This window comes from Peromyscus eremicus, chromosome 17 (assembly GCF_949786415.1).
Source record: "Peromyscus eremicus chromosome 17, PerEre_H2_v1, whole genome shotgun sequence".
Lineage (NCBI taxonomy): Eukaryota > Metazoa > Chordata > Mammalia > Rodentia > Cricetidae > Peromyscus > Peromyscus eremicus.
Window position 1 is genome coordinate 38,097,455 of NC_081433.1, and position 288,358 is coordinate 38,385,812.

Sequence of the window (288,358 nt, forward strand, 5' to 3'; positions counted from 1 at the left end):
TGATGGTTCAACAATACGGCCCCACTGCTGCAATGGTGGTATGCATGTTACAACTGCAACCAACAACTTCCCATTTGGATTTACGGCTCCCTCCACAGAAGAAAATTCACATCTAATACTGGTACCCAGGGTGGGCCGTGGGCTATTGTTTTATTAAACTGATGGGATATTCCTGTTAATGAAAACTCTTGTGTTGTGGTTATATGTGTTGTGTTCATATGTATGCGTATATGTGGAGGCCAGAAGTTTGACCTCAGGTACCATTCTCTGTTGTTTACCACCGTATTTTTTGAGACAGGGTCTGTCAGTGAACTTGGGACCCACTAATTCTTCTAGACCGACTGGCCAGTGAGCTCCACAGACCTGTCTCTGTCCCACAGTGCAGGGGTTGCAGGTGTGAGCTGCTGCTACAGCTGGGTGTTGGGGATCTGTACTCAGGTCCTCTGCATGGCAAGCACTATACTGACCGAGTCCTCTCCCCACCACCCAGACCACAGCTTCTTAAATCCCCATGGGATCATTGTAACTTAATGTTGGAATTGTGAAAACTTTGGCCACAGTAGCTTTCTGAGTATGCAATGACCACAGCATGATTCAAAACCAAATGTAATGAGTCTGAGGTATTTCTGGCAGTGCCCACCCATGTTGTACCATACAACTTCACAGGAGCCCTGGTTCTGAACACACAACATGAATACTTGGCAATGCCCATGTCATTCTGCCACGTGACACTATCAAACATTGCCTAAACTATCTCTGCTTAGAGGCAAGTGTATATAATGAAATGCAGAATTTTTACTACAAAGTTTCTGCTCCGACAGAGACACCATGGTTCAACTATGGAAAACAAGGACTTAATATTTTTATCATCATTACCAGCAAATTAGGGTATCTGTGAATTGGATTGTGCAGGAATGTTTGGTTGAGTTGTTTATTTGACCTTGAGTTTCATAAAACATCATTAAATGAACTTTGACCTAGGGTTGTCTGAGTTTCTAAAAAGTTTTGCAATGGTCCTCGGCCTTCTGCCGTCTTAGGCTACGTATTTATATTCATCATTGGCAATTCTAAAATCAAAATACTGATCAACCCTGAAAACTACTGAAAATTGTCTGTGTCCTTCAGTGGCAAATACCTAGCCAAGATTGATTTCTGGAAAAAATAAGTCAGCAGAGCCATCTCATTGGTGTGCAAATCAATAGTAAAGTTTGTATATTGCATTGGTTCCTTTTCTGTTGCTGTGATAAAAGACCATGACCAGGGAGTGTAAAGGAGTTTATTGTGGATTATGGTTCCAGAGGGATAAGAGTCCATCACGGCAGAGAGGGAGAGCAATAAACAGCAGGCGCGGCAGCAGGGACAGGAAGCTGAGAGCTCAAATACAAGCAGGAAGCAGAGAGAACAAACAGGAAGTGGGATGAGGCTTAAACCGTCAAAGCTCTTCCCACCCTCTGCAAGTGACGCACCTCCTCCAGCAAGGCTGCACCTCCCCCAGCAAGGCTGCACCTCCCCCAAACCTCTCCCAATAGCACCAGCAACTAGGGACCAAGTGTTCAGATGCCTAAGGGGGACATTGCTCAGTCAGACCATCACACATACACACACACACACATACACACACAATTATTTTTTAACAAAATTGTGATTATCTGTAAATGTTTGATTTGTATACCTATTTTATACCTATATATGCAGGGTTTCAGGTCGGGCTTGGGGTACAGAGTGGTAGAATGCCTTCCTACCATGTACAAATCCTTGGTTTTGATCCCCAGTACTACATAAAACAGATGTGGTAGTGCACATCTGTAATTTCAGCACTAGGGGGTGGAGTCAGGAATATCATTAGTTCAAGGTCATCCTCAGCTACATGGTAAGCTGGAAGCTGACTGTTTTTAAAAGTTTTATATTATATAATAATAATAATAATAGTTATATTGTTATTATAAATTTTTGGACAAGGCTTATACGTGGAAGGTGTTTAAGAAGTCCTAACTTTGACACATTTTCTTTTTTTTGTTTTTTGTTTTTTTTTGTTTTTCGAGACAGGGTTTCTCTGTGTAGCTTTGCGCCTTTCCTGGGACTCACTTGGTAGCCCAGGCTGGCCTCGAACTCACAGAGATCCGCCTGGCTCTGCCTCCCGAGTGCTGGGATTAAAGGCGTGTGCCACCACCGCCCAGCGACACATTTTCTTAAAGGTCTCAGAGACACTTCTTCAATGCAGTTCAGGTGATGAAGTCTTTGATGAGTAGGCTAGTTTCTGCTGCCATTATCTTCAGAGCACTCGGAAACGTCTGCAGAGTTCTCCTCCAGGTCACCTCTCGGCACACACTGTGGTTGACCCATCTGCTTTTGCTGAGCACATGGTTGCTCTTCTATGTGGGAAGTAGGTGAACTCAAGGATGTGAAACTAAAAGGTATGATGGAGCAGGGGAGGGTAAAGGGGAAAGACAATAGGGTTTCACAAGGGGCAAATATGATCAAAATACACTGTAAGTGCATAGGAAAATGCAACAAAAGCCCTTGCCTTGTACAACTAATATAAGCTAATAAAAATTTTAAAATAAAGCCGGGCGGGGGTGGCGCACGCCTTTAATCCCAGCACTCGGGAGGCAGAGGCAGGCGGATCTCTATGAGTTCAAGGCCAGCCTGGTCTACAGAGCGAGATCTAGGAAAGGCGCAAAGCTACACAGAGAAACCCTGTCTCGAAAAAACCAAAAAAAAAAAAAATTTTTAAAATAACTCTAAATAATTTTAACCTCTTTTTGTTACAAGTACTCTCTTACTAAACAGATAAGGTTCACTATATTGTCTATTATTTTGATTTTTTAAAATAAATTGTTGGGATAGCATTATATCATATCTAATTAATAATAATTTAACCTCCTTTCCAGTAGTTAAACATGTTTTCACATTAAACAAATTTTATTTCTGTGATTGAGATAAGCCCATTTTACATTTTATCATGTTTAGAATGTATATGTATATATAAATATATGAATAAATATAAAAAAATATATGTATATTCTTTTTTTTTTCAAGACAGGGTTTCTCTGTGTAGTTTTGGTGCCTGTCCTGGATCTCACTCTGTAGACTAGGCTGGCCTTAAACTCACAGAGATCCGCCTGGCTCTTCCTCCTGAGTACTGGGATTAAAGGCGCACGCCACCACTGCCAGGCAATATGTATATTCTTACTAAGAGTTTATGTCAAGGCTAGAGAACGAGTCAGTGGTTATGAACACTTGCTGCTCTTACAGAGGACCCTGGCTTGGTTCCCAGCACCCCCATGGTCATTCATAGCCATCCAGAATTTTGATTCCAGGAGACGTTGATACCCTCTTCTGGCGTCTAATGCACATGGCACACATACATGCAGGCCAAAACATTCATATACATAAGAAAAAGAGAAATAATTCCTTTAGAAAATAAATCTTAGAAAATGTTTGTGTCAGTGGAGCTGGGTGTTTTGGGTGGTGCATGCTTTTACTACTAGTGCCCATGAGGCAGGTAGGTCTCTGAGTTTCAGGTGATTTCAAAGTCAGCCTGGTCTACACAGCAAGTTCCAGGACAGCCAAAGTGCATAGTGAGACCTTGTCTTAAAAACAGAAAAAAAAAAAAAAAAAAAAAAAAAAAAAGCCAGGCAGTAGTGGTGCACACCTTTAATTCCAGCACTCAGGAGGCAGAGGCAGATGGATTTCTGTGAGTTCCAGGTCAGCCTGGTCTACAGATCGAGTTCCAGAATAGGCAGGGATACACAGAGAAACCCTGTCTCAAAAAACAAACAAACAAACAAAAAATGGACTGGAGAGATGGCTCAGGGGTGAAGAGCACTATCTGCTCTTCCAGAGGACCCAGGTTCAATTCTCAGCAACCCCAACTCACAACTCACAACTGTTCATGGGGATCTGACACCCTCATATAGACATACATGCAGGCAAAACACAAATGCATATAAAATAAAGTAATTTTTAAAAAGTTTTCATGCTAAGGGTGGTACACATTTTATTCTAATGGTGGTACAGATTTTATGCTAATGGTGGTACACATTTTATGCTAATGGTGGTACACATTTTGTGCTGATGGTGGTAATCCCAGCATTTAGGAGATAGAGGCAGAAGAATCTGAAGTTCAAGATTATTCTTAGCTCTATATAGAATTCAAGCCACCCTGGGGTAGAGACCTTGTCTTTAAAAAAGGAAAAGAAGGGCTGGAGAGATGGCTCAGAGGTTAAGAGCACTGGCTGTTCTTCCAGAGCTCCCAAGTTCAGTTCCCGACAACCACATGGTGGTTCATAACCATCTATAATGAGATCTGGTGCCCTCTTCTGACAGGCAGGGGTACATGCAGACAGAACTGTGTATACATAATAAATACATAATATGCAAACAGTCAAACAAACAAACAAACAAAAGATTTTTTAAAAAAGGAAAAGAAAAAAAAAGCTGGAGGAGCAAAATGTAACAGCTGTGAAAAGAGCTTGCTGTGGAAACTCCACAGCCTGAGTCGGACCCTTGGAACCCATGGTGGGGGAGAGCACAGACACCCTAAAGTTGTCCTCTGACCTCCACATGCATGCCATGGTGCGCGTGCACACACACACACACACACACACACACACACACACCAATAATAGAATCAATCCACCACCTCTTTTTTTCTCCTTGCATTTTGAGATAAGGTCTCTCTATAGTCCCAGGTGGCCGGGAACAAACAGACAGTCTGTCTCTGCTTTCAGAGTGCTGGAATTAGAGGAGTGCGTTACCACTTCCAGCAAACAAAAGAAATGTTTAAAGTTTATGTCAAGAATGAACATGGGATTTTTAAGGTGCATTTAATAGCCGTTTTTAGTATATAGCTTTTCTTATGATGAATAATATGTTTCTGTAGAAACAGATTTACTAATATTTGACCATAACTTTGAATCTATTAATAAACTCCATTTGATCATGATATACTTATGTAGTGGATTTGAGAGAAGGGTCACATGCCCCTTCTCCCTGCTCCTGCCTGTGAGGTGGATTTGCTCCGGGTCAGATCAGAGAACATCTTCTGCTATCTACTCCATTCTGTATTTGTGAATGTATTTCCTCAATTTATATCTTAATAAATTATGTTACCCATTTAATAAATCACATGGATTGATCGTAATATACTTATTTTTTAAAGTTTTATTTTATGCATGTGTGTGTGTGTGTGTCTGAGTTTATGTACACCACACTCATACAGGTACCTGCACTGACGAGAGGCTGCTGGATCCTCTGGAACTGGTGTGACAGGCAGTTGTGAACTGTCGAGTTAGTGCTGAGAACTGAACCCAGGGCCTCCGCAAGAGCACCCAAGTGCTCTTAACTGCTAAAGCCATTTTCTAGTACCTTATTCTTTAAAATATTGCATTTTTTTTATTTGAGCATTTATTGTGTGTGTGCACACAGCATGGGTGCAAAGGTCAGGGGACACTTGTGGAAGTCGATTCTTTCCTTTCACTGTGTGGGTCAGTCAGTCTGGGAAATCAGGTCACGTCTTGGTGACAAGCACCTTTACCTACTCAGACATTTCACAGGCTCACGACATATCTTTATACTGCTGTTCTCAACTGAAAGTAAACCGAAGTTCCTTTTCGTGTGGCATCTTCGTTGAGGTTATATTAATGGTATACTTGGCTCACTAACAAAACATTGGAGATAATACTTTTTTATATGCTCTGGAGCAGTAAAACTGTATTAGGCACAGAACATGATTGCACATTCCTGTAGTCCCAGCTACTCAGGGTGGGGGATCAGGGGGTGAGCAGGACAATGGCTTAAGCCCGGAGTTTGAAGTCAGCCTGAGCAGCAGAGAAATATTCTGTTAAAAAGAAAAATATCATCTTTGTTTTGAAGATTTCTTTCATAGAATCCCTTTATGAACTATGTAGAAATACTTTTTTGTTTTTGTTGTTTTTAAAGACAGGGTTTCTCTGTGTAGTCTTGGCTGTCCTGGAACTCGCTCTGTAGACCAGGCTGGCCTTGAACTCACAGAGCTCTGCCTGCCTCCTGAGTGTTGGGAAAAAAGACTAGTGCCGCTACTGCCCATTGAAATACATTTTTGAGGGCTCCTTTTTAAAATTTCTGTAGTAATTGGTGTTTTATGAATTATGATAAGTCGTGTTTTTCTAGGAAACTGTCCATTTCACTTGTTCTCAGAGGACGTTCTCTGTGTATCAGTAGTCATTTTCTCTTGGTGAGGAGACTCTTGATCAGCCATTTGTGCATTCCCCCTTCTGTCTTTGATTAGATTGTCATGGTTTGTACTGTTGTTGAACAAGATTTTAAATTCAGTTTTTTATTCTACTCATTTGTTTTAAAGAAGGTTCTATTTCATCAACTTCCAATTCTATCATTTTTCTTTCCTTACTTTAAAAAAATTTTTTTCCTTAGTTTTTATTTAACCATCCCTTGAACTATGTCCTATATATCTGAATGTATTCCTGCTTTATTAGCTAATTTGTGATCTCTATCCTTCATTACGGAATTCTTAAAAGATTTCAGATTTCTATTAGATGCCAAGCTGAGCTTAGTGTCCTATGTCAATCATCTTAGCTGCTCAGGAAGCTGAGGTAGGAGTGGGAATTAGATTGGAGGCCATCCTGGCAATTCAGTGAGATTCTATCTCAAAAAACGATTTCTAATTCAGTGGCATTGCAGTAAAACTGTTGTCTATACAATTACTGGTCATTTAGTAAATGTTCTGTGCTTGTAAAAGAAGATGGTTTTTTTTCAGGAATTTGTGTGGTATTTGGATGAATGTTTGACGTGTTCTATTATTGTCTACATCCTCAGTAGCCTTTTTCGTTCAACTAACATCACTGACCTGGAGAAGCGAGTGACAGCCGTCAATATTCTTATGTCTAATCTTCTGGTACCTCTTATTACTTATGTTTTTATGTCAGTATTCTAATATTTCAACTATTGTATTTATACTGTGAGTTCGGTTTGTTTTTCTGAGACAGGGTTTGTGTAACAGCTCTCGCTGTTCTGGAACTTGCTTTGTAGACCAGGCCTGCCTCTGCCTCCTGAGTGCTGGGATTAAAGGTATGTGCCACCATGCCTGGCATGATTTTTTTCTCAATTCAGCCATTTCTAACAGTAGGAGTTTAACTTCTTTCTTCTTGGTATATTTTCACTTTTGGTCAGCATTTGAACAGTAATTGTTCTGTGCAAGATAATGATGTAAGCACTTGACCTCTCATTTAATGGTTTTTATGTTTTTTTGCTTGTCTATTTGCATTATGAACATCCACTAAATGCCAGCTTGCTGCTGTTTATTCCAGGTAGCTCTTGAAAACAGGATATTGCCTAGAATACTAAGACTTACTGGTGGAAGAACACAGAAGTCACATGGTTACAAGACTCCTGACCTTGTCTAAGAGTCTATTGCTATGTGTCTCTTACTGGCCAACAGTTCTATCACAAGTAATTTTTCAGTGAGGGTGTAATAGGGAAGATTGAATGACTTGTTCATTTCACAAATAACCAGATTTAAGGGAGTGTGCTCTGTATGTGATTGCCATCTAACTATGGGATTCTAAACACGTCATTTCAGTAGGAACAGCTTCTCCAGAAAGGCAATGACAGGTGAAAATTTAGCGTCTGGAACTAAGGGAGCCCGTGTAGACTGTCAGGTAACACTGTCCACCTCTTTCAGCAGCCCTTACCCATGTTTTCATCGGCAGGCATCTGAAACAAAGGATGCCACACAGGCAGCGGGGGAAGCTCTGCTGGGGGCCAAGTTTTTCCATCAGCTTTCTTTCTTTCTTTTTTTTTTTTTTTTTTTTTTTTGGTTTTTCGAGACAGGGTTTCTCTGTGTAGCTTTGCACCTTTCCTGGAACTCACTTGGTAGCCCAGGCTGGCCTCGAACTCACAGAGATCCGCCTGGCTCTGCCTCCCGAGTGCTGGGATTAAAGGCGTGCACCACCACCGCCCGGCCCCATCAGCTTTCTTTTGCGAGTGTAATTGGGGGACTTGGGAAGAACGTGAGAGAGGAGAGAAACTCAAACCCAGAGTAGGTGGATGGCTTTCGGGGTCCTCTTTCTAAGTGTGGGATAAGGCAAACACCGGTTGGAAGTCTCTGCAGCCATACTTTGACACTGAGCATTCTTTATCTATTTTGGCCTGCCTAACACACATCTTTCTGTGGTTAAGGCTTCACTCAGGAGAGCTACCCTTGAAGCAATGAGAACTTTGAACTACCCCCACTATAATCTGATGCAATAGGTTCCAACCGTGGAGAGTACAAAGTCAAAGACAGCAGAGCTGCCAGGCGTGGTGGCGCTCACCTCAAGACCATGGAGCACACTTTTAAAGGAGTAAGGGGGAAGACAGGGTCGTCTCTGTGCACACTCACCTTGCGTTTTACAAGTTTTAACTAAAAATAAACTTCAAGGGTGCATGAACACACCTATAAACCAAACACTCTGGAGGCTGAGCCCTGAGGGACACTGAGTTTGAGGCCAGTATAGGTTACATAGTACTAGACTAGCCAGAGCTACATAGCAAGATCTTGTCTTAAAAAACAAAACAGTAGTTGGGCCCCTAAAGGTGCTTGCCTCTCTCAGCAGCTACCACTACTACAACCTACCCATACCCAGCTATATGGTCTCAAATGAAATTACAATCGTAACGTGCAGATAGGCTTTGTGTGTTCCAACGATCTACTGTCAACTTCAAGGAATAAGTAAGTCATCTCTGCTCCAGTGACATGGCTTAGAATTCAAGTTGTCACCTTTGCTAAAGCCATGTTACCTTTGTATAGTTATACATGCATGTTAACAGCAATGTTTGAAGCTGTTTTACTGTTTGGGTTATTGTCTGGGGCTGACAAGAAGGTTCAGTGGCTAAAGGTGTGTGCCACCAAGTCTGATGAGCCGAGATCTATCCCTGGGACCCACATGGCAGAAGACAGATTCACACAACCTGCACACTTACTATGGCACACACGCAGAATACAATGCAAAAAACAATTACAGCTATTTTAGTTTGCAAGAGGAACGTAACTTAAATGGGCACTCAAGAGGTGGCACTATGGGGCAGGTTACACGTTTACAAATGATAAATGCCATCTTCAGTGACGTTTGCAAGTCCATCAAAACTAAAGATATGTAAGATACCCTCTGGTCAATGCACTTTGTACTTGAATGTCAAGTAAACGCCAAATTAATTTATAAATTACTTACCACTTAGACTTTGAAACAAAAGGAGACTGTGAAAGTAATTCTTTTAAAATTACAGAACCTGGAGTGAAATGTGCTATCACCTTACTCTAACTTTTTTTGGATCTTTGCAATAATTCTAAATTTGGCCATTCAGTTTTTTTTTTTTTAAATGTCTAAGGTATAATATCAGCTATCTTTCTTATTACCATGACCAAGTATCTAACAAGAAACAACTGGAGTGTTTATTTTGGGACATAGCCAATCAAGGCAGGGAAGGCATGGTGGCAAGGGCATGGGACAGCAGGTCACACTGTGTCTAATCAGGATGAAACAGGACATGAAGAGAAGCCAGCCTGGTCGATATATCAAATTCCAAGTCACCTAGTGTTACAGAGTAAGAGCCTGTCTTAAAGAAAACGGGGCTGAGATATTAAACTTCAAGGCTCACCCCAATGACTCATGTCCTCCAGGAAGGCTCCATCTTTTAGAGGTTACACTACCATCTCCCCATCCCACCCCATGCAAAATGCCTAAGGCCATTTCCCATTCTAAGCCAAAACAGGTGTATTTGTTAAAGACTATACGAATTGCAACAGCATTTTAACAATCATCTATCTTTGGCAATTTGTTCAGCTGTACTGGGAAGCTGCAAGTTTTAAACAGGTCTTGAATTTTCTTTTTCCATGTGTATGTTTACACATGAAGGTGTGTGTGGAAGTCAAGCTGACCTCAGGCGTTTTTCGCAGTTGCTCTGCACCTTATAAACGGAGGCGGGTCTCTGGCTGAGCTGCAGCTCCAGGGAGCCATCTCTGCTTTCCCAGTGCTGCACTCACACACACTGGGCCAGCATTGCCACCAGTGTTTACATGCAGCAGCAAGCATTCTACTCACAGAGCCAACTCCGCAGCCACAGGGATCTTTCAATTTTTACTAAGAGCATACATCCGTTGTAAATAAATAACCATGTGAGAGTGGCCACACACATCTGCAACCCCAGCACTGAGGAAGCAGAGAATGGAATACTTTGCAAGTTCAAGACCAGCCAGGACTATATAATATACCTACTTTCTCAAAAACCAAGGAGAATTATATTGAGTTTTGTTTTTGTTTTGTGGAGGTAACTGAAATCCAACTTAGGGCTTCTTTGCATGCTAAGTAAGCATTCTATCACCTACCTCTTTTGGAGCTTCTAGGCAGCCTTCTCTGTGTAGTCCTAGTACTCTCTGTAGACCAGGCTCAGAGCCGCCTGCCTCTGCCTCCTGAGTGCTGGGATTAAAGGTGTGCGCCACCGCAATCAATTCTATCACTGGACTTAATCTCAGGATCCTTTTACTTTTTATTTTCAGACAGGGCCACACACTGCTCTGTAAAGCTCCAAGGCCTTTAACTTCACTCTTCCTGACTCAGCCTCAGGTAGTTGGAATTATAGGCCTATCAGAGCACAGACTCTTCCACATCAAAAGTTTACTGCAATTTAAAAGATTTTCAATAGAATAGCCTTTATAAATTTGCTTAAAACAAGCCATTTTAGGAAATTACCCAATCACCTAATCAGATGTATTTCAGAAATGTATTTATTCTAATATTTGGCTCACTTTTCTGGTAAGCATTGGTTCACAAAATACAGCACAGAAGAAACTTGAAGGTGTTTTTACAATTTACTTATGTTATTGCTCTCCACAATATATAAAGATAGCCCACTTACAGAATATAGATTTTGCTCTGGTATCCAATGAGCCATCCCCAAAAAACAATTTTAAAAGGTTATCTGGCAAAATACAAATGTCCCTGATTATTTCAGTTCAAGCACAGGAAACTAAGCATCTTTATTATTCCTAAACTACAAAGTAGTTTTTACACACTTAAATTGTGCTTATTTTCAACCCTCCAATTCCAGTACAACTAGTAACTCTGAGACCCTTTTCTTTTCTGTACATTATCACCATTACTGTTCAGTGTGCAACACCTAGAAAGCCAAAGCCCATCAAGATCAACACCTTAGACCAGACTTTAAAAAAATCAAGCACACTAGATTAATAAAATCACCTAAGACAAGTCTACTTCATTACCAACAGATGCAATTCACATGACTACAATCATTAAGAACTGACCATGGCTCTCTAGTCTTCTCCACATTCTTCTGAAATCTGCAAATACAAAACCACCTGGTTCTAGTAGAAGCTCTAATTCCCTGCCCATAAAAATGTGTATCACTATGAAAACTACTTGCTTTTGTACTTTACTATAAATAGCAGGGAGAAGTCAGACTGGGTTGATTCCAGGGCAGAGGAAAAAAAAAAAAAAAAAAAAAAACACAACTTCTTGAAAAGGTAAAATAGCTTAAAGCATTTAATATCTAAACAAATCAATCTGTTAATATTAGTAGTCACAAAATATGTTTAATATAGAAACCCACATTTATGTTTTAAGAAAGTGTAAACTGCATTTTACCTTAAAACATAAATTAACCTGCTTAAGAATCAGCAGCAGTCAAAATCATGGTGAATTTTAAACAACTTTAGAATAAAATAACAATAAGTACTTTATACTGTTTTGTATCTTAAAAAAAAGTTTACAACGCCTCATGAAAATAGTTTTGCGGCAACTACTCCCTTTTATTCTTAACAGATGTTCAACATTATGAGCAACATTCTTAAAACCTTGCTTTAAGGATTTCTCACATTCAAATACTGTGGTCCCCTTTTCTTTCATGTGATTTAATCAAGTCAGAGAGAGAAAACAAAACAAAACAAAGCATGGTAGACAACTTAATACATTTCCACCAAATTGGTAGTACAAAAATTTTAAGATTCTACAGAACTACACATCGTACCTAATATATCATTAAAAATAGAAGACAGTATTTTCTTCAGCAAATAAAACAGCACACTGGTATGCTGTCAATGTATGCCTTTTAATATGTACTGTCATTCAGAAATTATTTACAACTTCTACTTCAGTGAACTAGAATTTAAATTTTCTGCAAAACTGGAAAAAAGCCATACAAAATCTGTGAAAGCCAGTGTCTTGTATTATTATAAAAGCCAGTTCTCCTCAAACACCAGATACTGGATGCAGTGATAACTCGGAGAAATTACAGTAACTCTTGAGGATGTTTCAATGCTGGAGGTAAGTTTACAGGTCTCGACTCTTCATCAAGAAGCACTAGATCTTCCACCTCAGTGCCCCTGTACTTCCTTTTACATATCTTTACCACCACCTTCTTCTTGAGAAATAACTTCAGTGCTTCTCTGGAAGCAACCGCCTTTGCATTTTCTTTGCTTTTTCCACAGCCAGTGCCCAAATACACTGACTTACACCTCAATTCACAAACAATACTTTCTTGAGAGCTCTTATTTTGAGGCAGATCTGCCAGTTCTTTTAATGGGACAAAAAACACATCCAGGGTTGCTTTCAGAGCTTCAATAGCTGCAGTTAGCAGCTCTCCATGATTGACAGTGGGGCTAAAGCCACCAACAGCCACTAACTTCCACGCCACCGTTTTGTAGAGTCTGTTGAAGAAAGGCTGCTTCTGCTTGACATCTTCCGTGGTCAGCTTCCGACAGAATTTGACAGTACTCTCACTGGACTGTGAGGTACTTTTAGAAGGCAGCTGTGAAGTGCTACTCTGAGAACTACTCTTAGAAGCTAGCTGAGACACGCTGGCTAAGGAAGTGCTCTTGGAAGCCATGGATCCACTGCTCTGGGAGCTGCTTTTGGAAGCTAACAGTGATGCAGCTACCTGAGAAGTGCTTTTGGAAGTCAGCAGTGATGAATTTGTTGAACTGCTCTTGGGAGCCAGTGAAGAGGTGCCTGATGAGGAACTGTTCTTAGAAACTGAGGGTGAAATATTTGCCTCTGAGCTAGTTTTGGATGTTAGCCCACTTGAAGCCGTCTCTGAACTAGACTTAGAGGACAGTAACGGCAACTCTACTTCTGAACTTCCAGAGGAACCCAACAAGGGCACCTCAATCTCTGAGCTGCTCTGAGAGGCTGAGATGGAAAAACCTTCCAAAGCACTCTTTTTAGGGGATCCACTCTGCTGCCTGGAGTCAGTGGACTGGGTCACGTGACTATTCATACTAGACTTCAACAACGAAGAAACAAATGATGCTGAACCATGTTTATCTGGAGCTTCTGGGTCAGAAGCTTTTGCAGCCCCTGCTGTTGTTACCTGAGAGGAACTGCTACTGCTTTGGCTGCAAACAGATCTATCTCCTTCACTTGTGGAGCTGTTCTGATTAGAGACACCAGAGCTGCTCCGAGCTGAGGCCCCACTACTCTCTGATTTGGTAGACGACCCTGTGGATGCTGAACTGTTTTCCTGCTGAGCTGATGAACGATCTGTTTTGGCAGATTTCTTTCCATGATCTCGCTCAACCGAAGAATTGTTTTTTCCTTCTACGACTCGTTTTTTGGATGGCTCTTCTATCCCTTCTGGAAAGAAGAAAAACACAGGCATTTCACTAGAAGACCCATATACATGTTAATCAACAAAACATTCATAAAAAAAAGCACAAACGTGAGCTTGGCAGTGGGGGCGCAGGCACGCCTTTAATCCCAGCACTTGGGACACAGAGGCAGGTGAGTCTGAGTTTGAGGCCAGCCTGGACTACAGAGTGAGTTCCAAGATAGCTAGGGCTGTTACACAGAGAAACCCTGTCTTGAAAAACAATAAATAAAATAAAAAAGCACAAAGAAAGACATTTCAGGAATAGTAGTTTCTTTTAAGATAGGGAAAAACTTCATTAATATCTTTACAAAGTAGTATTAACACGATTAATTTCTAATTTAAATTAACAGCATCAGACATTGGACTTCAAAATCTAAAGCAGTCAAAGGAAACAAATTCAGCACTGAAAACAGAGAGACATACAGTTTAGCTTAAACATTTCAACTAGATTAATACATTATACGAATTCTGGCTTGTTAAAAATTAGTAATGACAGTAATTCCTAATTTTATCAAGCTTATTTTCTAAACTCCTATGTATGTTCACATCTATGATCTGCTAACCATTGCTACTCGATATCCCTCTTTTCTTCACCTTGGCAACCAGTTCGTCTCGTGTGGTATGGATTGGAGCATCTGTCACTTTGATGCCTTCAGCCATACTAAGAATTTTATCCATAACTTTTTGAGGGTACCTGAAAAAGAAGCAAAAGTCGCTTTCAAGAAGTGTTTTGTTTTTCGAAACTACCGGCAGTGTTCGAGATGCGGGCCCGCGGAAGCTGCATTTCCTGGTTGCCACCAAAGCGTACCAACCGCGCGAGGCAGCGCGCGACAACTTTGTTTGCCGGGATGCCACCAACAAATGCCGGCGGGCTCGGGAGGCGGGTCTGTGCTCGCGAACCGCTACATCGGGGGGGTCTCCCGGGTGCCCAACACCCGAGCCCCCCCCGTTAACAGTCAGGTCGGCCCTGCCACGGATGTCCTCCGGCGGGGGGTGGGGGGTGGGGGGGTGGACCGGCAGTTCCACCGATTCCCGCGCTTCCCGACCCGCCCTCCCCAGCGACACCGGTCCCCGCGATCGCTCCTCGGGCACCTGCCGGGGGTGGCGGGGTGGCGGGGTGGCGGGGCGCGGACCCCAGCCCGGGACAGCAGGCCGGCTAGCGACGCTTATCCTCACTCACCGGCACCCTAGGAAGACATGGTTGGCCCAGGCCATGGAGAAGGAGACGAGTTGCTGGAGTTGCCGACTGCGTGTCCCGCTCTCCGCGTCCGCAGCCTCCTCGGGCGTCGCGGGGACCAGGTCCCCGGCATTGCGGAGCAGGAACTCCCGGCGGTGGCGCCAGTGTTTGTCCGTCTCGCCGTCGCAGCGCAGCGTCTCCACCCAGGCGGCTACTCGCGGGTTCTGGCTCAGGTACTCGGACACCTCCTGCGCCATGTTGGGGCCTTGCGGGACGGGCGGCAGCGCGCGAGCGAGCGAGCGAGCGCACGCACGGAGCCAAAGGGCGGCGGGGTGGCGGGGCGCGGCGGCTACGGCGGCGAGCGGCCCTGTCGGCGCGGGCGGGCGGGCTGCACCGGCGGCGGCCGTCCGGAGAACGCCCCTCCGGCAGCTCCCCCCCGAAAAAAAACCCCAAACAACAGAGCACGGCGCCGACGAACCGCCCACTTCCGCCGGCCGCGGCCTCGCTCCCTTTTATAACCTCGCCGCTGTCGCCGCCGCCGCCGCGCGCTCGCGCCTCCTTCCGGCGCGAGCCCGGCCTCCCAGGGTGCTTTGCGGCGCCGGGGCCCGCCGGCCCGCGACTTCAGCGGTTGCGCCCACCGCGGAGGGCGCGCCCGGCCGGGGCGGGCGGGGCTGAGGCGACTGACTGAGGAGGGAGACGTGCCTCCCGCGCCCCCTCGAGAGGCCGCGCGGAGTCGGCGTCGGCGTCGGCGTCGGCGTCGGCGTTCTGGCGGCGCTTTGTGACGCCGACGCTCTGGTTTCCGCCCCCGGGCCGGGCCGGGCCGGGCCGCGACGCGCCCGGAGTGCGGGTGGGCGGGGACACTGGGCGGGGCGTCGCTGCTCCCCGCCCCCTCCTGCGCGGCTCCGCCCCCCCCCCCCCGGCGCTCGCCGGCGCGCGCGCGCGCGAGGCCAAAATAAACAAAAGCTGGCTGCCATGTGCGCGCGGCGCCGGAGGAGCTGCCGTGTGCCCTGGACACGGGACCGAGTGTTCCGAGGCTCGGGGCGTTTGGGGACGTGGGGGATGCCTGTGGGATCGGGACATTCAAACCGGAACAGGCATGGGTGTCACTCTTTCCCAAGCGAGCCGCACGAGCGGGTCGGGGCCGGCTGCAAGCGGTCTCTGCAGGCAGGCCTCGCGCTTGCGCCGCCGCAGGCTCTGGGCTCGGTTTCCGCGGTTTCTTAGGTTCCGGGGGGTGGGGGGGGTGTCAACCCCGACAATACCGGCTTCCTCTTAACGTCTCTGAGCCAGGAACTGTCAACAACCCTGTGCCAGCAGGCTCTGTAGCTGGATTCTTTGTGGAAAGGAACTGTTCACGCCAGTTGGGCCAAAGTGGAAATGTGCCTGTTTATCTCGTCCGCCCGGCCTCTCTCAGGGCAACTGTGCTTTTGCATCGCTTTTCTAATTGATGTGTGTGGCTGTTTTGCTTGCATGCACGACTGTGCATCATGTGCGTGCCTGATGCCCTTGGAGGCAAGAGGGCAGTGGATCTCCTGGAGCTGGAGTTATACGGGGTTGCGAGCGCCCGGTGGGTGTTGGGAATTGAACCCAGGTCTTCTGGAGAAGCAACCCATACCGCTGAGCCGTCTCTCCAGCCCATGGTTTTGTTTTTTGGTTTTTTATTTTTACTTTAGGTGGTCACAATTGAAAGTACCGGCAGTTCTGGCTTGTTTACTAACATTTCCAAGTCCACATAGACATCTAATGTTAATGAAATCAAAGCATTGAGTGTAATAATAATATGTAATAGTGATAAATTATGAAATTGAATTTTCCTCACTAGATATTTGCGTTTTGTTGTGAAAATGCTTGTCAGAATAATTAAGCAAACTTAAGTCATTTTGTTGCTAAACTTGGGTAGCCATGAGCTTGTGCCCCAACACTGTTCAGCCTCAATAAATCATGTGAAAAAGCCAAATTGGTGGGAAGCAGGAAACGACTTTCAGTGTGGCCACATGGGAAAGAGGGACAAAGATCCCCAGGGACACCCACCCCATCCCAAGTGGGTCTTTGGAGCTCTGAAACAAGATTGAAGTTTAACTAGAAAGCCAAGGATATGCACATTTAAAATATGTGCATCTAAATAAGGGTCAAGGCGTGGTCCTGCCCATTATTGTCGCATTATTGAGTCTCATCCGGTAAGGAGGTTGGGACAATGGTTAGAACCATGAACTCTTTTTTTCAGGAAGATAAAAGTCCCACTCTAGCTGGAGCCTTTTCCTTAAGATTCTTGGGGAAATTCTCATTTCTTAGGGTTCCATTGTTTTAATAGTCTAATAGAGAATCAAGAGCCTCTTCAAAATACTTTGATTTTGGCCTAGCTTGGGGCCCCACACCTTTAATCCCAGCAGTTGGGAGGAAGAGGCAAGTGGATCTTTATGAGTTTGAGGACAGCCTAGTCTACAGAGCAAGTTCCAGGACAGCCAAGGCTACACAGAAGAGTCCTGTGTTGAAAAATAAAAGACAGAAAGAAAAACCAACCATCCAAAAACTTCATTTCTCTCTCTCTCTCTCTCTCTCTCTCTCTCTCTCTCTCTCTCTCTCTCTCTCCTCCTCTCTCCTCTCTTTTTCTTGTGGGTTTCTCTGTGTAGCTTTGGAGCCTGTCCCGGAACTCTGTGTAGACCAGGAAAAACTTCATTTCTACCAGGCTAGTTACAATTTTAGACAACATCTGTAAGCAGCAAAACACTATGTAGCAGGTGGCGCGGCCCACACCTTTAATCCCAGAACTTTCGAGGCAGAGGCAGGCAGATCTCGGGGTTTGAGGCCAGCCTGGTCTATATAGTGAATTCCAGGACAGCCAGGCTACATAGAAAAACCCTGAAGACAAACAAAAGCCTTATAATTAATACACATGCTGGAGTACTAAAAATCAGCTATTTCATGAAAACAATGTTGCCTTCTCAGCCATACTGGAAGAAACTACAACAGGACAAAGAGAAAAATCGAAGCTTCAATTTTACTATCCCATCCCTTTTACAGTTAGGTCCCCAAAACTGAAGACTGTAGAAACTTTCACAGATCAGAAACTTTATGAATTCTTTGGCAAGGGGTTCAAAGGAAAATACTCCTATGATTTCATAGCTAATTGACCTTGGTAAAATTTTAAAACGAGACATTTTTCACTGGCCGCCCTGTGTCCTCCCTCTGACTGACTTCAAGGCCCTGACGGGAAAACAAATAGATCTAACATTTTAACAGTCGAGTTTTTCTCTTTGGAGACATGGTCTTGCTGTCTCTTCGATGGCCAGAAACTGGTGATCTTTCTGACTTAGGCACTGGGGTTTCCCCGTCTCAGATTACAGGCATGTGCCTTCCCAGTTTGGCTTCATTCTCACAGTTAGAATAAAGGCCAAACTAGTCTGAAAACTAGAGTATTGATTTGCAAAAGTCGGGTACTTTACAGGAAAGATACATGTACTTTTGTTTTGGATTTTTTGTTTGTTTTTTGAGACAGGGTTTGTCTGTGTAGCTCTGGCTGTTCTGGAACTTAGACCAGGCTGGCCTCGAACTCAAATCTGCCTGCCTCCATCTTCCCAGTGCTGGGATTAAAGGCCTGTGCCACCACTGCCGCCAGCGCTTGTTTTGGACTCTTCAAAGCTCAGTGGGTAACAGCAGGGTCCTCCAAGCTCCACCTCTGGGTCCCACAGGATGAATAGAGAACCAACATCTACAAGTTGTCCTCTGTGGTGCTTTGAAAGAAAATGGCCCCAAAGGGAGTGGCACTATTAGGAGGTATGGACTTGTTGGAGTAGGTGTGGTCTTCTTAGAGGAAGTGTGTCACTGTGGAGGCGGGCTTTGGGGTCTCATATATGCCCAAGACAAGCCCAGTGTTTCAGTTCACTTCCTGTTGCCTTTGGATTAAGAGGTAAAGGCTCAGCTCCAGCACCATGTCTGCCTGTGTGCTGCCATGCTTCCCACCACGACAATAATGGACTAAACCTTGTGGCCCTAAGTTTCTCCAGTCTCACCCGGCCCCACAGCTGCTTTATAAAATAATCACTCAGAGGCTTAATATTAATTGCAAATTCTATGGCCTATGGCTCAGGCTTCTTACTAGCCAGCTCTTATAACTTAACTCAACCCATAACTACTAATCTATGTGTGGCCATGTGTTCTGTGGCTTTACCTGTGTCCTATTACATGCTGCTCCTTGGATGGAGGTTTGATGTCTCCTCTCATTCTCCCTCTTGGTCTCTCCCACTTGGCTCCATCCTGCCCTGCCATAGGCCAATGCAGCTTTATTTATCAACCGATCAGAGCAACACATATTCATAGTGTACAGAAAGACACCCCACAGCAAAATCTCTGAACTGTCAGCAAGCCACAATTAAATGTTTTCTTTATAAGAGTTGCCGTGGTCATGGTGTCTCTTCACAGCAATAGAAACCCTAACTAAGACATGCTCTGAACACTCACATGTGCCCTATGGCACCTGTGTACCCTCCCACACATACACACTAAATAATGTAATTTTTTTCCATACAATATAGTCTGATTACAGTACCAATTATGTAATATTTTAATATTAAGATTCAAGGCATAGTCCATAGACCACAAAGTTGAGAAGAATAGTATATATTAAAGGAAAAAAAAAAAAAACAAGATAGCATTCTGATTTAAATGTGAAATGTCCCCTCCAGGTCCATATGTCCGAACAACTGGTCCCTGGCTGACAACACTATTTGGAGGTTGTGGAACCTTTACAAGGAGGTGAGACCTGGGAGAATCACTGGGCATCGGGCCTTGAGAATTATAGCTTGACTGGGCTTCCCGTTGGCCTCTCTGCTTCCTGTTCTGCTAGGAGTTAAGGAGTCCCTGGCTGCACAGTTATGTCTCTGTGGAGTGGGGCTGCCCTGCTGCCATGCGTCCTGCTCCGTGATGGACTGTGTTCCCTTACCATGAGCCAACGCACATCCCTTAAGTTGTGTTTTTCAGGTATCTGTCCCAGTGCGGAGGAAAGCCACTATTTCAGATGAGTGTGTAGCTCAGTAATGGAACACAGTGCGAGCAGTGTCCTGAAGTAGCAAGGGTTGGCCCTTAGGACAGAGGAGCAGAGAGGAGGGTCCTTGTGTCAGAACCTACCACAATGCTTTTTTTTTCTGTCCCTATAAATGCACCTCCACGCAAACACATATATCCATGTAGAGAGAGACTGAGTGTGTGTATGTGCATATGTGTGTGCAAATGTGTGCATATAAGAGTGTCTTAGGATCTAGAGAAAATCTTGAAACTTTTCCTATTGCTAATTGAACTGAATGGTGAAGTTCTTGCCAACAAGGAGGAACCCTCAATGTATCCTGACCTGAACAGAGATTGTCCTGCTTGGACCGGGAGGTCAGGTGGCGATCACAGAGACTTTGCCTACGACACCTAAGCCTGTCTCCACTAGAAAGCTGCTCAGAACTAAAAGGGAGAACCCACCAAGAAATATCCGCCCCCACTACCTCGGATAACTGAGTTGAAGCGCCACTAACGGCGTCCTCTTCACCTCACAAGGTTAGGCTTCCTGCTGTCAATGGAAGGGCATCCACTGCAGCTACTGTGGGATCCTGTTTCTGAAGGGATCTGTTAAAAACCCAGTTTTTCTACAGGTGGCATCCCATGGCACAACCTAAAGGGAAGAACTTTTGTTTCTGAATGTGACCGTGGAAGCCACAAAGGTATGAAGACCTACATAAAGAGTGAGGAGCAAGTATTCCAGCCAGGGGGCCATGGCTGAAGTTCTGGATTCGTTTGAAAAACACCTCAGAGTGAGGGGGAAATTTTGACACAAAATATGTGAGGTCACGAGTCATGCAGATCGCAGTGATAAGGCAAGGAGTCCCGAATGTCAAAGCCAGAATTTTTTAATATATGTTTTATTTGATTAATTTTTTTTTTGAGACAGGATCTCTCTACATAACCCTAGCTATCCTGTGTAGACCAGGGTGGACTCGATCTCACAAAGATCCTCCTGCCTCTGCCTCCTGAGTGCTGGGATTAAATGTGTATGTCGCCATGCTTGGCATACATATTTAATTAACATATAGTTGCACCATTTTATTCCTTCCCTCCCTCCAGCCCTTGCCAAGTACCTTCCCTCATGCCCTCCCAAGTCTCCTCCCTCATCACCTCCGAGACCTCTCCCTCCAACTCCTTACATGTCCCCCCTCACTCTGAAATTGGTGGCCTCTTTTTCCCAATTATTACTGTGGCGTGTGTATGTACAAGAGCTGTTTTAACAAGAGTGTGCCCTGTGTTAGAAGCAACAGATTCAACTTAGAGGAAAACTGGTATTCGCTGCTGTCTCAGTTCCGTCACTGTGAAGGGGCACCGTGATCACAGCAACTCTTGCAAGGAAAGTATCTAATTGGGGCTGGCTTACGGTTTCAGAGCTTTAGTCCGTTACCAGCACAGCAGGAAGCAGGGCGGCACCACGCAGGCAGACATGGTGCTGGAGGAGCTGAGAGTTCTACATCTGGATCCACAGGCAGCGGGAAGGGAGAGAGACACCAGGCCTGGCTTGAGCTTTTGAAACCCCCAGGCTCATCCCCAGTGATACCTTTCCTCCAACAAGGCCATGCCTAAAAAAAAAAAAAAAAAAGCCACACATCTGTGGTGGTATTGTGTTTCCCAAAATATTGTGTACCTTAATAAACTTATCTGGGGTCAAAGAACAGAAAAGCCACAAGACACTTAGGCTAGAAAGTGTTAGCACACGCCTTTAATCCTAGCATTCCAGAGACAGAAATCCCTCTGGATCTCTGTGAGTTCAAGGCCGCATTGGAAACAGCCAGGCCTGGTGACTCACGCCTTTAATCCCAGAAAGCAGCCTTTAATCCCAGGGAGTGGTGGTAGAAAGCAGAAAGGTTTATAAGGCGTGAGGACCAGAAACTAGAAGCATTTGGCTGGTTAAGCTTCAGGCTTTCGAGCATCAGTTCAGCTGAGAGCCATTGGGATGAGGACACAGAGGCTTCCAGTCTGAGGAAACAAGACCAGCTGAGGAATTGGCGAGGTGAGATAGCTGTGGCTTGTTCTGTCTCTCTGACCATCCAGCATTTCACCCCAATAACTTGCCTCAGGTTTGATTTTATTAATAAGACTCCTTAACATTCATGCTACACACATCCTAATCTTTCCAAATAATGCCACTTTCTATGAGCCCATCGGGGCCATTTTCATTCAAACCACCATCACTTAGATATTGCATCCACTGGTGAGCTGAGCTAAAGAATTGCTGTTGGAGTGATGGTGTAAGGAACCTTTAATAGAATGAGAAGGGAAATAATATATTAACATATACTAGATAGACAGCAAAAGAAGGAAATGGAGAGTTTTAGCTGGAAAAGAGAGAGGAGAGATGATCCAGATGGTCATGGGTAGCCAGGCATGGTGGTGTAAGCCTTTAAATCCAGTACTCTGGAGGTAGAGACAGCTCCCTGAGTTTGAGGCCAGCCTGGTCTACATAGAGTTCCAGGCCAGCCAAGACAGCTTCTGAATTTAAGGTAGGAACTGTTTGAATATGATTTGCAAATGCTGGTTGGTAGATCTAAGAGAAGAAAGTGAAGATCCTAAAGAAAAACTGGGTAACTAACTGGCGATGGAGAGATGGCTCAGAGGTTAAGAACACTGCCAGCTCCTCCAGAGGACCTGAGTTCAATTCCCAGCAACCACATGGCGGCTCACAACCATCTATAATGAGATCTGGTGCCCTCTTCTGGTGTGAAGGCATACATGCAGGCAGAGCACTGTATACATAATAAATAAATCTTAAAAAGAAAAGAAGTAGAATGGGTACTGAAAGCCATGATGCAGGTGGAGATTATTTTTAGATGGCTGCCGCTCCTTCCTCCTCCTCTTCCTCCTCTTCTTTCCTTCTTTCAATTCAGTGTACACAAGCACACCATTATGGAGTATATCTCCAGGCCAGTTTCTCTAATTTAAAAAAACAAACAAAAAAATAAAAATAAAAAAATAAAAAAAACCTGTACCAGTCAGCTTTCTGCCACTGTGACAGAGCATCTGAGGAAGTCAAGTTAAAGAGAGGAAAGGTTGATTTGGTCTAGGGTTCCAGTCTGCTGTTTCTTGACCCTGTCACTCTCAGCCTGTAACTGGATAGAATATAGCATAGAGAGTACAAGGTGGAGAGAGTCTACTGGCTTCATGGATGCTGAGAAACAGAGAAAAGTAGGAGTTGGGGTCTCAATATTTCTTCAAGAACATACCCTCCCTAATGATCTACCGTCCTTCAACTGGGCTCCACCCTAGAGATTCTACCCCTTCCCAATAGTGCCGACAGCTGAGACACCAAGCCTTTATGATACTTGAGCCTTTCGGAGGCTCCAGGTTCAAACCACAGCAGGAAGATTTACAATTCTGGAGGTGGATGGTTGAGATGGAGTTGAGAATGAAATGTGTCTGGTGGAGTTGAGAAGGCTTGAAATGGACGTTCTGGAAAGCTGAGAAGAAAGTTGCTCAGATAAACACAGCTTAAGTTGTGGCCAGTTTTTAGTAAGTTGTAAAGTACACATGCATGGATGGAAAAATGAATGTTTAAGTAAAATGAAAAAAGCATTAAAGGAAAATGGAAATCTCCCTGACTTCTGGTCCCACTCCACCAGACCAGCTTTAATGTCAATTTATGTCTTTCTTATTCTTACACTTCCATTTCTTAATTCCCCCCCCCCCCAACTTTGAACATTATTTTTCTGTTGGGGCTGGAAGGATGGCTCAGTGACTCTGCTCAGAATTCCAGACAACCTAGGTACAATTCCCAGCATCAACATGACATGCTCACGACTGTAAATCCAGTCCCAGGGGATCCGCTCTCTTTTGTTTTCTGAGCTCACCAAGCAGACATGTGGTCCACCTGCTGACAAAACACCTTCACACATAAAAATAAACGAATCCACTTGGGAGGCAGAGGCAGGCGGATCTCTGTGAGTTCAAGGCCAGCCTGGTCGACATAGTGAGTTCCAGGACAGCCAGGGCTGCATAGAGATTCTGTCTAAACAACAAACAAGAAGTTTTCTGGTTGGTCACCTTTCATAAATTCAAATATTATGTTTCATCTTTCTTTCTTTCTTTCTTTCTTTCTTTTTTTTTTTTTTTTTGTTTGTTTCTTTTTTTGAGACAGGGTTTCTCTGTGTAGCTTTTGGAGCCTGTCCTGGAACTCACTCTGTAGACCAGGCTGGCCTGAACTCACAGAGATCCGCCTGCCTCTGCCTCCCGAGTGCAGGGATTAAAGGCGTGCGCCACCACTGCCTGGCCATCTTTACTTCCTTCATCTATCAGTTTTAGGCAAATAATTCTTGGCTCCGATATCATATGAGGAAATTCTAAAGGAGAGACCCCATTGTCGATATCTGGATAGTCTAAAATATGCCTTTATGATAAAAATCTAATCCCTGTGGTAATTAGCAATGTGGAAAACTCTATACTCATTTGCATGGTTTATACTAAGGCCTCTGGTTTTGCATTAAGACTTAATAGTAACAAGCTAGGTGGTGGTGGTACATACCTTTAATCCTAGCACTCAGGAGGCAGAGGTAGGCGGATCTTTGAGTTCCAGGCCAGCCTGGTCTACAGAGCTAGTTCCAGGATAGCCAGGGCTACACAGAGAAACTCTGTCTAAAAAAAAAAAAAAAAAGATTTAGCATTAACAGATGTTAATCCGTTAATCCACTTTGAGGGCTAAATGAGACTATAAATTGACCCTTTATGTGGGTTCATTTCTAAAATTAGCACACACCTGCGTCATAAACGCTGTGAGCCCACATTACCTTCTTTTCTGGTGTCATAGCAATTGACTTCGATCATATTTATTTTTGTCTTTCAAGCTGACACATGAGTTCATATAACATATAAGGCTGACCTCAATTTTCTTTTTCTTTCTTTCTTTCTTTTTTTTTTTTTTTTTTTTTCTGAGACAGGGTCTCTCTTCATACCCCTGGCTGTCCTGGAACTCAAAATGTAGACTAAGCAGTCCTCATACTCATGGAGGTCTGCCTGCCTCTGACTCATGAATGCTGGGACAAAGGTGTGCGGCACTATGCCCAAGTGAGTTCAGTTTTCATGAAGTCCCTTGGGTGTCTCCTCATGAGAAGTCACTTAACTATAAACACTCTCCACAGGTCCTCACATTCTAGCTTGATTACTTATAATTACAAGTGACAACAATAATTATACAAGCTGGGTGTGGTGGCGTGTGTGTGTGGTAATCCCAGTGCACAGGAAATAGAGTCAAGAAAACCAGAAATTTGAGGTCTCCCTGACAGTGATGCAGAGAGACTCACCCTGTTGCAAGAAACCAAGGATTAGATATTTTATCTCAGTGCTTGCCTAGAACTCAGCAGGCCCTGGGTTCATTCCCCAGCATTGGAAAAAGAATGTGTGTGTGTGTGTGTGTGTGTGTGTGTGTGTGTATGTGTGTGTGTGTGTGTGTGTGTGTGTGTGTGATTTAAAATGGCATCTGTTTAAACAAACAAACAAACAAACAAACAAAGAGCATTGATTGGCCACCATAGTTAAGAGGACAGATTGTAGGAGCCAGGGATTCAGTATAATCAGGAAGCCTGTTTCTCTAGATCTGTTGATCTTGCTTTCTCTGAGTAGCATGGGTCTCAATCAAACTTTTCAAGGGAGTGGCAAAATGGTTCTCTTAACTCACTGCATGCACTCTTCAGGGCGCAGCAATCTCTGGAGGGAGAGAGCTGGTAATTCACGACAGTTCTCACCTCTCTGCTGAGGCTTGGTTGGGAATTTGTTGGATTTGTCGGCTCATGTCTCTATGCCTTAAATAGACACTCTGACTAGGGGTATGAAATCTTCTCATTATAAAGGTCTGAGTCATGTTTCTACCCCAAGAATAATAAAACAAGAGCAAGGTCAATATCATGGAAGAAGAATAACACCGCCAATAAATTCGTGAATTTACATTGGAGGAAGCAGAGACAATTGCACTGTGAATATGAGAAAAGGTTTTCTTTATTTCCTGGAGTCAGGGGGTGTCTCACGCTGTAGTCCAGATTTGAACTAGTTAGTGGTCTGTCTGCTTCTCCCTCCCAAGCACTGGGGTTCCAGGCGTACACACCGTGCCCAGCAATCTGCAAAGGTCTTACAGAGTAGGCAGTTTCAAGGGCCACTGGACAGTGTTCTGGGAGGCGCTGTGGCCAAGAGAACTTCCTGTTCTCCACATTTTAACCAAAGTGACAAACGTTTTTTAAATAGAAATCCTTTTATTTCTTTATATGGTAGTATACAATTTCATCATATCAATTTCCACACTCCTTTTAATGGCAAAAAGATGAGGCATTACTGTACATTTCCTTCCCGTCCCTTTGAGAAATTCTGTACTTTATCCTCGAATGGGTAAGATCTAAACCTAGAAAGAGCATACGGAGGAGAGTTAATGTCTGGAGGTGTGCAGTTCAGGATGGATTAGATAATAAACCTGGCCCTGATTCTCCAGAAAGTCAGACCTCAATAGGACCTTAAAGACGTTTATTTTCTACACGAGGAAGCCAGTCTTTAGAAGTAGTTAAGTGACTGGTTAATGCTAGAAAAACAATGGAAAGCCAGCAAACATAGTGGATTTCTCACCGTCTGGTTCAAGACTGGACCGCCTACCCCATATTGCTCCTTGGTGACATCTGACTAGTCACCCATGAAGGGTGTCGATTAGGAATCATCTAGGAATAAACCAAGACTTAGTCCAGGGACTGAGATCGCAGCAGGAAAGAGGTTGGAATGTTGCAGGTCCAGAGCTAATGAATGACCTTATCTTGGGCTAGTTTTAGCCTAGACTAGCCATTTCTCGCCCACCTCTGGTTCTTAACTAACATCTTGTAGCTAATAGATAAAATCCTTTTGGAATCTATTAACTTAGCAGACCACTAGCTTCCACCCACCCAAAAGCTGAGAATACCATCTGGCAGCATCTTGGTCCTATAGAAAAGCTTCCCCATCTTGCTGTCACTGTGGGTCTGATGTACCCACTGTTTATTTTAAATTTGCCTTGTCATGGCTTTATTTGTTCCACAAAACCATAAAACTCAACGAAACTCGTTCCACATTGTAACATGGAATTTAGGGCGACCTAAGTCTGTGTTCCCAGGCCATGGTCTTTGAACACGGCTCCAGAATGAGCCACATCTTACTCCCTCTAAGATAAGAGCTGCGGGTGTTTTCTGTCAGCTCTATCAGGAGAAAATGTGGGATTCTTTGCTCTCAGGGCTCCAGCAAGGGAATGTGTGGTGGCTACGAACCTGTAAGCCATGTGTTAGCAGGAAGGAATGTTCTTGAAGAAAGCCAGGGGCCCAATGAACATTCATCGGGTCACTTAACTTGGTTTAAGGAAATACTATCCTTAGGAGTCAGACATTCCTGAGTTTGAATCTCAGCTCCACTGTTTAACAATACTGTGGTCTTAGGCAAATTATTTAACTTTTCTAAATTTGTTTTTATATGTCAGATGTGGATACAGCCACTTATGACTCACAAGGAAAAAGCAATGCTGTATGTATAAACATACAGTGCGTTTACTAAACAGATGAACATTTGTTTTTTTGAGACAGAGTCTCATGTAGCCCAGGCTGGCCTTGAGCTCCCTCTACAGCCAAGTACAACTTCAAATTCCTGACCCTCCCGTCTTCCCCTTCCAAGTGCTGTGACTCTGTGTGCAAACCCATGCCTGGATTCAGTGAATGGACTTTAGACACCCGGTGGGTTTTTTACTTGGCAATAGTAATGTGGTTGTAATCTTGTTTTTATATGATTGAATTTATGTTCTGCTTTTAAGGTCCATTCTACCAACTGATGAAAAATGATTTCCCGCCTCACAAGGTTTTGCTTTCTTTTTTTTTTTCTTTTTTTTAAAAGATTTATTTATTTATTATGTATACAATGTTCTGTTTGCATGTATTTCTGCAGGCCAGAAGAGGGCGCCAGATCTCATTACAGATGGTTGTGAGCCACCATGTGGGTGCTGGGAATTGAACTCAGGACCTCTGGAAGAACAGCCAGTGTTACTTAACCACTGAGCTCTCTCTCCAACCCCAGGTTTTGCTTTCTTTCTTTTTTTTTTTTCTTTTTTTAAAAGATTTATTTATTTATTATGTATACAATGTTCTGTTTGCATGTATTTCTGCAGGCCAGAAGAGGGCGCCAGATTGAGATGATACAGATGGTTGTGAGCCACCGTGTGGGTGCTGGGAATTGAACTCAGGACCTCTGGAAGAACAGCCAGTGTTACTTAACCACTGAGCTCTCTCTCCAACCCCAGGTTTTGCTTTCTTTACTGGTGAGTCTGAGTGTCCATAACAGGTAGCTCATACCGTGTTGGGGCAAAGGAACTGAGAGAGTCAAGGCGAGACGCTCCCAGACATCCCTCCAATCCACCTTTCCCCAGTGATTTTTACTGTTGTCTCTGTCTCCTTCATCCTTGATGCTGACATCCGTCCCCGACTCAAAGTTGCTACAGATTGGGTGAAACCGTGGTTTCTCAGGCGTTGCCTCGCTCCGAGAGGTTCCCCTTACCAGCAGCTTTTGACTCCATTTTGAGGGTGGCTCTGCAAACACCACCAGCTGGTCTGGCACCACCCAAGTGCAGTGCAGACTGATGAGTGACTTACTCCTGGGAACAGGAAGGGCGCCACCCTGATCCAAGTGAGTTGAGGCTACAGGAACATGTGGTCGCATTAAAATCCTATCGGAGACACCAAGCCTGAGAACTTCTTAGACTCAGCAGACAGAGGAGAGGGTGTGCCCCCCTCATCTGGAGCCCATCACGTGATGGGTACCTAGCACTGAGATGGCTTGGCCCCACCGAGCTGCCGTCTAATAGCTGGCATTGCGTCGAAGACCCACAGGCAGAGGGCTCCAGGTTGTCCGGGGGCGGGGGGAGGGGCTTTAGCTCAGGCTGGCCCCCCCCCCTCGCTGTTGATGCAGCCCGCTCAGCTGCTACCCGCCCCTCTTCCTGCTCATTCTCTGGACATTGAGCTTCCCGGCCCTGCCCTTTCACCTCTGCGTCTGGTCACATCTTCGCTCTCATGACTCTTTAGTGGGCCCTGGGGTACAGGTTCTCAACCTGTGGGTTGTGACCCCTTTGGGGGTTGAATGCCCCTTTCTTCACAGGGGTCGCCTACGACCACCGGAAAACACAGAGATTCACATTGCAATTCACAACAGTAGCAAAATTATAGTTATGAAATCGCGACGAAAATCATTTCATGGTGAGGGGGTCATCATACCATGAGGAATTGTGTTCAAGCATCACAGTATTAGGAAGGTTGAGAACCACTGCTCCACGCCGGCAGCTGTTTCCCTGTGACTGGTTTGGGTTCACTATCCTGTCACTCTACTTAGATTTCTAACAGCCTGCTTCCGAGACCTCTAGAACTCTGCAGTAGCCTCTTTAACAAGTATCCATCCCATAACCCTCACATACGCAACATCTTAGTTGCTTCTCTACTGCCGAGACAAAACACCATGACGAAGGCAACCTAGAGAAGGAAGTGATTAGTAGGGGCTGACAGAGGGTGAGTCCATGACTGTCATGGCAGGGAGCATGGCAGCAGGCAGGCATGTCCATGGTGCAGTAGCTAAGAACTTGAGTCTGATCCACAAGCACAAGGCAGAGAGAAAAAGATTGAACTGGGAATGGAGTGAACTTCTGAAATATCAAAGCCCACCCCCAAGTGACACACTCCTCTATCAAGGCCACACCTCTTAATCCTTCCCAAACAGTTCCACCAACCAGGAACTAAGTATTCAAACACATGGAGGCCAATCTCATTCAAGCTGTCACATGCATATATAGAGATAGATACATTCACTGCATTCTGTGTGATATGACAGTTTATATTAGTAACTAAGATCACAATAAAAGAACCTGCATTCACCTCAGCCAGATTACCAAGGTAGGTAGGATTATCCGGCAGGTTGCTGCCTTTAGAACTTTACCTTGTGAACTTACTGTTTTTCAATAAATTCTAACACTGTGAAAAGACGCAAACATGTTCATTTATGTTTCTGACTAGCTCACTAATGACACTGCCGAGGGACCCCGGGATCACTGCTCTCTCCCTTCCTGTCTCAGGCACACGTGATCGGTCTGTTGTCATTGGACCTGTTGGGGGTGCTGTATGAGGCTGTTTCTGGCCCATCTGCCCAGACACACCATGCAGTTGTTTCTATTCTATTCCTTGTGGTTGTCACTTTTTGTCATTCTGACAAAATACCCGAATCAAACAAAACAGCTTGATGGATGATTGAGTTGGGTCATGGTCTCAGCAGCCTCAGTCCATGGGCCACTTGGCTCTGTGGTTTCTCGGAGATGGTAGGCAAGACATCCTGGTAGAAGAGTGTAATGGAGAAAACCAATTCTCTCACAGCAGCGGGGAAATATGAAGACACAAGGGACAAGACACCTTTCAAAGGCACTACTCCCTCAATGACAGGCTTCCTCCAATCAGATCCCTCCTTTCACCGTTTCTACTGTCTTCCAGTACGCTACTCAACTATGAACCCATCAATGCAGTAGCCTATTCCTGAAGTCAGAGTACTCATGATCCAATCACTTGCCCAAAGCCTCTGAACATTGCGCTCAAGACCAAGCCTTCCATACGTGAACCTTTTGGCGGGACATTTAGTATCCAAATCACAGTCCATGCCATGTGAGGAAAAGAATATGTTCCGTGGTATCCTTGGGTTCTGTTGACAGTGGGGCTTTGACTCACATTGCTCAAGGACCCCCAAACCTTCCTTCCCTCCCTCTGTCTTCAATTCAGCATTGGAGATGAAGGCAGGATGCAGGCCCTTCCTTTGGGAAACATACCGGCTGCAGAGTTCTCTTGGTTCCCTGCCAGGTCTCTTTCTTTGGAGAATTTCTTTTCTGGGTATGAGCAGCCTGCTCTTCATTCTCTGAAACCTACAGTTAGTATGTTCTTTCTGGACTTGGCCTATGAAGTCATGACCTCACCTCTTTTGTCTACTACATTCTTCTGCATTGTGCAAGAGCCTACTTCTCAAAAACGCCACAGTTACGAAAGTTAAAGCTGCCTCTGGAATCCCCCAGGAAGAGAGAAGGGGGACTCTTTAGCTATTCACTACCCAAACCCCCTCAGACATTAATACTGGAGGGTAGTTTTAATTTGTCTTCTTTTGTTTTTGTTTTTGTAGACTGGGTCTATGTACCTCTGGCTGTCCTGGAACTCATTATATAAGCCAGGCTGGCCTCAAACTCAGAGATCCACCTGCTTCTGCCTCCTGAGTGCTGGGATTAATGGCGTGCGCCACCACACCCAGCTCAGTTTTAATTTGAAATGAGCAATTGCTTTACCTCATGGAATGGGTAGACGAGGCTGTATGTACAAGTCATTAATGAATATCTGGGTCGTTGGAGTCCTTGCTTCACTCAAGCAAGTGTCTATTAATTAACTCCCTGCCAAGGCCTAATGGACAAGGGCAGGGCCACAAAACATAACATGAGGGAAAAGAAACAGTGGAGCTGAAAAGCATCCAGAGAGTGGTCTAAATAGGAAGAATGGGCTGAAAGTGCTGACGGGCGACTGAAGCCAACATTTTAAAATCTCATCTACTTCTCCTTTGCGCCTTCTCTACAACTGTTGGTTGAGTAAGGATGAGTTTTGAGAAACCTCAATTAATTTTCAGGACAGAAACAAAGTAAGTGTTTTTCTTCTCACCAGGGAAGGCAATTTTGATGTTAAACACCTCATTGATGGTGGTAATACTATGCAGTTAATTTTAAAGATGGGAACAAAGGCAGTGTTTCCCTTCTCACCAGGGAAGGCAGTTTTAAACACCTCATTGAGGGTAGCACTGCCAGGCTCATTGGGGACTTGATAATAGCGCCTATTGACAAGACAATATGGAAAACACAGGGTGAAACCCGGCAGCAGTTAGGCAGCCGTCACCCCCACCTACGAGCAGAGGCACACTTTCTCGATTTGCTAAGAGAAGTGTTAAGAGTGCAGCACATTCCAATTATTTTTACAATGCCAAGTCCCGTGGAAATGAATTCCAGAGCTTATTGCACTGAGTTGGGGGGGGGGGGACGGGGGACGGGACGTGGTGTGGTAGAATTGCGTCCATGGGGCCTTGATGTGAGTGGGGCATTTCTATTCACATTTATTTTTTTCCTAGCTTAGGCATAAGAGGAGAAAGAATCTTTGGTTTGTCACTGCCATCTGTAGATAGAATTACTAAACAAGAGTGGTTATATTACCCACATGCTCATAGATTTGCTTTGGCTTAGACTCACAAGCAGAGTGTTTGTTCAGGGTAAGAAGTGCTGTCATGGTCTCAGCTGCTGGGGGTCAAAGGATTTCCTACCCAGTATCACCCCAGATTGTCCTGAGAGCCAGAGCTCACAAATGCTTAATTTATTGGGTCAGTAAGAAGATACAACATATTCAGTAAAAACTAAAGTAATCCAGTTCTAACTACCTAACTGTAAACATTTGAATGGCCAGATGTGGAATGGCAGAATTGTTTGTATGCATTTTTCTTGGGCATGACTGAGGTGAGGTCCTTATTTTCAGGACACTTGAGCAAGATTAGGAAACGGGTGTGGGACAGGCATTGAGCAGTGACTAACACTTGACTTCTGGGCCAGCCTTCTTTCTTTTAGCTTTCATTTCTAGAAGAGAAGAGATCAGTGAGTGGCTAGCCACTTGAAGTCCTCCATTCAGACACAAAGATCCTTGATTTCCAGTGTTAATCACCTTCCGGTCACTGTAACAAAATGTTTGAGATAATAAGCTTAAAGAGACAAAGGGTTTGTTTCGGTATACAGGTTTTTTGTTTTTTTTAAGATTTATTTATTTTTATGTATGTGTGAGTGCCTGTAGGTATGTATGTTTACTACATGTGCACTTGGCACTCTCAGAGGCTGAAAAGGGCATCAGATCCCTTGAAACTGGAGATAGTGTCAGGGTCAAAAGAAACTCCATTTTGGCGTATTCCAAAAGGCAGAAGGGACAACTGGCTATCTGTGGTGTCTCTTGGCATACCAAAGTGCATACTGGCATCCAGGCTTCCTCACTGTCACAAGTACCTGTCACACATTTCAAAGTCCGTGTGAGTACCCTGGCCTTTCTCCCCTCCTCCCCTACCCTAAACTCCCCCACTACTCATTCTCCTTATAACCCTGCTAATCTGGCTATGTTTTCTCTCTTTGTCTTCCTCTCTTTCCCTACCCTCCACTCTCCCTCTTTCTATCTTCTTCTTCCTCTTCCTCCTGTTTCTCTCTCTCTCTCTCTCTCTCTCTCTCTCTGCTTTGCTCCTTCTTTTCTCATGGCCATGTCCAGTCTGCTGGTTTAGGCTGCTTCCTTCTCTCTCCGCTCTGGACTCTTCCAGATGCCTCTGGCTGTTCTCTTTCTCATATCTACAAGAAAAAATCCTTCCCTTCAACCATACCATAGAGTAGTCATGTTGTCAATTTATCCAGTTACAACTGTTGTTAGCTACCATATGGGTGCTGGGAACTGAACCCCTGTCCTCTGGAAGAGCAGCCAGTAATCTTAATGGCCATCTCTCCAGCCCCATGGGTCATAGTTGTGAAGGTTCCTGTTTATGGTCTTTTGCCTTGGGCCTGTAATGAGGCATATCACGGTGAGAGCCTGTAGTGTAGCAAAAACATTTACTTTATGGCCAAAAAGCAAAAGAAGAAAAAGAGACTAGGGTTACACAGTCCCCATGAAGGGCACTACCCAATAGGTACTACCTTCCTCCCAACAATCCCATCCTAAGGACCAACCCTCCAAGCCACAGGCCTGTGGGAGATGCTCAAGATTCCCAACCATAGTGTCCAGGGCATAATGTGGTTTATAGATAAACTCATTTTGGAGACTGATGGTGATTGAAATGGCAAGAAGACAACAGAAAAGAAGCCTGCCCACACCCAGATCAGATGGAACTGAGCCCAGGGGGAGTGGGAGGTAGAATCCAGGATCCTGGTTCTGTCTCTTCCCTTGCCTGGGAAGAGAACTTTACATTAGAAGACTCCGTTCCCGCCAGGCACTCTTGAATGAGGAGTAGGTTTGAATACATTACAGGATGTTTTAATAAAGGAAATGTGATAAAACAATAAGATGATGTCAATCAAATGCTCTGGGTTTGCGATCATTGAAACTAAATGCTCTCTAGAAATAGAAAGTATATTATTTTTTATTTTGATCCATAATACTATGGATGCTACTACATTAGCTTTTACAATATTAGGATGTTTTCCCTCTCAGAGTGTAGTGATATCTCCCTCAAAACAACAGATGAGCTTCCACAACTTCAAATGTTAACTGATTTATACAATCTACTCTCGAAAGCTTTCGTTTCCCTTGGGGGCAGGTGGAGGCTTTCATGGCTGCTCTGTGTTTTCTCAGCTTTAGGGACTCAGAGGGCCTTTCTGATGGTCCTAGGCTGCATTTCTTTACTTGCTCTCAATTAATACTGTTAACATTTCTTTAATGTTGAAAGAAACCCTGCCTGCCAGGAAGTGCCAGGACCCAATCAGTGCCCCCTACTGAAAGGAGTTCAAAGGGCACCGTGTCCCACTTAGTCCCCTCCAAAGCACAGGCTAGATAGAGACTCATCCCATCTCTCACAATTCTGGATTCACACAGGAGGAAAGAGACACTCGGGGACAGCTATGTGTTCCCAGGAGACTACACTAAAGTCTCCAGACCAGATCTCTAGCTCCAGCAGGGGTCAGTAACTACTCAAGTTCAAGGCTGCTCCCTGTGGCTATCTTGTTGTCCTTTCTTGTGGAGACCTTCTAAAGACCCACAGCAGACTCCCTACTTACCCCTTCTTCCCTGCCCACTGCTTGCAAAGCAGAAAGGCTTCCAAGTTACATTAGTGGAAACAAGGATAGGCCTTGTTTTTTGTTTTTGTTTTTGTTTTTAATTTGTATTTTTTTAAAAAAGGTTTCTTTATTATGTACACAGTGTTCTGTCTGCATGCCAGAAGAGGACACCAGATCTCATTACAGATGGTTGTGAGCCACCATGTGGTTGCTGGGAATTGAACTCATGACCTCTGGAAGAGCAGCTAGTGCTCTTAAGTGTTGAGCCATCTCTCCAGCCCTAGGCCTCGTTTTTTTTTTACAGCACTCGGGGCACAGGGGTCAGGAAGGTTTTGGCCCAAGTCACCTTAGACTACTAATAGTCTTCTAAACAGTATGTTGGGGCTACTGAGATGGTGTTCGCTGGCTGAGGCTTTGATGGATAGGGAAACGCTTGTTAGTGTCTAATGTCAAGGTGTAATGGTAATTTTCAAAAGCCACAGTCCTCTTCCCTCACCTATAATTTAGAAATATTTGGGTTAGATAATCCCTGAAGCACCTCTTTGAGGGTTCCAGGTCTAACTTTGTTGATGGAGAGTGGAGGTCTGTTTAGGGATGAAGGACAGTAAAGGAATTGACTTCTGAGTAGTCATCTCTTCACCTGCTTTATCTCCACAACTTAGATAAGTATCAGGAACAGCTGGGCTTGTACGTGTGATAGGAGTAAGTAAAGCTCTTGTATAAATATGTTAAAGTACTCAAATTTCCCTAGCCTCTTAGATTTCTTTTCAATATTCTCCTGCTATCTAAAAACATAGTTTATCCTGGACTTGGAGTCACCATCATAAATATTAGTCATTGCCCAAAGAGATATTCATGAACCATATGGTGGACTCGGTGGAGATTTAGTGGTCATTCATCACTGTTTTTTGTTTTTTTTTTTAAATACACTGTTTATTTTTACTTAATGTTCATTGGTGTTTTGCCTGTATGTGTGTCTGTGTGAGGGTGTTACAGACTGGTGTGAGCTGCCATGTGAGTGCTGGGATTGAACCCTGGTCCTCTAGAAGTGCAGCCAGTGCTCTTAGCTGCTGAATCACCTCTCCAGTTCCTCATTCACCACTGTTAAAGATAGTAAGAGCTTGTGCTTAGCTTGGAGCCATGTGGATAAGGCGCTTCTCCTACTTTTAAGAGACTCACTATACAGAGTGAAAACAAAGCCATCTAGTGTTCAAATGTACATAAAATATGCATAAATATCCCACAAATGCTCCAGGTGCTTTAGGATTTCAGAATTGAAGGGGATGAACAGGGAGTGTTTGAGAATGGCAAGATTTAGTCTTGGGTCAGGGTCAGGGCAGGTGGGGTGTATAGAGAACGGAAGCTCCCAGAGAGGAGTGGATTGGATATTAAAGTACATGAAGGGGAAGACGGGAGGAAAACCTCATCACATATCCGAGTGCTGGGATTTAAAGATGTGCGCCACCACCGCCCGACCCCGGAAGCCAATTTTTAGAACCCTTACTGTGTCTCTGTTAGTCAGCGTTACATTGCTGTGACAATATACTGACAGTAGTCAACTTATAATGAGGGAAGATGTATTTTAGCTCAGGATCTCAGCTGCGTCAGCCTGTGGTCAACTGGCTCCGTTTGCTTTGTGGCCTGTAGTGAGACATGGCATCACGTTGGGGAGCACAAGGTGGGGAGCAGATGAGGGAACAAACCTCTCCTCCTCCTGGTGACTGGGAAACAAAAAAGAACCAGAAAATTCAGGTTTCAATATCCCTTCAAAGGGTATGGCTTGAATGACCTGCCATCAGGATTGACTCCTAAGAGTTCTACCACCTCCTAATAGTGCCCCAGGCTGGTGACCAAGTCTTTCTCATATAGACCTTTGAAGAACATTTCACATCCAAACCATAACGCTGTTTGATGTTTAGAACCATCCTGCTTAGAAAAGAGCTGGGACAGTAGGCAACAGGTAGATGGAGGAAAGAAGAGGGTCTTCCAGCTCAAAGAGTATTTCAGCAAATCACGGGCATGGGCAGAGGTCCCTGTAAATGGACATTTCCTGTCCTGATCACCTGGTCCCAAATAACTGACTCAGAGGCTGAATATGAATTATAAATCCTCGGTCAATAGCTCAGGCTTGTTACTAGCTAACTCTTACATTTAAATTAACCCATATTTCTATTTATGCTTTGCCACATGGTGGTACCTTTATTAGGAGGGCACGTTCATCTCCTGTTCCCTCTGTGTCTGACTGGTGACCCCTGAATCTGCTCTTCTTCTTCCCATCATTCTTAGTTTGGTTGCCCCGCCTATACTTCCTGCCCAGCTACTGGCCAATCAGCATTTTATTAAACCAATTTGAGTGACAGATCTTTACAAGAGGATTATTCCGCAGCAGGTCCCTTAAGGCAGATGGTTCTAGGTAGCCTGTACCAGAGACATCTGCCAAAGTTCAGGCGGACAACCACTCCCGGGTATTAGGACCATTTACATTTCTTCACTGATCACAGATATTCAGGGAGCACCTTCCCCTGGGCCTAGCAGGCAAGATAGAAGCAATCGAGCTCTCAGCCTGTGATGATCTGGCTAGACCTTAGGGCAGTGCCGGGTATCAAGAGCTACTTAGTGTCAAGGGCCAGAGGATGGCTTGGAGAGCCAGAACCACTCAATAACCACATGGTCTTCAGCTAGTTATTTAACATCTCTGAGTTTCATTGTTCTTTCTCAAAAGTGAAATAATGAAATCCCACTCCCAGAGGTGGGGTGGTATGTTAAGTGAAACATAACACTTGATCAGGTCATGGCAGAGCCCTGGCTTGCTTGCACTGGAGGTCTCTGAGTGGCTGGGGCAGTGGATTGTGACCAGCTGGCTTCAGAGATTGCTGGGAGACCGTCGGAGAGTTGAACAGCTTAAACAATCCCGGCATCTGTTAGGCCCGAGGGCCGATTGCAGATTTCCCCCATCGCACTTGGAATTTAGCGTTTTAACCTGCCCCTGTGTGGAGAGATGTTATACAGTGCTCTGGGCCCTTCTTACCTTGACACATTCCAATGCAGTACTGAAGGCAAAGGCTGCTGAAGAGCATGATAGATAGTGCTGGGTTTATCTAGACCCTCTGATCTCGGGATTTCAAAGACTGTTAGATGAATACTGGGCAACAGATAAGATTCTTCCTCATTTCCCAGGTAAATAATCTGAGCCTCGCTCACCAGGGAGTGATAGATCCACGCATGTAATCTAGGCCAAATGCTTTAGAGCAGAGAAGGGATGCCACTGATGAGCTGATGTAATAGTTTTCAAATGTGTGTGTGTGTGGATGTAAAAACAAACAAACAGACAAACAAACAAATCACACAAGAAAACCTCTCAAACTTCATATTTATGGATTCTGTCCACATAGTTTGACTGGGAAATCTAGGTGTTGACCTAAATTCTGAATTTCAACGTAGGCTAGTCAAAGTGGATATTGTGTGTGTGTGTGTGTGTGTGTGTGTGTGTGTGTGTGTGTGTGTTTATCACATTTAAAAATTACTGATCTAAAGAATCAGAAGGTTGTAACCTTTGTTGGAGGCATGATCCCTGGAGCAGCCAAGGGGACTGACCACCTCTGTGGGCTTTATCCAGGAACAAAATTTATAAAATTCATACCTCACAATTCTGTCCTCTAGGGAAAAAGCATGACAGATGAAACTCAAGGGTCTTAGGCTGTGTGTGTGTGTGTGTGTGTGTGTGTGTGTGTGTGTGTGTGTTGACAGAATCTTGATATGTAGCTGAGGCTACCTCAAATTCACTATATAGCCCAAGATGGTCTCCGACTCAACCTTTCTGCATCTACCTCTGAAGTGCTGGGATTACAAGCATGCATCATCATACCTAGACTAACAGCTTTTTTTTTTTTTTTTTTGGTTTTTCGAGACAGGGTTTCTCTGTGCAGCTTTGCGCCTTTTCCTGGAACTCACTTGGTAGCCCAGGCTGGCCTCGAACTCACAGAGATCCACCTGGCTCTGCCTCCCGAGTGCTGGGATTGACTAACAGCTTTTAATAGTGACATAAGACAGTTTTCTAAGGGTGAGTGTGCCCACTCCCAGGTTGAGGGTGGGGTGTATAGGAAACCACAGTGTAGCCACAATTTCCAGGCGCTCTGAAGCCAGGCCATGTTGTCTGGGGCTCAGAATGAGTGGTGAGTTCTGGGGTGGTACTTTCAGCTTCTGATGGCTCCTGGTGTTCCTTGGCTGTGACTTTGTGACTAATCTCTACTTGGCTCTCCCCCTCCCACTCTTGCATTTCTGAGAAGAACTGTTGTGATTAGATTTAGGTCCCACTATGAAAACCCATCAAGAACTATCTCCTCCATCTAAATGATTACATATCTGCACATCCTTCTGAAAGGAAGCCTAAATCAGGCCACATCTGTTTCAGACGTAGTTCTCATACAGGGAACACAGTCCCAGCCACTGTACTCTTGGTGACCTATCACTATATTCTCTAGTTTCTTTTGGCACAATCTGGTGTCAGTGTTCTCCACAATATGTCACCTGAAAGGCATGAGAGAGTTCTGTAGGGCCCTGTGCCTGGAACACACTAGGCCTTCAATCTTTGTTTAATGAATAGATAAATTATATGGCATTGGTCTGTTCATTTGATAATTAACTATTAGTATAGTTTAGTAAGATACACACCTACTATTGCTAACTAATTCCTGGATTTATTTACTCCTAAAATTTAATAACTAATTGTGGTGGTTTGAATAAAAATGGCCCCCATAGGCCCATAGGGAGTGGCACTATTAGGAGGTGTGGCTTTGTTGGAGTGGGTGTGGCCTTGTTGGAGGGAAGTGGTCACTGGGGGGTGGGCTTTGAGGTCTCATGTGCTCAAGCCAGGCCCATTGTGGCAGTCTTCCTGCTGCCTACAGATCAAGATATAGAATTCTCAGCTCCTCCTCCAGCACCATGCCTGCCTGCATGCTGCCGTGCTTCCCACCATGATGATAATGGACTGAACCTCTGAACTATAAGCCAGCCCCAATTAAATGTTTTCCTTTCTAAGAATTGTTGTAGTTACATGCTGTGGAATAATCCTTTTGTACACTGTGAAGATTTGTCACTTGGATTGGTTTTAATGAAAGCTGATTGGCCGGTAGCCAGGCAGGAAGTATAGGCGGGATAACCAAACTAAGGATGCCGGGAGGAAGAAGGGAGGAGTCAGAGGAGTCACCAGCCGGATACGGAATGAGTTGGATGTACAAGATGGGAGAGGGGTAAAAGCCACGTGGCAGAATGTAGATTAATAGAAATGGGTTAATTCAAGCTGTAAGAGGTAGTTAGTAATAAGCCTGAGCTATCGGTCAAGCATTTATAATTAATATTAAGCTTCTGTGTCTGTTACTTCGGAACTGGTGGGTGGGACAGAAACTTCTGCCTACTGTTATAGTGTCTCTTCACAGCAATAAAACCTTAACAAAGACATTAATACTATATTTTATGTGTAACTACAAATGGTACAAATTATGTATGTATACTATAATACACACATATATGTGTGTATATATATACATATGTATATATGTGTTATATATATGTGTGTGTGTGTCTGTGTGTGTGTGTGTGTGTATGTGTGTGTGTGTGTGTGTGTGTGTGTGTATGTATATATTTACTGTGGTTCCTTGAATGGGAATGGCACCCATAGGCTCATAGATGCTTAGTCCCCAGGTGGTGGAACTGTTTGGGAAGGATTAGGAGGTGTGTCACTGGAGGTAAAGTTTCAAAAGCCCACACCATTCCCAGTTAGCTCTCTCTGCTTCCTACTTGCAGATCTCAGCTGCTGCTCCAGTGCCATGCCTACCTGCCTGCCTGCTGCCATGCTTCCCGCCATGATGGTCACAGATGGACTTTAACTGTCTGCAACGGTGAGCTCCATATTAAATGCTTTCTTTTCTATGTTACCTTGGCTATGGTGTTTCATCACAGCAGTGGAAAATTAACCAAGACATATATTATTATATATTTAGTAGTTCAGAGAGACAACACCATAGTTAAGAGCACTGGCTGTTCTTCCAGAATACCTGGGTTTGATTATCAGCACCCACAGGGTGGCTCACAATCATCTATGACTTTAGGTCCAAGGGTTCTGATGCCCTCTCTGAGCTCTGTGGGCACCAGGCCGTATATGGTGCACATACATACATGCAGGCAAAACATCTATACATATAAAATTCAATTTAATTTAGAAAATGCATGGTAACATAAATCTCTCCTTACTGCTTTTTTTTTTTTTTTTTTTTTTTTTTTTTACGAGACTGGATTGGCACTGAACTTGCTCTAGCCAAGGATGGTCTTGAACTTCCTCTTAATTCTTCCTTGAAACTGCTGAGATCACAGGTGTACACCAGCACATTCAGTTTTCTGCAGTTCTGGACTCAAACTCAGGGCTTTGTGTAAGTTAAGTAAGCACTCTAATAATTGAATTACGTTCCTCGACATACCTAGTACTTTGAATTCTCAAAAATGTACTTCAGCATTGTTGTCAAGATCTGTGCTGGTTGTTATTTATTTATTTTTTAAGATTTATTTATTTATTATGTATACAGTATTCTGCCTGCATGTGTCCCTGCAGGCCAGAAGAGGGTACCAGATCTCATTACAAGTGGTTGTGAGCCACCATGTGGTTGCTGGGAATTGAACTCAGGACCTCTGGACCTCTGGAAGAGCAGTTGGTGCTCTTAACCACTGAGCCATCTCTCCAGCCCTTGTTTTTTGTTTTTGTTTTGGTTTTGAGGCAGGGTCTTACTCTGTAGCTCTGGCTGTCTTGGAACTTACCATGTAGACCAAGCTGGCCTCCTTGAACTCACAGAGATCCACCTGCCTCTGCCTCCCAAGTACAGGGGTTAAAGGTGTGTGCCGCCACTCCAGGCCTGTGCTGGTTGGGTTTTGTCAACTTTGATACAAGCTTTAGACGTATATGAGAAGAGTGACTCTTAACCGCCATAAGACTGGCCTGTAGGCAAATTTGCGGGTCATTTTCTCAATAAATGATTAATGTGGTAGGGTCCCGATCACTGGCGGTAGTGCCATCCCTGGGGAGGTAGTTCTGAGCCTCTGAAAGCGGGCTGAGCAAGCCAGTAGGCAGCACTCCTCAATGTCCACTGCATCAGCTCCTTCGCCAGCTCCCTGCCCTGACTTTTCCTCAGTGAAGGACTGTGACCTAAGTATTGTAAGATGAAATACCCCCGCCCCCCCCTCCCCGGTCCCCCCCCACCAGTTGCTTTTGGTCAAGGTGTTTTGTCACAGCAATAGAAACCTTTGCTAAGACAAGGTCCATTATCACCCAAAGCATTCACCGTTACCCCATCTGTTTGGAGATACTGAGTAAGATTCATTCCACACAGAAACAGTTTGAGAAGAGCAACCGTGTCGCAGTCATCAGTGAGCTCCTCAGTTCAGCTGGTGTGGGTGTGGGAAGGAGGCTGAGAAGACACATATGCCAGGGTAGTCATGATGCCTCCCTTGTGTGGGGACTAAAGGCTGCTCAGCTTCCTGCTCAGTGAGTCTTCCCTGATGCTGGATTTCTGTCCCCAGTAACTATCTATCCTCAAAGCACGCCAGGCTTCTTTTCTTAGAGAGTGAATGATCACCTCACCCTGCACACCCAAGAACTAAAGGAGCCACGTGGGATACACACTATGAAGAAAGCCACATGTGGGATTCAGACTTGGAATGGCTATGGCCTGACTATTTCCTCCGATCTTCCTGTTGGCACCTAATCCTCGATGTAACAATATTAAAGACAGGAGTAAAAGACACACAGAGAAGCTCTTTCCAAAGCCTCATGCGTGTGCTTAGCATCCCAGGAGGGCAGGAGGGGTGAATTCACCCCTCCCACCACTTTCCCCCTTCTCCGTGTGAGGTCACCATAAATGAGGAATGACTTGTCACCAGGCATGGGATCTGCCAGCGCCTTGGTCTTCCCAGACTCCAGAAGATCAAGAAATGAATTTCTATGATTTGCAAATTGCCTGGTCTAAGGTATTTTGCTACTGCAGCAGGAGTGGGCTAAGAACCTGTTTGCACCATGTCCGCCCTTGAACAAGGTACTTTTTTTGTTTGTTTGTTTTGTTTTTTGAGACAGGGTTTCTCTGTGTAGCTTTGCGCCTTTCCTGGAACTCACTTGTTATCCCAGGCTGGCCTCGAACTCACAGAGATCCGCCTGGCTCTGCTTCCCGAATGCTGGGATTAAAGGCTGCGCCACCACTGCCCAGTGAACAACGTACTTTTGCTAGGACTTGGCTTACAATTCGAGCCTCTGTTGCACATGTTACTGGTCTTGCGTGGGTGTGCATGCAGCAGCGAGACATTTGTCTGATGCTGGTGCCAAGGCTGTGCTGACTTCAGGAACAAAACTGGAAACCTCTCCCATCTTCTTTCAGATGCCGGAGCGGCGCTGAAGCAGAGACTCTCCCGGCAATACCCGCTTGGGCTGGCCTCGGTGAATGTGTGCGGAAGGACGGAACGAGAACTCCCTCAGCGCTTTGCTTTGCCACGGACCGTTCTGTTTCCAGATGTTTGCCACGGGAAACAGATTGTGTCTCCGCAGTGCCGCCTGACTTGGAAGGTCAACTCCACAGACATCAAAAGCTCACTTGTCAGAATGTCGCAGACTTTTCCAGTCCATGTCCCCACCGTGGCCCCGAAGCTGTTGCCTTCAGCTCCTACACCACAGAAGGTAGAAATGCTTTGAGTTGCCAATCCAGAGGCAGTACTGTCACTGTGCATATGACGGAAAGGGCTGTAGTGCGCAAGCGCAGAGTTCATCATTGGCTTTAAAAATAACGTTCCCAGCTCATCTTAACAGAGAAGAGAAGGCTACAGGTAGCAGAGAGATTAGGCCCCGAATCAAGTTTTCCTTATCTTTGCAGAAGAAGAGGCTTCGTTTGAAAGGTTTTTATCACCAGTAGGTTGACAGGCAACTACGGTCACGAGCATCATTTCGAGGGGACTGGTAAGTCATAAAACCCGTCCCCGCGGCAGGCCCACCTGCACCTGCAGGGTGAGCTACAAGTCCTGAGCAGCGGGGGGGTGGTGAGAATAAATGCAGACAAGAATAAAAACCTCAAATGACTTGTTACAGCCACGCTTTTCATGCCGAGCCTGACAATTATATATGTCCGTATGATAATATTGAACATGAAAAATGTCTACCTGAGGGAGAGAGGAAGTGTCATCTCATTTCATAAACTCTGTTCATTTCAATATATGGACATTTTCACTAAATTACATAATGTTTTTTTTCCCTTCTAAATTTCACCTCGGGGTTTATGAACGAAATGCCATTCTGACATGGTTCTAAATGACCAGATGAAGATTTATCTTCGGAGTGTAAAGTGGCTGGAATAATACTGACATAGAAATAATTGCTTTTTGGCAGGTGGTCTTGCCTTTTCGTGATTAGGCCTACAAATTCAATGTCAGCAAGCTGTCCACAGATGCCTTCCCGGGATCTTCATGAAGGATGACCTGTTCCTCCTAGAATCTACCTTCGTGAGGCTCAGAGGCGCCGACAGAGCAGAACCAGGGCTTCGGATGAGCCCCCTTCCACTGCCAGAGCACACCTTGGCAGGGCACTCTTTTCATGAACACAGGGCTGTGCAGCTAATGTGTTTATGTTTTCAAGCTGTACAAGTGAAGAAATGGGGTAACAGAATCATGTGCAATAAAATAATAAATTCCCCCCTCAGAAGCTGACAGTATGTCAGAGAGCAGAGCTCGCTCTATGCGATCAGGCCCTGGAAAGGTTTCATCCTAGTGGAAGGATGTCTCCAAACAGCTACGAGGGGTAGCATGTATGCATGTGGGTAGCAAGGGGTCCACAAAGGTGGGTTGCTATGAATATGCTTTTGAATGGATCCTAGTCACTTTTCTATTGCTCTGAAGAGACACCGCAATTAAAGCAACTTAAAAAGGAAAATACTTAATTTGAGGTTGATGGTTCCAGGAGGTGATACAGTCCAAGACTGTCGTGGAGGGGAGCATGGTAGCAAGCAAGCAGGCAGGCATGGAGCTGGAGCAGTGGCTGAGAGCTTACATGTTGAGACAACAACCATGAGGCAGACAGAGAGAGAGAGAGAGAGAGAGAGAGAGAGAGAGAGAGAGAGAGAGAGACAGACAGAGACAGACAGAGACAGACAGAGACAGAGAGACAGAGACAGAGACAGAGACAACTGGAATAGTATATATAGGCTTTTGAAACCTTCTCCAACAAGGCCACACCTCCTAATCCTTCCCAAACAGTTCCATCAACTGGGGACCAAGCATTCAAACATATGAGCCTGTGGGGGCCATTCTCATTCAAACCACCACCGAACACAATGAAGATTTCATTTGGAAATTGGAAGATTTTACTCATTGGAAATTGTTACATGCCAAGCGTGGTTCTGGGTATGAATACCAGATAGAATGAAGAGATACAAATGCCGGTTTTCAGTGAACTTATGGTTAGTGGGGGATTCAGGAAAGAAGCAGGAAAAGTAATGTGTTTGTTGGCTCTCTTGCCTCTATGGCAGGTTGCCCGGCCTAAAAACAGGAAGGATCCTTTGGCTCATGGATTCAGAGGTTTCAGTCCGCTGTGTGTAGGGGTGGGTGGGTGGAGCAGTGCACATTACGCCAGACAGGAAGCAGAGAGGAGAGCCTGGGGAACAGGTCTAACTCTCAAGAACTCAGTCCGCGCCAAGCCCCAAGTCCTGAAGTTTCTGCTACTGCCCAAATTAGCGCCGGCAGGTGGAGAGCGAGCACCGATATCCGGTGAGGGAGAGTTCGTATCCAAACCACAACAGGAAAGAGGCATAGAATGTTCACAGTAGCCCCAGAGCAAGAGAACTGAGAGAGAGGCAGACACAAGAAGATTTCAAGGAAGAGAGAAGTAGGTGGGGGTCTAATGCAGACAGTCAATGGTGGTCCTGATGATGACTGGCAAAATTAGCTCCCACAAGCAGGTCCCCGCGGATCTCAGGTAGACAGAAGGAGGCGTATGGCTAAACCAAACATCAAGGTTCAAAAGGAACTAAGTTTGAGCCCTCTTCCAACGATGCTTCTTAAGCACCTCCTTTGTGCCCGGCTGTGTGTAGCCACTGGCAATACCGCGTTAGCCATCCATCAATGCCATTCCAGTCGGGAACTGTGCTACAGTCACTCAGCCTCCACAACACGATCAGAGGGCTGCACGCTGGCAGCAAATCCACCCAGGAATTACGCCGGCTTACAGCCTATTAACTTTTACCACTTCCTTAATACAAAGAGAATTTTATTACCAATTATGCAGCAAGTTAAATTAATATTTATAAGAGTCTCGGAGGCCGAGAGGCATGATGAAATTTCTAGATGTGCCTTGCTGGTGCTAGATCTCGCCTTTCCCCCCACCCCATCCCCCACATCATATCGTAGTCCCTCAGTGGGGATGAAAAATACTAAGTAACGGAATTGCGATTCCCATGAAGGATTTTCCTCCTGCAAAGTGGAAATTGGGGAAATCTTTTCAGACCCAGTAAGAAACTTAGTATTGCTTACATTTCTATCGTCAAGCCCACATATTAGCAACCCCAGGGGAAGCGCCACTGAAGTGCCCCGGCTGTCCCTGCTCCAGGAAGTGTGTTACCTTCGGATTCCAGGCAGCCCCAGCCCCTGGGGTTTGTACAGCGACCAAAAGTCACACCCTTTCCTGCTTTGAACTTGCCCAGGTCACTGTCTCCTGGAAGCCTTTATAGTTATCAGCTTTCTTTATCCAGTGTCTTCTTCCTCACAGCCTGGAAGGCTCCTCAGAGGCAACTGAGTTCTACATGGCTTACCCCTGGTCCCATTAGGTAGGGGAAGGTCCCTTTTGGTGGTGGGGAGGCAGCAGATGGGGATTGCCTGTGCTTTAAAGTCAGACTGACATCCTGGGACCCGGCTCTGTCTCCTCTGAGCTGTGTGAGCTTGTACGCAAAGCTGGATGCATTGCCCAGCTTCCGTTTCCTCCAGGTAAAATGGCAGCACTCTCCTCGGAAGGCTGTGCAGGGACAGAGGGGGCACACCTTCATCAAAGGCCAGTTCTCTCCTCTTAGCAAGGTCCCACCTCTCTACACCCACCCCCTTCAGGGGGTCTGTCTGGAGGGACAGGGGGTGTTGAGGAGCTGGGGAAGGGGGGAGGGGGGAGGGGAAGAAAAGGAGGGGGTCAGAGAAGTTGAGGAAAGCAGAAGAGAAGAAGAAGGGCGTGATGGGGAGGGAGGAGGGTGTGGAGGAAGATGAGGGAAGAGGTGAGAGCCTGTTCAGTGAGTGACGGGGGTTAGGACGACTCCACTAAGATGAGAAACCAGTCAGCACCGTGGAAATCCTTCCATGGTCTGAGGCTGTCCTCACAGACCAGACTGGGGATAAATAAGGAACGTCTCCACGGGCCACATCCAAAGTAAAGGCTCACTGCTATTGGAAGAGTTTCTGTGTCTCCCAACCCATCCCCAGGCATGACTGACACCAATGGCCGCGTGCTGTTTCCTGTGACGAACATCACAGTGTCCCCAGACCCCCCGTGGGGGGCATTTTTGTGAGTGTCCGGTTGCTGTTCCTTCTCCTGGAGAGAGACGATAATATCATCTGTTCAGTCCATGTAGAGCGCAGACAACAACCTACCCATGAAATGACTCCACGCGAGACTTGGGTGATGAGCCAGTGAGTTTATTGGGGTGTGTGAGCTGGTGTGACTCAGGCAGCTGCATCCCTAAAAGTCTCACCCCAGCGTAGGTGATGACTTATGAGAACCACATCCTAGGCTTCCTGTGCACTGTGCAGGCAACTCCGCCAGAGTCCTCCCACACCCGACGATAGTTTGCTGTGTGTAACCCTCTGGCTGAGACCTCCTGAGTCTTGTTACGTCCCTGTGTGTTTTAGGAGTCTCTCTTCCTTTTCTTCAGGTCTGAGGAAAGAGCCATGCCACAGCCCCTTTGTCATTCCAGCAGTTGATCCTTCTCGAATGATGTTGAGAGCTGTGGGAAGAAGCTTTCTTAGGGGTGCAAGAGAGAACCTTGGGAGTGGATGAGGTCTCTGCACCATGAGGCTCACATAGGTCCTCCAAGGCAACAGAATGGAGGTATATGGAAGTAATATAGCAAAGTGACGCACCATCAAGGCTCCTGAGCCTTTTACTCACAGCTATGCAGGCAAGGGAAAGCCAGGTTCAGTTATTAACAAAGTTAAACAAGTGTGTGTGGGGGGGGAGGAACGCACAGCAAAAACAGCCACAGAGAGCCCTTTGTAACAGTTTAGTAACCTGAACAGAAAAACCTTTGATAAACTCCCCAGAGAGCTTAAATATTTCCCCTCTCTCACGGCCCATGTAGCCATGCCAGCAGGCCATCCTTGAAAACAAGATGACTTACTCCATCAACCTCAATAAGCCCTAATCCTGGAGGAAGGAAGTAGGGTCTGGTTTCCACGCTCGCTTTAAAAAAAAAAAAATCAGGCCTTTGTTTCTCGGGGCTGCTCTTCCAGAATTTGTAACACGCGGTGGTTTGATTTGGCAGGAAAGGCACCTTCTGAACACAAAGGGTTGTTTTTACAGGCTTTGAGCTCCGCTCTCCGGGCGGGCCGGCGGCGCGCTCCTGTCATTTTCCCTTGAGGCCACTGGGTGGCGCCCAAGGAGCCGGGTTTACCACTAGGACTGTTGCTCCCAACTCCGGCCAGGGCGATTTGGGACAGTTTAGTCACCCGGGTACCAGGACGGATGAGGGGCTGGGAAGGAGAGAAGAAATCAGCTCCCCCTCGAGTCCACTTTTAATATGGACAGTCCATGCTCCGCTCACCCCCACCCCCCAGCCCCCAATATAAATAAGGAATTAAAGTGTGTTTAGCAAGGATGCTTTTATTTGGAAAATGTTCTTTTTTTATTGGAGTGTAAAAGACCATTAGAATTAAGAGTGGGCAGAGGCAGCTTCGTTCAAGCGGCCTGGCTATGCCCCTTCCAGTTCACTGTCCTCCCTGTAAAAGCTGGTGGCATAGTTTTAAATTTCTTCCCCACTGTGTCGTCCTCGTGCCCCGGTTCCACCAACTGCTCACCGGCAGCCTGGGCAGCGTTCTGAGTACCAGTCCACCCCGACGCCTCCCCCAGGGACCAGCCATATCCTCCTCTCTGCTGCTCTCTCGAAACCCAAAATTTGCTTAGCAGCGTCCCACCTTAGAGACCGAACTGATCTAGGAGCGCCTTCCCTAGCCCCACCTCCACCTTCGGCTGCTCGTGGTCTGTCTTCCTTCCCTTCTCAACAAATGCTGACACCCCCAGCTTGCCTCTTGCCTACTCGGATGCACTAGTTGGGCGTCTGTCCCCGGGGCGCCGCTGAAACCCACCACCCACAGTCAAATCCAGAGATTGCTTTTGCCCCTTTTCCACCACGGCTTCTCTCTCGCGCTGGATGCGGACAGGACAGAGCTCTTCGGAGCTCTTTTCATCCTGTGGTTTCTATGGTCCTCACATCCCTCGCTCGACCTAAACGCGCCTTGGTGCCATTTGGAACTACATCTCCCACAAAGCCTTGCATGAGCCGTAAGAAGAAGCTTCGAAGACCCTAGTCATAGCCGAGCTTGGGCCTGGGAGACAAGGTGACCAGAGTTCTCTATCTTCCCATCTATTTTTACTAAGCCGGGGTAACCTTGGCCAAGCATCCTGAGTATTGAGTAGGTCCCCAAGATCAAGGGACACAGGGAAGGGGAGTGGCGGGAAGATTTTGATTAGTCACTCGTCACTGTGACATAATACCTCTGAGCAAAAGATCTTAGAAGAAGAGTGAAGGGTTTTTTTTTGTTGTTGTTGTTGTTTATTTTTGTTTGAGACAGGCTCGATCTCACGCTATTTGGACAATCTGAAGTTCACTGTCATTTAGGTTGTCCGTGAACTTTCTCCTCGGGCATCAGCTCCCTCGCTGATCATTCACGTTAGCATGTAGTATGCAGGAGTCTCATTGCTACTCCCAAGGCACCAGCTGGGGCAGCTGAGCTGGGGCAAGAAGACCAGCTTCCAAGATGAACCATTCACACAGCTAAAAATATGGAACTAGCCGCTGGCTAAGAGCGTAAGGTCTCGGGGGAAGGGACCTTGGTTCTTGTCCCTGTGCCTTTTTATGATCTGGCTGGCTGGGGCCCAAGGAAGACTCTCAAGAGACAAGAAATGAAAGTGGTTAGGCTTTTGGGGTGTGTGTGTGTGTGTGTGTGTGTGTGTGTGTGTGTGTGTGTGTGATTGAGCAGTGGCATGCACACGGAGATCAAAGGACAATTTTGGGGAGCTGATCCTCTCATCCCATCATGGTTTCTTGTGACTCAGGTCCCCTGGTTTGGTGGCAAGCCCTTTCACCCAGAAAACAATTTCACTAGCCCATCGCCCATTTTTTAAGTCTTGGTAGTGTTACAGTGTTTAAGAACGGGCAGTGTGGCGCCCACCACATTCTACTTGCTAAATGGTAGCCGAGCTGAGTTTCAAGAGGATACAATGGAGGAGACTCTGCCTCTCGGAGGTGGAGAGCATCAAAGAGTTTGAACCTTCCTGTTTTTCTCCTGGTCTGTGTGACTCAGTTTCTCACTGTGTCTTCTCACAAGACTCAGGGTATTCCTGTTCAAGTGACAAGAGCAAAGTCATCCCATCCCCCAGTGGATTTGCGGAACACTGGGGAGAAAAAGAAATGCGACTCCTGAAGAATATGAGGAGAAGCCAGGCTGCCTCTCTAAGGATTCCCACAGAAGTGGAACGACGGTCAGGGCGAGCTGAAACTTCCCCTGTGTGGAGACTGGCTCTACATCCTGTCTATGTGGACCAGGCTAGTCTTGAACTCACAAAGGACCACCTGCCTCTGCCTTCCAAGTGCTGGGAATAAAGGCGTACACACCATCATGCCAGGCTCTGGGCAGGTTTGATTGGGAATCTGATTTGCTTTTGATCTGCTCTACATAAACAAATTGGTTGGCTCAGTAACAAATTCTAATTTGTTTAAACAAACAAACAAACACAAGGAGGCCATTGTGTGGTGAAACACACCTTTAATCTCAGTGTTCAGAAGGCATAGGCAGGTGGCTCTCTGTGAGTCAGGGTCCAGCCTGGTCTACAAAGTGAGCTCCGGGCTAGCCAGGGATATATAGCAAGACTCTGTCTCCATTTAAAAAGTAGTAGTTTGGAGGTCATGTGTCACACTGTACCCTCACTCTTCTTGTTACTAGTGGTCCTTGTCTTTTTGAGCTAGGACTCAGGGGACAGGGAAGGCAGTGACTAACGTGGCGTACAGAAGGTTATGACCATGGCCTTACCTTCTCCTTTATGTCTCTACCCCAATCTTAGGTCTTTTCACCCATAGCCAAGGCCAAGCTCCCAGGAAAAAGAGCAGCTGTCAGTAATTTGATTTATTGTCCCTTCCAGGAGGGGGGAAACAGCACATGCTGGAGTTTTAAGCAGCCTGACACTCCCCTTTGATGGCCAAAGAAAGATGGAGTCAAGGGAGACTAATGGTCAGAAATGCCGGAGCTAACGAGTCAGTGTGTGTGTGAGAGCCCAGGACCCATGGCGGCCGACCTTCCAAGCCCACAGTAGAATTCCCACCTCTTCCACGATTGCTGCAGGTAGATTATGACTATTATCATCGTTGGAATGATTTCGTTGTTTTGGTTTGTTTCAAAGGTAACAAATTCATGGTCATGAGGTCCTGGCAGGCCAGGTATTTTCCTCTGAGGTTGGTGACCTAGAAGTGAGATGCCATGCTAACTAGGGTAGACCTCAGCGCAGCAGATCTTAATTTGCTGGCCCAACCCTGCCAGGAAGCCGTACGGGGGTAATGACTCCATCTCTTTCCAGACTCAGACCAATTTGAGCCTGTGACCTTTAATGACATCGTACTCTCCATAGCTATGTTCTAAAGGAGAGAGTGATGTACAGTCAGTAAAGTGACTCTTTCCAATGACAAAGAACATAAATGTACCAAGGGCTGAGATCTGCAGGGAGAGCGGATCCGTCAGTGACCGCGGCAGCCTTTACACCAATTAGGTATGTCTCCCTGATACAATCTTTCTTTTGCGAACATCGTATTAATTTTGCTAATGCACACATACTCCTTCACCCTCATCGGCCCTGGGTTTCAGCAATGACTTTCCCCCATAGGGAATTTATAAATCGCAGTGAATAAGGTGAGCTTTCACGTTTGAGGAATTTCTCCTCAGAGGGATGAAAGAATCCGGAATGTCACCAGATGTCAGTTTGGGATTCAGGAATCATCTCTTCAGGATTCTACATCTTTCAAAACTCGCCACATGACTTTGTGAAGGGTCTGTCCAGTCTGTGCTTCAGCCTTGTTGGAACAACTCATCTGGAGGGGTTTGGGACATTTTGTCAGATTTCCCACAGACTTTGGCGTTCTGTTGACCTGGGCTTGGTTTTCTGCTACATTTTCTAATGATATTTATTTTTCAATTTACATTTTTTTAAAAATTTTTATTTCATTTCTTATCTATTGGCATTTTGCCTCTATGTATTTTCTGCATGTGTGCCAGCAGAGGGCATCAGATCTCCAGAACTCGAGTTGCAGATGTTTGTGAGCAACCATGTGAGTTCCAGGAATCAAACCCAGGTCCTCTGGAAGTGCCAGACCCTTTTTGCTCAAAATCTTTAGCAAGACTCTCCTTATGTCTCAGTGTCAGAATCTAAAACGTGGGGGCTAGGGACTGAAGAGATGGATCGGTGGTTAAGGGTGCTTATTACTCTTCCAGAGGACTTGTGTTGTGGAATAATCTTTTTGTACACTGTGAAGATTTGTCACTTGGATTGGTTTAATAAAAGCTGAATGGCCAATAGCTAGGCAGGATTTTGGGGCAGAGAGGATGCTGGGAAGAAGAAGAAGAAGAAGAAGAAGAAGAAGAACAGAGACACAGGGAAGAAGCCAGACAGAGGAAGGAGTTGGACACAAAAGATGGGATAGAGGTAAAAGCCACATGGTAGGACATAGATCAATAAAAATGTGGGTTAATTTAAGTTGTAAGAGCTAGTTGGTAACAAGCCTAAGCTATCGGCCAAGCATTCAGAATTAATAAGAAGTCTCTATATGGTTATTTGGGAGCTGGCAGGTGGGACAGAAAAATCCGCCTACAGACCTGAATTCAGTTCTTACAACTGAGGTTGAGCAACTCACAGCTGCTTACAACTCCAGCTCCAGGGGGATCCAACGCCCTCTTCCTTCCTCCTCAGACACTTTCACTTATGTGACATCTATTCATATAGACACACATACATCCACATAAGCAAAAACAAGTCTTCAAAGGTGCGGATGGGTTAAAATATTTGTATCATATAGTTCGCCAACCTAGTTACCCCGAGATCCTTCTGCCTTAAATCATTTTGGTACAGGAGTATGGAGCAAGTGAGGCAGGTAGACAAGATGGCTCTGTTGTCCACGTCTCACTGTGGCATACCTAATAGGGAAGGAATCAAAAGAGAAGGTGAATTAAAAAAGTGTGTAATACCCATGCTTAAACAGGCCCTCAAATGTGTGTGTGTGTGTGTGTGTGTGTGTGTGTGTGTGTTTTATGCTACTTATAAATTTGCACAAATTTTTAGGAGAGCAAGTTAGCAACTTGTATTCCAAGATCTATGGTCTTTGAGCTAATTATTTCATGTGAGTGGATTTGTTCTTAATATCTGAATTGAAGTTGGAGGACAGCAGGGTGTGGACAGCGGCAAGTTGGGGACTGTAGGAGGACACTGAGGTAGTCGTCCACATGTGGGGTCAGAAGCGGATAAGTAGGCTGCTGGAAACCAAATGGGATGAGGGAGTGGTGTCTGCAGGAGCCAGAGAAAGACGGCAGAGTCCAGACAGTAGTAGGTGGGGGTGGGGGCAATGGGAGACTGGGTACAGGGAGACTGGTACTTAAGTTACTGTGCCAAGGTTGAAGGAAGCCTGCTTTCTCACGTGAGAACTCCAGGGGTGGAGAAGTTGAGACTGATACCTGGAGTGTGGAGCGGGAAGTGGGGCTATGGATACAAACTGATGGTTACAATCTTACCAGGGAAAAGAGCCCCCTTAAAGATCAAGGGGCTCCAGCAGCTTTTGTTTGTGCTCGCCTCCTGTGTTTAGTTCCTCTCTGACAGTGTTTCTTTTTGTCTTGAATCTTGGTCAGCTTACCCCTGCGTTCCCCGTCAGGGCCGGACTCTCCCTCAGCTTCTTCAATTTTGGGGCGCCACTTTTCAGTCTATCAAGGGTCCCCCTCAAGTTTCCCATCTTAGAAACAGTTTTTCAAACGTAGAAGCTCTGAAGCCCTGCAACCCCGTTTTGACATGGGTTGTGATGGTTTTTAATTTTTTGATTGACTTGGGAAGGACCTGGGCGATCAGGCCAGCACACTTCTGGGTGTGGCAGGGAAGGCCATCCCAGAGGGCATGAACTAAGGAGGGGAGACTTGCCTCGTATGGGGGCAGCATCACCCAATCGGTGGGGAAACTGGCCGGAATGGAAGGAGAAGGAGAAAACACTGCCATTTTCAATGGTGCTGTGATTGTCTAGGAGATGGTTGCTCAAATAGGGAGAAAGTTGAAGGTGTTCTGTTTGGGGAGCGCTCTCTCTCTCTCTCTCTCTCTCTCTCTCTCTCTCTCTCTCTCTCTCTCTCTCTCTCTTTCCTGGATACCAAGAGGTGAGTAGCTTCTAGCATCCCTTCCCACCGCCATGATGCTTGCGGCTCCTCAAGCTCAGTGTGACACACCCAGCTGAACTTGGGCTGAAACCAATGAAATGGGCAGTGAAAATCAGTCTTGTGTTCTTTTAAGGTGTTCACATCAGGAATTCTGTCACAGAGAGAAAAACAAACACACAGGTATTTCTGACTCATTGAGCACTTAGCGTTTACCGCCTCTGGGAGCTGGGTGGCCCGCTGCCTGGCAACTAGGAAGGCCTGGATGGCTAGACTTCCTTGTTCCCTGAATGGAAACCAGCCCCCCACCCCACCGGTTCTCTGTGACTCCATTTCTGTACCTGTCCATGGGGAGGCAGCGAAACCCACCTCAGAAGTGTGGGATAAGAAGGGGGGGCAGCCACCCATTTCATTGCTGAGCGGACACCTGGCCCAGAGTAAGTGTCCGACTGAATCTGTCATTTGCACTATACACTACCTATCATATCACATGGTTGTGTCATCAACCCCTCAAGATGGTGGACTTACATCAGCCCCCCTGCTCCCATCCCTTGGTCCGGTTTGTGATGTCTCAGTACCTTCCGACTTTTTCAGCTCTGCTGCCCTGATAGACTCCGTGGACCTTTTCAATAAAGAAAGCGACACGCACTGGCACACACAGGCACACACACAATGTTGAAATAACTAACTAACGGAGGAGGATTCAGGACAGAGAGTTCTTGCTTGGGGCTGGAGGAAAGCCAGTCTCTTTCACAAAAGAGGAGGGTGGGTGATTGTCGCAGGGCCCTGAGGGCCAGGGCCAAGGCCAGCCAGCCCGTGTGACTGCCCACGGAGGGAGACGGGATGACTCTTGCAAACCCTGGGTGGGTCGCGCTGGCGTTCACGCCTTGCTCAGCTGACCTCGGTGATGGGTGAGGACCGTGGCAGGGGGCCCCAGATATTCATGACCAGGCCCATCGGTGCTCTTGTTTGGTGAGTAGTGGGTAGGCTGCAAGGTCTAGAAAGCCCCACGAACGGTCATAAACCAGAAGTTCTCAGCCGGCCTTTCTTTCCCGGTACAGCTTGTGCCACGCTGGCCGGTTTTGGGGCATGTTTCTGGGATACTGAGCAACGAGCACTTCATCTTCGCTGTCAGAGGAGGTCGCCACGGCCTGGTTCCCTCTTCCCTACTCGCCGTGAATGGCAAAACGCCGCCTCCAGGAGACAGCGTGGGCCTGAAGGCTCTGCCTCAGTGGTTCCTTGTGGTTTCAATATCTCCAAGCAGACGCACTTATATCACTTATATTTCAACTATTTCGTTCCTCTCTCTCTCTTTTTTAAAGATTTATTTTATTTTAAATTATGCATATGTGTGGGGTACACAAATGTGTGTGCTGGTGCCCTAGGAGTGCAGAGGTGTTGGATCCCCTGGAATTGGAGTTACAGGTGGTTGTGAACAACTCCAAGTGGGTGCTGAGAACTGGGCTCAGGTTCTCTACCAGAATAGTACCTAACCACCGAGCCATCTCTCCAGCCCCACTCCCTGTGTCTAGAGAAAGGAGGAAGGACAGATCCTTTGCATCTTTTATTAGACTGTATGTGTCATTTCCCATAATGCCCAGAGTCCCCTTCCTTCCCTACTGTCCTTTCACAAACTCTTCTTTCAAAACCCAGAGAGATGGTTTAGCTGATAAAGGTGCCTGCTGCCAATCCTGAGGACCCGAGTTCAATCCCTGGGACTCACATGGTGGAAGGAGAGAACTGACTCCTACCAGTTATCATCTGACCTCCACACACTTGCTTTGAGTACACACTTAAACACACACACACACACACACACACACACACACACACACACACAGAGTAAAGAAATGCAGAAAAAAAATTAAAACTCCTGTTTAGTAGCCAAACCTGTTTTTTTTTTTTTTTTTTTTAACTCTCCTTATACCTTCAGACAAGGTTGCTCTGTTGCTCATCAGCACTCCCTCTAAGCCTGTATAAACTGTTACTGGTGTGTTTGTTTATTACGTAAACAGTTCCTAAGGTACCAGCTGGTTCCACTCTCTGGACTCGAAGCTCACACTTTTATTTTATTATCTTAATGTGATGTCTTATTATCTTAACTGATGGTTATATCTTCATGACCAAACCCAGCATCAGGTCTCAGGGGCCCCTTTTTCTTACCTCCAGAATCTTGCAGTCATGCCCGTGGCTATAATCTTTCACACCTCACTCAGCCTGCTCCCTACATCTACGTATGGGAAACAGTTTCCTAAGGACTCCCCTTGGACGAGCTCAACCTCAAGGTTTCTGCAGTTTGGCTTGCTCCTTTCAATGACGCGGCTCCAAGTAACGGGGCTAACAGGCATTTTGATTGGCTACTGAACATAGGAGAACAAATCAGAGTGGGGTCAGAATTCCTCTGCCCTGGTTTGGTTTCATTGATGTGATAAAGCGATGACGAAAACCCATGGGGAGGAAAGAGTTTATTTCATCTTCGAGTTATAGCCTGTGGTGGTTTGAATGAAAATGGCCCCTATGGGCTCATGGGGAGTGGCACAACTAGGAGGTGTGGCCTTGGAGGAGGTGTGGCCTTGTTGGAGGAAGTGTGTCACTGGGGGTGGGCTTTGAGGTGCTGAGTGCTCAAGCCATGCCCAATGTCATGTCTTTGTGCCCCCCCCCACCTCCCCGTTGCCTGCTGACCGGGATGGGATGTAGAACTCTCCGCTACCTCTCCAGCACCATGTCTGTCTGCATGCCGCCATACTTCCCCCCATGATGATAATGGACTAAACCTCTGAACTGTAAGCCAGCCCCAATGAAATGTTTTCCTTTATAAGAGTTGCCGAGGTTTCTTCACAGCAATAGAACCCTCATTAAGACATAGCCCATCAACATGAGAAGCTGAGGCAGGAGGTCAAGGCAAGGCAGGAGCTTGAAGTGGAGACTACTTCCTCTAGTTTGCTTAGCTACCTTCCTTATATAACCTAGGACCACCCGTCCAGGGGTAGCATCACCCACAGTGAGCTAAGGCCTCTTATATCACACACACACACACACACACACACACACACACATACACACAGGCATACACACACACCCCTCTACAACAGGAAGTTAGAAATTTGCATGTCTATGAATCCCGGCTACATCCATTATCCATGGCATCTTTTTCACGTTTTACAATTCTATGAATATACTCACATATGGAAGTCTAATGAGTTCTAATATTCCTACACACAAATCTGGACCGTTGGAGTTGGAAAGAATCTCCATATTTGAGAGCAAGAATCTGGGCCTACCCAATGATTTTGGGAATTCTATATGGCCGAGAGCAACATTTTTATTGTTGTGTTGAAATATGTCTTGGTTTTGTGAACCAGGATAGCACTGGGGTTCTACTTGGGTCAGATTCTCCCTGTAATACTTTCCTCTTCCTAAGGCTTTCTGAATAGAAGCAGGTGTAGCAGAGATGTTCGACATCTTAGTTATTCATGGCCTTGCTCCCAAGCCAAGGATCCAAGAGACCCTGAAATTTTATACCAGCCATTTATTTTGAAGACAGACCTCGGATCTCCCTCGTACCTTTAGAGAACAGTAGTTTGCTGTCTTGAGCCATTTCCAAGACAGGTCTCAGGCTCAGGGAAATGCTATCCGGGGTCTGTAGAATTTTTCTGGGTGGATGCCCGAGGAACCCGAAAAATATCTGTGTATGAGGTTTTCAACGAGATTGCGGGAGCAATGCTAATAAGATTTCTCTCTCTCTCTTCTCATTCATTATTTGGGAAGTCAAGAGGGCCTTTGTCAGACTTTTTCCATGGCTCCCTTCCCAGGCCAGCCTTGGGGGTGGTTAATCGGAACTTAGCGAACCATCAAGAGTTAGTGCATGAAAAAGTCAGCAGGTGGGCCTGCCTCCAGTGCTCTGGACACAGTAGACTCGACTTAGCAGAGACAATTGAGGAAGAACTGGTTCACTTTTCTCCCTAGTGCCGTATATCTGGAGTCATTTCTGAGGAGAAATGACGAGGAGAATGTTCTGTTATTAGGAGAGACAACGGCTGTCAATCCAAGATTCCGAGCCAGTTTCAAACAAAGCCGTGGCTCCCTCCCGCGCACCTGCCAGGAGCGGACTTTTCTGCCAGGTCGAGCCATGCCATCCCTCAGGAGAACTTCCTCCTAGGCTCTCTTGGTCTCAGGTGCTGTGATGAATATGTGCTGTCTTAGCTCGTTGGTCCTCACCAACACTGTGGCTTCTGTCATCTGCAGAGTTCAGCATCCTGCCCAAGATCGTACAGAACTGAAAGGGAGGAACCAGAATCCCAGAGCTGACTCCAGAGACCTCAGCCCCAAACAGGTGGCAGGGATGGCAAGGGTTGGTGACGAGCTGGGGACAGATAGGTTCGATGTGCCTAATAAGAGTGAGGCGTGGTTCATAGAGGGTGCTGGATGAGTGGTACAAGCCCTGTTTCTAGGATTGAGACCATTCTTGAGGAAGAACAGCACACACGTGGGTCACTTAGCGGTTCAGATTTTTCTTAAGTGACTCGTCTGACCATATTCTTTTGTCATTTTTTTTTTCTACTGAGGTTTTTCTCTCTGCCTTAAAGATTTGTTAATTGTCTATTCCTCCAAATAAGGGAGACAGTTTTTGTCTTATGATAAATATTTATTTATCGTACATGTGCACATGCCAAGGTCCAGGTGCAGAGGTCAAGGGACAAAGTGTGAGGCCAGTCCCCCTCTGGTAAAGCTGGATCAGCAGCCATCACTGAAGAGTCTCCTCATGACTGCCTGGCCTGGAGCTCACCACGTAGACCAGGCTGGCCTCCAACACACAGAAATCTGCCTGCCTCTGTCTCCTGAGTGCTGGGATTAAAGGTGAGTGCCACCAGGCACAACCCTGATTTTTGTTTTAAGACAGTGGTTTGTGTATGACTCGGGGACTCTAGTAAAGAAATAAAGACTCAAAGAAATAGTTCACTGCTCATTAGTGACCATTATAATCATGAAAGTCATGATACAATATACTATATTCTCAAATGTTAAGATCCTAAAAGATAAAATTCTATAAAAATCTAAAGTCCTCCAAATCAAATCACAGTCGTGACAGATTAAAATCCCAGATGTTAAAACTGTGAAAACCCAAATCCTGAAAACCCCAGCAACCTCTTATGTGCAGGTATACGTGTGTGTGTGTGTGTGTGTGTGTGTGTGTGTGTGTGTGTGTGTCTTTCTGTCTGTCTCTGTCTCTTTGTGTGTCTGTGTGTATGCATGTGTGTGTCTCTCTATCTCTATCTCTTTCTTATTTTATTTTATTTTATTTTTATTTTTGGCTTTTCAAGACAAAGTTTCTTTGGGTATCCTGCTTGTCCTGGATCTCGCTCTGTAGCCCAGGCTGGCCTTGAACACACAGAGATCCGCCTGGCTCTGCCTCCCGAGTGCTGGGATTAAAGGCGTGTGCCACCATTGCCTGACCTCTACCTCTGTCTCTGTCTCTGTGTCTGTCCGTGTGTGTGTGTGTGTGTGTGTGTGTGTGTGTGTGTGTGTGTGTGCACTTATGCATGTGTGCATGCACTTCTGTCTGTCTGTCTGGGCTATATAAAAAGGAGAAAGCCAGACTCTGGAGAAGGATTAGCCACACCGATTCAACAATAATAAAAACCTTCAGTTTAACATACCCTTTGTCTATGTGCCTAGCTGGCAAAATCCTGGGAGCTTTTCCTGCACTCAAGCTGAGTTAACCTTTTAGAGGGCAGTGAAGTCACTGACTGGCAAACACTGAGGCTTGTGGTGGCCTGAGGGGACAGACAGTGGGGCTGTTCCTCCACAGCTGTGTGGCTGCACCAAATTTGTGGTTTTGTATGTGCGCATCTGGAAGAAGTTTCTATGTATAGTGACCATAGGAAAGACAAGAGCTGCAGAATAAGTGTGTACTAGCAGATCAAAGGAGGATTTCATGAGGAGAAATGAATGTCAATGTGTTCTCCACAGAGACCAATGCCCTAAAACAAAAGAGCAGCTCTCTTGACTTGAGGTTTCAAATATCTTCGACGCTTATGAGTTTAGTCAGCTCTCAATGGATTCCCTCTATGCATTTACCTGTAGCCTATTGCTAAAAGTACACTTTTTTTTTAATTAAAAAAAATCATTCTTGGTTTTATTTTTTTCGAAAGGTTATGTTTCTCTGGCCCTCTTATTTTTCATGAGGAAAGGCTTCCCTCCCCCTTTTTCCTTTTCTATGATTTTGTGAGCTGTTTAAAAAATGATTTTCCGTACTGTGCATTTCATCCTTGTGTTATTTCCAATGCTGGAAGTACCCATGATTGAGTTGAAAGTTACTTTGAGGTGTAAAGCTTGGAGAGAATTGCAATTCTCACTATACACTTTTGCAAATTTGATGCAGGCAAGTGAATTACACAGTGTGTTGACTTTGTGTAAGAGCATTATGCAGGTCCACGAAAAATATTAAAATATCCTAAAAAAAAAAAAAACAAAATGATGTCCTTTTTCTACATTTGTGCAAGATAAAATTTCTCAGGGTCTCAGCTCTGTGGTAAATTGTGATTCTTACGGTGTTTCTGATTAGGTCATCAAAATGCTTAGTCTGTCTGTTACAGTATCTCACATGGCTGCGGTTATAAAGTTCGATGCACACAATACCCACCACAGTGATGTTTGTGCACACGCAGCCTCTTGGCACACAGGCTCCTCTGTAAATACGGTTCAGCTGCTCAGAACCGTAGACTCACCCAACTGTTGTTAGTATATCTCAGCGTTCGTGGTTGCTAAGATATGTGTTATTATTGTTGCCTGTTTTATTATAGAAAGCAACCTCTGAAACGCTCTGTTGTATTTTTGTTTCTCAAATAAACTTGCTTTTAAAATGCAGAGCTGTGGACCGGAGCAGTGGCTCGGTGGTTAAGAGCACTTGCCGCTCTTCCAGGGGACCTGAGCTGACTCTCAGTGCCATGTCACAAACCATCTATAGCTCTAGCTCCAGGGGATCTGACGCCTCTGGCCTCTGAGGGAACCTGTACTCATGCATACACCCGCATGCAGGCATGCACCCCTACCCACAGTTAAAAATAATGCAACTAGCCGGGCGGTGGTGGCACACGCCTTTAATCCCAGCACTCGAGAGGCAGAGCCAGGCGGATCTCTGTGAGTTCGAGGCCAGCCTGGTCTACAAAGCAAGTTCCAGGAAAGGCACAAAGCTACACAGAGAAACCCTGTCTCGAAAAACCAAAATAATAATAATAATAATAATAATAATAATAATAATAGTAATAATGTAACTAAAAATATCTTTAAAATAAAATAAAATGTAGGGCTGGGTATGCAGCTCTAGTAGTAGACAGTTTGGTTTTCCTGAGCGAGGCCCTGGATTTCAGTCTAAACATCATAAAAATTAAGATAAAACTGTAAAAGAATATTTAAAAAGTTTTTAATTGAAAAAAAATATTATGCCTATTTCTGTGCGTGGGCATGTACATTTCACGACGAAAGGGGTGTGGAGGACAGGAGCCTACTTTTCCGAGTCATTTCTCTCCACCTATGTCTCCCAAGGATGGAACTCGGTCACCAGCCTCGGCTTATCACTTTCACCCACTAAACCATCTCAGCAACCCCAAGTGATGGTGTAAAGAACCAGTCACCCGGGGAAGAGCCCACCAATCGATTGTCCAAAACCAAATGGCCGGCTCTGAAAACATACACACATTCCCATCACTCTATGGAGCGGGCAGGTTGTGTTTGTATATATTAGGATTATATAACAACAGTTAAAGAAACAAAAGCCATGAATCTGAAAGAGAATGGGAGTCTTACATGAGAAGGGATGGAGAGAGGAAAGGAAACGGGGAAAGAGTGTAATTATGCTGGGTGGTGGTGGCGCACGCCTTTAATCCCAGCACTTGGGAGGCAGAGGCAGGCGGATCTCTGTGAGTTCCAGGCCAGCCTGGGCTGCAGAGCGAGTTCCAGGACAGGCACCAAAGCTACACAGAGAAACCCTGTCTCGAAAAACCAAAAAAGCAACAAAAACAATAACAACAACAAAAATTTGTTTTATTTCATTTTTCCCCCTAGAACTTTAGTTTGGGGATTTTTTTTTTTTTTTTTGACCTTTCAGGATCTTGGACTTGAAAACTTTTGTCCTTTTGCATTTTTTTTTTCTTTGAGACAAGTTTTCTCTATTATGTAGCTTTGGCAGAACTGGAACTTGTTATGTAGACCAGGCTGGCCTTTGAATTCACAGAGACCCACCTGTCTCTGGAGTGCTGGGATTAGAGCAATGTGCCACCATGCCCAGCTCTTTCGCAATTTCAGCCCTTGAGTTTGCTGTCTTTGTGGACTGTGGCTCAAGCCACAATGTCTACACCCTGTTGCTAAAGAATAATTAGTTAAAGAAGCAGCTACGCTGTGTGTGGAGGCTGGAGAGATCGACTCGCCCGGCCAAGGTCACAAGAAGGCTTTTGACTTCTCATCTTGCGGGTGAGGATGGGTCATCTTCCCAGTATAGGGAGAGTTTTGCTATGAGAATCTCACCTTTTGCTCTCAATAAAAAACACACAAAGTTCCAAGTGACCTTTTGGTATCTGCTTTTCTTTGAATGTCATTGGCTTGAATAGTCAAAATGCCAGAGGAGAATATTTTAATCTCTTTGGGAGAGAGGAAAGAAGAGAAGAGAAGGAGGGAGGGAGGGAAGAAGGACGGCAGGGAGGGAGGAAGGGAGGGAGAGAGGATGGATATGGATTAAGTTGTGGTAAATCCAGTGAGGAAGACAAGCAGGGGCGATGAGATTTAATATGGCTAAGTATAAGATAATACATCCGAGCAGAAACAATAACCTGAAAATCACAAAAGGGAAGAACACTTTAGAAGCCACCACACAGGGAAGAGCAAGGGAGTAATAAATAGTACTTACTCACTTCCTGTAGCTCTGAGCCTCTCCTGCGGCTGCTGTAAGGAAGGCTGCTGTCACCTCCGCCTGTATATGGCAAAGGGTCCCTTGGGAAGTAGAAAGAGCAGGGCCGGTGTCTGGCACTAACTGTTTCCATGAAATGCTACTGCATCCTTGCAGAAAGGAATGCTGTAAAAAGGATGTAAAAAGACAGTGTTGGATGTTGAAAACAGAATATCCGAAATGCCGCCTCTGTGACTGGTTAGAGCGGCCACCGCTCAATAAGACCCCACTGTTGTTTGGAGGAGTCGAATCCAGTGGGGCTCACATTTTTCTAGATTGGGGTTTAAGCTTGCCCCAGATTTGATACTGTTAACGTTGATGAATTGGGGCCACCCCCTATCAATAGGAAGATGTTCTAAGACCTTAACTTCATACCTGAAACCATGAACAATACCAAACCATAAATCCATAGTTTCCTATACATACTTGTGATAAAGTCAAATGTATGAACTAGTCTCAATGAGAGATTAACCTCAGTGATACATACTGTGTGGTGTACCGAAGTTATGTGATATACTGTAGTAAAGTTATGTGACTGTGGCCTCTGAAAACACCTTATTGTTCGCCCTTCTTACGATGACAAGAGCAGATACAGTCTTATGTGATGAGATGAAGGGAAATGGATCACGGAGACATAGATAGGAACATACTTGAACATAAGCACTGGGACACGGAAACTGTCTGATGCGTGACCTCGGAAAGTGACTGATGAGCGGGTAGCATATACAGTGCTGGTACACTGGACCAAGAGGTGATTTATGCTCTGGTCAGGACACTGCAGGACCACCTCGGTAAATAAAATTAAAGGCTTGGGTGGAAAAGACAGTGAATAAACTCAGTTTTAAATATAAAGAAGCTTTTCTTCAAGTCTTTTTTGTTTTTTTTAAACAAAAAATGAGGGCTGGAGAGATGGCTCAGTGTTTAAGAGCACTGGCTGTTCTTCCAAAGGTCCTGAGTTCAATTCCCAGCAACCACATGGTGGCTCCCAACCATCTGTAATGAGATCTGGTGCCCTCTTCTGGCCTGCAGGCAGAACACTCCATACATAATAAATCTTAAAAAAAAAAAAATGATTTAGCCTGATGCTGTATTTCAACATTCTTTACAAAAAAAGAGAAAGTCTGCAAGAATGGGGTTGTGGGAGTCTGAGCAGATCAAGACATTAGCTCAGAGACAGGGAATTTGTTCTGCCACAGCCTTTACCACCTGAAAGCGAAGAGTTCTATATGGCATTGCAAGCAAAAAGACAACTCACTGAAATAACGAAATGAAACACCATTGTGAGGCGTCTTTTCATGAGACTTGGGACGCACAAACAGAGACCGTTGGACCTGCTCACCACAGGCCCTGGTGCACCTAGGAGTCTGGTTCCGGTTATTAAACTCTTCTGTTCATTAGACACCCTGCTCCTCCTCCATCCTCTCCCCTTCTGCCTCCTCCTCTGTCTCCTCCTCCATCTCCTCCATCTTCTCCCCCTCCATCTCCTCCCCCTCCGTCTTCTCCCCCCTCCATCTGCTTCCCCTCCATCTCCTCCTCCTCCATCTCCTCCTCCCCATCTCCTCCTCCATCTCCTCTTCCTCCATCTTCTCCCTTCTTTTTTGCCTCCTCCACTTTCTCCTCCTCCCTTTTTTCCTTCTCTTCCTCCTCATCTCCCATTTAACCTCATCTTCCTGTTGCCTGATCCACTTCCTTCTTGTTTTCATTTTTTCTGAACATTCATTTCATAGGTCCATCCTTGAGGCTCAGTGTCCATAAAGTCAATCCTGAGTACCACCCAAGAACCTAGACGTTTAGCAAAGTTCTCGGGTGATCCCAATGTGGGTCACGGCCACGGGCTGAGAAATTCCAAACCAAGACTTAGGGCTCACATAGTGGGGGATACCTGCCCACAGTCTGGCTAGCCCTGGAGGAATCCAGACAGGTCCTGCAGTGTGTGTGAGGAACTCAGAGTTGATCTTGTCTTCAGGCCTCCATTCACTTTGCATTTCCTTCCGGGAACCACCCCTCCTCCTCATGCTTGTACTTCCGGGAGTGCTCCCCTTCCAGGTCAGGGGTGTGACAAGACAGCCAGGCCAGTCAGAGCACGTGATCTCCTTAGCCACAGTGGTTGTTTGGGAAGACTGTTCAGTGTGTTCAGACGAAGTCCTGAGCCTTGTTCAGGACTTGAACCTGAGAGTCTGGCTGCTGGAGCCACAGGCTGCCATGAGTGGGTTATTTCTTTCAGAAGAGGCCCAGGGGCTGAATGAGCGGAAGCAAGTTCTGATGGTATTGTTTAAACCACAGGGACAGCTGTAGAGCTAAACCGGCCATAGCCAGTCTGTGTTTTGTTCAGGTTGAATGGGGGATATCCCCTACTTTCTGTTCAGAGCAGCTTGAATGAGTTCCCGGTCCCTTGTCACCACAGAGCTCTGATATCACACGACAAGGTATCTAATGGGGATACTTCTGATCGCCTACTCTGTAACCACTGCCCTGGGAAGACATACATAAAGGCCACATGTTTGCGAAGAACAGAAAGTAATTACACTTTAATTTAGATCAGAAGAAGCTGTTGTGGAGTAGAAGCTAGTATGGGGTGGGGGTGGGGGACTAATAACTCTTATTATATGTAGACTATTTACATATTAGCATTGAAATTTTTGTTCATTATTTCTTATCTTTTTAGTGGCACCTAGAGTTGAGGAGGTTAAAAATAAAACCAAGATGAGGAGGTCGACCCTCAGAGAGAGACCAAGGCCCTTTTCTAGGGTCATACTGCAGAGTGGGGTAGGACTTGCATTGAAACATCTCCCCTCTATATAACCGGCTCGTTCGGGCATCTCCAAGATCACACAGATGCCACGAGCCTCGTCTCTTCCCAGCAGACCACAGGATGCCCGGATTGCGATCTGCTAGCTTCCTCCTGCCCAGAAACTGACACGCAAGCCCCCACACCAACCTGCATCAACGTCTACTTTTTTCTTCTTGAAAACGGCTTAATCCTCTTGATGAGTGAGTGAAGACTTGGCTCACGTTCCCTCGGGAAACACTCAAGTTTTCCTCAACCTTCCAGTTGCCACTTTCGGAGGTCGCCGCGCAGGTCTGGAAAAGCGTGGCTCTAAATGGGTTCGGTCTTGATGTGTTTCCCCAAGTGCCCTGCTCTGCCTTGAAAGTGACACCGACTGGCCCACATGCCGCCTCTGCTGGATGTCATTCTGTTTCTCCTACTCCTCTTCCTTGACCAGTCATAGCTTATTCCATTTTCTCCCCTGTGTTTTCAGGCTGTCCTTCAGAGGCTTCTGGACGACAGCCTGCAGGAACTGGGCACGATCCAGTCCATCTGGGGTGCCTCAGGCAGCCAGTGCTGGGAACTATACAGGCCACCCGAGTGCTTTCCCTTCTCTGTGGTCCTCTCTCTTCCTTCCTTCTTTCCTTCCTTCCTTCCTTCCTTCCTCCCTCCCTCCCTCCCTCCCTCCCTCCCTCTCTCTCTCTTTCTTTTTCGATACAGGGTTTCTATGTATAGCCCTGGTTGTCCTGGAACTCACTCTGTAGACCAGGCTGGTCTTGAACTCAGAGATCCACCGGCCTCTGCCTCCCGAGTGCTGGGATTAAAGGCGTGCCCCACCACCCCCGGCTTGTGGTCCTCTCTTAATTGGTCACGGTTTTTATGTAAAATAATCCCAGAGAAAAATTGTGATGATGTGATTGTTGAATTGAAAACAAGTGACAGATAATATACTAAACTTAGACTATTACTTAAATTCTTCCACAAATAGTTAACTTAAAGACAACAATGAAAGACCTGATTCTTCTGTACTGTAGCAAAACAGACCACTAACACTTCACACTTTATACACATTGCTAAATACAGTGCAGAGAGTGGCCTCTTTTCCTAGCAAAGGTAATGCGTTTCTTGTCGACATACTCACTAGTCTCTGCCAGGGGTTCTGGAGCTTCTGGATTATTTGCATTACCCTGACCCTTGCTTTCTCCACATATCACCATCACCCACCCACCCAAAAAAGATTCCCCATAGTGGAGGATGGTCTTGAAGCGAGGTATCCTTGAGGCTCTAAGGATTTTATATATATATATATATATATATATATATATATATATATATATATATATATAGCTTTTCTTCTGTCAGCTTTCAGTCGAATTTTATCAGCATTCTGAGTGAAAAGGAACATTTTGAGTTGTGAAGAACTGTCTGGCACTCTGTCAGGCATTAGCATTCCCGTACGCCACCCAATAAATGCTAGTTTGTTAACAGCCAAAAGCAAACAACAAATGCTCGCATGCATTCCCAAACACTCCTTGGAGGGCAGATACTGTTCCTGGTTGGAAACTTCTAATTATGCTAAGGGAACAGGGAGTGTCTGGGGGCAGGGTGTGTGTGTGTGTGGGGGGGTGCGTGGAAGCAAACGCTCCACTCCATAGCGATGCTGGGCTCCTGAGTTGTGATCTCAAGCTTCTAGCAAAATGCTGAGGCTGGAGAAGAACTCCCTGAGTATTTGCTAATTAACTGTCACGTCTCGCTTCTTGTGTGTTCACTGAGGCTAGCGATTTCACATCCTTTACATCTGAAAAGCCTGAGGTGGGCTGTGCACTCAGAAAGTATTAATTGCTGTTAATGAAAGGGCAAACTCCGTTCAGTCAGAGGCAAACAACCAAGACTGGCTACAGCTACAAACTCTTGGCTCCTTGCCTCTGTTGCCTTTGGAGAGGCCGATTCGTCCAGCGTTGGGGTTAATTACTCGTCCTACCGTCTCAGGCACTGGGGTGTATTCAGGTCACTGAGCAGTTGCGGGGGCGGCTGAGAGGTTCCCTTGGGCTTCAGCCAGGCACTCAGGCTGCTGGCAGCCCAGTTATACTTTTAAGGAACGGAAAACTTGGTAAATATGCCGAAGTAAGAGAGAGGAACGGTGTCAGGTCAGGTCAGGCCCCAGAACTGGGCACCCAGAGGTGGGGAGGCTGTGAGGTGAGGTAGATGACGTGGACATGGCAAGAGGGGGAGTTACTTTGAGTCAGGAATGAGGTCGAGGACAGTGTGGCATGTCCCCTTTCAGGGTCCCTTTCAAGGTCCTTGACGCTCTTGTTACCACTGAAAATGTGGACCGTTTCTTGCTGAGTGCGGGTAAGATTAAGATCCCTGGTGGGCAGTAAGGACCCAAGTGTCCATCATTCTCAGTAAGTGGGAACCAGGGATTCTGACTCCTTGTCCACTAAGATGTCATAGTTTTATTCTCTAGAGAGATCACTGGAGGATAAAAATGGAAAAGAAAGAAAGAGAAAGAAAGAAAGAAAGAAAGAAAGAAAGAAAGAAAGAAAGAAAGAAAGAAAGAGAGAGAGAGAGAAAGAGAGAAAGAGTAAGAAAGTCCAAGGTAGGGCTAAAGTTCTATAGAGAGTTGAGCCTGCTTCCAGTGACATAAAACATTTTCTTATTTATTCTCTATGTAGGTGTGAGCCTGTGTGAGTTCGCATACATGAATGCCACACCGTGGACGTGGAAGTCAGAGTGGCTGGAGCTGGGTCTCTCCTTCCGCCACGTGGGTCCTGGGGATAGGAACCAGGTTGTCAGGCTTGGTGGCAACCACTTTCAGAGCCATCTCTCTGGTCCCCACTTCTGGCTTTAAAGCTAAAACATAAACTCTGATTGCCACCCCACCGGGTTGACTGGCTGCACTTGGTTGTCCAGCAGCGTCTGTGTGCGTTGGGCTCATTTGCAGACCCGCAGCACGGGCTCGCTTTGACTTCTACTCCGACACACAGAGACCAGACGTGCACTGGCTTCCACCCGCCCCGTCTGACGACCCACGAATACGCAGCAGGATGACATCTGACCTGCTCTAGAGGGAAAAGGGTGGGGAACTGCCTCTGACATGCACAATGAACAGTCCTCTCTCCTCCCGTTAATTCCCCACCGGTGTGAATGGCGATCCCTTCTTTAATTAGTCTGGGGTGTTAAATAGCAGATGGCAAGCCGTATTTTCTTCTTCCTTCCCGGGTGTAGGGGATTCGGATCAATAAATTTGGGAAGAGCAGGATTTGGATCAATAAATGTGGGCAGAGCCTCTTCCAGGGAGTGACTGAGGACCCAAGAGGAAGTCTCTAGACTGATTTTAATGACTTTGCTGAAGGTCACTTTCCGGGAAGAGTGTCAAAGGCAGCCACAGAGCAGGGAAAGGCCACACTGGTCTGGGTGATGCCCCCGGGGCACATTAGTATGCAAGTGTGTGAAACAGGCTGATTCTTGCAGAAAGGTGTGTCAAGGCGAGCTTGACACCATACAGGTGGGACGGGTGCCTACTGCAGAGGACTGTCTTTCCCCTCTTACCCCTTAAGTCAGAAGGAGGTCTTCTGGGTTTCTTCTGAATGTCATCTAGGTGTGTGCAGAGAAACCAGCAGGTTCCCCTGAATGCTCGTAGGGAAAGGAGACTTCATGCTATCCGCCTGGATCACAGGCATCATTCAGTCTCCTCTGGGCTATTTTCCTTCTGATTTTTTTAGCTAAGAAGTCTTGGTTTTCCGTCTCAGCCCTGCAATGTATCAGTTATTAGGTTTGGGAGAAAGTCAATAAACTCTGAAGTTCAGCAAGCATAAGAGGTCAGGGCGGGAGACACTGGGCACACACACAGGAAAGCTTAACTCTGGTGTCCAGGAGTGGGGTGGTGCTTCTGTGACTGGCTGAGCGGGCACACCTGGGAAGTAAACACCATTAGAAAGTGTTCTGACCTCATCAGAGTCTTCAGAAACCTTGAACAGCACTGTAGCGTGGTTGGGGACACTCTGGAAGCTATAGGCTTCCTATCTCCCTCGCTCCCCCCCCCCCAACCTCCCCAGATCACTGGGCTCTGCTGACTGCGGCCAGGATGGAGACAAACAGACCCCCGAGTTTGCTGTTCAGTCAGCCTAGCCAACTGGTTAGCTCCATGTGTGTGATGGGGCAATAGTGAGTACTGAACTCAGAGGCTCAGGCATTACAGGCAAACTTTCCTCCATCACTGGGCTCTGCACGTGCTAATGGAGCTGACCTGGCCAGGGACTGTGTTAAAAGGGAGATGAAGCAAGTATATGGAAACAGACAAAACAAAACAAAAACGCCTTCAATATTGTAACTTGGAGTTCACCTTTTCTCCCATTCGCCCCCGACCCCTAAATTAAGTGCAGGGCCTGTGTGTGCTCACAGCTGAATCCTTAGGGCTTATCACGGTGTCTGAAGGCGCCCTAGCAGCATGGCAGACATGGCTCTGGCAGGTCTTGCCCTCCCCCATCGCCTCTTCCTTGTTAAACCGTTAGATCACATCCCTAAAGCTAGCCACCAAGGTCTAGTCCCTTATCTGGCTACTTCCTCCTCCTGAGTCTAGCTATGGAAGTATTGAAATACAGCAATCAGAAGCCTGCTTTTGGCCCACTTAATTAACACGCCCAATCAAACATACTGACTCATCCTAACATGGGCTCCCCCCCCCCCTTCCCTTTGTAAGCCGCCGTTTGCCTGCTGGCCACATGTGTCTCGTCTCCATCCAGCGACAGTCCTTCCCTTTCTCCCTCGTTCCTTTCTCCTCCTCCCTCCTCCTCGACCTCCTGCCTTGTCTCTTGTTCCCTGCCCTTCGCCCTTCTAGAGCAAATAAACCCCCTTTGTGCTGAGAACTTGGTCTTGGTGTGTCCTGTGCTGACTCCAGAGTACCTTTCAGTACCTAGCCCTAAATTGTAGATATTTAAGGCCTCCTCATGTGTTGGCACATACCCGTGAGATGGGCTCTGAAGGGCAGAGGCAGAACTGTTTAGGTTCAAGATCAACCTGGTGTATAGTGAGTTCCAGGCTAGCCCAGGGTACATAGTATGACCTTGTCACACAAAACCAAACAGGAAAGCTGGCATAATTGGGCACCCTTATAATCCTAGTACTCAGGAAGGCAGGGCCACAAGGATCACCTTAGATGCCAGCCTGGTCCACAGTGAGTGAGTTCTAGGCCAGTCAGGACCACAGAGGGATATCCTGTCTCAAAAAGGCAAACCAAACAAGATATCAATAACAACAACAACAACAACAACAAAAATTGATGATTAGCTGAGTGACTGGCCCACTGAAAGAAAGACATTTGAACCTCATGAGCATCCAAATTTGCATTTTCCTAGCCTTCAAAAGAATAGGCGTTTTATGTGGCATTGGGTGCCCAGAGCCTGTTTTTCTGAGTTATCATATGGGATGTTTTTAAAAACAGCAACAACAAGATCCTCCGCATCTTATTTATTATCACTGTGCGTGTGTGCATGTGTGCCATGGAATGCCTGTGGAAGTCAGGGGACAAGTTGCAGGAGTCAGTTCTCTCCTCTTGTATCGGTTTGGGGTGAGGTGGGGTGTCAGACTCAGATCACGAAGCTCGTGGGTCAAGGACTTTTAGCTGCTGAGCTTCCCTGCTCCCCTTACGGGACTCCTTCCAGCTTCGTTCAAACCACTTCTGTGCGGTGGCAGGATGAGAGCAGAAGGGTCCCGAGGAACTTCCGACAGGGCGGAGTGACTTCCTGTCGGCTTTCCATGCTAACATCTGTCAGTGGTTTCCCTGTGGAGCAGACTACGCCCCTGGGTCTTCGTCTCCCATTCTGCTGGTGGAACTGCAGGGCAAACTGAGGAATTTTGAATGGTAGTGTCTAAATCGTGGTCTGTTGATCCTTCTCTACCAACTAAGGTTCTTGGATCTTTCTTCTCAGGTTTGTTCAAAGCGTGAATGACCGCCAAGTGTGGTGGTGCAGGCCCTTAATCCCAGCACTCAGGAGGCCGAGAGAGGCAAGGGGGTGGAGAGTTCTCTGGCAACTTGGGCTGCAGTGTGAGCGTTCTGGGGGAGGCAGGAGGGAGAAGCCGGTACAGCACAATATACTGCCAATCAATTGTCTTTTACGTGACCACCTGACTTATTTTAAATCATTCCGAATGAGTGTATATTTACGCCTCCAGGAATCATGGCCACACCGTTGCCAGTTTTTGAAAAACAGCAGTTCATAAATAGGTTTCCAAATGGCTTATCTGTAGGAGCATTTACTGGAGGCCACCCCCCACCCCCCCAACACTTGAGCTAGTTTTCTGTTGTTCACAACATATGAGCAGGCCAGGACCAACAGAGATGTATTTGTTAGGGGCGGAGGAACTTGCCAGGAAGGCGCTATGCTTGGGTGGAGACTGGAGACCAGGCGTGGCAACCAGACAGAACTGTGCAGTTCCCCAGAGAAGAAGAAGAAGCTGGGTACAAAGATTCTGGGTGTCGGGAAGTGTGATGGGGGCTGTTACTCCAGCCTGACCCCCCCCCCCCAGCCTCCTCGTGTATGTTTCCAAAGACAAAAAAAAAAAAAAAGACTTGGAGTTTAAAAAAAAAAAATCCAAAGCCCGTATTGCAATACATATGATGAAATACTCTGGCTGAAACCATAGTGCAAAATATGCCTCCCTCCATTTGGCATAGTTTATCGCTCCGTTTGGAACCATGAGAACTCAGGTGACATCACTTGTGGGGAGCAATTGTATCCTGAGCACCAGCAAGAGGGGGCCAATTCCTGGTGGTACGGTGGCAGCCTCAGCAGTGGTCTTATAGCTGGCCGGTAGGGCATGGGCAAACACCCCTGAGCGTGCCCAGGGTTTCTTACGTGGTGCTCCAGAGCCATGGCGTTTCATCCTTTCTCCCCTTCTTCTGCAGAATTCCCTGAACTCCCCATAATGTTTGGCTGTGGGTCTGCATCTGTTTTCATCAGTTGCTGGATGACGCCTCTCTGATGACCATTGGGCTAGGCACCAATCTGGTCACATGGGATGGCCAGTTCAGGTTAATACTTGTTATTGCTCGGATCTAAGCTGGAGTCATCCTTGTAGGTTCCTGGGAGATTCCCTTGTGCCAGGATTTTACCTGACCCGAAAATGACCCCCCTTTCTAGTAGTCTCTTTCAGTACTCCACACTTCTGTCCCCCGAAACCTGATCATTCACATTCCCATTCCCACCCACCCTCAGTTTACTCACGATATCTCTATTTCCCCTTCCCAGGGAGATCTGGCCATGAATCCTCCTTGTTACCTAGTCTCTCTGGGATTGTAGCATGGTTAGCCTTTATTTTACAGCTAATACCCACTTATGAGTGAGTACATACCATGCTTGTTTTTCTCGATCTACCCCAAACAGAAACATGCCATGTTTTGTTGATACTCAGGGGAGTCCTGCCCTTTCCTAAACAGAAACAGAGGAGGAGTGGATTTGGTGGGAGTGGGGAGTGGGGGTGGGGGAAGTCACAGGGGGTAGAGTGGGGGAGGGGCTGGGAGGGGAAGAGGGATCTCTTTACATCTGCCAGGATATAAAATAAGTAAATAGATTTATCTTTTAAAATTGAAAGAAACTCTAACACCTAATGATTATAAAAAATTTCAAACTAAAAAAATAAATAAAAAGAAAACAAAAAACAACGTTTGAAGGAGGAAGAGGAGAAAGAAACACAAAGCACAGGAAACATCTTCACTAGGCAAGCGCAGAACTGGGAGCCCAAGAAGGGTAGAAGGGAAAAGATGGGTAGAAACGGTGAGGTGGGGTACGTGCGTATTTCCGTGGTAGGTTTTGTAGAGAGCGGCTCAGTAGGGTTGGCAATCAGATTGGAAACTGAATCGTGGGTCCCTGGACAAGCTGAGCCTCCTCTGAGGTCAAAGGTTCTGCTTTTATTACTTTAAAAAAAAAATTACTTCCTGGATGTTTAAAAGCCTGGAGTTTGCAGGCCAATTATTGTAATTATTCTGAAAGAATTTATTGCCTGTTTCCTTTTTTGTTTGTTTGTTTTATAGAGAGAAGAATCATTTCCCATTTTCTTTTACCAACTGTTCATCACAGGAGACCTGCAGCTTAAGGACTATCCGCTCCAGGAATTCCCTACAGGGTCCTGAGTACCTGGTGCTGAAAAGACCATTAAGCGTGGGGCAGCTCTCCTCTCCCGGGGGGGGGGGGGGGGGGGGGGGGGGGGGGGGGGGGGCGCCTGCTAATTTGTACTTAAAGACCTAAACTGAAGCAGAGTTAATATTTACAGGGAGGTAATACATTATTTACATGGGCTCCGGACACCAGAACACCTATAAATTCATCTGTAGTTAAGCTCCTTCGGCTCCCTCCTTCCCATACTCATCCCATACCTGTTCTATGATGGGATGGAAAGATCTTTCAATAATCTCACCCACAATCCTTTTAAGAGGAAGTAGAAGACGGTTGCTAAATGCCCCCTTTACCACGAGGCTTCCTTGTAGCCTTTAGAGCAAGTGGTTCTGGGTAAGGTGATACAATGGGTTAATGATAAAAACGGGAGGAAAAATGAATCTTTGACATTCTGTCCTTAGGAGACATAGACTCCAACAGATGAAATCTTTTTCCAGCCTGTGACAAAGCTAGTTTAGATTTCCGGGGCTAAGTAATTCCGAACATGAACACAGCCAAAATGAAAGGTAAAGTCTGCTCTTTAACAATCTGTGGGTTCACTAACATGAATTGACAAGTTGCATATTGCACAGAATTTTTTTGGGGGAGAGTGGGGTTCGACACAGCATTTCTCTGTGTAGCCCTGCCTGTCTTAGAAATAGCTCTGTGGGCAAGGCTGGCCTCGAACCCAGAGATCCACCTGCCTCTGCATCCCGAGTGCTGGGATCACAGGTGCTCACCACCACACTTGGCTTTGCACAAGAATTCTTTTGTTTTCCTGTTGCTCTCTGCTTCAACCCATTCTTTTATTTTTCCCAGTGCCAAGGATTGAACCTGGGGCCCCATGGCATGTTAGAGAAGCATTATGTTGCTGAGCTATATCCCTCGTCCCTTCTGTTTCTTTTTAATTAGAAAAATTATGACATGTTTACTTATTGTGTGTGTGTGCACAGGCTGGCAAGCATGTGAGCATACATTCCACAGAGCATGTTAGAAGACAATTTGTGGGAGTCAGTTCTCTCTGAGCTGTTTCTTACCATGTTGCACAAGAATTCATAAGCAATGCTTTGTAACCGTTAATAAAATCTGCCCTTGCTGTGACGTTTCCTGTACCTCCATGCTACCTGAGTACCCCAGAAGTCTGGGTTCCTTAAGCGTCTACCCCATACTCAATCCAGCTCCGGCTATATAATGGGCTTGCCTTTGGGGACAGAAACCGAGAGAAGTTCTGGAGCAGTCGATTTACAAGTTTTATATAAATGTTCCCAATCTCATTATTCATAAGCACCCAAAATTGCTAACAACTCAGATGCCTACCAACTGATGAATGGATGATGAAAATGTAGTATATTAATTCAATGCAATTGTAGTCAACAATAAAAAGAAATGAAGTACTCATGTGTTATAACACAGGTGAAAATTACCAGTGCTAGGAGTGGCAGAAGGGTTATAACTACAGACCCTACAAACACTGAAAGCATAGGAAAGGGAGGATTATGAACATCGTTAGACCAATGCATCCAATAGCGTAGGTGAAATTGGACAAACCTAGAGAACTTAGAAAACCTGACACAGAATGAGACAGAAAATCCAATGGCCTTGAATTTATTAAACTTAAATTTACTGAAAACCTCACACAGAAAAACTCAAAGCTCAAGTTATTTCTCTGGTGAGTCTATCAAATTGTTAAGGAAAAAAAAAAAACTTTCTTAAAAAGAGAGAGAAGCTGGGTTGGTGGTGACACCCGCCTTTAATCCTGGTGCTCGGGAGGCAGAGGCAGGTGGATCTCTGTGAGTTCGAGGCCAGCCTGGGCTATAGAGTGAGTTCCAGGAAAGGTGCCAAAGCTACACAGAAAAACCCTGTCTCAGAAAGAGAGAGAGGGGTGGGGGGTGGGGGAGAGAACCACTTCCAATTCATTATATGAAGCCAGCAAACCCCTAATATTCATAATTGACAAAATATGATGAAATAGAAAAGCTAAGAGTTACTATTCCTCATGAATATAATTACCAAAGTTCTTATCAAACCATTAGCTAACCCAAATCCAGCAATATAAAGAATAACTATCATGACAAATAGATTTTATTCCAATAGTACAGAGCTAATTTAACATTCAACAATTTGTATAATTTATCCTATTTATAGAATATAAGAAAACTATTACATGATCATTTCAAATAGATAAAATATATCTGGAAAAACTCAGAACTCATTTATGAGTGTGAAATAAAAATATGAACCAAAGCAAGCTAAAACAAAATAAAACAAACAAACAAACAAAACCCCTATCATCCAAGTAGGAGAGAAAGTCCCAGTTTCAGCTCAATAAAAGGGACCCACAAAACCTGGAAGTTACACCTTGCTTAATGCTGAAATAATGAATGGTTTTCCCCACAGTTCAGGCACAAAGTAGAATGCTCAGTCTTCCCATTTCCATCCCAGGTCTTGCCCTTGCAATAAGGCAAGAAAAAGAAAAGGCATGAAGAAGAGGAAGAACTCAAGTTTTCTTCATTTGCAGGAGTAAATGGTGTCTATTATTTGTGACGAATGACCCTTACTAACTGAAGGTCAACCTGTAGGAACTGTTTCCTGAAGATTCTAAATTAAAAACTAGCCTTCTGGCCAGGTGGTGGCGGCAGTGGTGCATGCCCTTAATCCCAATACTCGGGAGGCAGAGGCAGGAGGATCTCTGAGAGTTTAAGGCCAGCCTGGTCTACAGGGAGAGTTCCAGGATAACCAGGGCTACACAGAAAAACCCTGTGTTGAAAAAAACAAACAAAACAAAACAAAACAAACTAAAACTAACCAAAACAAAAACACACACGAAAAAGTCTAGTGTTCCTGCCTTGAAGGCTTCAGTCACAGCACAGAGGTCTGCTATAACACAGGGCTGCATTTATGTGGGCATTACACATTTTCTTTTTATATTTCAGATTTTGTTGCTGCTGTGCATTGGTTTTACAATGGTGTCTCACTAAGTAGACCAGGCTAGCCTCAAACTCAAAGAGATCCACCTGCCTCCTAAGTGTGGGATTAAAGGCATTTGGCACCACATCCGGCCTTTGATCTGTGTTTTGTAAAGCCAGCCAGCTTGGGTATTTTGTTATAGTGATTAAAACCCAGACTACCACAGGCATTCTTTTCTTTTGCACACCATCTTCCAGGTCCCTAGTCTTATGAATGTGCTCCTCCTGGATGCTGCCAGATAGGTATCCCTGCCCTTCAAGGCAAATTCAGTGCGGATTAATGACCCACAACCACGCAGGGCAGGCATTGTCTTTTTTTTTTTTTTTTTTTTTTTGGTTTTTTCGAGACAGGGTTTCTCTGGGTAGCTTTGGAGCCTGTCCTGGAACTCACTCTGTAGCCCAGGCTGGCCTCGAACTCACAGAGATCCATCTGGCTCTGCCTCCCGAGTGCTGGGATTAAAGGCGAGTGCCACCACCGCTCAGCAGGCATTGTCCTTTCCACACACCAATAGTATCCCAAAGCTGAGAAGCAGAGGAAATGGAAGGAGGAACCTCCCTCCCTGATCCCCTCTTAATCTTTGGGGCTGTTCCTATCAGCCATGCAGGTCCAGGGCCACATACACAGGTGCATGGCATCCTGAGTTTTATGTCAGCTGACGGGCACTCACTTGTTCCCGTGGTCTATTTATTTATCGGTTCATCCTTTTGTGCGGTTTAAAGGAAATCGCATCCCGAGAGCGCTGTAAGCTTTGGAACTTCGTTTTCCTTGGTTCACATTGCCTGTAACTTTTTATATCCATTTATTTCTGCCACCGATTCCTCATTTTACATATGGGGACTTTCATGTCAAGAACAGAGGTTAGGGTCAATCAGTGATCCTTCTGGGGTGCTGGATCAGCAACAGCCGAGAGAGTCATGGACTTCTACAAAATTAAACACATCGACACGAATCTCTAACATTCGTCACGTAGACAACTGTGTGCTGGGTAAGAGCCAGCCCTTTTCTCTTAACGCAACCTATTAAATGGCATTACGTACATTAAAGGAACGACAGATATTTCTGGGGAGACTTTACCAGACAGAGTTAGAAAACGCTGTTCTACTGAGGAAGCATCACTTGTGAAATGTCAGGCCGGTTAACCCTTGAGCTGCTGTGTTCTCAGTGGCCAGTTAAATATCTGCCGAGAGACCTTGAGACTCATCTCCATGGGTGCAGAGGATAAAGGGGGGAAAAAAAAAAGATCCAGTGTTGAGACAAATCTCCATGGGAGGAAACGGAGTGCTAACCCCAATGTCCAGGTTGCAGATTTGCTCTGATCCCTCCACCTACCCAGCATTTTACTATAAACATCTTTAAACAACAACAACAAAAAAAAGTCTAAAGAACTACATAGTAAACAAGCCACTCTGGCTTATCACCGTATTTGACCATCTTAGCTTTCCTGTTTTGGAAGGTTTATTCATTTTTATTCTATGTGTGTGTGTGTGTGTTTTGTCTTCATGTTTATCTGCATACTGCAAGCATGCCTGGTGCCTGAGGAGTCGGACACGGGCGTTGGATCTGAGGAAGTGGAGTTACAGATGTCTCTGAGTCACTCTATGGGTGCCGGGAACCGACCCAGGTCCTCTGCAAGAGTAACAAATGTTTTTAACCACCGAGTCTGCTCTCTAGCCCTCATATTAGCTTCTGTATATAACTGTCTACTTGTCAATTAATTCATTTTTTTCAACTTACAGCAAATTATGGCTGGGGATGTCGATCAGTGATAGAGAACTTGACTGGCATACCCGAGGCCCGGGGTTCAAGTCCCAGGACTGCCAAAATAAATAAATAATAAGGAAATAAATAAATGAATTAAACATTTAAATTGCAGACATGATTTCTCCATAAGATTTTTTTTTTTTTTAAAGCTTAAGCCTTCCTCTTCCTCGGCTCACATAACCTGTACACATATTTATATTTGTTTAAAGTCTGCCTCCTTTTCTCTGTAGGTTTGTTTTGTGTGGAGGGGTCGACCCCTCTGGGCTCCCTTTTGAGTCTCCTTCATAGCCCATTTGCACTTGGGGAGCTCTGGCTACGCCCATTAACTTTGAGATGCCAAGGCAGGGAATTGTAGCCAGCAGGGTTGCGGGGCGGGGGAGGGTGGGGGAGAATGTGTATGTGATGGGGACAGGGACGGGACACTAGGGATATTGCTATCGTACCAACACACACACACGCACGCACACACACACACACACACACACACACACGCACGCACGCACGCACGCACGCACGTGTACACACACACACACACACACACACCATCGAAGCATCATAAAACAGCAGTGCCGGTGTGTGCAGGTATCCAAGAACCAGAAACTGTCTGCGGCTGTACAGCCTTCAGGCTGCTCCCTGTGAGTATTCTGACATTGGTGGTGGCCTTCATTTCCCCCTGTCAGGAATATTTGATTAAGTTATCCTCATACTGAAAATATCCATCAAGAAGAAAAAGCCAGAACATCCCCTTCCTTTGGGATCTCTTGTTTTCTGGATCTTGAATTCTTTCATGATGTGTATGGATGATGTGTGCATACGTACGCAGATTCCCGTGTGTGGGGGCACATGTGTGTGCGTGTGCTTATGGAGGTCAGGGGTTGACTCTGAGTGTCTTCCTTCATTACTGTCCTCTTTATTTTACTGAGGCACACTCTTGTTGAACCTGACCGCTCACTGATTCAAGCAGGCTTCCTGGCCAGCTTGCCCTGCGGATCTCGTTTTCACCTTCCTGGTGCTGGATTACAGGTGAGCTGCCATACTCCCTAGCTTTTATGTGGATCTGGGGATCTGAACCCTGACCCTCAGGCCCTGGTGGCCAACACCATATCCACTGAGCCATCGTCCCACCTGTCCTTGAGTTTTATTTTGAATAGATTGCGTCTTATTTCTTTGATCATATCAGACTCATCAGGAACCGGAGAGCCGCTAACACCTTCCGCATCCCCACTACTTCTTCTCATTTTCCCTGGCTGTATCTTTTCCCCACTACTTCCTGAGGACTCTTTAGTTTCGGCTTTTTCGTGGGTCTCACTCCCGACACTTGTCACCCAGTGCTCCTTTTATTGTATCTCCCCCATTTCTGAAACACTCTGTTCTTGTGTCTCACACTTTTAAAATCCCCCCACAGCCTCACAGGCAGCATGCCTTCCCCTCCCACCTCCTCACACCTCTGCACGCAGCCGGGAATATCTTTCTTACAAGCTACACTTGGGGCTGGAGGTGGAATTGAGAACTCTGTCCTGTCTTCTGAACCAACCCATTTACCTGAAGGATCTCATATATATTCCAGTTCTCCAAATCTAAGCGTATCTAGCACCTTAAAAGTAGGGTGCAAGGGGCTGCAGAGATGGCTCAGTGGTTAAGAGCACTTGTCCTTGCTGAGGACCCACCCACACAGTGGCTCACAACCACCTGTCACTAGTTCCAGGGGATCTGACACCCTCTTCTGACCTAGGAGGGCACCAGGCAGGCAGGCAGTGCACACACGTATGTGTAGGCAAAACATTCATACATATAAAATAAAAAAAAAATTTAAGTAGAGCTCTTAGTCAAAAATAGCTTTTCCTTTTCTTCTACAGTCATTCCCTAGGGGATACCACCTTTTTAAAAGAAAAAAAAAAAGATAAAAATGAGAAAAATCTCAGTCCCCTCCTGAACTTTGTTCACCTCTACCTTCTGCCTATTCATCTCTAGCCAGTTAGGAGGGTGTGTCCAGTTAGGCTTTGATTATGGGAAATGACGAGTTCACCAAAGAAAGCTACATCATTTCTAAATCATCAGTATCAGTTAAAAAGCGCGAACGTTCATTCTGCTCCGAGTGCGTTTTGATCGTTGCGTGTGTTGGAGGCACCCATGTAACCCCGGTCCCTTCAGAATCCTACACCTGCTCCTCCAGAGCTGCTCGTCCAGGCCCGCTGAGCTTGAGCTGCCTCTTGGGACCCTTCTGCCTACCACGCCAACGAGATTCCCATGCGGGTCGATGGGTTGCTTTTCACATCCTGAACTGGGGATTATTGGTTTCTCTACAAACCACTGGTTGACATGCTCACATGCTCCGTGGAGAGAATCCGAAATTGAGCAAATGCTTCGGTTTACGAACAAGGAAGTGTTTCCTAACGTCAACAATATCCCATAGCATCTGAAATCTTGTGACTTTGTCCCCAACACGTTTGGACAGTTTCATAGGTCAGTGGGTCTTCTATCGAACTACATAATTATTAACCTTGTGTTCTTCAGAGGGTCTGGGTACAGTGAGCGGTTACCCACTGCCCAGTGAAGTGGAGCGGGACAGATAACCAGTGTGGGAGGCTGAGTTCTGAATTCTGCTTCCCTTTGCATTCCTGTCCCCATCACTGTGATAGAAACAGAACTTAGAGGAAGAGGCTTCTCTTCTCTCCCTCATCCTTCCAGAGGGCTCCATCCCGTCCGTGGATGTTTGGCCCTGTTGTGTCTAGACTCACCATGGGGAAGAATCTCACAGTGTATAGAAGAAGAGATTGTCTACCCCTAAAGGCCTCCAAAATCACACACTCAGTGACCCATTTCTTCCTGCAAGGGTCCTAAAGCTTCCAGAACAGTCCAAATTAGCATCATCATGAGATACAAAGCAAGGCTCCAACGCATGAGCTCATGGGGGCAATTCATACTTACACTGCAACATCCTTAGTTCTTCAGGCTCATGGATGGACTCGAGGCAGTTTAGGGATTGAAGCACCATGTGTCATTGTGAGAGTTATCTTTTAAAATAAAATAACTCTTAATATCTGCATTTGTTCCTGAAAGTTCACTGGATAATTTTCACATTTGCTTACACTGTAAGTTTCAGACTCCTTTACCTTGGCACCCAATTGTCATTCGAAGATCGTTACTTCCGGTGCGGGTCCTCCTGGTTCCCTGATTTAGGGCTTCTGAGAAGCAGTTATTTCAGGCACGCTGAATGAACGCTCTGCTCCTGAGGGCCTTAGAAATGATATGGAAGTTTTTTTTTTTTCTTTTTTTTTTTAAACGTGGGGAGAATGAGTGCTCTTGGGGAAGAGTCCAAAAGCAAAAGGAAAGTTGGCAATGTAAGGAGGAGGAGGGCTCACTGCTGGCCTAGTGTCCTTGGGCAGGAGGAAACAGACTTATGACAGAAATGAGGGCTTGGCCATGCGCAGACACACAGTGGCTCACTTTGTTTATCAGGACAGTTGGCGTGGCTGCCATGTGTGGAACTTTCCGTCCCTACCAGCTCCACCGAAGAGGTTCCGAGAGTCCAAGTTGGTGTGGTGGTTTGAATAGGTATGGCCCGCGTAGACTTCTGGTCGCTAGGGAATGGCACTGTTGGGAGGTGTGGCCCTGTTGGAGGAAGTGCTTCACTGTGGGGCGGGCTTTGAGGTTTCCCATGCTCAAGCCATGCCCAGTGTGGGACACAGTCTCTCCCTGCTGCCTGCGGATCAAGATAAAGAACTCTCAACTCCTTCTCCAGCACCATGTCTGCCTGCATGCTACCTTGTTTCCCACTATAATGGTAATGGGACTAAACCTCTGAACTGTAAGCCAGCCCCAACTAAGTATTTTCATTTTTAAGAGTTGTGGTGGTCATGGTGTCTCTTCACAGCAATGGAAACCCAAACCAAGAGAGGACTGTTTGTCAGGTGGATGTGGATATGAACTGAGGGGATGGGGACAAGATTATGCAACCACACCCAGGAGGACCAGAAGTTCCCAAGCAGGACATTATTATTGTTGGGCTGGCAGGGATACTGTGACCCTCCACTCCTTCTCAGTGACATAGAAGGTAGAATATTGGTCAACTGTACAGACCCACAGGAGAAGGCCACCAGGTAAAATCAAGACAGAGGAGACTACTGGAGACTACTCCTCAGAGCTTGTGGGGTCTCAGAAGGGAAAGGAGTCTTGAATTGGTAGGAACCACAGGGTCCGGAATCCAGGATATATTAAGGAAGGCCTTGGTGAAGGGATGTGTTTCTCCGTCCTACACAGTGGCTACTCCAGATAATAGGAACAATTTTTAACTGTTCAGAAACACGATCCAGAAATAACAGAAACCAATTCATTGTGCACTCAAATATGTTCAATAACAGACACCCGCCCCCAAAAACAATCAACAGAAGCACCCAACAGTTAGGGTTTCTGGTCTGTGTGTACACTGAGCAGCTGCAGACAGGCATTAGGTTGAACCTGTGGTCACAGCATTGTGGGAACCTCTCCTACCCTCCGGGCTGTGTCCTGAAGTTACGTCTAGGGGTTGAACTCCATCTACTGGAGAATTGAATTGATGGGTTGGACTCTGGGCAGCACTGGCTTTGGGGCTTGTCGTGCCCCGTTTTCTCTGACAGTGGCTGAAAGCATTGGGTGGGCCCATCAGGTTTCAGCCCTGAAGTCCTGCCGGGAAGGCTGGCCAGCATCCCTCACCTGAACCAGGAGCCGCAGAGTCTTTGATCTCTCTCTGTATACTGCAAACATTACTATCTGTTCATTTCTCGGTATCACCCGCATGAGCTTAAATACCAAGACAGGGCCTCTCCCGTCTTGTTCCAGTCTCATTTGTAGAACATAAAACAATTTCAAGTCGCAGCTCTTACCCAATAACAATTTAGGGTGCCAGTGATGTTACCCCTCAGTCTTGTAACTTTGCTCTCTCTGCCTCGTCTGCTGCCGCTGTCCCTCCCTCCCCCTGTCAAGCCTTTAGAACCTCTGGTCTCTTCCCCTGGCATCAGGGCGTCCATTTCATGTCTTGCATTGCCCTCTCACAGCAGAAGAGCCTTAATTACACCGGGTCCTTGAGAAAGAATTAGCAACTGACAAGGAGGATCCATTCTTGTGTTTCTATCCTGCAGAGCAAATATCTGTGCGGGGCTGCACTGGCCTCCCCATCTGAAAAATCTAGTCTCCCTTTTTCTGACACAGAACAACAGCAATAAATAAATAAATAAATAAATAAATAAATAAATAAATAAATAAATAAATAAATAAATATGGGCATTGACTCTGGGTGTGACCAGAGAGAACGTGACAGTCAAGACCGACTTGCAACCGTTTCCGGAGCTGCCTGGCTGTGGTCGGCTGGCTGTGTAACTTCATTGCTACCGTACACGAGCCCAGAGGGGTTAACAACGGGAGCGATTTTTAAAGTCTAAAAAATGAAAGGCCGTGAACCAACAACGGAGATCGTCAAGCTGCAGCAACTCGCCCACAGTTGCATTCTTTTTCTCCGAATTCCAATCATTCGTTGCCGGCACAGAGGACAAGCACCAGAGCTGTGGTCTGAGGCCCCCGCCCACCCAGGGCTGGCCTGATGGGATCTGTGTGAGCATGCGTCGTCGCTCAGCGCGGGCTCCACAAGCCACTTGCGTGGGGGTAGGTTGAGTTTGATTGGTTTCGGGCGTGGTGTGCTAGATGGTTCCGGTGTGGACAAAGGTTCCTGTAAGAGAGAGAGCACCAACAGCCCAGTGGGACATTCGTTTACACATCCACAGCGAAACACTGTGATACGGAACTGTATTGGAATTATTTAAAAACCTGAGACACTGCCCTTCTAATGCTATCCACTGTTCCAGCAACGGGGCCTGCTTAGCCTGTCTCCTTCCTGGGAGACGTTGCTAATGGTTTTCTTGCCCTGGAAGGGTGGAGAAATTCCTGTCATCATTGGTGAGTCCCTTAGCTGGCAGCCCGGGAGGTCAAGTCTTAGCTTTGGGTCTACATAGTGTCTTGCTGAGGTCTCAGGAGATCTGGATACATTTCAGCTTGGACTACAAAAGGGGGAAAGGATATTTTTGTTTAAAAAAAAAAAAAAGGAAGAAAGAGAAGGAGTAGGAAAACAAGGAAGAGGGAGGATTGATGTTGGTCAAAAGAAGATAATCTAACCACCCCCCCCCCCAAAAAAAACAACCAAGGAGGTGGCATAGGCCTTTAATCCCAGCACTCGGGAGGCAGAGCCAGGCAGATCTCTGTGAGTTCAAGGCCAGCCTGGTCTACAGAGCAAGTTCCAGGACAGGCACCAAAACAACACAGAGAAACCCTGTCTCAGAAAACAAAAAAACAAAAAAACAAAAAAAGATACCCACTACAGTCCCATGACTTCGGTTCCTCTTCCGATTGCATTGTCTCTGGGTGCCCTGTTCATCCTGAGCTCTCGATGAAGTTCCTTTCCTAATGTCTCCATGAGTAAAGAACACAGGTTAGCATTTTCAGAAGGGCCTTGGTAAAGAAAAGGAAATAGCTATGGGAAAATGTACGTAATACACAAAAGCTAGAGTTCCAGAAGACAGATTCTTTTGAGACAGGGTCTCACTATGTGGCCCTGGCTGGCCTTGAACTCACAGAGATCTGACTGCTTCTGCTTCCTGAGTACTGGAATCAAAGGCGTGCCCCACACTTCCCCAATCCTCAGGCAGATTTTGGATCTACAGTGGAGTTAATCACTCCACACACACAGTATATACTGCTGTTCCACCAACATGGGAGATGCTTAGGTGTGACGGTGTCATCTGAGCCGAGATGGAAGGCATCCAACGGTCTGTCTTAGGGTTTCTATTGCTGTGAAGAGACACTATGACCACAGCAACTCTTTTTTTTTTTTTTTTTTTTTTGTTTTGTTTTTTTTGAGACAGGGTTTCTCTGTGTAGCTTTGCGCCTTTCCTGGAACTCACTTGGTAGCCCAGGCTGGCCTCGAACTCACAGAGATCCGCCTGGCTCTGCCTCCCGAGTGCTGGGATTAAAGGCGTGCGCCACCACCGCCCGGCTAACACAGCAACTCTTATATAGGAAAACATCATCACGGTGGGACATGGCGGTGTGCAGGCAGACATGGTGCTGGAGAAAGCGCTAAGGCTTCTATATCTTGACCCACAGGCAGCAGAAGGAGTCTGTCCACACTGGGCGTAGCTTGAGCATAAGAGACTTTGTCATCACCTGTAGTTAGAGTTTTCCTGCCTGGCCCACAGTCAGGACAAATCTCTCTCACCTGCCAGTCCCACAGCTGCTCAGACCCAACCAAGTAAACACAGAGACTTATATTGCTTACAAACTGTATGGCCGTGGCAGGCTTCTTGCTAACTGTTCTTATAGCTTAAATTAATCCATTTCTATAAATCTATACCTTGCCACATGGCTCATGGCTTACCGGCATCTTCACATGCTACTTGTCATGGCGGCGGCTGGCAGTGTCTCCCACTCAGCTTTCCACTTCCCAGAATTCTGCTTTCTCCTTGTCCTGCCTAAACTTTCTGCCTGGCCACTGGCCAATCAGTGTTTTATTTATACAGATACAGTTTTATTTATACACCTACAACCTATAAAGCCTCCCTGCTTTCATTTGTGGGCGCAGCTTCTCAGGCCTCAATCTCTGGGACTGGAGAAACACTCCCTGCCCTATCCCCCCACCCCCAAGTCGCTTTGCTCAAATAAACCTATTGGTATACTTTTTCAATTTGGCTTGATCTGGCTTACTGCATCGGTGGAAAAACCTACTGCGGGGTGGAGGGCAGAACACCTATTATCTTGGTGCTGAAACCAGGAGGAATTGAGCTCCCAGCCTGGAGGCCTGGGTCCTCTGGCCACGCGGGGGACCGCTCCTCTCCCTTTCTTTATCTCCGCCCGTCCCTCTGTTGCCAGCACTTGGCTGCTCAGGGTTGTGGTGGTTCCAGATGGCTTTTCATCCAGAGACTGACCCTGAGTCCGCCCCTCCAACTGAGATGCCTGAGTTGTTGGCACGCCCCTCCTCTCTTCTTCCTGTTGCCTCCCTCATCTCTTCCCTGTCTGTCTGTCTGTCTGCCCACCTCTCTCATGCCCCCACCACAAGACGGTCTTCCATTCTTTCACTTTCCCCCCATAAACCTCTTGCACTCACACTGCTGGTGTGGTGTGCCTGGTGGGTTCTCTTAGTGACACCTTGGTGCTACCCATTTTGATTTTTGTTAAAAAACATTTTTATTAGTGCCAAAGACTCACTAGGCTCTCCCGACATTTGTTCTGGCCGTGCTGGGGTTTTACCTGCCCGCTACACCTGCAAACAGATCCGCTCTCTTTATCTCTGTTTGCTCTCCCACCCTAAACTGCATGAATGGCCCATCCATACATTTGTGACAACGTGGGAATCAGAGCAGGAGAGGCCAGCTGCTGTATACCCAGCACACACTTGCTCTCCCGTGCTGCCTCTACTGATCTAGCCTTCAATAAGGTATGTATGGATCATTTGTCGACGAATTTGATTCCAAATTCTAGAGTCCAATTCTTCACCTGCTGCTTCCCTCTGCCCTGCGTTACCACCCACGTGGGCACGTGTGTGCTTGTCTGGCTCCTGCAGCCTCTCGCATGCACATGGACATCTCCTCTCCTATTCTCTCCCCTCTCCCAGCAGTCTGGGAGATACACAGCTTACTCTGTCCCTCTTCCTCCACAGACTCGGTTTTTATTACAACAGCTTGGCCTCAATACAAATCAGTGGACAAAACTGGCAAATGATTTCCAAATTCTCACAAATTATTAACTGAACTGCTACAGTGGCAAACAAATTATCCCCAAATCTCTCATACCTAAACTTGCTCTTCCAAAGTCCCTTGCTTCTAAGGTTCTATTTCCTTACTCCGAAAAAATCTTTTATCCCTATGATTTCTTTGCACTGTGCTCTATAGCTCAAAATTATGCTGTAATCTCTTATCTTAGGATTTGTAAATTGCTCATCTGGCATGTTTTAAAATCTATGTTACCAAAGTCTGTTTCCCTCAGAAAATTTTGTCTATTTTGTATGGATGGATGGATCTGCATCAGTAAGTCTTCCTGCAGTCATGGAGCCACACAAAATTGTGTCAGGCTCAATTAAATGTATAAATGTATGTGACCAGTGCATGTGTGTTTCTGACTGGTCTTGGATGTGTGAGTTTACTATGTTCCATGCGATAGCTCAGCTGTTATGGTTGCAACTGGCCACTTGGGCTCAGAATTTGCCTCTGGGCTTTCTGGCCTCTGACTCTGATGTAATAACAGAGATTTATATGTCATTTGGGTATAAATAATCTTAAAGTTGCTTTATGCTGGTCTACTTTATTAAAAAAACAGCTAGGAGCATTGGTTAAAAATCTGCAACAAAAAGTTAACATAAAACTTGTAACTCTGAATTGGAGCTGTTCTGGGAAACAATGGTTCGCCACCATCTTAACTGAACTAAGTACAGCCACCTGGGCAGTTGACATTTTGACAAGGGTTGGAGGAGAGGGAGATCAAATGACTTCACTACCATCTCGATTAAAGGTGACCACATGGAGTGGGCCTACCAAGAAGGCAACAACAGGTCTCCAAGGTATTTGTGATTAGGATTTATTTTGTATCATCATTCCCATCCTGTCCTGAAAACAAGGTTCATGAAAGTAGGATTTAAAACAATGCTGGTTTACTGAGGTATTAAAGCTGCACCTCTGTGTGTTCATGGACAGGGACGTGCTGTGGGATGTTCTGTATGGCAAATGTGTTGCTCTGATTGGTCAATAAATAAATCACTGATTGGCCAGTGGTTAGGCAGGAAGTGTAGGCGGGACAAGGAGGAAAATAAAGCTGGGAAGTGGAAGGCTGAGTCAGAGAGACACTGCCAGCCGCCAAGATGACAAACAGCATGTGAAGATGCCGGTAAGCCATGAGCCACATGGCAAGGTATAGATTTATAGAAATGGATTAATTTAAGCTGTAAGAACAGTTAACAAGAAGCCTGCCACGGCCATACAGTTTGTAACCAATATAAGTCTCTGTGTTTACTTGGTTGGGTTTGAGCGGCTGTGGGACTGGCCGGTGAGAGAGATTTGTCCTAACTGTGGGCCAGGCAGGAAAATCTAGCTACAGGAATGTATCTTGATGGCAGCTCAGATTTTGTAACATAAGAGTAATCTACCTGGTATTGATTTCATTGAAACTTGGCTTTGCTTTCTACAAATTATGGTTGTGTTCTCTGTCTTCATTCTTGAAAAAAAAAAAAAAGGTGCTTTAGTTGGATATTACCAGAACACACAGTTGAGAGATCTTAAACGTCTTTAAAAGAAAATTTTAGAGTTTTACAGAAAGTTTAAATATACTGGATATTTTTAAGAAATGGCTTTTGAAATGCTTAAATTATAGGCTATGGGACATTTTAAATTTATAAGACATTTTATAATAATTTCTTTGTTAGTATATGATCTTGATAAATAGGTAAATAAAAAGCTAAAACTTAGGACCACAGCTAAACACGAGAGACTGAGGTATTCCTATTTTATGATTAAGCAAGACAGTGACCTAAGCAGTCTGGCAAAGGGTCTCTCCTTACCTAAGTTCTATTCAGGCTAACAGAGACCGATTAGGAGTGTTTGTCTAACCCCCTTGCTTTCCCCAACATTGTTAAGCTATAGCTAGTTTGGTGCACTATAAAAGGATCAGGAAAGATCCCAGTCTCTTCGTGGACTGTTTATGAGTTAAAAGTCTTATCTTGGTATTAAAAGAACTTCAATTCAGAAATTATTATTTTTAAGGCTAAACTTAACAGGTATAAAGTTATAAAATCCTAATCTTATAAGACATACAAGTTAATAGTCATCTTATAAAGGATCAACTTTGATCAGATTTAGCTTATATATGTGTTCTCAAAGTTAAGCCTAAAACAAGTAACTAGAAACAAACAACATTTGTCTAGTTTAGATATGCCCAACAGATAATGATCCTCAAATGCTTCAGAGATCTGAGAATATAGCATTTAAAATGTTTAATAACGCTGGGCGGTGGTGGCGCATGCCTTTAATCCCAGCACTCGGGAGGCAGAGCCAGGCGGATCTCTGTGAGTTCGAGGCCAGCCTGGGCTACCAAGTGAGTCCCAGGAAAGGCGCAAAGCTACACAGAGAAACCCTGTCTCGAAAAACCAAAAAAAAAAAAAAAATGTTTAATAACAAAGCTTTTCATGGTAGAGACATGCCAGCTCCTAGCAGCACCCCATCACACCAAAGAAGATGCTGGGCACAGAAGAACTTCCATCTGCAGCTTGTTTTAAATGTGACAAAGCCAGTCACAAAGCCTTTTCCCTCAACTGTGGCCAATACCCTGTCCAGACTGTGGACAGGCAGGAAACTGGGGAGTCAATTGTCCCACTTTGCCTAGACAAGGTAGGCCAGTCCCTCCCAAATTCCTACTCCTCAGGAAAGTCTATCAGATCTCCTGGGCCTGGTAGCCGAATACTGATGTTGCCCTGGGACCTCTGCCCCCAGTGACCACGGAGGAACCTGGGGTAACTGTCCAGGCAGCCAGTAAGTCCCTGTCATTTTAATAGATTTGGAAGCTGCTTGGTCTGCACTTCTGCTTATCCAGGTGAAATGTATCCTTCTCAGGTTTGATTGTGTTGACAGCTAGGCCAGTAATAGCTTCACCACGGTAACAGCTCCTTCTGCCCAAGGCTACAGCCACCTTGGTAGTTCATTAGTTAAGTTTCTCGTTAAGAATACAGACAGGTTTACTTTGTTCACAGGCGTCATAGTAAAGGATAAACAGGTTTTAGATGTAGCGTTCCACGAAAGAAACACAGAAAATGATTTTAGATGTATAAATGCAAGTTGTGAAGGTACAGGTAAATGACTGAAGGTGTATAAAGATGTTTCAGACTTCTGTCTCTTTCTATGCTATTGTTACACTGGAATCTTGGAGGTTCAGAGTTTTAGCTCTGATAACTGGAGTTCTGATGAACGGACAGGGCACTGAATACTTACTGTTCGGTCACAACCTCAAGATTTTAAATTTCCTTTGGTTGCCTTCCAAGGATAGACTTAAAGGTGCATTTCATCAGGCTAAAACCCGGCTCTCCAGACATAGGGAAAGTGTTCACGCATTTTAACACAAAGCCATAGCCTTTGCTATGACACCGGGGTGTGAATCTGTTCCAGCCGTTTGACAGACCCCTACATGTTCCTGGGGAAAGAGTGCTGCTACTGTGTCAGTGAATCTGGACTGATACCAAGCCACTCCAGAAACTGTCTGAAGAATTTTGCCAACACAACCAGAACACATCTCCATTCCATTCTAGTCCTGTTCAAGGGGCCGGTGATAATAACCTGTCTATTCCTTCTAGCACCTTGCCTTCTCTGCCTCCCCCAGGAATGGATTCGCAAGGTCTTCAGGGTGGTAGCTAACTGAATGCTACTTCACCCATACCTCCCACTGAGCACGAGCCCATTGACTCCTGATTCCCCCTCCCCACATGTCCCCTGCCAGCAGGTAGTAGCCTGATATAAACCGGTGTTCATATATCCAAAAATGTTGGGGTGTTTGGTTGGAACCTCCAGCTCACTCCTGCATGATCCAGAAAGCCCCATTCCTGTCTCTCCAAACCCTGCCCTCTCAGAGAGTCTCCAACAAAGAAAAGGTGCCAAAAAGCCTAGTCCCCTCCCCCAATTCTTGGTAACTATGGCAACTTCCTTCCATGTTGCTGCCATCAGCCCAAGCGGTCAGCTTTTGACCCTACTTGGGCACAAACCCAGCTTGCTGTGGGCATGTCATCACTCCTCACCTCCAACCTATAAAGTCTCTCTGCTTTTGTTGTGGGCACGGCTTCTCCAGCCTTGATCTCTGGGACTGGAACCCACCCAAGGGTTGCTTTGCTCAAACAAACCTGTTGATATATTCTTTCAACCTGGCTTGATCTGGCTTACTGTGTTGGTGGAGAAACCTATTATGGGTGTGTGTGTAGAAAACCTATTAGAGACCACAAAGCCTGCCCCTACAGTGACACACTTCCTCCAAGAAGGCCACACCTCCTAATAGTGCCATTCGCTATGAGCTTATGGGGGTCTATTATATTCAAACCACCACATTCCACTCCCTGGCCCCCATAAGCTTGTAACAATATCATAATGCAAAATGCATTTAGTCCAACTTCAAAAGTCCCCATAGTCTATCACAGTCTCAATGTTTAAAAGTCCAAAGTTCAAAGTCTCTTCTGCAATTCATACAATCTCTTAACTGTAATCCCCTATGAAATTAAAAAAAAAAAAAACCAGATCACATATTTCCAACATATAATGGCACAGGATATACATTAACATTCCAAAATGCAGGGAAAGGAGCATAGTGAGGAAACGTTGGGCCAAAGTAAGACTAAAACCAACTGCATCTCCATGTCTGATGCCAAAATGCTCCTCAGATCTCCAGCTCCTTTTAGCTTTGTTGAATGCAACACACTTCTTTCTCTTGGGCTGGTTCCACTCCCAGTTAGCAGCTGTCCTCAGCAGGTATTCCACAACTCTGGCATCTCCAACATCTTGGGTTCTCCAAGGTAATCCAGACTTCAACTTCCCAGCTTCACATAATGGCCTCTCTAGGTCTCCATTCAGGGACACCCCTGACAAAAATGCCTGGCCTCAGTGTCTTTCCTTAGTCTCAGAGGAAGATTTCATAACTCGTTTCTTCTGTTCTTGACTCTAAAGCCAAAATCACGTGGCCAAAGCTGCCAAGTTCTGCTGTTTGGTTGGGCTGGAACATGGTCCCCTCATTCAATTACATCTTCACCAGCTGTCTATTCTCCATGGTTTTTTTTTTCACTGCCTAAGCTTGGCTGTCCTGAAACTGGATTTGTAGACTAGGCTGGCCTCAAACTCAGAGATCCAACAGACTCTGCCTTCTGAGTGCTGGGATTAAGGGTGTGTGCCAGCACACCCAGCTGTAAGTTTTTCTTTAATTCCTTTTCACAAGTTGGAAACTTAGCTGGGTGGGATCTTGCCCTGAGGCCACTGCTCCCTTTATTCCATTTCATAATCTGTTTATCTCCCTGAATACAGGGCTTAGCTTCATTCCATTTCCTGGTGCTCTTTTTCTCCTCAAATTTTACATTTTGTAATTTACCCTGCTCAGCTTGCTCCTTTTCATTATAAATCTTTATAAGCACGAACTGGTAACCACATGACAGAGTCTATACTAGGCTGTTTTGAGATTTCCTCTGCCAACAGAATTAATCCAAATCTCTTCACTTTTAGGCAGACTCTTCAGACAAGGGCAAAAGGCAGTCACATTTTTCATCCAAATATAAGTGCTGTGGGATGTTCTGTATGAATGTGTTGCTCTGATTGGTTGATAAATAAAAAGATGATTGGCCAGTAGCCAGGCAGGAAGTATAGGCGGGATAAACAGACAAGGAATATTCTGGGAAGAAGAAGGCTGAGTCAGGAGACACCTTCCTGCAGTTCAGGGAGCAGCATGTAATGGCACACAGGTAAAGCTACAGAACATGTGGTGACATATAGATGAACAGAAATGGGCTGAGTTCAAGTGCAAGAGCTAGTCAGTAGTTAGCCCGAGCTAATGGCCAAGCAGTTTTAATTAATATAACCCTCTGTGTGCTTACTTGGGTCTGAGCAGCTGTGGACTGAATGGGACACAGAAAAACTTTAGCTACACATAAGACCAGTTGTTAATCCCACTGGTTGAGAACAAGACCACTACCACAATTTATAGCCAAATTTGAAGCAAGCTTTAATTAAATACTGGTCAGGAGGATGGGCTCTGGCCAAGTCCATACTCAGGTTCCCAGGAAATGGTCCCAAATCATGGTTTGCAGCATCTTTTTTTTTTTTTTTTTTTTTTTTTTCCGAGACAGGGTTTCTCTGTGTAGCTTTGCACCTTTCCTGGAACTCACTTGGTAGCCCAGGCTGGCCTCGAACTCACAGAGATCCACCTGGCTCTGCCTCCCAAGTGCTGGGATTAAAGGCGTGCACCACCATCGCCCGGCGGTTTGCAGCATTTTAAGAAGGAAATATAGAATATTCCTTCATGCTGTGTAAATATATGATGCTGTGATTGGCTTAATAAAGAAGCTGAACACCACTGTTTTCCATGTTCCTACTAGTACAGCCCACTAAACAACACTTAAAGCATTCCGCCTTTTTTCCTAACCCAAACTCCCAAATTTCTCCAAACAAAACCATAGTTAGGCCTATCACAGCAATACCCTACTCCTTGTACCAACTTCTGCCTTAGAGTTTCCATTGCTGTGAAGAAAAACCATGACCATGACAACTCTTATAAAGGAAAACATTTAATTGGGGTGGCTTAAAGTTTCAGAGGTTTAGTTCATCATCATCATGGTGGGATATGGTGACTTGTAGGCAGACATGGTGCTGGAGAAGAAGCTGAGAGTTCTATATCTTGATCTGTAGGCAGCAGGAATCTGTCCACACTGGGCATAGCTTGAGCATAGGAGACCTCAAAGCTAGGTACCTGCCCCCCACCCCCAGCATGCCCAAGGGGGGACCCCTTAAGACCTGGAATGCATATGTGTTCACTCTCTTGGCTACCTCGTGGTCTTAGATGCTGGATGCTGGTGCTGTGGAAGACAGAGTTCTCTAGAGAACCTCATTGGACTGCACACCCCTCCTGGATCCTGTGACCAACTCCCTTATGTGTATTGTAAGTTAACACAGAATAAATCCCTTTTGACCATTGGACAGACTCCGTGGAATTGCCACTTTAACTCTCTTTGACCTTATGGGGGCCAGTTACATTCAAACTACCACACTGTCTCACCCTTATCTGAGAAGAGCTCCACTACCTTAATACCCCCCCCCCCCATTCCATCTGGTTTTCCATGTGAAGAAGCAGCTATGCAGACCCTGACTATTGAATGGTTTTGCTTCTGACGGAATCTACTGGAAAATGGCTAAGTTTTCAGGTCTGCTAATGTAACCACTGAAATAGACAATAACTTACGATCATGATATGATTATAGATACTCATTGCATCCCCAGGTACTGGGCTTCACAGACTGGACACTCAATAAATGGAAGGCCTTTGATTTCTCAGATGGATTTTTGAGCAGTGTAACTGGTGGGCTTGTAGCCCAGAGGAGGGCTAATAAGTCAAGCTTCTCACGTTCTCCTAGACTGACTCATCACTCCCCTTTGTCCTTATTATTTTCTCATCTCACCCACCCACCCAAAGTCTCCAGAGTGTTGTGGAATATTATCTAAATGTGTGTTACATTTTTTTCCTCTACTGCTTTTGTTAACAATGCAAAGACATGTTACATTTTTAATTAAACAATTAAATAAAATTAACCTGTTGTCAAGAGGTTGAGTCAGCAACTAGCTGATAGGAAGTGGTAGGGTGGAGCCATGTGTAGCTGGGGTTCTTAAGTGGGGGTGGAACAGAAGGATGGGCTGCTTTTGGGGAGCCCAGAGCAAGGAGAGGTGGTTAGCTTTTTGCTCTTCAGCCTCTCTGAGAATTTCACCTCAACCTTTGAATCTTGTGTTCTGTAGAAGGGTAGAGATCTAGAGAAGGTTTTCGTTGGTTGCCTCGAGAGAGCCAGTGCCTGAGGAGACAGAATCCCCGCTGGCTGCAGCCCTCACGGCCAAACCGCGGCTGACAGCTGTGGAGCTGCTGATTAGGACAGCGGTTGCTCAAAGGGCAGCCACTGGGATAAAGACAACACCACCGAAGGGTGCACACTACTCGGGGCAGAGCCAAGAACAGATACACATTAACGGACGCGAATCCCGGTACAGCTGCCTGCCCTGAACTCTCAGACACAGCGTTTAGGAAGAAGACTCAGGCGGGAAGCAGCCATGCCCAGATGGAAGGAACCACCAGGGCCGTGCGTCCCAGAACACAGTGAAACCAAGGAAGTTTGGACAAAGGAAGTCACAGAAGGCCAAGTTCAACTTGTGAGCAATATTCTGGAGGTGTGGAAGAAACTCAGGCGTCACTGCAGGCAATTATGCAAGTGGCATTTTGCAATTATATGTTCACACTAAACCCTGAACGAGTCTAATTCCATCCCGCTGGTGGGTTGTTGTTTGATCCCCTACAGGTAGGTGGGGTCATAACAAAGTAAGCAGAAACGCCTATGAATAATCCACTGCTGTGAGTGCACAGAGAAAAGGAATATTCTAGCCTCTGAGGCCAGCCGAGATGTCTATAAATGAGAGACTGACTTAATACATTATGGGAATCTCTAAAATATATTATTATTCAACCAGTTAAAATGGTGTTTGCTCCATATTTATTGACAAGGAAAGATGTTGATGTGGCAAGCCTGTAGGTGACTAAAACCTCTGCAACTAAACCCCAAAGCCGTGCACATCTACTGTGACATTGTTGTGAGAGAAAAAAAAAATGAGGTTTTAATTTCTTTCTTCAGGTTTCTGAAGTATGTGAATTTTAAAAAGTAGGGTGTTGAGCTGGAAAAATCGCTCAGCGTTAAAAGCTCTTGCTGCTTTTGCTGAGGACCCTCAGTACAGGCAGAGAGGGGTGGGTCTCTGGTCTCTTGCCGTTCTTAGGTCACAGGCTTGTTGGATAAGGGCCCCACCCTCATGATCTCATTTCACCTCAGCTGCCTCCGTCAAGGACCAGTTTACAAATTCACATCGGGGACAAGGGACTCAACATACAAGCTCTGAGGAGAACACAACTCAAATGATAACAGGCTGTAGTTGTCAATTTCAGTCCCAGGAAAGATATGAAACTAAACATTGCAAAATAGAGACTTTCTCTCTCTTTCTACACACACACACACACACACACACACACACACACACACACACCACAAAGACATGCACACACAGATGCACACACACACACACACACACACCACAAAGACACGCACACACAGATGCACACACACACACACCACAAAGACACGCACACACAGATGCACACACACACACACACACACACCACAAAGACACGCACACACAGATGCACACACACACACACACACCACAAAGACACAACACAAAGACACACACACAGATGCACACACACACACACACACACACACACACACACTTATGCATAATGTTGGCTGTCTGAAGACTCCTATACTTCTCCAACCTTCTGTAGGCTACCTCTTCCTTTAATGTCCAGACAGTCTTTCTTGAGATCTTTCCCAATGTCTAGAGAGAGAAATGAAATCTTTCCCACTCAAAAGTCCACATTTTCCTTTTAAAGAGCTTTCTATATTTTTATGTGTATGGGTGTTTTGTCTGAACATATGTCTGTGCACTAATTGCCTACTGGGCACCTATGGAGACCAGAAGCAGACATCAGACCCTCTGGAACCAGAGTTACAGATGTTTGTTACCTGATGTATGGATGCTGGGAACTGAGTCTCCTCTGGAAGAGCAGCTAGCAGTCTTAACCACGGAGCCGTCTCTCTAGCCCCTGTCCATTAAACTAGTGTGCGGCTACTTTGAGTAATCCATTTTCCCTCACATGTAAGAACTCTGTAGTAACTCCATCTTTAAAAAGAGCAGGTTCCCCTTCCTCTTAAATGTATGCAAATATGGGATTTTTGCCACACCTGTGCGATATTCGCTGTATTTATGTATACACGTGCTTATGACTGCACATCCGAGGTTCCGTTTTTCAATACTGAAAAGGGTCGGTTGCTTCAGAGTCTGCTCCTGATGCTGTTGCACGAGCTTCCGAGTCACACAAGGCAAACGAGAACACATGGCAAAGTATTTTGGGGTTTGGCACAGGGACTTTTGTAAGAAATTTCAAAGCCATCTATGTCCCAAAGTCTATTTGCAGACTAGAATTCGGAGCCATGGAAACCAAGAGTTTCCAGTCTGCAGGAGGCGTGGCCATTAAACATTAAACCCTGGACAAGCCTAATTCCGTCATGCTGGTGTTGTTTGATCCCCTACAGGTAGATGGGGTAATAACAAAGTAAGCAGAAACGTCTATGAATAATCCATTGCTGTGAGTGCACAGAGAAAAGGAATATTCCAGCCTCTGAGACCAGCCGAAATGTCTATAAATGAGAGACTGACTTAATACATTGTGAGAATCTCTAAAATATAATATACAGCCTTGTCTTTTGGGGAGTTCTCCTTGAGAGGTTTGGGCCTTGCAGATCCTCACAGCTTCCCTCAGGTCGGAGGGCTCCGCCCTAGTGGACAGGAGCCGCAGATCCAGAAGAAAAGCTGACATCCTTTGAAACTCCCCCAGGGTGTTTAGTTATGACTTATTCTCTTATGCCCCAAGCTATGGACCTGGGACAGGCTTCACCCTCTGGTGTCCCCTGACAATTTAGCAAATCTGATCTCCCACTCCCTTCTACCTTTGACGGCCCTGGAAACATTTCACGCAGCATCCGGCAAAGCGTTTGTGCTCAAGCATTCAAAAGACACGATTGGAGCCGTCATAAATACTGCCTCAACGTCTTGTCCAGGAAGTGCGATGGACTTATTGTGGGTATCCGTGTTCTAGAGGGACATTTATGGCAATAGCAGAACAGGCCAGATAATGACCCCATTGAGAACAGCCATTTAGTACCATAAATACGTTTCCTCAAATAAATCTGCTGATGACCCTCGCATCAGCTTGACATCCCCGCCAAGTGGTTTGCTCCAAACGCTGCAGAAGACCCGTCCATATCAGGCTTTGCAGATGAAGAAATACAGTCGGCAGGGCCCCCTTCAGAAAAGGATTGCGCAAAATGAAAATGGACTGAGCATACGTGTGAGCTTGCAGGAGTCAGCCTTTAATATCAGGCCAGTTACCGCCACAGAATCGTAGGGACGGCTTCCGGAACGATGGTTCACAAATCCCTCACAAGCATTCTGACAAATACGTTCAAGATCTCAACAGCAAACTAAGTGGGTTTTTTTTTTCAGATATAGTAAGGGTGAGGGTGGGCAGGGGGGATGCTGGGCTGTTAACCCTTCTGAGGCCAGGTTATTTTAAAACACTTCAGGGGATCCTGTGGCATTTAAGGATGAAATTCAACTTCCTTGGTCTGGCAGAAAAGATCCATCCTGGCTTGACTGTGTGCTCTCTGCACCCAAGGAGTCTCCGGTGAACTCCAGCCAGGCCGAGCCACTTGCAAATGTTTCTCATTCCGTGGAGTCTTCTCCCTTCTTATGTCTTTCTTCTGACAAAAGATTGTTTTCACTTGGGTTCATTTTTTCACCCCAGACTGATGTGAATGCCTGTTTATCTGGGCACCAGGGTTGGTACTGATCGTCTTTCATGCCAGAGCCTCATCCTTGTGATAGGCCATCAGAGGGACTAAATGGACATTTTTGTTTTTTGGACATACAGGGACATGTTCTTTTTTTTTCTTCTCAAGACAGGGTTTCTCTGTGTAATATAGTCTTGGCGGTCCTGGGACTCACTCTGTAGAACAGGCTGGTCTCAGACTCACTGAGATCCACCTGCCTCTGCCTCCCAGTGCTGGGATTAAAGGCGTGTGCCACCACCACCCGGCCAGGGACATGTTCTTAGTTCCTACTGTATGCTTTGCATTATTCTCAAGCTCCTCAAATGTTTTACCTCCTCAGGCCCCCCAACAGCATCTCAATGCAGGGATTAATAGTAGCCTCATCCCACAGGTTAGAAAGTGAAGGCATAAAAATTTGAGTAACCTTTTCAAGGTAAGAAGCAAGGAAGTATTAAGGTCAGGAAATTCGACCCTTACCGTTGACTCCTAAGTTTGTGTCCTGGCTGGTTTTAGGTCAATTTGACACAAGCTAGAGTCACTTGAAAGGAGGGGTCTTCAATTGAGAAAATGCCTCTATAAGATCTGGCTGTAGAGTATTTTCTTAATTAGCAGTTGATGGGGGAGGGCCCAGCCCATTGTGGATGGTTCCATCCCTACCCTGGTGGTCCTGGGTTCTATGAGAAAGCAGGCCGAGCAAGCCATGGGGAGCAAGCCTGTAAGCAGCACCCCTCCATGGCCTCTGCATCAGCTCCTGCCTCCAGATTCCTGCCTTGCTTGAGTTCCTGTCCTGACTTCCCTCAGTGATGAACAGTGATGTGGAACTGTAAGCTGATAAACCCTTTCCTCCCCAAATTTTTTGGTCATGGTGTTTCATCACAGAGATAGTAACCTAACTAAGACACTGTGTTTTTTTTAAAAAAAAATCTTTTGAGTGCTTATGTATATGATGCTTGTGTGGTCATGCACCTGAATGTAGGCATGTGCATGTCACTGTGTTTGTCTGGGGGTTACAGGATAACTTTGGGAATTGGTCCTCACCTTCCACTTTTTTTGAGGCAAGGCAACGAATGTGGCAGACTTACACTGGCCCATGAACTTCCAAGGGTTCCCCTGTGTCTGCCTCACACCTTACCACAGGTATGCTGGGATTATAGATGAGCACAGCCACGTCCAGGTTTAAGTGGTTTCTCCGGATCCAAATTCAGGTCTTCAGGCTTATGCTTTATCCACCAAGCCATCTATCTCCCCAGACTTTTTTCCTTTTTTTTTTTTTTTTAAAGTGTTCTTTTAGCATCCAGAAAAGGTGTGTTACATTTGTTTCTGCTGCCTTTGTTAATAATACAAAGATGTGTTGCATTTGTGCTGCAGAATATTTAACTACGTAAAGGTGTGTTACATTTGTTTCTGCTGCATTTGTTTAATTATGTAAGGATGTGTTGCTGTTTCACCTTGCCTACCTAAGTAAGGTACCTGATTGGTCTAACAAAAAGCTGAGCATCCAATAGCTAGGTAGGAGAGGGACAGGCGGGGCTGGCAGGCGGAGAGAATAAATAGGAGGAGAAAATCTAGACTGGGGTGCAGGAGGAGAGGAAGAAGGAGAGAGAATGAGGGAGAAAGCAAGGGACACACCCAGGTCAGAAGCCAGGCAGCCAACAGTCAGACATGAGAAGCAGTGAAAGTAAACATCTAGAAGAAAAGAAAGGTAAAAAGCCCTGAAGCAAAACATAAAGAGAAACAGGTTAAGTTTTTTTTTTTTTAAAGATTTATTTATTTAGTATGTATACACTCTTCTTCATGCAGGCCAGAAGAGGGCGCCATATCTCATTACAGATGGTTGTGAACCACCATGTGGTTGCTGGGAATTGAACTCAGGACCTCTGGAAGAGCAGCCAGTGCTCTTAACCTCTGAGCCATCTCTCCAGCCCAACAGGTTAAGTTTTAAGAGTTAGTGGGACACGCATAAGAAAAGGCCGAGCATTCATAACTAATAAGATGTCTCTGTGTCTTGATTGGAGCTGGTTGGTGGCCCCAAAGGAGAAGTCTGCTACAGGAAGAAGCTTCAGTTTTGTGTTCACAAATAAGATAAGCCCTTATTCAAGTGACCCTAATGCCTATGTGTTGTGAGTGAAGGGCAGGCTGGGGGAGGGGTCAGTGACATGGAGCGCAGTCATACTCTTTTTCTTCGATGTCTTGTTCCATTGACCAATCATCAACTCTTCCCCCTCGGGTAAACTGTAGAATAGCAGGGTAGGTATTTATTCATCGTGTCAAACCAGAAATAATAAGTTCCACCTGTCCTTGGAACACCTTGGGGTGGTGGTGGGGCAATGCCCTTTCCCTCCACTCCAGACTGCTGCACGCCACTCGTGCTTTACACACACACACACACACACACACACACACACACGCACACGCACACGCACACACACACACGTGCGCGCGCACACACACACACGCACACGCACACGCACACACGCACACACGTGCACACACACGCACACACGTGCACACACACACACGTGCACGCACACACACGCACACGCACACGCGCACACACACACACACACGTGCGCGCGCGCACACACACACACACACACACACACACACACACACGCACACGCACACGGTGGGGGGGCGGAGAGGGTCGGGGACTTAGTCACGATCATCCAAGCAGCAGCTCTATAACTTCCACCTTCCAGGATCTATTAGTGTCTCTGAACCAAGTAGAGTGGAGTAAGGAGGAAAAGAAAAATGTCAGAAGCCAGCAGAGGAGGTGACCGGGTTTGACAGGGGAAGAAAGGGAGGGAGACAAAGGGATCCATGGGTTCGGCTTTTGAAGAGGTGAGCAGAGCCATGCATGGGTCATGGTTACTTAGGATGAACCCTCCCTCCCTCCCTCTCTTCTTTCTTTCTTTCTTTCTTTCTTTCTTTCTTTCTTTCTTTCTTTCTTTCCTTCTTTCCTTCCTTCCTTCTTTCCTTCCTTCTTTCTTTCTTTCTTTTTTGAGATAGAATCTCTTATAGCCCACACAGGCCTCAAAATTTTATATATGAGGATGACTGTGAACTTCAATCTTCTTGCCCCTGTCTCCCAGATACTGGGATTCCAGGCATGCACTACTGCACCTGACTATCAAACTTGCTAGGCAAGAACTCTGCCAGCTGGACTATATCCCCAGCCCTAAGGTGGACTCTTTCCGAGAGTGGAGCTGGTCACTAGAATGGTAGGTTTTCGTTTTAAATTTTATTCCGTAGGCTGGGAATGTCACTCAGTGGTAAGTGCCTGCTTAAAGTGTACAAAGTCATGGGTTCAATCCTAATCGCTGGAGGCAGGGAAATATCAAATTTTATTTCAACTTCTCTTTCCTATAGTTTCTTGTCTTTTTTAGATCTTGAATGCATGCTAATTTTCTTGTTCATTTGGACTTGGATTTTATGAATGAACAAATCACCTCTTTGGGATTTTAAAGAGCCCTTTCAGGTCACACAATAGCTCACAGCAGACCATCTGTACTTCTGTCCAACTCTTTATGTACCCAGCATCAGGGGGCTCAGAATTGCTGGTGCTGCTGTTTCTAGCAGGTGAATTTTAATTTTAGGCATAAGTGCTTTTTAAGTAGTAGAGACCCGCTCTGAGATTCCAGACTAGGTTGTGGAATTAGTTCGCCATGATCCAGCTTCTCTCCATCCATCATAAAGCCTCCTAATGAGATTAGATCTAAGCATCCCATTTGCCCATTTGTTATGCTTCCTCGGTCTGTCCAGATAGATGGTGATGGCGAACCTGAACTGATTATTTTATCAGGATGAGGTCAGCTCATTGAGAGAGGTTGTGGCTGAGACCCAGAAAATATCATAATTCACTAAAGATAAGGTCAATGTCATGGACTAAATCACAAACTATATGGTTAGAACAACCTTTCCATAGACACTGATGTCTGTTTCCAGCAGGTTCTTAATCAGTTCTTCTGAACAATGCATGCTCTATTTGAAGGGCTTGCTGCCTTAATCTTAGACAATAATAGCCATTCACTACTCAACCCAGCAGCTGCTTTCTCCTTGCTACTAAAATTCCTTAATTGGAATCACCCCATCGCTGACCTAAACCATCCGTTACAAGGAGCTTCAGACATACTTCTGATAGCTCTGGAGGAGGGTGGCACTGTCTCTCTCCCCTTTAAGCTGCTTCTCCGTTCCAGAAAGCTCTGCTTGACACTCAGAAAGGAGATTTCGTGTCTCCTCTCACTTACAATGAACAGATTTGCATTTGGTAATAAAGCCTGGGACCCCTGGACCTTGGACCCCATGCCAGTCAGTAGTCTTATCTTCTACTGTTGGGAGTGTAAGTTAATACAGCATGGCAGAAGAGCCTTGTGATCCTATGTGTCAGGAGCTCTGGCCAAAATTACTAAAGAGTATTAAAGAGTTACCATCTTATGTTAACTATTAGCGTTCAATAAATCATCGATATTGTAGGTTATTTGTTCAAATAAGTGTATGCCTAGAAATTGATCTTAAAGAATCGTGGCTATGTCAAGTGATTTGACCACAAAGATGCTCACTGTTTGAGTGAAAAGCTAGAACAACCACTTGTTTGCATTATAACAAAAGGGCGGTTAAATTAACTTGTACGTTATGAATACATTTTGGTGACACACCACACAAATGAACTGGTTTAACGTGGTGGTGGAAAAGTGATTTAAGATACAGTTGTTAGCCAGGGTTGGAAATATAAAGACAAAGCCAAAACTTAGGCCAAACATCAGCCAAGCTGTTTTCCGCCACTGGACCAAAGGGACATGGTGTGGGGGGGGCACTAAATTTATAACTAGAGAAGGTCGTACGAATGGGAGGAATGGCCAACTGTCAAAAGACAGAGTCACTTGGGGGGAACCCAAGAAACTCACAGATAAGAGTTGAGGGGAAATAAATGCCCCTCCCACCCCCCATCCCTCAGTGCTGGCCTCTGAGCTAACCACGCTCATAAAGCGGCATGGGCCCTATGAATGGTGTTCATCTGGGTCAGAGGGCAGCTGAGGAGGGTGAAGGTGAGTGGTTGGTGAGATTGGGGTTAGGGAATGAGTTTTTTTGTGTGTCTCCCATAACAACTTCCCACAAATGCTGAGGCTCAAAGCACAAACATTTACTCCTCCCTAATTCTTTTTTTTTTTTTTTTTTGGGTTTTTTTTGAGACATGGTTTCTCTGTGTAGCTTTGCGCCTTTCCTGGATCTCTCTCTGTAGACTAGGCTGGCCTCGAACTCACAAAGATCCACCTGCTTCTGCCTCCCGAGTGCTGGGATTAAAGGCGTGTGCCACCACTGCCCGGCTCCTCCCTAATTCTTAAGGCCCCAAGTTAAGGTATTGGCAGGTCTTGCTCTGTTTTACAGCCCTCTCCTTGCTCCTGGTGGCTTCTAGCAAGCTGTGGCATTTCTTGGGCTTGTATATATGTCCTATGGTTCAAATGTGTCATCCCCCAAACAATCCTTAATACAACATTGTTACAAGGTAGATTTAAAAAAAGATTTATTATTATTATTATTATTATTATTATTATTATTATTAATTTAATTACATATATGTGTGTGGGTGCGTGCAGGTGCCCTTGGAGGCTAGAATCATCAGATCACCCAGAGCTGAAGCTGCAGGTAGTTGTGAGTTGTCTGTCACTGGCGGCAGGAATTGAACTTGGGTCCTCCGCAGGAGCAGGGAGCACTCTTAGGTGCTGAGCCATCTCTCCAGCCCCATGACGTGAACCTTTCGGAAAGGTGATGAACCATGGCACTCTGTCCTCGCAAATGAATTAATGAAGGCTATTGAAGAGCTTGGGGCTGGGGTTTGGGTCTCTGGCTCTCTCTTGCCATTTCCTTCCTCTTCCACCACGGGATGGTGCAGCAAGAAGGCCCTCACCCAACAGGCCCTCAGTCCTGACCTCTCACCTCTAAAACCTCCAGCCAGGGAGATTTCTGGCTATTGTAGGTCATGCAGTGTGTGTGTGGGGGGAGGTTCTCAATGTCAAGAGGCCTGAGAAAACCTGGTCTTCCCACCTCTCTTCTACACTTCTCTCTTCTGTACTCCTCCTCACCCTTTTTTAATAAAATTATTTATGTTGTGTGCATGAGTGTTTTGCTTGCATGTATGTCTGCACACCACATGTGTGCCTGGTACCCATGGAGATCAGAAGTGGGTGTTGTGTCCCCTGGAACTGAAGTCATGGACGGTTGTGAGCTGCCGTGTGGGGAACCGAACCCAAGTCCGCCCTGCAAGAACAAGGGCTCTTAACCACTGAGCTCACTCTCTCGTAATGCCCCTGGGTTTGAGGACCACACCAGCAATCTAAGATTTCTCATCTTACATCTTCAAAGGCCCTTCTTCCAAATAAGCACACCGTCCTAGAGGCGGCATAGACATCTTCTTCTGGTGAGCATGGTCAAATACAGGCAAGCGACTGACATCTGGTATAGCCATGAGATGTTCATGCAAATACGGACCTAGAAGGGTAACCGAACAAGAAACAGTGAGCGGGTTCTTATTCCTTTCTTCTACAGGAAAATTACACGCCCAGATATGTCCACAATGCTGCTGCTCTCTGTGACAAGATCAATTTTTTTTGTTGTTGTTTTTGTTTGTAGTTTCCACATTTCAAAGGGGATGGTCATTTAAAAATTTTTTGAAAAAAAAAGTGCAATTATGATGCTGTATTAGTTTGTTTTATTTATTTATTTATTTATTTATTTATTTATTTATTTAGGTTTTTTGAGACAGGATTTCTCTGTGTAGTTTTGGTGTCTGTCCTGGATCTCACTCTGTAGACCAGGCTGGCCTCAAACTCACAGAGATCCACCTGGCTCTGCCTCCTGAGTGCTGGGATTAAAGGCGTGTGCCACCACTGCCCGGTACTGTATTAGTTTTGTAGTGTGAAAAAGTAAAAACTAAACCAGATGTGGTGGATTGCACCTATCATCCTAGCGTTTGGAGGGAAGGCTGAGGTCGGAGGACCTAGAGTTCCAGGCCAGCCTGGGTTGCATAACAAGATGTCAGGGAGATGGCTTGGTTGGTAAAATATTAGGTGTGCTAATGTGAGGTCCAGAGTTCACATCTCCAGCACCAAGAAAAAAACCAAGTGCAGTGACATTGGCCTGTAAGCCCAGCTCTGGGGAGGTGTTAACAGGAGGACCCGGGGATTTAGTGGCCAACCAGTCTAGCGAACGAGTGGACTCCAGGTTCACTGAGAGACCCTGTGCCCCCCAAAGTAAAGTGGAGAGGCATTGAGGAAGACACTCTGGTTTCTATATGCATGCATGTGCATAAACACTTGTACACACATGTTCACAGACACACAAACACAGACACACATACACACCACATTTGCCCACACACACAAATAAAAAATTTTAAAAAGAAAGGGAAAAGCAAACAACAGAAGAGAAAGACAGAATAAAAATAAAAGTAAGAGTAATTTAAAAGCCTGATAATATCTAGCACTATGATTCATGTGAAAAAAAAAAAGAATTTGCTCACATATTTAGATAAAAAGTGAACATACAGTCTTTGTGGTCAAATTATAAACTTATGTATGTTATAATTTGACTCAGGCTTCCTTCCTGATGATGTGAAGGGAAGCAGACATTTATGCTTCCTTTCGAAAGAACAATTTGACTGTGTTCTGCAGAGCCATCAACCACCAGCTTTTGTGCCTTCCCAATAAAGAAAAAGGCTTCGTCTTGGCTTTGACAGAACTGATTTAACTGTATTTGTTGTCTTGAGCCCAAAAGTGAGGGCTTGAGAATGCCATGACTACGGGTGTCCAAATGCTTTGACACACACTTGGCCTTCAGCCACACGGGAGGGGGGAGCTTTCTCCATACTAACGCGTGCATCCCGCAGAGTTGGCTCTGATACTGGGCAGACCCTGGGGTCGGGTGGAAGTCCTTAGGTGCTCCTGGCAGAGTTCAACCTCAGTAGGTAGCCTGACCGTCAGACAGCTTCTAATGAGATGAGATCTGCTCCATGTGGCATCGCTTCAAAATTTGTCACAGTCTCTCCAGGTTACCAGCTGCTGTGCAGAGGGCCTGGACTTATCAGAAGTGTGTGCCTTTCCTTTCTCTAACCTTCAAGATTGGTGAGGGAAGTTATCCTAAGTGTGATTTTTGTGCTGATCAAGAGGCACAGTTGAAGCGTGATCCTAATTAGTTTGAACAAAAACAATCTGGTGTCAGAGATTGAGGGCAGAAGCTGAAAGATCAGAGAAGCAGAGCAGCAGCCACTAGAAACTTCTTACCTCTACGAATCTTCAGACCAAATGGGGACCGAGAGCCTGTCTCCACCATTATATTCCTGTCTCCACCTCCCTAGCACTGAGATTGAAGGTTTGAGCCACCCAAGTGCTGGGATCAAAGACTTGAGCTTCCCATGTGCTGGGATCAAAGGCACGATCATCCCAAGTGCTGGGATTAAAGGTGTGAGCAACCACTGTCTGGTCTCTGTGGTTAACTGGTGGCTAGCTCTGCCCTCTGATCTCCAGGGAAGCTTTATTTGTCAGAACACAAGCAAAATATCATACAACATTTTCCCCTTTCTGTCTAAACAAAAAGTGAAGGTTTTTAATGAACATAGAAAAACTATATACAATAAGTAGAATAACTATATACAAATATATACAGGAAATAATTACATTAACAATTTCTAGTCCATTTGCATTTGACAAATTCAGAGAAAATACTCCATTGTCTATCCTATCTTGGTGAGTCCAAAGTGTTGTATACCTAATTAACTGTCTATCCTAACTTGCATTACCAACCCAAAACTAAATCTCTCAACCTTATACACTTTACACCTCTTTTGTGAGTTTCTTTTCTGAATTTGTTAACAAGGAAAACGATAACTATAACTAACTATCTAGTCTTCAACTCCATCAGAGATCTGAGGATATAATATTACCTTAATAAACAGGAAGCGTAGAGCAAACAACTTCCAAAAATAAATGACAGAAACTGCTGGCTGCCTGGACAGTCACCCAAGGTTCCTCTGCAATGTTGGGGCATCCTCGTTTGGCCTACAGGTCTAGAATATATGACACTTTTCTGTGAAGCAGGATATTCTGAAGGACTGTTTCACCTTGTCTTGGCAAAGTTCTGCAGTCACTTTCTTTACTGTCCTGCTTGTCCAATTTGGACAGCATACTGTCAGTAGTCGAGGCAAGGGCACTTTCTTGCCCAGTGGCTAATTTTTGCCACATAGAAAATAAACTCCATATGCGATTTATTCAATGCCTATCATCTTCTCTGAAGTAGATTGGTCCTGCCAGGAGGAGTTATGTCTCATTGTCATAAAAAAACTTACGTTATTAAAACATCTTAAATATCATATTTTGTAGATCTCTGAAGTGTTTTAAGACCACCTGTCTATCTAAAATAATCTCTGTTTGACCTTGAAAACATACCTAACATGACACAAGTTTGATGGTAATAGGTGACTAACTACTGGCCTGCATTTATTTATTATCCTAAATAGTTAGTAATAACTTTCAAGGACTAGAAATTTACATTACATTGTTAAATGAGCTGTATAGGTGCAATGCCTTGAACAAGAGTAGAAACATAAGTACAGTATGTTCTAACCAAAATAACCTTAAATTTGTATCAATATACAAAAATCCATTATCAATGTAAATATTTAAAATGAGTAGTTGCTTTTTTTTTTATTTAAAAGTAGATTTAATAATCTACCCTCTTACCCTATGGCTTTCTTTTTAGAACAAAATCTCTGAATCTAATCTCCTTTGTTTAGCTTTTTTCCTAACTATTACCAATAACAACTTGTAACTAATCACCCTAAATGATGACAAATATCCATAACCCACTAAATGACCAAAACCCACCTACCCCACCTCTTGGGAATGTGGGCATCATGTTCTTAAAATTACTTCCTGCTGTCTGGGGGTGACAACATCTTTAGGGGATCCTAAAAAAAATGGGGTAATTGTCAAGTCCTAAGAGAACTAGCTGTATCATTTGTTGTCCAGTCTCTGCATAATGGGAAAGTGCAGGGCTTGTCTCAAGTCCTTGCTAGAGTAGTCTGTGAGGCTGGATCATCTCAGCTAGCCATCTCGAAATTGTCCTGAGCAGTGTGTAGTCCAAAGCTGATCTTTAGGTGGTGTTTGTCAGCTTAGTGACATTATCATAGGCCAGGTGGAATTGTGAGGCCCCACCTCCTTTTGGAGACTTCAAAGGTCACTGTTAGACATGGTTCACTACAGAAAACTTAAATATTTTAAATGTCACATGCAGCAGATCTCAAAGAGGTTAAAGGACCATAATTTGTTATGTACATCCAGAGCACAAAATTTAACTCCTAGTTACCTGATAGAGATTCAAACCTGAAATCATGTACACAAAGCTAGATGAGGCCTTTTTCTAGAATTAGTTTGCTATATGACCATTAATATCATGACAAAAAGTTGAATATATATCTTATAAATTTTGATATAATATTCATACCTTAAGAAAAGTTTTAAAGAGTCAAAATAAAACCAAAGGATTATGAGATTAGTAGCAATACACAGGCCTGGAACAGGAGAAATTCCTTAGCATTTAAGAGCAGTGACTGTTCTTTCTCAGGACCTGGGTTCAATTCCCAGCAGCAACGTGATAGCTCACACTGGTCTATAACTCTAGTTCCAGGGGATCCAATGCCGCCTTCTGGCCTCCATGGGCACGAGACATGCACATGGTACATAGACATACATGTAGACACAACACCCATATACATTAAATAAATAAGGCAGAGTCTTGTCCTGCATAGCTTTGGGATGGGAGAAGCTGGGCACTTTGCACACAGAACATAAGGGCACCATCACGAGGGCTCTGAATTCTGGACCTTCTTTGAGCAGCAGGATAGAAAAGGGTTGAGCAGAGCAGAAGGTGGGAACTTCCAATCCCTGGTTTGATTCTTCTACATGTCAGCCTGCAGGGGTTCCACATGCCATCAGAAGGGACTCTCCCTCCCTGGGATTATTTTACATACACGGTCATGTCCCAGTTACTGAAACCGTCTCCTAATGGATGCAAGGATTTCATGCCCCATTAGAAGGAAGTATTTAAGTTATCTCAGGGCTAGGGCAGAGTGGCAAAATGCTCCCCTGTCATGTTCGAGGCCCTGGATTTGATACTGGACACCACACATACACAAAAGAGAAGTTATTTTTAATCTTTAAATTCTTATTCTTTCAACTGCAGCATGTAAAACATCTGAAGTAGCTTTCTGGGCAGGAATGTCATTTGCTTCACCCGAGTAACACACTGTATAGTCACAGGGGACAATGGGCTGAGGTGTGTGTGCACGGGCAGGTGTGGCCCCGGGAGCCATTTCCCATCACATCTGATCACTCAGTGGAATAGGAAGCACAGGCATGGGACTCTTTTTCCATCCCTTGGGTGGGTGAGACAGCTGAGAGGACCAGCAGAGGGGAAGGACTTCCTGAAGTCACGTCCTTAGGGAAGAGGCAAATTAATGTTAGGGGTTTCCTTGGAATGTGGCTTTTCACCTGCCTTGTCCCCACCAGAGCTCCCGATCGTTCACTTGGTGACTTACTGACCCTCCAGTTCTGACCAGTGTGGGGGTCACCTAGGGACTGCTCTCCGGCTGTTTTGCTCTGGAGCAATGGCACACATCCGTCCAGGACGGGGTTGCTTGCTTCTGTACCCCCATATCCTAGCGTCCTTGGCAGAGTGTAGTTCCATTCAATGTCACATTCACTGAGCAAATAGGAGCAGGACTAAAGAGCTGTCTTGAGGAAGATTCATTTGATAGCTTAAGAGAAACTAGAGAAATCACCTGAAATGACTCTCACATTGGGTGTTGGTGAAGCAATTATTAAAAAAATCACAAGTGGGACTTGGAGAAATGGCTCAGGGGTTAAAAGCACTCGCTGTTCTTCCCCAGGACCTGAGTCCAGTTCCTGGTACCCATTTTTAGGCAACTGCCTGTAAGTCCAGCTCTACAAAATCTCATGCCTCTTGTAGCTCTTGTGGGCACCCATACACACAAGCATGTTCACACACACACACACACACACACACACACACACACACACACACAAATAAAAAGAAAGTTAATGTTTATGTATTTATTTTTAGGGGGAAGTGGTGGGGGACAAGGAGGAGCAGTGTGTGTGTGTGTGTGTGTGTGTGTGTGTGTATACACATATATATATATATATATATACACACACACACACATATGTGTACATATATGTATTAACGAAGGTTGGCACACTCTGCTCCTGGATTGCTGGAATGCCATCCATCTGTCTTCCACCTTTAACCCTAGAGGGCAAGAGGCAGGAACAGGGGTAACATGAGGCTTTTATACAAAAGCCAGAGCCATGCTACACTCAGAAGGCCTAGCCTAAACACAGGCCTGGCCTGACGTTGCAAGATTAGTGGGTGAATGTGTATTTATGTCTTTGAAAGTGGAACAGTATGATTAAGGCAAACATAGCTCGTTTTTTATCTGAAACTGTTTCCTTTACATGACTAACGACCAGCCTGATGCTGTGTGATCGGAGGTGGCTGTTCTGCTCTGCAAAGTTTTTATCCCTTGTCTCCAGCTTACACAAGAATCTGCATAAATCAGCAGTGGCTGTAGGCTCCTTTTAACTGTCCTTGTCTGCCATGGGCCTCGGACTCAAACCCACAGTTTCTAATGTTCAGATTACAGCCTTAGACACTCACAGGGGTCAGGCAGATAATACAAATGAGTGACGCAAGAAACATCCATCCAGGCCGGGCAGTGGTGGCGGACTCCTTTAATCCCAGCACCCGGGAGGCAGAGCCAGGCGGATCTCTGTGAGTTTGAGGCCAGCCTGGTCTACAGAGCAAGATCCAGGACAGGCACCAAAACTACACAGAGAAACCCTGTCTGGAAAAACCAAAAAAAAAGAAAAAAGGAAACATCCATCCAGACATGCCTGCCTTCCATTTTAAATGGGTAGGACTGTATTGAGAGCTTATCAATATCAACACACATTTTCCTACTTTGTTTTGTTTCATTGGTAGAAAAATGTGTCTCCCTCTTCATTTATCTTTGCTTTTTTCCCTACTTTGGCTGGAGACCCAAGTACCAAGCAGAGACAGAATCAGGTGTGTGGGACCTGAAACAGGCACAATTTTAGATTTTACTTTAAGACGAGAAATGCAATATTGAGACATGCTCATGAGCCGTTGGCCGGCATCTCAGACTGCTCTGTTGCCTCCGTCTGCGCAGGCATGAAATCAAATAGCATTCTGACGAAACACAGTCCCCTAGCTGGCAGATGAACGTGTGCAGTCTTGCCTCAGGGAACACTTGTGTCCTTGGGTTATTTCACCGCGTCCCTACAATTTTGTAGAAGGTGCCAGACTTCATCAGGGCAGGGGACGTGTTAGACACCCCAAGACTTAGCATAGTACTTCGGATGCATGAAGCACGCATCTCCTTTCTGCTTGAAGCATCACAAGTGATTTAAAATTGATAAATCCTACTTCACACAAATTCCAGAGAACAGAAAGATGCTGCAATTATAGTGACGTGCATTGATTACAAATGATATCTCAAACAGGGGAGACCTTTATTTAGACAAGGCGATCACAGGAACTGGAGCCACTGCTTTGGGTTCCGTAGCTGTTCTGGTTCGGCACGCTTCACACCTGTTTTGCCTTTCTTTCTGGTTCTGGTGCTGGTCCTCTGAGGTCACTCATCTTGCAGTTGGGCCTTCAGGCCCCGTTGTTGGGGGAGTTGGTGGGTAATGGGGGATCCCTAGGGCCTCAGATACCGCAAAGATTAGTAACATTTGATACATGAAATAACTCAGCATGTGATAAGAGTGGGAACAGAGAGAGCTACATCAAGATTAACACGTCAAAGCAGCCTGTTTGCAGATGAAGACCGGAAGTCCCTACTGACCCTATCGCCATCTAAGAAACAGAGCATACGCAGAACAGTCAATGCAAACAGAGAGAGAGAGAGAGAGAGAGAGAGAGAGAGAGAGAGAGAGAGAGAGAGAGAAAAGGAGGGAGGGAGGGAGGGAGGGAGGGAGGGAGAGAGAGAGAGAACTAGAGAACCCTATGCATGGCCCAATGCTTTGGGGCTCTCCTTAGCTCACTAGCCCACTGTTATTCCTGAGAGTGCTTTTCCTTGTTCTCAAAAATCTATTTTATTTTAGGTGTACGGGCATTTTATTTTAGACATACAGGTATGTATGCCTAAGGCACCATGTGGGTGCCTGGCACCCATGAAGGCCGAAAGTGGATGTCAGACACCCCTGGGACTGGAGCTGCAGATGGCTGTGCGCTGCCCTGTAGGTGCTGGGAATTGAACCAGGGTCTTCTGGAAGAGCAGCCAGTGCTCTTAACCACTGAGCCATATCTCTACCCCTTATTTTTTCTTCCTTAATGATCTGTCTATTTTTATTCCATGCCTAACTTAAAAAGTGTGATTTTTTTTTCTCCATCTCTCCATCTGGTGACTGTTGGGATTGTTACCTAACCTGTGCTGTATTTTTATTCTCTTAAGCTCTAACAGATGTCCTTGGGCTTAATTTTGAGTCCACTTCTCCCATCTAAGTACTAACCAGGCCCGACCCTGCTTAGCTTCTGAGATCAGAGGAGACTGGATGTGTTCAGGGTGGTATGGCTGTAGATTTGAGTCCACTTCTAAACCAACTCTCTCTCTCTCTCTCTCTCTCTCTCTCTCTCTCTCTCTCTCTCTCTCTCTCCCTCCCTCCCTCCCGCCCCCCCCCCCCCGCCATCCCTCTCCCCCTTCCCCACCCTCTCTCCCTTTTCTTCTCTCTCTTGACAGGGTATTTCTGTGTAGCTCTAGCTGTTCTGGAACTTTCTCTGTAGACCTCAAACTCAGGGACCCACCTGTCTCTGCCTCTCAAGTGCTGGAATTAAAGGCATGCGCCACCATGCCCAATTCCACATCTAAATTCTTACATATTTTCCTTTCTTTAGTTTTTATTCATAATCATAAACTTGACTCTGCAATCTAGCTAGACTTGGAAGGGAATGAGGAAAATATGGAACCCCGGAGAACTTCAGTGAGAGCGGAGATTACAGGGCATTACCAGCAGGTGGGGTGGGGGCGGGGTGGCAGGACACCAAGTTTTTTGTCCTTCTGCCTCCTTCTTAAGATGCTTTGGAATACACGCTGCTTGTCCATTTGCCTCAGAAATCAGCAGCATCCACCCGGGTCATAATCCAGGCAGGACCAGAGTCAGGACAGGAAAGGGAGGGTGGCGGAAGTGAGATGGGATGTCCCTAGCTGTCCTTGGTCACTCACTGCCAGTCCTTTTTTGCTCTGTTACATCTTCCAAAGAGCTTAAGGACTAGACAAGGGGAAAGAGTTGTGTGGGAGAACAACAACTGTGTTAGCTTCTCGAGAAGTGGAACCAGTAGGTTATGTGCACGGATGTAGACAAGATTCGTTCTAGAAACTGGATCCCGTAGGAAGTCCCGAGATACACAGCGTGCCCTTCAGAGAACTAGGGAAGCTGGTGTCCAGGACTGAAGATCCAGAACAGGAGGTCCAGGGCATGGGGTTGGATTGGCATTTGCGTATAAGCCCCTGAGTCCAGAAGTCCAAGTACCAGGGGTTCTGATATTTGAGGGGAGAAAATGGATGTCCTAATTCATGGGAAGGGAGGGAGAGAAAGAGATGAGATAGTGAAAGACAGGAATAAAAGGAGGATGGGACAGACAGAGGGAGGGGAAGGGATAAGGGGGAGAGAGAGAGAGAGAGAGAGAGAGAGAGAGAGAGAGAGAGAGAGAGAGAAAATATCTTCACTGTTTTACTCTATTTGGTCTTGGACAGATTGAATACCCACCACACCATGAGGGTGGATGTTAGTGTGCTTATTCAAATGTCTGCCTCTGGTAGAAATTACACACACACACACACACACACACCAGAAATGATGCTTTCCCTGCCATGGGGCACCCCTTAGCCCAATATAGTCAACGTTTAACATTGAACCATCACAAGGCTGGTGAGATGTCTCGGCAGGCCGAGGTGCTTACCACCACGTCTGACTGTCTGACTTTATCCCATGCCACAAGATGGAGGGAGAGTTTGTTGTCCTGACTTCCACACATACTGTGATAAATGTGTGCCCATACATATATGCACACGTGCTACAATACTAAATAAAAACAAACAAACAAATAAATAAATGTAAACCAAGCATTATGAGTAGGCTAGTCTGAATCAGTGGAGCCTGGTTTGGGAACTGCTATGTCTACCATTCTATGGCATGGAGTTCTCTCCTCTTCTGGGGTGTGTGTGTGTGTGTGTGTGTATGTGTGTGTGTATGTGTGTGAAGTGTGCCTTTGTATGTGTATGCGTGCTTGCCTGTGTACATTTGTGTAGAAACTGTCAGTCCTCATACAGAGTTCCTCGTCTTGATTCTGGGGTGACAACGCTATTTGAGCATCATGGCCCTTCTCAAAAGAAGACAGTGAGGAAATTTTCAGCGTAATGGATGCCGCTGAAATCGGTGAAGGACTGGAACATGTGTGGACAGGAGGACTTGAACTTTGCATGTTGTCAGTGATTTGAAATAAAAGTACACATTTAATAAATGCAAATTCTATAAGAAATGGTGGATAAATGTAAATTATGGAAGCAACGACACTTTTAGTTAAGTAACAAACAGCCCCCACCCCCACTCCATGCCATCTTCTTAAAAGTCTGGGGTCTGGAAATGGGTCTCCCAGCTCTGGTTCTCAGCTTCTCTCTCAGTCCTTCCCAGAGCCCAGCATTCTGCAGGGTCACCCTCCTGGTGCCCAGGGAGATACACAGGCACTTGGGTTAGAGACTGTTGGTGGGGATGGGATGTAGCTGGCCGTATTCCTCGTACATAAAGCCAAATGTGTACCACAGTTGTGCAACCCTGTAGGGTTACGACATGACCGTGTGTGTCAACCAGGGTGGGAAGGTGCTAGTTGAGCGTGGTCAGGTGTGGCTGGAGACCGGGCCCACATCAGGATGTGGGAAATAGAAGTCAGGGAAGAAATGCTGCAGTGTTTGGTTTGTTCAAGGAGGGGCGGCGCTGTCTTTATCAGCTTTTTTTTTTTTTTTTTCACTCTACTGGACACAGGCTGCTCATGAGGGGAAGGGGTGTACCTGGCTTGTGTTGGGTAGTTTGAAGTTCTAATAGCATGGCATGGCTCCATGACGAGGGCCTCCTGGGCTGCAGCATTTTTGCCCACAGCAAAAGCTAGGACAAGGAATAAGCCATAGTCACACTGTGGCCCAGAGAAGAAACACTTGTGAGTCCCAACTGTCTCTTCTGAGAGAAGGCCCCAGTGACCTACAGGTTTCTCACTCGGCCCCCATTGACCAACAGCGTCACTCTGGAGATCCAGTTCCCAACCCATGACATTTCAGGGAGACCATGTCAAGACTGTCACACGAGGGCTGGAGATGCCCCTCCACTCTCAAGACTGTAGAGGGCAGATAGGGTAGGGAAGGGAGCCATAGCATGCAAATGAAAGATGGTGGCTGTAGGTGTATTAGACAGAGTGGGGTGTGAAGGAAACGTAAAGAGAGGGAAAGAGAAGGGAAGGGGGGGGAGAGAGAGAGAGAGAGAGAGAGAGAGAGAGAGAGATGGGGGAAGAGAGGAAGGAGGGAGAGAAAGAGAAATCCCAAGAGCCCTGAGTTGGAGTCCAGCCAGCCTTGGCTTCCTATAGTTGAAGACCTACGTGTAGATAGACCACGGCGGAAATGGACTGACCTACCCAGGGTGCCCAGATCAGAAGGGCAAGGAAAGATGGGCACAGTGGCACATGCCTTCAACCCCAGTACTTCGGAGGCAGAGGCAGACACACCTCTGTGAGTTTGAGGCCAGCCCGGTCGGTCTATATCACTAGTTTGACAGCAGGCAGGACTTCAGAGTGTTGAAGACCAGAGGCCTGGGTGAGGTTGGGGACAGCCCATGCTGGGGTAAGAAAGAACGGCAGAGAACAGTGTGACAGCAATATCTAGGCTAGCCAAGAAGAGGAACCGACCAGAATGTCTGTCAAGCCAGGAGCGGACAGATACTATATAATATGATAATTGATGACAAAATGAGGCAAGTATCTGCTCCCATGGGGATTAAATGTGAAAGCACGATGCCCAGTGAAGGAAGTCAAACACATATTGTATGATCCCATTATGTGACAACCACCTTAGGTAAATTCATGTCGACAGAACGGTGGTTGGCTAGACTAGGGATTAGGGGTGAATCTGGGAACAGTGGCTGAAGGCTGAGGATTTCCTTTTCAGGGCTGTGCAGATGCCCTGAAGTTGACTTGCCCAGCTGAAATATGTAAAAGCCACCGCATTTTATACCTTAAGTAGATGAACTGTGTGGTACATGGATGCAGCTCAGCAAAGCTGGTGTTCCTCTGAGCAATAGTCTCTGGGGTGGACTCTGTCCCGGAAAAGCATGAGAGGGATGTCTGTCTCTTGTTTGCCCAGGAGTGACTGTAAACTTCTGGCTGCTTAGTTATTAGGCCGTGGCTCACTCCCTTTCACAGTAAATGCCAGCCCAGCACAGGCGGAGGAGAGGACCTTTTGCAGCATAAATCTTGTCTGTTCTTGCTGGGTACTGCACAAAGGACGCAGACTGCCCTTCCCATGTCACACTGGCCTGGAGCTCAGAGAAAAGGGCCAAGTGTTTCCTGTCTGAGTGACACGTGCAAGGCAGGCATGATGTGTAAGGCAGATGTCATGAGCCAGTGTTTAGGAAACATCAACGTTAGCTGGATGTAGTGATGCACACCTTTGATCCCAACACTCTGGAGGCAGAGGCAGGCAGATATCTGAGTTTAAGGCCAGCCTGGTTTACAGCGTGGGTTCCAGGAAAGCCAGAGCTACATAGTGAGACCCTGTCTTGAATCACCTCCCCCCCCCAAAAAAAAAAAATGAAAAGAAAAATAAAGAAAATGTCAGTGCCTGGCTATCACCTCTGGTCACGGCCACAGGGCTCCTCTGTTGCCAATCACTGGTCTTTCTAAAAAGATATATTGGATTTGTGTGTGAGTGTGTGTGTGTTGACATGCGTGCCTGTGTGTGTTTGGGTGTACATGTGCCACAATATGCATGTGGAGGTCAGAGGACAACTTCTAGGAGATGGTTTTCTCCTTCCACCATGTCCTGGGAACCAAACTTAAACGCCATCAGGCTTGGTGGCAAGTGAGCTCACCTGCTGGGCCATCTTGCCAGCCTCGTGTGCCTTTTCTCGAGAAAGTGAAAACATTCTCCCAAGCCAACAGCAGAGTCCACTGTGCTCATTTCCTTGACGTCTCACCAGTGTGAGCGTGAGCTTTATTTATTTAGCCTTTTCCACTGGGGCCTGACGGGAATTTGTTTTAGTTGACATTTCTGTCAGCGCTGGGGTTTGAAGGCCATCAAGTTGGCCCAGGACCAGATGTCCACAGCAGGTCTATGTAAGGATCCCAGCATAAACGAACGCAGCAGGCCACGTTTGGAAGAGAATACAAGGCTGCCTAAGCGAACTCGTCACCTTCCCTCAAGAGTGGCCTCTCTTTCACATAAGCCATGTTTGAGTCATACAGTTGGTACTTAATGATTGCAGGCTTCCTGAGTTTGCCCTTGAGGGTAGACTCCAAGACCAATCTCTCTCTCTCTCTCTCTCTCTCTCTCTCTCTCTCTCTCTCTCTCTCTCTCTCTCTCTCTCCCTTTACACACACACACACACACACACACACACACACACACACACACACAGTTTTTCGAGACAGGGTTTCTCTGTGAAACAGTCCTGGCTGTCCTGGAACTCACTCTGTAGACCAGGCTGGCCTTGAACTCATAGAGATCCACCTGCCTGTGCCTCCTGAGTGCTGGGACAAAAGGCGTGCGCCACCACCGCTCGGTTAAGAACAATCTATGTTAACCTGCACTTAGAACATTGAGGTCCTGGTCACACACCTTTCTGGAAGGAGGCTGGGCATAGCCTTAGGGAAAATGGGCTAGTACAGAGTTCCCTTGGCTTTGAGGGCATTCTCTGAGAAAAGAGAACCCTTGCCTGGCACTCTTATGAAAGCTGAGCACCTCCACTGTGGCATCTTTGGCAAGTACTTCATCTGAGAGGTCTACGAACCACTCGGCAGTGAAGACGCCTTTCCCAGATTTCCAGTCCTCCATGAATCATGTACCTGGAATGAAAACTTCAGGCTGAGTATTCCTCATGCCAAAACAGGTGGGAACAGAACCACTTGACACGGAATTTTCCAGTGCTGGAATATTTGCTTGTATGTAATGAGATATCATGGAAATGGGACCCAGGCTTAAATATGAAGTTAATTTGTTTTATATATACACCTTATACACTGCTAGGCAATTTCGCACAACATTTTTATTGTACTTATGTTCTGAGTAAGACTTCTCATCTGAGGTCAATGTGGAACTTTCCACTGGTGGTACATCTTAGTTACACTTCCATTGCTGTGAAGAGACACCACGATCAAGGTACCTTACAAGAGGAAGCATTTCATTGTTTATTTCAGAGGATTAGTCCTGATCATCATGGCAGAGGTCATGGTGGCAGACAAGTAGGCATGGTGTTGGAGTAGAAGGTGAGAGTTCATGTCTGTAAATTGCAGGCAGGGAGAAAGTGGGGTGGGTGGGGCGGGGGGCATGGCCTTTTGAAACCTCAAAGCCCACCCTCAGTGACATAACTCCTCCAAAAAGGCCACACCTACCCCAACAAGGCCACGCCTCCTAGTCCTTCCCAAGTAGTTCTACCAACTGGGGACCAAGCATTTAAATACGTAAGCCTTTGGGGGCCATTCTCATTCAAACCACCCTACCCTGTCAGGTCAGCACTCAAGAAGCTCAAGATTTTGCAACAGTTTAGATTTCAGATTTTTGAACTAAGGAGGTTGATCTTGTATGAGTACTCAACACAAATACCTTAATGTAGAAAGGGATTGATGGACTCAAGGATGGATGAGTAGATGGATGGATGGATGAACAGATTAGTGGGTGGATGGGTGGTAGATGGGTAGATAAATGGGTTGGTAGATGGATGGATGGATGGATGGATGGATGGATGAATGGATGGATTGATGGATGAGTTAGATGGATTAATAGGAAGGGAGGATGGATGGGTAGATAGGTAGGAGGGTGGATAGATGGGTGAATGAAAACATTCAGGGATAGGCATAAAGTATTTCATATTTGTAATCTCTTTCATGGATTTGTCTCCTCTTGAAAGAGAAATTTTCCTTTCTGCCTACGCTGGCAGAAATCTTTGTGTTGATAAGAGCCTCAGCCCTGCTCCCACAGCAAGGGCTGGGTAACACCTGCCGGAAAGCACCGCACCTGTATCCTGCCTTTGAGCTACAGCTGTAGCAGAGCAGACGGGCCAGTGGCTGCAGGACCATGCTCAGCGACCAGAGTCTGTTCCTCTAACCTAAAGGTCAGTGGGTCAGCAGCATGTGATGGTACCCTGTGAGAGAGGGTGTGGGAGACAGAGCCATTCAGTTACGTCTTGGGAGAAACAATGGGGTTCACAGCAGGCTGTTGAGCCCAGCTTGCCCGCCAGGCCCTTCCCATGGTACAAACCCCCAGTTTTAGAAGAATCAAGTTGTATACAACTTTGGACAAGGGCGTCTGGTTCCGGTCATGCACAGTAAGGAAGAACTTAACTGCAGAAGCATTGAAGTTTCACGTTCTCTGAAAGCGGGTTGGAAAAACCAACTCCAAGGTAAAAATAGCTACTCATTTACTGAGAGCCCATTGTGTGTTGTGGGGTTCCACACATGGCCACCTGTGTTCTCAGTATTCACCTTGTGAGTACCGATGTTCTATTATCTATTCTAGACCAGGAGACGGCATGTTAAGCTGTCCAAGGCTGCATATGAGTTAAGCTTTGAACCCAGGTCTTTCTGATTCTAGAGCCCAACTTCTTATGTTACCCTTACATCAGTTTGCGATATACAAAGAGCCTACTCTAGTGGAGGTGTATGTGGAAATCTTTGTGATACTTCTGAATGATACCATTTAAAAGTGAGTATTCGGGGGAATTTTCAGAGGTAATGTTTGGAACGTGAAATGTCTTCCACTGCACTTTCCTGTGTGTTTAATACTTGGTCCCCAGCTGGGTGGTACCGTTTTGTGAAGCTGGAACACCCTTTGCACACGGGGTCTAGCTGGCAGACATAGGGCCATAGATGCGGGGCTTGTGAGTCATATTTGGTCAGGTTCCTGCCTGAGCTCTTTGCTACCTGGTCCACTGAGACATAGCCGAGCTGCTCCACCCCCTGCCTCGGCACCACCTTGCCTCCCGCACCATGATGGGCTGCATCCTTTCAAACTGCGAGCCAGAGTAAGCAAGGCTTCCTTCTTCTAACTTGATTAACGTCAGGGGTTTGGCCACAGCAATGAGGAAAGCAGCTAACATAGCCTGGATGGACTAGTGTCTCTTTTTGGCTCTGGGGCTGGTGGGTTTGATCCCGAATGACTCCCCATAGCTGGGGGGGTCTGTTGCTCTGGGAGGCCGTTTCTGAATAAATAAGAGTCCGGTGTTATAGGCGGTGAGTTTTCAAAGGAGAAGGTTACCACTGAAAGCACCACACAGCGCCTGATTTGTTTCTCAGTGAAATGGAAGAGTGAAAACGTCCGCCTTCCTTAGTGTATTGTTTTCCAGAAGCGGACATGGAGCCACCCACGGAGAGAACAAACAACACTGTGTCTGTGGACAGATGCAGGTGTTCCTGCAGCAGCAAGTGAACCTGGACCGGGTGGGAGACCCGTGTTTCCCTCCCACCCTAACCAAGCTGCACATGGCTCGGCTCCTCCGCATTGCTTTGTGTGGAACTGCCGATCTGCCCGAGTCCCGGGCTGGGCCAGGATCAGTGTGCTGCTTCAGGGAATTTTCCCCGAACTCTCTAGAAAGGTCTGGAGGGCATGCGATCTGAATTCCTCCAGTATGTTTCAGGATCTTTGAGGCTTGGGGAGTCAAGGAGCAATTTAAACAGGGTTCCCCTCCTCGGCCTCCAAGGATGCCTGTCAATGATTGGCAGGCTAGGGGGTAGGTCTGAGGATCCCAATGTGGATGCTGGTCTGGCTTCCTTTTATTGCTGTGATAAAACATTTTGACCAGAAGCTTGAGGAATGAGTTTATGTGGCTTACCGTTCCAGGTTATAGTCTGTCATTGAGGAAAAATCAGGATGGGAACTTAAGCAGAAACTTGAAGCAGAAATCATGAGGATGAGGCTGGAGAGACGGCTCTATGGCTAAGAGCACTAGTTGCTCTTCCAGAGGACCTGGGTTCAAGTCCCAGCACCACATGATGGCTCACCTCCATCTGTTACTCCAATTCTAGAGGACCTGATTGATGCCCTCTTCGGCTCCTCGGGATCCTGTACTCATGCAGGGCACTTAAACTCACACAAACACATACACATAAAAATAAAAGTCAAACAAGGCCGGGCGGTGGTGGTGCACGCCTTTAATCCCAGCACTCGGGAGGCAGAGGCAGGTGGATCTCTGTGAGTTCAGGCCAGCCTGGTCTACAGAGCGAGTTCCAGAACATCCAGCTAGAGCTACACCGCCCTCCCCAATACAAACAAACAAACAAACAAACAAACAAACCAAATAAAAACCATGGAGGGATGCTGCTTGCTGTCTCCCTAGTAGGCTCCTGCTTAGCTGGTTTTCTTGTACATTTTAGGACCACCAGCCCAGGGAATGGTGCCACCCACAGTGGGCTGGACCCTATAACATCAATTAACAATCAAGACATCCTCCCACTAGACATGCCCATAGGCCACTCTGATCAGGGGAAATTCTTCCCTTGGGACTCCCTTCTCGGGTGACTCCAGGCTGTGTCACACTGGGGGTTAGAGTCAACTAGGACAGATAGGGAGGATCATAGATGCTCATTTAAATTCTTTCCCATAGACGGTTCCCTTTAGCCATCAAATGTATATTTTTCTACCCAAACTGACCCCATTTCCATGCGACACAAGCAGGGACGAGAAAGATCTGTTTATCCCCATATGCCCAGGGCCTTGCCTGTGTTGAAGGGGCAGGGGAGATGCTCACACAAGTGTTTGCCACACAAGCATGAGGACCCAAAAGAGTTCAGGGCCCGAGCACCAATGTAAAAGACTGGCGTGGTGGTGGTGGTGGTGGTGGGGATGCAGAGGCGGGCAGATCCCTGGAGCTCCCTGGCCAGTCAGCCCGGCTGAAGGGATCAGCTTGTCTCAGTGAGAGATGGAGAGTCATGGAACTCTGGCCCTGCCATGCGCGCGCGCCCAAATGTATGTTCACACACGCACACACAGATGCACACTCCCCCGAGCTCGTAGTGCGCCACACATGTACACAGAAACACGTGTTGGGTGACTGGCTGGCGACACTAGAGGTTTCCTACAGCAGGTCGCTTTGGTGAAAGGGAAAAGTCAGAATGGAGTGGCCTGTAGGGCTGCGCGGTGCTGGGCTGCGCGGTGCTGGGCTGCGCGGTGCAGGGCGGCAGCGTTTTCATCACCGACTGTGGAATGGGCACTCCTGGGAACGCATGTGAGCCGGGTGCATTTAGGGGCCCAATGCACACTTGGCGTGGGGAATGGTGCAAATTCAGGATCCACCTTTAGTTCCCAGAAGCCCTTGGTGTTCAGTTCTGGCTGGAGAGTCTTTACTACTCTCAGGCCCCGAGGAAGGCTTGTGGTAAAGCAGAATAGAGACGAAAGACATAGAGGCTGTCTGTGGCGCCCGCCTCCCCCAGGTTGGGCCCCACCATGGCCTTGCCATTGGTTCCTGTTTGTGCTGTCCAGAACCCCGTGTTCCCATCCTCCAAGCCCTCCTCTGCCACCACTCCCAGCACACTTTCCAGTATGTGACATGTGCTTGGCTGATACTTGTGCAGAATTCGGTCTCTGACCTGGAGAAGAGGACAAGTACTGTGCTGGTCGGGGCTTAAATGGGGCTGTGGATTCCTGCTGAGTCCCTACCTTATGAAACAGTGAAAAGAGCCCAGGAATCGAGTCCCGGGGCCATTGCTCAAGTCCCGTCCCTGAACTTCAACTAGCTTTTCAGGCTGCAGCTTCTCAGAAAGGGAGTTGCTGTGATGTCTGGGGCATTTGCCGCCTCTGGGATCCCATGAGTCAGTAGACACCCACCCTGATGGGAATAGGTGTCAAAGGCTGTTCCTCCATCCTGGTTTGTGATGATTTCCCCATCTGTTAGCTGGAAATGAGCTTAGTCAGAGAACTGAGAGCCTAGGTTAATATTTAGAGAGGATTTACAAGGTAAAGAAGCCAGTTAATCCCGAACGGGAGGTCTCTTCACTCCCATTTGTGGAACAGGTGGAGACCGTGTCCCAACTTAGGACCGTTCTCCTAATCCCCGCTGAAGCCCGTTCCTGTTGCAGTTCCTAACTTTACATCTACAAGGCCAGCAGATGCTTCTTACAATGTCAGCCCCCGTTGTTGGAGGACACACTTGGAGTTCGGACTCTGGTCCAAGAAATCACCACAGAGAATGAGTGCCGACAGGCAGCAAGCAAGCTTTAAGACAAAAAATGGGGAAGCTATTGTGACAATAACCAATGATGTAAAAGATTAAGGCCGGACACGAACAGGCCCGGACTTGTCTCTTTGTGATACTGTTCCCAAGCCAGTTAGTTGCCTTATTTAAATCTCCAATTCCTTATCTGTCAAATGGAGGCGATGGTAGTGTTTGCATCATGGAATAAAGCAACCTCCACTGTGCCCTGACAGGTTCAAGCCGCCATGTCTGGCCTTTGATGTGGATGCTGGAGATTTGAACTCAGGTTCTCATGCTTGAACAGCAAGCTCTGTCACTCACTGAACCATCTCCTCAGCCCTGGGATTTTATTTTTTTGAGCCAAAAAAATATTCTATCACGTGTATATACCACACATATCTATCTATCTATCTATCTATCTATCTATCTATCTATCTATCAATCATCTATCTATCTATCTATCAATCATCTATCTACCTATCTATCTATCTATCTATCTATCTATCTATCTATCTATCAATCATCTATCTATCATCTATCTATCTACCTATCTATCTATCAATCATCTATCTATCTATCTATCTATCTATCTATCTATCTATCATCTATCTACCTATCTATCTATCTATCAATCATCTATCTATCTATCATATCTATCTATCTATCCTATCTATCTTTATCTATCTATCTTTCTATCATATCTATCTGTCTGTCATCTATCATATCTATCTATCTATCTATCTATCTATCTATCTATCTATCTATCTATCATCAATCTCTCTCAAGGACACTGAACTAATACACAGACGAGCTATAAATTTGAACTAATTAACGCAAGTTAGAAGTAAATGGCTTTAAAGGTAGTATGTGGTTTGTTTTTTTTTTCTCCTAACCACTAACATCCTCAGCCTCGGAGGCAAGCTGGCATACTTTGGAGGCCTGGGACAGACCATGGGGACCTCATCAGTTTCAGATAACCTTAGAGAGAGACAGAACAAGTCAAGTCGGATGTGTCACAGGCTGGGAGCTGACGGCGTCCCACCAGCTGACCCTGGCACTGGCTGAGACTGAAGAGCCAGTTCTGCCTGTGACTTGTCACTGAGGCTGGCTTCAGTGGGTGTGCTGGATCCCAAGGGTTCCGAGACCTGAACTCTAGGCAGTGAGCCTAAGGCCATGGTGCCCCCAAGGTCAAGTTTGGTGTGCTTGGGACGCATTAGAGTTTCAGAAGGGTTTTCTAGCCTGCAGAATCCAGCCCCAGCTCCCCGGTGACACTGATTTGGAACACATGGGCCCATCACAGTGATGTTTTGGGTCTGTCTCACCTGCTGAAGGTCTTGGGGATACTGGGAAATGGTTATTGAACACAACCATCATTAAATATGGAATTATATGTAAATGTGTATAAGTTACATTAAAAACAAAAATATTTTTAATTCTCAAAACATCACTTCTTGGGCTTGGGAGACAGATTTAGTCAATAAAGTTCTTGCTGCCTAAGTGTAAAGGACCTGAGTTCGATCCCCAGAACCCATGTAAAAATGCTGGGAGTGATGGTGTGCAGTGGTCATTCCAGTGCTGGGGATGTGGAGACAGGAGGATGTCCCCAACTCAGATGGCCAATCTGTCTAGCCTAATTGGTAGGCTCCAGGTTAATGAGAGGCCCTGTCTCAAAGGAGGTAGGTGGCTTTGAACCTGATGCCTGAAGACAACCTTTGGTGTACACACACGTACACACACACACACACACACACACACACACACACACAAACACACACACACACACACACACACACACACACACACACACACACAAAAATCCCTTAACACTTCTTAATTATTTTGCTTCATTTTACCATGGTGTATGCCTGGAAGTTACTTGTATCCATGGTCTCAGTGCGACAAAATCCTCTCACGGTGGCTGCTGTGCCCTAGCTCCCAGTCAGCCATCTGAGATGGATCACAATGGGAATGCTCACTATTGGTGAAATTATTAAGGCCACTCCGTGTAGTTAAAAGGAAAGTTTATTAGTGGCGCAACTTACAAATGAAGGGATAGGTAGGTCGCAGGGTCTGGGGAAGGTGTGTCGCAGTCCGGCGGTGTTCTCTGGAGCTCTGCTCGGTCGACCTCCACCATCCAGGGTCCAGGAACAGAGAGCGTGGTGCATCCAGATCTTGGGTCTTCAGGACCCTCCCTTGGCCCCGCCTTGTAGGCTTGATAGTTACTGAAGCCTCAATGGGGGTTGGAACTTCCAGACCAAAGCTGGAATGGCTACCCACTACAGCTCACACTGCAAATTGTGGCCGAACTTACCACCCAGGGTTCTCAACCCCAGCTATGGGGTGGAATCCAAAGTGCTCTTGGAATAAGCTCCTTGGGTGGTTTCCTTAGGAGGGACAACATTCTAACAGAGATGGAGGGACATCCCAGGTCACCTTTGGGTTCCGAGAATTCGTGTTTGGGCTTCAAAGGTCTGGACACACCCTGGCACCGTTTGTAAGTGACATGACCTTTCTGTGCTTCAGACCACTGGTACGAGGGTCTCTGCGCAGTGTCTGGCACACAGAAGGTGCTTCCCAATCGCTACCTGGAACGGTGATTGACAGAAGGGAGTTCAGCCCAGCAGGTTATTTTTTTCTTTTACAGATTTATTTTTTCACCTTATATGTTCTTTGCAGAAAATTTAGTTTTTCACTCCTATGTGTTCTTTGCAGAACATTTCAAAAATACCTATGAGCACTGCGATGTTCCTGCACTTTCTAGTCTTTTCCCTAGACCTCAAGAATGCCCATGCCCACCAATCCTGAAATAGGATTTTCTTGATTGCAACTCAAGAGACCTCAGCTATGTTTCCTAACCCGCTGCAGCTGGTAACACCAGAGGTGCAGGAACAGCTGGTGTCATCATCAGTATGGCATTGGGCACAGAATCCATGGTGTTGACAGTCTGTCCTTATTCTAGAAGGAGCTATCAAATCCATCTACTGCACAGACATGCTGATGAGTACGTATAAAACACAAGGCATGGTACTGTAGGGTAGAGTACCAAGGAGCCTTGGCCTTATAAGTGAGCTGAGAATTACTATTTACTAGGATAAGAGTATATTAAAAACAAAATAAACTATAGCTTTTCTTTGTTTCTTTTCCTTTTTGTTGACAGGGTATTGCTGTCTGGACCAGGCCGGCCCGGAACATCTGGGCTCAAGTGTTCCTCCTGCTTCAGTCTCTGGAACTACAGGCTTTCTTTAATCAAGTGGAGTTGTGTTTGGCAGGAAGAATCTCTTTGTCTTTTCTGACATGTCACAGTGACTGGGAGAAAGGGCAGTCAGTCCCTGTGGTGAGCGCACTCCCAAGGTGCTGGCCACAGAGGCGTAAAATGGCCTTTCCCACAGCTGGCTCCACTGTGGACATCCTTCTTGCCAGGTCTCCAACCATGACAGAGACTTCGTCTTGTGCCTAACATTTGACCTGTAACCTGGCCCAGGCTGGAGCACACACCATGGAATGATAGGCTTGGAACTCCAGAGCTGGAGGAATTATTTTTATTTAATTATGTTTTATTTTTATATCTGTCCATCTGCCTGCCTATCTATCTATCTATCTATCTATCTATCTATCTATCTATCTATCTATCTATGTATCTATCTATCTATGTATCTATGTATCTATCTATCTATCTATCTATCTATCTATCTATCTATCTATCTATCTTTATCTATCATATCTGCCTGTCTATCTATCTATCTATCTATCTATCTATCTATCTATCTATCTACCTATCTACCTACCTACCTATCATGTATCATGTATGATATATGTATGTGTATGTGAACAGAGCACAGCAGAGAACAACTTGTAGGAGTCAACTCTCTCCTTCTATCATGTGGGTTCTGAGGATCAAACTCAGGTTGTCAGGTTTGACAACAAGTTCTTCATTTGCTGAGATGTCTCACCAATCGCGGAGGGATTTTTTTTTTTAAGGATTATTCTGGCAACATGAGGTTTCGTCTTCCCTTTGACCTTAGCTAAGATCTATATTCCTCCAATGCTGTCTTATGTCCCTGCCAGTGTCTTCTGCTCTGTAGTCTTGCTCTCTCTGTGCTCCGGTCCCTACAGCAGGACCCCTGCCACCAGCTGTCGGAATGTGAGTACGGAGCCAGCCCTGCCCAAGACCCCGGGCACTGCCACAGTCAGGCCACATTGCTTGTCTGTAGACAGTTTGGTTGAGACTTTTGGATCTCGGTGATACAAAGAAGGGCCCTGGGACCACCAGTTAGTTTATAAAATGCAGATGTGATCATGCCACATGCTTGCTTAAAACCTTTCCAGGTTCTTAATTATCTTTATATTGAAATTCTGGCACTTGGTATTAAACATTCCACTGCCCACTGCAGCCTCACGTTCCTGGGGCATCCTTGTTCTTCTGAGTTCCAGCTGCTCTCACTATGCGATGCTGCTTCACTACAGGCAGGCCCCAGAGCAATGGGCCAAGAGATCAGAACTAAGTCAAAACAATTTTTCCTCTTTTTATTTTATTGACAGGCATTTACTATGTGGACGCAAAGTCAGAATCCTGCTTCTGCTTTAGTGGTACTGGGATTACAGGCTGTTTCACCAAATGTTGTTCCTTCCTTCTTTGAAGCTTGTCTCCAGTATTTTCTTACAGTAAAATAACTTTAACATACCTACCTACGTCAGTCATGAGGGACACGGTCTTCCAATTTTCTTTTTTTCTGAGATGCTTTGTAGCCTTGACTGGCCTGGAATTCACTACATAGACCAGGCTGACCTCAAACTCTCTGAGATCAGCCTGCATCTGTCTCGCAAGCCTTGGGATCAAAGGTGTGACCACCACACCCAGCCTCTTTCAGCACCTCTGTGTCTTCACGTGTCGCTCAAATGGCAGAGTCACAAAATACACGGAGAGGATTGTCTTAAATAACAATGTATTGGGATAGTTGGTTACAGCATGTTTATCGACGCCCTGGACCAAGTACTCTCCTGGCATGTGATTCTTAGTGTTAAGCCTGTGACAGGGATGGTCAACTGGGATGGTTGTTCATGTTCTCTTTCAGTGCATGCTGACTTTGTGAGTTCTGCTTCTCTGTCTGTCTGTCTCTCTGTCTCTCCTCCCTGAGACAGAATGAACATATATGGAATAGTGAGTGGGTGGAAGTATTTGTCCTCCGGCTGAGTGTCCCCTCCATCCACACTCTCGAGGTGGGAGGCCTTCCTGGATCTGTATCTGGGGCTCCCTTCCACTTGCTGGCTCCTTCATGGACCTTTGTGCCTTGTGGTCCAGGTATCTGCCTTTAAGCCCCCGGCTCTTAACGTATTATTTTAGGACCTGGAGAGATGGCTCAGTGGCCGCTCTTCTCGAGGACCCAGGTTGGCCTCCCCAGCACCTCATGGTGGCTCACAAGCACCTGCATCTCCAGTTCCAAGGGATCCAACACCCTCTTTCCAGCCCCACATATGTGGTGCACAGACATACATGTAGGTAAAATGCCCATATGCATTAAAACAAGGTAAAAATAAATTTAAAGAAATTAGAATTTTTTTATTTAGGTACATGTGTGTAGTGTGCCCACACCACTGCATATTTTTGGAGATCAGAGGATGACACCCAGGAGTTAGTTCTCTCCTTCCACCATGTGGGACCTGGGGATGGAACCCAGGTCATCAGGCTTGAGAGCAGGTGTCTTTAATCACTGAGCCACCTGGCCTGCCCCAAAGCTCTTCATTTTTCTCCGGCCCCCTGATTTAGTTGTTTGCCAGTGATCTTTCCCCACTCAGACGAGGACCCCACAGGGCCCTGGTGGGGCTGTACCACTCTTCTTGGTTACATTTTAGGTACTGGATTCCAGGCCAGACCACACTCAGCCAACATCGCTTTCAAAGCTGTAAGAAGCGAGTGTGAAAGGTTCGTAGAGATTATACAGGTCCAACTGACTTCATAGCAGAGCTTGCCCTAGGCAGGGCATCCTGCTTGATTTAAACACATCTGGGACAGAGAACTCACTATCTCACAAAACGGCCTGTTTTCATTATGGTTTTAAAAAGGATGTCCCAATGGGACATCCGTGTTTTCCCCAACAGTGGTGGCTGTCTGGACCTCCATCACCCTGACAGTCTCTGCAAAGGAAGTCTGGGCTCCGTCTTATCCCATCTCTTGGTGACAGGCCCCAGCCCAGTGCCAGCCCTTCCTGGATCATGTGCCTCTATGGGTACACTAAGGACATCGACCTAGCCTAAGGGATTTGCCTGAAAATCGGCAAATAGAAGGAAACTAATGGTCGGGATAGCTTCATGGTAGAGTGCTTGCTTAGAGTATGTTGGCCCTGGGTTGAGCCTAGCACCCAGGAAGGAAAAAAAGTCACGTGTTGGCAAACCTAATTTTGAAGCGCTGGGAATGGAACCCAGGGCCCTTTGCACATTGGTTAAGGACTCTACCATTGAGCCACACCTTCAGTCTGACAACCTTAAAAAAAAAAAAAAAATAAGCTGAATAAATAAATAATAAATGAACACCACCCTCTAAATCTACTCTTCGGCTCCCGGTGGACACACTGGGTTTTGGAGTCTGTATCGCATCGTGCGTGATTTTCCCCGGTCCTGAACCAGCCTTGCTGTGTGCTCCATGAAGCACGGTGGTTTTCCTTCACTGAGCTACACTCATCCAGGCCATGGGCTCTGAGGGGCTGGGCCCTGCCAGAGCCGGAACAGCGCTGGGAATCTAGAGCATGCGGCCTTTTGTCCTGGCCTGGGAGGCCCAGTGTTCTTTGAGGGGGTCACGCTGGCCTGAGGTATGCTCTCAAGGTGTGTCCTGAACCAAAACAACAAGATAAGGCCTCAGAGGTCAGCCCCATCGTGGCTATTGTTCTCATACCAGACTTCTGTCTTGAAGCGGACAGACACCTTCCTGCCTGCAGCTCCTCGGCCTTTGCAGCCGAAAGGACAAGGAAAACGGAGTTCTGAGCCACAAACCGCTGCGGGAGACACCAGGCTTTACCCAGTGCCTACCCAGGATGGACGAAAGAGTCAAGGAGAGCTGGAGTTTCCCACAATGCCCCTTTCCTCACCGAGTTTCTCTGGGCATCAACCCAGGTCCTTTTCATTTTAATTAACACGGTGAACCAGTCTCTAGCTTTCAAAGGAATCTGAGGAAATCTTCATGCCAAGTCTCAAGCGAATCCCTGTGACACTCAGGAACCCGGGCCCAGCTCCTGTGTAGGTTAAGGAACTCCGAGAATAGATTATAGGGAAACAGTCTACCTTTCTTTACAAGGCCTTGTTTTACATCCCTGAAATCTCAGCTGCAGCTATTACAATGAGGTCCTGTTGTGGAAAGAGCTGACCTCTTATCACCACTTAAAATCTAATTAATCCATATTGAAGCACAAAGATTTCCGTTGTACGTTAGGGTGAGGGGTCACAGAGACCTCTTTGTTCATCTTTAGACTTATACTTGTCAAGCGTTGGGGATAGAATTTTACCAAGCAAATTGGAAGGGAGCACATCAAATCCTTATCAGAAAGCCTAACTCATAGCTTTGAACAGAGTCCTTTACCCTTTACATGAAACACTATATTCAAGAGGAACAAACACGTAGTTCAGAGTGCCCAGAGAGTTAACGGGCAAAGCTTATATTCCGGGTGGCATAGAATCAGGACCATCACACCACTGTCAAGCAGACAGGGCAGCGGATCCTATAGAGTAGCTGAGTTACGACGTCTGTCCCAATGGCTTTCGTCCCCAGAACGGCCATGCAGTCTGTCGGGCTTTCGCTCTCATTGCTAGGATGGGTTCTGGCCATTATTACAACCTATCTGCCCCACTGGAAGACCCTCAACCTGGAACTGAACGAGATGGAGAACTGGACCATGGGGCTCTGGACATCCTGCGTCATCCAGGAGGAAGTGGGGAGGCAGTGCAAGGCCTTTGACTCCTTCCTGGCTTTGCCAGCCGAACTCCAGAGCTCCAGGATCTTGATGTCTCTGTCGAACGGGCTGGGGCTGCTGGGGCTGCTGGCCTCTGGCTGTGGCCTGGACTGCTCAAGGCTTGGAGAGACACAGAAGGGTCTGAAGAGGCGATTGCTCATCCTGGGAGGGCTCCTGCTCTGGACTTCGGGCGTGATGGTCCTGGTTCCTGTCTCCTGGGTGGCCCACATGACGGTTCAGGAGTTCTGGGATGAGACCATGCCTGAGATTGTGCCCAGGTGGGAGTTTGGGGAGGCCCTCTTCCTGGGCTGGTTTGCTGGCTTCTGCCTTGTGCTAGGGGGGTGTCTGCTGCACTGTGCAGCCTGCTCAAGGCCAGCTCCTCCAGCCTCGGGCCACTATGCAGTGGCAGGATTTCCAGACCATGGTTCATACCTGGAAAACGGAACTGCACAGCCTGAAGTGTAAGCCGCCAGCAGGGCAGAGTCATGTCCTTCAGCTGCTGACTAAAAGGTCTCTGTTATGTAACTAAATTGTGCTGCTCACTTTTTTTTTTTTTTTTAAATTCAATAACTTTTTTCTTTTGGGCTACACAAGAGGTTTGCCTCTCAAACCTGAAGGATGAAAGGAAGTCTATAAGGCAATTATGATGACATTATGTAGCTATGTGTGGAAAAACGTCACTGATTTGGTTATTTAATCCAGTGTGTGCTGGGAGTTGTCCAGTACAGTCAGTCCAGTGCTCTGACGTATTCACCTTGTGGGAAAGCTGTGTCGCTGTTTGTAGAGGGAAAGGAGAATTACTTTCCACTTCCCAAAGAAACTAACAGTCTGCACTCTTTCAAGCATTACGAGAGCCACAGGCTAAAGCCGGTGGCCAAATGTCATCCACTGTTTCTGCTGCTGCTGAACTCTCCCAGGACTTTAGGAAGCTGCATGTGCCTGGATGTTCTGGATGGACCACCAGAACATTGTGGGCCTTTGCGATTTTTAAATGGTAGCCAATCTCTGCCCTCATCTCTCTACTCAAAAGCTTCAAGTTTAAAAAGGGAAAAAAAAAAATCCCAGGGGAATTGTTTTCTTGTTATTTAGAGCATCAGTTCATTTGTCAGAAGGAAAACTTCTGTGTTCAGTGAAAAATGACCAACGTGGGGATAGACCGTGGAGTGGGGAGCAACGATGTTGATTTTGACCCAAAGGCCCTCTTGCTTGTTTTTCCTACAGCCTAGGAAGCTGTTTTCAGCAAAGAAGCAAAAGGAAAAAAAAAGAAGAAAAAAAAAAAAAAAAGAAAAATTCCCCCAAATTCACGTTCTCAAAGCCCGACAACTATTTATGGCTTATGCACGTGAGTGGGTTCAACACAATGGCATGCAGATAAGTGAGACCGGACACTCAGTTCAGTATTGTTTCGTGTGCTCTGTAATATGTGTAGTCAAAGAGACTTTTCAAAACAGGCCTGACTTCAAGTCTAGAGGGATTCCTGATAAGACTGATTTATTTGGTTAAGAAATACTTCTCTCTGAACCTCTTTTTCTTTTTTTGCAAAGACGGTAACACCCAGTATTATCATACCACACGCACTGAAACCTGAAACTCTTTAACAGACGAAAATCTGACATGTGTAATTAGCGCGGCACAAAGCAGGAGGAGTTGAACCCAAACCTTCAATTAAACATTTTTTACATTCAGACTTAATTCTCCGACTTGTTAGGAGCCTCGGGAATGTGAAAGCCAGGTAAAGCTTCACAAAGGAAGGATTAGCACAACTTGACCTCAGGGGTTCCCTGACAAAGTGCTCTGGAACAAACTTCAGCCCACAGGACACAAACACGGCCCCGGGCCACACCTTAGCGTTACTGGTTCATAGCAGCGTTTCCCTGTCCTCTCCTGAAACCTTTTCAACATGGAATCAAACAATGGTAAACCTGGCAGGCGGCCTCCTAGACACACAATGCAAAAGTATGTCTGAGCTCTGCAAGTGAGAAGTGTCACACTTTACTGCAAGCTCGGGGCAGGAGTCGGGCTGGCCCGGGGCTCACAAGACGTCCTCATGGGCTTAGATTTCCGGACGGCTGCGCAGTGTGCTGCGCTTCTGCTATCCCTGCTGGGATGGGTTTTGGCGTGCCTTACAAACTACTCGCCCCACTGGAAGACCCTCAACCTGGAACTGAACGAGATGGAGAACTGGACCATGGGGCTCTGGACATCCTGCGTCATCCAGGAGGAAGTGGGAAGGCAGTGCAAGGCCTTTGACTCCTTCCTGGCTTTGCCAGCCGAACTCCAGAGCTCCAGGATCTTGATGTCTCTGTCGAATGGGCTGGGGCTGCTGGGGCTGCTGGCCTCTGGCTGTGGCCTGGACTGCTCGAGGCTTGGAGAGACACACAAGGGTCTGAAGAGGCGATTGCTCATCCTGGGAGGGCTCCTGCTCTGGACTTCGGGCGTGATGGTCCTGGTTCCTGTCTCCTGGGTGGCCCACATGACGGTTCAGGAGTTCTGGGATGAGACCATGCCTGAGATTGTGCCCAGGTGGGAGTTTGGGGAGGCCCTCTTCCTGGGCTGGTTTGCTGGCTTCTGCCTTGTGCTAGGGGGGTGTCTGCTGCACTGTGCAGCCTGCTCAAGGCCAGCTCCTCCAGCCTCAGGCCACTATGCAGTGGCAGGATTACCAGACTGTCAGCAACTGGAGATGAAACACGCCAACCCAGAAATCTAAGCCCGAGGGACCAGTGGCCTCTCCACAAAAGGCGCTTGCTCCAGCTGGACTTGGTAGGATCTCCTGCTATAACCACCCCCACTCCCTGTGATTTTGATTTTCTGAAACGCATTACTTCCTTTCTGTGACTGTTAACTTCTTCCAATACCATTTCTTTCTACCACTGAGTAAAGCATTTCTGTTTTCTCTTTGGAGGCCAAATGAATCAGGACCTATTGATGTAATCAGTCATTAATGAGCTTGAGCGCTTCATCAACCTTTAAAATAGGCTGTGACTGTACACACACAGGGAACAGGAAATAAAGCATTCTTTGAGCACGTCTGTAACTCTGACAGGATCATTCACGTGGAGAGGAACCATGTGGGAAACACATGTGATGGCTGATCATGTACTTTCAGGTGTCTAAGATAACTTACGTAACTAAGGTTTCAGTGGATACTTAAACAACAACACAAAACACCTGCTTGGTCTTTAAGGGACTCAACGGGACACCCCCTTTTCAGAGACCCCAGTGTCTCTAGAGAGTCCTTCCCACATTACAAACACCCATGCTTGCCTCTGGGCAGTCACCTTGGGTCCTGGGAATTCAGGTAGAATCTGCCACACAAAAGTGCACCTGCCTCTGTGCCCTGTGCTTCGGGGTGGGATGTCCTGCCTGCTTTGGCTCTGTGGCAGAGGACAGGACTGGTGTGTGTGGGCACAGTGCCCTCTGGGAGGGCTGCCTCCTTTTCAAGAACTCTGCCAGCTCGGGCATTTTAACTGGGGACCACATACTCGTCAGTCCCTGTTTCCCTTGGGAAATGAAAATACCCCATCTCATTTATCCCTGATGTACACAGTCTAAACAAGAACTATTCATGACAAACTTCTGGCTTGAGGAATTCTTCATGGAGCATTTTATATTTGCTTGGTACATGGTTCAAGTAGATTCTTGTATTTGTGCCAATCATGGAAATTAACCGAACAATAAGAGACATTAAAATACAGTATTAGGAAATAGGTATCTTTGTTTAAAAAAAAAATCATTGAACTTATTTTCCATCCAGAAACACATGGAAAATAAGTGCCGCCATGCAAGGTCATCTGTGTGATGTATTTGCACACTTTTACAAACAGCAGAAGTGAAAACAGAAACATATTCAGAATTGAACCTGATGAAACATTGCGTTCAGTCCTGAGATTCTCACATTTAATATAACATATATTCATAGCAAAAATTTTAAATGTATTTAATTTGTATGCTACGGAGACTCAGTTAAACTTTGTTCATTTGGCAAGTAATACCCTTCTTGTGCCTGTAACACTAGGGAGTATGATCTATAAAACTGTAATAATATACTGATAATCCACATGTGAGAGCTAAATAGTAAATCCTTTTTCTCCTGTGCAGAATAAATTCTACCTTTAAAAATATTTTAATAATATTAAAATTTTTATGTGTCCTTATGGTTTTATGATGGAGTTAGTAAGATGCTTCTGGAGTCATGGGTTAATACAAATGTGTCAGCCTACAGAAAGCTGCCTGTAATGTAAGTACATACCACTATTGCTGACTTTCAGAGTGTGGGCAAAGGCTTCGACTAGAATGAGTTTCTCTCTCATGTTCGAAATGAGCATGTTTTGTAAAAATAAAATCAAAGTCCCCCAGTCACAATTGTGAACTACCAGCCTGAGACACACTTTATTCTTTAACACTCATCTGAGACTTTCTGTATTACAAAAAGTTAGCAATAAATCTGATGAAGATCATAAAGCTGTAAATACTCCAATATAGCCTCTTGTAAGCCCAACATTTAAGATGGCCAGAACCAAACTATATATTAAACAGAACATAAATAAGACCGTAAATAAATAAATGAAAATAAAATCGTACGGTACAACTACACAAAATTCTATGAACATTTTCACGGGTCAAACTATGATGAAGACAGCTGACCTTTATTGAGCGCTATATTAAATAAAACCCTGCTGTTCACATTTGACCTTGACAAGGATGGATGGCACTCCAGCTTCCTCCAGTCACCTACAGGGCAGACTGGGCAGTCTGGAAGACTGGGCTCCGTCTGCCACTAGGCTGTTTTTTGTTCCAAGTAGTGCACGTCCAGTTACATCCTCTAAGAACTTGGGTATAAGCTGTGGAACATTTAGGGGGAAAACGGTTGAAGTTTTAGGTGCAGTAACTTGATAATTGACGTTCTGGCTAAGTGTAAATTTTGATTCTGATAGAATGAACTTTCTAAAATATGCATAGATTCAGGAAGATAAAAATTCTTACTAATGGGGATTCCAGCAGAACATAACTCTTTTTTAAACAAACAGATTTTTTTTTCTTGCCTAACTTTCTTTTTTTTTTTTAAATTCCTATAAAATTATTTTGCATTAAAAAATAAAAATAATTTAGCTTGCTATATAAGACAGCTCACCAAAACACGGCTTCTTCCAGTATGAAAAACTAAGTAAGTGTGGTTTCAATTACCTAAAAACTATGTATTTTAACACTTTTATGCTGGCAAAGCTATGCTGATCCGTTCTTTCTTCCTTTTAAAGAAGTGCCCGGGCCTGGTAAGTTAAAACCTAACCCGGGGAACAGGGCACTCCGACCAGTTTCTATCTCAAGCTTGTTCCCCCAGAATATGTATTTGTAAATGATGCAGTCCACGCTGCGGGTCCCCTCAGGCCCACCCTTTGTTTCTGCTCCCGACTGCTTTCTATGCGCCACTGATAGAGTCCCCTAAAGATGACAGCTGAGGAATAAGGTCTAGTAAGTTTGATCTCATTAAGATGCGCCCTGACCTTCGCTCTCACCTGAGGAATATGGGTGTGTCCTCTCTGCACCTCAGGCACTCCCGTTTGGGCCTTCCCTACGAGTGTGTCCCCTCTGCACTGTCATCAGAGCCCAGAGCCACCACATGCTTCTCCTTGGCTTTGTCTTTATCCCTAGGACAAAACCTGGTGTGGCCAGAAATGGACAAAACCCTGCAGGTTCAGATTGCGTTAGAACTAGCGGCCACTCAAGCAGGAGGTGAGTTTCCTGAGTGTGTATTTTTGGGAGCTGGGGGCCCCTCCTTTTCTCTCTATAGTAGGAATATACCTTTGTTTTTCATATTCTTGTACTCAGCACTTCATACTTTGGTTTTCTTTAGACAAGTTTAGGAGAGCAGAAAGAACTGTCTTGCAGAAACAAGGGGGCCAGACACAGCCGACAGGAGGAACGGGGCCCCTGTTTTCGGTGGACGCAGAGCGACGCTTGCTTGCGTGCACTTTTGATGGAAAGTGTGGCTCTCTAGCTCAGGAGTATGATGTGGTGCCAGTGCCACAGCTCCTGGATGGCTGCTCCTGCAGTTGGCTCAGCAGGCCGACCCCGGGCACTCGCCGCCTCTGTTCCGCTCTGCACGGTGACACCCAGGGGTAACACATACACACTGTACAACACGTGTGGACCAGATTACCCCGTTTTCATTCATTCTGTGAATGTTTTGTCCTTCTCAAAGCATGTAAGAGTTACATTCAAAGTACTTTACAAATTAACCTGATGAAATCGGTGTGAAATGAAAGTTCTTCAAGAGTTGACAGTTGTGTTACAGGAAACAAAAGCCCCGCCCCCCCAACAAAAAATAGAAAACAACAAAAACAGTAAAGGTTCAGTCTTGGACCCTCCCTCGGACGGTGAGCAGGTGAGAAGCCATGTTAAGCCACGAGGTCACACGTCGTCAGCTGGCAGAGATGGGATGCTGATCTTCGCTCGTGTGAAGTAGGCAATCTTCTCCCTAGAGGGAGAGAGAGAGGAAGAGCACCTCTCAGTGTGACCCGGAAATTCTGAGAGCCCCAAGGCTGTCTCCATGATCCCAGAAACTGCACTTAAAATCACAGGAGCCTTCATTTTTAATGTTTTCTTTTTAGAGCCACTTTTATTTAGTGTGTGTGTGTGTGTGTGTGTGTGTGTGTGTGTGTGTGTGCGCGCGCGCGCGTGCGCACATGCCACAGTGTTGGTGGGAAGTCAGAGAATAATTCCTCTTACATTGATTTATGTGTGCACACTCACGCACGCACGCACCACAGCACATGTGTAAAGGTTGGAGTTGGTTATCTTCTATTATGTAGGTCCTAGGGATTAAACTCAGGTTGCCTGCCCTGGGGACAGGTGCCCTTATCCGCCGGGCCACCTTGCCAGCTCTTCACCTCAGTTTTTGAGACAGAGTCTCCTAGTGAACTTTGACCTTGCTGAGTTGGCGAGATCGGCTAGCCAGCAAGGTCCAGAAATCCTCCTGTCTCGGCTCCCTCAGCACTGCGGTTTACAGGTCATCTAGCTTTCGTAGGCGGGTGGTGGGGGGACTGATCTCAGGCCTCTAAGCCTGAACAGCAAGTATGACTCACTGAGCCATCTTCCCAGCCCCTCTGACTATCTCAGGAGGAAAACCACCCCGTGAGCCAAAGGGAGACCTACCAGGATGGGGCGGAATGGCATTCATGTGAGGAGACGGATGGGAAAAATCAGATTTCAGGAGTGTACAGTGGCCACCGATGACAACAGCTTATCATATACATAGCATGCTACCAATCATGTGCATGAGGGTGTGTTCCACACTGAGCTGTACTTGGCAGCTAAGAGGTAGGATTGAGCTCCCTCCAGACACAGGGCAGAAGGAAAGAGAAAAGCCAGAGTAAGAAGCAGGACACTGAACAGTTATTTCATGATAGAGCTTTCTTTAAGACTGGCTGGTTCCCTAAAAGATGAGGAAAGATGTTAAAAGGCCAGAGACTGTCGTCATGATGGGTGATCACAAGGCGCTGCTGCTGTGGGATGGTCTGTATGTCAAATGTGTTGCTGATTGGTCAATAAATAAATCACTGATTGGCCAGTGGCCAGACAGGACGTATAGGCGGGACAAGGAGAAGAATAAAGCTGGGAAGTGGAAGGCTGAGTGAGAGACACTGCCAGCCGCACGATGACAAGCAGCATGTGAAGATGACGGTAAGCCATGAGCCATGTGGCAAAGTATAGATTTATGGAAATGGATTAATTTAAGATATAAGAACAGTTAGCAAGAAGCCTGCTACGGCCATACAGTTTGTAACCAATATAAGTCTCTGTGTTTACTTGGTCGGGTCTGAGCGGCTGTGGGACTGGCAGGTGAGAGAGATTTGTCCTGACTGTGGGCCAGGCAGGAAAACTCTAGCTACACGCTGCTGAAACCCACAGGGATTTAACTACATGGTCAGTTACAGCGCCTGCCTCAGAGTCACAAGGAATCCCTGCTGACTTGCCTGAGCACCACGACGCCCAGGGACTCTGGGTTCCTGGCTCCACATGGAACAAGATGCTGTGGTAGGGCTGTGCCTGTGCCCACCCGCTGACACTCCTTGGCCCTCACCACCCAGGCAGCAAGGGGCACATTCAGCTCTCACAGGTGTCGCGCAGTCCCACATGGTGTCTGATCTCACTCCATCATGCTCCTTCTCCTCACTTGCCTGTGATATCAATGGGTTGGTTTCTCACCCCCACCCCGAGAGAGGGTCTCATCATGTAGCCCCGGTTGCCCCAGACCTCACTACGTAGACTAGCTGCCCTGGAACTTACAGAGATCTGCCTGCCTCTGCCTTTCTCCTGCTGGGATAAGAGGCGTGCGCCATGTGACCAGGACAGGTGGGTTTCTTACGGGGAACAGGAGTGTTTATGCATTCTTTACATTAACAACTGGAAGTTTACGGTTTCCACCGCTGACAACGTTGCTTTCTGTGGAAGACTGCAGCATGCTGAGCAGGAAGGGCTCCTGCCACCACGCCGTAGCTAAAGAACTAAGCAGTAGCACTTCCAGCAGGTAGCCACAGTGGCCGTCTAGCACAGTGGTCAGGGAAACCCTTACATGAGGACCTTCGGCACCTCAGCTTCTTGTCCCTGCTCTGAAGCCTCACTTGCCTGATCCCAGCACCCAGCCTTCAAAGCTCTCCCCATTCACCATGAGTCCCTCCTCTCCCGCTCCCAAAATGCCTTTCTTCCGACTTCTCTCCACAACCTAAAAGCTAGCTAGCTTTCTCTTTTTTTTACATTTATTTATTTGTGTGTGTGTGTATGTGCGTGTGTGCGCATGTATATGTGTGTGCTCGCATGTGTGAGTGCCTGTGTACACGTGTGTGTGTGTGTGTGTGTGTGTGTGTGTGTGTGTTCGAATGTGAGAGGGAGGAGAAGGAGAGGGAAGGGGAGGGAAGAGTCTGTGTATGGGTGACGTGTGAGGAGGTCGGGACAGCTCACAGGAATTGGATTTCTCCTTCCACCCTGTGGGTTCTAGGCACTGAACTGAGGTGGGCAGGCTTGGCTCCAAGCACCTCTGACCACTGAACCACCTTGCTGGCTCAAGCTGAGATGCTCTCTAAGGACTTCTCTGTACAAAACCTAAGCCCAAACTAAGACGAACATAAACCAACAAAGAAGAACTTTCCCTGTGATTTTCCTATCACTTGACCAATGGATACGGTCTCTGAGGCCCCGGTGTCACACTATCTGGGGACATTTGAATTCTTTTCTGTTTTGGTTCAGTGTCCATCAGTCTGTCTTTTCTAGGCCTTCAGCTCCAGGACCACACCGGTGCCTCTCCTGGTCACCTTCCCCCACTTGCTTGGGTGCGTTGCCCGTTTCCACCGTGGGGGCCACCACACTGGACCTGCAGGCTCCTCTTTTTCTGTCTGTGTGACCCTTTACCCCCACTTTAAGAGTTTGGTTTCTGACCGTCCACTGGATGGAGTTACCTGGGCTGTACTAGAGCATGGTTAGCCCAGGCTATGCGGACGGACGCAGGATGCAGGAAGTCCTCACTGTGAACCTCCTCCTGCCCTCTGCCCTCTGCCTCAGTCTCGCTCTCCTCTGTGCCGACAATACCAGCCCCCACAGGCTCCCTCAGAACCCAAAGCCACAGCTGAGATCCTTCCGTGTGGCACTCAGGCCCTGTGGCGTCTGAGTCCCACCCTACCTGACGAGCTCGCCTGGGGCAGCTGTGCTACACACTGTGCAGCTGGGGGGCTGCGCCTGACCCCCCCAGGCTGGGTGGCTCTGTCTGTGCTGCTCCTCACAGCCGCCAAGCTGCTGCCTGAAGGTCTGGCGGGATCCTGCCACCATGGACTCCAGTGATGCCTGCCTTTGAGCTGACCTGTTAGCGCCTGTATACCTGGCCTCCACAGACTGAAATTCCTCCTATGTGCTCTCATGATCCGTATTTATCCACACGACACTGGACATTATGGAACTCTGTCCTTTCAGACTGGAGGTTCTCTGGAGGAGCAGGAAGCGTGTGTTCTCTGGCTGTACTGTGGGGATCAGCACAGTACAAGGGGTGTCTGTGTGTGGAGTGGGGGAGAACGGGACCCAAGGAATGTCCAGAAAATGAGTGGACCAAGTCCCCCAAAGATCGATGACTTTTGTGTTCTTTCTATATCCTGGGCAAAGCTTTCTCAGTGAGATGCATTCATGATGATGAGAGGTTCTGGGTTCTTGGGGAGACCGGCTCAGTGGGCGTCACCTCAGGATGGAGCATGTGTGCGACTATATTCACGCCAGGGACAGACACAGTGGCCACTCTCCCTTAGTCCTGAGGGGAACAGCTGTGCAGTCACAGCACGTGAGGGCAACCCCACAAGCTGGCCCCAGGACGCCGTTACCTGAAGGACTGCACCTGCCGGGGCACCTTCTGGCTCTGCTCCCGCAGCCGGCACACGTCCTTGGAGACCTGCCTCATCAGCTTCTCAGCGTTCAGGTCTTGCTTCTGCTCCTCCTTTGTCTGCTCAGCCTGGCAAAGGAAATACAAATCGGGCAACAGGTAAGAGTCTTGATTAGAAACCCGGAGATGTGCTGCAAGGCTGGGAAGCCAGGCCGCGCAGTCAAGCATGTCCTTTGTTGGGCAGGGGAGGAGGCGCTGCCTAATCCAGAGGTGAGTTATTTTAATCACGTTTAAAATGTTTACATCTGGAAAACCCGAGAACTCTCAAAAACAAAACAACAACAAACCCCAAACAACAAACCCATGAAACTGAGAACCTACCAGCCTCTCTCTAAGAAATTGAACCAGTAACATTTTGGCAAATACGCTTGCCAACTCTTTCCTGCCCCTCAGCCCCCTCTGCCCATGTCAGCCAGTTAAAGAGCTTCACTAAAGGGCACCCGACCTACTGGGCAATGGCACGTGTACGTGTAGAGCTCCGAGACCCTCACACAGGAACACACGTGTAACCTGCCACAGGTGAAGGGACAGAGGGAACACCATCAGTGCCCATGTCCCCTTAGTCCCCTTCCGGCACTGAGTTCTCACTGTGATATTTTGTAATATATATTTAATACAAACGGGCCAATAACATTGCTCACTAATGGCTGCTTCTGCATTGCATTCCTTTGCTCACCGGATCAGCAAATACGTACGGTCGCCTTCAGTAGGGATTGTCTATGTTAGTGATGAAGATGGCAGACCCTGCGGCTGATTGTCTGACTTCAAATTCCCTCTCGAGCACTTCCTGGCTATGAGTCTGAGTGAGGGATGTGGCAGCCCTTGGGCCTTTGTTTCTTTGGGCGTAAGTACTTCAATGGGCTAATACACATCAATCACTCGGAGTCCGAGGCAACACATCATTAAGCCTACTAACTACCTCAGTGCTTTGTCATTCCCGGTACATTCCTGTGGACTATGCACTCGCTTAGAAGAGAGAGTTGTGAGCAAAACAGATCGCGTTTAATGAATGAAAAAACAATAGGAAAGACTAGAGAGTGTAATAATTGGAGAAATGAAAAGAATGTTAATGTTTTCTTGGGGTAACAAGCTTTTTTTTCAACTTAATATTAAAAAAATATTTTTAGGAGCTAGGCACAGTAGCTTGGAAGGCTCACTAGGAAGATTGTAAATTTGGGTCAGCCTGAGCTACATAGAGAGCTGCAGAAAAGTTTGGAGTATATACAGATACTGTGTCTCAAAAACAAACCAACTGAATTAATGAATAACTAAATAAAAATAAGGCAGACAAGGTAGCTCTGTCTATAATTCAAGTACTCTGAAGACTGCCATCACTTTAGGCTAGCCTGAGCTATACATTAAGCTCAAGATCCCCCCACTCCACCAATAAACAACAACCAGTAATAATCCCCACACCAATAAAAAGACAAACAAGGGAGAAAAACACAGAAAGAGAAAAATAAGTTAGGGGTGCTTTTAGTTGGTAACAAAACTGAGCAGAAGGGGTCCCCATAAAGCCCTACCCCAGCATGGCCATCACACACATGCCTCTACTCCTGGCTTTTTACAGGGGTGCTGGGGATCCAAGGTCAGGGAGTCATGTTTGACTGACAAGCATTAGAGTCACGGAGTCACCTCCTCGGCCCGACACTCGCTTTCTCTTTTGAGTCTGCATGTATGGCTTTGGACCAAACACAGTTGAGTGTATAGCAGGAATTATGACTTTGGTTCAGTGAGAGATGAGCAGTAACTAGATGACTGTGTACATGAGAGATGAGCAGTAACTAGATGACTGTGTACATGAGAGATAAGCAGTAACTAGATGACTGTGTACATGAGAGATGAGCAGTAACTAGATGACTGTACATGAGAGATGAGCAGGAACTAGATGACTGTGTACATGAGAGATGAGCAGTAACTAGATGACTGTACATGAGAGATGAACAGTAATTAGATGACTATACATGAGAGATGAGCAGGAACTAGATGACTGTGTACATGAGAGATGAGCAGTAACTAGATGACTGTGTACATGAGAGATGAGCAGTAACTAGATGACTGTACAGTGAGAGATGAGCAGTAACTAGATGACTGTGTACATGAGAGATGAGCAGTAACTAGATGACTGTGCATGAGAGATGAGCAGTAACTAGATGACTGTACATGAGAGATGAGCAGTAACTAGATGACTATACAGTGAGAGATGAGCAGTAACTAGATGACTGTGTACATGAGAGATGAGCAGTAACTAGATGACTGTACATGAGAGATGAGCAGTAACTAGATGACTGTGTACATGAGAGATGAGCAGTAACTAGATGACTGTACAGTGAGAGATGAGCAGGAACTAGATGACTATGTACACTGAGAGATGAGCAGTAACTAGATGACTGTGTACATGAGAGATGAGCAGTAACTAGATGACTGTACATGAGAGATGAGCAGGAACTAGATGACTGTACAGTGAGAGATGAGCAGTAACTAGATGACTGTGTACAGTGAGAGATGAGCAGGAACTAGATGACTGTGTACAGTGAGAGATGAGCAGTAACTAGATGACTGTGTACAGTGAGAGATGAGCAGTAACTAGATGACTGTGTACAGTGAGAGATGAGCAGTAACTAGATGACTGTACAGTGAGAGATGAGCAGTAACTAGATGACTGTGTACATGAGAGATGAGCAGTAACTAGATGACTGTGTACATGAGAGATGAGCAGTAACTAGATGACTGTGTACAGTGAAAGATGAGCAGTAACTAGATGACTGTGTACATGAGAGATGAGCAGTAACTAGATGACTGTGTACATGAGAGATGAGCAGTAACTAGATGACTGTACATGAGAGATGAGCAGTAACTAGATGACTGTGTACATGAGAGATAAGCAGGAACTAGATGACTGTGTACATGAGAGATGAGCAGTAACTAGATGACTGTGTACATGAGAGATGAGCAGTAACTAGATGACTGTGTACATGAGAGATGAGCAGTAACTAGATGACTGTGTACATGAGAGATGAGCAGTAACTAGATGACTGTACAGTGAGAGATGAGCTGTAACTAGATGACTGTGTACAGTGAGAGATGAGCAGTAACTAGATGACTGTGTACATGAGAGATGAGCAGTAACTAGATGACTGTGTACATGAGAGATGAGCAGTAACTAGATGACTGTGTACAGTGAAAGATGAGCAGTAACTAGATGACTGTGTACATGAGAGATGAGCAGTAACTAGATGACTGTGTACATGAGAGATGAGCAGTAACTAGATGACTGTACATGAGAGATGAGCAGTAACTAGATGACTGTGTACATGAGAGATAAGCAGGAACTAGATGACTGTGTACATGAGAGATGAGCAGTAACTAGATGACTGTATACATGAGAGATGAGCAGTAACTAGATGACTGTGTACATGAGAGATGAGCAGTAACTAGATGACTGTGCATGAGAGATGAGCAGTAACTAGATGACTGTACATGAGAGATGAGCAGTAACTAGATGACTATACAGTGAGAGATGAGCAGTAACTAGATGACTGTGTACATGAGAGATGAGCAGTAACTAGATGACTGTACATGAGAGATGAGCAGTAACTAGATGACTGTGTACATGAGAGATGAGCAGTAACTAGATGACTGTACAGTGAGAGATGAGCAGGAACTAGATGACTATGTACACTGAGAGATGAGCAGTAACTAGATGACTGTGTACATGAGAGATGAGCAGTAACTAGATGACTGTACATGAGAGATGAGCAGGAACTAGATGACTGTACAGTGAGAGATGAGCAGTAACTAGATGACTGTGTACAGTGAGAGATGAGCAGGAACTAGATGACTGTGTACAGTGAGAGATGAGCAGTAACTAGATGACTGTGTACAGTGAGAGATGAGCAGTAACTAGATGACTGTGTACAGTGAGAGATGAGCAGTAACTAGATGACTGTACAGTGAGAGATGAGCAGTAACTAGATGACTGTGTACATGAGAGATGAGCAGTAACTAGATGACTGTGTACATGAGAGATGAGCAGTAACTAGATGACTGTGTACAGTGAAAGATGAGCAGTAACTAGATGACTGTGTACATGAGAGATGAGCAGTAACTAGATGACTGTGTACATGAGAGATGAGCAGTAACTAGATGACTGTACATGAGAGATGAGCAGTAACTAGATGACTGTGTACATGAGAGATAAGCAGGAACTAGATGACTGTGTACATGAGAGATGAGCAGTAACTAGATGACTGTGTACATGAGAGATGAGAACTAGATGACTGTACATGAGAGATGAGCAGTAACTAGATGACTGTGTACAGTGAGAGATGAGCAGTAACTAGATGACTGTGTACATGAGAGATGAACAGTAACTAGATGACTGTGTACAGTGAGAGATGAGCAGGAACTAGATGACTGTGTACATGAGAGATGAGCAGTAACTAGATGACTGTACATGAGAGATGAGCAGTAACTAGATGACTGTGTACATGAGAGATGAGCAGTAACTATCAGTACTACAATCATTACAATTGCTGGAGCTAACAAGTCCATCTCTGAAGTTTTCTATTTAACATTTCTAGCTTACTAATGGTAACTGAGACCATGTACGTGACTCTGGACAGGGGAAACTATGGTATGTAAATTCGATTTGGCTTTCTTTTCTTTTTTTTTTTAAAGCTGCTTTAAGAGGATGGCTTCCACAGGCGAAGTTTGGTGTCCTTCCAGGGTAACTTCCTTCCCCTTCTCCCCAGGGCCTGGGGAGTGAAGCTGATCTAGCAGCGCCTGGGGGAGCTGCCTGGACTGTGACAGGCTCCCGTTCCTTTCACACCAAGTGACAGACACACTGCCCTGTGCACGCGCAGGGACTGCTCAGTCAGCTTCTTGCCGTCTTTTGGTCCATCTCCAGACTACCAGTCACCTTCCCCTCCTCAGGGAGTCGCCTCAAGGCCTTGGCCTGCCTCGCCCTTCCTTCCTCAACAGCCATTATGGGACTTGCTTGCTTTCTGCCTCCCCCAGAGCACCAGGGACTTTCAAAGGGAACAGGAGCTTACAAAATATTAATATGTTTTGCAATTTTTTCAGTGTAGCCTAACTTTCAAAAGTGTTAGATATGTATCACTTAAAGTTAAAAACAAAACAAAAAACCCCCAAATCCTCCAGCACTTTGGCATGTTGACAGGGAAACATTCCGAGGAAGACAAGACAGGGTTCTTTGGAAGAACAGAGTCCTCCCCACACCCTCCACGCATTAGACTCCAGTGTACACGAGAGGGCCTGTCCTGCAGAAAGGTCCAGTGACTCACTCACAGCCATGGTAAGCCTGACTGGACAAGGGACGCAGCTGTCTAATTTACAGCCCCGGCTTCCCACTCTGCCTCCTCAGGAGGAGTACAATCTGAGGCACCGACATTTGGCTTTTATTGAAAGCTATAAAAGACTTCCCACTGCCAACATGGCGGCTTAGGGAGGAGGACCCGAGAGCCTACGGGAGGCCAATCCAGCAGCTTCAGCTGCTGCTTCTCCAGGAGGCATATATTTTTATGGCAATTGGCAGGGTCGTCGTTAGGTACTTTATGATGACCTGACAAAAATCACAGATCCCCAGCACTGCAGGGAAATGGTGGAAATAAAAGGGCTACGTGTGTGTGTGTGTGTGTGTGTGTGTGTGTGTGTGTACGTGTGTGTGTCTGTGTGTGTGTGTACAGGCTGCTGTGCCCATGTGCACACTGCCCAGTGAAGTGAAAGGGCTGTGTGTGTGTGTGTGTGTGTGTGTGTGTGTGTGTGTGTACAGGCTGCTGTGCCCATGTGCACACTGCCCAGTGGGTGTGAAGGTGAAGAAGCAGCAGAAGATGTCCCAGAGGTGAGTGCACACTTCTGCAGCTATAACAAAAGGGTCACAGCTGAACAGTCTGGATTTTCAGAGCTGTTTACTTCCAAGTTCAGTTGTCGAGAAAAACAGTACACAATACAAATAGTTTATCTACCCACAGAGTTGGTAAAAATAAAGACGAGAACTCTCTGTGCTCAGGGACTCGCGTCATTTTCAAAGCAGTATAAATGTGCCTTGTTTGGTGAGTCCTGAACTCACTGTAACGCTGTTCCAAGGCAGAGGGGCTGACACTGTCTGGGAGGGAAACGCTGGCCTCCAAACCTCATGTTGCAATCCAAGTGCCATCAGTGCACAGGACCTGCCCATATGGGGGTGGCCTTAGGGCCTTGGCATCTATTCCCACTATCAGTGAAAATGTCTATCTTGGGCTCCACCACCATCGCCAGAACCTCCCCCTCCTTCCCTCATTATCTTGGTGGCAAAAGGAAACCAAGCCCATCAGAAAGCACAGCTTGGGATTCTGGTAAGATAATGGCATTTCCTTTCCATGTCAATGACTACAGCCACCATCAGACACCACAGGACTAGACACATGCTAGCCATCACTTAATAGTGAGACGAAGCCGGGCGATGGTGGTGCATGCCTTTAATCCCAGCACTCGGGAGGCAGAGGCAGGCGGATCTCTGTGAGTTTGAGGCCAGCCTGGGCTACAGAGTGAGTTCCAGGAAAGGTGCCAAAGCTACACAGAGAAACCCTGTCTCCAAAAAAATAGTGAAATAACCACAGATTAGTGATGAGATAAAACATCATTTTACTAAAGAGAATTCTAAGGTGTCAAGTTTCCAAAGCTGGAAGGGGAAGCCTGCTAAAGCAAAGGAGACCTTGGCCAACACCCCTCTGACTTTCTTCCCCTATTGTAGGGAACAGAGCCCAAGGCCTCTCATGTGTTGGGCAAGTGTTCGACCCTGAGCTACAACTCATGTCTTGACTCTTGGGAATTCTCGTTTTATTGAGATCAGGTTTAATGTAGCCCAGGCTGGCCTTGAACTTGCTATGTAGCAGAGGACAGCCTTGGAACATGTGGTCTTTCTGCCTCTATCTTCTTAGCGCTGGGATTACAGGTGTGCACCCTCAGGCCAGGGCCTCATTCACTCCACATCCTAGCACCCCTTGGAGTGTTTAAATCGAAACTGGAAAGGTATGCTCTCCAGGGTCTCCAGGTGGTTCTGAGCTCCAGGGATCAGATCTGCCTCATATATGTGGACATCACCTTGTGTGTTGCACAGGACCTGTTCTGTGAGGGAAACACACGCAATGCAGCATTAGCTAACTGTTGGCGAGGTAACCACACTCGGATGTTCTCAGTTATGGCTGGGTGGCGACTGCAGAATCACATGGCCTGTGAGACTCAAGGAGCGCCTGTATGGCAACTGGTACTGAGCATTGCTGGGGATACACCAGGCAGGGACTTAAGCCAGTACCCAGTGTTATACAGGAACCTGTGATACAGATTATAAAATGCTAACAATTAGGTAATTCTACAAACAGAATTACCTCCTAGATCATATAATCGTTACACCAGATGACAATCTCCAAGGCGGTCACGCACGATGGAGTTACTTCAAATTCATATTGTTTGCAGACCTGCCTGATGTTTCTAAGAGCCGTGCACTAGGCTGGTGTGATGTAGGGAAAATGCAAACAAACAAGGAGTCTCGGGCACTGGGACCCAGGAGAAGCTAAGTGTGACTCCTGTCCTTTCACGCCATGACTTTCCCAGATGTGACGCCTTGAGAGGCTGGCAACCAAGCAACAGGAAGTCTCCATTTCAGAACAGTCCACGGGAACCGAGGATGCCGGGAACGCACGCGGCTGCTACCCCGAGAGCTTGTTCCCAGCCCCAGCGCAGGTGGACTGGGGTCCTCACACCACAGTCCGTTCCTCATCCCTCTGCTGCACTCATCTTTCACCCTGAAATGAAGGCGCAACACTCAAGTCTCAGAGCGTGCAGGGTCAGGCGAAACCCAAAGTCGGCTGAAAAAGGCCAGCAAGCTTTAACGAGCCCATAGAAACTGCTGCCAAGGAGGGGTGGACTGACAGGGCACTATGATAAGGAGAGGTGCGTCCACCCGAGGATGCTGGAGTCTGTACCTAGGCTGAGGGCATCAAGAGAGAACATTTGCATCACGTGACTTGTTTTTCACAGGAAGAAATATTCAAGGTTCTCAGTTCATTGGTTTTATGTTTCCTCCACTTTCCATGGGTATGGAAGGAGAAGATGAAATACCCTAATGCCCTCTAGTCCCAAATCATCCACCAACAGGGGAAACCCGGAAAGAATCACACAGTGAAACACAATATGTACGCATCGGAAAACAGCACACTGTGACTCTAACTTTTGAAAGGCGCCTTCATCCTGCTTTGTAATCAGCCAGAAATACTGGTTATACTTGCCAAAGCCCCTCTAACTGTTTTGTGGGATAATGCCTGACCCAAAGGGCTTGGAAGGAGCCTCATACTGTAGGTGCCAGACACACACAATCACAATGATTGCCACACCACCCCCTCAACTAGCATCTCTTAGAAGCCCACAAGGGCTCTACTTCACTCAGCCTTCAAGACTCTCAACAATTACCCCAGCCTGACTTAGCTCCAACTAGGTAGGGCACAGAATAGGTATGGGAGATGTGGGATGACTCATCTCTAACAGGCTTGAGGGCCAGCGGGCCCAAACCAGTAAAAAAGATACTTTCTGAGGGCCAACCTGGGTCTTCCTAAGGGCCTTAGCAACAGCAGCTGAAACGTGATCTGGAGATGACCTGGACCAATGAGAGGCAGCCATGTCACACCAGCAGACGCATATTCATCAGACCTCCCCCAGGGAGGGGTGGAGGGTAGATAAGGCTTGCCTCTTCCTGAATAAACTGAGCTTGTTGTTACAACATTCTCCCAGAGTCTGTGTCGTTGACTCTGCGCCTACTTGGCCCATCCCCCCTCCAAAAGGGAACAACAGCACAGGACCCTGCCACACGAAGAGACACAATCAAAACATGAAAAGAAGCAGTCCTATTTCTACTGTTAGTGTATGTTTTCCTTTTCTACGCTCAAGTTCATGTTCTATCTAGAGTTGAGTTTTACAGGCTGTCTTAGTCACTGTTCTATTGCTATGAAGAGACACCACAACCAACACAACTCTTATAAAAGAACGCATTTCACTGGGGGCATGCTTACAGTGTCAGAGGCTTTAGTCCATCATCATAGCAGGTAGCATGGTGGCACACAGGCATGGTGCTGGAGAAGTAGCTAGGAGCTATATCCTGATCCATAGGCAGAGAGAGACTGGATCTGGCATGGGTTTTTGAAACCTCAAAGCCCATCCCCAGTGACACACTTCCTCCTACAAGGCCACACCTCCTAATCTTTCTAATCCTTCTAAAATAGTGCCACTCCCTGATGACTAAGCATTCAAATACATGAGCCTATGGGGACCATTTTTATTCAAACCACCACACATGCCAAGCAGAGCTGCAATGCCATCTTTTGTGTGGATAATCTCTTTCCTGGTGCTGGAAGGAAACTCGAGTCTTCATGAACCTCCTGAAAGTGTTCTGCCATTAGCTACAGCCCCAGTGAGTTCCTGCCCTCTGTCCTCTGACTGACATGTCTCTTGCACCACACAGCAGTGCTCCACACATAAGTATGTCTGTTCCTGGGCTCTATTTAATACAGCTGTTCTCAACCTGTGGGTTGCAACCTCTTTGGGGATCAAACAACCCTTTCAAAGAGGTCTCCTTAAAACCATCAGAAAACACAGATATTTATATTATGATTCATAACAGTAGCAAAATTATAATTATGAAGTAGCAATTAAATAATTTTAGGTTGGGGGTCACCACAACATGTAGAACTGTATTAAAGGGTTGCAGCATTAGGAAGGCTGAGAACCACTGATTTAATACCATGACCAGTCTCTTGCCTCTTCTGAATCTCACACTGTTGAACTACTCTTGACTATTTTAATAAATCCTGACTTCTGTAGAGAGAATCTCCTCCCTTGTTTTCTTTCTTCAGAATTTTCTTTAATATCCATGAAAAGACAAATAGGCATTCTGCCTGGAAAGAGACTGTATGGTACATTTTTGGAAGATAATCTCTGTATAGTAATTCTTCTATATTAGTAATTGATAAACTATGGTCTGTCATTTCTTTTTTTAAATGAAGTTTTGTTAGAATATTGCCATAGTCATGTATTTATAATTCTTTTAATGATTTTATTTTAATTTTTAATTTTGTGTATGTATGTGTCTGTTGGTGGGCACATGCATGTGAGTGACAGGGTCCATGGAGGTCATAGGGGTCAGATGTGCCCCACCCCAGCTTACTTACAGGCAGCTGTGAGCTGCCTACATGGGTGCTGGGAACTGAACTCAGATCCTCTGGAAGAGCAGGAAGTACCCTTACTTAGAATTCTTTGTGGTTACTTTTGTGGTAAAATAGCAAAGCCTCATAATGGTGGCTTAGGCCACATGATGGCCCCAAAGTTGAACATATTTAGTAACTAACCCTTTACAGGAAGGCATCTTGAACCCTGTCTTATATGAATGTGGTATATTTCGGTAGGGGCTTTTGTTCTTATTGCTATAAAGTTTGTAATTTTCCCTACAATGCATATTAAATTTAATGCTTGATGCTATTCTTTGCTCATGGTATAAACGTCAATACTGAAGTTTTCTAGTTGCTTCTAGCTGGTACATAAAACATCTTATGGGTCAAATACAAAACTTCCCCCAGTGCTCATGTTGGAGGCTTTGCTGCTAGGTAGTGGTGCTGTTTAGAAAGTACTAGAAATTTAGGGTGGTGCGGCCTCCATGGAGGGAGTGGGCCCTAAGGCCGGTGCCTTAAGATCAGACCTTGGCCCTGACCGCAGCTCTCTGCCTCCTGTCTGCCATGAGAAGAGTCCCCCGAGTCCCTCACGTTCTCATAACCAGGATGCTCTGCTTAAGCGCAGGGACCACACAACCACTGCCTGAACCCTCTGAAACGATGACCTTCCTCCTTAAGGATGTTCTGTTATGGTGGCCAGAGCTGTGCCAAGTAACTCACGTAGAGAGACGCAGAACAGACGGCGTCACTCCTTGTCACTCATCTTGTAAACGCTCTTACTATCTGTAAAATTTGTTCATTTTTCCTGTTTTTCTGACCTGCCAATAACAAGAGCTTTTCCTCTTCTTTCCAGCCATTTTGCTTTCTTAATGGCTCTGACTAGCACTACGGGCACAATGCTGAGGAGGGCTGAGTGTCTGTGGTGGTTTGAATGGGAATGCCCCCCCAAAGGCCCACATAATTGAATGGCTGGTCACCAGGGAGTGGGACTGTTTGAAAGGACTAGGAGGCGTGGCCTTGTTGGGGGAAGTGTGTCACTGGGGGTGGGCTTTGAGGGTTCAGAAGTCCACACCAGGCCCAGTCTCTCTGCCTATGGATCAGGACGTAACCCTCAGCTACTGCTCCAGCACCATGCCTGTGTGCCACCATGCTCCCCGCCAATGATGATAAAGTCTCTGAAACTGTAAGCAAGGCCCCACTGAGTGCTTTCTTCTGTGAGTCAAGCTGGTCATGGTGTCTCTTCACAGCAACTGAACACTGACTAAGACAGTCTGTGTCTCATTTTACGTTGGTTGCTGTTGTTTTGTTTGTTTGTTGAGACAGGGTCTCACTCTGTAGCCCAGGCTGGCCTCCAAGTCAGAGATCCACCTGCCTCTGCCTCTGAAGTGCTGGGTTTAAAAGCGTGCGCGACTTCACTCAGCTGATTCTAAAGAGATGACTTTGTGTTTGTTTTGCTTAGGATTACATTTGGTTTCTGTTAGTTTTCATAAGGTTAATGTCCCGTCTTCTTGCTCACTAAGAGTTTTAAATATTAATGTCCACTGTATTTTATCAGTATTTGCTTACACCCATCAAGTTGACTGATAGTTTCCCTCTGAAGTCTGTTTAAGTGAGTGTACTAATAAAATTTTAATATTTAAATATCCTCCCACAGTTCAATATGGTAAAAATGTTTTTACAATATGTCATTAGATTCTGTTTACTGGTATTGTAGGGAGGACTTCTGCATTTGCAGTCATAGTGAAATCAGCCTGTGAGTCTCCTTTGAATAGTATCTTCTCCTTTAGATTCAAGGAGTTAGCCACATAGATTTAAGGGTGGCATGTTCTCTCTGAGTGCATGAAATTGAAACAATTTATTCTTTAAAAATTGGGTGGAACTTACATATTGACTTGATGTTTTCTTTATAGATAGACTTTAAAATTCTGCTGTCATTTCTTTGAGAGACAGAAGATTTTTCAACTTCCTTAGTTCTTGTATTTTCCTAGATATTTGTCTAAATTGACTCTTTTAAATCTCAAATTTGTCTGGGCTGTTCTTTCCTCCTCAACATCTTAGCCACTTTCTGTTGCTGTAGCAAAACACCCGAGAGAACGCCTTAAAGGGAGGAAAGGATTCCTCTGGCTCAGGGCTGCAGATCCAGCCAGTGGCTCTGTCACAACTGAACCCAGGCACAGAGGCAGGAAATGACTGTGGGGGTGGGCGCTGGAGCACAGGCTTATCTGGAAGGAAGGCAGGCACCCTGGTGACTCCCCTCTCCCAGCCAGAGCCCCACTTTCCAACAGTCCCTTCAGCTATCAGGTCCTCTGCTGAGGAGATCAGTGTCCTTGTGGCCCAGTCGCTTCTCAACACTTCCACCAGGTGGGACCAAGCCTTTCTGTTCAAAAGACAAACTTGTTATGGAGGATCCTTTTCTATTAGATACTTCAAGGAATTATCTGCTGAGCTTCAGATTTCCGCCCAAAGGGCCACATTAAAGGAATACTGTTTAGGCACTTGTAACATTTCAGCTGTATGAGAAGCTCTATTTAAAGATTATGTGTAGAAATGAATACAGATTGCACTAAGCCAAAATATAAATCCTAACCCTGAGAATAAATCAGTATTATTATACTGAGGCAGATACAGTAATATTTAGGTGGCACATTAGAAAAAAAATCCCTCTAAACTATTTGATTTTTGCTAGGAGGGATGGTGCATGCCTGTAATGCCAGGACTTGGGAGGCTGAGGCAGGGGGATTACATGTTCTCTCTCTTTTTTTTTTTTTGGTTTTTCGAGACAGTGTTTCTCTGTGTAGCTTTGCGCCTTTCCTGGAACTCACCTGGTAGCCCAGGCTGGCCTCGAACTCACAGAGATCCGCCTGACTCTGCCTCCCAAGTGCTGGGATTAAAGGCATGCGCCACCACCGCCCGGCTTGTTTGTATTTTTAAGACAGGATCTCTCCACATAGCCCCAGCTGTCCCAGAACTTACTATGTAAACAAGGCTGGTCTCATACCTGCTTCTGCCTCCTGAGTGCTGAGATTAAAGGTGTTTTTAAAGATTAGCCTGAACTATTCAGTGAGAAAGCTGTCTGAAAAGAACAAACAAACAAAACCCAAAAAAACAAAACAAAAAACCCTGCCATAACGACAATACAACCTGTGTGTGGTTTAATCCCAGCACTCTGGAGACAGAGGCAGGTGAATCTCTGAAACAGCCTGATCCACACAGCAAGTTCCAGGCCAGCCAGGGCTACATACTGAGATGCCCCCCAAACAAAACAAAGTATTTGTTTATTCAGCCATCTTATCTTATTTTCTATTCATGTTTTTAGAGTGAAAGGCAAATGTATGCTATTAAAGTGAAATGAAATCTTTTTTCAAGGAAGGAAAGTGAAAATTTAGAAACATGAAAGTTAGCAATGTATTTATAGTTACGGTGGCTAACTAAATCTTCACAGAGTGTTGAAATGTAAACACTGTGTACCATTTGCTGAAACACTGAAATGTTGCCATGCTCCCTTCCTGTCAGGAGACCAAAGAGCTGCCTGGGGTTGAGTGGACAACCACTACCACAGCAATATTTGGGTAGGAAGGGCACTATAATGGTGGGGTGGCCATGCCCCAAGTCCTAGGAAAAGGATGGGAAGATGCCTATGTTGGGACCCTGCTCCAAGGTGCCCGCCACCCCAAGATGTTTCTGTACCAGCCCCTCTTGGTGTGTGATCCAGAGCTCCATACCTGCTTCTCTGCTTGCTTCAGAAGCTTCTGGAATCTCTCATCCTCCAGCACGCCCAGGGGAAGGTCAGTCTCTCCCTGAGCCTTCAGCTCCTCCAGCTTCTGCCGTAAGTCCCTCAGGGCCTGCAGCTCATCGTTAAGGCGACTCTGGCGGGTCAGTGAGGCCTGCAGGTCCAGCTCCAGGTCTAGAGATGTGCGCACCGGGCACTCCTGAGCAGTCCTCCTGAGGGTGGGTTGGCAGACTGCCTGTGGAGGGGACACAGCAGATCCCCCGTTACTATCTCTGCTCCTCCTCACATGACAGGCATAACTGGCCACTCGGCTCGCTTTGGCCAATGGCAGGGTGGTGGGAGAGGTATTGCCTCTAGGCAGATGCTTGTCAAAGGCGCTGTGAGATCTGTGCATTTCTGCCTCCTAGTGGGGACACAGCAGTGAGCCCCGAGATGGACGCTCCCTCAGCCTGGGTCCCAGTGAGGACGGCAGGAACTGGTATCAGGCCAGCCTGCCACTTAGCAGGTGAGCATGAAATAAAGCTGGGTCATTTTAAACTACGGAGATCTAAAAAGTGGGCACTAGGCTGGGGAGAGGGCTCAGCCTGATGACCTGGGTTCTTCTATCCCTGGGACCCACATGGACAGGAAGAACTAGCTCGTCAAAGTTGTCCCCTGGTCCCCACACAGGAAGTGGCACCCCCTCCCAACAAACAAACAAACGTAATTAAAACCATTTTAAGTGGATAGCACAGCCCATGCTAAACGAAAAACATATTACAAAATACTTATATACCCTCCCGTTCAGGACACAGAACCCCCTGCAGCTCAGTCCTTTGCGACCACACTGTGAGTGTCGGCCAGAATGGAGGGCAGATTGACTCCGCCCAAGGTCCAGATGGTTACAGTCCAGCTCCTTCCTTGACTTCCCACTATGCACAGTCTACTTTCTGGGGTAGGTAGGAGCAAATGCCTGCTGGCAGGTGTGTGATGGGCAGAGTATCAGGAATAGAATGTAGTCTCTGGCCTTGAGGACTTGGAGTGAAGGATGGTATGAGTGAGGCTGCATGCAGTGGTGAACTGGGAATTTGTGTCTTCACTACCTCAAGAGGCCAGTGAGAGACCGAGGGCCCAGGGGCGAGTCAGACTGACTTGAGGAAAAGAACTTCCACTAGGCTAAGATAACAGAAGGAAGGCTACAAGGAGCGGGGATGGAAGCTGGGAAGTTCCCGAGAACGGCTACTATGTGATCCAACTACTCTGGCTTGCAGACCTGGAGTAACCAGGGTGGTCATAACAAACGCAACAGAGGGGACCTATCTGTCCTCTTCTACTGAGGCCTCACCCAAACTGGAATACTTATTTTTCCTTTAATGGTACTGGGAATTGAACTCGGGACCTTGTAAGTCTAGGCATCCTGCAGCGAGCTATACCTCCAGCCCTCTTTCTACTTCAAGGCCGTTTTACTAAGTTCCAGGTTGGCCCCAGAGTCGCTTTGAATACCGTCTTTGAACTGTGATCTTCCTAGTTGGCCTCTCAAGTACCTGGGAGAAAACAAGGGCCTGGTTCTGGAGCAGGTGCCTCCAGATTAAAGAGCTGGCCTTTGGTGGTATTCATACTGGGTCTGTTGAGATGAGTAGACGGGTACTCACTGATGTCTGCCCAGGAATAGTGTCATGTAACAGGCCTCTACCACCCAGCCCAGCCTGGAACAGCTTTGTCTTCTGGTCCCTCTCCTTTTTGTCTGACTTATATCTCATCGCTAAATATTTAGGCTTCTGTAACATTGTTACTAGGTTCCTTTATTCAATCCTCGTCTTTTCCAACACATGCACCACAAAGAAAGAAATACCTAGATGTGCAAGTGCCTCGGCTACATGACTTGCTTTTCAGGGCCAGAAATTCTTCCCACCCCGGGGTGATGGCTCATTTGTGACCATGCTAGCCACACAGGGCAGATGACCCAAGCCAACAAGCTAGATGTGGTAGCATGCGTCTCATTCACATAAGAAGCTGGGAGACGCAGATGGGAGAATTACTCAGAAGCTCACAGGTAGGCTAGAGTGCACAGTGAAGCAGCCGAAACAAGATACCTTGCCTCAGCGAGGCGGAAGACAGGAACCAACTCTCCATATATATGCTGTGGTATGTACACGCCCGTTACACACACACACACACACACACAGAGGCACTTCAGCAAAAGTGCGTGAAGCCTCCGTAAGGACTAGTGTGCAGTGGTGTGTTGGCAATCGATGCTCAACCGTGAGCTCTCTCACAGAAGAGGGCAGCACGGACGGGTAGACCTCGCTGGTTTAGACCGTGTGAAGAGCTGGCAGAGCCGGCTCTTGAGAGCCAGTGTGCTTCAAGGGGACTTCTCCGACCTCGTGACTCACCGTGACAGCCACACAGGTAAATCTTTGCAGTGCTCTGTACTCTTAAGACCTCTCCATAGTTTTCATACTGCGACTCCTAAGTCAGAATGCCACCCTTGCAGTTAACTGAGCCTTCTTTTTTTTTTTTTTTTTTTGGTTTTTCGAGACAGGGTTTCTCTGTGTAGCTTTGCGCCTTTCCTGGAACTCACTTGGTAGCCCAGGCTGGCCTCGAACTCACAGAGATCTGCCTGGCTCTGCCTCCCGAGTGCTGGGATTAAAGGCGTGCGCCACCACCGCCCGGCTAACTGAGCCTTCTTAAAAGCCAACTAAAACCCCCAACTTAAGCAACATTTCAGGACTTACCTATGTCTAGTTTGAGGAGTTCTTTTAACCAAGCTATGAGTAACCTAGCTCCACTCAGGTCCTGAACACTTGCAGTTAAAATGCCCCGAAGCCACCATCCCCTAAAAGCTAGAGCTGCTTTGCAAGGCAGGTAACTTAGAAAGAAGTGAGAACTGGCCTATCCATGTTCACTTCTAATGCCTAAAAAGAACTGTTTATGCAAGTGATAAACTTTGTAATAAAAAAGACACCCCCTTCTCTCTACAAACCCTGCACAAAGCACCCATGTGCTGCTCCTTTGTGGAAAATCTGCTCCCTCAGGGCAGGTGCTTGGTTTTAAATTCTCCCACAATCACTCAAGAGCTGGACATGGTGGAGACGTTGAAGCCCCCATTAAAGATGGTGGTGGTTCAACTCACAGACACTGGGGACCCAGCAACCACCTTCTCCAAAGACGTTGCAAATCAGCTTCCCACCTTAATCAGCACAGGGGGCCAAACCAGGGCCCAACACATCCTCCCTGCCACAGCACGGGACTCACAGCCGCAGCCCCAAGAGGTCCGGGGCCTTCAGTCAGCAGCCCGAGAGCTGGGAACGCTGACATTTCAAGCCCGGCTCAGGGAATACGCACCCTTTTGACCCGCAAGCTGCGCCGCTCCGTGGCGTTCCTCACAAACAATGATTTTTTGGCCAGGGTTGAACTGTCGCTGTCGCTCCGGTTTAACTGGTAACCAAAGACAGACAGGAAAGGAAATAACCACAAAATAACCAACGGGACAAAGCAGGTAGTGTGAGCCACGCCAACCACCCTCTCCTCTGCCCTTCACTGCTGTGCCGGGATCAAATCCAGGGCCTCACACGCAAGGGAACCGATCAACCACAGAGCCACATCTGCAGCCTGTGAACTATACTTTTAAGAAAATCTTTCATAAATCATTTCTTCCCCATTCTTTGGTTTTCTCAACTTAAGTTTCTGAAAGAACTTCAAGAGCTGGCTTGTGGTAGCAGGGATCAAATCTGTATGGAAAGAGAACTATTTTCTGATACAGTGAGTTCTCGACTTGTAGCCAACAGTGGTTTGTTTTCTCTGAAGCACAGCGCTGAGGGCCGTGCTGTCCACACCGCGCATCCCCCCTAGCCTGCTCTTCTGTTTCCCAGGGCACTGAGTCCACCAATAGCAACTCACAGCTTCTTCAGCATGCTTATTATTATGGTCTGGCTCATTGACAAGAACGGAAGTTGTGCAAAAGAGGAGGGGGCGGAGCCTTTGTTTCTAGGAAGGTGCTCAGTAAGTATTCTATTGCCTGAATAAGTTCAGAATTTTAAAAGTACCTATCTAGTTGTATGTAATATTAAATCCATTTACTATAGTTCATAAATAATTCCTAAGGTAGACTTTGGGGAAACTGATGTGAATTTCACAATTTTCTTCCCAGGACTGTGAGTCTGATTCAGGGACGCAAGGTCTTAGAACATAATTTTGTAAAATCCAATTCACATTTTCTCTTCGGCGAGATTAACATGCTTAGAGAGGCATACAAAATATTCAAAATACATTTCTTAAGCCATTTTATGTTTCTAAACACAGAAGTTCAACAATTCTTCACATCTAAATCCTTAAACTTGACTTCTTTGCCAAGTCCATTACACTAGAGCCAGCAGGATGTTGGGTGCACGGAAAACAAAGCCCCTGAAAATCAGGACCCCCCGGGGTGTGGCGCTCTACACCTCCTGTCTCCACTCAGCTCTGCAGCCCCTGTGCACGGGCCACTCACTGCAGACGGGGAAGAGGCCGCCATTGCGCATGCTCCAGCAGCTCAGCTCTCCTTACCCTGCAGATGTACTGGCTCCGCTCGCCTGGGGAGAAGGTTTGTGAGCGCACTATCATGCTGTTTCTCACGAAGGGATGCTGTCGAGAGCTCAGGCTGCTACGGTCTTTGGGGCGAACTGCCATATTGCCATCCACTGCTTCATCAGTATTCGTCTCCTTATCGACCTACGGTGAGAGTGGGTGATTCGTCAGCAGCTGGCAGGCGCGTGTTCCTATGTGTGCCCTTCTCCTAGGGCAGTGGTTCTCACCCTTCCTGATGCTGCAACTCTTTAATACAGTTCCTCATGTCGTGGTGGCCCCCAACCATAAAATTACTTCGTTGCTACTTCATACCTGTAATTTTGTTACCGTTAGGAATCGTAAGTATGTGATATGCAGACTATCTGATATGTGACCCCTGTGGGGGTCATGACCCATAGGTTGAGAACCACTGTTCTAGGGAGTGAGCAAATAGCTAAAGTTAAGCAGAGACTCCTCTAGCCCTGTGAGCAAGGCTTGCCCTACAGAGCATCATGTTTCATAAGGAGAGAGGGGAGGGAGGCTTTCTATGTGAAGACTCCTACTTGGAAATGCATTGTCTTTAAAGAATAGTGTTGTCAGAACAAGGTATAATGATAAAAAGTGATTAAAAATTCACTATAGTGTCTGGAGAGATGGCTCCACAGTTAAGAGCACTGGCTGCCCTTGCAGGGTCCCAGGTTCAATTTCCAGCACCCACATGGCAGCTCACAACTGTCTACTACTCTGGTTCCAGGCGATCTGGTGCCCTCTTCTGGCCTTTGTGGGTAGTGCAGGCACATGGTGCCCAGACAGATGCAGGCAATACACCCATCAACACAAATAAAAAATAGATGGAAAAAAACCAATGACATAAAATTGTAGACAAGTGGAATTTGCACTCAGACAAATGAACATAACAACTGCTGTGAAGGACCATGAAGTTTCACTGGATCTGTGAAAATACAACAAAATCACAACTGAAGAGAAGGAAGTGTCTCCAAATATCAGCTCCAGCAGCAAGCAGTCATCTGTCTTTATTTCTAGTGTGTCTTCATCCTTGAGTCTTAGACAGGAAGTATCCCCATTCTGGATGTCTTGATTGTAGCGGTAAATGCAGGCATAACCTGATGGTGAGCCTACCCGGCACACTGCGCTTGAGTAGCTGGCCGGTGGACAAGTTTGCACTCTCCACATCTCCTTCTGCATAGGGACCCTGGTGGTTTGAGCTCTCACCACCCAGTCTGAGGTAACGTGCTAACCAATCACAGTGGACAGGCTCCACTATGTAAGTGGTTGTTCATGTGTGATAAAGCAGACGCTGTTCCCTGAAACCGTCTCCAGAGTGATTTATCCCCACGCCCTTCACTGACCCACGGGCACTGCAATCTTGATGGGGGACACCCTACTAATGACAGCACTTGATGTATTTCTTACTCAAGGTGTCAAATTGCCTATTCATAATTATGGATCAAAAAAAAAATTAGAAGTTCTGAGTAAGCGGCTTCCTGGGTCTCTTGGGTAGGCTCGGCTCTTTTAAGAGGCCCTGCTGTGCAGCTGAACACTTGAACAGCTGACATTGGGTACAAACTCTGTGTCTCGGACGGACACAACGTTCTTAGAGCTGGGGCAGGTAAAAACCTGCAGGCCTGAGGACAGGCTCTCACGGAACCGAGGGGGGCAGCGCCAGCCACCAGCATGCCATGTGCCAAGCAGAGCCAGGCAGCTGGAGCCTAGCAGTTTGAGATTTGGTTTATGCGGTCAGAGGAGGCTGCCAATGTTCAAAAAGTCAGGTTCAGATGGAGAAAACCTCTAAACAGATACAATATGTTTAAGTAGGCTTAGGTGCTTAAAAAATAAAGAAAAGAAAAGAAAATGGCTATAGACAGTCATAAAAAATAGTTTAAAAATCATAAAATCTTTAAAGAAAACATAAAGTAATATAAAAAGAATAAGTCACGTAAAGATGAGAAATATAAACGAGGCATCTGGATCCTGTATGGTGCTTTGCTGACTTTGAATCTTTGAATGCTGATGAGCAAATGGCAGCTGCTGAGAGATGCTGGATTATGGAAAGGATCGCTGAATTAAACCCAGCTACATTCTTCAGAAATGTCTTGGTTTCAAAATGGGAGTCGGGAAATACGTTGCATTGGGAGAGATGTTACACCTTTGTTTCCACAGGAAACAAAAAGTTATAGTGCTCTTCAACTTAATGAAGATCAGATCTGATTGGGGGAGACCTCCTGAAAATCTTGACTATAGACATGAAGAAAGAAACCAAGAAAGACTACAGGACAGGTGATGTATATGCTGATCCCTCAGATATGGGAACAGCTCTGAGACTGGATGAGACATGATAAATCTTGGTGGCTACAGAGTCCTCATGACTTATTATTACATATCATCTTTCCATATGGCATGCATAGAGGTTTAGTTATACACTCCAAATGGACTTATAAAATTAACAGATGCCTTTTACCTGCTTAAACATAAAACAACAACAAAAGAATCATCTTTAACTGATTTGTGCTCACAGCACATTCCATACTTGTTTTAATGCAGATATATATGTTACCTTTAAAAGTTTGTGTTTTCAGAAAAAAAGGACCAGACATCAATGAAAACAAGTATCCCAGGTGATCCAGCCTCAGAAGCCTCTGTTGCAGTTTCCTCAAAATTTTGCATTCAGAACAACTTCAAAGCTGCTCATTGAGATGGTCCAGCCTCACTGAGATACTCCAGTCAGGACTTCAGATAAGCCCTGCACTTTCTCTCCCATGACACAGAGATTGGACAACAAATAATACAGCTAGCTCTTCCAGGAGTTGACCATTATCCCAATTTTCTCAAGGTTCCCCAAAGATGCCATTGCCCCCAGATAACAGGAAGTAGTCTAGAGAACACAACACCCACATTCTCAAGAGGTGGGGTAGGTGGTTTTTAGTCACTTGATAGGTTATAGATGTTTGCCATGGTTTAGGGGGGGTTGGTTACAAATTGTTACTGGTCATGGTCAGGAAAAAAGATGAACAAAGGAGAATAGATTCAGGGATCTCTTTGTGAAGGGAAAAAGAAGGGATATAGTACAGAAATGATGGGATTGTTAAATCTACTTTTGAACAACCATTAGACTCAAATATTTTACATTGGTATGGGTTTTTACATATTGATACAATTTAAGGTTATTTTTGTTATACTGTATATATGTCTCTACTCTTGTTTAAGGTATTGTACCCATGCAGCTCATTTAAAAATGCAATGTAGAGTTCTATTCCTTAAAAGTTATTATTATAAACCATTTAGTAAAACTAAGGTTAGTAGTCATCTATAACAATCAAACTTGTAGTCACATTAGGTATGTTTCGAAGGTCATATAGAGTTATATTTTAGATAGACAGATGGTCTTCAAACACTTCAGAGACCTACAGAATATGGCATTTAAAATGTTTTAATAACATAAGGCTTTTCGTAACAGTGAGACATGTCTGCTCCTGGCAGTACCAATTTACTTCAAAAAAGGATGATAGGCATCGAAGAACCTCCAGATGGAGTTTGCTTTCAATGTGGCAAGGCTAGCCATTTGGGCAAAAAACTGCCCTTGTCTTACTGCTGACAGAATGCTGTCCAAACTGGATAAGCAGGACACAAAAGAAAGCAACTGCCAAACTTTGCCAAGACAAGACAGACAGTCCTTCAAAATTCTTGCTTCACAGAAAAGTCTATCAGATATTCTAGGTCTGTAGGCTAAACATGGATGCCCTAACATTACAGAGGAACCTTGGGTGACTCTCCAGGCAGCCAGCTGCTTCCATCATTTCTATAGTTTTGGAAGTTGTTAGCTCTGTACTTCCTGTTTACTCAAGTAATGTTATATTCTTCTCAGGCCTCTGATGGAGTTGAAAATAGATAGTTATAGTTACAGTTTTCCTTGTTACCAAATTCAGAAAATAAACTCACAAAGGAGGTATAAAGTATATAAGGCTAAGAGACTTAGAAGCTTTGCTTATCTAAGAAAAATGAGTTCTAAAAAGCTAGTTTTAGGATGGTAATACAAGTTATGATAAAAAATGGTTTAGGTATAAAACTTTAAATTCATCAAGATAAGATAGATAGTATCCAAATTTGCCAAATACAAATGGACTAGACATTGTGAATATAATTCTTACCTGATAATTGTTCTTATTATATATAATTTTACTATGTCAGAATTAAAACCTATTCTTTTTATTTAGACAAAAAGGGGGAAATGTTGTTGGATATCTGTATACTGTGTGAAAATGTATTGCTGTGATTGGTGTAATTAAGAAGCTAAATGGCCAACAGATAGGCAAGAAGAGGTTAGGTGGGACTTCCAGAGACAGAGAGGACTCTGGGAAGAAGAAGGGCGGAGAAGCCAGCCAGAGGCAGAACAAGTTGGACACACAGAATGGGACAGAGGTAAAAGCCACGTGGTAGAATGTAGATTAAAAATATGGGCTAATTTAAGTTATAAGAGCTAGTTAGGAAGAAGCCTAAGCTATAGGCTGAGCTTTGATAATTAGTAAGAAATCTCTGTGTCTTATTTGTCGTTATTTGGCTGGAGGGACAGAGAAGGACTCCTTACACCTGTGCCTAACCAGGTCAGTGTCGTCTTTCGGGGCGGGTTTCAGCTGGAACCCCAGCCAGCCAGGATGAACTTCAAATTCTTTATGTTTAACACTGAAATAGATTTTGGAACTTGATACCATTAAGTCGGCCCTGCTCCCTGATTTCTCTAAAATAGAAAAACACTTGTTTGGGACAGAGGTTTGCTGTGGAGCCCAGGCTGGCCTGCACTCGTGATCTTTTAGCATCAGCCTCGTGAGGGCTGAGGTTACAGGAACCCCACACCTGGGCAGAAAATACTTGGTATTTTGTTGTTGTTGTTGTTGTTTGTTTGTTTGTTTTGAAACAGAGCCTTGCATATCTCAGGTTGGCCCTGAACTCACTACAAAGCTGATGGTCCCTTCCGCCTATACCTCCTGAGCTCCAGGGTTACAGCTGTGCTGGGGATCCGCCCAGGGCTGTAAGCACTGGACCAGTTCAGCTCCATCTCCAGCCCCAGACAACACTTTTAACAGGCACTCACATACCATTTACAGAGATATAAAGTAGTGAGCACTGTTTCTGCCAACTATAAAGGAAAAATTAATATTCTGAGCCCATGTGAAAATTGTAAAGCGTTTTCAATGCTCTTGGTGATATTCCCATAGAAGCCTTTCATAGTCGGCTTCAGGGCTCAAATCCCGATTTAGAATGTCCTCGAAAGAGAAGACAAGCACCCCTTGAGCACATGGCATCTCCAGGGTTTTGTCTTAGCAGAGGGTAGCAGAACACTTACCAGGGTGGGAGTCCCAGCTGGTGGCCGACCAGGGTCTCCAGCACGATCATCTTCACTCCTATCAGGCCTACATGTACATGAACCCGGGTTTCCTGTGCAGCAGCTGCCCTTCGCCACGTGACCTTCAGCCTCTTTAGCAGCCACAGTTTCATCAGAGGCCTCTCTTAGCATTGTTAAGCTATGGAGAAACAAAGCCAAACAAAAACCAAAAGCCATTTTCAGTCCGGCAGGCGTACTCTGTGCAGTGTGACTGGGCGTGTTAATCTATTACCGGAGAAATAAAAGATTCATACTGTGATTCAAGACATACTGTGACGGCTGAAGTTCTTAACTAAGTAGATCAAGAAAAATAAATTCTCATCGTATGTTCCAGGAATCCAGAGCAAAATCACCACAGCATGGTCCAAAAATGCTAATTTTAATGTTAATGTTAAGTTAAAAGTGATGAAATTTGACCAAGTCTCCAGATTTTCAATAGAAATATTCAGGGACCACATACAAATTTTAATTGCAGCATATAAAACCATGACATTCACTAACTTGGTATTATTCAGTTGATTACAGAATTAACCATGTAACAGTTCGTTATTCTTAGCTAAGGCATGAGGATTACCCATTACTAACTGTTCATCATCAGGCAGGCAGAGACTTGTGTAAAGTGTTTGTTACTGGGCTATCAGATGACTCATGGTCTCACAGGCTCATTATCAAAAGCTGCGGATGGAGTTGGGCAGTGATAAGAATGTGACTCACCACATTGCTGAAGAGATGGCCCAGCAGTTAAAAGCATTAGCTGCTCTTCCAGAGGACCCGGGTTTGGTTCCCAGCACCTGGGTAGTGACTCACAACCCTCTGTAACTCCAGATCCAGAGGGGCAGACGCCCTCTTCTGGCATCTGAGGGCACTGCATGCACACGGTGCACATGTATATGCAGACAAAACACCCAAACGCATAAAATAAAAACAAATAAAAATTTCAGAAAACATTTTAAAAGAATACAACCATAGTCTATCAGAGTGCACATGGTAGGAGTATTGTGAAGGCTCGCAATGTGGCAGGCTTTGCTGAGTTTCATGTCCTAAGAATAGAAAGAAGTCTTTCACTGACTTCTAAATGTCAGGGCTTAATTGCAATTGGTGACATATTGGCCGGTTGACACAGACTAGTTATTAAATGTCTAGCCGTGAAATGAACACGAGGGGCAACCAGCGAGGACTACAGGGAACTAACTGGAAGTTGTTGATGTTGTCGTGTCCCCATCCCATTCCCCCCCCCTCCCCCCTTTAACCTACTAAGTGCATTCCTGGAAGTGTGAGGTACATTGTGCTTTCCGAGCATGAGAAAAGCCCAGAGCTTGAGACACTACGGTGAACCTTCACATCCCTCTCCGGGTGTCTCCAAGCCTTTCACATCTCACCGCTCCTGCGCCTTCCTTCCAAAGGCCCTTGACAGGACCATCTGTGACCTTCGTCACTCTGAATTTCTCACAGGTTTCATCTCTGCACGCACACATCCACACACGTGCAGACCACACCTGATAACAGTAGTCCAACCACACCTAACAGTACAACTATACACATAAAAATTAATCCAGATGTGTTTATCTACGGAAGACACTCAAAAGGCAAGCATTCACTAAAACTTATTTTAGAGAATAGAGTGAAAGCCTGCAAAGATGTCTTCACATGCAGAGACATATGGGCATATTATACATTATATATTTATACAGAGGAGGAGAGAAAAAGGATTAGGGGAGGGACCAATACTGTAATGGTTACCTGGATGCTCTTTCCTAAACAGCAACTTTGCCTAAGAATGGCCTAAATGATACTAAATGGAAAAAAGACAGGTACTTTTACCTAGCTATGGCTTGGTAACAGTGGTTCTCAACCTTCCTAACGCTGTGATCCTTTAATACAGTTCCTCATGTTGTGGTGACCTCCTTATCTTGTTGGTACTTTATACCTGTAATTTTGCTACTGTTATGAGTCATTATGAATATCCGATAAGCAGGGTATTTGATAGGCGACCCTGTGAGAGGGTTGTTTGGTCCCCCAAAGGGATCTGACCCACAGCTCAAGAACCACTGCTCTATAATAAGGTGCCATAGCTTTCTACACAGATAGCTTAGACAACAACAGCACAGAAAAGTAGTGAACAGCATCCCCGGAAGGAAGCCAGAGCAAACAGCACAGCCCACGCGTTGACTTTGCCACAGTCTGGCCACTTCTTCCTCTAACGCTCTAGAGACCAGGAGGAGACTCTACAGCCAGCGCCCCCTGATGTCACAGTTTGCCATAGTTCCAAACTAAGATAGGAGCCTGAGAAACTAAGAATGGAGTCCCCCCCACCCGAGAACGGCAGTGGCTGTTTACCAATCTCCCCCTGGACCCCGCTGTTCTTCAGGCCTCAGCTCCTCTTCCTCCTCCTCCTCCTCCTCTTGGGCCAGCTCTTGTTCCACGGCCAATAGCTCGGCTGAAGTTCTTGCAAGTAAGGCCGACACGGCATCCTGCAGAACAGAAACCATGCGGCGGTTACCACCAGACACTCCAAACATGATTCAGAAACTCTTCGGACGCAGACTTACACTTCCAGCTGTGAAGAAGCAGTTTGTACCAGACCCAGCTCTCCTGCTGAGAACAAATATGAATGCTGAACGAAATGAAACCAAAACAAAGACAAACTCCCAGATGTTCTAAAGCAACGAGACTGACAGGGGCTGTCAGGGCTGGAGGGCTGAGGTCCCAGGGAAGGCAAAGACACAGAGGGTCGACCATCACTGCCAGGGTTTCCTCTAAAGGCATTTGTCAACCTAGGCGTGAGGCCTGCAGGCTAAACAGATGGGCTGCCTGGGGTCTTGGCCCCACAGTTCACTGTATAAAAAGGCTAGCACAGAGTGCAGACACCAAGGCGGTCCACATGAGAGGGGCTGGAGGAAATGAATGGGGAAGTGGGTCCTACACCACCCAGGATGTTTCTAGTCAGGCTTTTGCCTCTCCTAAGTTGCATCTGTACAGAGCAAGACTGAGAAATAAAGCCAAAACCAGCTGCTAGCAGCCTAAACAGTTAAGCCGATATTTCATGCCTCGCAGGGTTCGGGAGAGAGGAAACTTGGAATTCAGAACCCCCAGGTGATGCAGGCAACTTTCCCATGTTGCCACCTGCCTTCCAGAAGAACATCAACTCATCTCTAGAACATTTCAGCTGGAGCTTTTACAATCCCTCATTCAATACAGCCAGCACTCCACTAACGGCTAATGGCGCGAAGCCAACAGAAACAACAGACAACAGAGGCAGACCCACAAGTGATTCACACACCGCAGATTTTCAGACAGAAATTAAGCTTTTACAACTCGTATAAAGAAAACTGATGAAATTACAGATTATTCTTCCAGCATGAACACAAAGAGAAGTGCATCGGTGCCTGGAACAGAGCTGCTGCAAGTTAAGGAAGAGACCCTGGCCAGCAGTGGAAGGAGAAAGGGTATGTGAGATTGTAGGAATCCTTACATTGTAGCGTGGGTCGGCGGGAAGATGACAGATTATAAGGCCTATGAGATTATGAGAATAGATGGGAGAGAATTCTTGACAAACAGCCACCAATGGAGAAGACAAAGAGCTACAGACAGGTTAGTTGGTGTCCCAGTCACACCAAGGTGCTTGTGCCACACTCAGTCACACCAAGGGAAGTGTGTTCAAGGACTCTGGGCACAGATCACTCTGAGGGTTGGGGACAGAAAACTGGAAGAATGGTCTGTACCACTGGAAACCAAAACCAGAGATTGAGCTGAGTGTGCTGTGGGGAAAAGTGGAGCACATTGCCTTATGGGAGCCTGAGGTAGAGAGAGAAGCAAGGAAGCAAAGCATCTGCACCACAGAAGAGCAGTGCCCAAAGGATCAGCACAGACTGTGCAGATCCAGTTTAGTAAAGGAGTCTGAAACGGAGAGTCTTGACACCCTCCACACTCTGCTATGACGGCCACTGCCGGGACGAGCTATGTGGGGGCCCTCAGATCAGGGCCACAGGAAGTTGGTGGCAGGACCTGATGCGGTATCTTGATGGACTGGACAAAGTAAACACAGGTAGGTGGGCTCTGCACACTCTTGGAGCCTGAGACACAGGCTTTGCACACCAACTGAGCCCCCAAACCCGAGAGGCAGGGCTGAAATCAGATTGGGGGAGGCTGGCAGAAAACAGTCGGGCACAGAACTCCTCCGGAGGACACAGTGGCTTAACTCCTGGGACTAGTGGCTGTCCTTGCTGCAACCTGTGGAGTCTGATCAGAAAAACAAACGGGGGTGGGGGTGTCCCACACTTCTCCAACTGGGAAACACACAGACAAAGGGCTAGAACTTTCTAGTTCATCTTGCTGCCTTTTTATTTTAAAAATAGTAATCCTTCCAGGACAGCCAGGGCTGTCACACAGAGAAACTCTGTCTAAAAAAAAAAAGTAATCCTTTAAAGCGGTGGTTCTCCACCTGTGGGTCACGACCCCTCTGGAGGGTCAAATGACCCTTTCACAGGGGTCGCCAAAGACCACTGGAAACAGATTTTTACATTACGATTCGTAACAGCAGAAAAATCACAGTTATGGAGTAGCAATGAAATCAGTTTTATGGGGGGGGTCACCACCACATGAGGGACTGTACTAAAGGGACGCAGCATCAAGAAGGCCGCTTTAAATTTTTTCATTTTTATTGTGTTTATGCTTTTGTACTTTAGTTGTAGTTGGTATGTACAATCACGGAAAAGCTTTTATATACACAATGTTTTCTACTGTTTTTTTTTATCCTTCTAATCATACACTTGCCTCTCATTTTTACAGTCCACTTCCCATCCCCCCCCTCACTACTTAAGTGTGGATACTCAGCCCCCAAAACCTATAAACTACATTTCCCCAGCCAGCATCATAAGGACCTACCTGGGACACAATGAGGTGCTCAAGTGTCCTCTGGTGCAGCTGACATGGGGACAGGCAGGCCACCACACCGGTTCCCTCGGTCAGCTCCCTCCCACCACTCACAGCACCACCTGACCAATGACAACTCACCACGAGTGTTTATGTAAGAGGAACGAACAAAGCAGTGGGAAAGGAGGGGGAAAAACGCAACAACAGAGGATGTGGGGCATACCCGTAAGTGTGTAAAACAGGAGGGTGTGGGGCACACCCATAGGTGTGTAAAACAGGAGGGTGTGGGGCACACCCACAGGTGTGTAAAACAGGAGGGTGTGGGGCACACCCACAGGTGTGTAAAACAGGAGGGTGTGGGGCACACCCACAGGTGTGTAAAACAGGATGTGGGGCACACCCACAGGTGTGTAAAACAGGAGGGTGTGGGGCACACCCACAGGTGTGTAAAACAGGAGGGTGTGGGGCACACCCACAGGTGTGTAAAACAGGAGGGTGTGGGGCACACCCACAGGTGTGTAAAACAGGAGGATTGGGCACACTCACAGGTGTGTAAAACAGGAGGATTGGGGCACACCCACAGGTGTGTAAAACAGGAGGATTGGGGCACACCCACAGGTGTGTAAAACAGGACGGAATACAAAGGCACAAGCCAGCCTCTCTTAGGAGACAGCACTCCACCAAGACACCCCAACACCCGAAAAATAAGATGAATTAACTGACATTCCAGAAAAGGACTCCAGTGTCCTTCTTCTGAAAGGAAACGATGTTCATGTAGAGGATTCAAATCAGCAGATCAATAAAGCAAAGAAATCATCTCAGGACCCAGACGAGACAGTCACCCACGCGAGTGAACCGGTCAGTGACATGCACAGCATGGAGGAAACAGAGAGAGCCAAACATAAGTTATGCAAATTAAAAATCAATCAGTTAAACAGCAAACACAGCCGAGTGCAGCATCAGTAAACAAGATCACACAAGAACACATTTCAGGGAGGATGACAAGGTCGAGGCATACATACAGACACAAATGAGAAAACCCTTTAACGACTATGACCCAGACTTCCAAGAACCCTGGGATATGGTCAAGAGACCAAACCACCACATAAGGAGCTGAAGGCTTTGACAATCTATTCAGTGAGATTAGAGCTAAAAATCCCTCAAACCTAAGAGGAAGAAATAGATCTCCAAACACAGGAAGCAGTTAGAACTGTAAACACAGTCAGAGAAGAAAGAACCTCCTTAAGTCGGGGGACCAAGAGTACATGGAAGGGGCTGGGGAGACGCCCAGTCAGTCAGTGAGCTGTTGCCCTGCATGCATGAGGGCCTGAGTGTGATTCTCTGAACCCGTGTATAAAGAACGGCGTGGCAGCGTGCATCTGTAATACAGTGCTGGGGAGCTGAGGGATGCCGGGATACCTGGGGCTTGCTGGCCAGCCAGCCTGACCACTAAGGTGAGGTCCAGGCCAGTGAGGGCCTGTCTCCAAAAATGAAGTGAGAGAGACCTGAGGAATGAGAGCCGAAGCTGTCCTCTGGCCTGCACAGGTATGCTCACACGAGTGCATATGCACACACATGAACACACGCATACACAACATACATGCACACAAAGGGAAAAACCCCGAATGAAACACAGCAAAGGAGCCACTAAAAGATGCAAGGGAAAAATGCCAACCTGAATGCAAAGGCATAAACATCAGACATTTTGTGAGCAACCTACACCCAGGAGAACACAGAATGATATAAACCCTGAAAGTAACTGTCCCCTGAGATTGCTATACTCAACACAGTTATTGCTTAAAACTTGTGGGGAAATAAAACACGCACACACTAAAGCATTTAAACTAAGCCACCACGGCTGGGAATTCTGAAAGGAATACTATACACAGAGGAAGAGGACGGTCTTATCCCTTCATCTAGTTATAGCAACTCCAGAGCACAAGAGCAGTGATTCTGGCACTAGGTGCTATTGTGAGATATTTTGCTCCTATTCTGGCGCTCCTGCGACTGACAATAAAGTTTGCTTTGAATCAGAGGGTGGAGCTAGCACCGAGCTGACCAAAATTAGCCACAGAGGTTTTGGAGGGCTGAGGACAGATAGAGACACAGGAAGTAGGAGGGAGGGGCTTAGAGAGAGTCTCAGCTTTTTGGATCAAGGAATGAGAAAGAGAGGAGGTCACTGGTCGCTCTCAGCTGCTTCCGTGATCATTCATGTTCTCTCCCTTACATCTGACTCCCGAGGTTTTATGGATGAGGAATAACTAGGTCAACACTTCAATGGGGAAGCTGTAAAGTGCTCAGTCCCTCAAAGTACTCAACAAGGAAAAAAACATATATGTGCAGAGTTGTAAATATCTCTGGAGAAAGTGAATCTTTTGTGAACTGTGAGAAAAAACAGACATGCTGATGTTGCTGCCACATTTTGAACTGCAAAAATATATATATATATATATATATATATATATATATATATATATATATATATATATATATATATACAGCCGCAGTGGCTGGAGATGCCGAGACATTGAAGGCCTGGTGCTGTCTAGGAACACAGGGCAGAGAGCACACGGAAGGGCTGGTGCCGTCTGCAGGGCAACACGGCCACACTAGGCGGTCACGGACACATCTGCCAGGTACACGAGGGCGGTGGCTGGGGAGCTGTGCTGCTGCTAAGCTACTGGGAGGGAAAAGGAAATGTAAAAGCCTGGACCAATCCAAAGGGGGTGGGACGATGCTGAGGCTAATAACAGCACCCAACTATAAGGCAAATGCAAATCCAAATATGTGAACAGATTAATTGTAACCGCACCAAACATTTCAATTAAAAGATAAAGACACTAGCCGGGCGGTGGTGGCGCACGCCTTTAATCCCAGCACTCGGGAGGCAGAGCCAGGCGGATCTCTGTGAGTTCGAGGCCAGTCTGGGCTACCAAGTGAGTTCCAGGAAAAAGGCGCAAAGCTACACAGAGAAACCCTGTCTCGAAAAACCAAAAAAAAAAAAAAAAAAAGATAAAGACACTGACTGGGCAATAAACCAACACCCGCTACATGCTGTTTTCAAGTACAACAATTGAAATGATAAAAGAAAAACGATGGAAAATGATAAACCATGTAGGCGGTTCATCACAAAAGGACTTAAGATGGCTTTGCCACCATCGGACAAAGTGGACTTTAAAACAAAAGGTATTATTGGAGGTAGAGATAGTTCTTAACAATAAAAGATAGTTGGACACAAAGATACACTATAAGGCTAATTTATATTCACCTACTAACACAGACTCAAAAGATTACTGGAACTAAAAAGGAAAAATATAGCTAATGCTATCATAGTCCATGAGAGTTAATATTCCTGTCAGTAAGTGATAAACAAGCAAATAAAAAACCCACGACGTGTAAGAAACTCTAAAAACAAAATTAGCAGCTTGAGAGCAAAACACAGACTCTCCACAGAGAAGTGGAATGTTTATCCCAAACATGCCCATGCCACGCCAAAAGCAAGCATGGCTGAATGGAGCACGTTCTGTTCTCTGAAGACCGTAAAATCAAACCCGAAACCTGCCACACAACTAAAGAGCTCCGACCACCCAGCAATTAGTAAATATCCTTTAAAAACTTACGAGTAATAAAGAAGTCACAGTGGAGACCGTAAAGTGTTTTGAATTCCTGATAATTCTGTCACACCACATGTGTAAAAAGCATTTTTCAGCCCCACATGCAATAACAATCAAACAGTTACCTAAGCGCCCTCTTAAGAAAAAGAGACCCAAATTAACCCCCAAGTGGTGGATTGAAGAAATAGTAAAATGAAAGCAGAAATAAGCAGAACAGTAAACACACACATAAATAATAGTGAAAATCAACAAGCCAAAATTAGTTATTTAATAAAATTAGAAAACTCAAATCTCTGGTAAGAGTGCATAAAAAGGGCACAGACTGCCAATATCAGGACTGAAGAAGTCCCTGCGGGTATGGAAGCCAATAAGGTACGATGGCTGACTCACGCTGGGCAGGTCTGCTAGCACCACTTAGCGGCAGAGCTTGGCAAGCGTGTGTGTGGCCCTGGGTTTGTTCCCAGCACCGCCACAATAATAATGACACTAATAAAAACAGAATAGACGAATTCTGTGAAAATCTACAGCAAGTAGAGAAAACCAGAGCAGCCCTGGCTAGGAAAGAAACGGAACCTTTAGTTTACAAGTAGCCTTTGAAACTGAGTTCCAGCCCAAACCCACAGCATCCTTCACGTTAACTCAAAACGGCGCATCTAGGATGGGAAGGAGCTGCGCCATTCCGGGGGATTCTACAAGCTGTCACCTGACTTTTCTGAAGGGGCTACTTCTCTTGCAGAGCCCTGGGCACGTCACTCATACTTTTTATTTTTACTTTAGGATTTCCCCCAAATAATTGAGGAAGAAGTGGGTTTTAAAATTGGCATGATGTACTTTATTACTTTTCACGTCGACAAGGACTATGTCATTATTTTTTTTTTATTCCTGATATCAGTAATTTGTGGCTTTTATGCATTCTTACCAGGTATTTGTCAAATTTTAAAATTTTATTGAAATAACTAATTATAACAGTTTCTGCAGTAAGTAGAAAAGAAATATTTTCCAACACCCAATGAAGTCTGCACGCCCTCAATGCCAAAGCGACAGTGACATCCCGAGAAAAAGACTAATAAATATCTCTCATGAAAATAGACGAGAAAAAAATCAGTTAAGCAAATTCAGCACACATGTAAAAAACAAAAAAATGTACCATGGTGAAGTCTGCTTCATTCTAATACTTTAACATTCAAAAGTCAACCAAGGCTGGCAGGATGGCCCCAGAGTAAATGTGTTTACTGCACAGGCAGGCCTGGCAGCCTGAGTTCCATCCCTGAAACCCACAGTGGAGGTATAGAACAGATCCCAGAAAGCCAGCCTCTAACCTGATGCTCTAACCTGAGCATCGTGGTATGCATGCCCTCGTCTCCTCCTGTATGTGTGTGCGCGCGCATGCGCATACATACATATATACACACACACACACACACACACACACACACACACACGTGCTAATTAATAATTATGGCACAAAGAGAAATAAGTAGAACTATCTAATAATCACTTTAAGATACAGGGTAAAATGTCAGATGAAGTTCAGCACTTAGGTATGATAAATACCGGCGGCAAATTAAAAGACAACCCCCTTCCTTTGATGACGATCACCTATGAACATCCCTAGAAAAATCACCTTAGATGATGAACTACTGAAAGCCTTTGGAGACAAAGGCAGACAACTCAGTCCCAACAACATGGGACAGAGTGGACGAGCACACACAGGTCACCTGGACCGTGACAAAGACGACAGCCGCGTTGTAGCTCAGGAAGACGTCAACACATGATGCGGGATGAGTCAGCTCCCAGGAGGCTGAGAGAGCCCTGACCTGCACACCTGGCAGCCTCTGCAGAGATCAGTTTCAGGATTACACACTAAATCTGAAAGAAAAAAAAATCCTAGCTGGGCAGTGGTGGCGCACGCCTTTGATCCCAGCACTCAAGAGGCAGAGCCAGGTGGATCTCTGAGTTCGAGGCCAGCCTGGTCTACAGAGCGAACTCCAGGACAGCCAGTTTTTCTATGTGGAAACACTGTCTTAAAAAAACAAAAACAAAAAAAACAAAAAACCAAAAGCAAACAGACAAAAACCCTCACACCCTGGAAGTCCTTCAAAAGGAAAGTACGGAGCATAAGGGCAAAACTGAGAAGCAAAGTTTCATTCAAACTGAGTGTGTCCATTCACCCAAAGATGACGTTAAGTGAAAAGGTAAGTCACAGAAACTATCAGACACTCGTGATAAATTTATTTTAAAATACTCATTTCCAAACGTACGGATTCTGATCAAACAAAATACAAAAGACAATGAATTAAAAACTAGAATATACACTATATAAAAGATAACACCCATTTAGTGGTATGCATATTATAATCAAGGAAGTGAAAATTAAAAGTCTAAGCTAGAGCTATGCACACACAGCGAGAGAGCAGCAAGAGAAGACAGCAGCAGTTTTATCAACTCTATGTACACAGATTAATAGCAACAGTATATTAAGCCCCAAATTCGTAACAACTCAGATGTTCAACAGCAACAGAACAGATAAAGTGAGATACAATTATACAATAAAATATTGCCTAACAATGAGAGTGAATGAGAGTAATTACAGAGTAAAAAGTGAGTTTCACAAGATGCCAGATATAATCACATCAAACTCAAAGTCACGTAAGACAGACACAGGGGGAGGGAAGTTATCTTTAGGAGGGGCACAAGGCAAGGTTCTGAGGTGCTGGCAATGCGCTGTGATTTGATGTGGATCACAGTTACATAGGTGTTTTTGCTTTGCAATAAATTCAGACTGTTCGGGTAACATTTGTGCACTTTGTTATAAATCTCTCCATTGTCCTTTCCCGCAAAATAAAACCAGAGACAGAGATTAGAAGAGGATAAAAAAGCGAAATAAAATTCATGTAACAGCACTATAAAGCAGACAGAACTAACAAACATCCGTAGAACACTCTGAACAAGTGTTTTTCTCAAGTGTACACAAGGCATTCTCTAGGATATACTAGGCCATAAAAGTGGCTTCAGTAAATTCAAAAGGACTTAAGTCATGCTAAGTGTGGCTTTTTGGTCACACTGGGATGAAATTAAAGACCAGCAACAGAAGGGGATAGGAGAAGTTAAGGAATCTGCAGAAATGAACCTTCTTCCCAAGCAAGCAGAAGTTTAGGGAGATCACAAGGCATTGGGAAAACACTGAGCTGAGTGGAGAGAGATGTCTGGGATGTGTGAGCAGAGCGGTCAGGATACTAGGACTGTAAGGAAGAGGAAGACATCGACCAAGGGCCTAACTTTCCCCCTTAAGAACGCACGAAAGGAAGGGCAGCGTAGTCCTAGAGCAAGCAGAAGCTGGGCAGTAGCAGACCAAGGAGGAAACATGGCAAGTAAAATCTAAGCTGCTTCTTCAGAAATACCCAGAACGTCAACAACCCTGCAGTTGGCCTGATCAAGAAAACCAGTGAGGAGGTTACCAATAATGAGTCTTGGAATGAACAAGGTGGGGGTCTCTTGACGTTTTGGTTATGTGCCTCGTTTTTAATGGCTGAACCTCGAGATAGTCTTCCAGATAAGAGCTCCATTTTCAGAGAACATTATGAACAGTTACACTGAACAAATTAAGATGATCTCGTTGAAATGAGTATGCGCCTAAAAAGACATAGATACCAAAACAAATGCAAGACCAAAGTTCTGAGAGTCAGAACAAACAAGACATGGGGTTTTGAACCAGAGACCTCTCACAGCTAAGGCCCACATGGCTGCTGGACCCACCAGACTTTTAAGGAATTAGCAGCCATATTCTTTCAAATTCCTCCTCAGTGGAGACGAGGAGGGAGTGCTTCAGTGCCCTTCTAGGAGGGCAGAGGAGACGGCTCAGTTGTAGAGTGCTTGCGGGACAAACCTGAGGACCTTGGTTTGACCCCCACCACCATTCAAAGTCCGGGTGTGGTGATTCACACTGGAACCCCAGAACTGGGGAAGCAAAGGCAGGAGGATCTCCCAGCTGGCTGCTCAGCCAGTCTAGCCAAGTTCGTGAACCCCAGTTCCAGGGAAAGACCTTGTGTAAAAACAAAAACAGACCAAGATGGATCATGCGTAAGATGACGCACACCTGAGGTTGTCCTCTGGCCTCCACACACATGCACACCCAGGGGATAGACACACACATACAGAAAAACACAAAGACGGTGTAGAAAAACAATGAATATAGACACAAGAAGGCAATCTTCGCTGAAGTATTAACATGCTTACTTCAAACAAACAAACAAAAAACACATATTACATGTTTTTTTGTTTTTTTTTTAAATCAAGTAAGATTTACCCCAGGAATGCAAGATTAATTTAATGTTTAAAATTAAAAAGTAGCAACTGAATGAAAGATGGAGAACTATATGGAAACCTAAGTAGCTACAAAAAAAAAAAAGGACTTGGCAAATTCAACAGCCTTTAATGATCAAAACATGCAGGTATCTAGAGAAAAAAAAGTCTTCTTCAATCTGACAAAGGGGATTTCTGGAAACCAGGATTTCCCGGTGAAATGGAGCAATGCTCAGTGACTGAGGGCACCTGCTTGCTGCTCTTCCACAGTCTCTAGCATCCACATTAAGCTGCTCACAACTCCAGGGGATCTGATGCCCTCCTCTGGCCTCCATGGATACCACGCACTCATGGACGCACGGTGGGGGCACAAATGCACAAATATCTTTAAAGTCAGGAATAAGATAACCCTGACACACTCTCTCTTTCTTACACACACACACACACAATTTTTATAATTCAATAGTAAAAAGGCAACTACTCTATACATCAAGAAGAGTTTGCAATCTTTCACAATGTTAAGCATAATTACTATGCAACCTGGTGAGTACAGTTCGACACATGTCCACACTAACTTGAGGATCCAGGTTTTCACAGCAGCAGCATTCACATCAGCCAAAATGCAGAAAGAACTGAGATGCACATCAGCGCAGGAGTGGTAAGCAAACAGTGGGACTCTGCACTAGAACACTGCCTGGAAGCAAGCAGGAAGGAAACACCAACACTGTGCCCCAGGGACAGACCTGATACGACTATGTTAAGTGAAAGAAACGAGTCAAAAGAGAGCAAACCTCGCGCTCCTTCACTGATATGAAATGCCAAGAATAAGCAACATACAGAGCAGGGAGAAAGGACAGTGACGGGTCACAGGCACAGGGGCTTCTCCTGAGACGATGACCATACTCTACTCAAGCCTCTAGCTGGGGTGGTGGCAGTGCACACCTTTAATCCCAGCATTCGGGAGGCAGGGGCAGGTGGATCTCTGTGAGTTCGAGGCCAGCCTGGTCAATAGAATAAGTTCTGGGACAGTCAGGATTGTTACATAGTGAAACCCTATCACAGAAAACCAAAAACCAAAGCCTCTAATAATTATTTTTATGGGAGAGGTATGATGCCTTTATAAGTCCCACTTGAATCTAAGCTGGAAGTGATTTTTCTTAGGATGCTGGGAGCAAAGAGGGGCTGAGAAAGGAGGCAGACAAGCTCGTGACTGACAGCCGGGCCCGCTGTCTTCCACATCTGTCATCCACATCTGTCGTCTGCATTGCGCTATGGCCCCTCAGCCTCGCTGGTTTCCAGCTGTGACTCACCAAGTCTATAGACTCCAGTTCCGGCTCGGCTGACTGAACTGCAGGCACCTCGGTTTCGTCTTCTTTCTTTTTGCAAGGCATTTGCTTGGAAGGAAGTAAATTATACCACAGCATGAAAATCTCGTTGGAAAATGGTAAATCTGCCAGGCTGATCTGAGTCCCAGCCTATGGGAAAAGGAAGAAATAGAGAGAGAGAGAAATGAAAAGTCTAAATGATTGTTTGTTCTCCCTGGTAAGACAAAGATGACCGGGTGAGCTTGTCTTAAAGCAGAACCAACACACTATTGGTGACATAAAACACTGGCTGTGCGTGTGTGTGTGTGTGTGTGTGTGTGTGTGTGTGTGTGTGCCTGTGTGTGAGCATGTGCTTTCATGTATGTGCAGGGGTCAGAGGATGACTTTGAGATATCTTCCTCAATTTCTTTTCCACTACATATTTGTTTATTTATTTGTGATAGACAGGGTCTCTCACTGAATCTGGAGTCAAGGCCCTAGGATCCGCCCGCCTTTACCCCTCCAGTGCTGGAGTTAGGCATGCACCACAGAATCCTGCTTATACACTGGTGTATGATCTGAACCTGGATCCTCATGCTCCTGTAACAGGTACTTAACCCATGGGCCATCTCCCCTGCTCAGTAAAAAACTGGCGAGTTTTTTAAAATCTGGGCATATTGATACCTTCAGCTGTGGCTCAGTAAGAAATAATGCCCAATGGAGCTGCCAATCCTGGGATTATTTTGTAACGTTAAATTTTCCCAACTAATTTCCCCAATGACTTAGGCATGCAACTTTTTCTAAACATGGAATTACATTTAAATGAAATTAAAAAAAAATAAACAAATAAATGGTTAACTAGAAAACAAAGTACTTCTTTTAATATGTCAGAAGAGTGCCTTGATTACGACAATACATCGTAATTCAGAAAGATGTTTAAAGACTGGGACTCTGTCTTGCTCTTAAGTGAGAATGTAGCAAGTTTTTTCTTCTTGTTGTTGTTTTTGTTTGTTTTGGCTCTGTGGGTCACTAGAATGTGAAAAAAAGGAAAGATAAAAGCAACTTGAGATCCCACCTAGCCACAGCCAGATTCTAATCCCGACTCCACTGCTCCTGAGATCTTACTGGAGCCTTTGGCACGTGGTAACACGGTATCTACGGTCTGATGCCCAACAACCACCTCGGTACCATCCTAATGTTACTATGAGATGGTATCTTTTTTTTTTTTCCCAAATAAAGAAAAAAAGAGGAAAACTATCTCCCTTTTTCCTGTGGTCATCATTAAACATGTGTTCATCTCCTCCTGGACCACAGAGAAACAGCTGTTTTTGATCACGTGGGCTCCTGTCTGGATGGCCGTATTTGAGCAGGCTGTCTAAAGGGAGATGGTGGCCTAACTGGGCATGACAGCATCCTAAACACACAGTTAATTCAGTATGAAACCTTTCTATCACTTATCACACTTAATCATACTGTTCCAAACAGTAATAATTCTGTCCAGATGATCTAATACCATGGAAAGGCAAATGGGTTTAATTTCAATTTGAATCTGTGAATTTGGATGGGACGGTTTTGACATCCAGCTCCATCACCTGCTATGAGCACAACCCACTTCGGGCAGTTGTTTACCCCAAAACGGGTGACCAAATTTCCCATCATCAAACTTCCGTGATATTGTTCCGGTGTAAAGGAGCTTACTATAGAAAGTGCTCCACACACTCGTTTAGCATTGGGAACCGCAAGCTTACGCCACAGAGCTAGTGGGAGCAAAGGCCAAAGTTCTTCCATACTCAAGGAGTAGCATTGGAAAGTCAAGCTTTACAGGCATTAAAATTTCTACCGGGCGTTGGTGGCGCACGCCTTTAATCCCAGCACTCGGGAGGCAGAGCCAGGCGGATCTTTGTGAGTTCGAGGCCAGCCTGGGCTACCAAGTGAGTTCCAGGAAAAGGCGCAAAGCTACACAGAGAAACCCTGTCTCGAAAAACCAAAAAAAAAAAAAAAAAAAAAAAAAAAAAAAAAAAATTTCTAAGCAGATTTAAAAAATCTGGAATGGGGGGAAAAACATTCTAGAAAAACAGAAAAAACAGGGCCGGTGAGATGGTTCAGCGGGTAAAGGTGCTTGCCACCCAGCCAGGCGACTTGTGTTTTATCCTTAGAACCTACATGGCGACAGAAGAGAACTCATTCCCCGAGTTACCTTTTCACCTTCACATGCGTGCCTTGGCACATGAACACACCCACCCCCAAATCAATCAATCAATCAATCAATCAATCAATCAATCAATCAATCAATGTTTTTGTTGTTTGCTTGTTTTAAGCAGTAGCTGCTGTTGGCAAAGCGTAAGGAGAAAACAGCTTTGCAGAACAGGGTCACAGTGTTCCTTGGGAGGGATTGCGAAGGCGCCTACCAGGCATTCTTCTCTGCGGTGTTTACTGACAGAGCAAAGGTCCACTCTGAGGGTCTTCTGCTGCAGGGCTGCCTGAGAAATGACCACCCGGAACACGTCGTTGTACAGCACAGACTCCGTGGGTGGATGGACTTTTGTTCGAAATAGACAGCTCACTTCTGCCGAGGAGGGAAGCACAGCAACCCTAAAATACCTGCGAAGAACAAGAACAGAACGAAATCTCACGGGCACGGCAATGACAGTGGATCCTCCGCCATCATGTGCAATTAGCTGCAAAAGAGAGGAAACGAGGAAACATGGAGAGCATTATCGGATGAAAGTGCCACGGCCAGAACGGGCCCATGCGAGTGCAGCTGCAGACATTCTGTTCTTAACCCACCCGTGCCCACTGGGCCCCTCCACATGAAAGACGCAGCCTGCCATCACCACGAGACTGCAGCAAAGGTGAGGTGAGGAGGAACAGTCTGCAGGGCTGCAGGGCTGACCTCCCCACGTACGTCAACTCGAAAGTAAGTGGATTTTGAGCCGGGGAAGGTGGGGACACGCTAACGTGGACACTGGTGGTTTTCTCTCCAAGAACTCTCATCCTGAGCATCCAACAACAGACTGTTGACGAACAAGCCAATGAACGGAATATATTCCCCTACCAGACACAAAGAGAGGCTAAGGAGCATATTGTTAACAAGATGGAAAACAGATGAAGCGACACTTCCAAAAAAAATATCATTGTCTAGCATCTCCGCCGGCAGACGAGACAAATTCGCAGAAGGATCTCACTCTGTGTACGTGCAAAGGGAAGTGTGAGACAGCAGAGGCCCCCAGTGCTCCTCAGGGGTTCATCTGACACCCAAGGAAGACTCACGGTTCCCGGAGTGGCCTGAGGTGTTTCCCTAATTCAGAAAGAGAAATCCACCAAACCTCCCCACTTCCCGTTCCCATTCTTGTCTAATGGATATTCTAAAATATTTTTTCTAGTTAGGGAAATCTGTAAATTCAAACCTGTAACTAAAAATTTCACGTTATTTTTTTAATTTTATATCAACATTAATTATAAAGAATCTCCATCCAGCTCCGCCCCTGCACGCCCCTCCCCCTTTGGCTATGAGGAACTTAACGGTAACCTGTTAGTAAACATCCAGGACTCTTACACATATTCTGTGGAAGTCCTGGCCTCTGAGGAAGACATCTGTCATTAGGAAAGCAGCCGCCTGGCTGACATGGAGTCATGAGAACCACTCAGCTCCATCTCTGTCCTGCCATGCCCAGAAAGGAGGTTCAGGGCAGAGGAGACACACAGACTTAGTATTCTGTGTCACACAGCCCCAAGCCCTTTTTAAGGGAGTCACTGAGACTCTGGCTCTAGGGCAGACTTGGGATAAAGAGCTGAGAAAGCAGCTCTCTTAGGAAACAGCCCAGAGGCAATGGGCAGTGGAGAATTACATCAATACTTCGTTGGGGTTCCTGGTCTAACACAGTGATGTAACTGCACCTGAGAAATGACCGGTCCCTGGACGTGACCATGGAGAGGTAAAAGCACGCTCTTTCATGGAGCCAATTTCTGCGGCAATGTGTAATGTAATCACTACATATTCACGTATGACATCAGAAAAAAATTCTCCAAACTAATACTAGTAACTAGTATGCAATAATAAAAATTAAAATCATATTTCCAGCAATCAGGCCCCAGCACAGCCTCTGGTCAAAGAAAGGAACCATAGAGACTTAACTCCTAACCTTAACAATAACCATCTGAACAAAGACCTAACCTTTTTCCTTTCTCATACGTCTCTTCTTCTTTCCCTACGGTTGCTTCGGACACAACCAGCCTGGCTATTTCTCCCCTTACCTTCATTTTTTAAAAAAGATCTGTTTTGTTTTTAACTACGCCTATCTGTGTGTGTCCATGTGCAGGTCTCTGCAGAGGTCAGAAGAGGGCAGTAGTGCCCTGGAACTGTAGTTATGGGTAGTCGGGCAGGCACTGTCCAATTTGGGTACTAGGGAAGCAAATTTGGGTCCCCTGGACAAGCAGCACATCTTGAGTTGCCCCACCCACAGCTCCCGCCGTGCCTTCATTTTGATGAACTGTTGGATCATAGGCAGAATTATTGTAAGGGAGAAAATGTTAAGGTCCTCAACTTGTTTATTTTTATTTTTTTACTGACTTGACTTACACTTTTGAAGAATGAGGTATCAAGAAGGCATGAAGATTCCGGAGTTGTGCTATAATCACCATGAAGCTGGCACTTTTGGTCTCGTATCTGTCAAAGGAGACAATGGATCAAAGAGAGTAACCTCGGCTGCTGGCCGCACCCCCGCCCTCACTGGCTTACCTGAGTCCTATCTGCACCTGGGCGGTCTCCACAATGGTGACATCCTCTTCATGATAGGGCATGTCCTCCATTTCACCAGGCCTAGGCCAGGAGCAGGTGGACAGTCGGTTAAGAGGGGTATTGATTGCTACGGCTACTCTTCGCCTTCTCTCATTTCAAAGAGAACCTGAATTAACAGCCTTTCCATCCCACTGCTGTGGAGCGGACCCCTGTGGAAGCTACTGATTGGGGCTTCTTCAACTCCATCGAGAGTCTGACTTGAGCTTAGGGAACAAATTTTGTGACATCTGGCTTTCCTGAGCCCGGTGAGGCTATCCCACTGGATCAGGGGCTTTCACACACCTAAACAAGGTATTCATGTGTCAAACAAGCGTTGGCCAATCACCAAAATTCCCAGGAAAATCAGTGTCTGAAATCTCAGGTCAGCTGCCTCCGAGTACACCAATCTGCTTGTCATTTCCTTAGCTGGCAGGAGGTTTCTGGTAGAGGACCCCACCTTACAGTGTGCACCAGCCTGGCTGACGGGCATGCAGGGGACTGCACTTTACAGTGTGCACCAGCCTGGCTGATGGGCATGCAGGGGACTGCACTTTACAGTGTGCAACAGCCTGGCTGACGGGCATTCAGGGAACAGGACTTTACAGTGTGCACCAGCCTGGCTGACGGGCATGCAGGGACTGAACGTGTCCCACCCTGCAGGTTCCTTACTGTTTCATGGAAGCTTCGTAGACCCCACTGTCTCCAGCCACAGACTCATCAGAGGCAGCGGCTGACACACAAGCAGTTTTGTCTCCACGCAGATGGATCCCTCCTCTTTTGGGTAATGACTTTTCCACATCTAAGGTAGAGAAAGTGGTAGCATCATTCGTTTCTTATTGGGACAAGTGTAAGATATTCACACCATAGACGCCCAAAGTACAATTTCTTTCTTAAAGTCGAGAATATCACTTCCTGTATTAACAGACGGGATGAGAGAAAATGCTAGAATTCAGAGGGTCTGGGATTTGGTTAGTTGGGAAAAACTGTCTTTGCTTTTGCCTAAAACAATTTTTTAAAAGATTTATTTTAAGTGCATTGAATGGTTTTGCCTACATTTATATAACTGCACCATATTCATGCAGTACCCAGGGAGGCCAGAAGGTGGCGTCGGATCCCCAGGTCTGGAGTTACTGGCAGTTGTGAACCACCCTGTGGGTCCTGGGAACTGAACTCAAGTTCTCCGCAAAAGCATCAAGTGCTCTTAGCCACTGAGGCAGCTCTCAACACTATCTCCCCAATTAAAAACAATAAAAAAATATGTGTGTGTGTGCGGGGGCGATGGACATGTGTAGGTCAGAGGAAAACTCACAGGAGACAGCCCTCTCCTTCCATCCTGTGGGATGGAACTCAGGTTGTCAGTCTTGGATGCAAACACCTTAATCCACTGACCTATCTCACAGGTCCTTGCCCTAAGATACTTTAAGGCAAGGGATCCATCATTTCCCATTATCCCCAGCTCCTTTGCTTCAAGCTTTCATGAACAACCACAGGCCTTGGCTAAGCAACCGGGTGCCCCCATCAAACACTGGCGCTAGCCCTACTTGAGGAACTCCAGCAACTCCACGGAGGAGACTTCTCTCCCCGCGTCTCTCTATACACCCCTGTCTCCTTCTCCTGTGCCCCTCTTCTAACAGAAACTAAAGAGAAAACATCTTTGATTTCCATGAATTCTCACCAGCTAATACCACAAAAAAAAAAAAAACCACCACAAAAAACTTTTTGTGTGCTACTGAATCTTTAGCAGCAGCTACCACTTAACTTTTATCTCTAACTCATATTCATACACCAGCATCCTGCAGGGAGCGAGGAGCATTCATTGAAAGTTGTGCTCTGTACTGTAATAAGCTGTAAGCCCATGGAGCGCTTTCATCCTCCAGTGAGTGAGCCCGAGGAGCAGGATTGGTATGCACGCGGCCCCCCTCTGAGTCATGACTGTACATCCTGTTAAGATGTTTAAGTTTTAAGGCTTCAGATTACAGGATTGATTGCGGCATTTTCCCTTTTATTTCTGGCAGTGGGGATGCTTTTGCCTTGATGATGAAGTGCCTTCTCCGTGCCCACCCCCCTCTGTGAGGGGTGAAGGTGATGACATGATTTATTGATTACCCCCAGGAATAACCGCAGCAGTCTGGAAACTGACTTTGACAATGACAGCGACTGACTGTGGGAAGACTTCATAGTTATTCCACCTCGGTTTCTGTCATGCGGCAGGGATTGGTACCGAGAGCAAACGGCCTGTGGAACGGCCTGGCTTCACCTGTGGAAGGCCCTAGGATGTTAAGACAGGAACAGCGTCCTTCCACATGCCCCCGCCCTTAAAGGTGGGAAGATGTTCCTGGGGCCCGAAGAGTTAGTCTTGACGGTTAAGACACACGCCTTCCGCTGTTTCCAGACAGGAAGCTGAAAGCGAGCTGCAAACAAAGCCTTGTGTGCATTTTCCCAAGTGACTGTCTTGAGGTACTGGAGACGGTTCGAACCCGGGGCTTCAGATGTCCTAGCCACTCTGCCACTGAGCCACAGCCAGGCCTACGGTGCCCTTTTAACAACAGTGTTGTGTAACACTCAAGAGGTTAAAAAAAAAAATGGTTTCATGGGAACTTTCTCCAGGCACCTGTCTCCAGCCGCAAGTCTTCAACAAAGTCACCAGCAAACTCAAGCATTAGGGACTCGGCAGCCACTGCGCCACCAGCCTGTGTAACTGGGGGCCCGGGAGCACTCGGTGACAGCCCCTATGCTGAAGGCTTTGGGACCCTGCTGCTTTTTGAGCATCTACCCTGATGGCCTGGGTTCACCACTTGATGAGATGTTGAGAAACGCTCACTAGAGGATATTCCAGATACCTAACGGGCGGAGTCAGTTACAGATGCTCAGGGAGTCTCATGCCCCACAAGGCACGAAAGAATGGCACAACCACACAAGTTCTCTGCTTTCTCACCCCGCCTAAACCGGAGTGTGGTGTGAAGAGAGTGGGCACACCAGCGTTTACGGGCTCTCCTCAGCACACAGGATAACAACTACCACAAACTGTGTGCGTGTGTCAGGCACACTTGGATGGCGTTCTCTGAGGGTGACTATGCAGATGAGGAATGGGTCTAAAAGACAGGATAGGCTGCTCACCAAAACAGCCAAAGAGGCTAGAGAAGAGAGTGTAGGCAATGGTGCTCCGTTGTACTTCTTCCCACAGGCCATTGTGAGCCCACAGTGGCTCTCTGTTGTGGAGAGCCATTATGGACCCATCACCCATGTGCTTATTTGTGTGTGTGTGTCGGGCGGCAGTATTTTAATAGAACAGCCTGTAATGTTGGCACACCCCTGAAAGAGGGCATACAAACAGTAGGAAGGTCTCATCCACTCCAGCTCTGCCCCGGTTGCTAAGAGAACATAGCACTTCACTATTCAGTACCAGACACTCCTAAATCAAGTTGGATTCATCTACATCTTTAAAGATCTCAATTGACCAGTCAACTAATACTTAGAATTGCTACGCCTGTGTATACACATAAAAAACACTCCTTAAGACAGCAAGGACGGGGGGCCAAAAGGGCTGCCCTTTCTGCTTGGTGGGATGCGCTGACACATGCTGACTGAACGGAGTTCGCTTTGCACCTTGCTTCAAGCTAGGGGTAGAGTGGACTATCCCCGGAACACAGGAGGCACTGTACAGCAAGGGTGCCATCTGCTCTTCACACCTATGGCATTCACGGACAGCTTCCTCAGTGCGGAGGAAAGCCATGTTATCGAAAGCAGGCCCATTCCAGAGTTTCGGCATCTGTCAGGAAGGAACCACTTGGCCCATCTCTTCCTGGACCTGCAGCTGGGAGAGCAGCCAGCAGATGGCAGAGTAACTCTGGACACCGGACTACAGCCACCAAGTAACTGAGGCAGAAGGGGAATCTGGGCACAAACCAAAAATGGTGTTTATACAGAACTCTCCAAGCAAGCTAACCACTGAACCTTTGCGCTAATTAGCCAACACGCTAATTGACTTTGTTTTTATCGGTTTCAGGGCAATTTTAAAAAGAAAGTCCTTGTCTCTTTGCTATTTCTGAACCAGAGTCCAGGTGGAAGTGTGGACTGCTGATAAAATACATCCTAGGCATCTACCACCCACAGAGGACCCCTGGACTACAGAACAGGTGGTGTCTTCCTCGGCAACTCTCCACCTTACTCTTGGGGACAGAGTTGAAGCTGGAGCTCAGCAGATCGGGTTCTGCTGTCTGGCCAGGAAGCCCTGGGTCTCCTCCTAGCTCTGCCTCCCTAGCACCGGGATCGCTGGTGTGAGCTGCCATAGCGGCTTGTCCATCAGTGATGGATCTGGACTCCGACTTCAGCATCTCCTCAGCCCGTGTTTTTATTTTGGGGTACTGAACCCAGGATCTGCACACACGAGACAAGCAAGCTGTCTATCACTGAGCTATAAATATGTCCGTCCCCCCGCCCCCCCCACTCCCCCCCCCTCTGCAATGGCAACCTTTATTTGACAGAGACGAAGTCTAGGTATAGAATAAATGCTCTTTAAATGAACAGCCTGGAGAATGAGAAGGGAACCATACCCGTTCTTTATATGTGGAAAGAGTGACCTAATCCCTCCTAAAGGCTGGGGTTGCGGCGGTGGGGGGAGGGGAGCAAAGCTCTGCACTCACCTGTTGCCCCTTCATATAGCAGCTCTCCCGTGCACTCATCAAGGCCCTTATCCTCTAAGAGAGACTGCGACGCTCCTGAATCTGAATCCAGCAAGACCTGATTTTCACCAAGACCAATGTCAGCAAAGTGGCTACTTAATCCACAGTCCTCGAAGTCCACAGTGAACTGGTGCAGAGCGGCGTCATGAGAAGACACCGGAAATGTGCTGTCCAAGACCAGAGGAGAGCCGGGAGGGGACAAGGATGAAAGAGAGGACCTGGAGGAAAGGGACGTCACCGACTTGGAGGCCTCGGTCAGTGGGGGAGTGTGGCTGGTTGCGGCGACTGCCACCCCACAGAGTCCACTCTGCCCAGGCTGGCTGGGAGACTTGGCCACCTCATTCTCGTGGATGGTGGTGATGGGTCCAGAAGGAATGTAGCCACCCTTCTCTTGAAGAAGGAAGTCCAGTTTATACTGATAATCTGCGTCCATCTGCTCGCCCTGGCTGCTGTAGTAGAGTTCACTGGAACTGAGCGAGTTGAGGGATCCTCTGCTGGAGGTGTTCAGAGAGCCCCGACTGGATGTCAGCGACCCCAGACTGCTCCCAGATGACATGGACAGTGTGCTAGAGGAGAGGCTGGGAGAAGAGCAGTCCACTGTAAAACCTGACTATACAGAAGTACAGCTACAGCACAGGTTCTTCAGACAGGAAGGGAATGGAAACGGAGATGCCTGAGTTAAATCTACAGCCCGGCAGAGGAGTTCGCTGTTGGAACAACCTTTTCCCTACTCACTCATTAATGTTAGCAACGCTGCTCTCTCCTCATACACCTCAGAAATTCTGGTCTTTTTTTAAAAGATCTATTTATTTATTATGTACATACACTGCCTGCATGTATGTCTGTGTGAGGGTGCCAGATCCCCTGGAATTGGAGTTACAGACAGTTGTGAGCTGCCATGTGGGTGCTGGGAATTAAACCCGGGTCCTTAACCTTAACCTCTGAGTCATCTCTCCAGCCCCCAGGTTCTGGTCTTTTTAAACAATACACGATACACAGCCAGGAGGGTGGTGCGCACCTTTAATCCCAGCACTTTAGAGGCAGAGACAGAAGGGTCTCTGTGAGTTCAAGGTCAGCCTGGTCTACATAGCCAGCTCCAGAATAGCCAGGGCTCCACAGAGAGACCCTGTCTCCAAAATAAATAAATAAATGAGTAAGTAAATAACCATTAAAGGCGGGTAAAGTGGTGCACACCTTTAATCCCAACACTCAGGATGCAGAAACAGGTGGATCTCTGTGAGCTCGAGTCTAGCCTGGTCTACAGAGTGAGTTCCGGGACAGTGTGGGCTACACAGTGAGATCATTGTCTCCACCACCAGGGATACATCTTTTGCAAGAGTTTAAGTCAAATCAAATGACTATTTGTAAGTCAACATGCAGAGCCATCGACAGCAAATTCATACTTTAAAAATACTGGAAAAGACTAATGTGTCTCTGTAGCTACAGTGGCTAAGAAGAAAGGCTCTTATAAAGACATCAGGCAGCAGACCCAGGAGCTCACTCATGTAAAGTGACTATTCGAATTGGTGTAAGAAAGTCAGCAGCAGCTATTTCACGGGAGATCTCTTTATCTCCCTTGGTAAAAGGCGAGATGGCGGCAGAAATACGCTATTTCCCTAAGTTTTCAGTGGTGGATAAAGCAAACCCTCTTTCTGGAGGATATTTTCAAAATGCATTCTAAACTTAAATATGGAGTTTATAGGGGGAAAAAACTGTTTCTAAATTTGGTAATTTAAACATCAATTGAGCGGGCGTAATTTAATTGTTTACTATTTATTTATTTATTTATTTATTTATTTATTTATTTATTTATTATGTATACAGTATTCTGCCTGCATATGTACCTCCACGCCAGAAGAGGGCACCAGATCTCATTACAGATGGTTGTGAGCCACCATGTGGTTGCTGGGTATTGAACTCAGGACCTTTGGAAGAGCAGTCAGTACTCCTAACCACTGAGCCATCTCTCCAGCCCTAATTATTTACTTTTAAGCAGCTAAAACCAACCAGCGAGGACCCAGGACCTGCCTGGATGCTGTGAAAGACATTTCTCTTCGAGGACCTGGCAAGCTTACCTTTTCAGTTGTGAATACAAATAAGTAGTTAATTTAGTAGTTTCTTCAAGTTTCTGTAGCAGCTCTTTTCTTTTCTCTTCTAATTTCAATCTAGAAAAAAAAAAAAACCAAAAAAATTAATTTTCAAATGATAATGTAGAAACCAAAACGAAACAACAGAAAAACTCAGTATCCCAGAATCAGGTAAGAGGAGGACATCTGGATGAACTTGACAAAGGGAAAACAGATGAGGGGCAAAGCTTTACAGCCGTGATAAATGAAGCTGGAGATGTATATCCAGTCCCAAAGCCAGGAAAATTCAACTCTTGACGGTGTAAACTTTCCTGAAGTTGGTAACAAAAGCCTAAACAAAGCCGAGAATCTTAAAGGACTGTAGGCTGGCTCTTGTTGGAAAACATTAGGTGGCAATAATAAGGAATTGTAAAAGGCCACCGGAAGTACTGAATTTAGAAAGCGCTGCTGTAAAACAGCACTTAGTCCTGAAAACTGACTTCCTGGGAGGTTTAACAGCAGAGAAAGATCGGTTCAGGATACTGTGTGAGCTAACCTGCCGCCAGAGTTTCAAGTCCAAAAGTGTCGGCGCCCTCCTAGCCCCATCCTGCCTCATCACCTGGAGCAGATTATCATAGTTACAGTACTGGAGCATTTTATCTCGAAACAGCAAATTCGTTTCAACATAGGTCACACATCCAAGGATAAGCCTAGCGCCTACACAAATCGCATCAGCCGAGGGGCCTGATACGTCATCTGAGGAGGGCAGGGCCTGGTGCCCAGGCTGGGATTTGCTGTCTGTGAGCCCAGTACCAAGCCACCAGCTGGAGGGGCTCACCTTTCTGTCTGTGAACACTGATTACAATCCTTCTGTGTCTACCTGATAAGGCAGTTAGAGGGATCAAACGGAGTAAGGCATGGGAAAGTGCTCTACAGACCACAGAACAATCACGACTCTTCACAGCCCTGCAAGGTGGTGATATACACAATTAGCCACATTGCTTTGGAGAAAAAGAAAAATCTCCCCAATTTCCAACCCTTTGAAATTGTATGCATGTCTTGGGGAGTGAGGAGATGCACTCATTTTATTTATAGGTACCTATCCCTTTGATGTGCCAACCACAGTTTCCGTTATTTGTTACAATTAAAAAGTAATTCTTGCCATTTCCTGGAATACTGGCACGATCAATTCTTTTATAACTTTTATAACTCTATTTTTAAGAAGCGCAGTCTACTTTTTAAAATCTCTCTAACAAATCGCTCACTCAGGAAGAAAAATTAACGTAAAGATGAGCTGACCTGGAGGGCACAAAGGTCTGGAGGGAGCCCCAAACCCTGCCAAAGCACACGTCTCTGGCAACAGGAGAAATACTCGAGAGATTGGTAATATTTTAAAACTAAATATCACTTTTATCAAACAAAGGCATTTCCTCGTGTCCTAAGGGGCTCGAATACGACATGTCATGGAGGATGGTGTCCTCTGTTCTCAAGGCCATGATGATGCTCTGGGGCTGCTGTGCCAACTCCTGCAGGCTGGCTCTCAACTGTCGGTACTCAGCGTTTTGTACTCATGTGTACTCTCGTGTGTGTGTATGTGTGTGTGTGTGCGTGTGTGCGCGCGTGTGCGTGTGTCTGTGTCTGTGAACATCAGAGGTTGATGTGGATGTCTGGTATCTTTTGGAGAACATTTCCTACCTTATTTATTTCTTTTATGTGTATGGCTGGTTTGCCTGTGTGTATGGCTGCACACCCCATGCATGCATCGCCTGTGGAGGTCCGAAGAGGTTGTCAGATCCCCCAGGACTGGAGTCACAGCCAGTTAGAGAGCCAACGTGTGGGTGCTAGGAACTGGACCTATGTCCCCTACAAGAACAGCCAGTGGTCTTAACCACTGAGCCGTCTCTCCAGCCCCTACCTTATCTTTTGAGACACTGGAGTCACTGAACCTGGCACTTAGGGATTGGCTAGACTGTCTGCTCAGCTAGTCCCCAGGAGCTAGTCACCTTTGCACCAGGAATAGACACTTGTAGCCATGCTTGGCTTTTTGATTCTTTAAATGCAGGTCTAGGGATCCAAAGTCAGATCCTCACGCATACAAAGCAGACACTTTACTGACTTTGTCATCTCCAAAGCCCCTACGTGGGTGTTCTTCTTCGTATGTTCTCCCAAACGACACTAAGGTCTCAGAAGGGCGGGCACCAGCTCTCCCTCTCTCCTCTACATAAACTTCTTGCTGGTGTCACTAGAAGGGTGATAAAGGAACTGTGAAAAGCCACAGAAATCGCGTAGCGAGGCAGCAGCTCCCGCCCATAATGTAATCATCAAGCCTTGTCAGGTGAGGGCAGCTCGAGGTGACAAGGTCCTCCACACCCAGGGAATTATGCACATGGTCCTTTTCCTGAGCTTGGCTCTCTAAGGCCCTCCTCAGTCCTGCCCTTCTGGCTTCCTCAGCGAGACAGGGGCTCATATCTATCCTGTTTCTCTTCATCACCCTTCAGGCTGCCCTAGCGACACATCAGGCCATCATCTCTTTCTGTCTCCATCTCAGCACCTGGAAAGAGAGAGACTGCTTCTCCTGAACTCACAGCTTTGCACCCAGGAAAGCATTCACGCCATCGGTACAGTGAAGCAGTCTCTTTTCCACTGAAAAATAAAAATAAATGGCGCTCACATGCCCTGCCCATTTGTTTTAAATAATCTTCAGATGCCTTAGCAAAAAAACATATAAGTAAGCCAGGCACATTGATGATTCCCGGGTGAGCCCTTGGATTTGTGTGAAGCAGCAAAGGTCTGTCAGCTACAGGAAGTCACAGTTCATGGAATGCCAACGCTGTGGGCGGGAGTATGAAAGGGTACAAGAAGGGACAGCCATTGTTTCTCTTTTGGTCTGATCGATGCAGATAGGCTCTGTTACCGCTAGAGGGAGACCTCTGCCACTGCTGCGGGGCTCCCTGCTATAGCCATACCCTGGCAGCAGAAACCGGGTCTGAAGGATACCTAGGACGACCGGGAATTCATGGGAGTTCAGTGTCTTTGGAGACCACAGTTTGAGTTCACCCCTGAACTCACGAGAAACCCACAGTAGGATGGGAAAGAGGAAAGTGTAAGGCAAGGCAGCAAGAAGGTTTCTTTGGTTGCGTCAGAACCAAGAAGGAACCGAGGGTCTGCTGTTGACAATGAACTCCATGATGAAACTGAATTCTCCTTCCTAGGGTGCTGCTGGCCACCACCTGCTCTACCGCTGCGGAGACGTGGCTTACAGAAGCAGGCTCTTACTTACCAAGGTTCAAGGACAGCTGGATTGGAGCAACTAGCAAACACAAGCATATACAGTAGGAAGCGAGGATGAGGGGTAAAGAACAGGACAAGGAGACGGAGTGCGATGGTACCGAAAACACGCATTACCAAGAGCAGCCAGGCCCTGCTGGGCTGTGTCTTCTCGGGGAGCAGAGGACCTGGCGCTCATTGGAGTCCCTCCGCCTCGCACTGCACCATAGTGATGGGAGGCACCCTTGACCACAGACACCCAAGGCAACTGCTATGCACTTACTGGGTATGCCAAGTGCCTTGACTTCCAGAGGACTCCGAAAACCAGTATATTACACAGACCTATCAGGTCAGTGGCAGATGGGCTGTGCAGGCGAAGTCAGCTAACCACACTGCCTATTCCCCATGTGCCACAAACCCCACGGCTGCTTCTCACTAACTATTATCATTATTTTATGTAAGTTCTACACAGCTCCTGCTTCTGCTGAGTCCCAGCCTGCCACCAGAAATCTGACAGTCATGATGTGTGTGCAGACACAGTATAAAAGTCACCCATGAACAAACCATCCCGAATAAAAAAGACAAGCAGGATGCCATGCGCCTGTAAATGTGGAGAGGATGAAGATGCTCTCTGTCTCCCGGCAACAAAGCTAAAGGAGGACCAGAGGCCACGGAGGAGAGGAGAGACACTTAGCAGGTCAGAGGAGCATGAATCCTGAGGAGTCTCCACAACCTGGTCCTATAATCAAAGATTCAACCTACCACGGAAAACCCTGAGAGTTTGTACCGACCACATATGGACTTGACCTGGTCATGTTCCCTAACTACATAGTACTACAACTGTTTCCATATAACATTTCCATGGTCAGGATTTCTAAGTAATCTAGAAAGTGTCCAAAGCTTATGACAGGACATGTGTATGTTTTCTGTTAACACTACACACTTTGTACAGGGGAATTATGGCTTGGGTAGCAGGGAGGGGTCCTGAAACCAACCCCTTGGGACAGCAAGGGGACAGTACGTGGTATTTAGGAAGTGCCGTACAACGTAAAATGCACTGGCATTTTACACAGGGAGCCCACAAAGGCTACCCGCTTCATTACATTCACTAATGAGTCTCTGCTGGAAATTTAAATGATACGAAAGCAGAGAGTGGAACTTACCCTTTCCTTCTCGTCACTCACTCTTGTGCCTGTGAGTGCTTGTGACCGGGGTCCTCCCTCACACCCAAAACTAACCCTCCACCAGCACTAGACAGAGAGAGCAGATGAAGGTGGGCCAGAAGTGGAAAGGAGGCCACAGGAAGAATACATGCAGTCTGCAGAGGATTTGCCCTGGGATACCTGCTCATGTTCCCTAAAACGAGGATGCTGCGGCCACATGGAGCATCTCCCCCAAATGGCCACACTCAAAACATGCACATGCTAAGACCTAATCAGGAATGGCAGGATTTTCCCTTCCCGCCCCACCGTTCCCATACTGTCAAAATAGTTTAACGTTTAAAACTCATACCCTTATTGAGAAATAGGGATTAGAAGGTAAGAGGCAAAGAATGAAATAAAGAAAGGAAACTGGGCTCTGGATGGGTGTTTGAACTTATTTCCAGGTCATGTGAGACACGTGTGGAGTCACTCGGGGCAGGCACGGCTCCTCCTGTGCTGCTGGGCTGTGATGCACACTGGTTCTGAAGGGCCAGTTTGTCGCCAAACAAGCATGCGGCCACAGCAGCCAGCAAGGTCTATCTGGGCACGGGGCTCTGCTGCAGGTGTGCTCACACCCACTGGACACATGTGCCCTCCGATTAACACTCCTGCCCATCTGCTTGCGGCCCTGGATGTTTTAGAATAAAGAACTCCCACCTTCCCTCAGAAAAGTCAGGGAACAGCTCAGAATGATTGCCTCTGCTTCAGAAGCGGGTTTCAACTGACACGTCACATGTAAGGAACGTCTTGTGACTGATTAAGATATCAAAGAGAGCAAGCTGTCTTTTCCTTTCCTTTTGAAATTAAAAGCAATAAACACGACTTCTTGTCAGTACTGAAAGCGAGCCTAGGAAGGCTCATTTGCTGTATGAACAGTCTAGATCCTCTTCCTCAGAGGGCAACAGTTTACAGCTATTGTTTTCAGACTTGCTCCATGATGTGCTGCATTCCTGATTTTATGTCAACGTTCCTTAGTTACTCGATGTCTGTCGTGAGCACTTTCACATCCCTAATAGACACAGAGGAACTGCTACTCCGGGGTACAGGAGGGAGAGCTGTATTGCTCTGCGAAAAGGAAATTGTTTCGCGCTGTTTCTGAGTCCACTAACAGCAGAAGTTACTTAAGATATCCAGACCAGCCGGGCGGTGGTGGCACACGCCTTTAATCCCAGCACTCGGGAGGCAGAGCCAGGCGGATCTCTGTAGGTTCGAGGCCAGCCTGGGCTACCAAGTGAGTCCCAGGAAAGGCACAAAGCTACACAGAGAAACCCTGTCTCGAAAAACCAAAAAAAAAAAAAAAAAAAAAAAAAGATATCCAGACCTAGAAATGTCACCATAAGACATAAGCACAGGTTCAAGTCACCCTGTTCCCAGAAAAAAACCAAACCAAACCAGACCTCTCGGCCAGAGCCCTGCTCGGCACGCCCCGCGTGGACGTCAGCTCCTCCTCCAGCCGCTGGCGCTCGGCTTCCAGGTGTTCCAGCTCGTCCTGCGTGCGTCTCTGCGGGGTGATGAACTGCAGCTCTTTCAAGAGCTCTTCCTTTTCATTAATCAGCATCAGCTTCTCCTTCTCAATGTCCAGGGCCCCGGGCCAGGCCTCGCTGTCCAACTTTGACAGTTCAATTTTCAAGTTAGCCATGCTAAAAGACACAGAAGGCACACGTGTTTAGGCCTCCCAGGAAACGTCTGGGTGCAGCTGCAATCTACATCTTCCCAGAGAGCAAGCCACACACTCCAGGTCACGTGAACAGAGGCATCTAAAGTAGGGTACCACAGGCAGGTATCCCCGATGTGTGTGGGGTAACGGGAAGGCTAGTCAGGGTGCCCCAAAATGCCACCGTTGTAGGTTAGAGTCCTCTGGGTAAAGCTTCCATCCCCCCAGTCAAATGGTACTTCCAGAGCTGGGTAGAAACTGAGGCAGTAGCAGATCACAGAAGGAAGAGATGAGAAAGGAGAGGAACCTTGGTCGACCCATATTAAGGCAAAATCAATTCATTAAGGTTTCACATCACCAAGGACAATGGGCAGGGCCTTGCCTCCTCCCACCCCACTTTTCTCAAACCTCACACTGGGAAATCTCCCCTCCACTGGGGCCTTTGCAGGATAAGCATTAATTATTGAGTAATCTTGTACCATCGCAGGCGCTACTGCTTCTGACCTATGCTCCTATCTGGTTATTTGGCTGCACAGAAGCAGGCACAGTGGACCTTAACCAGCAAAGCAAAGGTGGCTGGTGTGGCAACCACAGAGACACGGGTGAAGAAGAGGGAAAAGTAGCTGGGTACAGCCTCAGGTGTCACGGTTTTGCCTGACCGGGGACTTCCCTCTGTCTGGAGTCCAGGTATAGATGGTCAAATTTACAGAACTCCCAATTCGGCACAAACGTCTGGTCTCCTGATTGAAATGACTTGCCCAGCAGCACTCACTGTGAGGACAATCAGGACTTCCCACAAGATGAAAGCGGATAGCTCACCGGCCACAAGGCGCAAGACCCAGATAAACTATGGGCAAACTGGTACTGACACAGGAAACCCATATCCTTGCATGAACCGGTGGATGGCGGCTTTGGCTACTGCGGGAGCACACACCACATAAGAAAAACAGTCAGCAAAGGGGCTGTGTTTCTCCTATTTCAAAGGAAGAAACTATTATGAAAAAACAGCTCAGAACAAGGATGTGAATGAAGTAGGTCTACATCCTGTGCTTAAGTTTCTTATTGTGGTTTTTTAAAAAGCAAAAGCTATCTCAGATTGACACACACCAGTGTGCTGCTTTTCCACCTCCTGTATGGACTTACGAGAGATATAACATCAGCTATTCTTCAGCTTTAACTACAAAACAATCAACAACTGTCTCCACGCACTGGAAAATTAATCATCAAATTGCTAAATAAGCATGATATTATTAGCTTCGTTGAGCATATAAAACAAAAACAGGTTCAGGGAAGAATAACTCACCCCTCGTTCCCTCGTTAAGAATTGAGGAGGAAAATGCATTTTCAACATATGCAAAATCCCCTGAGAGTCACCTTGAACCTAAAACCAATCCCAAATAACACACCAGGGCAGCCAGATGGCAAAGAAGCAGGAGCCTAAGTTTTGATGTGACCAAAGTAGCCAGCTGAGCTGGGGGTAGCAGCAAGGTACAGGGAAGAGAGGTATTCGTTTATTACTTAAGGGCACACGAGTAGACATTGGATTTTGTTTTGGAATGGGCACTCAGATCTGGTGGGTAGAGTGTGGAGGGGACTTCCAGGAACTAGGAAGGGAAATGTCACCTAAGCTCTAGAGGTAATTAACTGTCACAGTTGGTCACCGTGGAGGGAAAGCTCAAGGTGACCCAAAGGCAGCAAGGTGAAGTTGGTGAGAAGCCCTGGTGTAAGCCCTGGTCCTCTTTAACTCTGAGTTACGGTCATTAGCCTGCAGGAAACCAGGCGTGAATCTTGGGCTTTGTCCACGGCAGAACCAAGGGGTTCTGGCTGTTACTGGGTTGGATTGCTCGCAGCAAGAGGACCCTGGAACAATCCACCCTGGAAGTCACATCACTGGGCACACCAAAGATCAACCCTTAAAACCTACTGAAGGCAAGCTCCAGTTCTGTTCCTAGAAAGGAGATAACATAATTTAAAAAGCTTTCCTACCCCCAAGACATTTAAAATCTATTGGGGGAAGTGAAAGACATTAAAATGAGCTGAGTTAAATGTTGCTGAGAACGACCAGCGGACTTACCCCCGGTCATCTGGTTAATCATTGGTGGAATGAATCTTGTGTTTCTCTTCAGTAAATTGAAGACTCAAGTACTATCTGAACACTGGCTAACACACAGGAAAACATTGTAGTAACATCCATCTCACTTTGTTATAGCCAGATAATCTCTAAGACCTACGGTCAATTACTTTAAAATCTGATGATCTCTAGCAATAATGGACACATTTGAATGTCCGAGGGTCCTCCTTATGGCAGGAGCCACAACACTCTGGGAGGGCCTCCTGGTCTGAGAGGGAACAAGATAAATTTCTTGGTCTCCTGTATGCTGACAATACAGTTTCTCTTAATGTCTCCTAAATAATGAGAAACAACGGCATTTTGAAGCTCTTAAAAGAAAAAGAATGGAATCGATAGTATCAGAATGGCCATCACCCTCAGAATGAGGGGTGATACAATAAGGAAATAATTTGAGTAGCCACCTGATATTAGGACCATGTGGTCTCTTGTGCTGTACCCAGGAATTAAAAAGAGGTGAACACCAGAGCTTCTAAGGTAACGGAGAGATCCTTTCCTCCTTCCCTGACCTGTCATAGAAGAGACAAACAGCACCTTCTAGGTAGCAGTAGGGAGCCTTCGGGACAAAAGGCCACTCAGAGGTAAGTCCCCAGCAAAGGTGTAAGGCTGGCCCACTGCACGGGGTTTCCGGTCTAGGAAGCAACCATCTCACTTTCAACTGGATGCATTATACAAGCTCAAAAGTTTTTTTCCCAGAAGGGAAGGGGAAACTTTTATCCCCATACTTCTCATTAAAGTCTCCCTATAGTGGCGCACGCCTTTAATCCCAGCACCTGGAAGGCAGAGGCAGGCAGATCTCTGTGAGTTCGAGGCCAGCCTGGTCTACAGAGCAAGTTCCAGGACAGTCAGTGTTACATGGAGCAACACTGTCTCAAAAGACCAATAAACAAATAAAATAAAATTCTCTTCATTTTTCAGCTTTGCAGGGAGGAGAGGGAGCTGGAAGATAGGAAGCAACCTTTGCAGGTCAGAGCAGCAAGGTCGGGCTTGGGGAGAATGGGGGGGGGCGCACATTTCACCACAGCAGCAAAGATTAATTCGGAGAAAGAGACCATCCTTGGAGGCCACCGACCCCAGCCAGACAGCCCCGGCCCTCACCTTCTCTTGGCGTCTTCATACTGGAGACTCAGCCTGACCTTTTCAGCTAAATTTGATCTGCTCCGTACCCCAATCTAGTAAAAACAGAAGGAAAAAAGTCAATTAACTCTGCTAATGAATGAAGTAAACTGCTTTTGTTTCTGGGAAGCCCCAGTAATTGAAAAGCTGGAGAAAATGGCTGTGAAATGGGGAAGCGTCCGTTAAAAGGACTTACTCAGCAGGGGGAAGGCGTCCTTCATCCCAGCTCATCTGTTTTCCCAAGACTTTAACACCACTTTCCCCACAGATTCAATCCAAGACAAAAATATCAGGGAAATGTGTCTGGTATCTGAGAGTTCATGAAGGGTATATAGGTCAATGAAATTTATGAAACGGAACTGATTTCTTTGCCAAAATTTCCATTATTTAACTCATAACTACACGAAATGTAAATGAAGTCACCTCAGGAATTAATTTTTCAAACAGGTAAGATCCACTGTCAGCGTGCATCTGCTCCCTTTTCACAGCACAGGCACGTAAGAGGCATAAATCGAACCAGGACCTAACAAAACTAAATACTTGGGATGGCTTCTCTCGAGGGGCGGGGGAAATAGTGATCTACAGATCACAGGAAACAGTTTCAAACATAAGCTATAATTCACAAATACTCAGCTTCAAATTTATAAAAACAATTTCTTTTTCACAAACAAAACCAAAAACTCATGCACATGCGTGTGTGTGTGTGTGTGTGTGTGTGTGTGTGTGTGTGTGTGTGTGTGTCTGTGCGTGTGTCTGTGTGAGTATGCTGTGAGTGGGGGTCCAGGGCGGCCAGGTCTGGCTGTCAGATCTCCTCCAGATGGAGTCACAGGTTGTGACTGGGAGGCTCTGGCAGAGCAAGAGACACTCTTGAAGGCTGAGCCATCCTCCAGCCCCTTCATGTTAGCTTTAAGAAGCACTTTCCTGTTCCTTATGCCCTTTAAATGTTCATGTGAAGTGACTCCAATTCACAAGGCTGTAAACTGAGTCAGGGAGAAGTTAAACTGGGTTGTAGTCTAGCTTTTCAGTAGCATCCGTAAAGAAATGCAGCCAGAGAAAGTTCATACTGTGTGCACTTGGCACTTTGACAGAAAAGACGAGGCTGTGATTTTTAAAATGAATCTAGGCCGGGCGGTGGTGGCGCACGCCTTTAATCCCAGCACTCGGGAGGCAGAGACAGGCGGATCTCTGTGAGTTCGAGGCCAACCTGGTCTACAGAGCGAGATCCAGGAAAGGCGCAAAGCTACACAGAGAAACCCTGTCTTGAAAAACCAAAAAAAAAAAAAAAAAAAAGAATCTAGAGGATGAGATACTGAATGCATACTCTCTAGCTCCTGTTCCAGTCCCCCGACACCCATCCCCTGTCACCACCAACCCCACACCCCCCTCCCCCTGCACTCCTACCCTCCCTCCCTCACCACACCACCCCTGCGGAGGACAGTACTGGGGCAGCGGATGCCCTCTGGCTACTTACATCTCCAGAAATGCTTGTCTGTGACCCAGCATCAAGGGTCTGTCTCGACAGGGAGAGGTGAGAGTTCCCAGGACTAGATCTCAGGTCTGGCTCAGAACTGTCCATGTTCTGATCCAAATGAAAGCGCTCCTGCAGCTTAGCAAGACTCTGCCAAGAAGCACACAGCACCTCCTAAGACTAACGCACAGGAGGGCGGTCCCTTTCCACAGCACCACGAAACGGAAGGAGCCGTGCCGATGAAAACCATGATGTTATCTGTATATTTTGCACAAGTACGTAATTCTAGAAGCCTATGAGAGCATATTCAGGAGGTGGCCTCCCTTCTCCTGTGGACACTAGGATCTAGCTTTGTATTGATTTAGTATATTTGTATTTTGTATATGTCTCCGCATGTGAGAGTCACATGTGTGCAGGTGCCCACAGAGGACACAAGAGGGTGTCCGATCTGGAACTGGGTTACAGGAAGTTGGGGACCACCTGATAGAAGAGGGTGTCTGATCTGGAGCGGGTCTTACAGGCAGTTGGGGACCCCCTGGGATGGTGCTGGGAATGGAGCTCAGGTCCTCTGCAAGAGCGGCAAGAATTCAATCACTGAGCCTTCTCTCCAGTCTTTAGCCTTGACTATATAGTATGTGCAATTCTTATTTTTAAGCAATTTATTAAGCCAACTCTCTTCCAATGGGAATCTGCTATAGTTTGAATATGGGGTATGCATTCCCTAAAAGCTGGTGTGGAAGATTCTCAGTGTAACAATGCTTAGAAGTAGCAGAGCCTGTAAGAGGAGGGTCAATACAATGCTACTATAGTTATGAAAAGACCCTGCTTCATTCCCAAGAAAGCACATTGTTATAAAAGTGCAGGTTTGTTCTCTGAGTGACTCTGGCTTCCTGTCTTGCCATCCATCTCTTTAAGGTGCAGCCTGTCACTGTGACACCAGCCACAGGAGGACTTTGCTACAGACTGACAAACGGGGCCAGTCTTGGGCTTTCAGCCTCGGACACTGAGTTACACAAGACTCTTTCCCTGATTTAGGCCCTTCTACTATAGCAGCAGAGAGCAGAATGCCACAGAACTGCTCACTTAACAGAAATGGTGGAACCACGGACTATTTATAATGCGATCTCTCACTTTAGATCTAGAGTAAAGATTACCATTTACAACTTCACACCTAGGCAAGACCCAATACTGAGTTTACATTAATACTTGTGGTGGTTTGAAAGAAAATGGCCCCCAAAGGGAGTGGCACCATTAGGAGATGTGTCCTTGTTGGAGTAGGTGTGGTCTTGTTGGAGGAAGTGTGTCACTGTGGAGGTGGGCTTTGAGGTCTCATGTATGCTTAAGATACCACCCAGTGTCTCAGACTACTTCCTGTTGCCTGTCTATCAAGATGTAGGACTCAGTTCCAGCACCATGTCTGCCTGCATGCTGCCATGTCGAACCATGATGATAATGGACTGAACCTCTGAAAATAGAACCACCGCAAATAAATGTTTTCCTTCCTAAGAGTTGCCATGGTCATGGTGTCTCTTCACAGCAGTAGAAACCCTAACTAAGACAAAACTATAGATTAGGAAACTGAGACCCAGAAGTTGTCACGGGATAGACCTGGCCTCCTTTGAGTCCATCGACCTGAGCCTGCATGGCACTGCCTGTGGTAGTGACACCTGGAAGTGGGTAATCAAAAGCGTACGTGCCTTTGCCATTTGAGAACCCTACAGCAGCACTAAGTAAAGAACAAACAACAAAACCCTATGACTGGTAACCGAAGGGCTGGATTTAACCTGGTGTTCAGAATTTCAGCTAAGAGAACAGCTGTGAGAGGCTGTGAACCTGGTGTGCACATCTGCAGCCCTGGCTACGGCAAGGAGGAGGGGAGGGTCCAGTTCAACCTGGGTGATAGGGGGTCGGCATGTTAGAGGAAGGGAGGCAGGGAGGGGGCGGGGAGGGGGCGGGGAGGGAAGGAAGGATATACCAGACATCTAATATTTAATTTTCACCTTTCACAGGAACAGACATGCACTATATGCACACATATGTGCCTGTAATACAACTCACACAGACACATCAAGTTATGTATTATAGAAAGGAGCAAAGGAACATTTCAGTGAATGGAAACAAGTCTTTTTTATTTTTCTCTCTGTAAATGGAAAGATGAGTCATTTTTTTTTTTTCTTAGCTGTGATGATGACATAGTTAACCAGTTTGGTAGCTTGTGACTAATACGTTTCAATGAAATGGAAGATACTGGAAAATAAAGTGAGAGCATATTATCAGCACGAGGAGAGGGAATATTGCTGTGGAATTGGTTCTGAGTGGCTGTGTGCTTATCTTTAGGTGTACATAATTGTGTTATTGGGTTTTTATGTAAAATATTTGTTACTGTGCTCAAATAGGTTTGAAAGTCATAGCCAATATCTGATTTCCCTTCTAGTTCTGTTGTTGAGCTCAGCAACTACTAATTAATTATTCCATGTACTTTCGTAGCTAAAAGAATTCACTCTGACCTGTGGATCGGACCAAAGTTTACAGAAGAATCGAAAGGAATCCTAACCTGACCAATCACAGGCTCCAATGCAGAAGTGTTCCAGGTTCCAATGACAGAACTACTATGTGACTTCAGAAGTCACCAATTTAATTAGCAGGACAATTGTAAGACAATGGTAAAATACGTGGGTAAAGTTCTGCGTGTGTTATACACGTGCTTAAGGCTAGCTAAGCTGGTACCTCTATCTTACGCTTACTGGCTCTGTGAGCTTGAGTAACATATTGTGTTGCCTAGGCTAGAACTCATCTAAAAAGAGGGCCTTACTAACTACCTCAACATCAGCAAGGATTAAGGGAACTACATGTGAGTGAGGCCCTAGGGAGACGACCTGGCACCAGCCACACTTCCAAGGATCTGCCTTTATCACTAGTGTCTTTTCCATCAGATCACTTCTTGCAAGGTATTTTAAAATCCCCAAAATGAAAGATCCCATGGACATAAGACTACCGTGTTCAGCTAACATCTGGAAACCAACATGCTGAAGGTCACATTTAAATGGGGAGGTTTGGTTAAGCACCCAAGTGTCATCGCTGGTTCTAACACTAGTCAAAGAGCCAGACTGGAGCCTGACTAGATGGTGATGAACTCCTAATCCCCTCCCCGCTTTTAATTATGAGGTAGAGGAAAAGGGACAGAAGGAGATGTCTCAAGACGATCCATGGCCCTGATGGGTGCAGATATTCAGAATGCTCATTATCTAGCTGCTGCTTTGATTTTCCTCTGTACGAGGATGGATCTGTAGGAGTTAAGATCTGTAGGAGGCTGAAAACTGTACAGTGAGAACAAAGGGATCAACTAGCAGCTTTCCTGGAGGTAACTATGGCTGTCTCCTAGCTGGGTCAACCTCCTCCAGCCCAAGAGATATACCATTTCCTACTGATGATGGTGACACACGCCCATGTACCCTGGGTAAGGGTCGCTGGTAGGGGGAAGCCTGATAATCTAGGTCCCACATGAAGTTTCCAAGGGGTTTAAGGGTGTGTCAAAATGTTAAGCTTTCCATCTGGATTCCAGGCTCCATCTCCCCTAATTCCACTCAAAGGACATCTGAGTCCTGCCTTCACAAGTTGAGAACCAACTCATTCTGCATGTGTCCCTCAGAGTCTGTAACCATCCATGGTGGGCACGATCAGTATGAGGAGGGAGAGCTTCCCGGGACCCAGCAGACGGACACAGAAGCCCCACGACATACCTGCATCAGATCTTGCTTTTCTTTCTCTCCTGAGCTGATGGCTTTTCTGATGGACTTCAGTTCCGTCAGGATGGCTTTGGCTTCACTGAGTTCATACCCGCTCTGACCTCCAGACATCTTTTCATCAATTCTATTAAAAGAGGAGGAGACGAAGGAAGAGAAATTTAAATAAACAAATAGATAATAAGTGCAGAGGAGCCGCCGGTTTTGGGGTCCCTTCCTCGGCAGGACCCCACACGGACTGAGTGCCTCTCCCTTCTCCTCAGGTTAGACGTCTCCACCCACTACATCCTATCTTACCCCTTCCTAACCACTTTCAGGCACAAAACCCATGTTCGGCTGCTCCTGACGCTGGCTGAAGCCAGTCTTCACCACACTCAGCCTTGTCTGTAAGCCAAGAGAGAGCGCTGGCAGGGACCAACACTGCTGATGCAGCCACAGCCGCAGCCGCTGAAGTTCACAGCCGTGACGCCCCAGCAACACCTGGCGGAGTGCGGGCAGCGTGGGCAGTGTGGCGAGTCTTTAGTAAGTGCCTGACAAATGCTTATCTGTACTAGAGAATCTCTTACGATATTTGGATTACGTGGCTTCTTACTTCTGTCAAATATCTAAAAGGTATTTATTAAAGCTATGAATTGAGATGAAATTTCTTGCCTTGCTGAATGAATTCGAACTTAGGAAGAAGACAGATGGCAGATGTGCCCCTCTGCCAGTGTGTATTGAGTAAACAGCTCTTCAGTGAGTCAATCTGTCCCGGCTCCCCACGGATGTACTTATTTTACATCATCATTACTGTAGGTAGTGGACTTGGAGACTCGTTGTTTTTGAAGGACTCAATCAAATTTTCTACTTTTTAAAAGAAAACTGTTGGGTCTTCTGTCCATGATCAGCACCCTGTTCTCTTCAGTTATGGTCCCTCCAGGGTTCCTTATGGCTACGACCTGGGTTTTACTTACAGATGATGCCTCTGCCCCACCAGCCTTCAGCTCCACACAGTTTCTCAGACCTGCTTTAGGACTTATCTACAGACCCTCCAGAGAAATGGCAGACACTAAATCAGAGGAAATGGACTCGAGCTCATCTGGTTTAAGCCATTTAATAATTAATATGCACTTTCAATGTGAAAGGTGCATCTGAATAGAACACAATGCCATCTTAATCACGATGCCAAACAAAGTTAACTCAAACAAGTACAGCGTGTAGATAATGCATCTCCCCAAGTACTATTTTAGTGAATATTTTATGCTACTGAACAAGCAATTAAGCCTTTAAAAGCCTAGCAAAATAAACTTGATTATAAGGTCATTTGATAACTAAGTACAGGCAATAGGGTCACAGAATTACTGGAGCGCGCGCGCACACACACACACACACACACACACACAGCATTTAGGGTAGGAAGGGGTCCTGTTGTTGCTTTTTCCAAATGAAGAACCGGGACCAAGCTTATGCAAATTTAACTCTTAAACCACATAAAACAGTTAGTAGGGTGGCTATCCCAAAGTTCCAGACTCTGGCTGAGGAATCTTATGACCACTAATCTAGAATGTTTCATGAAAACAACATCGTGAATATTGCTCCGTTTCACTTCTCTGGGAAGGGAATCTATGGATGCAACCTCCAGCTCCTCGAAGAACTATATCCACCAGCTTCCTACAGGTGAAGGCTCACTCACTAAAGAAATGCCACTTCCGACAGCTGTCTTAGCATTTTCAAGCACGGCACTTATAAATTAAAAGCGAGCCAACAAACACCGGAATTTCACAAAGAAGCTTACATGAAACAGAAACTGTGTCAAAGGGAATCTCCAAAGCCCGATGACTTCTCCCCCGTGTGAAACCCCTCAGCATGCAAGGGTAAAACATGCCCTTCATGCAGAAACACACTGTGCTAGGCTAGACTGCAGCTCACATTTCAGAGAGTTGTACATTCTGATGGTGATTTCTCGGCTACCTTCCTGTGTTCGGGGCCCTCCCTCAGGCCTCCCTGCTTTACCCCAAATGTTCATTTCCATGTTTGGTTCCATGCTTTCTCTTTCTCCACCTTTCACTTCCCGCTTCCCTGCCTCTTTCGACCTGACTATAAAAATATGATGTGGTTTGGTGGCATACTCACTTCCGGGTGGCTCTCGTCAGAATGCCATAGGCTTAACCACCTTCTACTCTTAAAATGAAGTGCCACGCTGTTAGTTTTCTGTGTTTGCATGAAAAGAAGCTTTATTTTTCTCTAATTTTTTTTAAACTTTAAAACGTTTACTCTATATCTGAAAGAGATTTTCACTTGCATGCCTTCTCTGGAAAATGTGCCTGGGAGCCAGAGTTTCATGGGAACCATACCTGCTTTGGATTTGCTAAGTGCTGCTATCATTTCCCACCTGGGGAGGCTGCAGAGGGGTGTTCCTGGTATATCCTCCCAGACACAGGCCACACCACTGTTAGGCCGCAGTCAAATTTGAGGGCATACACCGAAGGAACAGACAGAAAGGTATTTGTTCACCCAGCATAAAACTGTTGTGCCAAGTAAAATGAAATCTCAAGGATAAATCACATCATAATTCAAGATTCAGCAAAAAGATCCCTGTCTATGGTGAAGAAGTGAAATGTTCCAGGAACCTGTCACAGCCACAGCAAACAAACAGTCTTCCATGGAGTTAGCCACGAGGTTCGTTTTTAAAGTCTGGTCTCTGGTCCCAGCAGCTATCTATCGGTCAGTGTTTTAGTGGGAGGGGACAAGAGCGGAGGAAACGGCTTTGCTCTGTCTACACCTAAGAGCAACAGGAGCGGTCTCTGTCCTTAGATAGTGTATCTTTCTGTTCTTGGTTCATTCCGAGAGGAAGCCGGATTTCTACACAGATGTCCATTGTTTTCCCACGGAATGTCACTGACACAGTCTTAGACATGCCTTAGATTCCCGTGAAAAGTGTTTGCAAGCAAACTGCTTTGAGACAATAGAGTACTGTCACATCAACACAACAGAAAACATCAAGTTTGGCTAACCTTTAACCTGGGGTGGTGACGTGGCTTACCATTTCATATGTCTTAAAATGTCTACCATATGGCTAAAAATTTTATGGCACTCTTTAAAAGTTTGTCTGATCCCCTCTTGCCCACAAAGCCCTGCTTTATGCTGATACACAATTACTAAATAACACATCTAGGTTATTCTAGCCGGCAGCCAGCTGAGGCCGCTGCAAGTCTAAACTGGAGACTTCCTGAGAGACCATCCAATACTCCTGGCAATGGAGCCCTAGAGCAGGTATCTTCCGACTTCCTCAGGTATCAGTCAGGTTTGAGAAGCACTCGGGTGAATGGACCTACAAGGGTGTCGGTGCCCCGAATCTATGAGGCAAGACGGCTGAATCATAACAACAAACGTCTGAGAAAACAGTCATGTGTCTGACTGCCGGGCAAGAGTAGTGGGTGGGCATCACAAGATACAAGTCACCACTCAGCACAAAGAACAATCAGCTCATGTCAGGCCAGCGACATTCATGAGCCTTAATGGGGGTAATGCCTTGGATGGCACCAGATTTCCTAAGAACAGAAGGCTGACCAGGATTTCATAGGCAAAAGGAACGGAGCCGGGTACTTCCCAGAGAGGTGGTTCCCGTGTTAGCCTGGCATTGCTAACACTCTGCTGAGGAAGCTGCTGGGAAGAACGTGAAACCTATCCGAACATGAACCTGGCCAGGAAAATCCCTAGGAACACTGCCCCGTAGCTGATGGCACCCAGCCGTGCCCAGGCAGAAGGACATACAAAGCACCTGAATGCTGGTACAGGACAGCTTTGGCGCTCTCTGTGGTCATACGGTTATGAAAACCACAGGCTTCTTCCTCTCCAGGAGATATCGGTGCACTGGGGACTGTGGGAGACAATGTCTCAGGTGAGCCTGGCACCATCTGGTAAGCATTAGCCCCATCAGTAGAGAACAGGGGCTTCTATAGGCTGGGAATGGAGGCGGCGTGGGTTCTCCCAGAACTGGCTACCTTTTCTTATCTACATTTCCCCTTAATCTGGCCCATCTTAACTCTACCCCAGGGGCCGGCCAGCATTTAGAACTAGAGAGCAGCAAAAAAAAAAACAAAAAAAAAACAAAAACAAAAACCCCAGAGGGAATGTGGCAAATGAAGAGCGGCAGGCTCCTCTACAGAAACTAACTTGCCCTGACTCCCTTGAGATGGGTCAAGCTGGACTCCACATGGTCTCCGGGACAGACAGAAAGGTGGACAGAATCCCAGGGAGAGCTCAGAGCGTCTCCTGTCCAGCCCACCCAGTCCAGCCATCAAGGCAGACCCATACCACAATCTGAGAGGAGGCCGGCAGTGATCTAGGACACAGAGTGAAAATTTTCACTTTGGTTTCTTGGGCTCATCTTCAATGATTAAGAAAAAGTTGAGACCTTTTCAAAGTGTATAGATTTTTTTCCAAGTATTTTTTTAAGTTGATTGCTTTTGGACTTTTGGCGCAGAGCTTTAAGCCTTTTACTTTCTATGTTTCTTTGAGAAGTCTCTTATGTAATTGGTATATCTATTTTTTTTTTTATTAGGGAGCTTGAATTGCTGTAAAGTCAATTTTAGTATTTTAATACTCACTGTTGCAGTGTTTCAAAGCCTTGCTCTTTATAGAGAAGTTCTTGCTTCATCTGGGAGAGTTCTCTCTTCAGCTTTTTAACCTTTCATGAGAAATCAGTGTGACCATTAGCGTTTATATAAAGAATTAGTAACAGCACATTTTTTCAGAAGATCATACAATAGTAAGCTAAGAGACATTTTACTACTTCTCCATCACATAAATTCTAGGGGAGGTCTATGAGTTTATTAAATTTATATTTAAATTATCAGTGATGTCACCGTCACGTAGTTACCATTGTGAAGAGCTGGACATCATCCCGCTCTTTGCTTTGTGGCCCAGCCAGTCAGGGTCACATTAGAACCTGTAACTATGTATCTCTAACCTACCCTGACTTCTTCACTTCCTTCACTGGGCTCTGGTTGGCCAGCCATGCCCTGGTTTCTCACATGTGCCCACTGACACACGCCTCGGGGGCCTCACACGTGCTATCCCTTTGCCCGAGGCTCTGCCCAAGCCTCTCAAGGTTGACTCCTCCCACGTGTCTCTTTGAGTTAGTTCCCATGTCACCTTCTCTGTTCATTTTCTTCATCCTGAAAGTACTTATTGACTTTCTACTATGGCCCGGTGTGGGCCTGAAGCATGGACAGACAGACACAACCTCCTCCTCCTCCCACCCTCGTGGTCCTTACTGAATCCCAGAGTCGGGTACTGTAGAAATACAGTCACCCGGTGAAACGAATCTTTCCAGACACTGGAGGGTCTGTGCAGGGAAGTTCAGTGTATCATGAAATATAAGTGTGTGGAGCCCAAGTCAGTGTGGGGGACTGGACCAAGGCCGTCTGAGGTGTGAAGTGGGGGGAGTTAGTGAGCACTCACTTGGTAGGAAGGGAAGAGTCTCAGAGTAGGACAAGCGCCCAAATCCTACAGCCAGGGAGGACTTCATTCTCGGGACTTTCAAGAATGCTCCTGTGGCTGGGTCACAAAGGAAGAAGACGCTTGGGCTACAAGGGAAGGTCTGGGATACAGTCTTGGAGCCATGTTGAAGATGAATAAGATGCGAAGAACACTGAGAATTGACCTGGTTAGGTTCCTGTCCACTCCCAGATGGCTTCCCACAAGTCATGTTCTTGATTAATGACTGACATGGGAGGGTCAGTGCCCCCGAGGGAAGGTGATCCTGGGTGGTAGGAGAAATCGGGCTGAGCGAGCCAGGATGAGGTGGGAGAGCAGGCCAGGAAGAAGCTGTCTTCCTCTATGGTCTCTGCTTCAGTTCTTGCCTGGGCTTCCCTGTCCTGACTTCCTTCAGTGATGGACTGCGACATGGAAGTGTAAGGCAAAGAAGTCCTTTCTTCCCCAAGTTGCGTTTGGTTATGGTGTTTTATCACCCCAATAGGAAGCACATTAACACAAGAATCAGGGAGGGATTTGAAAGCAAGACCTGCTTTATGAGTTTAAAGGACACTTTGGGGGCTGTACGGTAGGACCAGCAGGACCCGTGGTGCCTGCCCCGTGGGCCAGGATGTGGACAAGCTCTTCAGAGTAGAGCTCAGAATAGGCAGAAATCCAGGGGACTGAGTGACAGACTCAGTGTACTGGGTGAGGGCGACAGGTACCCCTTTCAAGTACCCGGCCTGGTACCCAGGGGGGATGAAAGGACTAAATCGGGGGAAACTTTATGGTCAAGTGGAACATATAAACTTGACGTTCAGAAAAGCATCTAGATTAGAGAAAGAAGACAGATCCTCAGAGACGTCTGAGAATATATGAGATCACCCAGAGAGTAAAAGCCTCAAATGCCTTCATTATTCAGAGATCCCACAGAAAAGACAAAATAAACTGAAAGAGTGTCAGGCAAAGTAGGAGGAGGAAGAGCATGGTGATGTGAGAGACAGGTCAGAGGAAAAGGAGGAGCTGTGGAAGTCACGTCTGTGTGGAAAAGCAGGGTACTGTGACTAAAATAGCTATCCAGTATTTTATGTATTGGAGTTCCATCTGACGACTCACTTTGTGTCCACTTATATTTTATCAGGGAAAATAATACAAGTAATTATATTTCAAGGCTCACTTTGTAACTTCAAAAGGAAGTGAGGCCGATGCTATTGGAATCCAGAGAAGAGGGAGCTGACTTGGGTGAGGGCTGCCTGGTGGAGATGGAGGGGGCTGGACTGGGGTGGAAGATGCAGAGGAGTCGGAAAGACATTCACTATTAGCATGTCAAACGAACCACGGGTAATCAATAGCTCATTCCCTGTGTACTTGTGGAGCTGACAGCATTTTCCGTACTTTTTGTTAAAAAGACAATAACCCTTCTATTTAAAACAAAAAAAGAAAGTATATCAAAAAGTCAATAGCAACTCCGAGAGATGGGCTGAAACCCCTTTACCTTTGAAAAGAGAGTCGGTAAGAACTGTTATTGAGACCATGTAGAACTGCTAAATTCAACCAATCAGTATCTCTCACTGACAGAAAGTAGTACTGTACTTAGAATCATTTGGGATAGAATGGCAGGTCAATTTAAATGTTTCAAATATTCCATATCTCAGGGGCATCAGCACTCCTCACATTCACCGCAGTAACACTCAGGAGGTGAAAACACTAAATGTCCAACAACAAATAAAAACAGGAAACATCTAGACACCCACAACATGAAACAGTATTCAGGCTCACAAAGAAGTCAGAAGATTCTGCAATATGTGTTAACATGGATGGGCCTTGAGGACTTTGCATTAAAAGAAGCCACCCAAAGAAGAATAAACAGTGCACGACTCTACTTAGGTGAAGTACTCAAATTAGTCAGCCTCACGGGAGGGAGGGCAGCTTCCGGGGGCACAGGGAGGGCCCGGGGAGCTGCTGCTCAAAGGCTGATACACTTCCACTTATACTGTGCACAGGGCGCAACATTTCAGCACTGCACACTCAACACCTGTTAGAGCTCACGCTAAATGTTCCTATCACACGTAATAAAAACTGAAATTTAAAAAATCTAAAAGTAACCTCTGACCCCTGGATGTTACTGTGCACTGGATGACAGCGACAGAGGACACCAACCTGAGCCGTCTTTATGTTCACATTGTTTAGTTTTCCTAACATCCGCTGTAAGCACAAACCTTCCTATTGTAGGGAGTCTGGTACACTACCTGAATGATTCTCATTTCCCAAATATCAATTTCAAAATAAAATGGGCTATTTCTTAATTATGAAACAATTCACTCCCATTATATCGACAAATGAGAATAGATCTAATTTCCAGCCAGACATTCTTTCTAATTCTTCTTTGGTTTTGAGTAGGAGCTTTCTCTATGCCTGATCTTCCTGCAGCGGCAACCACCACCTAATTTTAAGTCTCAGTTTCCCCGGAATCAAATCTCACAACCCAGAGTACGAAGTGAGAGGCAAGAGACCCAGGACTGGCCCATTCCCTGCATTCGCTACTGACTAAGCTAAAGAAACTGACATTTTAAACTGATTTCAAAGTTATTTCTGAAAGCGAGGAAGACACTTCTCCTCACACTTCTCCTCACTCTGCACAGTCCTAGTGCACTGTTTTATTTCAAAAGCAGGAGAAGGGAGAGAATGACAAGAAATAAAAGTAAATCCGAGACCTGTAGGCCTCCGAAAGATCAGGAGACGGGCAGGTTTCCCAGGCTCGCCCCTGAGGCGAACCCGGCAGCATTAAAGCTATAATGAGCAAAATGGTATTTTACTAATGAGTATCTTCCCCTTTTGCGGGCTCTCCATTGTCTTGCAGGGAGCTCCTCTATAAGACAGGAAAGGGCAACTGTCAACTCGCTCCTTCTGGAAATCTCTCTCGACTACTACTCCTACCCTGCGCCAAGTCTGCACCACCCAGCTCATCAACTCCAGATGGTCAGAAGACCAAAGTCACCGCTTCTAAACTTAAAAAAAAGAAGGAAAGAAATCAGAACCCCAGATGCTGCGAGGGCCATTTGTGATGGCCAATTAACGGATTTTTATCTAAGAAACAAGAGGGTTGAATGAAATATTTTTAAACGCCAATAAAATTTTTTATAAAGCCAATGAGAAAAAGCACATTAACATCTATGAAATATACTGTCCGAAGATAAAAATAATAGAATAATGTAAAAATTCTCTACAAACACATAAAATTAAGTAGCAAGTTATCAGGTAACAATTCCACTCCAAGCAAATATCCAGAGAAATGAAAATGTACACATGCCTCACAGATGTGGACACAACTTTGACTCAGTCACTGACTGACACATACAGCATGCTCCTCAACACTAGGAAGGACTGTTGTCTTGACATGTGCTACCACCACACAGAGGGACCTGCAGAGATTACAGAGACAAAGAAGCCAACTACAGGAGACCGAGTGTTGGAGATGACTGTCTCAGTCTGTGTTCTACTGCTGTGAAAAGACACCATGACCACAGCAACTCTTACAGATGAAAGCCTTTAAACTGGGGGCTTGCTAACCGTTTCAGAGGTTTAGTCCGTTAGCATCATGGCAGCGAGCATGGTGGCGTGGCGTAAGGCAGGCATGGAGCTGGGTGTTGCTGAAAGTTCTACACTTGATCCGTAGGCAGCGAGAAGAACTGGGCTTGGCATGGGCTTTGGAAACCTCAAAGGCCACCTCCATGACTCACCTCCTCCTCCAAGGCCACACCCCCAATCCTTCTCACACAATGCCACTCCCTGATGACTAAGCATTCAAACATACGAGCCTATGGGGCCATTCTTACTTACACCACCACATTGACATTTGTGTGAAACAGTCACATCACACAAGTCTGGGGAGGGAGAGAGAAACAGTTAAAGTCTGGGACTCAGGTGATTGGAGAAGAGAGGTGTGTGGAATGAGGGGTCACTGTTAATGGGGACACGTTTCTTTTCAGGGGGTTCATAAAGACAAATACTACATGTTCTGGCCCCTCTACAGAACCTAGCTTTCTTTTTTTTTTTTTTTTTGTTTTTCAAGACAGGGTTTCTCTGTGTAGTTTTGGTGCCTTTCCTGGAACTCGCTCTGTAGACCAGGCTGGCCTCGAACTCAGAGATCCGCCTGCCTCTGCCTTCCGAGCGCTGGGATTAAAGGCGTGCACCGCTGCTGCCACTGCCGCCACCACCACCACCACCACCACCACCACCCAGCCCAGAGCCTAGCTTTTAATGTTTACCTAAGTGAGGGGCTATATGTCATGAAACTAGAAAGGGAACTATGAGAGGGAAAATGTAACAGAATATAAATGATATAAAACCAGACAAAAGGATCAGATGGTACAGGGAAGGGATAAGCAAAGGAGGGGTGGGGGAGGCAACAGAAACAAACTATGCTTCAAAGTGCCATAACAGAACTCAATGCTTTGCTTATTAAAAATAATATTTAATTAAAAATGAGAAAAGGAATAGAAACGTTGGGGCACATGATAGAAATATAAAAGATAATTAGACTGCTCTCCCTTATCCATAAAAGGAGCCTAATCTTTCCTATAATTGTATTGTAATCTAGGTGTGGTGGTGCATGCCCTTGCTCCTAGGATCAGGAAGCAGAAGCAGGTGGATCTCTCTCTATGAACTCAGGGCCAGCCTGGTCTACACAGCAAGTTCCAGTTCAGCCAGTGATACACAGTGAGACACTGTTTCAAAAAAGGAAAAAAACTAAAGTTTTTAAATGTACTTCATTTATCCTTTGGGAATTTATACAGGCATGCAATGTATTTCCAGCATATTCCCTCCCTAATCCCAATGAAGTGGTTTTTTCATCTAAGACAATTCCCTTTAGTCTGCTTTAAATTTTCTTTTCCTGTTCTGGCTGGTTGGTTGTCCAGGCTTCATAAAACCATCTAAACTGATCATTTACAAATGTATTTGTTCCCCTGCTAATACTATTATATATACATATGTATATGTATATGTGTATATATGTGTGTGTGTGTGTGTGTGTGTGTGTGTGTGTGTGTGTGTGTCTAACATAGGAAGACACTATATTCTTTCCTAGAGATGTCACCTGCATTTAACAGTGTAAAACGCTCCAATCACAGTAGAAATCAGAGTGTTTGAGAGCCAGGAGAGGCTGGTGACTTACATGAGTGAGAAGATCTACAAATCTCTCAACAACACAACGTCAAGGAAGGGATTCATTTGCATGTATTATTTTGCCTGCGGTACAGAGTCCTTTAAAATTAGGCAAAGAGGTCAAAATCATTAGAGAAAAACAGAAATAAAACATCATTAAACCCATGGAATGATTGTTATATCTTTTCAAGGCCTGCCATTGATTTTTTGAGGGGGAAAAAAAGGGCACAAATGTGCTATGAAATTACCTTGAAGTTACTAGCAGGGTATGAGTATAGATCTTATACAGGACAGTCTTCTCTCGATTTCTCTTTTGGTTTCCTCTTTTTCTTAGCCATATAATTCTTAATTTCATTCAAAACCACTAAGAAAGTTGTACTGTATTCTTTAGCCAAACACCAACTATTAATAAACAAATCGATCTAAATGTTTGAAGACTAAAGCATCTAATGCAAATGCTGGGTTTATAAAATAGTGCTGGTCGCTCCCGCATCTCGGAAGTAAGATCAGCAACATCTGGAACTCAGAATGTAAGATGGGTGTGTGTGTGTCTCTCTGTGTGTCTGTGTGTGTGTGATGATCTAATAGGATTGCCTAGGCTGGCTCTGGAGCCCAACCAGGCTGGGATCATAGGCATGTACCACTTTAAACTAAAGTTTACACAAAACGCAAATGCAAAGATCTTTTGCATGTAGTGAAAAGTCAATCCTTATTTGTACTAATTCATATTATATGGCATATTTTTTATTTCAAGCACATTGATATGACTTTTATTATACTATTTAGAACACTGCTTAAAGCACAATATTTTATATTAATTATTTCAACTCTATTCCCAATTACAAATCAAATCTTAAATATAATTGCACAGAAGACTCCAGAGATACAGTTGTCATGAGTCCTCAGTCACGCTGGGCTGGGCTTTTTGGTGATACATCTATCTAAGATGTATCACACTTCGGTAAGTAACCCTTTAAAACCCATGTTCCTACTACATGATGCTAGTAACCCTTCTACATCACCAAGATGGACCAAGGAAGGGTAGCTTCTTTGACCTACTGATGTCCTATCTGGAGTGGACAGGCATCTGTACATCTCCCCAGGAAAAGTTCCAGCTGTCATAGCTGTGCTAAACAGCTCCAGGTGTCCAGGATGCCTTCAGGGCAGAGCTATTCTGAGCAGCTCGGGTGTCCGGGATATCTCACCCTCCAGGGCTGAACTGTCTCCTTGCAGCTTCAGCCGTCAGAGCTGTCCTAAGCAGCTCAAGGGGTTGCCTGACCCCCGGGTAGTCAGGACACCTCTCCCCAGATTTGCCGAAATCCGGGACCAAACCCACAGAGTTACAACAAATTTCCTTACAGTAACTTGGTAATATTGCTCCATCAAAGCAATAAGTATGTAACTAGTGCTTGTTTATACCTAAAAACTCTGTTTGACTTAAAATGCAGGTGGGTGTCCAGAGCTATGTAGTTAGTTCCTTCATCAATTACCACCCTCGGACATCGACTTACAAGGAGCTCGTGTGACCCCGAAGACTCTATAATGACACCCATCCCCTTTCTCGAGTGCTACCCAGCCACAAGTTAGCGAGCCAAAGTGCTCAAAGCAGGCGCCAGCATCACAGCAGCTGCAGAGTCAGGAGCCCGCCTGCTTCTAAAAAGCATTTCAACTGTCCATCTATCTAACGACAGAGATAAGGGCACGGTGAGAGAATGTCTCACATCCTTTTCTACACAGACGCACCTTCCCAAGGAGGGCATCTCTCTGGCTTACGATTAGTCACAAGGTGGCAGAACAGATATAACATAGAATGCCCCTAATTAAACGTAAGTCTTGTCAAAGACTCATTGGGAAATAGGTCTGGGGATGTGACCACACGGGGGTGTCCTGAGATCCTTGACTGACAAGATTCCTTAATGGTTATATGTATGAGACCTTAATATGGTTTTATCTTTATCCCCCTCCTAAAGTTTCGGTATTTCCTCCCTTGCAGGCACAGTCTACAGTAGTCTGCTGTGACTATGACTTGTGTCACTAAAGATAATTATGAAAAATGGTTAACGTTTCAAAGGACAGTAGCAACTTCCTGAAAAATCACAATGAAGTGGTAGTAGAGTTTGGGAAGAGCAAGTTTTAACAAAAATGCCTTCATTTCCACGTTCTCAAAATGAGTTATCTAACAATAAGTAAATCACAGTAATCTACAGACACGGCACACAGACACAGCACAAAGCAGTCCAGCCCACTGAACAGTAGTCTTGAGAAATATAGACAATTTCACAGACCAGAGGGTCCGTGATGCCCTGAAGACTATTTACTACAAGGTGACACAGACCACTTCTACACACGATTTTATAAACCTAATGAAGAGAATCCAGACTTCCGTAGATGGAATTTGAGTTTGGGCTTCAGGGGTTTGGTTTCTGCTTTGTCCTGGAGCCTGAACTTAGGGCCCTAGCTCTACTGCTGAGCTACACCTCAGCCCACACACAAACCCACAAGTGAACTTTTTTCATGTTTTTTTTTTTTTCTTTCTGAGAACCACTGAGTAAACTGTAAGGAAAACCGAATCAGACCATCTGTTTGAAGATACCGGAGAACCACTAAGTCCACAGAATCACTAAGTCCACAGAACCACTAAGTCCACAGAACTACGTTAAAGGCCCAAAAGTTAAAGGGAGAATAGCCATGACCCGTATGTGGAGCTCTTTCCTAAGGACCCCGCTATGCAGAAAGCAGGGCAGCTGGGATACCGAATCGGGCTCTGGATACACAGAATGATGGGTAGTGAGGCCCACACAACTTAGGGGAGAGGCTGGGAGTTCAGTCTCAATGAAGCTGATGGGGTTGGTTGGGGTGGGGGTGGGGAGAACTGCTTCCATGGGTAGCTCTGAGAGCTTTGCCCTAAGAGATGGGGGTAAACTGGAGATAGACCCACCCTAAGAAAGGGCCTGAAGACTGGATTTCAGTCATTTCCAATTCTGCCTGGATTTAAACCATCTGCTCCCGACCCAAACGCCTACAAGAAACAAAGTTAAGTGCTCTGAAAAATGCAAGATCGCCCAAAGCTTAAAATTATCTTTGTACTACCGCACATGTTCTATACGGCTCTTAAGAAGTAAACATCTATAAGGATCAAGAACTGACCAAAAGCCAACAGAAAAGCAATAGACCCAAGGACCCAGAAGACTGGAGATGTAGCCCTGGATAAATCAAGACTTGGAAATGTAAAGTACTATGGCTATTTTGGTCAAAAATATACATATTAATGTGCAGAATGTGGGCAAGGAACTAGAAACCAAATGAATAAATAAAACCATTGAAAAAGAAAGAGTAAGTAGAATTGGCTGAAATAAGTAACAATGGTAAAAATCTCCAGTTGTTTGAAAATGAAGCAATATATTCTTTGATTTCTCAGAGAGGCAGGAAAGGATTTGGAGCACATGATAGTAAAGATTCAAAATTCAAAACCTATAGAATGTAAGCAAAAGTCGTAGGTATTAAGTGACTTAGAGCCTTAATGCAAATATCTGGAAGCAAGAATGGTTAAAACTTTGGTGATATCCACCAAAAACCAGGAGGTGGGTTTGTTTGTTTGGAGGCAGAATGCTAGACAAGCACTCGACCAACTAAGCCAGCCCGACTAGAAGATGTGTTCATTTTTTGACATACCAGTTCCCCTCTTGTATCAAAAACGTGTACACTCAGCCAAGCGGCGGCAGTGACACACGCCTTTGATCTCAGCACTCAAGAGGCAGAGGTAGGCAGATATCGGTGAGTTCGAGGCCAGCCTGGTCTACAAAGTGAGTTCCAGAACAGCCAGAACTGTTACACAGAGAAACGCTGTCTTCACTAACAAAAACAAAAATGTGTACATGTATGCACCAAAAATATGTATGATGTATACATAAAGATAGTTACTAGTGATTAGGAAGTGGAGCAAACGGACACACGTCAGTGGTAGAACAGAGAAATGTGTCTGCTTAAGCAGTAGCTATTTAGCTTTAAAAGTGAATGTGGATGAATCCCGAAATAATGCTGGAAAAAAGATGCCATGGAACCACATACATGGGAAGCGTTCCAATTTTACAGAGCTAATGAAAGCATTAGACTCAGGGCTGGCGAGGTGAGCATTGCTTCCAGCGGAGAACAGCGACGAGAGGAAATGTGAGAGGGTGCATTGGAGGCGTCTGTGGTTAGGATGATAACCTGCTTCATGACCACGGTCATTAGTACATACGATGCAACTTGCTCATGAACAGCCCATGGGATCCCCCCAGTCAAGGATAAACAAGATCGGTATTTGGTCAAAATAACTAGAGCAATGATCAGGAAATAATCCTTTCTGAGAAGGAAGGACAGACTGACAAGGTGGTGGAAGCTGCAGATGCCCTTTATACCAGGGCATCCGATGAAAGAGCACAATGTCTTGGAAGACAAAGAGGGAAAGTAAATTATCAGGATGCAGATTTCCTTTGCATATACTAAGTGCTAATAAGAAAAGCCAACAAGACGGGCGTTAGTGGCACAGGCCTTTAATCCCAGCACTCGGGAAAGCAGAACCAGGCGGATCTCTGTGAGTTTGAGGGCAGCCTGGGCTACAAAGCGAGATCCAGGACAGGCACCAAAACTACACAGAGAAACTCTGTCTCAAGAAAACAAAAACAAACAAAAAAGAAAGGAAGGAAGGAAAGAAGGAAGGAAAAGAAAAGCCAACAATTGCAACAAAGGTAATCCCAGTCTATGGCCACGCTACCTGAAGGTACCCGATCTCATTTGATCTTTGAAGCTAGCTAAGCAGGGTCAGGCCCGGTTAGTACTTGGATGGGAGACAAAACCAATCCCAACCATCCTTCAAACAAAGGAGAAAGACCATCCAGCAGGGTGGAGCGGAGAAGTTTCCTAACCCTAACCCTAACCCTTCAGAGGCAGAGAGGGGAGGCGATCACCCATGCTTCCCCCACGGCCTGAGCTGTGCCTTTGTTCAATGAAGAATCACAATGAAAACAATCTTACCCTTAATCGTGTGGTGGAGATCTCAGCTTTTAAAATATCAGGATCATATTTAGTGCTAGATGAAGACCCTGAGAAGACTTTTAAAAGAGAAAAAAAAATATTACTTATCAGCTGCAATAATTGTAAGCTTGGAATTTACTGATTTTAAAAGTAAGGTTTATGGGCAGGCCCCGGTATTCCAGGCCAGCCCTTTATCCCAGTTAGATGGGAGGCTGAAGGAGAAAGATTGCAAAATCAAGTGTTCCTGGGCTAAAGGACACGTTGAAGGACAGCTTAAACAACTTAGTGGGATCCTGTCTCAAAATAAAAAGAGGGTTGGAGACAAAGTTCCGTGGTCCAGCACATGCCTAGCATGCACGAGGCCCTCCCTGGTCCTGTAACACACCAACACACACAGAGCCAAGATTTATGTTCTTTTGTAGAAACGGCTTTTGTTTTTTCTTTTAGGAGATAGGTTCTCACACTTATTTCAAGCCTATTTCATTTTTTGAAACAGGGTCTTCCTATGCAGCCCAGGCTAGCCTCACAGTTGCAGGGATTCTCCTGCCTCAGCCTTCCAAGTGCAAGAATTACAGGCATGAACCACCAGGCATGGTTCTTCAAGCCTTTGTCATATTAAAATAAAATAAAACAAAACCTCGGGATACAAAATACTGAAAGAAACTTGTCCTGGGTCCTTCAAGAGTTCTGCTGTGCAGCTCCTTAGGGGACTACGACTTAAAAGGTTCTGAGCCCGGCATAGCTGCTTCTTTAAATAAGGCCAGCCCCAGATGACCGACACACGAGTAGAGATGGAGGGGCTTGAGCTCCAACAGTCTCAGTTCCTCCCTAGGACAACAGTGAGCAGAAGTCACCTTTAAAAGGCTCGCACTGGGGCTGCAGAGTGCTTGCTGCTCTTCCTGAGGACCCGAGTTCAGTTCCAAGCACCCATACTGGGGCAGCTCACAACTCTGTGGCTCTAGCTCTTGGGGATCAGATGCCTCTGGCCTCCTTTCCTGGTTCTGACAGAGATTTACTCAAACAAAAGGCAACCAGGCATAAGCCCGATGCCCAAATGGGGAGACTTGTACCTCAAGAGGGGATGGGGCATTTCTCTGAGTCATCTCTTGGGAACCCCTCCTCTCTCGTGGCTTGGAGGAGTTCTTGCCTGGGAGGGAAAGGGGCTCAGAATTTAACTCCACAGAAGTGTGAGTGACCTTCACCTCTCTACAATCTCATCTTCAATTCTGGAGTGTCACCAGCCACGCAGTACTCACGGCTTGTGCGAGAACTTGACTTTTCCTTGTAGGCGTCATTTAAGCGGACATACTCGTCGAGGGCCAGGGCCAGCCTCTGTTCCTTCACGTGGTACAGCTCCTTCTGTGTCCTGAGTGCATCCTGGGCCACGGAGAGATAGTCCTTGAGCATCCTCTCCTGCTCACCCCGCCACTGTTTTCTCGGATCTTCAATCTGTGTGGTTTCTGAAAAGACAGTAGGATCTGTGTTGGGATTTAATTACGTTTGTGTGATTCACAAAATCGTCTAGTTCAGTAAAACACTAACCACTGCCTCAGACCTATAGTTCTGGCTTCATATTCACTGGCTACTAAAAGCTGAGCTTTCTCCAAAGCACCATTTTTGAAATACTCATTTTAAAGATATAAATATTTAAATACACAAAAGATAAACATCTCATGTAATTATTGGGAATAAACACATGCTACAGCCACTGTCTGAACAGGAGCTGTCCTGAATGGGCAGACCTTCCACATCGGAATCTTCAAGGGCAAAACAGCATGGTGCTGCCCTCTGGGGAATATGGAAGATATGCAGAGATCACCGAGTAAGGGCCCAAAGTGCTCGGTTGTCTATTTATACATTCACTGTAACACGGGCCTTTAATATTCTAATAATGCTCAGATTAATTTCCAGTATTCATACACATATGACTGTACTCTGGCTCAAAGGACAGAAACTGTCACATGACAAATAGGAAATTATGGTCCTCAAGTTTTCTCGGGCTGGAGAGGACAGCACTTCTGGATTGGGCTGCACTGTCCTTCTCTCTACCTCCACCCCTAGCTGCCGTGGCATGAGGTGCCCAGCGGAGCAGCTCACCCTGACGGTGAGGAGGCCTGTGGCCAGCCACACAGAGGCACACTACCAAGAACCACAGGCCGAGTTTGAGCCGTCTTCTCGAGCAGAGCGCAGGATGACTGCAGCCTGGCATCCTGGCTACGAGTTTATTATAGAAACCGTAGCCAGGACAGCTAAGCCTCACCTGCTTCAAGGCCCACAGAAATTGTAAGACAACAAACACTAGTAATTTGTCACGCTGAGATATGTAACTATTAAACCAATCAAGTAAAGAGATGCAAACACATGGATGTTTTTAGTTAGAATAGTAAGTAGGCATCCCTACAGGTCCAGCTAGGCATATTTGTCCCCATGTTTGGGAATTGGTGTACTTAAATAAATATTTGTCAACAGCTAAAAGGCCATGAAATCCTGCTACAACATTAACACTCAGATTAATGAATTAAAACAACATGAAAGATGGTAACAAACTATTAGTACTTTGTGCGATAATAATAAATGTGTTTTGGATGAGTCTGAAGAAACCCCTGAGTAGACTGGTTTGGATTTGTTTACAAGAGAGGCAGGAAACATTTATATTTCTGAAATATTGCACAATTCAAATATAAACCACAAAGAGAACTCCCAAAGGCATCTTCGAAGGTTTCATAAAGCAGGACTAGGCTCATCTCCATCTGTTATATTTGCTGAATAGATTTGAAAAGAATATTTATTAAACGTAAACACGCAAGAAGAGTGTTTTACAAATGTGTTTTTTTTTTTTTTTATTAAGACCTTCTGGCCTTGGGAGATCACTATATCACAATGCAATGTAATTTGCATGCTGTCTGCTATATTAAAGAAGTAATATATTACATGCTTTAAAACATTACATATCTCAAGAGAATTCACATCCCATTAGTTTCATAGATGTGGGACTTTACAGACAGGGAACACAAAAGCTTATCATGGACGACAACATTATACTTCGGAGACTAGTGTTTCTGTCTATAACGCAGATTTCTGTTCTTCCTGCTGTGCTCGAAAGAATGAATGAAATAAATATGTACAACTTTTCTTATCTTCCTTTTTTATAAAGTATCTGCAAAATTTATTTGTTGTCTATTTCTTCCATGTACAATTATTAAGCCCCAACTGGATGCATTAGACAAAACAAGACGTTGGAGGAAATCATTATGCACAAAATAAACAAACAAACCAAAAAATCCAACAAATTTATACCAGAATGAGATACCGTCTTTAGAGAAGGATGGGTAAGTATATAGCAATTTAGAGAATGCAGGGTTTCTTCTGGTTGAAAAGGTATGAGGCCAGCGAATCCAGCTGCAGTTAAACAGGATACCAAAGAGTCCCAGGCAAGCGCACTTCTCCAGTCAGGACTCCCACGGCCCCGACAGAGTTTCCTGTATTCTTGCACCAGGCTGCGTTCTCCAGCCAGCTGAAGACCTTGGCTCTTCCTTCTTCCCTCCCCGAAACTCCGCCATAGGCTACCATTCTCCAGGGAAGTTGGCCAAGCCTTGAGGATCAGCTAGCGCTCTCTGCAGGCAGCATGGGTACGCTGCAGAAGGGAGGGACTCCCTCCTGGCCCCCCTGCTCTCTGTGCAATGGCAATCCTTCTCAGGCCAAGTGGGAGACTCACCTCGGAAGCCATAGTGTGCCACGGAGGAGTCTACGCAAACGCACGCAAGGATCTTAACTCTATTTTAGAAGACCACCTGGCAGAAACGTGAGGCTCCACTGCCGGAGGGGTCGATATGGCAGCCTGGGAACCTTTTGTAATGAAATTTACACACCAACTGAAAGAAAGAAATTCAGGGACCACCACAGCTGTACTGGAAAGCATAACGGAATTTGAAAACTCCAAGTATGAGTATGTTTGTGCCCTGACCGGAAGATGGTTGAGAAGATGTACATCCGAGAATCAGAAAATTAGTTAACGTTAGCTCTTGTAACGTGAATTTCTTTTATCTCCGCTTCCTATTTGTCTGCATTACTTTTACAAAATATATGATAAGGCTGCTGTGGCTGAGTTGGAAAAGGGCAGGAGAGAAAGCCAAGGCACAAACGAGAAAAACGAAGAAAGATTTTCCTTTAGTACTCCTAAGAACCCAAGTGCGTCTGAGATGATAATATAAAAGGGTAAAAAAAAAAAATCCTTTTTTAAGATTTTGGAGACAACACTGATTAGAAGTTTCTCAGAGGTTTGATCACAGTGAAGACAACCGGGAGGAAACAGACAAGAGAGACATTTGATAGTAATCGCAAAGAAAAACATCATGGCAGACAAAGGCATGATGGCACGCACTAAGGAAAGGGGGAGGTCACAACTTTGGGAATGACAAAGTTTAAGGATCTTAAAATGGAATATAAGCTAAACACATGAGGAGAAAAAGAATAAAAAAATTGAAGGAAAATCTGAAAGTCAGAAGGTGGAAGAATCTACGTCAAATGTACATCTAGGTGGGCGGGGGGAGGGGGGGGAGACCCGAAAAGTTCCTGAATTTGGCAAATACGTGGAATATATAAATTATCATCATTTCAACTTAGCATCTCCTCCCATGCTGCCAGTCAGCCATTGGGTCTATCGGCTACAACCGGCCATTAGCCGCCAATGAGAAGCGCTTTCAGTACTGACAGTCCTGGGTCCGAGATTATTCAAGGCCTGGGGGCTTGTGATGGTTTGAGTAGCATATCCCCCACGAGTCTCAGGCATTTAGAGACCTGGTCTCCAGTTGTGGTTGACGCTGGGAGAGGCTTAGGAAGTGTGGTCTTGCTGGGGGACATTTCTTAATCGAGGCTCCACATCCCAGATAGCTTGTATCAAGTTGACAAAAGACCAAATGACATGACAAATGACATGACAAAAGACATGTCTCTAGGCAGGCTAGAAAAGTGAGCTCAGCAGCCTCCCAGAGCCCCAGTGGGGTGAGACACCAGGCGTAGCACTTTCATACAAACAAAGGGCTGTGTTCGCACCAACCAGATCAGTCCTTTATGCAAATGAAGGATAGTATTGACACAAATTATATTTCTTTTGCTGGACCACCCTGGGAATTGCTCTCTGGCTGGCCTGGGGGAATGCTCCACTGAGGCTTGTGACAGAAAGAAAAAAAAATGTAGCCCACACCGTCCCAAACAGTCATGGCGAGAGTAACAGCACCTGGAGCCCAAATTATGCTTCAGCAGCAAGCAGCTGCCGTTACAGCACAACTTCCTCAAGGCAGGCTTGAGTTCTAGGACCCAAGCAGCCTGGCCAGCTGTCCGGCTGGTGCTCCTCCACTTAATACAGTTAGGACGTCAGCAAACGGTCTAACTGTGTCAGTCAGAGAGTCAGATTATCTTAGGTGCCCAACAGCTTAAAGGAAAGTTAACCACTACAAGGAATGCCTACAATAAAGGTCTATCATCAGCAATATAGGGATTTAAAGAATTTAACAGGGCTCCAGTAGTATCCGGAAGAGGTAGATCCCAACACATCTGTCTCATTCATATTAGGTTTTACATGATTACGGCAAGTACCAAGAAATCTAACTATCTCCCTGTTTTCTTCCTTCTAAGAAATAGTTTGTCTACCTAGGGGGCTTGGAGGATGCAGACAGAGAAGCAACAGAAAGGCTTGAGAATGATGTGCTCTGTTGAGAGAAAACGATACTGTATAAAGCATCACACATACCAGAACTTTTCTTCAAATCCCAACAAAACATGTTACCCAGGAGGCTGTTTCAGAGTACCACGGAATAAGCACACACCATCCATCACTCCAGAGATTACAACCAAAATCAGAGCGCAGAATCCACCGCCCAATCAAAGGAAGACGGAAAAAGCAAGGCGAAGGACCAGGGAAGAAATAAAAACACTCTGACAGAATCTTCTGGTTTTGTGTTTGGCACCTCTTGTGATTTCCTAGATCTCACAAGACTGCAAATGGACTGGAGAGAACAAACTCCAAAACAAATATCCACTTCTTGTCAAGAGTGTGGGGAAGAGGCTGTTGCCAGACAAAGCTCTTGGGGTGGGGTGGGGGCATCCTAGGTAAACAGCAAAAAGCCTTAGCGACCCACCTGTTCTAGCCTGGTTTCTCTTGCTATGGTAAGACAGTGACTGAAGTGACTTGGGGAAGGACGGGATTTATTTGACTTAAGGTCACACACACTCCATCATGGAGGGAAGCCCAGGCAGGAACGTGGGGACAGGGACAGAAGCAGAGACCCCCAGGAGCCCTGCTTCCTGGCTGGGTCCTAAGCTCCCATTCTGCCACCTTTCTCCTGCAGTCCAGGCCACCTTCTCAGGGATGGAACTGGTCACAGCTGGCTGGCCCTAAGAAATTTTTTTGCACATAAGAATTTAAATGACAGAAGGTCCGCTTGAAGAACAAAGCAGAGTCTTCATCTGAACAGAACAGAATTCATGGGCTGGAGAGATGGCTCAGTGACTTAGTACTCGCTGCTCTTGCTGAGGACCCAAGCTCATTCCCAGCACTCATGCTGGACAGCTCACAGCCTCCTGTAACTGCAGCATGCGGGGACCGGACCCCCTCTTCTGTCTGGCACAGGCATCTGCTCAAATTTTTAAAATGTGATTTTTTTAAATAGAATTCAACATCAGCATTCTTTTTTATCTTGTCATTATTGTCTAAACAGATAGCAGAACAACCATTTATATCACATTAGCATCGTAAGTAATCGACAGACGATTTAAAGCGTGCAGGAAGATGTACAGAGTATATGCCAAGACCAGGCCACTTTCTAAAAGGGGGTTGAGGCTAGGTGTGCGGGTGCATACCTTTAATCCCAGTACTGGGGAGGCAGAAGCAGGCACACTTCTGAGTCTGAGAACAATCAGACCTGCATAGTGAGTTCCAGGCCAGCCAGGGCTATACAGTGAATCTGTCTCTGTCTGTCTGTCTGTCCGTCTCTCTGTCTCTGTCTGCCCTGTCTCTCTCTCTCTGTCTCTCTCTCTGTCTCTCTCTTACACACACACACAGAGAGAGAGAGAGAGAGAGAGAGAGAGAGAGAGAGAGAGAGAGAGAGAGAGAGGGAGGGAGGGAGGGAGGGAGGAATTGGGGTATCTACATAAGGTCCTGAAGCCAAATCCCCGCAGATACTGAAAACATCTGTATATTTTATCAATTACAGTCTATTTGGCTTAATGTTAAAAATAAACACATTACACTCCATTAATAAAATAAGAAACAGTCACTTCAAAAATACTGAAAACCCTGGTTACTAGTTCAGCACTCGTTCATAAAGAGAGCCCTGCATATGAAGTCCCAGGCACTGTGACTGAAGAGTACTTCTGCCTCATCAAGGACATCTACAAAAGAACAGAACAAAAGGGACGGCCAGCGTCATGTCAACTGGAAGACCAGAAAGTAGAAATGTCTGTTCTTGCCACTTTCCAACAATTCAAAACACCAAAGACTCTAAAATGCTGCTGAAATTAAAAAGTGAAAAGATGGGAAGAAGTTAGGGAGAAGAGAAGTCTGGACTGGAAAACAGAAGACAAAGCTCTTCTCATCTGAAGAAGAAGGAATCTCTACACAAGGCGTCATTTGCCGATAAAAGAGTTGTAAGATGAAGCTTTAAAACACACCCGAGCCGGGCGGTGGTGGCGCACGCCTTTAATCCCAGCACTCGGGAGGCAGAGCCAGGCGGATCTCTGTGAGTTCGAGGCCAGCCTGGGCTACCAAGTGAGTTCCAGGAAAAAGGCGCAAAGCTACACAGAGAAACCCTGTCTCGAAAAACCAAAACAAAAACAAAAACAAAAACAAAAACCACACCCGAATAAAAAGCAGTGGGGTACACAGCAGGGGGCGTGCAGACCCAGGGGTCAAACCCTGAGCTACTCAGTCCCTGGAAGACTCAGCAGCAGTCAGTTCTTCCTGGAGCTGCCAGCAAATTAGACAAACTTAGAATCCCACTGTGGGTTTTAAAATAGAAGTTAGTTCTACAGTCTACACAGGAAATATAAAAATTGGTGATTTTTGAAAAACAATTTTAGTAAAGAGTCAAGTTAAAGAACATACATCAACCCATTTCAAGACATGAACACCTTGTAATTATGATTGTATGCTATGAGTATAAAGACACTACACAGGTCAACAGAATAGAACAGAAAACTCAGAAATAGACAGGTGTACTCTGTGGTGGTTTGAATAAGAATGCCCACCCCACCCCCCATATATATGAATGTTTGGTTCACAGTTAATGGACGATTTATAAAGGATTAGGAGGTACAGCCTTGCTGTGTGTCACTGGGCTATTAAAACTAAAGTGGTCTGTATGTCAAATTGCTCTGATTGGTCAATAAATAAAACACTGATTGGCCAGTGGCCAGGCAGGAAGTATAGGCGGGACTAACAGAGAGGAGAACAGAGAAAACAGGAAGGCGGAGAGAGTCACTGCCAGCCGCCACGATGACAAACAGCATGTGAAGATGCTGGTAAGCCACGAGCCACGTGGCAAGGTATAGATTTATAGAAATGGATTAATTTAAGCTGTAAGAACATTTCGCAAGAAGCCTGCCACGGCCATACAGTTTGTAAGCAATATAAGTATCTGTGTTTACTTGGTCAGGTCTAAGCGGCTGTGGGACTGGCGGGTGACAGAGATTTGTCCTGACTGTGGGCCAGGCAGGAAAACTCTAGCTACACTAAAGCCCACTCCAGGCCCCGTCTGGCTCCTTCTCTGCCTCCATCTTCTTGCTAAGTGTAATTTCTCAGTTGCTGCTCCAGCGCCATGCCGGCCTGCAGCTGCCACACACCCTGTCATGATGGTCATGGACTGACTCCAGAGAGTTGGTGAACCTGTAAGTAAGCCTCCAGTTAAATGCTTCTTTTCATAGGTTGCTTTGGTCATGGTGTCTCTTCACAGAACTAGAACAGTCACTGAGACCAACACCAACATATTTTCAACAAAGGTAACCACTCGGTAGGAAAAGAGTACCCACCCAAGAACTGGTTCTGGGGGCGTGGGGCGTAAGAAAATGGCCCAGTGGGTAAGTGCTTGCTTGCTGTGAAAGCCTGAGGGACTGGGTTCAGCTCCTCAGTACTGACACACGAAGTTGGGAACAGTGTGCTTCTATAATTCCAGTGCTAGCGAGTGAGGCAGATCCCCGGGGCTCACTGCTGGCCAGCCAAATCAGTGAGCTCCAGGTTCAGCAACAAAGAAAGACACCTGACAACAACCTCTGGCCTCTAACACGTTTGCACAGATGAATGCACACGTACACAGATGCACACACCACACATGCACAAAGATGCATGCAACCAGACGTGCACACTAAAGAAAGAAAAGAAAGAAACGGTCCTGGAATGATATATCTACTTAGGAAAGAAAGCACCTCAATTTTACTTCACACAAAGCTCGAAAAAAATTTGGTGTGGAGCAGCAATCTAAACTGTAAATGCTTCATGAAAGATCTACAATCAAAAGCAGAACATTTTACAGCTTCTCAAAGGAAAAGAGATTTCTTAGAACTCAAAAAGTAGGAGGTGTTTTTAAAAATTAATTGGACTTTTGAAATTTTCAGCTCTTCAAATCTGCTGTAAGGGAACTGAAAAGAGAAGCCATGGGTTAGAAGAAAAAGGTTCACAAGATTTTAATGTAGAGAACATGAAGAGTTCTAGCAACTCATTATTGGATAAATGACTAAAAACATGGGCAAAATATATGAACAAATTCTTCACACACACACACACACACACACACACACATTCACAAGCAATGGCAATAAATACATTCAGAGATGTTCAACATCGTTAGCTGTTGTGTGATATTTTGTTTGTGTTCTGACAAAGTTTGCCTGGAGATCAGGGGGCGGAGCTAGCTACTAGTTAACCACAGAGTCTAGGCAGTGGTGGCACACACCTTTAATCCCAGCACTCCGAAGGGAGAGACAGGATCTCGGGGGCCCCCCATTTGGTTGGAGGATTTCTAATGGCCGTGGCTCTGCTTCTCTGATCTTTCAGGTTTCACCCTCGGTATCTGACTCCGGTTTTTGTTTTTGTTTTTTGATAAGACTAAATAGGAGGGCGCAAGCCACAACTACACAGAGGCTGTTTCACACACCTGAACCAGTAAGTTTAAGAGGACAACAGAACACGAACAGATGGCAACCGGAACTCTCCAGGACCGAGTGACAGTATCACAGGCTCACACGTGTCTCAGGTCTTCACACAATACATGGTGGTGTCTGTCCACAACAGGCAGCTCACGGAAGGTTCATTCACAAAAAGCGACCCCAGATATCCATTCCCAGATACATCCACCCAGCCATATACTATTAGGGAACACCTTTATACAACAGTGTGAACGTATCTGAAGTGCCGTTCCTAGAACCTTTAGAGAAAGGCAAAACTAATCTTTGGTGGCAAAGATCAGTTCCCACTGTGTTGCCGACAGGCTGATTGCGAAGGGCAAAGACAGAACTCCCTCATGACTAAAACTTTGTCTTTACTGAGACGGCAGCATACTTAAAATGTACATTATGTACATAAAAGTTGATTGTAGCCAGGCGGTAGTGGCATACGCCTTTAATCCCAGCATTCGGGAGGCAGAGCCAGGCGGATCTCTGTGAATTCGAGGCCAGCCTGATCTACAGAGCAAGATCCAGGACAGGCACCAAAACTACACAGAGAAACCCTGTCTCAAAATGCCCCTCCCTCCCCCAAAAAAGCCTTCTATAACAATGCTCACAGCAGCCTTCTTACTAATAGCCCCAACTAGGAACAATTTCAAATTCAAAATAGATTTTTAAATGGAATACTAATAAGCAATAAAAAGAAACATAATATATTGACGTCATAGAAGAATATAAAGGAGGCCATGAAGTCTCTAGGTTTGCTATTTATTTTGAACTTAGTTTTTCTCATTAACATTCACTTTTGGCAAACTATTCATATATTTTGAATATGAGTTCCTTGACAAATATACTTCTAAAGCATATTCTACCATGCCATTATTCAATTCATTAGGACAGTCTATTTTTAAAGCTTTATTTTATTTGATTTGATGTACACATGCCTGAGCATATGTATATGCATCATGCCTGTGCCATGGGAGGCCAGAAGAGGGTGTTGGGTCTTCTGAAACTAGAGTTACAAGTGGCTAGGAGCCTCCACTTGTGGCTGCTTGGAACGGAGCCTGGTCCTCTAAAAGAGCAGCGAGTGATCTAGCCTGTTGAGCCATCCCTCCAGCCCTAATGAGGACAGGATTTTTTGTTTGTTTTTTTAAAACATGTCAAATAAAAGAATCTACTTCTAGTTAGGCAAGGTGGTACACGGAGGAAGGAGGAGCTCTGTGAGTTCGAGGCCAGCCTGAGCTACAGAGCAAGCAGGGCAGCCTGGGCTACACAGTGAGTTCTCTCATCCTAAACCATCCCACAGCAGCCTGTTACAGTGAGTTCTACAATTTAAGCTATGGTGGTGCAAATCTGAACAATACAGCATCAAGGAAGGGCTGACTGGAAGACAGAAACACTCTGTGTTGTTTGGGCTGAGAGCTACAGAGGTGACCAAATTCACCACACGCTGGTCAAAGTTCATTGAGAAACTATGTAGTGTCTGCACAGTTGTGTGCTGACAACACTTCCATCACTACAAGAAAAGTCACGACAGCGCTGAGCTATGGCAAGTGTTCTCCTGGGGCCGAGGAGCCGGCCCAGGGATTAGCACTAACTCACTGTGCTTTGCAGAGGACCCCGTGTGGTCCCAGCACCCACACGGCAGCACAAACCTCCTGTAACTCCAGTTCCAGGGGATCCCGTGCCCTCTTCTTGACTCCCTGGGCTTCTGCGCACACACGATGCACATAAACTCACACAGGCTCACGAACACACACACAAATAAATCTTTTAAGAGTGACTCCCTCCTGGTTGTCATATCAGCACTTCATAGACATTACGCTCGCTTTCTAGGTAAGCACAAATAGCCTGTTCTTACGGCTGGCGGCCGTACACACACCCCTGTAGAACGCAAACATGAAACATGCCCCAAGGCTACTTTCACTGTCAAGGTCAAATCCTTCACCGCTAATATTTAAGAGGGTTTTGCAGCAATACTATTAAGCAACCAAACTTTCACTGTTGCATTTTTTTATCCAAGTAAGAGGAAATAATGCTGAAACTATACAATGTCAAAACACAACATATGTGTGGAACAGCTGCTGAGAAGAGATAATACCATTTGCTCCCGATAAACTACTTTGCAGGAATGTCTCAAAGATTAATGAGATAGCAAGCAGCTCCTTCTCAGTAAGGAGACTACTTGTTGCTAACTCGGGTCCTTCGAGGCACAGTAAATCCATCAGGCCGCTAAGCCACAATTATATAATAAAGCAAAGTGGTGGTGGGCTTAAAAATTCATGTTCTGATAATCAAGGTTTTATATATTCAGAACGCTGCTTCCTGAAGTATAACATATGCTCGAAGCGTACTTCAAATCCTTCCTTTAGAAAAAAGTCAGCTTTTCTTGTGTGAATTCCATAACACAGGTCTCCCTTCCTGAGTTTACCTTTAGACAGGAATCCAAGGATGAATATGTAAGATGCGGTTACTGCTTCCATGAGGCTCACAAAGGTGAAGAATCAAAGTATAAACAAATCCAAGTACAAGATAACAATGATTTAAATTTTCCTGTGTACCAAGAACTACAGAAATGAATGGGCTGCAGCACTTAATCCATGGGAGAGGGCCTTACAAAACCTCTTGGGAACAGAGGCATCCGAACACACCAATTCTAGAAGGGTATGGTCGGTATTGAAAATGGACCTCTCGGAGAAAGATCCCATGCAATCCAGAGAAGCCAGGAAAAAGGAAGGCCCCATGGTGACAAACCAAAGCAGTCAGCATTACAGCGGTGCCTAGCTGTCACCATCCTGTGGTGTCTCCGACGGCCTCAGCAAGAGTGGACTCTGGGAAATGATGGGAAATGTAGAGTTCACTGAGGCCGTGGCTTGCAGGGATTCTGGCTACCAAGAAGACTGCATCTGGTAAGCGATACTTGCATATCAAATCTTTTGACATGTTGACACACAATATTAGCATCTACAAGATTTCCACCCAAAAAACACACAAAACAAGTCACATGCACAAAAACGCAATGTTTATGTAAGTAATGATTTTGGGCTGGGCTTCATTCATTGCTCTCCTGGGGTGCATGTGGGCAGGCAGAGGTTGGACACATCTGGAAGGGATAGATTTGAGGGGGCATGGAGAAATTTGTTACTTGCTTCATTTGTAGTTTGGGTTTAGTCATTTTGAGAGTTTCCAGTGTTTATATATTAAGATAGAAAAATATAAAGTAAACACTGAAGGGCTGGGTGGGTGGCCAGTGCTTTTAATCCTAAAGAGGCAGACATACATATGTCTGTGACTTTGAGGCCAGCCTGGTCTAAAAAACAAGTTCCAGGCCAGCATGAACTACATTAAGACTATGTCTCAAATTCACGCACAGGCACGCTAGAAGAAACTTTGAAAATCAGTACAAAATGGCAAAGATACTGAACAGGAGAGAAGGATTAGATGGAGAAGATGTTAAGCAGTACCCATGGGGTAGAGTGAGGTCCAGAAAAAGAAAGAAAAGACAGCTTTGTAGGAGGCTTCCACAGCAAAGGGCTGTGGTGGGTGAAGGGCAGCTGGGGCAGGTCAAGTTCCCACTTGGTTACCATGACAGCTCATTTTTGTTGAACCTGTACAACTGGTCGGCTTTTGGTTTCCCAAATCTTACTTGATGGGAAGAAGGCTAATTTTATCCATCTAAAGTATTACAAGGTTAAACAGCTTTTTCAGATATTCCAGTGAAATGTGTATTTGCAGTTATGTAAGGATGTACCCTACTGTTTAAAATGAACTTAATTTTACTAAAATTCATCCTCGCCACTCTTAAAGAACACGGCTTTTGATGGTTAACCACGGATAACCCATAACTGTACATTAGATGGAGGCAGGCGATAGATATTGTTATACGGTTTACAATACTACTCTAACAAGAAAATCTTATTTGAAAAACACAAAGTTGGGGTAGAGTGATAACTCAGTGGTTATGAGCACTGGCTGCTCCTTCAAAGGACCCAGGTTTGAGTCCTGGACCCATAAAGCTACTCACAATCATCTGGAACTCCAGTTCCAGAGGCTCCAATACCCTCTTCTGGCCTCCTTGGGCGCCAGGCACTCAAGGGGTGCAGATACCCGTGCAGACAAAATACCCACACACGTAACATTTACTTAAAAATAAACAAGTAAAACGTCAAGACCCCATACATTAAAAGCTAACTTTAACAAAGCACAAAGTTTTAGCACTCACAAGGTGCTGAGTTCTCAGTAACACTAACACACACACACACACACACACACACACACACACACACACACACACACACTGTGCTCTTTGGAACACTGACTTGGTACCTTAGTGTATCTGCTCTTTCTGCTCCTGAATCTCACCTATCTGTAAGAATTCACTGTTAATGTAAGCTATCTGGCCTCTCAAAGAAATTGGCCTAGCATTTAAGAGCATGCAGAAGACCCACTGTGGGTCCCCAGTACCCACATGGTAACCACCTACAGCTTCCGTTCCAGAGAACTAGATGCCTTCTTCTGACCACTGTGGCCACCAGCACACATATGGTACACATACATACATACAGGAAACACTTCCACACACATAAAATATGATAAATAATTTTTAAATTTATTATATATCTACATAGGGCAGCTATAAACCATCACTGGTGGGCATTAAGTGATATATTCTATAGTGATATAATTCCTAAGGATATCAAAGAGCACTGTCTGTAAATCTTTTGATGTAAGAACTGATCTAAGAAAAATAAGATAACAGGCAATCAATTAAGTATGGATTCCCTGAAGTCTATAAAATAATTTTAAGTAAAATAAAGTGAACCATCCTGACTTCTGTGTATTACAATTATAGGCAATCAATTAACTATGGACTCCCTCAGGGCTATAAAATAGTTTTAAGTGAAATAAAGTGAATCATCCTGACTTCTGTGTATTACAATTGGAATAAACTTTTAAAGGGCTCAATAAAGATATAAATATTCATGTAAACATGCACTCACGTCCACACAAATGAATAAAAAAAACCTCCAAGAATGTAGTTTTTTTCCCCCCTGTGCTTTGGTGTTTTGCCACGGAACTGGAGTTACAAACGGTTGTTAGCTGCCATGTGGGTGCTGGGAATTGAACTCAGGTCCTCTGGAAGAGCATTCAGTGCTCTTAACCTCTGAGCCATCTCTCCAGCCCCCAAGTATGTCGTTTTAGAAGTGTGTGGTTGGGGACTAGAAAGAAAGCCCAGTGGCTAAGAGCACACAGTGCGCTTGAAGAGGACCAAATTCTGGCTCCCAGCATCCGTATCAGATGGCTCCCGACTTCCTGTAACTCCAGCTCCAGCGGTTCAGGGAATCTGAGGCTCTCTTCTGAACTCCACAGGCACCTGCACTCACATGCACAGGCACATTGTTAAAAAATAAAAATAAATGGCTTTGTAAAAAGTTCATGGCCATGGCAATTCTCTGCCTTGGCAGCACCCTGGCAGACTTAAAGGCAAGAGTTCCTCCTCAGCAAGCCAGAAGGCCAAGGGTTTGGGTCACTTCCACACAGCTATGCTGACGTCCAGATGAGGGTCCACCCCTTCCCAGCCACCAGGCCACATCAGCTTGGACTTTGCTCTACTCTTCCTGGGACAAGCATAAGAGAATTCCAATCAGAGGAGCAGGGTCATAGATAGAGGCACCCTGTGGCTGTAGACCACAGCCCCCTTAACTTATACTGGATTATAAACCATTGCCTGCCCAACAGACAGCCCAGACATCCTCATCCTCTGTCTCCATAAGAAAAGTTCTTTATATATGACCCAGGTACTTAAGTAGTCACTGGAGTTGAATACTAGTCATTAGAAAAAACAAAACAAAACAGCAGTTTAAAGCAAGGCAACTTACTTTGTAAAACATTCATCGTTCTGTATGAGTGATGCAGGTTTTTGGAGGTTTGTTTTCTGATATACTGTATTTCACTAAAATGAAAACTTACTGTTGATGTGATCGATGTAGTAGGCACCAATCTGGGGGTCAAACCCTGCTTCCCATCCCCATGGCAGCTCATCCCCGACACAATCAGCGAAGGACAAGGGCTTCGTTAACCTACAACAAACAGGAAGAAACACACTGTAAGGTGTCCATCAAACCAGACACGTCAGAGCACACGTTAATTCCAACTGCGAATTAAGCATCCAGGTTGCATTTTCTTCGAGTTCTCAATTGTCCCTAGAATTTGCATTATTGCATCTGAAATTTATTTCCAAATCTTATCTGTGTACGTGTGCAGGAGCATTCGAGTGAGTGTGGAGGTAAGATGCCCTGGAGCTGAGTTACAGACAGTTGTGAACCAAATGACATGGGTGCTGAGAACCGAACTCTGGATCTCTGGAAGAGCTACAAATGCTTTTAACCTCTGAACTGTCTCATTTTTTTTTTTCAAGGACAAAATAAAAGAAGCAAATATTCAAAAATGTAGAGCAGATCATTCCTAAATCTAGAAGATAAATCTCTACAGGTGAAGCAGGCCATCTTCAGTCACATGACCGCAAGCTGAGCGTGAGGGGAACTGGAATCTGGAGGGAACACTGGAGCAATGCAGATATGCCAACAGAAATGAAAGCTGCCCCAGGATCCAAACGCTAACATTCTAGAAATGATATCAGTACTTCTGAGACAAAAATACGCATCAAGAGGCTGGGGGGATGGTCCGTGGACAAAACACTGGTGAGGTTCAGATCCCCAGCACCCACATGGAAACTGAGGAGGGAGCAGCCCAGGTGGTAATCCAGCGCAGGGCAGGGAGGGACTCCCCAGGAAAGCTGGCTGGCTGGACCAGTGGGATAGACGAGCTCCAGTTAATTAAAGGGAAAACAAGCGAGAAAGACCTCTGGCCTCTACACACGTGCACACATAAGTACATGCACACCTCACACACATGCCAGCATGCAAACACACACTCACACCACAGTGTGTGTGTGTGTGTGTGTGTGTGTGTGTGTGTGTGTGTAGTGACCTCTCTCTTTGTACATACATCTCAGGCTACTCCCATTTCAGACTCGGATGGTCTGACTGATTTAAATGTCTAACTGTGACATCTGCTGTAAGGTCTCCCTGAGCGGAAGGACACACATCAGATGGAACCATGCACATCCGGTATTCAGACATATGCCAACATGGTGTCACCTTTCAAAACGGCCTTACGCTTTTTCTCTCAAGAGGACTTTCTTAAGACATGGTCTCTTTAAGACTAGCTCTGCCTTATTGCCTCTCTCTTTAAAGCTGATGGGGGAGATTATATAGTCTTCTTTCCGCAGGATCGGGGTTTAGACAATTCCAGATTGACCTTTGCCCTCACAGCCCTCATTTTGCCGAAGCAGCCATGGCAGGTTGTAGTTGCAGTTTGGGACCGCCCTGCCGCGGGGAAGCCACCATTGGTCACCAAGTCTTCTGACTGAGTATGACTTCACGGCATTGGCATGGCTCTTCCATATGAAATCAGTCAGGGTCCCTTCTCCCCGTGCTGAGGGGAAGCAAAAACTCAGACAGATGATTTCCCCCATCAGTTCATCTATCAGAACAGCAAAGCTTTTCATCTATGCCTCAGAAAGCTGGGGAAATGGCATGAGAATTCCCAACAGCCCCTCACGGACACAAAGCCCCGACATCTTTTTCACTTAGCCTTACTGTGGCATGAAATCTGGAAATGGCTTCGAGAGCGCTGGCCTTTGAGGCCCACAGAAATCAATACCGAGGGCAACCAGCTCTAATACAGAATGCTGAGAGCTTTCCTAACCGGGCCTCTCTCTCTCCTTGACTTCTCTCTAAAGGTGGTAATCACCCTGTCTCCACACGCCCTTCCTGAAACTAACTACCTCCCCTAAGATTCACGTGAGGACAGAAAGGACTATACAGGAGCAGTATCCAGACTATCGTAAGTGGGTATGGACACAAGCTGGCATGAATTCTCCCATTTGCTCCTAAGTGGCACTGAATTGTGTTCTGAATCATCAAGCTATTGAACACTGCCCCCAGGACCAGCACTGTCAACACAAACACACATCTTGGATTCTGTGGTAGATCTACAAACTCTGGGTCCTAGCAACTCTCTGGGGATTTCTCTCCAGGGATTTCTACTGCATGCTAAAGTTTAGGAGCCTCTCACCTAGAAGTTTAAGAGCGTAAAATATGGCACCAAAGAGATCCGGGTTCAAATCCTTGTCCTGAAACAAACTCATTATACTATCAGGGGCAAGTTACTTACTGCAAGAGCCCCAGTCCCTGATTTATTTTTATTTATTTTCCCCAAAAAGGGCAGCAGGGGGGAAAAAGAGTAAAATTTAAACAAGGGCTAGTATGTTGGTTAGTTTTATGCCAACTTGAAACAAGCCGGAGTCATTTGGGAAGAGGGAGTCTGAATTGAGAAAATGTACCAGTCAGATTGCAGGCAAGCCTGTGGTCCATTTTCTTAACAGATGATTGATATGGGAAGGCCTAGCCCACAGCTGGGCCGGGGACCCTGGAAGCTGTAAGAAAGCAGACTGAACCGGCCAGGGGAAGCAAGCCAGTAAGCAGCACTCCCCATGGCTTCTGCATCAGGTCCTGTTCCAGGTTCCGTTCTGGCCCTGGCTTCCCTTCCTCGAAGGGGGAAAAATGGAAGCTGAAATAAACTCTTTCCTCCCCGACGTGTTCTGCTCTTGGTGTTTTAAATTACAGCAACAGAACCCTAACTAAGACAGCTAGACAGTATAGGGCCTGGTGAATAGTAAACTTCAAACTGTATTGGATGAGTTCAAGGAATCTCAAAGATGTTAAAAGCAATGTGTTCAAATGCAACAATTTGCCAAGCTTACTGTATAATCACAGAGTAAGTCTGGACTCAATGTGAGTTTTAAAAAAATCACGTGGTTAGAATTATACTCAAAAATCTATCTTACGTCATAAAGTATGCCTTATACCCAGGAAAATAATATTTTTCTTTTGATAAAGGGATTATATACCATTATCAAAAGTTCTCGTGCCAAAGAAAGTGACCTTGTCTACACCCACCACCCAAAGAACGCCTCTTGACCTCCACACAGCTGTGTGTCCAGAGCACCTGTGTGCACTGTCCACCTCAATCTGGCCGTCTAATGGAGGCTATCAATGGCACACTGCTGCCTGAAGAGACGAGGAAGGAGGAGATGGAGAGGCAAGGCTCAGTGACAAGAGGAAGGTCTTATACCTGGTACCAAATCGACACATGTAAGCCTGAGTATGGCACGCATATAGTCATTTCTCGAAAAAATTCAAGAGCTTCAGGAAGTGTGCTATGATCACAAGCTGTGATGACGTTGCTAACATTTACAAATAATTCTGCGTTTTCCCTCTGAACTGGTTGATAAGCACGTATTTAACTGCCACCGTTGTAGGAGCAGAATTACATTTACAGGTATAAATTTGACCGTGAACTCAGAGACCCTGTCCTTCGGAAGTTCTCATTCATGAAAAAGTTAATACACAATCTTCTTTACAGTTATTTCAAAAGTAAATGTCATGCTTTACTTTCTGCATCTATACAGCATAATTTTTGAGTATTTTATCCATAAGTGAAGCCACTAAGCATATATTTACAGATGTCAAAGTCTAAAGACTGAACCATCAGATTAGAGTGCTATCCCCAGGCACAAGCATCCAAAACTCAAGTCGATGGCCCTCCTGCTACCTTGACAATGGACAATCGCTGTGATAGACGAGTAACATCTTTCCTTTGGTCTAAAAACACACTCAACCCCCCACCCTAACAAAGTCTCTATGTCTAAAAAAGGGGTAAATTTTTGCCTATAGTAACTGTACTACTACAAAAACAAAATAAACAAATCCCACTAGGCTACGTGAAAGAAAAACACAAAAAGTGACATTGCATGATTCCATCTCATACAGTTAATACATAATCCATAAGAGCAGAATATAGATAGACGAAGAGTTGGTTACCAGAGGACAGGGAGAGAGCTGAACATTCAGATTCCTTATAGGTCCCGTGGAGAAATGGGAACCTTACTGAATACAGGTCTGGGTGACACAGTGCTATGGCTGTATTAAATGCCATTGTATTGTTCACATAATAATTGTTAACCCATGTTACATAAAGGTTGCCTCAATAAGTTGTTTTAAAGGGTAGTAGCAAGTATATAACAAAGCCAAGACTCCAAATGAATAAAGTCCTTTCACAAGAGACAATAAATAATTAAAAACGAGGAAACATTCAACATCCCTAATAATAAAAAGAAACGCCAAGTGCAACAATACTGAGGCCGCATTTTAAGCCTATTAAGCTATCAAGGTTTGGCTTGGTTTTGTTTTGTCTGCATGAGGAAACTCAGTTCCGGTGATAACATAGGAAAAAAATCAGTTACTTCAGTCAAATGCAATGCTTTTATGAAACAATTTGGCAGTATTAAAAACAAATAAACAAAAAATAAATAAATAAAAGAATTGGTCAGCAAGGTAGCGTCGCAGGTTCACAACCACCGACTTAGTTCAATTCCTGAAACCCTTGGTGGAAGAAGGTGAGAACCGACTTCCAAAGACTGTGCTAGGTCCTCCACATCTCCACACGAGCCCCTTGGTATTCATTTTCATATTCTCTCTCTCTCTCTCTCTCTCTCTCTCTCTCTCTCTCTCTCTCCCTCCCTCTTTCCCTCCCTCCCTCCTTCCTTCCCTCTCTCCCTCTCTCTCTGCACACATTCAATAATAAAGTTTAAAAAAAAAATCTAAATTTTGGTTTAATTTCCCCATCATGCCATTCTGCAGACCAGGAGTCCTCGGCTACCTGCTCACCTGTACAGAAGTGACCACCCACAGCATGCTCTGTGCTCCAGGTCTCCCTCAGCCCTGCTCTTGCCCCGTGTCCCTAAGCACAGAGCCTGCCTCAGAGCATGGTCAGGATATAATAAACGCTGGTTAAATAAATGACATTTAGAAAGGAAGGATTAGGGATTATAAATTAGTCTTTTTGAAAATTTCCATTTATGGCTGGGTACGGCAGGCACATGCCTTTAATCCCAGCCCTGGGGAAGGAGGCAGAGGCAGAGGCAGGAGGATCTCTGCGAGTTTGAGGCCAGCCTGATTAGAATAGCAAGTCTCAGGACAGCCAAGGCAACATAGAGAGACCCTGTTTTTTTGTGTTTGTTTTGCTTTGTTTGTTTTTTAAAAGGTCCAGATGGACACATTAATAGTAAGTACATTTGAGCAAATGACAATAAGAAGCCTGGCGTCAAGGTGACACTCGATATATGGCCTGAGCTGGGACAGAAGAGAGGAAATCTACTACTGCATCAAAATTTGTGACTTATCTTTATTTATTATAGTTATACTATAAATCAGAATGAAAAGCAAAACAGAAAACTTTGAAAACGTAACAGAATGTGTCTTGGGGGGTCCAGTAATTGTGCTTTTCCTCTTTCTTGTGCTTTCACTCCACAGAAGGAAGAGAGCAGACCAGTCAAGCAAACACTTTAACCTGACCTCTCCTCTCCGCTAAGAGCCAAGAAATATTTGCTTGTCAGATGACTTGGTTTTGAAAGATGGTTCGAGAATGTAAGTGGCCATGCCAGCCAAGAAGGCAGGACCGTCGGTAAGACAAAGAGGACTTGTTCGACCACTGTCCAGACAAACGGAAGTGCGCCAAGATGGCCTCCTCCCGCAACCTGGGGCTCAACGCCACACTATGGAGCCCATCCAGGTAAGAACTGTCCAGGGAGGAAGAGTGGATGGAGAAGCTTGAGCACTCACACAGGGGATCTGTCAGAACAACACGAACCCACTGTCCATCTGGAGACATTCCTGCTACGCCTCCTGTAAAGAGGCTGAAAAATGGCTAAAACAGACTTGTGTGACTTATCAAAACTGCAGAACTAAGAGGATTTTTTTTAATCCCTTTATCCTTACTATAGAAGAGTAATCTCAGTTAATAATGTGATGTTTCCTCGGGCTGTTTATTATAAATAATCACATACATGCGTATAAATATTAAAAATACATAAGTTTTACAAAGTTGAGATCATACTAAATAAACTATACATACACCAGAGTTTTGAATCTCGACTTTAAAAACACATCCTTTAGGAGCTGGAGAGATGGCTACGTGGTGAAGAGCACCGATGGTTCTTCCCGAGGACCCAGGTTCAATTCCCAGCATGCACACGGTGACTCCCAACTGCCTGTAACTCCAGTCCCAGGGGATCAGACAATGTCCATTAGCTTCTGAGGACACCAGTCATGAACAAGATGGCAAGACACACATGCAGGCAAAATACCATACACATTTTAAAAGAGAAAGCCCCCTTTATATCCTCAATATGAAGACTCCATGAGCCAATAGCAACGCCATTATTAAAGCGCCTCCACTTCCCAGAGTGGTAGCTACTGTAAAAGCTTGGTGCTTTCCCAGTTCATAAATCCACATACTTTTCGAAAACGTAAAAACAGGAACACTCTACACACAACTTCTAGGTTAAAGCAGACCAATAGGGGTTCCCTTTAGCCCCTCATTATCTGCACCCATTGTGTGGCTGCAGGCTGTACTAGTATCTATTTTCTTCTGGAGAAATCTTTGCTTCAGTGAACATACTTACAAAGAATTATAGTTTACTTGTATTTTTATCTGGGAATTTACTATTAAATTCCTAGTAGTTGGACAAAGAATATGCACATTTATAAGGTTACGAAACATCAAATATTTTTTAAAGTTGCAAAACTCCAATGTGTGTTACACATGCTTTTAAAGCTATATCGGTACTAAGACACTGTAATCCTCAGGCTGAGGGGATAGCTTAGTAGGTAAAGGGCTTGCCTTGCCAGCACGAGGACCTGAGTTCAATTCCCAGAACCTACCTTTAAAAAAAAGTAGCTGGAGATAGTTGGGGTATGCACTTAGAATCCCAGCACTCTGGAGTTGGAGAAAGGAGGCCCCCTAGGCTCACTTAGCCAGCCAGTCTACTTGGCGGGCTCCAGGCCAACAGGAGACTCATCTCAAAGGAACCGCATTCTTGAGGATAATGCCTGATGTTATCCTGTGAACTACACGTGCATGCACATACAAGTTCATGTGTGTACCTAGACATGCACACAGGAACGAACACTCACACACATACAGACACACACATTAAAGAACAAAATAAGGCGGGCGGCGGCGGCGGCGGCGGCGGCGGCGGCGGCGGCGGCGGCGGAGGCGGAGGCGGAGGCGGAGGCGGAGGCACACGCCTTTAATCTCAGCACTTGGGAGGTAGAGCCAGGTGGATCTCTGTGAGTTCGAGGCCAGCCTGGGCTACAGAGCGAGATCCAGGACAGGCACCAAAACTACACAGGGAAACCCTGTCTCAAAAAAAAAAAAAAAAAAAAAAGAACAAAATAAAAATGTAATTCTCACAAATGGTCTCTTGCATGTGGGTTTGGCTCCTCTATACTTGCTCCTACAACAGAAGAGAATTCAAGTGTACCCACATTCCACATCCCACCAGCCTGAAGATCGTCTAGGGTACGGGTAATCTAATTACTACTCACGGAGGATGCCTTATCTGAAATGCTTGAGACCAGACCTGCTTCTGGCTTGGATTTTTTTTTTTAAATATTGAAAGTACATGAGATAGTCTGGAAATGGGACCCGAGTCTAAACATGAAATTCATTTATGCTTCATATGCGACTTACACACATACCCTAAAGGTAATTTTATACAATAATTTTAATACTTTCATGCATGAAATAAGATTTCATGGTGTGGAATTTTTCACTTGTGGTGTTATGTCCCAGGCTCACAAGCATTTGGATTCTGCAGCATTCTGCAGCAAGTTCAGACTTGAACTATGCACCTGTAGGGAGGTGGCCAGCTCCTTCAGCCCTTGATTTTCATTTTCTTTTTCTCCTCCTCCTCCTCCTCCTCCTCCTCCTCCTCCTCCTTCTTCTTTTTAAATTTTTTTTATTCTTAAGAAATTTTCTGTCCATTTTACATACCAATGATTTTCTTCTTCTTAAAGTTGATCTACAGCAGCTTTTTACACATTTTGAATATTAATCTCTTGAAGTTGCAAGTATTTCATGAAGATACTATTTCTCTCCTAACTTTGTTGATGAGTGAAGGGCTGTTTTATTTATTTATTTACTTACTTACTTACTTACTTACTGGTTTTTCAAGACAGGGTTTCTCTGTGTAGTCCTGGCTGTCCTGGAAATCCTCTGTAGACCAAGCTGGCCTCGAACTCACAGAAATTCACCTGCCTCTGCCTCGACAGTGCTGGGACTAAAGGTGTGGGCCAACGCCGTCCAGCTGGGATGGTTATTTTAAAATGCTGGGAAGGCTAACTAGCCAGTCAGCGAGGATAAAAGTTAAATCCTAACTCTTCCTTACAGCGGAATTAATTCCAGGTAAGTCAAGTCACGTGAGAAAAATGAACCTATCTAGAAGAGGGCGAGAATGTGCCCCTACTAGGAGAAAGTTCATGCAAGAACCCTTGAAAGATCCTGGTGTTTCCACGACTGTCCTTCACCAGCACATGCCACAGAAAGGAAACACCGGGAAAACAAACTCGTACTCTAGGATTCAGCAGGGCCTCGGGCTTACGGCATTTCTCCCCTTGCTATGGCCAAGAAGGTAATTAATAAGTATTAGAAAGGTATTCAAGGCTTGTAAGCGGAACATATTTTCTCCTTGGCTTATCAAAAGGGATACAATAAAGAAATACAGGGCAAATGTATGACTGTAGGTTATTTTATACTGCAACCTTGTTTCAGTAAACCCAAGCTGCAGAGCAAGGTCTTAGGGCACAGAAGACCACAGAGCTGGTGAGGTGGTTCAAATGATGAGAGCTCCTGTCACCGTGTCCTATGACATGAGTTCAATTCCCAAGGTTTTCATGGTAGAAGGACAGAACTGACTCCTACAACAGTCCTCTGATCTCCACATGTGCACACACACTAAACAGATAAATATAGTTTTAAGACTTCCCCCAAACAAAATAAAATTTACAGATGGTTGCGAGGCTAAATGAAATGTACTTGACCAGTAACAAACATTGATTTTCCTTTTTGGAAATGGCAGAACCCGGTAGCCGTTAACGGAAGAACCCGAGTCTAGCAGCTCTGCGTGTTGGACTGTTTGGCGATGCAAAATATTCAGTTCCTCTCCCAGAAACCTACTCCATTAGAGAAGCCGGAAGCAAGCTCCCTCTGCCGCGACACCAAGATGTAAGACACACAGAGTTCGGTTCTCCCCTCTGGCATTTTGTCCTGTATACGATGGCGGCCTCTGGCGGTTACCCTCTCCTGGTGGACAGTGCTTCCACAGTGGCGCCTACATGCTCACTTTGGAAACAAATGATGTTTTGTTGCATCTTCTTATCACACTATCAGAAAATTATCCGTGTCATGCCCATGAGGTAGTCATGGGGAGGGTGGAAGGGAGGTGGGTAATTCGGTTGAATACAAAACAATCTTCATTATAAAGGCACAGTGTCAGTGTTAGAATCCTACACAAAACCAGCCATTTCCCTCCTCTCTGCTTCCCAGCTGCCATGAAGTGAGCCCTGACGTGTACCAGACCGTTCACCAAGGTATTCCTGTACTGCCACGATCCTAAAGTCAACAGCCAGCTAGCCATGTGCTGAAACTCCCAGGGACAGTGAACTCAATCTGGGCTCCTTTGAAAACAGAACACTATTTAAAAGCTACATCACTGATTTTTTCCTCTTACCTATCTGAAGACTCCATATTTGTTAAAGGGGAGTGATCTTCAGAGGTAAGGAAATCTACCTGCCGGACCGAGTCCACACTCCCAGGCACCTTCCATACACAAAGTCCACCTGATGACCCTACCTACAAGAAAGTTTACTGGTCCGGTCCATTACTAGTCATGTTACCATTTATGAATTCTAACATTGCATTTAATATGGCTGCCAAAAAAATATTGATATAGTGTTCTACAAATATCCAATGTCAGGGAAGAAAGAAAAATCCTCTAGTTCCCACAAGATACCTTCATGAACAGCAGAGAAGCATGCGATTAAGACCACAAAGAACAGGAATACTCCAGTATTTCACAGCTCAGGGGCAGACATTCACAAAGCCAACTACTGGAAAGTCTACCAATAAGGAGCCCAGAAGAGGCCAAGAGAACCCAGCGAACTTCAGACGCAGGAAGCAAAAGCAGGCTTTCCTGACGGAGGTCTCCTCACACCGGCCTCTTTTCTCCCCCCACTCTCCAATCTTCCACCCTTTTCTCTTTCCCGCCATGTTTGTCCCTTAAGATTCAATATCCTTAATATTAATTTAAACAGCTTGCTGAGGAAGCCATCCTCATCTCTACAATGACACTAATTAGTGACATTTTATAAGCTTTCACAAAACATTCTCCCATTCAGGTATTTCAGTGTTTGCATTTCTTGGTTTCTTCAATCCACAGAAGTCCTACTGGTTTTTCATCTTTGTTTGCCAAGCGACAGACATGCCTTAAGGGAAAACAATGAGTGTGTGATTCCCAGCCAGCTGTTTCCACCTGACAACACCACAGGACTGCCTAGTACCACAGCCACCCCACGGGACTGCCTAGTACCACAGCCACCCCACGGGACTGCCTAGTACCACAGCCACGCCACGGGACTGCCTAGTTACCACAGCCACGCCACGGGACTGCCTAGTACCACAGCCACGCCACGGGACTGTCTAGTACCACAGCAAATGTAACTCCCACAAAGGGCAGTACTTGATTTCCCCTCCAAAACTGCATCCCTCCACCTTAGCTCTCCCTCCACACAATCCAGTCTTGGAAGGTGGTAGTATCGCCACCCTAGATGCTCAAGTCACACCCTGGAGGCATTGCAGGGGCCTCCTTGCCCAACGTCCCTTTGTTGAGTTCATCCAAGTCCTACAGGCTGCCACTCCAGAACAGACACAGCTCATCCAGCTGTCCGCTCCCCACCACCGCCTCTCTAATCAAAGCTTCCTGGTGTGTGTGAGGCCTGAACTTCCACCCAGGCTTAGAGTGCTTCCATCCCCATCCCTCTGCACCAACTTCTCCACACAGCAGCTGAGGCTTTTCAAAACGATTTTGAAGCTCTTTGTTATGCAAAATGCTAGTAGGAACTGGGCATGACCCTCCCTCCCAGCACTTGGGAGGCAGAAACAGGTGGATCTCTGTGAGTTCAAGAAGCCAGCCTGGTCTACAAGCAAGTTCCAGAACAACCAGAGGTACATAATGAAGCCCTATCTCAAAAAACAAACAAAAAACCAAAATGTGAGTAGGAAATTAAAAGAATACATCGTCTTTGTAAAACACTGCAGTGTTGTGCCTAATACTTAAGTCCCCACATTCTTCTCCTAGAAAGCACCTTCTACAACAAATTCCTGTCTTTCTAGACTTTACAAGAAGCCAGGAAAACACACGGTATGCTTTTTACATAAGCAGTACACTTCATTCGGTTAACTTTTCACCCAGTGATATGCTTTAGACTTTCCATGTCGCTAACTTATCTCCTTCACTGTTGAGACCACAGTCTCTTTGGTAGTTCCAGCACAATCTGGTGTTGTTGGGGATTTTAACTGTTCCCAAACAATACCGTATCAAGTATCCTTTGATAAGCTCTGGGTTAGATACTGACTAGCATGGCGTCTGATGCAGGTTTATAAAGGTGACCTCAGAAGAGTGTCTCCCGCCACACGGCTACACACACCACAAAGTATGCGGGCCAGTGACCGGAGCAATGTGCTGGATTTGGGCAAGTTCTGGGTTGCCGCAGCCTGAAAGCCTTTCTTTCTGAAAGGAGTGCTCAACTACATCACAGAGATCTAGCTAGTCAGGGCTCCTAGCCTAAAGGCATAGAAAGAGCCAGAAGAGCTGAGACCTGATGACCCCAGGGAAGCGTCTGAGCTTTCAACTCTACTCCATGGTTTTTACCTGTTCATGGTCTCACGGCTGCTGTTGCCTTCAGAGACAAAGCAGATAAATCTCACAGTGAACTGGAATTCACTGCCCACAACGTAAAGCTAGAGTTTCAGCAAATCTCAACTCTGTCGAACTTGCCTGGATAAATGCGCCCACTGGTCTGGCCCCAGTGGTGCCCGCCTGTCAGACTTCCTGAATAGACCTCCCATGCTGGAGTGCGGCAGTGGGCAAAGCCAGAGCTTCCACTGATACGTCTCATCGAGCATTTGGTGTCCAGAGACCTTCCTGGGCCCTGAAGCAGAGACCTCTCAGCGAGATAGAGGCACATCCGCACTGAAGGCCACAGAGGCATCAGAGCAGATTCCTACACAACCAAACTCAGTCTGACTATTCCAAAGACAGCTTTGAGAAGGTAAATGATTTGGACAACATCTGTACACCTCCAGCTTCTCATATCCAGACAGTGTGCTTACTACTTCAAAGACCATAGACATGTAGAAAAACCCGTACATGGTACTTACTGGTTTTCTTAGGAACACCAGATAGTTTTTTAAATTTAGATATAATGCAATTATATTATATTTATATTACACTCAGATCTACAGAACATCTGTACACACATTTTATACAGGATATCTTACTTATTTACATTTCCTGAACCCTGATGGACACCAAAGGAGACAACAGACATTTAAAGTTTCTGACTGGGATCCTACAATGTCTGTGTCTCAAATGATTTCCTATTAAACTTACAAAATCTATATTTAAGTTATCAACATGAGAATCTAATTTGACATCTTTGTAGTAGATGCAAAATATTTGACCAAGACAGATTTGAGGGTTTTTTTTTTTCATTTTTTAATAATTTTTTATTAAGAGATTTTCTATTCATTTTACATACCAACCACAGATTCCCCTGTCCTCTCTCCTCCCGCCCCCCAGCCTTCTCCCCCACCCACCCTCCATCAGATTTGAGTTTTTAACACACATTTTAGTGACTGATTGACCATGTCTGATCCCCAACCCTGACACTCGTGGTTCACATGAGTGCTTCCCCTTTGAATCATCAACCGACTTACTGTATGGGCAAGAGGTCACTGGAGTCTATGAGTTGCTTATTTCCTTAGCAGCTCTGACCAATTTGAGTGTGCTGTCTGTCACAGAACCCTTCATGTCTTACGGATACCGTCTTCCTCCCTGTTACCCCCCCCCCCCCCGTAACCCCCCAAGTCCTGGGAAGACTAAACAGCGGTTGGTATGCCTTCAGTATGTTCAACGCATCTGACTCTGCTGACCACATCTGTACTGACGGCTCCCATCAGTCACACTAAGTCACTCCCACAATACTTACTAGCTTTTGCAAGTATTTATTTTACTAAAACCCCGAGTGCTGGCCCTGAGTACGACACACATACAGATGGAAAGAATCACAGACTTTTCTAAAGCTCCTAGATTGGAATTTCAAGAATCAAATATCAGAAAACTGAGCAATGCTCCTAAGCAGCCTAAGGAATGGCATTAACATGCTACAAATCAATTCCATACCATGAGCTCGCTTCGCTAGCTAAACATATGGCTGGGTCTTTCTACTTCTGTGGAGACTTTCTTTCTGGTGTTTCCTCCTCCTCTTAGGCTGTTTTCTTCTGGCATAGCACCAGATCCGTCAAGCACTAAAAATTAGACATATGGAATGTGAGGAATGTCTGATAACTCCAGAGATCAGCCCTGAGTCATACACAAAAATGCATGCCCTTTGAGCTTAGCCTCAGATTCAATTTGAGGCAAACAAAAGTCATGAGACCTAAGGCTGGCAAAGGGGACAAGGTGACATGGGCTAAGCTGGGGGAGCTCTAAATATACTTCTCCATCACTGCTAACAGAAATACTGTTTCTCTAGTAGAAAAGCCAATGAACCATAGAGACCAGGACTTTGCTGAGCTCTAGATTGGCAGTTCAGGAGTTAGGGGGAAAGCCACTATAATTGCTGTACAATAAAATGTGCTCTCACCAGCTCCTCCTTATCAGGGCCACAGCTCTAGGAATTTAGCCGATTCTATAGGTGCAGGTATGTTCAAGATTAAATAGGCCCAAAAATCAAAACACAATGAAATAAAATGTTGAAGGATTTGCTCTACTCAAAAAGCAAATGTCAACTGAGGTGTGTTTATCTCAACTGAACTTCCCCTGTCCAAGACAGGGTCTCTCTTGACTGTCTTGGTATTTGTTCTACAGCAGGCTGGCCTCGAACTCACAGAGGTCCACCTGCCTCTGCCTCCCGAGTGCTGGGATTAAGGGTGCGCACCACCACACCCTTTAATTGAACTATGAAGGGAAACAAATTTATTAAGGGAAATAAAAAGTGACAACAGAAGTTTTTAAACAATCGACTGGTTTTCACACAGGTGTCAGATGATATTACAGGACCATTTTTAAAATTTGTCTATATGATAATATGTCCCTCTAAACTTTTTAGGGGAAAAATGGGGAACACAAGTCACCAAAGAAAAAGCCCAGAAACAAACCAACTCCTCCTGCAACAGCCTGAAATGGGATTCCAGCGTCACAGACCTCACAGTAGACTGTGCCTGTGAAGCAGGCCCTCGGAGCCTGTTAAGAGACCGCCAAACCCAATCCTGGAAGAAACGGAAAAACTGATTCTCCACAAGGCTCACTCAGAGGCACTGTAGACTTTTAGACAAGCACCGTGCAGCTAAACGGAAAAAGTACCTTGTTAAAAACAAAACGAGATAAAAATGAAGGGACTATGAACTCACTGACCAGCAAGCTTCCCCAGTGCCCTTTTTAACACTTGCAGAGAACCCAGCGAACTAGGCTAGCATGTCAGGCTGGTGACTGGTGGAGCTGTACCATGGAGTGCTAACCAGGCCAAGAGGAAAGGCGGACTGCTGGGAGTGCCCTAGTGATACACAGGCTGTGCCTGATCACTGCCACACACTCACTAGTATGCGGCTGCCACACACTCACTCACTAGTACATGGCTGCCACACATTTCTTTGCGCCTCCTTCTTAAATATGACTAACAGCTGTATGTGCCATGATAGTTCAAGTAACGCTGTAGCAAAAACACCAAACCTCACTTTCTTCTCCCTCAAGGCAAGTCCAACATTGTCCTAGATGCCTCTCCAGCAGCCTCCAGTGTGGATCAGCATCCCTGATGCCTCTCCAACAGGCCTCAGTGGGGCTCAGCACCCCTGATGCCTCTTCAGCTGCCCCCAGTGTGGATCAGCACCCCTGATGCCTCTCCAGAAGCCCCCAGTGGGGCTCAGCACCCCTGATGCCTCTCCACCAGCCTCCAGTGGGGCTCAGCATCCCTGATGCCTCTCCAGCTGCCCCCAGTGGGGCTCAACATCCCTAATGCCTCTCCAGCTGCCCCCAGTGGGGCTCAGCATCCCTGATGCCTCTCCAGCTGCCCCCAGTGGGGCTCAGCACCCCTGATGCCTCTCCAGCTGCCCCCAGTGGGGCTCAGCATCCCTGACTGCATCTGAGATGTGTAAGGTCTCCAACCCAGCACAAGCATCAGACATCAGAGAGGGAGACACACATCACTTCTGCTCTCAAGCCACTGGCTAAAGTAAATTATGGGTAAGAAGAGAAGTCAATTGCTGGATCTGACCAGAGAAAAAAGGACCAGGATGATTGAGATTAGTTATCCCTATTTTCAGACTATATGATTCTATATGAGACCCCAAAGTCTCCACCAAAAAGCTCTTAGGGCCAATAAACAAATTTAGCAAAGCAGCAGTTTACCAAATCAGTAGCTTTTGTGCAGGCCCATAATGAACTCCTTGAGAATGAAATCAGGAAACAGTTCATACACAGGAGCCTCCCCACCACACACCACTACCTAACCAACGAAGGGAAAGACAGCACCAACAATAATTACAGAGCACTGAGGAAAGAGACTGAGGGAGCTCGAACATGGAAAGACATCCATCCCATGTTCACAGATTGACAAAATTAATGCTGTGAAATGGACGGAAAGTAATCTATCGATTCAACACAATCTCCATCAAAATACTGATGGCATTCCTCACAGAAACAGAAAAAAAAATCCTAAAATTCATATAAAAGCACAAAAGACTCCAGTCAAAGTAATCCTGTCCCCCACCCCGCCCAAAAAAAAATCCTACACAGAGCAAAAAGAGAAAACACCAGATATCAACCTCATGCACTGACCCCCCCACCTCTGACCTCCACACACACTCACGCACTCCTTACACACACCCTGACCTCCACACACATTCATACACTCACTCACACACACCTCTGACCTCCACACACACCCATGCACTCCTCACACACACCCTGACCTCCACACACATTCATACACTCCCACAGACACTTCTGACCTCCACATACACATGCGCGCGCACACGCACACACACACACACACACACACACACACACCTCTGACTTCCATGCACAAGTAGGAAAAAAAATTTTTTTAAATCCCTAACACTGGGAAATCAATCCATAAATGTTACTTTAAAACAGAGGCAAACACTAAAAGTACCTGTCACATATGTTATGTGGTCACCCTGCCGAGAAAGACTCGGAGGACAAATAGTAGGGTAGGAACCTTATGGTAGGAACCCACTGTGTGCACATCCATCAGTGCAGATACAACTAACAGGAAACGGTAAAATCTTTCTTTAAAAATAATTCCCCAACGTTCATTTTTAAAGTCAAACTTCCTGCTGCCTCTGCTCAGTGGCTGCAAACTCATCCCTAAAGAAGTCTCATAGAAAGTTTTAAAGTTAAAATTTTCCTAGATGTAAATATAGTTTCCAGGACTCTAAAATAATACAAAAATGTGAAACAGGGCCAGGCGGTGGTGGCACACACCTTTAATCCCAGCACTCGGAAGGCAGAGCCAGGCGGATCCCTGTGAGTTCGAGGCCAGCCTGGGCTACAGAATGAGATCCAGGAAAGGTGCAAAGCTACACAGAGAAAGCCTGTCTCGAAAAACCAAAAAAAAAAAAAAAAAAAAAAGTGAAACATAACGATATTAGCAACATACACGTGCCTTTGAGTACAAGGCACGTACGTCCTAGTGAGGTTTCGGTAATAGTTAATGTAAATGGCACGCCTCGCTCTTCGGCCGCTCTTCCGTGTGTGGTGTTTGTTCTGTCTTTGCCTGTGGTGTCTGCATGTGGACGGGTGCAAACGAGACCACGGGTCCCCACCACTGAGCTGCTGCCTCCTTTCACTGCGTGTCTCTGCCTTCCTTAGACAGGGTCTCTCACTGAACCTGGAGCTGCGGTTTTCCCACTGTCTGGGTGGCCCGCAAGCCTTGGTGGCCTTTCGCTCTGGGATTCCAGGTGCATGTGGCCATGCCCGGCTTTGCTGGAGACTGGAACACAGATCCTTAAGCACTCCTACCCACTGTGCCATCTCCCTAGTCCTGGTGGTTTTTTTTTGTTTTGTTTTGTTTTTTGTTTTTTGTTTTTTTTTTGTTTTTTTGTTTTTTGTTTTTTGTTTTGTTTTTTTTTTTTTTTTGGTTTTTCGAGACAGGGTTTCCCTATGTAGCTTTGCGCCTTTCCTGGAACTCACTCTGTAGCCCAGGCTGGCCTCGAACTCACAGAGATTCGCCTGGCTCTTATTTGTTTTGTTTTGTTGTTTTGCAACCGGGTCTCACTACGTGTCCCCAGTCTGGCCTCAAACTCATCAACCTCCCTCTTGTCTCAGCCTCTAAAATGCTGGGACCACAGGCATGCACCTTAGCTGTTTAGCCTTTTTTTAGAGATGTCTTTTTACATTCAACATCCTGTTAAGAGACCCATGAACTCGCCCTCAAGGAGGTTACAGTCCACTGGGAAGACAAAGCATACCAAACTGTTTCTAACGCAGGCAGCAGGTGCTGGGCACCTCGAAGGCAGCAGAGAAGAAATGGAGGTGACTGGTGGGGAAAATGTGCCAGTGGCTGTATCTGAAGTGGCCGGCCCAGGGAACTCTCAGCCACTTTTCCTTATTTTAGAAAGCAGCAAACACACACTAATTTAAGCCAATCACTCCTTCCAAATGCCGTCCGACAGCAGTCCATGATGAGCACCTCTCCATCCACCCTGCTCTCAGAATAGCGAGAGTGAGACCCCTGTAGTGCACCCACAGGTCTCACCTCCAGCACCCACCCTCTGTCAGACCTTACCACAGTCCACAAATCCCCAAACCTCTTCTCCTTTCCAGCCTTGCCCATCACAGGCAGGAGCCTGAATGCTGTTTCTGCTCTGAGCTGGCTTGGGAGCCGGTCCCCTGTTGAGTTGTTAGGCATCTGCACCCTAAAGCTGTTTTTAAGCCAGACGATCACAGTCTTTTCTAGAAAGAATCTGACCAAGGGCACAGCAACCGTTCATCTGACGTTTTTTGTCTTTTGAGGTTAATGAGCATTTGGAACGTTAATCCTCTGCGGCAGCTTTACGTTCAGTTGGCCCAACACATCTACTATTCTCTAAATAATTTGAGACTCTGTTTCCCAAAGAAAGCAATCATCCTTTAATTACCCTGTTTTGAAGTGCAAATTAGTGGCCATGAGAAAGTGTTGATTTTATAGGAACTTGTCAATTTAGGTAAATGTCTCCCCTCTCTGTGACATTAAGCAACATGGGATTAGGCTTTTTAAAATGCTGCTGGAACCTAACAAATTTTCTTAAATTTTTTTTTAATAATACAGTCGTGAAGACAGTAATTGGCTGGTTTAGGAGGGGAAAGTTTTAAGACTTTGTATAATACTTCTTCATACTGTCTTGAACCCCCAAAATTACTTGCTTCCTTTAGCGTAACACTGTATCATGTAAACAGAGTTAAGTATGTATAAAGTATTCATTCCACCAATGGGCACTCCATGGGCATTCTAAACTGTGTCTCTCCGATGGCCACCTAAAAAATAATAGTAAAATACTGTCCATAAAAGTATAAATACATAAAAGTTATATTTGTGTGGTCTTCCTCAAACCTTAAAACTTTTATAGTAATGCATATTTCAATAAATATTCAGTAAAATAAACTCCTCACATGCTAATTTATAAGCTTGTACATAATTGGTCATTTTGTTACAGTCATTATTTCCATTTTTAATACATAGACTCTCTCTTTCATGCCATAAAATATTTCATACCTAAAGACAGTTTTTTATCTTGAAATTGTTTAACACATGCCAAAATGTAAAGCCCTTTCCAATGTGTGGGAATGATATCTATGGCCTCTCTTTTCCATTGTTCTCTTAATGACGTCTACCCCCCAGTATCCACTGGGGCACTCCAGGGCACACAAGAGCAACCTTGCATACTCCCGTCGTGTCCGCTGTCCTCAGAACTCCTAAGCTTCATCGTCCTTTAAGTAAAGCAGACATCTTCATCACAACAAAGCCAAGACACAGAACCAAAGTGAATCTGAGAGTTCCCAAAATAAGGCTCTGCAGTGAAGTCAAAGAAAGGTCCAGTCAGACAGTGGTGGCGCACGCCTTTAATCCCAGCAGATGCAGGCGGATCTCTGTGAGTTCGAGGCCAGCCTGGTCTACAAAGTGAGATCCAGGGCAGGCACCAAAACTACACAGAGAAACCCTGTCTCGAAAAACCAAAAAAAAAAAAAAAAACGGGGGGGGGGGGGTTCAACTCCATCTCCCTGCAACTTCCTGAGGTTCTGCCCTTGAACAATGTCCGACTGCCGGGGGCGTTTTCGTCTGTGAAACAATAGAATCAGATTCAAACGCCCGAGGTTAATTCATGCTGGAAAACTTAATGGTTTCTTAGGTTCTCTTCAGGTTGTAGTAATTCATGTCATGTTTTCTCACTGACTTACAGAAATCTAAATGCCTCTTTTAATTGGCAGTAGGCTCTAACAATTTTGTTTTAAACCTCTGTGCCCCAAAAGAACCCTTTAGTATTATCTGGCAGGAAATACATGGGTCTTTTAAAATAATTAAAAAATAAATAAAAAAATCACTCATGGCCAACTAGATAAAATGTGAGGTCTAGCCTTCGGGTTGCTAACATTCTGACCTCAACTCACCTTCCAATTTTCATCTCCAGAGACTCCTTTACTGTTCCCAAAGCCACGGTCTTACTGAAAATGTTTTTCCTAAGCTGCCTGTGGCCCGTGTGTGTAACTTATAGTACTTATCATTAGCTAGACTGTTAGTTAGTCCACACTAACACCTCAGGACCGACTAACTCTCAGGAGCCCACACAATTTATCATCCCAACTGGAACAATTCTGACCCTGAGAGGAACGTCTATGGGGTGAGATGACCAGAATAGAAGAGAGCTGCCCTCGCGGACTGGGAAAGGAAAGGCTCCATAGAAAACCCATCCAATTCACACTTCAGAGGAAACAAACCCTTCCACCGGGCCTTCTGCTACATTTGTATTGCGTTTCACTTATTACTTCTGCCACACACTTGAGCAACGTGTAGGAAAGTCTCTTCTGCTTCACGCAGTCTGAGTCAGGCCATGATTCAACACTACGCTCCCATCAACGCTTAGTACGTAGTAACATGGATGATCTCCTAAGTACGCCTAACTTCAGAAGGTTAGGACACATCTTCTGAAGAGCAACACAGTTCACATAGACAGGAGCCAAGAGGCTGAGGTTGGGCGGATAAAGTGCTTGCTGCCCAAGAAGAACTGGAGTTCGGATCCCAGTATCCACAGTTGTCAGGGGAGCGTGGTGGCGAGCATGGTGGCCCACTTGTAATTACAGCCCAGACGGCAGAGACACGAGATCCCCAGAGCAAGCTGTCTGGGGAGATCAGACTAATGGCTAGTCCCGGGTTTGACTGAGAGACCCTACTTCAGTGAATGAGGTCGAAGAGGAACGGAGGAAGATTCCCTGCCATCCACCCCCAGCCTCCACAGGCACCTGCACACACATGCATCCACACAGGTGTGCATGTACACATACCATACACACATGGACACACAAAAAGAAAAAAGAAGAAACCATATTTCTTGGCTACATCACAGACCTGTCTCCTTTGGTGATGTCCTGTGTTCACTATGACGTACTTCCTTGGTCACATGATGTTAGTTAGGACACAAACGTATCACCCAGTCCCTTAGAGCCATGATGACAGTATTAAGTTCTGATACCAGAGAAACTGAACTCTGGGCTTCCATGAGATGTATCATGAAAACCACTGCTCTTAATGGAGCTTCAGAGAACATTAGCTCTCTGGACAGAAGGCTGGGGGTTACTTAGTATCCAACAGTTTTGACTACCCTGGATCCCAAGATATTTAATCTGTATTCTTTATAAGCCATTGATTATTTTTTTGTTATGTACTTGAGACAAGACTTGGGGATCCAGATCTGTCTGCAATGACCTTTGCATCCTGCAGAGCACACAGAATAAATAATAAACACCAGAAACATTTGATGAATATTCAGAGTTAATTTTGAAAGCTGTAAGTAAATGATGGGAGTTTGTGTCCTGACTGAAATGAGAAATTCTCTGGTCAGGCTGAAACATGCTTCCAATAGATACCACCTCGGCCCTGCTTCATTTATTTATTCCAGCTCCTCAGTATGCAAAACTCTATGAGGTAGAAATAATGAGTTTACAAAACACTACTGTCCACAGAAATAAAGAGCACTGTTCAGAGCGAGCTATTAAGGGGTAGCTATTCTGGAACCCAAACATTCTGCCTACCAGTCAATACAAGCTTGACCCACCCAGCAATACAGCAATGACCTAAACAGGTGTGGCATTTATCTAAAGAAAATATTTACACTGGGCAGTGGTGGTGCATGCCTTTAATCCCAGCACTCAGGAGGCAGAAGCAGGCAGATCTCTGAGTTCCAGGCCGGCCTGGTCTACACAGTGAGTTCCAACAGCTACACTGAAAAACTCTGTCTTGAAACACCACACCTCCAAAAAAAAAAAAAAAAAGGAAATTAAATATTTACAATAAATGTACCAAATGTCTTTCCAAATTCTATTACTTTGTTTATTAAAAGTGAGGGAGATTTAAAAGAAACGCTTTCATTAGCTGCTGTTTTTCTGGCGCAGGATGGGTAAAGCATAGAGCTTCACCCATGGAGAGAAAGGTGTGGGGTCGGGAGAGTTTAGCGTACTGGGAAGTTAGAAGTAGAAAGCTTCTAACACAAAACCCAGCTTACTGGATTAAATGCAGATTCTAAAAGAGCTTTCTGACAGTGTGACTCTTCCTCATTATTAAATGTGCAGCATTTCATAATAAAAAATTAATAATAAAAAAAAAACTGACAATTAAAATGCCGCAATGACCAAGGTATTTTGGAGACACTATAACCAAGGCACGTTAACGTCTGGAATGTGTCCAACCTCTATGGCTTTTACTAAAAGTTGTGAACTTTTAATTTAGTTGTAAACAAAAGCAATTCAAAAATCAAATACTTTGGGCCCAAGTGCACTTCATTATACTACATTCAAATACATATACGTGGTGAAAAATTAAAACTTACATTCCGTGCCAGTTTTTAAGGTTCCTATACTACCTGTAAGTTTCTACATTCTTTGTAACAGTAATTAAATTTAAGCCTCAATGGGCTCTGTTCCCATTTGCTAGGAGTCTGAAGGCATGAGAAGTATGTAGCATTCATACAACAGGAAATATCTAAAAGCATTCTGCTGAAATCACCTTCCTCCGCACCCCCTTCCACACCCATGCCTTAAAGTGCTTTCAAAAGGCCTGCTGTGTTCTCCAAACAGTAAACTTTAGTTACTAATAAAAAAACAGTGTACCTACTCCTCAGTCACGTTAGACACCACATCAACACCACAGCCGCCTTTACGACGACTTCAGCAGCTTCTCAGGCCTCGCACCCGACCCACAATGCTCAAATACCTCAACGCCACACAGGTCAAATATGCTTTTCTGGTGTTATCGGGTGGAATTTAGGAGGGAAAGAAGAAATCTTACCAACTCGGCTTCCCATTCTCCACATACCAAACCCTGATCGAGAGGCCCTCCCAACATTTGACATGAATGTGGGGGAACACCCAAGTCAGAAGAGGCCCTTTCACCCCTTTCCACCACCACCCCAGCCCCCACTCCCTGACCTACCCTCAAATCAACTTTGCCCAGCCATGGCTTGAATTCCCGTAGGCATTTACCCCGTCAATATAAGACCGAAACGAACAGAATGTACAGTGTACGGGCCCAGGAATGTCTGAAGTGTGTCAGAGGTAAAGACAGTACAGCATTCAGGGAGCCAAGCAGCTCTTGGTCATTAGCACCTCAGCTCCAGCACCAGGTAACGGATAGCAGTGCCTTTCTCTATGAAATGCTACGAACATGCCTTTTCTGCAGAATTCTAGGGCCCCAAAAAATCTACTATGGTGATTGGGCTATGGGTACATAACCCTGGAGGCGTCACACAGAACGGGCCCACAGACAGCTGAAATTGGCCTCTCCACTTGAAAACATGTGCCCATGCTTCTAGAAGCCAATCCACGTCCAGGAACTTCTTGGTTCCACCAAAAAGTATTTTCATAATAGTGAGTCAAGCTGGCCTCAGTCCAAGCCATTCTGAGACCCTACCCCCCAAAAGGGCTTATGACTCTGCTGGTTCCAAAGACAGGCATATGACAAGATTTCTCGCCCAGTGTAGACTTGGCTTATAAGTTTTCTCAAGCTATTCTTGATTTAACAACAACAAAAAAAGCTGGCAGTGGTGGCAGTGCACGCCTTTAATCCCAGCACTCCGGAGGCAGAGGCAGGCGGACCTCTGGGTTGGAGGCCAGCTTGGTCTATAGAGAGTTCCAGGACAGTCAAGCTACCAAAGAAACCATGTCTTGAAAAAATAAAAATTAAAAAAAAATTAAGAAAATAAGAGAAATCACTGAATTTGTCTTACTCCCTGTCTTTAGAGATTTTTAATCACTTTTTTTTAAAAAGTGCAAAATCATGTAATGCAGAATACCTGACTTGTACAAAGTCATATATTTCCCAAATAAAGTAAGAAGAAACTTAAAAACCATGTAATCTGACAGAAAGAAATTAGAGCACAACGTGACTCTTCCGTGGACCTTCTTAATTGCAGCTCACAGAAATTATTTTGCCCACACTGTGAGAGAATTTTAATTTCAGTTCCATTTTCTCATTAGCTGCAAAAACTCTAAAAGTACCATTTTGTAAAATTGAGTCAATCCCAACTGAATAGAGTAATTCAGAAACCTCGTTCAATTGTCCATAGGAATACTAATTTCATTTTATCTAAAATTAATACATCCTGGAACATTAAAGCAAGCCACTCCCACCTGCCACCTTATTTGATAATTCAATTCTATTTATAATTAAGTTATAAAATTATAAGGCACCCAAAAGCGAGATCGCAAATCACTTTTGTATTGTGACCTAGAAAATACCATCTCTTCATAGAATGAAAAGTATCTAAGTTGATTTTTAATAACTTTGAGTACCATCCACATGGAGCAGCGTAAGGTAAGGGGAACTTCCAAAGTAATGTAGCAATGGCCCCTCACGGGGTTAAATCAAAGAATCAAAATGAAAAAGAATAGAGGAAAAGCAGACACACCCGAGCTGACAGGCCTTTGCTCCAAGAACACCATCTTAGCCCTCAGCTTCTCCACGAGATCGGCCCCAAGCCAAGCCACAGAGACAAGCCCGTGTCCTCCCTACACAAGGTATGTCTTTTGTTTTGTTTTTGACCAGCAGGAGGACTACGAAACAGCTAGTCCCCGTGGCTGTGGGCTCTAGGCCTCTCCTGTAGGCTGACACTCAGCCTTCCCTAGCCCCCCCCCCCCCGCCCCCCCAGCCCTCCCCGGTCCCCCAGCCCTCCGCAGCCCCCTAGCCCCTTGGCCCCGCCCCTGCTCCAGGGCACCGAAGGGTGGTAAACCATGCCCCTTGGGCAGGAGCAAGCCAAGGGAGTTAAAGAGCTGCTGCAGATGGAGCCCCTGGCCACCAGCAGACCCCAGCACCCTCTGCTCACAGTGGGCCCGGCTCACCTCTCCCCAGGCACTCATTTTCTGACCTTTCCTACTCACTCTGTACACTTCCTCGTGCACCCAGTGAGGTTCTGGAAGGAGACGCCGAGGGAACGGCCTCCAGCTCCGCTCTCCCCTCTTTTTATGTCTGCACATACCACCATGATATTTAAGCAGAGGTTAAAAGAGCACTGGCTGCTCTTCCAGAGGTCCTGAGTTCAATTCCCAGCACCCACATGGTGGCTCACAACCATCTGTAATGAGATCTGGCGCCCTCTTCTGGCCTGCAGGCATACATGCAGACAGAACATTGTATATATAATAAATAAATAATTTTTTAAAAAAAGAATTATTACTGCGAAACTGGCAAAAGAGCTCACTCCTTTGAGTCCATCCCAACCCAGCAAAATGCTCTAGAAAAGAACCACCACCACCAAAAAGGAAACAAGAAGAACACAGGAAATACTAAGGGTTTCTTGGGATGAATACATTAAAAAAGAGAGGACTTTGATCAGACCCTAGATTTGCAGAGAGGATGCCATGCACACATTCCAGAAACCAAACACTGACCTCTAGTAAGTAGATGGGCGGACATCTCATGATGCTTAGGAAGTGAGTGTGTGTGTGTGTGTGTGTGTGTGTGTGTGTGTGTGTGTGTCTGTTGGGGGGATGGGACACGGGGACACAGAGACGGGACAGACAACGCGGGCTAGACTGTGGTCTAGTTTGGTTTGCAAACTGACAACTTAAATTCCTACAAATTAAACCAGCTGTCAGGTTTTCAACTGGGAACCACGTCTGGGGAAACAGAGGTAATGCCAGGGGCGGGGGGGGGGGGGGGGGGGGGGGGGGGGATCTGAGGAAGGCGTCAAAGCTCGGGAGTTCAGGAGTGGTATGGAGTCCAGGAGGAAGGGCTGGGGAGAAGCTCGGAGAGAGCGGCATCGGATGTATGGGCGTCGGGGCAATCCCGTCACTGAAAGTCCAGGAGCAGAGCTACGCAGAGACAATAGAACAGTGGATAATGACTGCTGAGGACAGCGATGGCAGTGAGGAACCGCCACCCGTCCAACACGGTAGCACTGCACAAATGACTGTGCAAGCCGAGGCTACACAGAGTCATCTTAATAATTAATAAGAAGGCACTAACACTGTTGGGAATCTCCAACAAAGCATTCAAAACTCTCTATAAATTTATTAAGCAAGTAAAAAAAACAGCAAGGAGTCAGCATGGCGCACTACAGTTTAAAACATTAGGAGCATTGAGAAGTAGTGTTTCTTCTTCTAGAAAAAGGAACAAGCGAAGGACGGTTTGCTTCCTTCCTGTTGTAGGCCTGAGGGTAGGAGCACCCCCTCCCCACCGCATCCCACCCCTGGGGAGCCGCAACCCTCCCTTTTAGTCTGGACTAGATGCTGACAGCTTCATCCTGGTGCTTTCGAGAATGAATGAGGTCCAAGACGCCCGTTTAAAGGAACGTACTCCATCCTCTCAACTGCCTCTGAGACCGTTTTAGGCTGAAAAGCTTGCCTTCATTAAGTTCTTGTGGCTCTGGGTCTGGAACGGTGTCAACGCAACGCTCCTGCAGCCAGCTTTTCCCTCCACAATTCTGGAGACGTTCAGTTCAAATCTGGTGATGCTACTGGGACAGTGTGATCAAAGTTTCTGCCACATTGCATCTATTACATAGTTACTTCCCACTAGGATGCTTGAATATTTTCTAATGTATGAAAAATGCTGTATTTCTTCCAAAGTTCAGCCACAGAAATGCACATTCTCAATCACCTGTCTGAAAGGCCACTGATGACAAGAAACTTTAAAAGCTAAAATAACGTCTTGGAGTATCGGCTGGATTAACAAAACTATTTGTCAATTAAAGGTTTGAAGAGAATCAAGGTAACAAATGACATGGAGAACTGTACACTCATAAATAACATTACTAGCTGGGCAGAGGTGGCGCACGCCTTTAATCCCAGCACTCGGGAGGCAGAGCCAGGCGGATCTCTGTGAGTTCGAGGCCAGCCTGGGCTACAGAGTGAGATCCAGGACAGGCGCAAAGCTACACAGAGAAACCCTGTCTCGAAAAACCAAAAAACATTACTACACCATTTTAAGTCTGAACTCAGGCAGGGGTGACAAACACAGGAAGAATTTGGCTCCATGATATAGGTTGAAACCTGGTGATTTATATTGCCAACTTTGCCAGCAAGCTGCAGGAAAGGCTATTTCAGCCTACCCTCACCAGACACACTTGTGCCAATGACTAGAAATAGGTCCCCCAACACCCACAAGAAGCACCAAGTGAGGGAGTGACATTGCGTGACATTTCTAGAAGTCCCTCTTGCTACTCTCCAGTCCACACTGCTGACAGAGGAAAACATAACGTAGTAATTCTACCAGACAATTCTATGTTTAGAACCACACTACAGCCAAACCTCACCTCCCGTAAGGCACACTGTTACTGTCCAAGCTAGTCTACCTCCCTCCAACCAGCCTCCCTTGTGATCTTTCTTCCATGCTACCATCCCTTCACCAAAACCATTTTAAAGGCGTTAATAACATAAAAAATGAGGATCAGACATCTTCCTATAATATCCAAGATCCTCTGCTGGTTCTCAAATCTCATTTCTACTAAAACCAGCTACCATGATTATACCGACCCCAGCTCTTCCCTAGTGAACTCAAAAGCCCAGTTAGGGATCCACTGACTCAGGAAGCCTGTTCTCACTTGCTCAAGTACCTCCTTTTCCATGGTAGTTAGATGAGACGGATGGATGGATGGATGGATGGATGGATGGATGGATGGATGGATGGATGGATGATGGATGGACGGACAGACAGAATGGCTGGCCCACTAAGTCCTAATTTTTCCCTTTATGAGTATCAGTTAACTACTGTGCCATTAACATATAAAACACATATGACATGCCTTCTAGCCATTTACTTTCCTCTGTCCTTTCTTCTTACTACTGCTCTTCTTCAGGTATCTATGCACATGCTTATTATAATACAATGGGATATAGTAGCTGTGAGGAAAGAAAGGAATGAAAGTTGGGGGGAAATTATAAAAGCGAAGCCTGGTGTCTGTGGTCTGCATGTGAGGCCAGGGCCCCAGAACAATTCTGAGTCCATTGCCCGCACTGCAGGGCTGTGCTTCCAACACACTGATTGCCACTGGCAACGTATCTACTGTCTTTCTCGATTCTACAAGCAGAAGAGGTGGGTAGGAAAGACGGATGATGAGCAGACAGCATCACCATAGACAAAAGACCGAGCTCCATCCTAATCCAGTAGAAATCATTTAAATACCATCATTGGATAGGTCCAAAGCACAGAAGAAGAAGAATCTTTCTGGAAGATACAGCCATTGTAAAAATGTGGGCACACCATGAACACCGGAATCCTGGAGGAGAAACCTGGAGGCTGTGCCTGGTCCTTCCTTCCTCTTTTAACATCCAAAGGCTTCAGAGTTATTTCAAGGCATTCCCTGGAAACCATAATTTTCAAGAACGGCATGGGACTTAAATACACTTTTCCCAATTCAAGACAGTCAGCAATTGCTACTGTATTTTGGGCGGGTATCAAATCAGTGAATCTGAATGAGCCTTGGGATGAGGTACTTCTGACTCCTTCTGTATAAGAAACTGATCCCGGGGGGGGGGGGGGGGGGGGGGGGACTGACTAGCCTGGAGTTACTTACACAGCAGGAGTTTGTCTGTACAGTCTATACTGTGATGCACTACACAAAACAAATGTGGTCCTAAAAAGGACAAATAAATTAGGAACAATTACAATCCCCCCAAATACAGTATTTTAATTGCATCCATCCAGATTAATTTGGGGGATGTAGTCTAATTTAAAGGGTACTGGATAACTATTCTGGTTATGTACTTACTAATTCACTCCTAAACAAAGACTCCAGGGCCAGAGAGATGGCCCTGAGTGCAAGAGTGTGTGCTGGTAAGTTTGATAACCCGAGTGTCATCAGAACCCACAAGACAGAAGGTGAGAATCGGGAGCTGGAGAAACGGCTCCCACTTGAGAGAACTCGCTGCTCTTCCTGAGGACCAGCGTTCAGGTCACGTGGCTCAGGCTGCTCACCACGGTCTGTAACTCCAGCTCCAAGGGAGCTATGCATTTTTAGTTACGGTCTTTTATCACAGCAACCAAAGGAAACAGATACAATCTAATCTCACTATGTAGCTCAGGCTACCCTGGCGCTCACTATGTAGGCCAAGCTAGCCTCAAACTGGTAAGCCTGCTGCCTCAGCCTCCTGATGCTAGGACTACAGGTCTGCACTGCCATACTCTGCATGGCAGAGATACAAATTGGGACCAGAAGTTGTGCACGAACGTGGATGATCACTTTAATAGCTAAGAGCTACAGCCAGATGTTTAGAAAGAAGAAAACGTGTCCATCTTCTGAAAGCCAGCATCAATTTAAGAAAGGAAGAGTACCAACTTGGGCATGTCAGCACACACCTGTCATTCCTGTACAGTACAGAGTAGAGGTGGGTGACTGGGACAGCCTAGGCTACAGACAGTCCAAGAATTCATCTCAAAAAGAAAAAGAAAAACCACCACCTTTGGTACATGCAGAAACACACACCACACATACAGAGTCCAGTGACCATTGAGCCAGCTTAACCAAGGGAATCAGAGATGGGCCTCAATGTTCCTTATGCAATGTCTTATACAATATTAAATGGGAGACTATGCAAGCCAAACCATATTCAGTCATGGCTAAGATCTGATCTAATTTAAAGACATTAAACATGCTTCTTACTCTAAGCTTATTAAAATTCAAGATTCGTTAGGAGCGATATGAAAATGGGATAATACCACCAGATTAATCCTTGGATAACTTTTGAACAGTTTTCTTCATTAGTATTTTATCTTCCAAAAACCCACTGTTTGGGAGAAGTACCAAAGTACAGGTATTTATAGATGTAGTTGAAAGGTGCACCCCTAAAGCCATGTGGGAGAGTCAGTCTCACACATACATCCACGTTTGTGCTCGGGGAGGTGAAGCAGAGCTTAAGGGGGGTTTCTGTAAGATCGTCCACTGTGGAGCTAAAGTTTCCCGGAGTTCTAACATTTCCCACAGCCTGCTTTAGGGTCGGCAGTCACAATGTATTTTATAAAAGCCGTTCCCATTCATACTGAAGAGTGGGAATATCATATGTAACCATGTGCCAGCGAATATCTTACCAAGAAAAGCATGTCTCATGATTGCTTTCCCATTGGCCTGGAGACGCCTTCACAGTGTCCTTACGTCTGAATACACCGAACTCAAAATAGTGTCACGACCCTGTCGTGCTCAAAATCGCTCATGACCAAATAAATGTAAACTGAAATCCTAAGTGAAATATGCCAGAAACTTGGGTCCCATGTTCCACGATCCCAAACATGTTCAATTTCATTAGTTTCCAGTATCTGTGTTCATGAACTTGAAGCAAGAAGTAAAATGCTTTTAGCAACTGTAAGCCTCTGAAGTTCACTCAGGACAACGGCCGAGTTCTTGGGTGGAGCTAAATTTAAAAGTCTATAGTAGTGATGAATGATAAATAGATAAAGTGGTCTAACTGTGTGAAGGATTCCGCAACCAGAAACTTGACCCTGCTGTGTAGATAAATAAAGTAGAAATCACACCACCCGTGGTTTGCCATGAACTCAAACAACAAACAAACAAAACCAGCTGTAACAGCCTTGATGTTCGGCCTATCTGGATCTCAAAAGCCTCGTGGAAACTCCTGTACCACTCACGAGAAGCCAGTGGTGTCCCTAGGATCCCAGTGGCCGCTGGCCTGCTTCCCAGCAATGTTAGGATGGCCTGGGTTGGGAAAGTGTTGGGGTACAGTGAACCTCCAACAATGCCAGGACCAGCAGGCCTGGCATCACCCTTGGGTCTGTGGAAACACAAAGTTGTGGCATGGTCCCAGAGCAACTGAATACTCGAGAAGAGCTGTGGATGGCCCCAGGGAACTGTCTCAGGGATTCCCCAACAGCACTTAAGTTTGGGAACCACTGATCTAGAAAAGGAAACAGGTTGATGCACATCTTGACTCCTTCTTTCTTTTACCAATCCTACCGAGTCAGGTCAACTCCCTGAAAAGAACAGTCCTTTGCAATGCTGCATCCCTACCGGCCAGTTCCTCTGCCTACCCAGCAGAGATGGTTTATACCTGAGAAATCCCACGGTCACTATAGTGAAGTTTTTTGTTGCTTCAAAGTTTAAGCATCCAACTCTTTTTCAGGGAAGCCCGCCTCCCTTCTCCCACATGGCTGTGACTGGGACCATTATGTCCAACCCATTGCCTACTCAGCATCCAGCCAAGATTGAGAAATCATATTCAGCGGCCCATAGTGAATGAATGCTACATATGTTATGATTCTAATTATATAAAATATGCATGTGCACAAACTATACTCAGAAGGCATGCACAATGTTATTTTTAAATATCCTAATTACTTCTAAATTTCTTTAATATTGCTGATCTTGTTTTTAATAACAATTTTTTTTTTAAAAAATTCTGGGACCTGCAAAATGGCTGAGTAGGTAAAAGTATTTGCCACTCAAGCCTAAAGACCTGTGTTTGATCCTGGAATCCATGTGAAGAAGCCAGATGCTCTGGTCTGTGTTTATGAAGACATAAGAATTGCCTAGAAGCTCACCAGCCAGACAGCCTGAGTACACAGTACAGCGGAAGCAAGACAGACCCAGCTTCAACACTGAGAAAGGCAAGAACTGGTTCCCAAAGTTGTCCTATGACCTCCATAGAACCTGTACTCACACTTATACAAATCACACATACAGGCACACACTCACATGTGCGTGCATACACACACACACACACACACACACACACACACATTTTACCAGGATTAAAAAAAAAAAAAAAGCCTGTCCGATTTATTTCCAAATAATGAAAATCAATATTGGTAAGAGTTTTTTTAGCCACTTCTCACTATGAGGCAGCTACGGTTTTAAACGTTTTTCAAATAACGTACAGCTGAGGGAGAAAGAGGGCAGCACCTTGCCACGGGGCTGCACAGTGTGATACAGAGCGCCAAGCTCAAAGCCCTGCCCTGAACCGCTGCATCATTCCACCACATGTCTGCATTGACTAGCCCTTCTCTTGCTCTGCAGATGAACCCCTGGGAAACTGTGGGGCATGGCATCTCCTGTTGCCATAGTCCTTGGGTTTTACTCTTGGTAGAGCTTGTCACTTAAGCCAAACGAGATCTAGGCAGTATCGGAAGAGAAAGGGGAGGCGCCGTGGCTTCAAACATGATGTTATTGAGACAAGCCCGTTTCCGATTGCTAAAGATAATCATGTTTGTTTGGTTGTTATCGTCTAATTACAGCGAACAGCGTTCCATGTACAATGAGCTTCATTAAACACATCTTGTCCTGTTCCAAACAATTAGTATGAAAACAACAGAAACCAGAGCCTCTTATTAGGAAGACAGACCAGGAATAAGTAATGACGCCTGGGATCACACGTTTTCTCTCTCCAATTAGTCCTGGCAGTCATGGACTTAATTATTGCTTTCAGATATTAATTTTAACCTTCAAATGAATGACTGAACAATGCTCCAAGACTCGATATTAATGTCAAGCAGTCTTCTTGACCTCAGGATGTACATCTTAGTATCCAGCTCCATCAAGATGCTCTCAGTTTTGTAACTTCCTTTTCAACTGGCAACTGAAATTCCAAAACAGAACGCTAGACAAACAGTAAGGTTTCCTAGTTTGTTTGTTTGTTTTGGTCTTTGTTTGTTTTTTGGTTTTTCGAGACAGGGTTTCTCTGTGTAGTTTTGGTGCCTGTCCTGGATCTCACTCTGTAGCCCAGGCTGGCCTCGAACTCACAGAGATCCACCTGGCTCTGCCTTCCGAGTGCTCAGATTAAAGGTGTGCGCCACCACCGCCCGGCTTGTAAGGTTTCCTAGTAAGTGCTCGCCAAAGATTCCACCCCAATAGTCATATTTCCCCAAATTCCCACCTCACACCGTCTCTGCAGCCACTTCCTTTCTGGGTCTCTATGAACAGCAGAGGAAACTGAGTCAACTAATGGGATACTAATGAATCAACTCACCTACCATCTAAAAGGAATTTCTCTTTGTCCCTTTTTGGATATGAGGTCATTCGAATAGAGGAGGAAGTGCTGAGGTTGGTTCTGAAGATGTGCAGTGGCCTGCCCACTGTTCCCACGACTGAAGCAAAGGAGAGCCCACCAGAGGTTCCAGCATATTCCCTAGCTGCTGCCTGGTATTGCTGTTAAGAAATAATTCAAGCTGGAAACACCAAACGATGAAAAATCATCACTTAACTCAAAATATACGCCATTTTCAATTTTAGTAAAAACTTGAGATGTATTTCATTTAATAACCTAGAAATAAAGTGGCATAACACTTGCCTAAAAATGTTTGTATATTATTAAAAATACATAAACCTCCAAGAATGATAGAACTCACTACTCTATAAACAGTTCCCAATTATCCAAATGAAGTTCATCTCTGCTTAGCAGGATGGAGTTACCGAACGCATTTCATCTCCAGGCAACTCAAATCAATTAGTAATGACTTCTTAGAGAACTGTTGGGCAGGATTCTGGGGCAGCAGACAGCCACACCAGAATGCAAGCCAAGAGGCACCGAGTCCCAGGCTGCACGTCTACGCCATCCACTGCAGTGTGTTCTGTCCACTAGATGTGGTGAGGATGTCTCTCTTCTGATCCCAAATGCCATGGCCAAGTCACCCACTCACTATTAACAAAGTCTTCATGGAAACCAGAGGCTGCCAAGTTGATGGACTATTAATCCAATAAAACACAGTTGACAGCAGAAATCAGCCTGCTAAAGAATTTCAAAATGAAATACAAGTGTGATTCGAAGAAAGGATTATCACCGTACTTTCCAACTGGTGTTCCTCCTCTGATGCTGACAAGATGAATTTCACTGCTCATTCTGGCCTGAATACTGAATTTTCTCTTATGCTTCTCTTTATAGTGCTCGTTCTGGGAAGAAACTGGCATTTTCTTGGTTTTGACTTCATATATAATTTATGGAAGGAAACTGAACATTTCTGTGTTCTGCCTCACAGGATACGAACAGTGAAACCACCCAGCCCACACCCTAGTCCCCTTAGGTAACATCAGCCTGCTGCTGAATGCTGAGCCAGAACACATACCACGTGGCTCCATTCCAGGGCTCCTCACACTGATGCAGGCCAGGAGTGTGTCCAGGGGAAGGGATTCACCCATAAACCAGGGAGAGCACACTCACTCCCCAAGTCACCTCTTAGATACCATTTCGTATTACAATAAGCACACGTGCATTACTTAAAGGAAGACAAAATGGGGGTGAATCTTTAGAACAGGAAGACAGAGTACTAAAAAGCTTGTCATTTATCTGAAAGGGCCTGAACACACACACACACACACACACACACACACACACACACACACACGGCTTGTGGGCTCACTACTCTTTGCATTAAGATGCTCCAGTGAAAACTGCAATGACGTCATTAATCCATTCACAGGCACAGAGTAAGACTAAAGCCTGAGGAGGGATGTCCAATAACAAAAAGTCTATTTGGGGCAGACAATTTTATTATTGTAAACAGTTGGTGCTGCTTATTCAACTATCTAAGAGTAAAATCAAACATTAACTGAGCACTTCCAAAAACTATGACTCTAACACCAAGGGCCATTCTTTGGCCGCTTACCAAGAACATCCTGTATAATTCATGAAGATATCAAAACTGCACCCCTCCATGCTGAACATCTCACAGTCCACAGAAAGGTGTGCTCCACGGTACACCACCACAGGTACAAGTCCCAAGAACCTTAAAAACAGATCCACAGAAATGTGACCCTAACTCTTAGTGACAAATCACATATAAACAATTGACTTTGAGCTGGTGGCTCAGCTGCTGAAGGGTCTTGCCACCAAAGCTGAAAAACTGAGATGCCAATGCCCACAACACACAGGTAGGTAGAAGGCAAGAACTGACCTCCAGATGCGCATGTGTGTTGCGCACGGGCACACACACACACACTCATACACAAATATTTAACACTTGAAAATGGACCCTAAGTATACAGTTTTGAGACACTGAAGAACCGACTATGCATTATTACACTTCATGGCCATAGCTGCCCCGGGTGGCCGCGGGATGTGCTGCCCTGCATTGTGCATTCGCTCTCGAAGCTGGAACTCTCAATTGGACTCTGTTTACAAACAGGCTCCTTAAGAGGGACTCCAGGTCAGGGGAGGCCATTACCAGGGGTCCCTGGCTGAGCGGGATGAGGTCCTTACAGAAAGAAACCACAGAGCGTCGCTGTTGCTCACACAGCCTCCTGGATTTTGTTACAGCATCACAAGCAGATGAACACAATACTTAAGACTTCTGTGTGAGCCTGTATCTTATCTTCCTTCAAGGAAGGAGGAAATCTGTGCTTGGGCATCTTTCTTTTTCTTCTTTTTTTTTTCTTTGTTTTTCGAGACAGGGTTTCTCTGTGTAGTTTTGGTGCCTGTCCTGGATCTCGCTCTGTAGACCAGGCTGGCCTCGAACTCACAGAGATCCGCCTGCCTCTGCCTCATGAGTGCTGGGATTAAAGGTGTATGCCACCACTGCCCGGCAGGGCATCTCTCTTAGCCAGCAGCCTGACAAGCCCTGCAATAACTAACTGCTTGAAAAGAAGATTCCCAACCCTACGTTTAGAAATCTCGATTTTGTGGGTCTTAGGTAAGACACAGAACGCCCACTCTCAGTAATCTAGATGGTTCTGAGGCAGGTTGGGCCTCCTTGCTGTACACTCCTGAGCAGCTCCAACCTCTACAACTCACCTCTGTAAACTTATTGAGTACCTACATATCCTGGGAGTGCAGCATACACAAAATAAGCCATGTTTTCAGAACTGGCACGTGGGGGCACACAAATGTGTGGACGGCTGTGTGTGAGTGCACATGGTATAATAAACCACCCTGGCTAGGGCAGGATAGGCTACTCCAGGATCAGAAGCAAGTATAAAATCTCAACAGCTAAAAAGGACACCGTCCCTTCTTACCCCTGTCCACTACAGCCTGTGCACGGGGCCTCGTACTCCGTCATCACTCAGGGGGTTTGGCCGATGGAAACCGGAAATAAGTAGAAATATTTTCCGGCCTATTAGGAAATGGAGTTGGTATTTACTAAGAGAAAAAAAAAACAACAACAAATCTGGAGTTCAGCTGTGGACACTGTAGGGATGAGGGCCACTGTACAAAGGGAAGAGACAGCTTCTGGATCAACCGCCGGACTCTTATTGGCTGCACAGGACAGAGTCAAAAGGTTGCTCTGAGCTCCACTAAGCTCTGAGCTTTGCTTTCATATGTAGGAAAGCACTGAGTGAGATTTGAGCGGCAGACCCTAGTTTTCTCACTCCCGAGTCAGAGTCTAGAGACTAAGCCGATGATGTAAACTGTAGATTCTTCAGACAGAGGTGACATGAAAACCCCCAGGTAACTAAGACCACCAAGGAACATCTGTCCTCATCCTTCTTCCCCTGCTTATATGGGAATAATGAGGATTCTGAACTTTGAGCCACCCACTCCTAATGAGTGAAACTTCATTACAGAAAGGTAGCGAAAGTCATAACTCCGATCCTAAAACTAGACTACATACGTAGCCCTCCTACATCTGCTTGCGTTCACTCAGACTCCTATATTACTGTCCCCCATTACTGTGATAACCCCAAATACAGTAAGCTGCCACACTCTCCAGTCCCATGTCTAAGTCACAATACAAGGAACACGAGGTACCACTGAGTCAATTCATGCGGCCAGCCACTACTGTAGGACCTCAGTAAATGTCCCGCGGCCACAGTAGAATATGCATACACAGAGACCATTTCCTACCACATGAAAACCTTTGTCTCTGAGCTAGCAAGAAGAAAGATTTGGGCCAGGAACTGAAAGAGTGTGGACAGTAGGGCCTGAAAACAGGTATTCACATAAACAGGGTATCAGGGAATTAGTGAGTTACAAGTCAGCAAATTTCACCACACAAGTATCTTCAGCTTTCCCTGATTAATGCTGTCGCAACTACCCAGCCTTGGAGCTGAAGAACAAAAGCAGTCACAGGTGGTACGTAAAACATCAGGGACTCCTGTGTTCCATTAAAATGCCACTTTTATAAAATGAGGGCCCTGGGTCGAATTTGGTCTGCAGACCACTCTGCTGAGTACTGAATTACGCATGAGTTTTCCTGGTAAGTCTAGGACTACACTCTGAGAGTGACCAAGGTGAGCCTAGGACTCCACTCTGAGTGTGACCAAAGTGAGTCTAGAACTCTATAGTCGAGTGTGACCAAGGTGAGTCTAGGACTCCACTCAGAGTGTGACCAAGGTGAGTCTAGGACTCCACTTGGAGTGTGACTAAGGTTAGGAACTAACAGCAAAACCCTGCCACTAAGTTTGGATGCTGAAGACCAGACTCTTTTTAAGAACAAATTGATAGTGACCCTACCTAGACCCTTAAGAGGCAGCCAAGGAACAGACTATCCCAAACTTAAGCACCAAGTGGAGAGACTTAACGCCCAATAATTAATACAATTTTCAGACAGATCTAATACCTTGGTTTGATTTGATAGTGGCAAAAAACCCAACAACAATGATGAGAAAACCCACAACTATAGAATGCGATTCCAGAAATCTTTTCTGAAAGAACCTCTTCTGTCAGACCTCAAAAAGTTAAAATGTGCAGAGTCTCATTGAAAACAACAGTACAGCCTGGTACAGTGGGATATACTTCAAACACTCAGAAGGATGAGGCAGGAGGATGGAAGAGTGGAAGGCCAGGGGCTGAGGAGCTAACCCAGTCGGTAAAGTGTTTGCCTTGCAAGCTTGAGAACCTGAGTTCAATCCCCAGCATACATTTAAAGGCTAGGCATAGTGACATGTGCCTGTAATCCCAGGAGTGAAAAGGTGGAGACAGGCCATCCGGCCTAGGCTAGTTAGAGTGCCTCTGATCCCAGTGACACTTGGTCAAGGGAGTTGGGGTGGGGGGGGAATCCTGAAGAATGACACCCAAGGTTGACTTCTCATCTCCACACACAGCATTCATACCTACTGTCGTAGTTAGGGCTTCCATTGCTGTGAAGAGACACCATGACCACAGCAGATCTCACAAGAGAAACATTTAATTGGGGTGGCTCGCTTACAGTTCAGAGGTTCAGTCCATTATCGTCATCTCGGGAAGCAAATCAGCAGGTAAGCAGGCATGGTGCTGGATCTGAGAGTCCTCACATCTTGATCCAAAGGCAACAGGAAGTGAACTGTCTCACTGGATGTAGCTTGAGCGTGGGAGACCTCAAAGCCCACTCCCACAGTGACACACTTCCTCCAACAAGGTCACACATACTCAAACAAGGTCACACTTCCCATTAGAACCACTCCCTTTGGGGGCCATTTTCTTTTAAACCACCACATCCACACACATACAAAGACACACATACGCATATAAATAAATGATAAAACCTGACAAGAAGCAAATATTCATACACATAAAATACAAAACAATAAAACTCCTGACTGGCATTAAGACATACATCTTAAAACATCTCAACAACTCTGAAAGCAGAATTCATCTTAATAATCTATGGCACCCTATAATTAGCCACTTTAAAGTGTGTGTGTTGGGGGATGTGTATTCCTAAAACGGATATACCTTACTTCAATGGCATTCAAAGTGTGGAAAAATAAGACACTAGCAAACTGAAGCCTAGTAACTACAACAAAAACTGGCAATTCAAGTCCAATTCAAATTTGTCCAAAGAATGCAAGGCCAGCTTAACACTGGAATATGAATTCATGTATTTACTAACTTGGGCTTCTCTCTCTCTTTCTCTCTCTCTCTCTCTCTCTCTCTCTCTCTCTCTCTCTCTCTCTCTCCACACACACACACACACACACACACACACACACACACCCACACACCATGTGAGCATATCAAAAGTAATAGAAAAACCTCAATATAAAATTCAGCAACCGCTTATTTGATTTAGGAAATGACCATGGTACACTGTAAACAGAAGGGAATGTCGGTCATGACAGCCTGCTGGAGGCTGAGGCAGGGGCACCCTTTCTCCCAGGGAAGGACACATGTACTGATGACAGGTCTGTAGTGGATAGCTGTTCCAGCTTTGGCCTGGAAGTACTACCCCTAGTGAGGCTTCTGGTAACTACCACGCCTACCTATGACCTGCCCCTGGGGTGGGGCCAAGACAGAGCCCTTAAGACCTGAGATCCAGATGTCCCAGCCCTCTTGGTTCCTGGTGATCCTGGATGCTGGAAAACAGACTGCGTCAGAGTTCTCCAGAGAACCCTGCTGGACTCCACCTCACCTCTCCCGGATCCTGTAACCAACCCCTTTACTGGCTGTAAGTTACCCCAAAATAAACCTCCTTTTTAACTACGTGGAGCTGCCATGATAAATCCCCACATTACAGGTCAACTGAATCAACCCTGCCAATAAAAAGGGTGGCAGCTGTCACAGCCAGATCACCCTCACATCCAGACGCTAACTTCCCTGGCCTGATAACGGATGTCTACAATACCTGTGTAGGTTCACAGCTCTCCCTGTGGGATCTGGACCAAACAAAGACGTCCATTATCACTAGTTCAGTTCCACCCTGTATTCCAACTCTGAGCTAGAACTGTATGGTAACGAAAAGAAATAAAGGGACTAAGGGAAAGCAAGGAAGAACAAGGAGTCATTATTCTTAAATGGTATTATTGTCGTCACATAAATAATCTGGGGACTTTCTCTACCAAATGTCAAGATTTCTAATAAAACCGAAATACTGACGAAAACATGACATTAGCAAAAGACTGAATTAAACAGACTAAAGGAAGTTATAACAACAACAACAACAACAACAACAACACACACACACACACACACACAGATGAACACTTGTACGAACTGGTGTCACAGGGCATCATCATGCCTAGCTACAAGGCTAGGCATCTCAGTACATGGAGCTGCCCCAAGAGCCACAGAGCAGGAAGAGAGGCCATTACCTGCACGATACAACACTCAAAACCAAGTCCTCCAGAGTTAGTGACCCAAACGTGAAAAATAAAACTCCAAATCTTTGCAAAGAGATAAAAAACACAAGATTCTTGAGCAAGAAAAAAACACACACAATCATAAATTAGAGGCTGGATAATCCGCCTGTACTAGGAACTGCCCTGCGTGTAAAAACAGAACCACCTCAGGGCTGGAGGGATGGCTGGTGCCTTAAAGCCCTTGCTGCTCTTCCAGAGGACCTCAGTTCAGGGCCTAGAACCCACACAGTGGATGAAAACCTTCCCTAACTTTAGTTCTAGGGGATCAAACACCCTCTTCTAACCTCCGTGTACACCAGGCACACACATGGTACCCAGACATACATGCAGGCAAAACAGTCACACACATAAAATAAATAATTCTAAAGACTAAAATCTAACTCCATTAAGATGTGAGGCAAAGAGGGAGGGAGGAGGAAGAAGGAGGAAGAGAGGGAGGGAGGGAAGGAGGGAGGGAGGGAGGGAGGGAGGGAGGGAGGGAGGGAGGGAGGGAGAGAGGGAAAATGGAACTGAGCTGAGAGGAGAGAGAGGGAGGGAGGGAGGGAGGGAGGGAGGGAGGGAGGGAGGGAGGGAGGGAGGGAGGACGGAACTGAGCTTGAGAGGGAGGAAAGGGGGGAAAGGGGACTGAAACTAGGAAGGTACTTGATACACACAGAACCCACCAGAAATTTCCTAAACTATATAAGGAACTTCTAAGGATCAATAAAAGTCTGGCCAGTAACTGGACAAGCCAACACAAGCCATGCCAGGAATTGCAAAGGACAGAGAAACAAATGGCTGTGAACAGGAAAGTGGGTCAGCCTCATTTCCTCAGCAGAATCCCTCTGAAAGAATCCGAGTTGGCCGGAAACTGGTTTTTAAGAGAATCAGGCATTTTGGTGGCATGTTGAAGAACTCTTTTCACAAGGGGAGGCCATAAATACTTCCTCTCAATGTTTTATAATTTCATGTTTTGGGCTAGGAGTCATCTTGTTTCAATTTCTGGATACGATGTGAACATGTTTTTCAGATGTCTCTGTTGAACTGTCCCGACTGTTTAACTGTCAATCTGCACACGCCGCACTCCACAGGCCTGTGGTCCAAGTGCACAAACGTACACGCACGTCTTCTGTTTGTATGTACATGGTGCTTTTCTGGAGAATCCTGACTGCTACCGTTTCTGAAAATGGAAATCATGACTGGAGAGTACAATCCAGCCAGCTTCATCCTTCCTTTATAAAATTATTTTCTCCATTCCAGTTGATTGGCACTTGCTCATCATATACATTTGTGACTCGCCATGTCTCTACGCAATAAGAACCGCTCCGAGACCGGCTGGAGGTTGTCTTTAGTTTTTGGAGTGCTTCGGCAAACCCAGGCCCCTCCTAAGCTCCGAAAGCCCCCTCCACCGGGCTTCACAACCTCAGCGCTGTGTTGACATTTTTATTGGAGTCGAAGCAAATCACTTTGGGGGAAGAAATGACATTTTTGGAAGGTATTATCATTATCATTATTATTATTATTATTATTATTATTATTATTATTTACAAAGACAAGCATGATGTCTTTCATTAGGTCAGTAATCATGAATAATCCATTCAAGAAAAGTGGCTCAGTCCAACTTAATGAAGCCCGTGCCCTGTGGGTATCTGTGGCAACACCGTTGGTACATGTTCAGCCCGTACTCTACAGCAGACCATGGCAATTCATAGCACCAACTCTAGCCAAATTGTGAGGGGGATTCCAGTAGATCTCCTGGTGACCCATCCTGCCTTCAGACAGCCAATGAGGGACAAGGTCATAAGTAACGTTTTTAACACGCTTATTATTCCAGTTCACAATGCTCTTTCCCTATCTGTCTGTATGTCTGTCTGCCTACCTACTTGACTAAGTCAGAGCCTCAGGTATCCCACTCTGGCCGCAGCCTTGCTATGTAGGTGAGAGTGATCCCCCCCCCCTTCACATTTGCCTTGATTTTTTTTTTTTAAATCATCATTTGGGCATTTTTCAGAACCCAGCGTATGTACATATTTCGTTAAATTTATTCCTCGGGATTTTTGCTTCTGAAGCTCTTATACTTCTCACTTTCCATTGTCTACTGTTTTGATTCAATGCCCTTACTCCACCCACGTGGAAGAAGAGCCCCTGAGTGGAGTCCTCCAGAGTCTGGTATAGAAAGGGAAAAAGGGCCGGGCGGTGGTGGCGCACGCCTTTAATCCCAGCACTCGGGAGGCAGAGCCAGGCGGATCTCTGTGAGTTCGAGGCCAGCCTGGGCTACCAAGTGAGTTCCAGGAAAGGCACAAAGCTACACAGAGAAACCCTGTCTCGAAAAACCAAAAAAAAAAAAAAAAAAAAAGGGAAAAAGGAAGAGTCCGTTTTCAACCGGGAAAGCTGACAGACACTACCCTCATTCAAACGCCAGTCAGCACCGTGTCGAGGGTGGTAAGTGGGCAAATAAGGGAGCCAATAACGTGTCACTGGTCTAGTTAAAGGTTTGACATACACTTAACAGTTTCATCTGTTCCCTCTGTACCTAGAAAATGCTCTCGAACCCCCCAAAAGCATTCTGTAACATCAACAGGGACTGACCAGATGCCTTGTGGTTGTAGTCATCCTAGGTTCCTTATGATTCTGAGGTACAGGAGCTCATTTCTTACTCATGTATCAGAAATGTAACATTTTGGCCCAGAATCAGATGCCACATAATGATGACACAAAAGGATTTTTAATGGGGAGGGAACTCCATTTCTTGGCAACATTTACCTTTTAAATACCTGAGACAGCAATTCTAGAAGCCGAACCTGTATTTCTACCAAGCCGCTTCTCCAGACTGCTCTCCACACAAGATAACGAGCTTCAGTTAGAGCCTGCAATCAGCCTTAGCCAAAAGGATGCCATGTTGGTATAAAAAGGTTCTCTTCCATCGGGATGTCAGAATGACTCAAATCAAATCCCAGAGAAACAGAGGCATCTTTCCACTGTTCGGCCTTTCCACAGACTCAATGCCAAGCCAAGGAACAAATAGGACTTCCAATCTTGACTGATGTAGATTAGCCTGCTCTGGGGGGCAGGGCCATCGGGACCCCTGAACTTCCGGGGCAGTCCTCATTCACACTACCTCAATGCTCCTCAGGTTTTATACCCTGCCCAAAGACAATGTTAAGGTTTTACTAGTTGATATATAATATATGCAGACTTTATAGCACCAGATCCTAATGTGTCAGCATTTAAATTAGCAGATTTTGGGTCAAGCTGGTTACTCCTCATGCTGTGGTTTGCGGTCCCCATAACCATTCTTGGAAACTATCGATGGGAAAGTCAGGCTTCTTTGGGTATAATTAAATAGCATAAAATTCATTGTCTTAGCCTGCGTTCTGTTGCTCTGATAAACGCCTTGACCAAAAGCAACTTGGAAAGCTTTTTCCCTCAGTCCATCACTGAGGGAAGTCAGGGCAGGAACTCGGGGAAGATACCTAGAGGCAGGAACTGATGCAAAGACCATGAAGGAACCTGCCTCTGGCTTGCTCCCAAGCTCACATTCAGCTACTGTGGGAGCCTGTAAAGATTCCAACTTGTGGTTTGTTTCTAATTTGACTCAAGGTCAGAGAGTCAAAGTTTATGTTGCTCTTCAAAGCTGCATAACAGGATGTTTTGGCCAATGGCATGGTTACCAGGTGTCTTATGCTTCAATGCCTAATTACAAGGTGTGGTTACCAGATGTTTAGAGAATTAAGAAAGGGTCTACACTTGTTTGTACTTTGATCCTGAGAGGGGGAGGTCTTTTGCCCCTCCTCTTGCTAGTGTATAAAAATCCCATTAGGAATAAACTTGAGGCAACTGGGTATTGACCCAGGACCTTCCCGAAGCTATCCTGCATCTTTATCATTTTCTTCACCTACATCTTTTTTTTTTTTTTCCTATCTAGAGTTTCTCAGATCCTCACTTCCCCCTTCAAGGACCCTTCAACAGGACAGGGCTGGACCTTCGACAAGCTACCTTTCTTATACCACCCAAGACCATGTCCCGGGGTGGCACCACCCACAGTGGGCTGGGCCCTCCCACATCAATGAACAATTAAAGCAATGCCCCACAGACATGCTCACAGGCCAGTCTAAGGGAGGCAATTCCTCAGCTGAGGTTCCCTGTATGTTAAGGTGATAACCAACATTAGCCATTGAAGTCACACTTCTGAGGTGTAACTCTACCAACTCTGACTAGATGCACACTGCTGTACAACCGATACAGCTGTGATATGGAAGGTCTCTGTGGTAGTTTGTATGTATCTGACCCCCATAATCTCATAGGGAGTGGCACTATTAGGAGGTGTGGCTTGGTTGGAGTGGATATGGCCTTGTTGGAGGAAGTATGTCACTGTGGGGGTGGAATTTGAGATTTCCTATGCTCAGGATACTGTCCAGTGTGTCAGTCGACTTCCTGTTGCCAGCAAGCTAAAATGTAGCCAGCACCACATCTACCTGAACGTCACCATGCTCCCACCATGATGATAATGGACTGAACCTCTGAAACTGTAAGTGAGCCACCACAATGAAATGTTTTCTTTATGAGAGTTGCCATGGTCATGGTGTCTCTTCACAGCAATAGAAACCCTAAGTAAGACAGTTTCCATCATCTCCAAAAGTTCCTGCATCCTTCTATGTGGCAAATCTGTCTTAGAGCTTTTCAAGACTGCCATATATACTGAATTATACCCTATGGAGTCACCTGAATGTGGTCCTTCACTTAGGCCAGGCATCCTAAATGGGGGAAGGAGCATGATATTGCTTCCAGGAAGACGAGCTAGTTAATAGAGTTGAAAATGCCTGAGATACTGCATCAGCATAGATCCTCCAAAAGACCATAAAGAGTTATGTATCTATAGTGTTCAAATTCCATGGAGAGGAAGGGGCAACTGGGGAAGAAGTATTTGAAAGGACCAGAGGCTGAGGAGTGGGGAGGCAGGGTGTGCGTGTGTGTGTGTGTGTGTGTGTGTGTGTGTGTGTGTGTGTAAGAAACACTTAGCAGAATGCAGAGATTCATCCTCACAGTTGCATACATTGGTAGTTTGCTCCTTTGTGGAAATGTCAGCTTGTTTATTCATTAAGTGCAGGGGTTATGTTGCAATTTCTCTCCAAGAAAGTCCTGGAGTGGAAAGCTGGCCTGAGTGGTAAAGGTGTACTAAGTCACCTACTGACACAGCCATGTCACACTGTGCTGGGGCTTCTTCCAGTTCCTCCCTACGGATGGAGTACATTCCATCACCAGAGCTCAGCTACGCTCATTCCCAATAGCACGCTGGTTTCCTGCAGAAGCTGAACAGCCACCATACATTTATTCTCCATCAGTGGATCCCTTGGGTCAAGAATCAATCCAAATCTTGTGCCTGATTATGGATTTTTTTTTTCCCTGAGATTGAATTGTGGAAAAGAATTCAGTTTTAATGAGGTTAAAACAGAGGACTTTATTAAATTAGAAATCTACATAGAAGGAATCCATCTATTAGGCTTTGCATCTACCACACAGCTTTTCTGATACACTTACCAGTATGTCCTGCTAGCATGCAGAGTTTCCAGTGGTTACTATCATGGTTTTGCTCCCTGTTTCCATCTTTCCTCAATAAGTACATATCCAAGGGCAGGGGCATACATTGTTTTAAGCTAATGCTTGCGTCAAAAATTCCTTGACTGAATCCTACTTTAAAGAGTTAAATGCCTCATAGCCCACCTACCCTGACCATTTCTACTTTTTGTGGTATAAGAAATCAGTACTAACAGCTATAGTTTAAAAGTCTATGAAGGAGATACATACATACATATATATATTCATATACAAAACCACAGATATGTAGATAAGTATATATACATACATGTATGTAAGTACTTTTTGTTTGTTTGTTTGTTTTTCGAGACAGGGTTTCTCTGTGTAGCTTTGAAGGCTATCCTAGAACTCTGTAGATCAGGCTGGCCTCAAACACACAGAGATCCACCTGCTTCTGTGTCCTGAGAACTTGGATTAAAGGTGTGAGCCATCACTGTCTGGCTGTAAGTAAATATTTTAGTTAATAAACATACATAGATTTTCTTTCCTTTCCTTTCCTTTTTTTTTTTTTAAACAGAGCCTCCCTATGTAGCCTTAGCTGGCCTGGAACTCAACTATGTAGACCAGGTTTGCCTCAAACTCAGAGATCCACCTGCCTCTGCCCCCTGAATGCTGAGATTAAAGGCATATGGTACCACATCCTGCAGTTTCTCATATTTTAAGCACAATTTCCAGGTGTAAGTAAAGTTTCGTTGTTGGGAAAGTATGGATTAAACACACTTTTGTAAGTGTGTGTGTGTGTGTGTGTGTGTGTGTGTGACAACACTGAGTTAATAAAGTAGCCTAGAACTAAATTACAGACACAACAGGTAACTGAAACTAATCACCTGTGCTCAAGAGAAAAAACTGCAAACAGAGACTACTCCAAACACAAACATCGCCCCTGAACACGGCCCTCGAGAAGGCGGGCAACAGTGTGTGTGTCATGACTAAATGCAGGAGGGAAAGAAAACTTCAGAACTCCACAATCTCGTGTGTGTGTGTGTGTGTGTGTGTGTGTGTGTGTGTGTGTGCAGAAAGACACCGTGCTAAGCTGTCCAGCAGCCAACATCTTGGCAGAATACTCAACAAATGAATATGCTAATTTTGTTATCAAATAACAACCTCTGCAAATGGATCCAGCAGAATTGCCTAACTACTCTAGATGATGTATCATTTTCTCAAAAATTAAAAAACAAGTGGGGGCATGCTTCCTGGCACATTCTACCACAGCCACAGTTGAGCCAAAATTACTATTATTATAAATGAACATTAACCATGCCATGACACCTCTCAAATTTGTATCCTGTCTCCTGAGCTCAGGACAGCAAGTCAAATGACCCCGCTAGCACCTCCACCCAAGTGCCTCCCAAATACCTTAAACTCATATTGCCAAATGACATCGCTATCTTCCCAAATACTAATGCCAGGGAGCCTAGGAGTCGCCTATCACTTCCACTCCTGATGTCCCAGCAGTCAGCAGTTCCTTCTTAAACCCTCTTTATAGACAGCCACGTCCCACCCACCTCCACCGCACCATCTGAACTCAAGTCCACTCACCCCGAGCTACTGACCACTTAGTGGTTATCTCCCACAAGAGTCTAGTGACTAGACTATACCTCCCTCCTCAGCTCATTCCCACGTCCCATGAACTGATTGGATGTATTAAGTAAATAATACTACATTGGTTTGATAAATTAGATAAAATTCATAATTATAAAAGAATATAATACTGTCATAAAAAGGAATGAAATAAATCTTATATTTACATGAAATGGTATCCAAAATACGTTAAGTCAAAAAAAAAAAGTGAAGAAAAACTATTCAATATTTTGTATTGGGGTCTTTAACAGGTGAGAAAAATATATACTTTTGTGTCTACCTGTCAGTTTATAAAATCACAATGGGAGGCCACACAAGAAAAGGAAGTATTGTTACCTCAAGGCGAAGGAACTTGATGAAGAGGAGACAGAAGAAGTCTGTAGCACAGCTGTACACATTAGCAGCTTCTGAATATCAAGTTATATAACTGTTTTACCTAATGTCCCACCCGGTTAGCCTTTCTTGTTCACTAGACACATCCTCCAGTCATCTCAGAGACGCCTCCACTGAGGAATTGCTTACACCAGACTGGCCTGTAGGCATGCCTGTGGCGTTCGGTCTGGATGGTTGGTTGCTGTTGGAGGGCCCAGCCCACTGTAGGCAGCACCCCTAGGCATTTAATCCTGGGTCCTAGAAGAAAGCTAGCTATGCATGAACCTGTGAATGGGCCAGCAAGCCACATGCTTCCATGGTTTCTGCCTTGAGTTCCTGCTGGAGCTCCTGCCCTGGCTTACCTCAGTGATGAATGATGACCTAGAAGTGTAAGCTGAAATAAACCCTTTCCTCCCCCAAGGAACTTTTGGTTGGTGTTTTATCACAGCAACAGAATGATTACAACACCTAATCAACAATACACAAAAACAAAAGCAAAGAAAGACATATCTTGTTAAAGAGATAAAAACCATCAAGACTTTGAGCTAACTTTGCCAATGTGTCCAATCTAAGATCAAGCTTACCTGCCTGCCCACCCCGACCCCTTACTTAACTTTCGAGGCATCAAGTTTTTCCCTACTCAGACTTTCCACAGGGTCGTTCCTTCAGACCCTGGAAATGGTCCTGTCCAAGCTTCTTTCCAGCTCCCTCCTACCACCTTCAAGTTCCCATGTGAACAGTTCGTCTTTATTTCTTAGGACCTAATGTTTGTTTTTAAATTGTGTGTGTTTGTGTGTGTGTGTGTGTGTGTGTGTGTGTGTGTGTGTATGGGGGGGTGCACATGAGTATAGTTCCCAAGGAGGTCAGAAGGTGATGTCAGATTTCCTGAAGCTGGAATTAGAGATGTCTGTGATGTGGGTGCTGGAAAAAATAGACGGATCTTTTACTAGAATAGCATACTTTTAACCCCTGAGCCGTCTCTCCAGCCCCTGTAAATGGTACTTGTCGATCCCCAGAAGGGCTTCCCGGACTCCCAGAGTAACTCCAGGGCCACCTAACACATTGTCATTACATCCCCTTTAAATATTCATGAGGCTTAAGGCAGAACTACTAGTCTGTGTTTTTCCGTCCAACTAGACTCCCGACTCCACAAGGTGTAGCTCAGTCTGTGTAGGATGGCACCCATGAGAACAGGAAACTGCCCCAGATGACTAGAATGTGCGTGTGGGGGAAAAGGCAAAGGTAACGTCTCCTGATCGGGCACAGTGTCTGGCGGGCTGCCAGCATCCAGACATCAGCCGAATGAGTGCATGCACACACAGAGAGAGACCTGGGCTTGGAACCAGCTTCGACACCTACCGACTGGGTCACCTCAGACACATCACTGAACCTTCTTACACCTCCTCGTTAAATGCAAACAGTCACGCCAGCCTCTTGGAGTTCTACAAAGAGCTAAACAAAACACCCAGGAATCAAACAGACCATCGGTGCCCAGAAGAAGCCAAGGAATGGCCACCGGTAGTACCATTACTACAGCAACAAGTGGGCGGGCCCAAAGTTTGTATCCCTTCCAATTTCAAAGGTCGTTCTGCCATGGAAAGCAAAACACCTTTTGTGGAGCAGGAAAGTGACACACACTAAAATAAAAGTAACAAAGAAGGACGCGTGAGAGGTGACTGTTAACAGACCGTACAGCAGCAGCAGACAGGGTCGTGCCTGTATGGAGAAGTGCCCAGAAAAGAACAGAGCACAAGGCTGTGGAAAGGGTTTAAAAAAAAAAAAAGACAGCCCTGCAGTCTGCTGAATGAGGAGGCAGGGCTTATGCATAATACAGAATGGACAGATGCTGCAGCTGGTACGAGAGGTCAGATGACCAGGGAGATAGGCCTTTCATGAAAGCTATCAAAGAAGTGAACTCTAACCTTCGGTAGTAGAAGGCTGGGCTACACTTAACCAGAAAATGGACATCCACGGAACACGTGGAAAGACCACACAAACGTCTGATGGACTGGGGC

The 288,358-nt window shown here is 45.7% G+C and overlaps 4 protein-coding genes and 1 long non-coding RNA gene across 6 annotated transcripts; 3 read left to right on the forward strand and 2 right to left on the reverse strand.

Moving 5' to 3' along the window:
• Positions 1-12,083: 12,083 nt before the first annotated feature.
• On the reverse strand, positions 12,084-15,094 carry Cdkn2aip (CDKN2A interacting protein). Of its 2 annotated transcripts, none has more exons than XM_059244616.1 (3): positions 14,822-15,094; positions 14,205-14,335; positions 12,084-13,625 (listed from the first exon to the last, which is right to left on the reverse strand). In XM_059244616.1, the coding sequence occupies exons 1-3, from the start codon at positions 15,073-15,075 to the stop codon at positions 12,283-12,285; spliced, it is 1,728 nt and encodes a 575-aa protein (XP_059100599.1). In that variant the 5' UTR covers positions 15,076-15,094; the 3' UTR covers positions 12,084-12,282. The 2 variants fall into 2 exon arrangements, with proteins under 2 accessions (XP_059100599.1, XP_059100600.1); XM_059244617.1 differs by having other exon boundaries at positions 13,509-13,625; positions 14,236-14,335.
• Positions 15,095-43,094: 28,000 nt separating this feature from the next.
• On the forward strand, positions 43,095-44,610 carry LOC131894487 (uncharacterized). Its single transcript, XR_009374924.1, has 3 exons — positions 43,095-43,368; positions 43,562-43,644; positions 44,071-44,610. It is a non-coding gene; the product is annotated as an uncharacterized LOC131894487 (long non-coding RNA).
• Positions 44,611-132,398: 87,788 nt separating this feature from the next.
• Positions 132,399-133,061, forward strand: LOC131894643 (claudin-22-like). The gene has a single exon (XM_059244951.1). It carries the CDS (start codon positions 132,399-132,401, stop codon positions 133,059-133,061), a length of 663 nt encoding a protein of 220 aa, XP_059100934.1.
• A 1,582-nt stretch (positions 133,062-134,643) lies between these two features.
• Positions 134,644-135,619, forward strand: LOC131894525 (claudin-22-like). The gene has a single exon (XM_059244797.1). The coding sequence runs from the start codon at positions 134,644-134,646 to the stop codon at positions 135,301-135,303; it is 660 nt and encodes a 219-aa protein (XP_059100780.1). The 3' UTR covers positions 135,304-135,619.
• Positions 135,620-138,740: 3,121 nt separating this feature from the next.
• On the reverse strand, positions 138,741-241,787 carry Wwc2 (WW and C2 domain containing 2). The gene is made up of 23 exons (XM_059245018.1): positions 241,783-241,787; positions 238,842-238,951; positions 223,973-224,176; positions 222,717-222,793; positions 211,667-211,746; positions 207,075-207,204; positions 203,338-203,484; positions 201,849-201,922; positions 198,366-198,608; positions 192,509-192,598; positions 190,395-191,011; positions 186,421-186,550; positions 185,713-185,793; positions 185,554-185,640; positions 183,383-183,575; positions 180,981-181,145; positions 169,220-169,353; positions 166,844-167,021; positions 161,485-161,649; positions 160,285-160,377; positions 156,953-157,195; positions 142,955-143,082; positions 138,741-139,071 (listed from the first exon to the last, which is right to left on the reverse strand). Exons 1-23 carry the CDS (start codon positions 241,785-241,787, stop codon positions 139,005-139,007), a joined length of 3,441 nt encoding a protein of 1,146 aa, XP_059101001.1. The 3' UTR covers positions 138,741-139,004.
• Between the last annotated feature and the right edge of the window lie 46,571 nt (positions 241,788-288,358).

Excerpts from the sequence above, each read along its gene's own strand:
- Wwc2 (XM_059245018.1), bottom strand. Across the intron at positions 185,794-186,420 it reads TACGAAGCTTCCATGAAACA|GCCTGGTGAAATGGAGGACA; the intron begins GTAAGGAACCTG and ends CTCCTGGCCTAG. Across the intron at positions 181,146-183,382 it reads ACCGCAGAGAAGAATGCCTG|GCTGGGACTCAGATCAGCCT; the intron begins GTAGGCGCCTTC and ends CTTTTCCCATAG.
- LOC131894525 (XM_059244797.1), top strand. The coding sequence starts at position 134,644 with ATGGGCTTAGATTTCCGGACGGCTGCGCAGTGTGCTGCGCTTCTGCTA.
- Cdkn2aip (XM_059244616.1), bottom strand. The coding sequence starts at position 15,075 with ATGGCGCAGGAGGTGTCCGAGTACCTGAGCCAGAACCCGCGAGTAGCC. Across the intron at positions 14,336-14,821 it reads CATGTCTTCCTAGGGTGCCG|GTACCCTCAAAAAGTTATGG; the intron begins GTGAGTGAGGAT and ends CTTCTTTTTCAG. Across the intron at positions 13,626-14,204 it reads AGGGATATCGAGTAGCAATG|AAGGGATAGAAGAGCCATCC; the intron begins GTTAGCAGATCA and ends TCTTCTTTCCAG.
- LOC131894643 (XM_059244951.1), top strand. The coding sequence starts at position 132,399 with ATGGCTTTCGTCCCCAGAACGGCCATGCAGTCTGTCGGGCTTTCGCTC.